Consider the following 287,253-nt stretch of genomic DNA (forward strand, 5'->3'; position numbering starts at 1 on the left):
AATACAGAATTTTCTGTCAGGGTTGTGTTTAGGGGTAGGGACAGGGATAGGTGATGGAATATATATAATATTTTTTATCAATGTCCCCATAAAACATGAAAACCCAACATTTTTAGAAATGATACTGAGGCAAGCAGTGGGGCCGAGAGCCTTGAGAACGTGGCAGGTCTCACAGAGAAGCACCATAAAAGGAGGAGTGGCTACAGTGAAGGACGAGAGAGGACCAGAGGCCTAGAATTGTTAGTTGCAGTTGTCCGTGAAGGGCTGCCGCTTTACTTTCATTTGGTTGTTTGTTTATTTTATGATTATAGTTATGTTGAACGTTCCCCGGTTCCCGCCTCCTTCTTCCCTGAACATTGAACCTTGTTACAGATACGCTCACATAAAATGAAGACTCCAGATCAGGGATGGGCAACTTCGGTCCTGGAGGGCCACTGTCCTACAGAGTTTAGCTCCAACCCTGAAAAAATCACCTGCCTGTAACTTTCTAGTAATCCTGAGGACCTTGATTAGCTTGTTCAGGTGTGTTTGATTAGGGTTGGAGCTAAACTCTGTAGGACATTGGCCCTCCAGGACCGAAGTTGCCCATCCCTGCTCCAGATCAGTTACCATAAGCGGTTTTATTCTACATATGGGTTCCTTCATGGTGGCTACCATGTTATCAATGAATAAATGTATCATGGATGACAAATACACCTGTGAATAGATTATTTCTACTGTGTCATCCAGTGTTTGCATTTGTAGTTCTGCACCAACAGTATATAACTGCCAGTATACATTTATATATCATATACAGTATACATTATATGAGGCAGTGAAATATAAACAAAAATGAGTGCACCTTTAAAGTCGGCATGAATTGAAAATTGCGATCACTATTGTGACGCATATCCCATTGAAACAGCTTCTCGAACAAGGAAAAAATGTAGCACAAGACTTGATTTTGTCCATCATTGTTTGGATTGTTGTGGGGCAAGTTATTGTATTGTTGTGGTTTGCTATTGCTTCTAATGTGGAAGACAGGTTGTCCCACCCTAGCGTCAGTAAACACGTCATCAGAGAAGAGATTTTACTGCAAGAGGGAGGGGAAGATATTTTGATTAAAGTTTACGAGGACACATGGACTTACCGTTCGGGACCGCGGTACCTGGAGCAATAATTTATCTGCCGATCTCAGATTCTTTACTGGCTGGTGCGGAATAATAAGATCTGACAGAGAGGAGGGCGCGAGACCATTACATTTTTGAAAAACTTTTAATAGGGCCTTGAAGTCAATCTAAAATCTGATAGGTAGCCATTGAAGGGATGTTAGAATCAGGGTGATTCTGTCCCTCTTTCTCATACCGGTCAATAGTCTATCAGTGGCATTTTGAACCAGCTGCAATCGATTCACCAATGACTGAGACTGAGAGAGTCCTAAATACACCACATTACAATAGTCCAGTCTGGATGAAATAAAAGCATGGATGATCGTCTCCAAATCTCTAAATGGGAGCATAGGATTCATTTAGCTATTAATTTTAAATAGTAGAAACTAGTTTTCACCACAGCACTAACTTGTTTTGCAAAATTCAACTCTGAGTCAAAAAATACACCCAGATTGTTTGAGCATGGGTGAACATTTCTGGAGAGTGGCCCCAAGTAGCTAGAGATAAGTGGTGAAGAGCTAAGAGGGCCAAAAACAACAACATCAGTTTTGCACTCATTTAAGTGGAGTACATTCTTAGCCATCCAGCATTTTACATAATCGAGACACTTAACAAGGTTGGAACAGGACTTATCAAGTGGATGTAATGGGACATACAATTGAGTGCCGTCAGCATAACAGTGTTATGTGATCTCATATTTCCTGAAAATAGAGCCCAAAGGTAACATATACAGGGAAAATAAAATAGGACTCAATATGGATCCTTGTGGGAGTCCATATCATAGAGGAACTAAAGGTGATGAATGATTATCAATATTAACTGAAACAGACCTTTTGGAAAGATATGAATAGAACTAGCGTAAGACCATGCCGCTAAGCCCAACCTCATGCTGTAGACGATCTAAAAGAATACTGTGATGGATTGTATCAAAGGCGGCGGTTAGATCGAGCAGAATTAAAATAGCGGGGTTACCCGAATCCAGAGTGAGCAAAAGGTTATTTGTCGCTTTAAGGAGGCCGGTTTCGGTGCTATGGCGAGTCCTAAACCCCCGATTGAAATTTATCATGAAGATTATGATCATAGAATGCAGAGAGTTGAAGAAAGACAATCTTCTCCAACACTTTAGACAGAAAAGGTATTGTGGAGATGGGTCGAAAATTCAGAAATCAGACGGATCAAGACTTGGCTTCTTCAGAAATGGCCTAATCACTGTGTGCTTAAAGCAGGAAGGAATAACGGCAGTGCTCAATGAACTATTCATAATAGTCAAAACAGATGGGCCTTACACCTTTCTAAAAAGACGTGTCGGCATAATATCCTCTGGTGAGGTATTGGTTTCAATTTTGAAATGAACTATATCAATTTATTAAAATCAATTGGATTCAAATTTGTTAGCTGGACATTATTAGGGGCAGGACTGGAAGAATTAGAAGCATGATATGCACTAAGAATACAAGAATATAGAACCTCAGTCTTATTCCTGAAAAAATCTAGAAAATGTATACACAACTTGAGGGTAGCATCTGGATGTGAAGAAGGCCTAAGGTTAACTACTTTATCAAAAGTATTAAACAGTACTTTTGGATTATGTTAGCTGCTTTGACAGCGCATTGCTAGGTAGACAGGCGGTTCTTGACAATCTTCAAGGAGACATGTAGCCTGTCTTTATCAAATTTCATATTTGCAAATCAAGATCAGCATATCAATATCAAATGTATTTCTAGAACACTGTTCCAGTAGTGGGATTGAATGTGAGATTGAATAAGTGCACTCAATAACGTCCACAATGGTTTTGGACACCCAAATGGCTGTTCCTTCAAATAGTGCACTATTTAAAGTCTCTATGAAAAGTTTTTTGGCTTTTAGTATGAATATGTTAGCCTTACTGTTATCTATAAGCTAGTGTTCTGTGCTCCAAAACAATGACAAAATTCGCATTTAAAAGACCAAACCCATCGGTGAAAATGAAAATCAAGTTGAAATCGGGTTGACATCAGAGTCCAACGTCTCCAACGTTGGACAGATGTTGTATTGTGGTTGAAAATGAAAATCTGGTTGATGTCAGAAACCAACATTAGTCAACTTTCTACTAAAGGACCTTGACAGAAATGTAGTGGAGTAAAAAGTATGATATTTGTCTTTCAAATGTGGTGAAGTTAAAGTAAAAAGTTTCCAGAAAAAAATTATACTCAAGCAAAGTACTGATACTCAAAAAGTGTACTGAAGTACAGTAGGCTACTCAAGTAAATGTACTTTGTTACTGTCCACCTCTGCATCAGAGTTTCTGATCATGCCCTTTCACTGGATATGAAGGAATGAACACTTTGCTGCCATCTCTAGGCGTTTGGTGGGATAAAAAAAGGTTTAAAGCAAAAGAATGCACTTTTTCAGTTTTAGTGAGGAACATAGTTGCATGTGAATGATCCCAGCCAGGGCCCAGAATGATCAACTTGATTTTTGCCATTTTAAAATTTCAAACTTATTTAAAAAAAAAACTATTTTCTTCATGACAAACTGGTTATCTTGTATAAAAAAAATGTAAAAAAAAAAAAAAAAAAGGAAAAAAAGAAGGAAAAGCATGTTTTGCTGCAGCTACGTTATTTGGGCAGTATTTCGTCACAATTAGTTTGTCATTGGTCTAGGATGATGTCATCTTCACAGAAACCCCGCCCCCCACATAGCGCGCTGTCTCATGCACACGCACAGTATACAGAAGCGCACATTGCATTGCGCTGGCGTACCCATTGTTATTGTGTTAATTGTCCATACTGATGAAGTCAAACGTGTTGAACAGTATGAGGATAAACTGCCTGAATGTCACATACTGATGGACATCACTGGATTTGTAAAGTGTAACCCGTACATTAAGGCAGACCATAGATAACCGCAGCTATGTAAATGCCTCGCGGCACTGGAGCGGTATTGTCGCGCGGAGAAACACAAGGATCTAATTTATCACAAATAATGACGATACAGCGGATGTACAGATTTTAACGTAAGTCATTTCTCCTCCTCGTTTTATTTTTGAGGCCTTCAAATGCAATGATGTATCTCTGTGTTTCCTGATAGCTTTAAAATAGCTACTTAATATTTTATTTTCAACAAAATGTCGCCTAGTGAGTAAGTGCGAGCTTTATTGCAGCTATTGTTTATAATAAAAATCCATTATAATAATACAAATAGTTAATGTTTTGGAGCTTAAATAAACGCACCAAAAAATCTACGCAAAACGCTCGAATTGTAATGCAAATAACCTACATTTGAAATATAATTAGCATAATTTTTCTAAGCGCTTATATTGAAATTGTAGTGAAACTGAGCTTAAATGGCGAAGAGATTTGGGCTACAGTAAAAGCGCATCCGAATTTGCCATCAGCATGGCCTAACAAGTGACAGTCAATACTCAATACAGTTGCAAATATGTAGCGGACGCTCTTGTTTTCTCTTTCATTGACTAGTTTAGGCCTAGATAACATTGTGTTGGTATTCATTCTTCTTTTTGTGAAACATCTATGTAAGCGTTTGTTCAGACGTCGCATTAAGCGCAATGCTTGGTCAGTTGTAGAAACAGTAGAAACAAAGGCTCCTGATTACCAACACAGTGATCTCGCTTTCCAGTGAGAGTAACTGGAAATCCAGGAGCAGTGAACGCAATGACGTTTGACGATGCGCGAAATCATTCCACTGGATTTCACCTTCTTATCCTGTTAACCTTTTCCCACAATTTTTATAATGGCTTAAAACAATGCACTCATTTCATTAGGCAAAGAGTTGAGCAAGCCCATGCATCTGTCGCAGTCTGTTGACTCAGTAGTGAATGTAAAACATGCATGGATATGTTAACCCCTGCAAATGTAGATGCTAAATACATTAAAAAAGTGAATAGGCCTATATGGTATGAGTAGCCTAATGATTGAAATGCTTGTGTTGGCTATGTGGCCTTTAATTTGTTTGAAAAGGCTGGTTATGGCGTCACGAAATTACGACTTAGCTCATGAATCATAATTAGCCTAGGTTATGCACAAATAATTTTAAATGTCACAGTTTTGACAATAATCGTATATTTGGCAAAACTTCAAAATTCTCATTAGGCTACACATTGAATTGGAGAGTGATAATTCTATTTGACCAATTCAAATGGCAAATTTAATTTATTAACATACGTAACTCCTTCACTGACACTTTCTTGTCACACTATTTTGTAGGTCACTGGATATATGACCAGCAGATGAATATTGAATATAACTTGTTGATCGAGTGGTAACATTTCTTAGAATATTAGGGGCTCTGTGATTTAATTTGCCTTATTATAGCTTTTAATGAAAAAAGAACAAATTCCATTACCTGTTTGTCATCATAAAACTGAAACTTCCTCTTACTCTATATCAGGATTACATCCCTGTCACATACGATTTTATAAAGTGGTGGGGACAAAATCAGCAATGGCCATGAAGCTTTATTTTTTTCTTTCTTGCTGTATGTCAGATGTACATGTTTTGTTTTCATGGTTCAGTTATCATTTTGCCCCAACATTACTGTATTTATACAACCACACACTGGTGATATCAGTGAAACCTGATCATTGTTTGTAGCTGTGTTGGTGCTCAGTCGGTACCTGAGCTCATCGATGCTGATGCTGTACATCTCTGACAGAAGCACATGCTGATGCCCAAGCGAGTGCTGCTGCACGTGATTCATTGCAACAAAAAAAAAACGTACACATGTGGTTTGTGTGTGAAATACTGCTGATAAGGTGTTTAGTAGTGAGTTAAAGTGATTGGAGTGATGTTGACTTGCAATATGACAAATCTGGGTCAATGTAACCACCCACCCCCCTTCACCACCACAGGCTACAAAAGGCAAGACTGAAAAAAGCAAAGAGGATGAGGATACCATCACCAGGCTCTGTGCGTGAATGTATGCATGTGGAAATAAGAGCATGGTGTGCTGACTCTGTCCTCGGGTCACTCTCTGTGTGTGTGTGTGTGTGTGTGTGTGTGTGTGTGTGGCTGTTGTGTTGGGGTATATGTCTGAAGTGCTGTTGTGCATGCCTCCCTCTACACGAGGTCAATCCAGCCATGTCACATCCTGTAACTGTCCTCTCTGTGCTGCTTTATATTCTCTTTTACACATACTCACACACACTTTTTTCGTTCTCTCCTCTGTTTTCATCCTTTGGTACTTGATTCTTTAAGGAATAAAAATTAAAATTGTGTTATTATTTACTCATTCTCTTGTTGTTCCAAACCCATATTACCTAATTTTTTTCCATGGAACACAAACGCGAAGCCGATTTTCCATGTTCTTTTCCATGCAATAACTAGACTGCAGAAAGACTGAAGCTTTTTTTGCGTCATAAAGAATGTAGACCATTATAAAAATTGTTAAAGGGTTAGTTCTCCCAAAAATAAAAATTCTGTCATCATTTACTCACCGTCATGTCATTCCAATCAAGACATTCGTTCATCTTCGAAACACAAATGAAGACATTTTTGATTAAATCTGAGAGCTTTCTGACGCTTGACGCTTGAAAAAGTTCTTAAAGACATCGTAAAACTAATCTATATGAATTGAGAGTTATAGTCCGAATTCTATGAAGAGACTCGATTGGTTTATATGATAAACAAAAGGAATTTACGCATTTATTCACATATAAACATTGATCAGCAAACATAAATAGAATCTCAACCGAAGAACATACTTGATGCGCGAGAACAAACCTCATCGGTTCTTGTGGAAGCTCTAACTTGCTGCGTAACATAAGAGAATGAACTTCATTGCTTCTCACATGCTCAATGCTTGAGCTTCCGTTTACCTTAACTGATGTGTGCGTTGATGAAGGTTTATGTGAATATGTGATAAATCATATGGATTAGTTTTATGATCTCTTTATGAACTTTTTGAAGCATAAAGTGGTAGTTGCATAGCTGTCAATGGAGGGACAGAAATCTCTCAGATTTAATTAAAAATATCTTAATTTGTGTTCCGAAGATGAATAAAAGTCTTATGGGTTTGGATCGACATAAGGGTAAATTACAGAATTTTCACTTTTGGGTGAACTAACTCTTTTATATAACTTGTACACTATATTCCAAGTCAAACTAAAAATTAAGTTATTATTCAGTCTTCATTTAGTGCAATTTCTTGAGCAAAACACATTTTCTTATTTTGTGCACCACTGAAGAAAGAAAGGTTTATGGGTTTGGAGGGTGAGTAAATGATGACTAAATGTTCATTAATAGCTGATCTATTCTTTAACCTTCTCATTGTCTTTCCACTGACATTCCATAACGTCTAATACTAATGTTTCATACTGTCATTATTTAGAATAATTAGCCGGTCTACTTTGCTCTGTGGAGGGGTGATTAGTGCAGCCATCAGATTATATCTCTATTATTAGACAAATTCTAACATTATTCCATTATCATTCCATTACAAATTATAACATTATTCCATTTACATTGCATTACGTTTTACTATAACGGATGTCTTCAAGATAAACTCTTTAAATGCCTTATTAATCTCTAGCAAAACAATGACCTCTCTTTAACAGTCAAGTAGACAAAGTCGATATGTTGCAAGACAATGATGATAACCAAGAATATCAAATTATGTCAATATTTCCCAGATGTGACATCATTACAAAGCTACCCAATTTATACAATTCTTTACATGGTTTGCTTCGTGCTTGTAATGATTATTTAATGCCTTTGATAGATGTGAACCCCTGGCATTTATGTTAACAAAGGTAATGGGTCAGAAAGATTTTTCTGTTACATTAGGATTTGTCTTACTGACAAGTCTGTGATGTACCCTGCGTGCTTGATGTAATTCTGTGTGCTGTGACTAATATTAACTGTATGCACAGTACTCACATAATGTATGTCGTCTATGTGCACATTTCTAATTTATTATTCATTTCTAATTACACAAGTACCCAAGTAAATGAGCACCGATTAATTTGCCTTTTTTCTCTCTGCTTCCTAACCACGCAGCTTTGCTCAGCCCCAGATGCCTCCGCTCCCTCTTGACGAGCGTATAGTGGTTATTCAGCGCCCCAAAAGTTTGGCATTGCGCGTGGCCTCCCCACCAGCCACATCACAGTCTTCCTCCCACCGCCCAGCCAATCACAACGAGCCCCCTTCCCGCTTACCACAACCCCAACTCCAACCACCCCGTTCCTATCCAAGTTCCAACTACTTGTCTCTGGAATGCAATCGCAGGCAATCGTCCCATGTTCAGAGAGATAAAGGAGAACGAGGGGCTCCCTTTGAGGGCAGCGGTCACAATGCTAGCCATTGTCACAGCAATGGGATTGTAACTTTAGGTCCCAGACCTCACAAGCACACTCATACCATTGACATTAAAGTGTCTTTAGACCAAGGTGGAAGAGGAGGATCTTACATAGACAAAGGCCGCAGCAGTAGTCTTACCCGAAGTGGAAACATCAAGGGGAACAGGACTAAACGGGTGTCCCTGCACTTGGATTCAGGGCAAGGTGAAAGGAAATGCAAAGGAAAGTCTTCCGAGTCAGTGGAGAAGCACCAGAACCATCATCAGAGTCAAAACAGGACTCAGCACAGTATCCATCATCCAAACCAACTTACAGTCTCTCCGGGAGGGATCTTGGAATTTGTACCTGCCCAAAGACAGCAGTCAAAATCCAAGCCAACCAGAGAGAGAGATTTGTCATCAAAGTCTTGTCTTGCAACTGCCAGCTACTCATTGCACAGTGAGAGGGACGTATCATCTTTAGGAAACAAAGAAAACTCCAAACTGGGACCCGGCCACCAACTGCCCCAAGCCCACAGCCTATCCCGTCACCACAGTTCAACCCCATTACCCCATGCTGCCATCCTAAGCCCTCACTACCCTGCTGTTCCACCCTCACTCCCTTCCCGAGCCCCTTCCTCCTACCAGCACATTAGTCAGCCCCGTCCCTCACGCACTAGAGAACTTCGTCCCCAAAGTCTTCACGCTTTGCCTCTCTCTCCTACTTCCTCCCGAGGAGGCTTCCCCAGTCCTGACCACACATGTACTATTGACTTTTCCCACCCTTGTGGCTGTTGGAGGTTGGTGCGTTGTAGAAGAGGTAGAGGTAACTCTGCTGGCTACCACGGTCGTAGTACAAGCTCGTCCTCTTCGTTTTCCCACGCCCAAGGAACAAGTGCTGCCAACGGAGGTGGCGAAACCATGGGATTGAAGACTTTAGGAGGGTGTCTGTCTACTGCTTCCACCACCAACACCTCCTCTTCAAACAGCACTGTCTCTGATTGTCGAACAGGGCTGCTCAGACCTTTAGGTTGCGCATCCTGTTCTGGAGAAGCTGGAGGTTTTGAGAGCCCTGCTGCTTTCCGTAAGAAGCTGGTTGGTGGTTGCTTACCCTGTACTCCCCTGTCCTCATCTGCACCTCTTCGAGCACTCCAGAGTTGTGTCAGTGGGTGCAATCCCAAAGCAAGCCAAACTGGCAGCTCCACATGCAGCTACTGCAGTAGTGACCCTATTGTAGTGACCTTTAACCCACACAGAGGGAATCCTCCTAACATGGGCCGTAATATTGGAGCACATACCATGGGAGGATACCAGCCTGATGATGATGATTACAGTGTACGCACAATCTGGCCCGAGGAGTTAGCAAAGAAGATGACTCGCTCTAAAACCCAACCTATCCACCATAATGCAGGGATTAGCATGGGCTCAGGAAGGACTTGCATGGGCCAAAACCAAAATAGTGGCAATGGCGGAAATCCTGTAATCCTTGACTGCCGGAACCTTATGGAGTTCACTCGCTCCCAGTTGACGGATCAGGCAGGACGACGTAGGCTCCAGCAAGGCAAGATGGCGGTTTTGGACTTTATTGGATCAGGGAATAGTGGGGACCAGGGCAGAGATTCCCTCAAGAGGCTATGGAACAAAGGAGCAGATGCTTGCATGGGGGATGGCAACGGGTTTGATGACGAAGTGCTTCCACAATCCCCATCCCTACGATCTCCTTCTCCAAATTCCCCTCCATCCTTCTCTCCCCCACCCTCTGCTCCTAGCACACTTATTAAGCCCAAACCCAAACAGAGAGAGAGGGAAGGTGGACACACCTTACCCTCTGCACAGTCGCTCCACTTGGTCCTCAACTCACTCAACAGAGAACAAGATGAGGAAAATGGACGAGGTAAAGATGCTAATCTGCAAGTACACAGCAGGTTGAGTGACATCTTTATAATGTGTTGTTAATGATTGACCACTCAGAGAGATGAGCACAATCTCTTCACATTGATAATCCCACTTGAATGTACTGACCTTGATTTCATTTTCTCATCTTCCATTAGGCTGTACGACTTTGTGCACTGATAGTATTCAAATTAAAATGATAGTTCAGTTAATCTGTGGGGTGCATAATCCTCGTTAATTTAGCTTCAAAAGATCGCCAGAGTGACATAACCCATGATGCTTTTGTAATGTAACACAAGTTCAATCGAAATGTTTTTCTGATTAAACCCTTTCTAACTTTAAAACTTTTTCATAGATTTTAGAAGGTTTTATCCTCTCTTTTATGTCTTATTGAAAGTTAAAAATTAAGTTTCGTGAAAGAACTAAAGGATAATAGCCATTCTATGGGGGGATGGGGGGGGGGGGGGGGGAGGGAGAGTGATGAGACTTCAAACAGGAAAGATAAGGAGGATGGATTTCTTCTTACATAAGGGCTTGATGACATTATACTCTGTGCCATATTTAAATGACTGAAAATAATCTAAAAACATTAAAATCCTTTTCCAGCATACCAGCACACCTCTCTAAGATGATCACGTAGAGTAAATTATTTAACAATAGAAGAAAACAAATGTAAGCAATAGTATTGTTTTGTTTGTTTTGTTTTTGCCAGTGCACCTTTCCCTCCCTCTTTCCTCCTCCCTCCCAGCGTCACTGTCTGAGGAGAGTGTGATGACCCCAGATGTGGAGAATGCTGTGATCAGCCCCATCCTCCCTTTCCTTTTTCTGGGTAACGAGAGAGATGCAGAGGATTTGAATCTACTGCTTCGTCTCAACATTGGTTTCGTGGTCAATGTCACAACCCATCTTCCCCTCTACCACCTGGACACAGGCTTGGTGCGTTACAAAAGGCTCCCTGCTACTGACAACAGCAAGCAGAACCTGCGACAGTACTTTGAAGAGGTTTTTGAGTTTATCGGTAAGAGAACTTGTCAACTCTTTTATAGTTTAAACATTTACAGACCCCATGAAATGGCTTGTCAAATGTAGTTTTCTGTCATGTGAAGACTTTCTTATTGAAGCAGGAGGTGTGACCGGGATTGTCCCTTTCTTTTTTAAATAGCCTTATACCCTTTAGCGAAGAACTGCAGATGGTATTACGGGGGCAGGACATTCTGTCATTCTGGCAGGAGAGCATTTGATTGGACCAATCTGTGTAGTGCAGGATGAGTCCTCAATATTTTTGGTTTGTGTTGTTTTTGATGTGTGCCATACCTTTTTTTTTTTTCAGAGGAAGCGCACCAGTGTGGGCGGGGCGTTCTCGTGCACTGCCAAGCAGGCGTGTCCCGCTCAGCAACTATTGTCATTGCTTACCTGATGAAGCACACCCTCATGACCATGACTGATGCCTATAAGTATGTGCGGGGTCGGCGACCAATAGTCTCCCCCAACCTCAACTTCATGGGCCAGCTGCTAGAGTTTGAAAGAGACCTCAACTCTGGGGTAACACCTCGCATCCTCACCCCCAAACTGAGTGGCCTGGAAACACAAGTTTAAAAGGGTGGACCAAGAAAGAAAAAAGAAAACAAGAGGGGAGAAGAAGATAAATAGAAGATGGAATTAATGAAGAGAAATGACTGGATTGAAAATTAGGGTATGATTAAAGCTGTTTAACAAAAGCAAATAGTTGAGATGATATAAATAACCAGAAGATGCAAGCAGTTTAAAAGAAATAGAGAAAAAGAGTCTTTCGTCTGTTTTAATTGAAGTACCTCCGCTCTTTTAAATATAAATAGCACTTATATTATTTGGCAAATTGATATTTGACCTACCCACCCTGATACTCTGTTAATGATGTGCCGATTTTTAATTCAAAATAACTCAATTCACTTAAATTATTATTGTATTACTATTATCAAGTTTGGTTTAATACAAAAGTTATATAAGATTATTTGGGGGAAAACAAATGCAATCAAAGTACTCTATGGCTGTCAAGCACAGAGACTGTGAGATGTGTTGAGACTCTCAGAACTGTGACGTACATCACATTCGAGACCCAAGAGCTGTAGCAAACTTCAAACTCCTTTCCCACTGTGCACAGAACTTTTCTAGACAGATTATTTTTGATTTGGGAGCTCATCTGAAAGTGCTTTTTTGGGTTACTTTTGCGTTAGCTGCATGCCAACTATTTATAAATTTCTCCACTGACATGAAGATTCATTTTGCCTTTGATATTTTTTTCAATACTGCTATTTTTGTTACTTGATTTTATTTCTTGAATCCTTCATCTTAGTGTCTTTGTGTGGGAGGTGTGCAATAGAGACTGATGTTGATGTGGAAGTGGAACTGATTTCATTAATTTTTCGCTCTGACATTGTTTCACTAATGGACATTTTTCATGGGACATGAACCAGCCACTATAATGGCAGATAAAATCCAAAAATCATATTTTTTCTATTTCTTGCTTATGATATTGGACAGAGGGCAATTTGTATAAAGCACTGTGTAATGAAAACAAAAAAAATATGTTAAAAGCAAAAGTGCACAATAGACCATACAATAGTTTTTTTAATTCTCTTTTTTATTTAACTGACTAGTTATTTAACTTTGTGCAGGCAGTGCAACGGCTTAAATTGACACATTTAATTTGATTTTTGTGCTTTCTATGTCTTATTGCTGTCTTTTTTGTGCTGCAAATGGTGTTTTGAAATTATGAGGAGAAAGATCATGTTGAATCGAACACAAAACCTATTTTACATTTTTAATAAGGGATATCTACACTGTTGATTACTGTGCAAAATTACTGTGACTGGATTGGGCCAAGTCATCATAATGAATCTCTCTCTTCAGTATGGTTTGAATTTGCATTTCAGAATTGCACATCAAGGTGACAAGTAGATATTTTTTAGTTTATGCAAAATCTGCAAAGTACCACGACGATAGTGTGCAGATGTAGCTAAAACTGTGCTTTCTGTCATTTGATATTCAGTTCAAGGCATAAGTAAAATGAACACCCTTATCCTTTAATGTCGGCACTATTTTTAAACACCCTGCCTAATTTGAACATGATCAGATTTTAGTGCTCTCAGGACTGTAGGCAAACAATCTGGTTTTGCATTACATACCACAAAGGAAACCAGAGCCCCTTCCTCCATTTGAATTCTTCCTTCATTTTCCTACCTTCGTTTTTCTTTCTCTATGTTCTCTTAGAGACTATGCATTGTTATTGGAATACATTCTGTGGAAAATACTTTGGTTCACTCAGTTCACTGTGAAACACATTCTTCTTCCTGCATGCTGTCAAGTTTTCAGCCTTGGTCCCTGAAGCCTATTCTCATCAGTCTTGACAAGCGAGGAGTTTGTCTGCCATTTCTGAGCTCTTATCTGCCTCACTGAGCCATTGGGCCTTCACACACCACTGCTGTGTCTCCATTAATTTACTCTGCCCAGCAGTGCATGACAAAGTATACTATTTTGCATTTCAGTTCATATGCTCCAGTTCAAAACCCCCTATAGTACCTACAGTAAAGACATGTATAGGTGTCTTCTTACAGGTACAAGACCACAGAAATGCCCCCAAAATCTGTCTGATCCACCTAAAGCCGGGTGCACACTGTACGATTTATAATAGTCCTTTCTGACTGTTGCTTGTTAGACTGTACGAATATGGTGTCACACAGTAGGATCTCAGCTGTCATTAATGTCAAACTGTACGGCAGTCAAGACGTGTTAAAACGGACGCACGCAAAAAGACTCGGCCAGAGTTTTACATCATCAATCCGTGACACGTTCAGTGACATGAGCCGCATTTACATGTGGGATAGAAATGGTGACTAGCAAACAATCTCTTGTGTTAGTATTGATCATGGCTTTTTTTTATTTGCCACACTGCATGACTGCACCTCAAAACTTCTGACACTGCCTGATTTTTGTAAGATTTGATCGCAATGGCTGTCAGCGAACATTTGAAACTAGCGATCAGAGGAATATTTTAGGATTCAGGAAATTTGACTCCTAAAATCATACAGTCTGAACCCGGCTTAAGATGGCTGTTATGAACGACCAGTTCATTGCCATTGCTTTGTTATTTTAGAGTCAGCTGCTGCTTGTATTTGTCACACCGTGACTAGCTGACTGTTTTATTCTGTCTCTTTCTGCTGACAGTGCTTTTGTCTGACACTGTAGCTTGATTATGCCCAGAGGAAACGATTAGGTAAGCAACACCTAATAAACAGGTGTCAGTGAGTTGACAGAGTGCTGATAAATCAGACAAATTCTAATCTAAAAGGCAGGATTAGGCAAAAATTTTAATTTAAGAATCGGTATGCCTTTAGTTCCTGAGTTTGAATTTGGTTTGAATTGACCACATGACACTGCATATTGAAATGACATGGAGGAATTCAACACAGAAATTGAACACACAGTTTACAATACATGCCCTGGCGAAATTAACTAGTGACTATTTTCATTGCTAAACAGATCCTTTGGTATCTGGCATCAGGTACCTTCTTCTTCCATTATTTCTTGTAACATTTAATTGACCATTTAAAAAAACTGCCAGATCCCCCCACCCCATCCCCCATCCCCGCATGAGTAAATGTATAAAGTGTATTATAGGCGAAAAAGTAATGCCAGGGATGCCTTTTGGTACAATAACCGTCTTCCGAGTCAATGTAGCACCTATCAATGGAAAGAAAATTAAGCACTTGGAAGTCTTGTAAATGTTTTGTTTTGGATTTGTTTTGCTCTGTGTTATATCTGTTTGCGCAAAAGTGTATGTGTGTGTGGACACAAGAAGTGAATCTGTGTGTGTTTGCTGTGTGCTAGACATGTTGAGACACGAGAGTAATGTGAGTTCAACCTTCCTACCATTTCTATCAAGAATCCCAACCTCAGGCCTGTTAAATGTCCATTGGCACAACTCAAGCTTGAGTTAGCTTGCATTTGTCAATGCCATGAGCCACTGCTGTATGCCTTCTTTAACCTAAATTTGCTCTTCCAGACATTGGGGGAAATTTTACCTCTTTGTACATTCAATCATACCTTTCACTGTAGAAACAAATACTGGAATCACCTGGCAACACTGAATGGATAGTGCTGGACATCATAGATTGGGTGAATTGCTGTTGGCTGTCCACATCTTGAGAATCTCAGTGTACGAAAGCTGAATTTGTTTATAAAATGTGTGCAAAGCGTTGAAACTGGATACTATATATGACCAGTGTTTCCTGTGTTGAATAATCTTATATACAATATATGGTTTGCACATAGAAATGAACTAAATGTAAAGTTTTGTGTAAAATTAGTTTGGACATGTTGTAAATTTGTGAATTGATTCTTTCTGTGACTTTATTCATGTATGTAATGCTTGTTCTTTTTTTAAAATTATTATTATTATTACTATTGTTATTATTATCTAATTTTTGTGCCAAATTTTGAAATGAAGGTTGGCTTTGAAGGTTGGCATCTTTAATATTGACAAAAAGAAGTGCCCTCTAGGATAAAACATGTTTGAACTGCTCAGTTATCAGTGTCTTACCTTGTTCCCCGGCGATATGATGTTGTCATACTCTGTTACTGTACACTTTACCTGCAGATTTTCTTACCTAAACTAAACTGCTAAATTGCTCATTGAAGATGTTATATTTTCACATGTTCATTTTTGTTTGATCATGGCAATTTTATCAGTGACTCTTTGGATAGAGGTTTATAGAGATCCCTCAAGGGTTGAACTTCGATGTACTTTGAATGCATGTTGCTCCAAACTGACCTTCCAGTCTTCTCTCCCCTTCCTACTGACTCAGCCGTTCTCCCCTGTGAGAATTCAGTGCCCGTGCTGCTTCAGAGAGAAGACGGACATGGCAGCCTGTGTTGGATTGACCATATACTTGTGTGTACTTCAGTTTATCACTGACAAATGATGGGGCTTCATCCTTTTTCCTGTTTAAAACTTTACTGTGAGAGACTGTGATACTGTTGTGAAGCAAAAACGATTAAAAGTGTTAGAATGATCCTTGCCGGTAATGACTATGAGAATAACATACCTCTAAAAAAAGAAAAAAAAAAAGATCGGCTTGTTATAGAATTATTCATCGATATGATGTTCTTGCAAAGCTAAAATGATTTGTCGAAATAAATTTTTTACAACAAATTGGCTATACTGCAGTGTTTCTTTTTTTATATTGCTTGTGACACGAAACAAATGTGGTATCTTGTTGCATTAGTCAAACACTCCCATAAGCCCACCCTAACCAGGACCAGTTCATTCAGAACCAGGGATGTTGGTTTGGAAATTATTGGTTGTTAGTCAATGAGCTGTCAGATTACCATTGACAAATCAGCAGTGTAGCCCACCAGTTACATAATTGTTAGCTGCTGTGTTGTGCGACTGCGCTGTGATTTGGCACCCCAAGGGCTTGGATCAATAGTCAGCATGGTCTAATACAGGACACCTATCATATCAAAGTGAAACCTAGGTGCTGCTCTCTCCGGGAGAGACCTCTCTGGACTCGGTTTGCATTGACTTTTCGGCGGCGTCCTTGTCGCAGTCTAATCTACTCCTCCTATAGGGATCCCTCCTGTGACCGCCTACTTGCAGGCCACTTCAGCGTTAACGTCAAGATGATAGAACAAATCTGAAATGGTAGTGTGCCTGAGAGGGATGAGGAAAGAAACTGGGGCAAAGGCTTTTAGAGTGTGTGTGGAATCGTGTGCACATGTGAGAGGCCAGCATAAGAATGCTCAAGGCAACGCTGCTGATCCGTGTCCCCAAAATCTCCATGTAATATTGGTGAAACTTGATGACTCAATTGTGTAGCCTGGTCTTGAGGGCATGAATGTAGAGTAGGCCTAATAAAATAAGTGCAAGTTCTCTATAATAATTAGACGATGATAACTGTACAACAGCTAGCTCCAGTTGAATTTGATTGGCTGAGGGTTGTTCCAAGAGTGCTTATATAGTCCAGACACATACTTAACACAAGTAAGCAAGCATTTGTGAGTGCTTGACCAGTGCACATTGTTGCGCTTGGTTATGAATTGTGTGCCCGACACATTTTGAAATGCAACGATGTCGCTAGAATCTAAAGCAAGGTAAACCTGCCAAGTGCTTGCTGGCCATACAATCCAAAAGACAGACTGCTAGTCTGTTCATCAGTGGTGGAGACTTTTCAGTGAATCTTTCTGCAGGTTAGCCTACATAGTTAATTCAGTAGGTTAAGTCATCGATTCAACGTTGATTATTTCAGAAACTAAAGTGATTTTGACTGAATTCGGAATAGCTTGTTACTACTCTCAATATTTCTCCCATATCCTTGGCACAGAGTATGCTATTTTGAATTCAGCCAGTCTTTGAGTGAGTCAGTGAATCGTTCACTTAAGGGAATTGTTCAGTTCTATAAAATCAAAATCCCAATTCCAATCGTGGTGTTGTTTTGCTGCAGGTAATTATGTGATTCAACAGCTATCTCTCATGTGATATTTCTAAATTCTATGTCATATATATATATGTCTATTTTAATGTCAGCATTGTGACAATGCTGTAACAACTTTCACCACACAACATATTTATAGCAACCTTTTGGCCATGTTGATAAAACGTTGATAGAAGGTTGGGTACGTTGTGCCAACGTTCTGTGTTTGCTGGGTATATTCTTTGCTTTGCTTGGAAAAATGACTTAATCATTCTTACGTAACAACTTTGAATACCTCCGATAAGGAAGAATTCAGTCTTTGTGATTCAAGGCACGTTTCACTAAATCTCTCTGGAGTCAACAAACATGTTGCCCAGCAACACTTTTTTTTTTTAGGTGTAGCCTATAGGAAGCATCACTGATCAAACAAGAACACATTGTAAGCTCAACATTTCTGCTGAAACTGACATGTAATATCTCAGTCCAGACGTTTTACAAATTTCAAAAGGCCTGTGGGTATAAAGCAGGGATTATGCAAAAAGGCTTTACATGTAACATTGGTGGGTGTGGCTTATCTGCCACCTCAAATCACCTGTGACATGCAAATGTTCTCATTTAGTATCTGCACCTGTGAAGACATTGAGAGGCAATCCTGCTCTATGGTTTAATTTCAACACCCCACCAACAGAACCAGGATATAATGTTTGCACAAGAAAAGGCCAATTTAATATTTACACATTCCTGACGCCATACACAACCAGCATGGAAAGACACCGGGGACCTCTGAGGACTTGTCAAGAAAGAATGGGAACTGCATGGGGAGAAAATTCTAGATAACTGACAGACATTTACTACAACCATCAGAGCAACTGAACCTCTAATCTGAAGGTATTGTGAATGACTTCTCTACAGTATTACAGAGGATTTTTGTAAGATAAATCTTTCAGTTAACTCACAGTTGAATATGTAACTTCAGCTAAAAAGGTGAATGTATTCTTAAAACAATGTTTTTCTTATTTGTTTAATTAATGTGTTATGTATTATTACTAATGCATTGAGTAAATCTATCATGCATTTTCTGAGTACAGCTGTACCAAGTATGTCTGAAATATTATGAAATCCCAAACGTTGTGGGAAATAGTTTTCCCTGTAGATTTTCCTGGTAAAAGAAAAGAAAAAGAAAACTGGATATTTTTTTGCTATCCCAGATTAGTGTGCTTCAGTTGCCCAAGGGAAGATAAATTAAATAGTGCTGTAAGCAAGGCTTTTCCATATGCAGAGTAAATGTTGTGGTCTTAAAGTACATGATATAAATATTGTGGGCGGTATAGGATGCTATGGATGTTGCCTGGTCAGGCGCACATAACGAGTCTCACGAGGAAAAAACCATGGAGATGGATTTCTTCAGAGACTTCCTCCTAGTGGCAGAAGCCCTAGTATTTTGCTCTAATAAAAACAGCTTGGCCTGTCTGAGCTTTCTCATCTGTAATTCACTGAAATTTGATGGGGTGTATTAAATATCCATTTACACTACTTCTCAATGTTTTCCATTCTCTTCCAGTCCATGGCACGCTCCAGGTGTAATGGAAAGATCCTATGTCTGTGTCTCTTGCCTTGTGTGATGGTAAGTCACCTGTTGATCTACATCATTGTGTCCATATTTGTGGCCGTCTCCTACTCCCCTCCTCTACCGCAGCTGCCCCTCCATTTCATTGCCACCGGAGCCTCTGCAAACTCGGGAGCTCTTGCATCCCATCCAGTTCAGCCCTTCTGGAGTCTCAGACTAGAGGACGGGGCACTGTGGAACCGCCTCCAGCACATTTGGGACAGAGAACACAACCCCATATTGAGAGGTAACTGCACAAGGTACAAATGTCCAAGCCTTGATGCAATACAACCCCAAGAGATGGGGAAAAATGGTGCTTGTGAACAAGACAAGACTTGGGCGTCTCACCTGCCCGATTTTAACACCCTTCCTGAACAAATGAAGGATTTTGTCCTGACCATGCACTGTAGGCGTTATGCTATCCTTGTGGACCAACCCAACCTGTTTTTCGGGCAGGACTCTGAAACGCTGTTCCTTCTGATGGCGATTAAGTCGCAAGTTGGAAACTTTGAGAACAGACAGGCCATCCGAGAGACATGGGGAAGGAGTGGCCGGATCCAAGGGGACGGTGGAGGAAGAGGCTGGTTCATACGCACTGTCTTCTTGCTTGCGAGGCAGGACACAGATACAGGGCCTCATCCGGACCTGAGTGCCCTATTGAAGTTGGAGAGCAGCACCCATAAGGACATCCTGCAGTGGGATTTCAAAGACACTTTCTTCAACCTCACCCTGAAGGATGTCCTCTTCTGGGACTGGTTTTCACAACACTGTCCTCATGTCCACTTCATTTTCAAGGGAGATGATGATGTGTTCGTTAGGACTAAGGCTCTGCTGGACTACTTAGACCATGTTGGAGTACAAAAAACACTTCAAAATAAAACGAAAGGATGGGATGATTTCATTGTTGGGGATGTTATTGCCAATGCCTGGCCCAATCGGCAGCCTTATACTAAATATTACATACCCGAAAGCTTCTATAAGGGAACGTATCCCACGTATGCAGGAGGTGGAGGGGTGGTTTACTCTGGTGCTTTGGCCATGCGTCTGCAGGAGGTCTCACGTTGGGTCAGCTTGTTTCCCATTGACGATGTTTACTTAGGAATGTGCCTTCACAGGCTCGGCGTATCCCCCACTCATCATTCGGGTTTCCTCACCTTCGACCTTCCAGAGGATCTGCGGGGAAAGCCGTGTGCATATCATAATGTTCTCCTAGTGCATAAACGCACCCCAAAAGAAATGATAACTCTGTGGAAGGAGCTGCTGGTTCCTCCTCAGGAGTGCTAGTGTAAAGCAGGGCAGCTTGTTCATAAATTCAAATGAAGGTAAATGATGCAGCTGGGACCCAGACTTCAGAGTTATTTTTGTTTTCACCACAAGGTATTTTCAATTGGGTGTGTTAATTTGCATAAAAAGGCCCTTGTTTTTCTCTGATGTTGGGCTGTATGTGCAGTGGTCATTATGAGAAGATCAAATTATGGCAAGACAGCAGACAAGCTAAAAATGGCATTGGAAGTTACAATGGCTGACTTCACAAGAGAGGGTTCTTGGATGGCTCTTGTTTTATGGGAATAAGAATGAATATAGTGGACAATTAAGGAGTCTCTTGTTATTTTTCTATTTTTAAGATTAGAGGTTTGTGGCCCAATTAGGATCTCATAATGGAGCAAATCAAAAACTGCCATGAACATAATTCCGCTTTGTATTTAATTAAAAAGCTATGCATGCTTTATGTTGAAAACAAAACGAAAGCTTTACTGTTTTATTTGAAATGTTTCAGAGATTTGTTTAGAACGTTTATAGACAATATTTTTACACTCGGAATCTATATTTTTGCTCTGTTTGAGTTTTACATAATATATGTCATTTTCCTTTGTTTTGCAAGAATTGCCAATGTGGAAATGGAGTATCTGGACTCCATTTTGGAGAGGCAAAATGATCTGGATGCCTGAACACCCTACAGACATTGTCATATGGTTTTGGCCTTGTGGGCCCAATTATAGCCTGGTGTTGTTGGAGGCATACTGAATTACAACAACAAAACATAATAATGGGAAATAATCAATGACAATAATGAATAATGAACAATGTATTATTTATTCGATTGGTCATAGAATTTAGGCATACTTTAATAATACTTTAAATGTTTGTGCATTGATCCTATTCATGTAATTGAATTGTTAAGAGCATTTTTTGATCTCAGAATTTCATTATGTTTGTTTCACTTATTATTATAATCTCTGTGTTTTCATTTGCCTTGAATGGCTCACTGTCAATGTTTATTATTAATAGTGGAAATGGTCCTCTTCATTTTTGTTTGATCAGAAAGTCACCTTCATCCTCCAAATGTTTGTTAGCAATCATGCCAAAAGAAGCTTGTATATTCTTACTCAAGTAAAGACAGACATTGAAGTAAAAGATGTTATCCTCTATTAGTTAAACTGTTGTTTTTTTTCACCAAAGAACTCTCTCTCTCTCTCTCTCTCTCTCTCTCTCTCTCTCTCTCTCTCTATACAGTATATATATATATATATATATGTGTGTGTGTGTGTGTGCGTGTGCGTGTGTGTGTGTGTGCTTTTGTGCATAAATGTGTGTATTTATATGTATAACACATGTATTATAGAAACAAACTTTTATTTTAGAATTTAATTGATTAATTAATTGATTTGACAGATAGACAGACACACATATATAATTTATTATTTATTATTTATTAGAATTCACACATGTATACACACATATATTACATAAACTTGACAGCATTGATAGACAGACAGACAGACAGACAGACAGATAGATAGATAGATAGATAGATAGATAGATAGATAGATAGATAGATAGATAGATAGATAGATAGATAGATAGAGATAAATTGATAAATAGACATAGATAGATAGATAGATAGATAGATAGATAGATAGATAGATAGATAGATAGATAGATAGATAGATAGATAGATAGATAGATAGATAGATAGATAGATAGATAGATAGAATGTATTATAATTCTTTGCATATAAATTATATAGGCCTATTTCTACTTTCTTTCAAGAATAATTTGTATTTTTGTGTGGAGTTTCTTTTCACCTCAATAGGGGTGTGAGGTAGGCTACTATTTAAAAATGCTTTGGTAGAATATTTATTGTGAAAAGTACTGAACTAAAAATCTTTATATCTACCATTAATAAATTGAAAGCATTGTATAGTATAGTAGGCCTAGTATTTTACAAATAGCCTAGCCTATTTGACTTTATTGAACGGTTTAAAAGCCAATTATTAATTTTGCATTTTGCGAATTATTAGATTTAGCCTACATGCTACAAAAAAGTGATTACTATACTTTCTCATTATATTATTCTCATACCATTTAAATGAGTTGTTGCCATAGACTGTGTAAAAGGTTTTTTGTTTTACTGAAGAAACTCTAAAAGTGTGGAATACTACAAGACTGCGTTGTACAGACCAACAACTTCCACACTAGTAGGTGGCGCTGCAACACCCTCTTAGTCCATTTAACCCGGAAGTTGTCAGAGCAGCACAGCGTTCATCAAACGATTGCGTTATTGCGGTAGTGATAGTCGTGTTTGTTTCGTGTTTACATTTTTCAACAAACATAAATGCGAAATAATGCGTTAAAACCCCGATAATAGAATCTGGACCTGATATTACGATGTCTTTGTACTGTTGATATTAGGTAAATAGTTACCTCTTTGCCGTATTATAATCGACTAAAGTTCATTAGAGAGACGCATAAAGCACATTTAGTCTGTAAACAGAACCGAAATGGGTTCATCAAAGAAACACAAAGAAAAGGAGAAAGACCGGGATCCCGAGGATCGGCACCGTGAGCACAAGAAACACCGTCACAAGGATCGAGACAAGGACAAGGAGAAGGACCGAGAGCGAGAGAAGAGAAAGAGATCCCGATCCAGAGAGAGGAGCAGCCGGGGAGCAGAGAGAGACAGAAGCGGTAAAGCAGAGAAGAGCAGTGCAGAGCCTCGAGTCAAGAAAGAGAAGCTTGATCCCGCTTTCGAGGACAACAGCGGTCAGTCATCCTGTCCACCCCGTAGTTTCTGACAAACTACCATAATTACTACAGTAAAACTGTGTTGACTTGGTGTTCTGCTACACTGTCATCAAAATGTAGACGGCATGTTTGAGCCTTACAGTTATATAGGCCCGGCTTCACAGACAGGGCAGGGTAAGGCCTTTTGTTCAATTAGGACATTTAAGTACATTTATAAACGTGCCTTAGAAAAAAACATTACTTATGTGCTGCTTGAGACTAAACAATGGCAGTGACATATTTGAAGATATGCAAGTTGCTTTCAGTTAAAACAGCTCAACCATGCATTTCAGTCTGGGAAACCAGCCTTCATCTTAATCTCATTTCTTAATAAAATTCACCATGGTTGCCCATACATTTCTTTGTCCTACTACATTTATGGCATGCAATAATCTTTAAGGCCTTGACATTGTACTGTATTCATGTACGTCAACATTTTGTGTTGCAGAGCCAGGTCCCAAATCTGCTGGTGGTGATGCTTCGCTCAGCATTGAAGAGACCAAGTATGTAGCATACTGTCATTTGTAATTATGAGAGGGGAATGTATAATTAATTAAAATACATTATAGCCTATATATAAATATGTCATTATATTTAATGATATATAATATTACTAAATGCTATTACTCTTTGTTTTGCAGTAAACTGAGGGCCAAACTAGGTTTAAAACCCCTTGATCTCAATGAAAACAAGAAAGGTAAGAATTTGATGGTCATGTTATGTTACATCAAACTGTTGTTTTATACACTACTGTTTACATTTTGGGGACAGGAAAATTTTATAAAAAAAATAAATTATTTAGCAATGATTCATTAAAAGGGTCATGAACTTCATTTTTTTTTTACAATGTTTCCTGAGGTGTATTTATAATCTTTATTTTTATTACATAAATTATTTTCCTAATTTAGAAAGAAAAGGCCATTTTCTACCCTCATTTTAAAGGTTTTTGAAGGGTCGTGTCTGATGTGAGACTTCAGTGTAAATGCCCACTGCTATGATTAGCTAACATCTTTGCATATGAAATAAGTATTACATGTGGAAATCTCTCGGAATTTTTTTACTATGTTTTTACTATTACAGCTGTTGAGATTAACTAATTAAGCGTTGATTATAGCATTATATTTAGATCTACTCTCGTCGCATGAAAGATTGCAGCCATGAGCATGTAGCCGTTGATCTCGTCAATGCAACTTGATTTCTATACTCTCACGAATGCTTTCATCAGAACTAACAGTTCAAACATGATGCAAATAAGAGATTCATTGTGCAGTGCAGACAGCGCCATTGATTGTAACGAGAGTTTTGTCGAAACTCCTTTGGCGAATGTTTCCTGAGTTGCAAATAAGCATATCGGAATGATTTCTGAAGGATCATGTGACACTAAAGACTGGAGTAAAGATGCTGCTTTGTAATCACAGGAATCAATTACATTTTTAAATATATTAAAATAGAAAAAAGTTATTTTAAGTTGTAATAATATTTCATAATATTACTGGGTTTTTTTTTTATCAAATAAATGGAGCATTGGACACAAAGAGAATTTCAAAAACATAACACATCTTTTTGACACAAACTGTAGAACGTTAGTGTTCGTATTTGCTTTATTGTATGCATTGCTTTGAATGTAATCTTATTTGAAGCATTTCTTCTAAATCTATGATTGTTTGCTGGTTCCTCAGAGACTGGAACCAAGGAGGAGCCCCTCGTGGCTGAGACCATTAATCCTGTCCATATCAAACAGCAGGCCGAGATTAGAGAGAAACTGGCTGCTCTCAAAGAGAAGCGTCTGCTCAATAAGAAACTGGGGTAGGATATTGTTGCCACCTGCAATGGATAATAAAACTTTCAATATGTTATTCAAACTAAATCAAATGCTAAATTGTACTAACATCCGTCTGTTTGTTGTGTTGTTTTCAGGAAGGTGAAGGCGCTTGGGGATGAGGAACCATGGCTGGACGACACAGCAGCCTGGGTAGAGAGGAGTCGCAAACTGGCCAAGGAGAAGGAGTTGGCGGAGAAGAGGGTGAGAATAGACCGTTGTGGAGATGACCAGATGGCTAGCTTTGTCTCACTTTTTCTTTATCTGTGTTTTTATTTTGTCTTCTGTGTAATCCCTCTCTTAACAGGCCAAACTCCTTGAGGAGATGGATGAAGAGTTTGGTGTTAGCAATCTGGTCGAGCAGGAGTTTGCACAGGAAAAGAGGGTGTGTGAGCTTATTGATACTTTCTTGCTGTTCTCCAGTCAGACTTTTATCCAGCTGTTCTCAACCTTTTCTCAACTCCCAAGTGTCCCAAGACAATATTTTAAAGGCAACCTCAAATATTTGTTACTTCTGCTGTAATGAAAAATCTACTCATTTTCAGACTTGCTGGTTATTAAAGGGATATTTCACCACTGGAAAGATGAATGTGTATTTAAATTGGGTCAATTATGTAATAGAAATGTGAAATTATTTTAGAAGTTGGTGGTTTCTAGACTGAGAAAAGCTAGAAAATTTATTTTTGGCTCATGTGAATGAAAGACAACAACTCCCAGAATGCACTTGCTTCGCTGCCCTACGAGGCCACTCCCAAGCCACGCCTACCGGTTACAGAGGGCATCGGAAGAAATGATACAACTAGGCTACTAGTTGACTCGAAACTGAAAAGACACCGTTTTATTGTGAGATCCATTCCCACCCCTAATGGCGAGTTGAAAACATGCGGAACGAGCTCCTACTACTGGCTGTAGTCTCTAGCATCTGGCCAAAAAAGCCTCCGATGACACAAAATGACGATTTTTGCGTCATCTGAGGTTTTTTTCCAGACACACAATCCGTCTCAGGGGGACATGAGGGAGGGAAGCACAGCCATTCGAAAATACTACCGGGTTTCTACTGATATAAAGCTTAATGCTAATCGGTGAAGTATCCCTTTAATGTCATATAATAATATATAAATATTATATCAAATAAATGTAATTCTAGATCATTCCAGAAGCTTCAATGAGTTGCTGATTTTATTTTAATTTTTTACTCACAGATAGTAGTTTCTACCCAATAAAATATTTCAGAGATTGGCATAACTAGAAAATGATCATTTTCTATCATTTCTATCAAATTATCATTAAAAAATTTTCATTACTTAAGATTTTATTAGTGTACGTGACTTTTCCATGTTTAGAAATCCTCAAATACAAGTTTTCCAAGATAGTGGCAATCCTGGTCTCTTAAATAAAGGTGATGTTTGTTGAGGGGGTGAATTAAAATAAGAAATATCTTGATGTTTAACTGTTTTAGTTTATTTTAATATTTATTTAGTCTTATTTTAAATAATTTTAAGTCATCGGGGACCTTAATCAACAGAGGAACTAGCTTTGATCATGTAACTGTTGTTGAAGAAAAGGTTTCTTTTATTTATTTATATATGTGTGTGTATATATATATATATATATATATATATATATATTTAGTATTGCATATCCATTTATGTATTAATTCAGTTTAGCTGTTTTCCTAACCAGGACTCATACGGCTCACGCCATCTCAAAGGGCTCAAGGTTCAACACAAGATGGACTCTTTCAGAGAGGGAGAAACGGTTGTCTTAACTCTACAAGACAAAGGTAAGCTAACATGATGATGATGATGATGGTGAGGGTGGGTAAATGTTCTGTTGCTGTAGATGAATAAGCATCTGCTAAATCACTGACAGCATCTACACGCACACTCACGGTTTCTCTGTGTGGGTGACTTTCACAGGTGTTCTAGAAGAGAAGGAGGACGTGCTGGTGAATGTGGGTCTGGTGGACAAAGAGAAAGCAGAGAAAAATGTGGAGCTGAAGAAAAAGAAGCCAGATTATAAACCTTATGAAGAAGAGGAGAGTGTGGATGACATGCTCGTTGTAAGATCGCCTTTTAACTTTGAAAATTCAAATTCGCTAGATGCATTAAAATATACTTAGGATGCTTTTTCACTAGCACTTTTTGTGCGCACCCGGGTTCGATTGACGTCAGAGTTCGGTTGTTTGGATGATGTGAACGCTGTTTTCCAAACTCAATTGTGCACCCGTGATCTGTGATCAGAGGTCGCATAAAAAGGGTGGTCTGGTATGCTTCATGTGAACTCCATTACGCTACCCTGCTGAAACAAATGCAATCGTACTAAAACAATTTTTTGCAGTACATTCGCGACAGATAGACGCAAGTGCCATTATGTGCTGATGCTTTGGAAACAAAAACAAAGGTTCAAAAAAATTAAATCGAGCAATCGAACTCTGTTCCGGACCAGGCAATCAAACCAAGTGTGAAAGCACCCTTAAAGAATCTCACCTGGTAACACATTAGCACTTGACATCACACTGCCTGAACAGTTTGCCTGAAATTTAGCATCACAACATTATAATGTAAAAGTTGAGGCAATGAGCAAAAAAAAATCTCCACTATTAAAATACCACTGATATTGGCTGATAGCACTGTGCGCTTCTGTCTTTCTTAAACGTAACATTATGTCTTCTTTTAATTCTTTCCAGTTCAAGCCAAAGTCTGTGCTGTCCAAGTACGACGAGGAGATCGAGGGGGAGAAGAAGAAGAGTTTCAGGCTGAGTTCTGGAGGTTTTGTCGGGGGTGAGAGAGAGCGAGAGCTGCAGGCCATCAGAGAAAACCTGCACAATCAGGCCCAGTCTCTGGACATGCCCTCTCTCAGCCTCGCCACTGAATACTACACGCCACAGGAAATGGTGAGAAAGACGTTTGTTTAAGTGCACTCACTTTTAAGTTTGATGTCATCCTTGACTGATTGTTGTGCCGTGTGTCACATCAGGTTGGCTTTAAGAAGACCAAACGCAAAGTCAAGAAAATCAGAAAGAAGGAGAGGGCTGGTGACCTCTTGATTGACGACACTCGAAGCACAGATTTTGGCTCCAGGTAAAGCCTTCACTTGCTTGCTGTTGAATACTACAGCGACACCACTGTTATTTCAACCCAAAACCGGTTCTGGCACTTAGGTCTCGAGGTCGAGGTAGAAGGCAAGATGAGGAGGAGGAGGAGGGGGTGGCGGAGCCTGGATATGTTGCTTTGGAAACCAGCAGCAAGCCCAGGGATGTCCTCCAACAGTCGGATGACATTAGAATGGCCGACATGGACATTAGTGATGAAGGTAACAGAACTTTTTAATGATTTTTCGTTTTCCGAAGACTTCTTTTTCTGTCTGTAGGGCTTCCCTTTGAAATTCAAATGAATTGCATCAGTATTCTCTGCACTCACTCTTTCTCCTCATCTTTCCCAGAGGACTTTGTCTCTCCAGAGCCAACTGCATTTGAAGAGGATGAAGCCGAGCAGGAGCTCCAGAAACAACTTGAGAAACAGAGGAAACTCAGGCAAAAACAGATGCTCAAAGACTCAGGAGAGAGGGTCAGCACTATTCAGTTCTGAAGCAATTCTTCTGCAATGCAGATAAAAATTATTATTCAAATTATTCAAATGAGTCAGTTTTTACAACCCCAAGGCCATGTTTTTTTTTATGGCAGTGGTTGAGTTATAAAACATGCACTTTTGCAGGACACCTCCCATCTAACAGATATCGTTGAATCAGTCAAGTCAAGTCATCCTCATTTATATAGCGCTTTTAACAATGTAGATTGTTTCAAAGCAGCTTTACAGAGATAAACGTATAATTTATGGTAACAGAGATTGTTTTGGCTTCATAGCGTTTCTTTAATAAAGTTATTTTCCAGCTAAAGTTAGTTTTGATTGATTCGCTTCCGTTGCAACGATCATTTGTTATTAAATTAGGGGCCGCTAAGATGACACCATTCTCTACACAGACTTTAAACGCGAACCTGTGAGAAACGCTGATGGCGTTCACATGTGCTTTAGGAATTGGTTCTATAGTTATGTGCGTTTGAATATACGTGCGCAGGTTTGTAATTCCCTACAAACCAAGCCTTAACAAAGTACTGGTGTTTCCTTATAAATTTTGATACAGAATTTTATTTTAATTTGCCACTTCGGGGTAGGTACCCGAAACGAATTTCCCGAAAACGCTTTATCTGTAGAGTGGTAAAGGGATCCTCCATAGGGAGAGACTAGTTGGCACTTGATCTGGCAGGCTGCGGGAAAACCTCGGGATAAACAAAGACACTAAAATTAGCGTAAATGCCATTCTTCTTATGATGCAACGAGTACATCAGGATTTATGGGAAGTGTTCCCAGTTCCCGGCTGATCTAATCTATGCAGCCTAACATTGAATTATAGAAGTCTATAATGTATTATGTGAATGCTAGGTCAAAGAGATGTCTTTAATCGGGCTTTGAACTGACAGTGTGTGTCTGCTTTTCGGACAATGTTAGGAAGACTGTTCCAAAGTTTTGGTGCTAAATAGGAGAAGGATCTACCGCCAGCAGTCGATTTTAATATTCGAGGTATTCTCAACTGGCCGGAATTTTGAGATCGCAATAGACGTGAAGGACTATAATGCGTTAAGAGCTCGCTCAAGTACTGCGGAGCTAAACCATTTAGTGCTTTGTAAGTAATCAGCAATATTTAAAATTTTATGTGATGTTTAATAGGCAGCCAATACAGATGCAAATCAGTGGCAGATTCTCACAGCTGACCTGCACGACACACACTTGGGGCCAGATTTACTAAACAGCAAATTAGCGTGAGAGTGCAAACCCATAAAAGCACCAATGGGAGTGGAAAATTCTGCGTGTGATCTACTGATGGCACTCAAATTCAAGAACACCGACGCAGCCAGATCATTTCCACAATGACCAACGCAATCTACCAAGAGCAGCACAAATTAGCGTCTGGTTTAAGACATATGCGTTAAATAATGGCGCAAATACCAGTAAATTGACTAGCGTGGACCTTAGTAAATCGCCTTGCATGATTCATTTAAATACTCTCCTCCCATAAATTTTGCATCTGAAAGGGAAACTCCTACAAATGCATATGCAATAAGATTTTATCTTTGTCTTTAGTAAGTCCTGACAGTAGTTTTTTAACGCCAAAAGAGGGTTTGCGCTGATGCAAGCTGTTAGTAAATCTGGCGCTTTATTCGCTACCATTTTAGCCGCATCAGTTTTACAGGGTTTCACCCATTCTAAAATCTTTGACTGTTGATCCCTCTTTTTAAAAGTAAACTGACTTTAAAAAGGGAATTGCTTTTTTCATGCAATTCCCTGTTGAACTCCCCCCCCCCCCCCCCCCCCCTTACTTTATATAATATTGAATCAAGTTAGTGAAATTGCAAATGTTAAATGTAACTAAATACTACTCTTTTTTTTTTTTTAAATATGTATTTTTAATAATTAACAATAAAACATTTATTCAACCGTTTTTTTTGTACGTGATGTTTTCAGGTGGCTGAGCACATGAAGCAAATGGAGATGGCAGAAGATGACGACAATGACCCAGACAAAAGGAACAACATTGTCTTCAATGCCACCTCCGAATTTTGTCGTACTCTTGGAGACATCCCAACCTACGGGCTGTCAGGCAACCGAGAGGACCAAGAGGATATTATGGTACAAACCATCCCAACACTTCCCTCTTGTGATATGTTTCATCACCTGCAGGTCTTGATGATTTTGATTTGTTTGGGTCACACAGGACTTTGAAAAGGATGTTGAGAAAGAAGGAGGTGGACAGTCAGACTCTGATATGGATGACAACGTGGGCTGGAGCACTGTCAACCTGGACGAGGAGAAAGTCCAGGCAGATGTGAGTCTTCCGCTCACCTCATCGACTGGAATTCTTTTGGAATGTGGAACCTTTTCTTTAACATGATCTTTTCTGTTTTCTATTGTAGTTCTCAACGGCATCCACAACTATTCTGGATGAAGAGCCCATTGTAAACTCTGGTCTCTCTGCTGCTCTGCTTCTGTGCAAAAACAAAGGTGAGAGATGAACCAAATCTGATTTTGAACTAGTTAGAATGGGTTATAATGTCTTATTTATTAAAAATGTATATTTATTTAACCCTTCCAGGGCTGTTGGACACACAGATGCTGAAGGTGGCTCGTGTCAAAAACCCAAAACCAGTTCTGGCGAACGATAATTACTGCATCGAAGACAAGATGTGAGTAGATGTAGAAATACTTTCCCCAGTGGTTCTTATTTGAAAAAAGAAAAGAAAAAAAAGCCAAGCCTATTTCCTTTTCATTCTACTGCAGGAATATTGATGACAAGTACAGCAGGAGGGAGGAATACAGAGGCTTCACTCAGGATTTTAAGGAAAAGGATCACTACAAGCCTGATGTCAAGATTGAATATGTTGATGAATCTGGTCGCAAGCTGACCCCTAAAGAGGTTTGTGCACGTGTGGGTCTTCACCTATCACGTTATTAGATATCACTGCTACGAGTGCTCAGCTTCATGTGTCGTCCTCCAGGCTTTCAGACAGCTGTCCCATCGCTTCCACGGGAAGGGTTCTGGCAAGATGAAGACGGAACGGAGAATGAAAAAGCTTGAGGAAGAGGCGGTATGTTTTCTTCACATCGCCAAGCATATTAGAACATGCAGCACCATTAAACTCAGCATTAAATGGAAGTTGCAATTAGTCTTTTCTACCCTATTGTGATGAACAAAAATAATGGAGGGCAGGACTTGTCCATCGGGAATTGATTAGATTGTTGTCGTTTGCTATTGCTGCAATCTCATGTGAAAAAATAAATAAATAAGATTTAGATTTGTCAATTTTGATTTTTGGCTTTAATTGATATGTCTTTTTTGGTGTGTATATACCACCGTCTGTCTTGTCGAACTATTAAAGGTTTTTTCCCTCATTGTTTCTTTAGCTGCTGAAGAAGATGAGCAGCAGTGACACTCCTCTGGGAACCGTCGCTCTTCTGCAGGAAAAGCAGAAGTCCCAGAAAACTCCTTACATTGTGCTTAGTGGCAGTGGGAAGAGCATGAATGCGTACGTATTCATTCACCATTTCTATTCCATTCTATCTATATTCTGGTTGTTAATTGGTTTTATCTCCCTCTTTTCACAGGAACACCATAACAAAGTAAATCTAGATTCTGGAACCTTAGAACAGGCCTTTCACAGAAGATTTCTCAAAGAAAATGTACTCGTTTTAGCCGTCTCTTAAATGAATAAAGTCGCAACTAGTGATGTATATACAGACATTGTCCTGTGTGTGAATTTAAATCCCTTGATTAATTTCGTGATTCAGACAATTTCCTGTAGAACACTTTATTATTTTTTCTTCATTAAAAACTGTTGCGATCTAATATTATTGATGTATTATTACAAGCATTTTTGTTTGTTTTGTAGAGTTTGTAAAAAAAATAAGTACAATGTACTTATTGTGTCCATGTTCTATTTCAAAACACTTGTGCTTCTATTAATGTGTGAAACGGGTAAGGTTAAGGACCGGTTTGGTGGTGTGGTTTGGTTTAAGGGTGGGTTAAGGTGCAAAGGAAGGCTCAACAGTCGAATTATAGATGTAATTACAGAAATTAAATATATATGTAATTATATGCAGGTATTTTATACATGAAATTACAATGAAAAAACATGCATTTACACAATAAGTGCATTGCATCAAATAATTTAAATATAAGTACATAGTAGTTAAGGACACCTAATATAAAGTGGACAAAAATATGTATTATCAGTGTACTATAAAATAAGTGTAGTGCCAGTAGTTCTTAGCTATTGATGTTCTTTGTGTATTTTAATAACTGATACCACAGTGGAGTTAGATGCTGCATTGCCATCTATTGATGTGGATCAGCATGACCTTCTATGAGTTTACATAAATTACACTAATACTATTGAGTTTTAGACCGAGGTCTACACACTCATTAATTCCCTTACCCGTCTGACAAAAAAGAAGCACCTTGGGCATTAAATACAAATATTTCCACCTAGTCTAAGCTGTTCATTCAACTACTATGCATCTTTAATTGGTATATTAATAATATATTATGAATATTGTCATATTTTTCTGACTGATAAGATGGGAACAAGATGTAAAGGGAACAGAGTGCAAACACACTGGCGATCAGATTTAGTAAAATTATGTACATAAAGCATGAAAAATTATGATTCAAGACATACTTTTGTGAAAGCGCAAACAATACGTTTTTATTTATTCAAAAAGGTTTCTAGAATATGCTGAAATACAACACGGCAATGGTAGAAGACGCAAGACCATAATTACATATACAGAAGTGTCCAAAAGTGATATGTTTTTAACGACACTACAAGTTTGAATAAACCATCAAAATATAAGGAAAATATTTTATTGTTTTTAAATATGATGTAAGAACAAAACATTTAACGTGGTTGAGGTATTTATCTGACAAAATTATTTGGCAAAAAAAGCCAAACTACAGCTACAGGTTTTATTTTACTATACAAAAAAGTGCACAGAAAAACAAAAAGCTTACATTGACTATACAACATAATCAGTCGTTAATATTTAATATTAATAATACTTTTTTGCATTTGTTCTAAATGATGTCCATACAATTTGGCATGTTTCATTGCGATATCACAAATAAAACAATTGTCTTCAAGCACAACTATACAATATACTTACAAAATCTGTTACAATTATTAAATAACATTAAAATGTAAATGTTCCTAGGCCCGACATAACTTTTGGTCACTGCTGTACTACCTATGCTGTAACTTTAGAAAAGAGTAGTTTATAGCACAAAATCCAAGCTTTGCTCCAAAACTTTACTCCCATAACTCAGGTTTTAGTAATGTACACTAAGGCAATGCTTGTTGGTGTTGATTACTGGCAAATGTTGTCATCATAAGACTTGTATTTTGTTTTGTATCAGCACCAAGGTACTCTTGAGGCCACTTGGTCCAGAACAGCTATAATTTCTGTCCCTTGGAGCAAATATGATGTGGGGTCAAGTGGAGCATTGACCTCACACTCCCACCCGCTCAAAATAGGTAGAGGCAAAGGTGCTGGGTCCGTTTTTACATCAGAATGGTGTTTTCTGTTCTGTGGATGACGCATTGGATTCTCCAGAAGCGATCTGAACTTTGATCCGAGTGGATTCAGGCCTCTGCGACATGGCCTCTGTATTGATCCATCTAGTGGAAATGCGGAAAATGCTAAATGTCTAATATAAATTGAGAAACTATTGTTTTATTGAAGTCTGGAAGCCATCTTACCAATGTTCCAGTATGTTCTGTTGGGTTGTTGTGAAACTTTCAGTGCATCTTCCCTCCAATTATATGTCTTGTTTTCAGTCGAGAATAGTTGATAATTATGCTGTTTATAATTATAAACCTGGAGGAAAAACTGCATTTGAATGTATTTTCAAGGTTGTTTAAACTCAAAATATTCAATTCAAAAATTCAAATGCAATATGGAATATTAAATATTACCTTATACTTTTATGCAACAGTTGAATGAACAATTGAATTTGCACTAATTGAGTAATTTGTATTTTAGATCAATATTTTCACTAGTCAATTTTTGAAAAGAGTTCCAAATTAAGTCTAAGCATAATCAACGGTTGAGCATCTCAAAGCAACATACAGTGGCGCTTCTGTGCTGAATGAATCCACCAATCAAATTGAAGGACAGGAACTAACTGTAATATAAAGGGAATTTGCATGCACATGAGCACAGTGACAGTACCTTTGAAATTCTGTTCACAAGATCTAAGCTTTCATTCAACTGCTTGGCTGTTATCAGGTTAGTATCAGCGATCCTATGAAAAAGGAAATATATTTTTTATTAATAGATTGCAAAATGAATAAAGAGCATTATTGTACACCAGAAAATGACCTTTCTTATTAGACATACTTGTTTGTTAGAAAATAACGACTGACACTTTGTTGGGTATGTGTCAGACTCTTCGTAGGTAGAAAGACTGTTCCCTCTGAATTCTGCAACCGAGGGTCCAGTTTTTGATGTGAACTGTTGAATGATGGTCCACACACATTTAGTTTGTCGCGGTCCACCGTCCCGTCTAAAATGGGAGTTAGCGGGAAGTCCTCTCCGTGCATGGGAATGTATGGAGCCAGACTTTCCAAGTCTAACTTGCACAGATCCTACAGTAATGCACAACAAATAGGAAGGTTTTCACAATATGTACATTAAAAATGTGTGGTCAGTATTTTTTTTTAAAGAAAACATTTTTTTTTGTTTAGCATGGATGCATTTAATTTATCAAAAGCAGAGGTGGACAGTAACAAAGTACATTTACTTGAGTACTGTACTTAAGTACACTTTTTGAGTATCTGTACTTGAGTATAATTTCTGGAAACTTTCTACTTTATCCTCACTACATTTGAAAGACAAATATCATACTTTTTACTCCACTACATTTCTGTCAAGGTCATTGAGTAGAAAGTTGTAACGTTAGTCATGGGATGATTTTGGTTGCAGGGGTTACATTTTGGTTGGAAATGAAAGTCGAGTTGACGTCAGAATCCAACATTAAGGGTACTCACGCAATTGAAATTGCAGCACTCTTCTGTATTATGTGTGACCTCTCTGCAGCCATGAACTTCCTGTATGTCACCCTCTGAGCAAAAAGACAATTCATCATCATTATAACTATTTTCAATTACATCATATCCTGAGATATTTTAATATCTGTTTATTTTACCTCTTTGCTTTAGGAGTATTGTAGGAATACTGTGCTCAGTTGATGTGGTTCTAAGGCCAAAAGGCGCAGGATGGGATTCTGGGTAAAGTGAATCCTTTGGCTTCAGAACTTGTTCTGTCTGCTCCAGTAAAAATGCTAAATCGGGCTGCTCCACTCCACTACAATATTATGAAGCGAACAAATAAATTTTTTCAAAAATAAAACAACATAACTTCAGCCTTTTACACATTTAGGGCACATTTACACGACAACAATGTACTAAAAACTGAAAAGTTTTCCTTTGTGTTTTTCACGTACAGAGGACACCATTGTCAACACGGTTCCACAAAAACGAGGCCAGGCCAGTAGTCAGTGATGTCACTTTGTAAGGAAACACACTAGGTGCCTAGACTGAACACGTAATGACGACACTGTTTTCACAACTTTGCGTTTTTGTCAATACAATAGAGACAATAACTGTAGAGTTTTCAAAAACTTGCACTTTGAATCCCATTTTCAAAAGTTTTCATTTTCAGAACTGCAAAACACCATTGTCTTGTAAATGCACAGCCAAAACGTATAAAAAGTCTTCCGTTTTAAGATGAAAACTGTGTCGTGTAAACGGCCCCTTGGGATAAAAGTGTCTTCTAAGGAGCCATTTACACAACAGTTTTCAACTAAAAACAGAGATTTTATGCATTTTGATACACGACAATGGTGCAAGCGCAAGTTTTTGAAACCGATACCTTTATTGTCTCAGAGTAAACTACAAAAACACGAATTTGTGAAAACGGTAACGTCATGCGCATGCGTATTACATGCGCCAACTACAGGCCTGGCATGCATAACACAGTGTTTTTAATCATTTTCACAGATCCGTGAGAACGGGGATAGTTTTGACAACGTTGGCATCAGTTCGCAAAAAAACATTATACATTGTTGTTGTTGTATAAACGTACCCTCAGTAACTTACAATACATTTAAGGTACAGTTTCAGTATGTGTATTTCTTGGGAATTTAACCAATCAATGTCCTTGGCATTGCTCCTGGCAATTTTCTAACCTAAGAATGTAATTGATGCAGACGACACACTCTGGCACACCAGTACAACTGTTGCACACCACTGACGCGTCCGTCTCTGCCCAAACATAGCCACCGTGCCTGTGCAGCAGTCGATATTTCCCAGTCGACACCTGACCCGTGGAGAGCACTGTTCCGGACAGATATTTTGAACATTATTAAAGACAGAAAGAAAAAAAGAAAAATGTTGTCATCATTTACTCATTCTCATGTAATTTAAAAGATGCATGAAGTTCTTTCTCTAATAGAAAAGAGTTTAAAATAAAATAAAATAAAATGGCCATCCATGTATCCTTATGGCCTGTGGTGTTGGGTTTCAAGTGGTTCGGAAAAAATAAAATAAAATAAAATAATAATAAAATATCTTTGAAATAACAACTCTTACAGCAAATGTGTGCCTTGCGGATTTGCTGGCAGTCAGATGGATGATAGTACTGGTACACGGATTGACCCAACAACTCTGTGTCTTGAAAGCCGGTCAACTTCACAACCCTGAGCCAAAAAAGAGCATCAAATATAAAGACGACTCAAAGAGGATCAAAGCAGTTCGCTTTTTGCACTTGAAAGCTGAATGCGGAAGGTTGTACCTTGAGTGGCAGTAGGTGAACTTCATGTCTGGGCTGTGTACGCTCATAAACGTACTTGTATTCAGCGCTGCATCCACTTCAGTGATCTCCTGCATGGGCAGAACCCTGCACTGAAGAACTAGGCAACTGGATCCAAGTGTAGCCAACGTCTTTTTCTTTCCAGTACAGTGAATAATCTTCAGACAAAAGCAAAGATTCATTACATTTAATTCATTACATTTATATAGCACTGACTTTACATATCCTCAACCACCACCAATGTGCAGCATCCACCTGGATGATGCGACGGTCACGGCAGCCATATTGCGCCAGAACGCCCACCACACACCAGCTTACTGGTGGAGAGGAGACAGAGTAATGAAGCCAATCAGTCTATATAGGGATGATTAGGAGGCCATGATGATGGATAGAGGTCAATGGGCAAACTTGGCCTCGGTTTAACGTCTCATCCAAAGCATGGTGCTTTTTTTGACAGTATAATGTCCCCATCACTATTCTGGGGCATTAGAATTGAGCACCCCTGCTGGCCACACTAGCACCTTTTCCAGCAGGAACCAAGGTTCTAGCTGCTGGCAATATGTGAAAACAATGTGGTCTTTTTACTTTTGCAAACAATTTAAAGAAGCCTTTCTTACTTTCCAAGGAGTCAGCTTCTGATTCATCACACTTTTTATTCTGAGGAGCACTTCACATTCCTGCTGTCCTTGGTTTCCTGAAATATTAGCAGCAAATCAAATCACCGGCACTAGGATGAACCAGCCTTGACCAGCATGGAAATTTATGGTCAAAACTGGTCTTTCCATCAAAAAGTGCTCACCCATCAGTCTCGTGAGGATGTCTTTGACCTCCATGTGATCACACGGATGCAAGAACTCAAACAAACTCCTCCCGATGCAATCCATCTGAAAGACAAACGTTTGGGATTTAATAAAGATCCCAGTAAAGTCATTCCAAGTTCATGCAATTCATTTAGTTTTAGTGTCATCACCTGGTTAATTCCAGTGTGTGTAGTTACGCCCTTAGTGGTGAAGATGACCATGCCATTCAAAGACAACAAAACCACAAACCCTCCGAGGGCAGAATCTAGCAACTCCCTCTCATGAGATTTAGCCGATACTCCTACAATCACAATGTTCTTTAGAAAACTTGCTTTCTTTCAACCCGTGTTCTACTTTCAAGCCCTTTTCTTTCTACCTGGTGAAGGAGGAGAGGACTGTGTACAGTTGTCTGGTGTGTTCAGAAGGCCCCTCAGGTGAAGGTAAGCGATTGTGAGACGTATGACTGAAGCTTTGTCTCGCTGACCGTCCATATTCGGGTCCAGAGGCAGAAGAGCAGTCAACTCCTCGAACAGCTGACTCTCCTTCTTCCTTCTGCTCCGCGCCGCCAAGCGAGAACACGTTTTTCTCAATTCTGTGCAGACCCTGTATATAAAGTTATGGTGAATTTGAACAACCACAAAAGATATGATGAAGCATTTTACATAAACATGCAAACATTTTAAATGATATTGTTTTAGTTGAATGAGCACGCTGCTGTTGACCCGATTCTCAACTAGCGTCATTCAGAGGAGGGAACATACACTAGAATCATCATCATTTTCACTGAAGACAGAGGGCAAGTTACTGATGGAAAAAGAGACGTCATGACTGCGTCACTTTGTCTTATCACTGCCAAGCGTAGTTGCCTGCAGCTTCTGATACAATGCCATGCCTTCTGATAATGCCTCCCCATGTGCATATGCTTTTACATGCATTTGTTTTTTGTTTTTTTTGCCTGAAAATTTAAATAAATAAAGGTAATAATAATTGGTAAAATAATTGCTGATATTTGCTGGTGTAATATGAAACTCAGTATGAATTATACGTTTATTATTTATTTATACAATTATTTCCTTCTCTGCATTTTTTCTCTGCTATAGCTTGTTTCCTGCAATCTAGCTTTCTAATAAGACTGACATTGAATACCACGAATATTGTTGGCTTGCTTTTGCTCCTAAATTTTTTATTTTTTTAAACATTTTGGATAAAAATGTCTTCTTTTAATTTATTTTCATTTTCACTTTATTTATTTTAATAAGAAGAATGAAAACATTCTTAAAACTGAAGAAAAAGGGCACTTTTAAGTATATTGACTATCAAGTGGCATACAAATAATTGTCCAAATTCCTCTGTTAAACTTTTCAAACTTCTCAAAACTTTTGCATAGTGCTTGGCTGATTTGTTGTTTGGGTATTATCTGAATATTTCATTCATTTGAAAAATATACTATGCATGATAACTGATGGGAATTGACAATCATTTGAACGCTACCAGAAAGTCTATGACTACATTTAGTTTATTTCAAATGTTTGTTTCCTTCATATTTAAAGCATTTTCATTTTTTGGAGGTAAATTAGTTTTAGAAATATTTTTATTATGTACGTCTTGTCCAAGTTCCTCAGGTTAGTTCTAATGAATGCATTGGCACTATTAAAAAAAAAAAACACATACAAATATTTGTAAATGCAGCTTCAGTGGAATACAGCAGACTCTAAATCCACAGAGTTTATATTCAATATTTGTTGTGTACAAAATCTTTTGTATTTGCATGTGACTATCATGGATCAAGATTAGTTTTTGTACTCACCTTCTTTTCTTCGGCTCAATGAACATTTGCTTTCTTCTAGCTTTTCCATGGTACTCTTCTCTCAGTGGATCCCTAACCGTTTCCAAATGCTTTGAGGTCATTTTAATAACTTAAGATGACTCGAGTGATCATGTGCTCATGTCAGGCATGTTACCAGGTGGCATGTGGTCATACTCACTGTTTGTAATCTCTGGACATACTTGTGTTTATACCCATTTTCTCTGTAGAAGACCCTCCCTTCATGTTCCATGTGACAGTTGGCCATTAATCACCAGTATGTTTGCATCTGTCAAAACAAGATGGTTTTTTACTTTTCTGAGAACTCAGATCTTGTAGATTTGGTTTTGGAATAACGGCCACTCATGATTCTAGGAAAACTACTACCAGTTTAAAAAAGATTGCATACATTAATCCATATAAGCAATATATAAGAAAAATCCTTTTCTTATTTCCTGTGTGCTGGCAGTTAGCTAAGATAAAGACATAATTGACACTATCATATAAATACAGACAGTGTCAAGAGGTTGTGGCACTCACGGTTACATATTCCAGTCATTCAAACAAAGCACAAACACACATTTAGTGGTCTTAGTAGTAACATTAAAATAAGAAGAAAACACTTTAAATAATCTATTAACATTCTTTAAAACGTATGGAATTAATAAATACGACACATTGTACAACTAATAAAATCTCCAATCATGCAAAAGGGCCGCTGAGTAATTTTAACACCCAAATCAAATCCGAAAACTAACACAGTTGTTCAAATGCTTGAAACATTACCTTCAAGTTAAACACTCTCCACATGGATCGCTGAAAACCATGTTTGAGTTTGGGCTTGTAATAGTAGTCCATTGTCTGTTGCCCAAACATATCTGTAAGGATAAATTTCATAGTTGGTATCACTGCAGATGAGCTCTTCATTTTCATGTTGGTCCTTTGATACTTTTCCATGCACATTACTTTATCTCTGAAATGCAGATGTATGCATCTAACTTGAAGCATATTTTGGTCAAAGCAAATATATTTGTCTGTAAATAAATTCCAAGTAAAACTATAAAGGAATAAATTGTGCAAAATAGTGCCTGATTTGCTCTGTTCTCCTTCCCCTCTGGTTAGGAGAATGAACACACAGGCAACAAGCGACGTGCCGCCCCAGTAACCTGTTGGATCTATGTGATTTATTGACATTTGCTTTCTGTGATTGGCTTGCTCTAAACCACAGCTTTGTTCACTGAGATAATGCATTCTGCTCAGACTACTTATTAAATAAGCACATATGCATGCTAGCTAGTGTGCTAACGGTACTAGCTGATCAGTTAAGTTCTGCTAACCAACTATTTTGTTTTGCTAACTAACTAGGTCTTTTTAATCTGCTTATAATGTTAAAGGACATCTACATTATCACAATAAACAGACATTTTATTACATTTTATTAAAATTTGAGCATTTGACATTTCACCTCTTTTAGCAACCGACAAAAGAGAAAAGCTGAGTGTTTTGTTTTGAAGTGGCTAGTATTGTTGCTGATGACGGTTCATCAGCAGGTGCTTGACCCGTTCAAAACAAGAGGTTACTATCTTCTCATCTGGCGCCACTGGGATCCTGTTGATGCCTAGATTCCACAATGAGCTCCATACCCACCCTTAGAAGTGTGCAAATCTCCCATGGCCGGAATAAACACTGGGCTGATTTTAATGTTTGGGAATTATGCTTCATTTTTATGATAACATTCTATCAGAATAGTAAGGGGAACAGAAACTGATGGAATTTCATGAAATATTTCAAACTTGAGAAAAAAAAATACTCATAGATTAAGTTCATTAGTAATTTTACAGGTTTTAAGTATGAATTGATTGATTGATGTATTTTAATAGTTTTATCTATTTTATTGAACTCTATTTGGGCTGGACTATTTCATCCACCGGCATTATTTTATACCTAAAAGTATAATTATTCTCATCTGGCTGTGACAGTCAAGAAAGCAAACCACAGCACAATAAACAAATAAATGATCCTGGGTGGTCAAGATGCTGTTTAGACAATGCAGATGGACAATATCCTGTTGACAGAAAGTTTATTTTAGAGTGCTGGGAAATGAATTCCTCTTAAGCACTTAAGTGATAAACACGTCAGATTAAAAATAAATAAATGGCTAAGACTGAATCCACTGATACGATAAATATATGAAATAAATAAATACATTCGTATAATAATATATTAATACAATACAATAAACATAAAAAAGAATCCCCTCCTACAGTTGCCTTCATTTTCAATCACTCGAAACCTCTTTTTCACCTGCTGTTCCTATTGGATCTCACGCCAGTCAGTTATCTTCCCCGTCGTCTGATTGGCTGAGGGGCGGATCATTCCATTGAATGAGTAGCGGAAGTAGATTCAGACGGACTCTCGCTGGTGCTCATTTTGACAGGAGTGAACACACAATTCAGGTAGAACTTGTGTTACATGCTGTTGTTAATATATGGGATATTGTTTAAAGAGAAAGTGTATGTTCGCTATTGTAGATGATAGGATATTTGTTTAGGACAATTATTTCATATTTGTTTGCATGGCACAGATTTGCGGGATTTCATTGTCTGATTTCCTGCAATATCAAGTGTGCTAACGGTATTAGCTGATCAGTTAAGTCCCAGAAGTGAAAGAGAAACTCACCGTGTCCATGCTGATTCACCTTTCAACCGTGAAGCCAATCTTTTGACTGTATGTGTACAGATTTAACGTTTCCCAAAAGTATCGACTGTCAACTCTCACGCAATTGACACTGTCCTCACGCTCTCACCGACAGACGAGACAGACCAGGTTACTTTTGATATGAAACAAAGTCTCATCTTTCAAATTATGTCAATTTTATTACGAAATTCAAATAATAAATCCGTTTTGGCGCTTTTAAATGTGACGTGACAGATCTCCTCAGTTCAAGCGGGCGGCACGTGAACTGAACACATTTTCATCTTTACTTATATAAGTAAATATAAAAATAAAATAAAAATTTTACATGTTTTGTATTTTAATAGTAAATAAATACGAATGAACATTAGAAGGTACAGTACAACTTACCTAAATGTATCATGTCTCATGCAATCGATCAATCAATGTTTCAACCGCGGAAATGGGTCAATAAAACAGCTGGAGAACAATATCATGTCACACGTAACGTTACATTTACCTCAGGAAAGCCATTTAATGATCATGGCACGTTAGTTAGCTAGAAAAATTAACTATAGAGTGGATCATTTTGCTAAATATATGCACTATATTGCATATTTTATATTCTTACATTAAAAAAATATAACATTATTATAAAAAACGCATTATATTAATTTGAGTTGCTAATTTTAACCTGTAATAAAAATACCAGCTGACTGGGCTCCCTGTATGTTTACAGATATTACAAAGATATTTTTTTCCTTGAGAAAAATGTACATTTATGTAGGCCTAGCTACTGTACCTGATATTTAGCCAAATGAATCAAGATCGGAATCAAATCGCAAGCTTATGAATTGAAATCGTGAAATTTGTGTCAGGCACTAATACAAACAGTAGGCTACAAGTCATTGCACCATGTAAACATTGTAACATGTTGTCACTAAACTTAATGAAATTCTGTTTAGTTACCAAATGTTTGGACAATCTCAATACACTTATTGTGATGTAAGGTTTCACACACATCCCGTAAAGATCCCATCAAGACACGTGACATAACATGTAATGCAGACATTTTTTGTCCTTCCTTTGTTCCTTGACGAACACACACTTTTTATTTGTTCCGTTGAAGCACACAAACTTTCTACTAAGTTAATATGCAACGTGAACGTTGATCTTCATTTAAAACACCCGGTCAAAGAGTCACACGATAACTACGTCAGTACTACGACATACTCCTTTGGTCATTGGTCCTGCCTTTTGTTCACACAGGGCGTGGTCCGGGACTGATCCCGGCAATGTTACTAGGTCCCCATCCCGGGATCGATACCAGGATCAATCCCGGGACGCGTTTGCATTCACACCAAAGGCACTCTAGCCATTCTATGGCAATTTTCTGGGATCAGGAAATTGTGTGAAAGGGTCTCAAACTTAACTCAAAAGTTGGCAGCCCAATGGCTTATATTAACTGTGTGTGTGAGAGAGAGACAGAGCATGATGAATCCCCAATAAATTATAACCAGGTAATTTTGTTCTTTTGCATAGTAGGATATTTAATTAGTGACTCCTTCATGCTTTTGTGAATTTTCAGTGGAGAGCGAACAAGCTGCCTAAAGTTTGAAATGGTGGACTCTCAGTATTACCTCCCAAATGACATTGGGATCTCTGCTCTGGATTGCCGGGAGGCTTTCAGGCTGCTGTCTCCCAAAGAGCAATTGTATGCACACTACCTCTCTCGAGCGTCCTGGTACGGTGGCCTGGCCGTGCTGATCCAGACGTCTCCTGAGTCTGCCAACATCTACGCACTGCTGCAAAAATTGTTCCGCGCACAGGCGCCACAGCAGCTGAAGGCAACGGCGACTGCAGCTGGACTGAGCACAGAGGAATATCAGGTGAAATGACCTGTTACGAACACTAAAGTTAACATCTTCTCTGTGTTCATTGTCGTAACAAAGTTCTATCTCATTCTAGGCCTTCCTCGTATATGCTGCTGGGATTTATGCAAACATGGGGAATTACAAGTCCTTTGGGGACACCAAATTCATCCCCAACCTACCAAAGGTGAAACACCCTACTTAATATGTCCCATGTGTAATCGGTCATACTTGTATGCAACATCCCAACAGTTTTAGCATTTGATAACTATGCCTTTTTTATATGCAGGAGAAGTTCAAGGCTCTTGTGTGGGAGAGCCTGGTGTTTGAGGAGAGCCCCAGCACCATAGAGGCGCTGTGGGGCTCCTGCTCTGAGCCCCTCTACTCCCTAGAAGACAAGGTGAAACAGCTCGGCCTGGGTGACAAGGTAAAAGAGGAAAAAAGTAAGACACTTTTTACAGCTTAGTCTCAGGTTGATGTTTTACATTCATTACTATTCTCTCCTAGGGGATCACAACTTACTTCTCAGGGAACTGCTGCTTAGAAGATGCAGAGTTTGCCCAGAAATTTCTGGACTCCAAGGTATCAACTTTGTTTTGAAATGTGGAAGATATTTTCTGTGAATATGTGAGACTTCCTATTCATTAGCTGCTATAGGTAGATAACTAGAAGAATGACGAAATGGTAAAGCTGTTGGTAAAACAATTTGAGGTACAAACTAGTGTTTATAATTACCATAATATATTAAATTATGACAACAACCACCACTTTCCAACATCAAGCTGCATAACAGACAGCTTTTGTACAGTTAAAAATACTGGAAGAAAGTGACACTGGAAGCCTCGCACATTCCTAACAGCTGTATTGTTCCTCTGAGTAATATGAATTAATATAGTGTATGACACGTATATAATATTAAATGTTTCATAAAATATGAACAGAAATTATGTTCCATATTTGTAAAGATTTATAAATATTTGCAAATATTTTTCTTAAATTCCTGCTTTTGTTATCATTGAAAACATTTTATATTTTTTTTAAGTCCTTAATTTTGATCCTAGGGAACACGCATTCTGGCAAAAATGTAAAACGTTGAATACATTTATAATTTAAGCATCTGCCAAATGCATATATATATATATATATATATATATATATATATATATATATATATATATATATATATATATATATATATACACACACATACACATACATACATACATACATACATACACGCATACACATACATACACACACACACACACACACACACACACACACACACAGACACACACACACACACAATAAGGTTCATTTCATTAACATTGTTGAATGCATTTGAGTGTCATGAGCTAACAATGAACAATACTTCAAAAGCATTTATTAATTCAGGTAAATTTCTACAAATATTAATGTGTTTACCATTTCAGGTTGTATAAATTAACATCTGTTAATGTGCTATGAAAAACACGAATTAACAATGGTCAGGAGTTCATAAATGAACTAATCTAATTTTAGTTATAATTAGCTAATTTAACCAATTGAACCAGATGTAACTTGATCTTGTTATATCCTCACTGACAGCATCAATGAATTAGATTACCTAAATATTCGCTCACGTTTAGAGTACTCTGTCTGTCCTTGTAGAAACTGAGTGCCTACAACACCCGTCTGTTCAAGAGTGAAATAGATGGGAAGCGGTGCTATGAGGTGCGTTTGGCATCTGCTGAGAAGGCGGGTGAGTATACAGACCAATTTAAATCCTGTTTATATGTTTATATGTTTAGTGTTACTTTTCACTTCATTTTTTTTTCCTTTTCTCCACTTTTTTTCCCTCCCATCTGCAGACTGCTGTGATGCTGAGAAGGGTGGTGAAACTTTTTGTGGTAGATATGAATTTGAGGATGCTGTGTTCAGTGTTAAGAGGGGCGATTATTCCTTTCTTATGGAGAAAGTGTGTCAGAATTTGGAAAAAGCCAAGGTATGACAACATTCAACTTGAAAAAAACACTGAATCAATGATACTTTTGGATGTGAAATGAACAGGATGACCATTTGAAGCATGAGTAAAGCTGCTGCTGTTTTTTTTTTTTGTTTTGTTTTTTGTCTCAGGCTCATGCAGCCAATGAGAACCAGAAGAAGATGCTGGAGGAGTATATCCGCAGTTTCACCTATGGTTCAGTGGAAGCCCATAAAGAAGGGTCCCGTTATTGGATCAAAGACAAAGGACCTATTGTAGAGAGGTGTCTGACTCATTTTTAACAGACCTCTGGCCTTTTACACAAAGCTAATTGAACAAACTCTAAGTATAAGAGTAGGTTTAAAGTTGACAAACCAAACAAATCCAACCCAGTTTAGATTCAACAGTTTCACAACACTCGTTATAAACGTTGTTTGTCAACTCAGATTTGATCCCGAGTTTGTTTAACTCTGGATCGCATGCACCTAAAAGCAACAGCCAATCACACGAAACACGGAGAGCGCCAGTTTGATTCACTTCTCACAAGAGTGTCAGCGCAGTTTAGTTCTCTGCTGAAGATGTATACAGAGATTGTTATAAGACATATTAATCATTTAAACACATTTACAAGGCAAGAAGAGTCACTGCTGCTGCTGAGAAAGTTTGAAAAGGCTGCTGAAAGAAAACATTGTCGTTTTACAAGCTTTTTAAAATCTAATGCGTTTTTGAGTATTCAGACAGACTACTCTAATAAGTATAAATAATTAGAAAACAAAAGCTGAATGATTTTTTTCTTTATGCAGATAGTACAGTTAGAGAGAGAAGGGGGGACAGGATTGGGAAAGGGCCATGTGCTATGATCTGAGGTCATCAGCTCAGATGAAAGCCTTGTGATTTTTAATTCTTTTACTGTGTAGTGCTTTAATTTGGAGCAAGAGATATAGGAGGAGTGAATTTACTGCATTAGATTAATGCCACTTTGCTCACAGCTGATTGGTTCAGTTTTGGTTTGCGATCTCATACTCTGAATAAAACATGCTTTAAAGCATGTTAGCCTTGTAGCATTAGTTAACATGGTGATGAACACAGCTAAAAACTAATACATAATTTTGAACCCCCCAAAATCAGAGTTTGTGCAAAGTAAACTCAAACTTACCTGGATCGCCACAGAAAACAACTCTGTGAAATAGGCCACAGGCTATTGATATAGGCTTAATTTCATTGTTGAGCTAGACTTATTGTTCTTTCCCATTTGGAATTTCTATTACAAACCTTTTTATTTTATTTATGTTTTATCAGTTACATTGGCTTTATTGAGAGCTACAGAGATCCATTTGGCTCAAGAGGTGAATTTGAAGGTAAGATCAAATATTTTTTTGGTCATTTCTTGTCCAGATCTATTCATCTATTAAAAAATACACATAAAAATGTAATTCATACATACGGTGGCTTGAATACTCCTCATCTATGATGAACATGTTTTTAATTCCTGAATAAAAACTAATTTTGTTCTTATAATTAAAAGTCTCATTAAAAGAATGAAATTCATAAGTAGTTAGGAATAATCTTTTATTTGTATTATTATTTAATAATATAGTAATAATAATATTTATGATGATGATTATTATAATCTCAAAACTTTTTGTCCACCAAATCAAAGTCATATGGTGCAACCAACATGCAAAAAAACAACAACAAAAAAAGACAGGAAATCATTTCACATAAATTGCTCAAACAACCAGTAACTGTTGTAGATTCCCAATTATGACTTCTGTTTCTCTCTCTCTCCTTCGCACTTACCATCTTACCCAACAGGTTTTGTTGCCGTGGTGAACAAGGCCATGAGCGCTCGCTTTGCTCAATTGGTGAGCTCGGCCGAGGTCTTGCTTCCAGAGCTGCCTTGGCCTCCAGCCTTTGAGAAGGATAGCTTCCTCAAGCCAGACTTCACGTCTCTGGACGTACTCACCTTCGCCGGCAGCGGCATCCCTGCAGGAATCAACATTCCAAACTGTGAGTCCTCTGAACTGACATGGATTTTTCCATATGCAGTCAAATTTGATTGATAAATGTTCTATGAGAAGTTTTAACCATTTATCTGTCTGTAGATGACGACATCAGACAGACAGAAGGTTTCAAGAACGTGTCCCTTGGGAATGTGCTGGCTGTTGCGTATGCCACGCAGAAAGACAAGCTCACCTTTCTTGAGGAGAATGACAAGGTAAGGCTGACGACGGCTGTCTGTAAGGTTGTAATGCAGGGGTGCCCAATCCTGTTCCTGGAGATCTACCTTCCTGCAAAGTTCAGCTCCAACCCTGATCAAACACAACTGAAGCAGCTAATTAAGATCCTCAGGAGTACTTCATAATTACATACAGATGTTTGATCAGGGTTAGATCTGAACTCTGCGGGTAGGTAGATCTCCAGGATAAGGATTGGGCACCCATACCCCCAGTTTCACAGACACAGGCTTAAACCTAGACCCAGACTAAAATGCTTGTTTGAGCTGTTTTAACGGAAAGCTATTTGCACTGACATATCTTAAAATATGTCACTGCCCTTTCTGTGAAACCAGGCCATAGTTTAATGAATCAAACATGTTGCAGTAGAGGTTCAGAGTGGTCATTTTTCTTCCTCTGTAGGACCTGTACATCAAATGGAAAGGGCCTTCTTTTGAGGTGCAGGTTGGACTCCATGAGCTGCTGGGTCATGGCAGTGGGAAGCTCTTTGTTCAGGTAGAGAAACACAAGCAGATCAACATGTTGCTGTATATATGTCTTTGACTTGTGGGATATATATATATAAAAAAATATATTTATATTAGGGCTGTCAAACGATTAATCGCATCCAAAATAAAAGTTTGTGTTTACATAATTTATGTCTGTGTACGGAGTATAATTATTTTCTATATATAAATACACATGCATATATATATATTTAAGAAAATGTGTTATTTATATATAAAATATTTATATATAATATAAATTATATATAATATAAATATATATACACAGTATATACATGCAAATATTTCTTAAATATATACATGCATGTGTGTGTATTTATATATAGAAAATAATTATACACCGTACACACACATTTGACAGGCCTAGTTTATATTCATATATATATATATATATATATAATGTAATTGGCTAACTACATCATTTAACATGAACTAACAATGAAAAATAGTTCTAAAGCATTTGTTAATCTTAGTTAATGTTAATCTACAAATTTTAACTAAGACTAAAATCAAAGTTTTGTCTGTTAACATAAGTTAATAAACTACAACTAACATGAACTAACAAAGAACAGTTGTATTTTTTATTAACTAATGTTAACAAAGATGAAGAAGTACTGTAACTAATGTATTCCTCATTTGTTAGGTAATATTAATGCAATAAATAACCTTAATTAATGGAACCTTATTGTAAAGTTTTACCAATAAATGTGGTTCTTTTGAACTTTCTATTTATCAAAGAATCCTGAAAAAAAATGTATCACTGTTTCCACAAAAATATTAAGCAGAACAACTGTTTTCAACATTGCTAATAATAAGAAATGTTTCTTGTGCAGCAAATCAGTAAATTATAAGGATCACTTTATTTCAGCTTTGCCATCACAGGAATAAAGTACATTTTAAAATATATTCAAATAGAAAACTGTTATTTTAAATTGTAATAATATTTCACAATATTAATAAATAGACTTCTTTCACATCATTTAAAAATTGTATTGATCCCAAACTTTTAAACGCTGGTGTGTATATATATTTGAGTGGCATTTATAGTTCTCCATACAGTACATGCTTTTCCCCCCTTCTTTTTTCTTCTTCATTAAACTACTTGCAGTAATTCTTCTGTTTAGCTATGAAGTTAGTCTTTTTAGCAGAGCGTCTGCTTGGAGCTTAAACTCTCAATAGAACATAGTTGTTTTGAACCCAGAATATTTCGTGAATACAAATGTTTCACAGTTTCTTCATCTTATGTGTTTGTATTGAAACAGGATGATAAGGGAAAATTCAACTTTGATGAAACTGCTGTACGTAATCCAGAAACAGGGGAACTGGTGAGTTGGTTACCTTGTCATCCTGTTCATTACTGGATTCAACTCTGCTTTACCCTCTTTATGAACCTTGCACTGCCAATCAAAGTCATAAAATTGACGTTTTGGCTTTCAGATCTCGAGCTGGTACAAGGGCAGTGAGACATGGGACAGCAAGTTCTCCACCATCGCCTCGTCCTATGAGGAGTGTCGGGCTGAGTGTGTAGGTCTCTACCTGTGTCTCAACAAACAGGTGCTCAGGTGAGTCACTGAACCTTCAGTCACTTCTGTATGGATTCACTCAGATATAAATGCTGAGCAATTTGTGTGTGTGGCAGTATTTTCGGCCATGAAGGGGAGGATGCCGAGGAGGTGGTGTACGTGAACTGGCTGACCATGGTGCGTGCTGGCCTTTTAGGCCTGGAGTTCTACACGCAAGAGAGCAAGAGCTGGAGACAGGTGAGAATTAGATGTGTGCCTGTCCAGAAATCATTACTCTTTTGCTTGATTATCCTCTCGTCTTAACATTGTCCTGGCTGTCATAGGCACACATGCAGGCCCGGTTTGTGATTTTGCGGGTTCTGCTGGAGGCTGGAGAGGGGCTGGTTGGTCTGAAGGAGTGCACGGGGACAGATGGACGACCAGACGCTGTCATAACACTCGACCGCAGCAAGATCAACACAGTGGGCAAGAGCGCCATCCAGAGGTTCCTCTGTAAACTGCAGGTACAGCCAGTTTACTTTGCATTTTAGTGAGTTATTTAGAAATAAAAGGCTTTATATATATATATATATATATATATATATATATATATATGACTATAGCTGAAATAAAATGTAAAGTTTTATTAATATTTTATTTCAGTTAATGTGAAGTATTTTTAATTAGTTTTTTTTATTATTATAATTTTTTTACTCTGAACTGAAGGGACGTTTACACTACACTTTTCATTCCTTCCATTGACTTCCATTCATACGCATATGAATGCTGGAGACTGGAAAAAGCTCATGTGAAAAAGTTTGGCATTTCGGGTGCTTTCCAAAGTTCAAATTACATGAAGACGTGACCAATAGAAGATGAATAAGTCACGGCCAGAGTTAAAAGAACACACATATTTTTTGCATTAAAGTGGAGTAGATTGTATATTTTTACTTTCTGGATTTATTATTATTTGTTATATGTTGAATTTACGTTTTTATCAAAACAGATGCCGCAGAATGTGACGTCATATAACGACCGTTGCCGTGTCCGTAGAACTTTCGCGTGCTCAAAGTCTAGTGTGACTGCAGCTTGATGGAACAGAAATGAGCTTCCGTAATAATTTGCTTTTTTTTGTAAAGGTGCACAAGGCGACAGCCGATGTGGAGGGAGGAAGGGCTCTGTATGAAGGCTACTCTGCTGTAACTGCTGACGGCACCCACGATTTCCTGCGCCTCAGAGAGACGGTTCTGCTCCGTAAGGAAGCTCGTAAGATGTTTGTCCAGGCTAACACCTTCTTCAAAGGTTTGTGTTTAGCCTCCTTCCTTCAGCCATATATTAAAAATTACCATTCTTGTATGATCAGTGACAGAAACACAGATACACATATACACAAATGGAATAATGTGCTGCTGTTTGTGTTGTAGATGATGCTGTGAAGCTGGTTGAGTATGAAGGCAGCGCTGAAGGGCTCATCCAGTCCTTCGTTGAACGCTTCCCAGACGATGCTGAGGAGGTAGAGGCCCAGCTGCTGGAAATGACCCGCACGGATTCCACCTGCTGGTGCTGAGAGGACACAGTGCTGTGGAAGTCCTCTCAGACGAGTATTGGACCACACTGAGTCACAGCAACTTTCGGAAATGAACAAAAGGCTGCAGAGTGCACAAGGAAGGGACTGGTAATGATTATAAAACCATTCACATGTAGGAGGAAGGAAGAACCGCACTTAAACACAGGAACATAACCCCAAGTGCTTTACCTTCCCACTATTTTTCTTTCTTTTTTTTCTATTCACTTCTAAACAAAGGCAATTCTGATAAGTTTTAATTAGAAATTTCTGTTCCTGCTTCGAATCCGACCGCAGCCCACGCTTCCCACATAGGCATGTGAAAGCACTGACAAGAGTGAACTTGCTGTGTGAGGGCGGTACTTATGTAATCACAATACGTAACACACTTTCGCAACTTACTTTAAAATAGAAACATATTCTGCGCTAACTACAGATCAAATCTAGGGTAGAGTTAATCTGCTGATTCACTGATATCTAGGAGAAATGGTTGCATACATTCTTAAGAATACAAGTTGTTCATTTTTTTTACAGGCTGTTTAGTTCCTCAAAGTGTTCAGTGTGGACTGTGAAAATCAACAGTCCCTACCAAATAAAACCAATTATTTCCGAAGATATTGTATTGTTGTTTACTTTCAAAATACCAAAACATTTGTACAATGCATTTCATATAAATATTATCATGATACAAGGTGAACAATAAGATAATATCCAGTAACTCATTACTGACCATCTCATAAATGAGAAATTTACATAACTGGTTAATTACCCACACAGTTTTTACAATAGAAAAGACTAAAAGGGGGGAAAAATTGAAAACAAAGCTGGGATAATGAATCAAGTCATTAATAACCAACCTATAAGAAAATTTTAAATAATATAACAAGAGGAAATGACTCATAATTTAGTCCAATGACATCTCACACAACACCAGCTGAACATTATACATACCAGTAATGAATAGGCACAAAAATAGGCTGATTTTGCTCTTAAAAATGTAAGTTTCAAAAGAGGGATTTTGCTGCAAAACCATAGAAGATCAATTTTGGCATCCCACAGAACCTTTCAGTCAACTGTTCTTCAAATAATTATTTTTTTTTCTTAAGAACCCAAGATTTGTTCTTAGATTCTTAAGAATCTAAAGAACCTTTTTTACTATAAAGAACATTTTGTGCAATGAAAAGGTTCAGTGGACGTTGAAGGTTCTTCATGGAACCATAGATGGCAATAAAGAACCTTTATTAGAGTGTAATTTTGCAGTCAACATTAAATTAATTCAGTGAAAATACTGCTCAAATCATTTTTGAGCTCCCTTACAAGCATATTATTATTATTATTATTATTATTATTATTATTATTATTATTATTATTATTATTATATCAGCTTTTATGTGACAAACCAGGCATGCTATATAAAATACAGAATTTGCTATGACAATAAAAAAAAGCCCTATATTATGAAGCCTCCTCTGTGAGATCGACTGCGCCCCCTCTGTTCAGCTTCTGGGAACTTTCAGCCTGATTGGTCACCTGGTAAATAAGGGGAACCCCACTCGCGCACATGCTCTGCAGGTCTTGAACCTGGGCGTTGGACGGGAGAGGTGTTAACTCCCCGTCTTTCCTCCAGTACAGGCTGTAATCCTCCGGCCGGTCCACCCCAAACTTCAAAGCACAGAGCTGAGCCATAGCCTCACCGTCGAGCGCAGTCTTCCACATTAGAGTTTTCACTATGCTACGGTCATCATCTTGAAACAGCACCTTTATAAATCTCTGTGGCATAGAAACAACACATAGAGCTCTTGTTTTTTGTTGCTACTTTTGATATAAACTTTAATGCACGATTCAGCAAGTGATGATGTACTTTGGTTTGTTCAACCAGTATATCTGACCTGGGGCAACTGGTTGTCTTTCTGATTTGTGGTTTCGTTGCTCCGACGCCGACTCCATTCTTTCAGAGACTCTCTGGCCTGGTTTGTGAGGCCGTTGGGTGGCACATCCTCTGGCTGACTCTGAATCAGACTCAGACTGGCATAGAGACTTGTCAGATAGTAACCCCCTTCAAGACAATAATAATAATAATAATGATTAATAATAATAAAAATAAATAATAATAATTAGCTAAAGATTCCAAAGTATTTATCCATACCTTCTCCTGTAAGCCAAGAGCTTTCCAAAAGCTCCATCATATACTCCACCTCCAGAGAGATCTCTGGCATATTGCACAGGACCATCACATAGGATAGAGCGGGCAGGAAGTCATCTGCTCCAAATTCCTGACCTGTTTTTTAGAAATACAGATAGCAAGGACTCATTACATTGATCAATAGTGACAGTAAAGACATTTATAATCTTGCAAAAGATTTCTATTCCAAATAAATGCCATTCTTTTGAAGAATCCTGATTTAGCATGGGTTCCACAAAAAACTGTTTTCAACATTGATAATAATAAGAAATGTTTCTTGAGTAGCAAATCAGCATATTAAAATGATTTCTGAAGGATCATGTGACACTGAAGACTGGAGTAAGGATGCTGAAAATTCAGCTTTGCAAGGAATAAATTACATATTAAAATATAATAAAATAGAAAACTCTTTTAAATGTTAACAATATTTCACAAATATTACTGTTTTTACTGTATTTTTGATCAAATAAATGCAGCCCTGGTGAGCATTAGAGACTTTTTTCAAAAACATTTTAAGTCCCCCTGTGGTGAAAATCCAGCTTTTAATGTTGTTTATATGTCTATGTGGTGTTTTTAATATGCTTTAAGACAAACCATGGGCAAATTCATAAGTCAACACCAGTGAACCAAAGACAGACTCAAAAGCGCAGTTTAAAATCCCTGGTGTTGCTGACGTCACAAACTACCCATCACGTCAATGTGTGATCGTCAATGAGTGGATCTCTGAGCTGGTGTGAGTGGTGGCGGGGCTAATTTGCATATTCATAGAACCACGTATACTAAATGAGGCAACGGTGTAGTTACATTCAAGCTATTTTAAAGGAAAAAAGGTTTAAATATGCAATTTTGGTGATCAAAGATGAGTTAAGGGATAAAATTATTGACTACAGGGGGACTTTAAAAAATATCTTACTGACCCCAATCTTTTGAACGGTAGTGTATGTGCACAAATAAATCTACATGTATATAATAAACCAATGCTATTGAAGAACTTCATTACCTGATTTGTTTTTCATGGCTTTGTAAATGAGTTTGCAGATCTGCAGGAGTAGCAGCACTTTGTCAATGGGTGAGTAAGCCCGCTGCATTAGAGTCAACTTGTGCTTAATTTTCTCAATGCCCTGGGCGTCAGGAACGCACACCTGAACCCCAAAGAGCTTCTGGGGTGAGGCTCCTTTGGCTCTTTGCAAGCTGTCCGTCATTCTCTGGAAGGAACCATCTTGTTTGTGCAGGGTCCGAAGAGCCGCATCAATCTGAGGCTTCAGAGGCTTCAGCACACAGCGGAACATGGCTTTCTCCAGCGCTTGGTCTGCACACAGGAAAATACAGTGGTATTTCACCATTTAACTTGTTTGAATGATAATGACAACAGTATTACATTAAATCATACTGACTTAAATACCTTTCTCGTTCTCAGTCAGAAGAGTTTCGATTGGAGGTTCAAGCTCTCCACACTCCAGAAGGAACGCTTTGGCCTGACTGATGAAGAGACGCAAATCCTGCAGCAGCTGTACAGGAGAGTTCAAGCTCTGGGGCTTCAGTGCCTCTCTCTGCTGCCTCAAGAAGTCCTGAACCAGAGCGCCAAACGCCATGCGGCGATCACGAGACAGGTCCTCCACCATCCGCGACACTCGCTTCTCTGGGGCGAAAAAGGATATGAAGGCGGCGCTCATCTTGCGTAGGGCGGACATGGACTTCCTGGGAGGCGACATAACCGGGTTGCTAGTTCCTCGCACGAGGGGAGGACGCTCGGGACTCTCCTCAGTCTCGTCGAGGCTGCTAAGCGAACTGCTGCTGTCCAGCTCACTAAGGGACGGAGCGTGTCGCTGCTCCAGAACAAGCCCTTCCTCCTCATCCTCATCATCTTCATGTCCTTTCTGCTCCAGGATTTTCATCTGGGCCTAAAAGCGCAAAAAGACAGTCAAGAAAACACATAAACTAAACTAAAATGTCCCGTAAAATCAGTGCTGAAATGTCTCAGTACCTTCTGAAGAGCCTTGGGCATCTGATAGTCGTCTTCTTCAGCAGTGGGTGAAAGAGTTGGGGTGACCATGGTCTTCTTCTGAGACACTACACAAGGTTGCATATAGTCTGTGGCTTCCTGCTCAGTCTTCTTGATAGCTTCCTCGCCAGCCTGAACTGCAACAGGTGGGGTCGTCTGTTTTAAAGCTTTTAATCTTGCTTTGCATTTGGCTTTAGCCAGTAACGGTGGTGGAGGTGGTGGGGTGACAGGTGGTGACAGGGGGCTGGAAGTTTCAGTGGAGACTCGAACCTTTATGCTGGTTTTGAAATGATGGCGTCTGCGCATGGCGTTGCGACCAGGGTAGTCTTGTAGGAAGAGGGGGTTGACGAAACATAAACCTTTGCCTCCCCCGTAATTCAGCTCACAGGGACTCCGTGTTTGGATTGGGCAAAGCTCCTGGAATGTGGTGGGGTTTAGGTTGATGGGTGTTGAGCAGTCTTCTGGGCTTGGAGTTGGGGGCAAGAGTTTGTCAGCGGCAGGAGGTTCATTACGAGGACCCCGGACATTTAGGTGGGAATTCCAGAACTCTGTGGAATACAAAAGGGCATTGAGATCATGATGAACATGTTTTATGATGCATATTAGCTGACATTTATGAACTCTAAAATCGTTTAAGTGAACAATAAATTATCGTATCAGTCATTGGATATAGTGATTGATAATTAATTAAATTTCATTTGCACTATTTTTAGATTAAACTTAAATATCTAAAGTAATATTTACTTTACTTTTTAAATATTTATTTACATGTAAAAAAAACACTTTTTTCCATACTATGAAGCCATACATATATATGTATATTAGTTATGAAGCCGATAACTAATATATATATTAACCAACACAACTGTTTTCAGCATTATATTAAGAAATGTTTCTTGAGCAGCAAATAATAATATTAGAATGATTTCTGAAGGATCATGTGACACTGAAGACTGAAGACTATAGTGAATATATAATATACTATAGTGACTGGTGAATATATATATATATATATATATATATATATATATATATATATATAGTGAAATATTATCAAAATAACTGTTTATAATATAATTTAAAATTGAATTTATTCCTGTGATGGTGAAACTGAATTTTTACAATCATTTCTCCAGTCTTCAGTGACACATGATCCTTCAGAAATCATTCTAATATGATTATTTGCTGCTCAAGAAACATTTCTTATTATAATGCTGAAAACAGTTGTTGTTGGTTTTTTTTTTTTGTTTTTTTTTGATGAATTGAAAGTTCAAAATAACACTATTTAATTGAAATTTACATCTTTTGTAACATGATATATTTCTTTACTATCACCTATCACCAATTGAATACATCTTCACTGAATAAAAGTATTAATTTCTTTTTAAAAAAACGGACCCAAAACTTTTGCCACTTATTTTGTACAATACAAAAATAAAATCTACAAGAATCTATGCTCTACCTTTAATTCTGGGATTGGTGCAGCATGAGCATCATAAAATGCCCGACAGAAAGCGCCTTTCAAACCTTCAATTCATTTCAACAGATAATCAAAGTTGCACCTACCCACACCCATATGAGAGATTGACTCCAACTGTTTGTGTGAGGAAGCCTTGGCTATTGCTTCAGGCAGCTCCAGAGTGAAAGGAAGCACATCCCTAAAATACAGATCCACAATAATGGAATAAAAATATCATATTTATGGAGTGCCTTGCTGTTGTTGTAGATAGAACATAGTAAATTCTTATCCATACCGACTGACACAGTAGAAGGCAATGAGTCTGCACAGATCTGGGAAACTGATAGCTGAGCTTTCCAAAGAGAAGGCTGTTAATGAAAAGGAAATGGTTTAGTCACCAAAAGTCGATAACTAATGTTGACATAAAATGAATAATAGTATGGCTATTCTAGATAAAATCTATTCAAGATGACAAGAGTAATTTATTAACAAACTCACCTGAGTCCTCTTCTCGAATGACAACCTGTTTAATGAAGGACGGCGTGCTGTCATCTGCCAGCCGGACGCACAGCATTTTTTTCTGTGATGTACTGGACTTGCGCACCAGGAACGTCTGCAAGGTAACAAAAGTTTTCAAGAATGTTGTTTAAGTTTTATTGTAGGCTAACTGTCTCTTTTCAAAGCAGGTGGTGTTTGGAATGTGCTTGCTCACCCCGGGGGGCTCACGCCGCAGGATGTGTAGAGCTGTAGCCGAGTTACCGGAGAGCTGGAGCCACACAGGGTGTGTCAGCAAAAGCCGGTCCAGTACACTAATGCTCCTCTGGGATCCTCTCTGTGGACAAGCCCGTCGGTCCCCCACGGGCCGAGAGTCAGGATAGTCGTACACAGGGTCACCCTGCATCTTCTGAACGACAGTGAGATCTCAACTCCTTTGACAATGAATCTCTGTTTCTCCTCTTTGTGAATGTTCACATTGGCAATTGACAAAAAAAGGAAGTTCTGACCAGTTTTGGAGGATGTCTGTCAGTCAGTGACTTAGACCTGTCTTACAGTAAATTAATCATGTACACATCTCAGTTTTTTCTCATGTGTGTTTCTCAAACATTTTGTCACTGTTTTTCCTAGAATGGCTATTTTCACACAATCATGTGCCTACTTATTCCTTCTGACCTTTGCTTTTTAATGGCTACGGGAAACTCCCTCGCTGGCTCTGTTTTTCTCCCGGCCATGTGAGAACGGTGTGTCACAGTCTGACTAATACCACATCTCTACCGTTTTTTTGTTCTGCATTCACACAGACCATTCAAAAAACACTTGCATTGTTCTTAAAGACGAAACAACAGAAGCATCATTTATACCAAATGTGATGCAAGGTGAAGAGGAACTGAGAATTACATTTTCGAGAAGTATTAGTGTAATAAAGGCATTTTATCATGATGCGAATCAGTTCTATTTAAAAAATATAAATAAAATGAATACAGGAGTGGATGCATTATTTGAAAACTTTCTTTTTTCACTGATACATCTTATATAATGAATGAACACACTATAATGCTGACTCTTAAAGTAACTTGTTCACTAGTTGAGTGAGGTTGGGTAGCAGGTTGACTCTGTGTGGGCCAGCATGGAATACTTTTTGGCAAGAGCCAATGGCTGCTATGGCAACAGAGGCTTACATATTCCACTGGGCATTCATACCCACGGACACACACGCCTCCACTGTTCAAATTTAGGAAAGGCCAGATACCTTTTCCAAAACTTCATACAAACTAGGCTCAACTGAGAAGAACTGATAAATGTAGTCTAAATACTTTTGAATGTAAGTGGCTTTTTGATAAAAGTCTGGCAAAATTCATAAATGTAAAGTTTTATTTTTTTGTGCAAAAGGAAAATAAGTATTATTATATTTTTGACGTTACTTGGAAGATAAAGAACACATGGGTTAAAACTAAATTAAAAGAGTGATATATTAAAACTTTCCTCTCAAGCGACTATTTGGTTCCTTTTAGAAAAAAATGTCCCTAGAATGTTGTAGATTCATTAGTAGGACAAAAGGCCAACTGAGATATGCCTCTAATAATACTTTAATAATATTTTAACAAGTCTGCTTATGGAGCAATAAAGTATGAAACGTGAAAAAAAAAAAAAGTGTAGCCTTTTCTACTAATACTTTAAGTGGTCTAACCACTACTTGCACCTTGAATACGTCTGAGTGTACTTAATTAGTAGTTGACTTAATTAGTATGTTTTTTTTTTGTTTTTTTTTAAGTAGTAAAAGAAAGAACATTTTTTTAAATTCATGATTCAAAAAGTTGATATTTGCAAAACATTTATTTTGTAAATATCAAGTTTTTAAGTCATGAGTCAAACAACATTTTCTTTGGGTTACTCTATTTGACCTAAACAAAATGTTTAAAACGTGTTTTTTTTTTTTTTTTTTAAGTAATAAAAAAAAAAATCTAAATAAGGGATGTTTAATAAATAAATTAATATTGTCCTTCTCGCATGACAACGACGTGGATTCCTGGTTAGGCCACACTACTATTGATTTGGCAAATACTGATTTGGAAAAACAATTTTTTCGAAAAAAAAAAAAAAGAAAAAGAAAAATGCTGTAACAAATAATAAGAGAGTATGCCAAACACCTTAGGCCAACATCTCTCCTTGAACATTCTTCTATGTCCTTATCCATCCCAATGGTGAATTCAGTTTTAATGGATAAACAAGGGCGGGAAAACTGTAGTCCTGGGCATGAACAGAGCAAGTCCAGACTGGTGAGATGGAAGCCTTTAAGTATGCACTGGGAAAGAGCTGCTATTATCTCTGTTCTGTAATGCAGGCTGGGGTTTTTTAATTGTTGCCTGAACAAGATATTTTCAGGAGCTGTATGTAACTGGATACAGCACTAAAGGGAATGACAGTGGATATGTCTTTTTATTTAAAAATATATAAAATGTCCTGTATACAGTAAGTAGGCCTACTTAGATACAGCACAATTTTTATATAAAGACTGGAAACAGTATAGCCAGAGTAATGGGATTTATAAATAGTGATTTACTAATGATTCAACAACAACTTAATAATAATAATAATAACAACAACTATAAACAGATGAATGTGTTTAATAGAATGTAACTGCTACAAATGTACGTTATAAAAGAAACATACTGAAACTATAATTTGACAGCCCAGTCCGACTTTCGCAAATTTGTAGGATAGGCTATATATATATATTATTATTATTATACGTGTAAAATAGGAGAATGCAATAGATAAATCTTGACAATGCGAATCTTTGTCAATATGATCAGTGAATCGTACAATCTTCATTATTTAAAAATAATAATCAACATCTTACACTTTTGTGACTAAGCGCGAACTTCCTCAATCAGTTCTCTAATGTTTTACTGTACTGTAAATATAACCTGGCACTAAAACACTATAGTCATAACACATGACCATATTTAAAAGAGATAGAGAAGAAGAGCCACTTACCTCTTCATCAGTCGCTGCTATTCAAAAAGAACAAACTACACTACTTCGTGACTTTTCCCAAAGTGTCAGATCCATTAAATGCTCTGAATTACTTTTGGAAATGTGGAAAGTCCGGGAATATATAATTAGGGGGGTTTTGCTTGTTATTCCACCATGCACACGTTTAAAAAGATACCAACTGGAGTCTGTGTGAAACTGTGATTCACACTGTCTGTTTTTCGTCTTCTCGCACACATGTGTTTAGTTTCCAGGCGAGCGCGTTCTCGTACATGACAAATCGTGTTTCATACCTGGGCATGCGCATCCTGTGACGCGCTATAACATACGAACACAAAGAGAGAGAAATATAATTATATAATTTATTGCCCCACGTCCACATTCCCACTTTGAAATGAATAATAATAATAATAATAGACCTATGTCGTCCACATTCCCTCTTTGAAATTGATAATAATAATAATAATAATAATAGCCCTAGTAGATGTCAGCTTCCACATTTCCTCTTTGAAATTATTACAGCGTCGTCATAATGACTTTTCAGCTGAAACCTGGACTAGTTCATCTTTTTAATATTGCTAGTCAGATTATAACAAATAAAACATTACAATAATCACTTGCACACCGAAATATATAGGGTATAACAGTTTGATGAACAGATATACAAAAACAAAAAGAAAACACACACACACACACATGTTGGGTTTCCATGTTTTATGGGGACTTTATATATTTATGCATCTGGCTACCATTCTGTTTATCTTTGTGCATCCCACGCACGTATTTCAAATACTTAAAAAAACAACGTTATTCCCTATGAAATTGTGAACGTTCCCTATTTAAGTATAGCCTACTTTATAATGACAAATTCCGGATCCTTCCACCTATTATTTGCACTCGCACGGACCGGACGACTGTCACACCGTCAAACAGTCGGGAAACGGATATGAAGTCTGTCCACCGCGTTCGGTAAGAGAGAGGGTCGACAAAACATTTTTGTCCTGTTGATAACTTAGCGCTTCGACTCTATTCATTAGCTTTTGGTCGTATTTGTTCCCGCTTCCTCTGAATTGTTTTAACAGTGAGTATGATGAGCGTTCATTTTTGTATTTCCTTGTTTATGGTTGCTAACAAGCTAGCGCGTGGCTAGCAAACTACGCGCGTGCTAATTATGCGAATTTTAAATTCCTTTAAGGCTTATATGAACACAAATGGTGCGTCTTATGGGGCTGGCAGGTGCGAATGTTTCGAGGAAGCTGTTTAAAGTCAGCTGGCTAACACTATGCGTGTAAATCACCGCCAGTTGTCATTAGCTAAACTCGGTGAGCTCAGCGCTTTCTAGAAGCTACTGCGCAGCTCAGATTAGCAGCGCGTCCCCGCATCTGGCGGGCTACAATGTTTTGTTTTTTTTAATAACTGTAATGGTCTGAGATGTTTGCATTTTGCCTTTTTCTCTTGTGTCTATCACCCCATACAAATGGCGATATATGGGGCTTTTCACACAAAAGGCGTTTTTGCGGTTAAAAATGCGAAACGCAGGTTAGTGGAATTAATAAACCACGCAAGGCCTAGAGACGCGGTTTTTAATGTTAAAACTTTTTGAACGTAGCAAATTATTTAAAATAAATATTTTAAGCACAACGGCCAAACATATTTACCACATTTACTAAAAACAATGGAAAAGTAGGCCAGTGGAGTGGAAAACGTGCGTAATTTGATTTGCGGTGTCTCAGTGTCTTTATTCAGCTGATCCGATTTAACTTACGTTTGATAAGCCCTCCTCAAATTTCAGACCCGTTTAGTTTTAGTATGAATTGGTTCTTGCCGCCAAAAAGTAAGAAATAAGGCTTGTTCCCTATTTCTAGGTATTCTGGGGTGCAATGGACGACAGCAACGCAGTGAAGCTCTTTGTTGGGAATCTGGATTTGGAAACCACACAAGATGACCTAATAGCACTTTTTGCCCCTTATGGAGAAGTGGTGCACTTAACTGTACTGAGGCAGTTTGCCTTTGTCCATCTGCAGGGAGAAGGGGCTGCTGACCGTGCCATCCGTGATCTGAATGGTCGAGAGTATCGTGGCCGGAGCCTTGTAGTTGAGGAATCCAAAGGGAGGCCCCTCAATTCCACCAAAGTATTTGTGGGGAACCTGTGTGCTTCTTGTTCAGTTGAAGACCTGTATGAGCTCTTCTCGGCTTACGGCAAAGTTCTTGATTGTGACAAAGTAAAGAGTAAGTGTGTTTATAATACACCTGCTTTGTGTCAGTGCATAAATATTGGCGTTATATGACATTACATCTTGTTCTCTTGCAGCAAAGCTCTCCTCTTTAACAGGCTACGCCTTTGTGCACATGGAGCGCAAAGAGGATGCAGATCAAGCCATTGAGGGTCTTCACGGGACCTCATTTATGGGACGTCCGCTCGCAGTGGAGCTCTCGAAGGTACAGCAGACCACAAACAAGGTCCCTTGTGCCAGCTGTGGTGCGCATGGTCACTTTGCTGGAGAATGCCCAATCAACAGGCCTCCCATGGAGCATCACCAGAGTCAGGCTGCTGTCTTAGCTGCAGCAGCTGCCGCCGCTGCTGGGCTTCCTCTTCAGGTGCAGCAGAGTGTCCACAACTCTTTCTACAACACTGCGAGCACTGACCCGACGTTTGCAGCTCTGAAAGACTTGACCACTTCCAGGGTTGATGGCAAACCTGTCAGTGCCGCGGTCTACGGGGCCCTGGCAAGTCAAGTCTACAGTGCTGTCGCAGACCAGGTGCTCAGCTCGAGGACAAGCCAGGCTAGGGATGGCTACCCCACTGAAGGAGAAGCTCCTCCGGGCGCTACCGCAATTAACCCTGCCTACGGAGCAAATTCCTCTCTGTACGGTGCCAGTCCAGCTTATGGGACCATGGGAGGCACAGAGCCTGACCCCCAAGCCATGTTTGAAGCCGCTCGGGCCCGATTCTTTGAGCAGGGACAACAAGTTTTGGCCGAACAGCAGGCTGTGACCAAATCCGACCGAGACCGAAGTCCAATACGGCGCGCGGCCCCATTACTGCCTGACCCGGTTCCACAGCCGTTCTCCCAGACACGACCCAAACGACGGGCCCTGCTCCCAACACCACCTGGTGGTCCAGAATTACCTGCAGTTAAAAATGGAGACCCAATTGCAAGGTAAAGGCATCCTAAACGTTTTTCTACGTAATGATGCATATAATATTTTTTATATATATATATATATATATATATGTATGAACAATATGAATTACATATACAATATTTATTTTTTCTCCATACCAGGTGCTATGCAGAGTACTACCAACAGTACCAGCAGTTCCAACAGTACCAACAATACCAGCAGTACCAACATTACCAGCAGTACCAGTACAGCTATCCGCCGCCTCCGCCACCACCTCCTCCGATGGCCATGGTGCCTCCAGGCCCAATGGATCCGCAACAGATGGCCGCCCCTGGCACCACAGCTTCACCAAGAGTGTATGAGCCAACTTCAGCACACAAGGAGCCCCTCCTACGCCATCCTGATTACTCTCACCAACACACATCTGAGTCCCCATATCGATAGCCCCATTACATGAATGTGTGCACACGTGTATGGCTGTGAAAATGTGTGCGTGCGTCAGTTTTGGTCCTACATGACAAAATAAACTGGAGGAAAGGGATAAATTGAATTATTTTAGTTTCGCAGTTATCTTTCCCACGCATAATGTCAAATATGTCATTATGTACAGAATGTAAAAGTTTACGAGGCCATTTTGATTCTGAGCCCCTATCGTTTTTCCCCCTTATTTTTTCAAAGTGCTCAGAATTACATTAGCTGTCAGTTTTATAGATAAAATACCCTTTGAACGTTGTCAGGTCAAACATTCTCTGAAGTCAAATGACTGTGCCTTGTAAAAATAAAAGTTTTTTTTTTTTTGTACAGACTTTTGTAAAACCAAGTACGCCAGCTAAGGTACAGTTTTATTAGATTCATTGTTCAGCAAAGGAGGAGCAAATCTCTGTCAAATATCTTAATCCAAATTGTTGTCAGTATATTGTATTTGGCTTAGACTGATGTTAAATTTCACAGCGACTAGGAAGACAGCATAGTTTAGTTTGAATATAAAGAGGACCTGTGTGACTGAAGTCTGTGTGTGTGTGTGTGTGTGTGAGAGAGAACACAATGTTAACAGTTTGGCTGATCCCTTAGCTTACATGAGCACCACAATCACATGCACATCATACTTATTTTGTATAGTCCTATTTGAGTAAGGGTGGTGCATATGGATATATTTAGGTAAATCTGTACCAAACAAATCCACAAATCTGTACTTAAACGCTCTAACCACTGCCTCACTAGTGCAGATGGTTACGCCTGCCCAGTTCGAATACAATAAAACTGATGTTAAAATCGCCTGTCGCGAAAGAGAGGTAAGAACAGATTAACTGCAAAAGGGACACCTTTAATTCGTCGCTCGATAGGCATATTCAATGTTCTAAATGTTTTCCATTTGGATACCTATATTGACTCCGAATGAGTTCGAGATGTCGTTGTTGCTAAATAGCAAACAGAACTGGTTCTATAGCCTGCCAGTAGCAATTATGCATGTTTTGCAGGATTTAAAGAGCAAACGACTGCCATCTCTGGCCTTGCATCGTTCTCTTACATGGACAGAATACTTGGGAGTATTGACTTACTAGTACGGGTGGTAACCCCTCAAATGTCTTTAAAAGAGAATGATTTTTTTTTTACGTTCTTGTCTCCTTTGAAAGTAGCCCCATGCAATTACTATTGTTTCTCTGACCATTTATTTTGTTCACATTATTATAGTCTCTTTATTATTCGAGTCATGTGAAGTTATTTCAGGGGCTTTGGGGTGGAAACGGTTATTTAGGGTGGAGGGGAGGGGGGATAAACTTTTTCAGGCCTGACATATAGTTAGTTAAGGCAATTGGTTATAAGAGTGAAAAAACAGTGAAGTGCTTCATACAATTGTATTTTTGTTCTTAAGGAAAAAAAATGTGCTGTCCCAGTTTGAGCATTTTAGGCAATTCAATTAAACATACATGTTATAACATTATAAACTGAAAGTGTGTGAATAATTCATCCAGGTTAAAGTCCATGTAACTAGTGCCAGAAGTTTCAAACTTTTGTAAATGTATGAAGGGAATCTACCCAAAAATTCATACTATCTGCAATAGATGTTTTGCTAAAATTTCAAAGTGATACAGATGTAATGACAGTTGAGTAGCTTCCCTTCAGACACAATAAAAGTGAATAATGATTGAAATTGGAAGGCATGATAAAAAGAATGGTTTGTTTAATCATGTTATGTATGTCCTCTTTTCCTAGAATGCCCCTCAGGCAGTCTTCAGTCTTTCATTCCAAAGAAATATGGTGGGGTACACACACAAATCTCACTTAGCACACGTAACCCATTATCTCACCACTCTACATTAAAATTCATCTCTTTGATTACACTTCACAGGCAAACAACCACTGTAGTGTTAAAGTTCTCAATTTGATGTATGATAGAATGGAGATGGAAAGGTGGTGGCGGTGTAGCTTTTTGCAGCACACCAGGACTCCACACAAATTATTCTACACAGTAAATTGTCTGTTTTGTATTATTATAAATAGTGTATGTCTTGTTATTATTACTGCTGTTCCAGCCACATTTTCCCTTTTCGCTAACTACAGCTAAAATGGCTCCCGGGCCTCAGGACGCCAAGTTGAGCATGACGGGGGAAGAGAATTAGCGCCCCACAATGCCTCGGACGTGCTCCCCACTAAGGTAAAGCCATTTGCCCCCAACCACGCCTGCACCTCGATTATACACTTCCCCATGATTCTAACACGCCTACTAGAGAGGCTCAGAACACCCACATCAGTTTATACTGACAGTACAGTCAACACAATGGGGATGGCACATATTTTCTGCTATGTGGTTGGATCAGTGCCTATTGTGGGGGAATTGTGTTGTTGTTGTTTCTGTTTTTTCTTTTAGCCTGGAGCAGTAGAATCAGCTTCTTTAGCTTCCCCAAAATGCTCTTGGTTTGGTATTTTGTCTGAAACTTAATTGGTAGAAAATCTAGTTCTTTTCTGGGTTATTTGTTGGATTTTTCATATCTTTTGAGTTACCTTTTTTTTGCCCCAAATTCTCATGATAAAAGGTTTTAGTGCCTTTGAGGTTTGTTTTTTGGCAGTATGCTTTCAAGTCAAGCTGGAAATAAATTTCCAAGTGTTTTCTCAAGCAGTTAGAGGGAAGAATGGCTGACATTTGCCTTGGCTTGTTCTCTGGCATTTAGTCTTTTTGAAGCACTTCCAGTTGGCGAGATGAGGCGCTCCAACTGTGTTTGAATACTTAAGAAGGGTGCAGAGCTGTCCAAAAGTAGGGCAATGATCTCGTAGGTGAGTAACCAATGCGTCCAGCTCACATCCACCTCAACTTTGTCTACTTACCACCATTTCAGCCTCACAAGATCATAAATTCCACTCCAACACACTGATTTTAGTTTTAACTCTAAGAGAAGGGTTATTGATTCAGATATCTTCTGCAAATTGCTCATAAAAGAAAACCATACATTTTTCTGTTTTTTCAGTTCTCTCAGGGTAAAGATTGTGCATGATTGTGAATGTTGTCCACGTACAGATTTGAATAAGCAAAATGAACTCTTTCAGCTTTAAGGTTTAGTTCACCCAAAAATGAAATTTCTGTCATTACTCGTCCTCATTGTGTTCCAAACCCGTAAGACCTTCATTCATCTTCAGAACACAAATTAAGATATTTTTGATGAAATCCGAGAGGTTTCTGAACCAGCCATAGGCAGCAACGTCATTACAACTTTTGTGGGCCTTGAAAGTTTAAACGACATATTTAAAATAGTCCATGTGACTACAGTGGTTCAACCTTAATTGTGCGATGAGAATACTTTTTGCAAAAAACTTTATTCAACAATTTCTTCTCTTCAACGTTGTTCCGTGCAGCACTTCTGGGTTCTACGTCAAAATGCCAGCTCATTATTTGCCAGCTCTAGCGTCAGCATCACACGCATGCGTCGTGATCACGTGAACAGCGTCGGCCAATAAAGAGCCAGCGTTCTGACGTAGAACTCGGAAGCTCTGCACTGTTAACTACGTGATTAGCGTAGGAGACTGACACGGAAGAGAAGAAACTGTTGAATAAAGTAGTTATTTTTATTTGGTTTTTTTTGTGCACAAAAAGTTCTCATCGCTGCATAACATTAAGGTTGAACCACTGTAGTCACACGGACCATTTTAACGATGTCTTTACTACCTTTCTGGGCCTTGAAAGTTTCAATGTTGCTGTCTATGGCTGGTTCAGAAACCTCTCAGATTTCATCAAAAATTTCTTAATTTGTGTTCCGAAGATGAACAAAGCTCTTACGGGTTTGGAACTACTTGAGGGTGAGTATTTAATGATAGAAATTTTTGGGTGAACTAACCCTTTAACATGGGGACCATCTGCTGCAAATTTGTCAAATTTATTTTGTGGGTATTTGAAAGCCCTTGTTTAAGGTAAGCCTATTCAGTCAGTCACTTGATACAAAACTCTTTCCTATCTGAAATCAACAGTTTTTCGAAATCACAGTTTGTGCATTTCTTTTAATTATCAAAAAGGCTTTAACCTCAAATCTTTCGTTCAAATTTTAGAACACTTTACAGTTGATGTATATATTGATATGATACATTGATTTTGTGTCTTTTCACAACCTTCCAATGACTTAAAGCTTCACCTCTGATTGATTTAAAGGTGCTTTGAAAAGCTGGGCAGTGGAGCATTATTTGTGGATAAACTATGATTGTAGATAATCCAGAACTGAAATATTCAGTGATTCAGGGAAGTTCAAGTATCATTGATCCTTTTTTCTAGGTCTGAATGGGCAACTTTCATTGTGGTCTATGTAATTGTCTTAATGTCTGAATCTGAATCCAAACGTTTTTTATTTGCAAACTGGCTTTAGTGCCATGATCTTTGTATTTTCTTCTTGTAAAGTTCAATAAATGATGCTTAAAGCGATTCATGGTCTTGTTTTATTCATTCATTTATATATTTTTTTGTTTTATTCATTCATTTATAATTTTGTTTATTTTCATGTTCAATTGATTTATGTATTGAGATTGTGTCCAAAATCTAAATGCATAACAATCTAAACGGAACAATCACTTTTGCTTGTGCGTGAGACCTTACAAGCGATAAACCAAACTTGCTTGAATCTCTGTATCTCTTATGAATTTAGTTAAGGAACGTGCTTTTGTTTACTTAACTCAATAATCGATGTTAACTCCTTTCATTCTGCACCGTTCTTAAATCCCGCCCATCACCTTTTAGGAAATTAAGTTGTGACCAAATACTGGGCGCCGTTATACTTGTAGAGTTTGGGCAGCAGCTGTCAGCTCATCGGCCGGTGGGAGCAGGGTCTGTCTTCTCTCCAAACCCTCACGGGACTCCGATTGTACGGCACAGGGCGTGTATGTTGAATTAAGAGGTAAATTATTAGGTTGTGTAGGTTGAGGGGATACCAAGCACCCCAGGAAAGACGGCAACATGACAGCGATTGAAACGCAAGTGCAATATAGTTCTTACATGATGACTACGACTGAGGAATACATGAACCAAGAAAACGACTGGGATCGAGACCTGTTACTGGACCCGGCCTGGGAGAAGCAACAGAGGAAGGTCAAATCTCACTTTTTAATTTTCTTTATAAAGGTTTACGTAAAGTGAGTTAGTGTACAGCCAGAAGAAAATAAGATATTAGATTATATACAAGTTTTAATCGTGTTTTAGCCTACCTTATGGACTGAAAAGCAATATTGTAAGGTCAAAAGACTCTTAATGAAATTACTTTGCATTGCACTCGGCTGTATCAGCACTGCACTGTGTCGTCGAATCTGCACGTTGTATACCGCTTTGTAACACGGACCAATCAGCTGTAGCCTCATTGACTTAAGCAACTCGAATGATTGGATAATGTTGTCTAACTTTAATTTCAACCATTTATTAAAAATAATTAACTAAAAAAATTATGATAATCATAATGCTATCATTACTGCAACTAAGTAAACATTGGTTAAAAATTAATTTAATTGAGGAAACGAGAAATGTTCATTTATGTACTGTCACTAGTTACTCAAATATCAAAAAATCAAATTACATATATTTGTATGTGAAATCGTTTTACTTCACAGGAATTGAGAATCTTTTATTTGCCTGTTAATAGCTTTATTGAGCAGAAATTAAGTAGACTACTTGCATTATAGAGCACCGTGCTGCACCTACATTGCATTAGACAACTACACCAAAGTGACAGTAACAGCTGAACAGATGAGGCAACAGTTAGAGAGGAGAGTCAGTGTTCAAAATGGAGGAAGTGGTTAAGCAGCACTGAGAGCTGCAAATAGACTCTACAACTAAAAATACTGGCCCCATTCTGTCCCCTTAACCCATTAATCCAAGGGTTCCAGTTTGTTTATCATCGTCTGTTGATTGTAATTAAATGACTTGCAGTTCATGTTGAGAGGTGTTTATTAATAAGCAAGGATTTAACATGACTACACTGCAGATTTATTTACATTTCGTTGGAAGCGCACACCTTTCTATCCTGCTGAGTGCACTCACTACTAAACTGAAATTCACATTATAGTTTAGTGAGTTTCAGATTGGTAGGTCAACTTGGTCTAAAAAACAAAGTCTAACTCTAAGAAACTGGCACTTTCCATGAATAGGTTACAAAATATATCCTGATGGTGCTTTACCTTAAAAAAAAATCATCATCATCATCCTCAGGAGGTCAAACTAAGTTGTTTAATTTGGTTTTCATTCAGAGTTTTGCAACCCTATTGTGTAATGCAGTTTAGGCCAGCCACTTAAAACAAGCTACTATTATCAATTATGTTTGCATTATATGAAATTATGAAACATAATAGTTCTCCCAGCACAAACGACACACATTATAGCGCCTTTAATGCTTAAAAAATAATTTGGGTAAAAACCCAAAGTGACCCATTTCAAAAGATATGCTAACTTTGTGTGTGTGCTTGCTGTGTCAATTACTTATAGAATTAAATTTCCCAATGAAAATGTGTAATTTTGTATGTTCACTGTATAGCGTGATAATGTTTTGGTTTTTGCAGTAGCATTCATTGTTTTTGTCATACTGTTGATGTATTTTTATGTGTACTCCTGTTAGCCTAGCCTAGCGAACACGTTGTGGAAGCTGAAGGGGATCTAAATAAAGCTTGAACACAAATTTTTTTATTTTATTTTTTGCACTTGAATGTGAGCAATTATGTCAATGCAGAACTGTCACACTGCACAATTCTCTTCACAAAACTTGACTCGATGCTGATATCACAGGCTTCCTTTTACTTTGGTTTGTTATTCCTGTAAGTCTTCCTGCTTCAGTGAATTACTTTTTAAACCTAAGCATCCTTGTGTCTTTCTTGGTCCCTTTGCCACCTGTTGGGACTAGTTTAGTTTATTAGAGAACTCATCTGTGCAGTTTTGCATAACTTTAATGTGTCAGATCCTGCATGGACCATTGGGCTTTGATAAAGAGAGAGATTCTGAATTTTTTTTTTTATAAATTTTTATGTTGTGTCCCGGAACCTTTCTAGTCTCCTTGCCTGTAAAGTCATCAGTTTGAGCCATGGTGCATGTAGTCCAGGCCTCATCAATTACCTGCATCAGTTACATGGAAAATGTCACTGAGTTCTCCAACATGAGGGTTTCATGGACACTTCTATGGTCTCAAAGTATTGCACTCAAAGCACTCTTTACTTTTTTAGCACTAATGCACATGTATGCATATTTCATCAAATTAAATGTGTATTTCATCCATCTTTTTATGAGATCTGCAAATCAAAGTCAGAGGAATTGTTCAATTTTTCCCCCCATTCCATTAAGGAACCCTAGTGCCACAGAACCTGAGGGTTTCAGATAGGTGTGCACATTCTTCAGGCATACGGTAGGGGTGTGGGTAGAGGTGGGAAATGGTGGGGGGGTGGGGTGGGGTGAAGAAAGTCATGAGTACGATCGAATGGCAGTTGCTATTCCAGAAGAGGTGTCCTTGTAGGGGAGCTTCTATAAACTACCTAATGAAAGCATGGGGGTGGGAAAGGGGTAGTTAACTGGAGACCAGGTCAGACAGGTAAATTTATTTCAGGCTGGATTTGACTTTCATGGCCGTTTAAATGCGAACAATAAAAGAGGGTGGAACATATAATAGGACAATAATAATAATTGGTTGCAGGTCACAAGTTTCTGTTGGTCAATCCTCTTCCCACTCGAGCTATTGATTTCCACTTTAGGTGTCTTCCATAGGTTTTATACCACCTTAAAGTTAACGAAAGGTGCTACGGTGTATTTAAATAGCTTATATTGCTTTTGCTGTGCAAACAAAAGTCAAATGCAATGCCATAGCTAGGTTATAGCTTTAAATGCCAGGCCTTCAAAATGTAAATATCATGTTACCCAGAATCCTAAGTTCAGCCCTTTCACCTGAATGTGCCTCATCCCTACAATTTCTCACAACCCCATTTATTCCCTCTATAGATTCTGTCAGTAATTATGATGTGACATCCTGGTCAAAACATAAGGAAACATATCGTTTTTTTTTTGTTAGTGTCAATTGCAGTGGCGTTATACCTTTAAATCTGGGTAGTGTTCCCATTATCTAACTAAAACTATAAAAATGTAATAAAAAAATGTAATGTAATAAACTTACTTTATTTCAGCTAGTTGACCAGGCAAAATTTCTCATCTTTTTTTGTTGAAGTACTAAAATAACTATAAAGTACTTGAAGTACTAAAATAATTTAAAATTAGCTAAAACTACTAATAAAACCCCCCACAAAATTACTAAAATAAAATTAAAGTGAATACAGAAAATATAAAAAGAAAATCTAATTCAAAATATGAGCAAAAATCATCTGTAGATCGTAAATGATCTGTTATTGGCTGTTGTCATCCCCCAATAAAAACAAGACTATAAGGCTTAAGTCAAGGTCTTTATTGGGTAAAATATTTGGGTTACACTTTATGGTTACACTTTTTTAAGGTGTCATTGTTACAGTGTAATTATATATTTAAGTACTGAGTAATATTAAGTAACTACATGTACCTACTCTAGGGTTAGGGTAGGATTAGGATTTGGTTGAGGTTTAGTTGCATGTAATTATGCACAATTTACTGTTATTACTATGGTAAGTATATGTAACATATTGTTACACATGTAGTTACTATTATTATTATTAATACATAATTACTGTAAATTATGCATAATTGCATGCAACTAACCTTCAACCACACCCTAATCCTGAAATAAGTGCATGCAGTTAATTATTATTACTCAGTCCTTAAATGTATATCATTACACTGTAACATGGACACCTTAAAATAAAGTGTAACTAATATTTGCAATAATCCACCATTTTTTTAAGGGTATATACTTACCTGTGAATGGATCAATATAACCAAATATCCAAATGTGTTTTGTTTATTTAAAAAAATAAATGTTAAAATAAAAAATGGATAAAAAAAAATCCAAATATGCTGTGGTCCTTTTAATTTATACAAAATATACAATAACACGTAGAATATATTCTAAATATCTGTGTGTGCATGAGTCGATGGGTGAATTGTCTTCATTTTAAACAATGCCCTGTCATGATAGCATTGAGGCTACAGTCAGCTGACTCATAAATGCAAAGCTTTTGCACAGATGCATGCATGGTTGAAATGATGATGTAACTGGAGTGCCATTGGATCGCAAGGCTAAAATGACGGCTCAGTGATCGAGGCTGTATTTGCTGTGGTCATCATAGTACAGTATCAGAAATTAGAACAAGAACCTCAGAACAAGAAGATTCAGGAAATAAAATCAGTTTCAGTCTGTGTGTGCTTTATATTTTTGATGTCCATTAAGCATTACCCTTTCAATAATATTCAGATCTGAAGCTATTTAAAAGCTATTAATCAAAGCTGACTGCTTTGTATATGAAAAATGTCTGTCAAAAGGATTGCATGCAGATTTTTAAAATGTTTGATTGATTTAAAGAGTTGATAAATCATCACTGCTAAAGATATAAGCCTGTGATAACGCAATGAAACCATTACTGACATGCCAAGTTATTTCTGTACGACCAACCTGTTGCTTGACTAAATATTTATTCTCTTGTTCGCAATGTAGTGAGTTCAAGGACGTCCAAGAAAAATGTTTAATGTTCCTGGTGCTCATACTTGGGTGGCCACTAAAATAATTGCGAAATCAGTGTTATATCATCCAGTCTTTTCAACTCCAATTTAACACAACACTCAGCAAAGTGTATTGCTTTTGATAATAATTGAATGTTTTATATGTTTTATATCAAATAAATGGGCCCAGCACTGTGGAACATCAAACATTTTCTTTCGCTGTAGTGTTTTGAGCGTCTGTTCCAGGAATGCTGTGCTTTCAGCTGTCTGCTGGTGTCTCATGGCTCCCCGATATAGCTTCCTTCACTCCCCCTTTCCTCTTCCTCCTCTTCACCTCCCCCTCCCACGGGACACAGGCTAATTTTGGTGATCTTTGTCAGAGGAGGGGTGATTTGAAGGGTGGCCACCTGCTGCAAAAGAGTCTCCACTTCCAGCCTTACATCAAATTACGTTGGTCCTTGGCATTCTTCAGTCACCTTATTCGCTCTCTTTCCCCTTCTCTCTTACGCTGGGGCTCCCAGTGAGGCATATACAGTCAACACTGTTTATAGATCCAACTCTATGTGTAGGTCAGGGTCAAAAATTAACCTTTGCTCAAGGAAAAAATGCCACCAAAACAAAAAATGCCACCTCAGATATTTTAAATGTGGGGACAAATGGCTTCATAGTACCATTTTATTTTGTTTTGATATTCCATTGTAAGCCTAGGCCTGCTCTTATGCGTTTACAGCCATTTTCTTTATTGTTTGATGTTACAAATTATTTCAAGAAAAGGGATGTCATGCTGTATTTCTATATGACCTATATTGTATTTTTTTCCCCTCAGACCTTCACTGCCTGGTGCAACTCTCACCTGCGTAAGGCAGGGACACAGATCGAGAACATTGAGGAAGACTTCAGGAATGGACTCAAACTCATGCTGCTGCTGGAGGTTATCTCAGGTAAGCGTCTCACTTGATCTGTTGATTATACATGCTCTGTGTCCCATATCAGTGTTCTGTTGGCCATTGGCCAATATCAGGTTTGCACCTGTGAAACAATCTGGACGTTTACTGTAGTACCTCTGGGTAAACGGACTTTGATCCCCTTCTGGATCATTGATTGGGACGGTGGGAGATTACAGAAAACAGTGTTGCACATGTCATTTGCAAAGTTAAGTGTCATAAACACATTAAACAAAAAAATTGAAATAAAAATATTAAGTAAATGAATTAAATACTATTATAAATTAGGGCTGTCAAACGATTAATCGCGATTAATCGCATCCAAAATAAAAGTTTGTTTTTACATAATACATGTGTGTGTACGGTGTATAATTATTTTCTATATATAAATACACACACATGCATGTATATATTTAAGAAATATTTGCATGTATATACTGTGTATATTTATATTATAATTTATATTATATATAAATATTTTATATATAAATAACACATTTTCTTAAATATATATATGCATGTGTGTGTATTTATATATAGAAAATAATTATACTCCGTACACAGACATAAATTATGTAAACACAAACTTTTATTTTGGATGCGATTAATCGTGATTAATCGTTTGACAGCCCTATTATAAATATAAAAATATCAATAAATATAGTACAAGCTTGAATTCTAAAGACCCTAAAACAAAAAATGTTGCAGTTATGTGTGGATTTCCTCCCATTTTTATATTATTTTCCTATTGGATTTGTTTTCGGACCTTTGTAAATGCATATAACTTTTTCATGTTCCGAAATGTAGCTAATGTAAAGATGTTATTAATTTACACTTCCCCTATTAATAACCTCACATGAAGCAAAGGACTATACATGTACTTATGAATTGATTTGTGTGTGTGTGGTCTCAGGTGAGAGACTCCCTAAACCAGACAAAGGCAAAATGCGTTTTCACAAGATCGCCAATGTAAACAAGGCCCTGGACTATATCAGCAGCAAGGGAGTCAAGCTGGTTTCCATCGGTGCTGAAGGTAAGGATAAAAACTTCATCTCCTTCAGATTCTCAAATATCGTCACCGTAAGCCCCTCTATTCTTGTCCATTTCCATAACTTTACTCTTCTATCAAGTGAAACTGTTTTTTTCTGTCTGTTCTGACTTGCAGAGATTGTGGATGGCAATGTGAAAATGACCCTTGGGATGATCTGGACCATCATCCTGCGCTTTGCAATCCAGGACATTTCAGTGGAGGGTGAGAGACTCCAAACATTTGACACATTAGCACCTCTGCGCTCTTGTTTATTTAAAGGCTCACTCATTTTGTTTGTCACACTGGTTGCTTTGAACTTTTATTGACACCAAGTGGCATAGATGAGGCATCGCACAAAAGTACGTTTTTATAGTTACCAGTGCCATTGTAGAAGTGATTAGTATTTGGCTTAGTATTAGTAAATTTACACCTGCTCACAACCACACATAAATGCATGGAATACAGGAAGGAAAACATCTGCATAGTCCATGTTATTATAGATTACTATTATTGGGAAAATCAGTAGGCCTTTTTTTCACACTTAACACTTTAAGTAATTGTGGCGAGCAGGGCGGGTCCGAGAGCCGTGGGAACGGAGTGAGGTCTGTGGCGCAAGTGTTAATGAGCGTCACCTGCGCGCCACACCGGTCTCGAGTCCCACTGATGTTACTTATCCTTTTATTCTTCCGGAGCTCCTCCATGGGGCTCGAGAATGCAGGTGACCCTCATTAACACGTGCGCAACCGGCCTCACTCCCCAGGGCTCACTACCCTGCCCTACTCGCCACAGTAATTGTTGTAGGCATGTTGGCCAATCAGTTTCTTTTATATTTCTGGAATATACTGGAGACAAATCTGAGAGAGGAGTTCAGAAGAGACTAGTTGTAATTTTCATGGAAGGGGATTATGCTGAAACACACGTTTAACTGTCAAATCTGAGGTTTACGAAGCATTTGTGAATCCAGAGGCGATTCCATTTTAGGAGCAAATTGCTTGAATTTCCTCATATGAACGAAATGTCAAATGAGCGTATCTTTAAAATGAAATGTTGAAGGGTAAGGTCAACTGACCTGATGATCTACTGACCTGATCCTCACAGAGACCTCTGCTAAGGAGGGCTTGCTGCTGTGGTGTCAGAGGAAGACTGCCCCCTACAGGAATGTCAACGTGCAGAACTTCCACATCAGGTGATTTCTGCTTTACTCCTGTTGGAGAGACCAGCATGTTGGCTTATTTTCACTATCTCATACTCCGTTTAACCGATTACAGCTCTTGTTAGTGTGTACATTATCTCTGTTAAAACTCATCTTCGCATTACCCATCATGCTTCTAAACTTTCACCGAGCACCTCTGCACAACACTTATCATTTTTTTTATCATTCCCATGACTCTTTTCTTGTTCTTTCTCCATGTTTTCCTCCTTTTGCTTGTGGTCTGTGTCTCAGTTGGAAGGATGGCCTGGCTCTCTGTGCCCTCATCCACAGACACAGACCTGACCTCATCGATTACGCCAAACTGCGCAAGGTGCCATCACCCCCTTTCAGTCACTCTCATCATGCATCTCTGCCTTCTTTTTTGTTCACTAGAGATATGTCCATTCATCTGCTGTTTCAAACTCACCTTTTCACTCACACTATATCTGTCATCTTTGACCTGTTTGTAACTAACATTGTCTCTTGGGCTGTGAATGCACTGTTAATTGCTTCTAAAAAAAAAGGGGGCTGAATTTAAAAAAGAAATTAACACTATTTTTCTTATTTAGAGAAAAAGGTCTCATTTGGTTTGTCTTTTTTATTCCATGAAATCTTTAAAGTATTTCGGTTTAGCATTGTACATGAATATGGTAATCATGGTATAACTATAAATTATGGTAGATATCAAAGTGCCATGGTATTACCATCTGACATACTTTTTTGTAAAGAAATAAATTTATCCAAAAATGGATTACATTTTTGCCTGTTTAATGAATTCACTAATGGTCTGTAGTGTATAAAATGGCATGTGTCACATCTAAAAATGGTGTTTATGATGTAAATGAGTATGAAAATTTTGCCATGATGGTTAATGATTAACTGTCTTTTCTTGCAAAGTTCAGTTGAGGAGTGTGGAAAAAGTTTCTTATGTTTATCTATTAATTCTTCATTGAGTTTCTTCCTGGCTTTGTCTGCCATTGCAGGATGACCCCATTGGCAACCTCAACACTGCTTTTGAGGTAGCAGAGAAATACCTTGACATCCCTAAAATGCTTGATGCAGATGGTACAACCTCTTGGAGAATCATGCGATTTCATTTTTCAAAATGTAAAAATAAAATGGTTTCCCGAATAGTTTGTTTGTCTCCATTTCAGACATTGTGAACACTCCGAAACCTGATGAGAAGGCCATCATGACCTATGTGTCATGTTTCTACCATGCTTTCGCTGGTGCAGAGCAGGTATGGGAATTCTTCTGGAGATGAACATCTGTATAGGAAGGAGAGTCGCTCCTTTTAGAATGTAATTGCCCACCTTATTTTCCCTTTGTAATCAGTCACACTGTCCTCCAGGCTGAGACAGCAGCTAACAGGATTTGCAAAGTATTGGCTGTGAATCAGGAAAACGAGAAGCTGATGGAAGAATACGAGAAACTGGCTAGCGAGGTGAGAACACTCAAATTCTCTATTAGATGTACAATATTTTGTTAATTTCTATAAACATGTGCCTGCTAGTCTTGGTTCTCCCCAAGGTTCTTCTTCAACCCACTTAAACATACACTTACATTTTCTCCTCAGCTTCTGTTGTGGATCCAAAGGACCACCCCCTGGTTGGAGAACCGTGTGGCCGAGCAGACAATGCATGCCATGCAACAGAAACTGGAGGATTTCAGAGATTATCGTCGTGTGCATAAGCCACCCAAAGTTCAGGAGAAGTGTCAGCTGGAGATAAACTTCAACACCCTGCAGACCAAGCTGAGGCTCAGCAACAGGCCTGCTTTCATGCCCTCTGAGGGCAAAATGGTTTCAGTATGTGTTGCTCCATTTTTCTTAACACATGTATATGGGGGTAAATGACCTTGGCTTTCAAGTACCCTATAGAGTTGAAAGTATATTCTACCTGCTGTCCCCTTCTGCAGGACATTGCCAATGCCTGGAAGGGTCTGGAGCAGGTAGAGAAAGGTTACGAGGAGTGGCTGCTCACAGAAATCCGTCGTCTGGAGAGACTGGACCACCTGGCTGAAAAGTTTAAGCAGAAGTCTACCTTGCATGAATCATGGACCACAGGTATTAAGCACAACTTTTAGTCAGCCATTTGAACTCTACTTTGACAACTGACATATTCCTCCTCGTTTTTTCTCATTCTTCTCGTTTTGTAATGCTCAACACAGGAAAGGTGGAGCTGCTGTCTCAGAAGGACTACGAGTCAGCATCTCTGATGGAGATCCGTGCTCTGATGAGGAAACACGAGGCCTTTGAGAGCGACCTGGCTGCTCACCAGGACAGAGTGGAACAGATCGCTGCCATTGCACAGGAGCTCAAGTAAGATAGATCCACCTCAGGCCCCTTGAAATAAGGATAGTACATTCTTACGGATTTTACTGTAGGTAATGAAAATGATAATAAAATCCGCTGTTCTTTAGTGAACTGGACTTTTATGATGCTGCCACCATCAATGCCCGATGCCAGGGCATCTGTGACCAGTGGGACAACCTGGGCACCCTGACCCAGAAAAGGAGAGAATCACTGGAGGTATATGTATATGATAAAACTCTTCCCCAATTGTCTATTTCTTGAATTGAGAATGGGGTAAAAACCAATGTAGATTCTACTTCCAGAAACATTAAGACTCTTTTGCATGTTTAGGCAATAAAGAGTTAGCCTGGAAATCCAGACCTAAATCTGAAAGATTAATGGTCTGGCATCGACTAATGAAAATCGGCCAGCTCGAGGGGCGGCACCAAGCATGCATTTGAAAATCTCACTGCACGCAATTGGATAACACTACGACCAATCACAACAAGCCCCATATGCTTAGCTACCAGCGGAGCTAACTTGTAGATTAGACTCTTGTCTCTTGCCTTATCCGGTCGGCAAAACAGCAAAAACATCCTTCTTGCAAAGGAACAATTCGAGCTCCGTCTTCTGTTCCTCTTTTAGATAAAAAGCCAAGTCTAACTCATTCATTGTAGCGGCCAAAGCCGTTTCAAACAACTGGTGTTCATCAATAGCCATTTTGCAATGTTTACTAATGACTTTGACATCACAGCGCTGTCGTCATCTGTTTAGCTCGCCTCTGGCCCGCCTATATCAGATAACCCGATGTGATTGGTGCAGCTCGGATACAAGGGCATATTTAATGAGCATCATTACTCTACGCCAGAGTAAACTCGCTGAGCAAATTCAACTTGTGCTCTCGCGAGAACTCTGGATTTCCAGGGTAATAAAGAGTATGAATAAAATGTGATATTTACAGTGCATAAAGTGTGTGGGCTTGCTGTAATCTTTCTCTTTGCTTTGCCATAGCGTGTGGAAAAGCTTTGGGAAACAATTGACCAGTTGTATCTGGAGTTTTCCAAAAGGGCTGCGCCCTTCAACAACTGGATGGATGGAGCTATGGAAGATCTGCAGGACATGTTCATTGTGCACAGCATTGAGGAGATTCAGGTGAAAGACAAACGCTAAATGCTTGAAGGGAATGCTTATCTTCCTAAATAACATTGTGTAACTGAGCTTCAGTATCTTCTCAATATGTTTTGGGCCTTGGACATTTTTGTAGTTCCCTTAAATCTCACTTAACTTCTCTAATAATCCCCTTTTTCTACCTTCTTTTAATTGACTACTTACTCACAATGTCTTAACATCATTTGGTTCTCTCCTGCTTTTATCAACCTCAGAGTTTGATCACAGCCCATGACCAATTCAAGGCGACCCTACCAGAAGCTGATAAGGAGCGCTTGGCCATCATGGGCATTCATAATGAGATCCTGAAGATAGCTCAGACGTACGGGATCAAGATAGTGGGTGAGAATCCCTACACTGTCCTCTCTCAACAGGATATTAGCAACAAATGGGAAGCTGTGAGTACTTTACAATCTATATTTTACAATTTCAGAATAATCAGCAATAAAAATGGTTTAATATTTGGAGTCTTTTAAGCTCCTTTCAGCTTTCCCACTGAGAAATATTGCTTCCTTCCCGACAACAGGTGAAGCAATTAGTCCCAATGCGTGACCAGGTGTTGCAAGAGGAAGTGGCCAGGCAACAGTCCAATGAGAGGCTGAGGCGCCAGTTTGCTGGTCAGGCCAATATCATTGGACCCTGGATTCAGACAAAGATGGAGGTGTTTCACCATACACCTTACTCGCATTTAAAGTTACATATTACATACTGTGAAAACTAAAACTGAAATATCTGAAAAAATCTTCCTCATGGTCAACAGGAGATCAGCCATGTGTCAATTGATATTTCCGGTTCCCTTGAGGAACAGATGAGCAATCTGAAAACATATGAACAGAACATCATTAATTACAAATCCAATATTGACAAACTGGAGGGAGACCACCAGCTCAGCCAGGAGGGACTGATCTTTGACAATAAGCACACCAACTACACTATGGAGGTACTGACGACCAGCTATTTTCTATTCATTCTGAAATGTATTTCCTCTTTGAAGTTTCAAGTGTCATTAGCTAAGGTGTCTTACATAGACGTCCATTTCCATCAAGTTCTTTTAATCTCACCTTACCTACAAGGCATGTTTCCTATTATGTACATTTCAGCATGTCCGCGTGGGATGGGAGCAGCTCCTCACCACCATTGCCCGCACAATCAATGAGGTTGAGAACCAGATCCTGACCCGTGACGCCAAGGGCATCAGCCAGGAGCAGCTGAATGAGTTCAGAGCCTCATTCAACCACTTTGACCGGGTTTGCAATACATGGAGTCTTTGGTTTCTACTTAGAATACAAAGTTGTGCAACATTGTCCAAATTGTAGAATAATCACAAATTTTTTTACTTGCAGAAGAGGAATGGCATGATGGATCCTGATGACTTCCGTGCCTGCCTGATTTCTATGGGTTATGATCTGGTGAGGGCATTTAGTCCTGGTCAAAATATGACTGGCAGTTTTTTTTTCTTTTTTCGTTGCTTTAAAATCATCCAGAAATACCAGGACACAAAATCAACTTTCTCTCTAAGGACTTCTTTCTCACATACCCCCCCCTCCCCCCTTTTTTTTTTAGGGTGAAGTTGAATTTGCACGCATTATGACTCTGGTGGACCCCAACAACACAGGAGTTGTCACCTTCCAGGCCTTTATTGACTTCATGACCAGGGAGACAGCAGAGACTGACACTGCTGAACAAGTTGTGGCCTCCTTCAAGATACTAGCTTCTGACAAGGTAATTCCAAACTAAGAACCATCAAAATAACCTGTGTGTGCTTTATGAGAATCTGCTAAATATGGCTCCTGTTGTCTAAGCATCCATTTTTTACTACATTCTGCAGGCATACATTACAGTGGAGGAGCTGAGAAGGGAGCTGCCCCCAGAACAAGCCGAATACTGTATCAGCCGCATGACCAAGTACATGGGCGGTGATGCTCCCCCAGGCTCCCTTGATTATATCTCCTTCTCCAGTGCCCTGTATGGAGAGAGTGACTTGTAGAGCCCTTTGTCACATCCACCACCTATAGTATACCCTTCCCCTAAATTATGAAACCCTTAAACATCTAACTCCAAGAACAATGTCAGATGTAATGGATGGCCTTGCTGCATTGATTTGGTCCTGTGCGTCACCAGTTGATATAACATGATGAGGGACACCATCAATTGCTGTTTGACCCTTGTTAGTGGTCTGTCCCTTTTGCGGTGAAAAGTTTTCACAAGCCAGTAGGGATTGAAGAGTACAAAAACCTGTCAGAACATCATTCTTCACATTGACAGTTAATAAGAGACATCTGCTCTCCCTTCATACAAATGGCCTACATTTTGGAGGAAGAAAAATAAATGATCCTAAAGAATATCAAATTTTGTGTATTTTGTTGTTTAATATATATATATATATATATATACTGTATATATATTAGTGCTATCAAATCGATTAATCTAACATAAAAGTTATTTATATGTGTATGTATATTTATATACACGTGTGTGTATATATATATATATATATAATATAAATATAATGTTAGTTTTCCATTATGCATAGACTATAATAGTAATGTTGCTCAGTAATGTCTGCAATTCATGCTAAGCCCACAAAATTCCACATAAGGCACCAGCAAATCTAATCTTTTTTGTATTTCTATGCAGGGCTTAAGCTGTTAATGACAGGTCAGAATGACTAATCACATGAAGCGTTTATATTTTTACATTTTATTTAAAAAAACACACAAATAAAAAAAGCATACAAAATATAAAAGGTAAATAGTGCACCAAGATACAACTTATTTACAAAATATTTCCCTTAAAAAACATCCTATGGAAATGTAAAAATGAAAGGAAGGAACATAAAATACACCATAAGATAAAGATAAAAGTTTACAACATCTACGGTATCTAAATTTGTTTCTCCTTCTTTCCTTCAAGAGATCTTCAAAATCATGACTATAAAGTGCTATAAAGTCCAGAATAGAGCAAGGAAAAATAAATATACAAAGGCCTCAAGACAGTTCTCACTCGAAAAATGTTGGTGAGTAATGAGATTTTCCCTAAAGAATTTTTTTAAGGCCAAAGGAGAGAGCGGCACCCAGAGAGAGTCCCAAAGCCAGGAAGAAGGTCATCAGAGCCCCTGCTGTCTCTGCATCTTTAGGCCTCACCAGCCTAGATAAAAAAAACAAAACAAAAAAAAACAGAAGAGTTTGTGGGTGTTCCGAGAAATATTATGTGGGGCAATGGGTTTGTCAGTATGTTATGTTGGTCAATGGGTTGAAAATACCAGGAATAGTGACACACAGAATAAATGTACTATTTACTTAACCCAGTTGATTTTGAAAATATTTTCGTGTTATCTTTAAGAGTACTTACTGTGCAGCATAGCTCATGGAGAGGCAGGCAAAATATCCACTTGTGATGGCAAACAAAGACATGAAGATAATATAAGCCAAGTCATGATTGAAAAAGACCGGAAGATAGGAGCGAGGCTGAACGTTGCAGAGCATGAGGGCAGGAATGAAAACTACCCGTAATACCACGAAAAGAGGGAATAATTTACTCTTCATCGAAGGCTGGAAATTTGGGAAAAGAAAAATGAGATGTTAGATAAAGAATCATTTCCATTGGTAATCATTATCATAGCACTGTATTGTGTTGATACAGGATCCGATGAGACTCACCCACTGAAGACGAGAAGTGAGACTTCTGCCTATCCAGTCCATCACATTGAAGACAATGAATGAACACAAAGGGATAAAGATGTTCTCTATAAGATGAAAAAGGATATAAATCAAAGTGCTTTGAAAAGCATATTATAATTATAATCTTTTGTAGACTCACCTTCAAATAAGCCAGAAGATTTTGTATTTACTGTAATTGCTGGGAAAACAGACAGTGTGACGGCAAACACGCATGTCACACAAAATGCCATCACCCATATCTAAAAAAATTAAGTTAAATAAAATAAATCCAGATATTTATTATTACTTGCCTTAAAATAAATGTACTACATTTTTCCTGAGGTTTGAAACAAGGATGCTGGTTATAATAACAAAATACTTTCAGTATACCTTTTTGAAGACCTGTGGCACAGTTGACTTCTCCTCAGGTTCTTGTTTGAGCTCATTCAGTTTTTTACATGCTTCAGTTTCACCAATGTTATCGAATCCATTGTCAGCATCATCTAACTTCATTTTATCCATCTCTGTAGCAACGAAAATAACACAAAAACACAGTGATTGTCTTTGCTGTAGTTTGTCCAAACACTGGAAAAATGTGCAATTTGACATACCAGATCTATCTGCTGGTGGCTCTTTCTGTGTCTCTGCAGTTTTAGGGGACACATTTTCCAAATAAAGTTGGGCAAATCTCTGAAATATAACAAGGAATTTCATTTATACAAAATAACATAAATAATCAGAATATAGTTAATGCACTATTTTAGAGCAATTTTTAAATGAGCAGTAAATGCTTTTATCTGTGTTGTGACACTCAACAGTTAAATGACAAGTAAAAAGAAATCATGATGGCCTAAGGCACCTACCAGATGCGGAAGTATGAGATAGCAGCACAAAGTAAGCAGAGTGGCGGCACAGGGGGTAATGAAATATCCAAGGGCAGAACTCTCAGAGTCGGTTTTAACTAAAGGAGGCATAAAAACCTAACTGTCAGCATAAATGTTTTTCTCTCAGAGTTTTAATAAAAAGCCCCTGCCTCGTATTATATAGGTTCAAGTAGGCATGGTGTGGAAGAGGGCTGCACATTAGAGGCCTGCATGGGACTTAAACCCTGCTCCCACAACGTGTGTTTCCCTCCCGTCCGCAAACATTCTGTTACAGCTTAAAGAAATTGTGAAAAAATTACAAACATTAGGGCTATGCTAAATGTTCAGAATAACAGAGAAATTTGGGTTTAGAATTAGGGTGTCTGGGTTTATTTTTCAATAGCAACCAGCTGGATGTACATTATCCTCTTATTTAGAAGAATATGATTTTTATCATTCAATTTGTAAGGAGTTTGCAGGTACTTACAGATATTCGATAACAGCATGGCAAGACCCGAGAAGATTCCTGCCACCGCCTGTCCACTCATAAACAGGGAGCTGAATCTCGGGGGTAGTTTGCTGACCAGACCAAACAGACTACCTTGCAGAACGGCCCCAAACACTGAGAGAGAAGAAAGTGCAAGAACGACGAGGGGAGTTAGATTTGTCAACTGATTCAGTCGCTGAAAGGTGCTGAAGTAGAAGTGGAGTGGATCAATTCTAATACTCTATTCAATATGAAGTGAAAAGGTAAATGTGAACATACTGTAGATGCAAGACATAAGAAACATACTGTTAATAAACCAGATTGTTGCCATGGTAATGGAAAAGAAGTGGTCCAGGTCCATCTTAACTTTCACTAAAATGGCCGTGAGAATGAAGAGGAGTAATATGAAGACCAAGCTACCCGCAATCCGCATCTTCTCTGCAATGCTACATAAAGCAAACGAGAACAAAATAACTCATGATTATAATACGACCTATACACCTCTGTACCAATACAACACTACGACATGCAAAAGTAAACAAAATGAACTTTGCTTGACTGAACCAAGAACTCACTGCTGGTATAGAAAGGAGTTGAGAAGTGTGAATAGCAGCAAGGGAAGCTGGGCTAGCAGCACACTCATGTTATCAAACATATACGGGTCTGACTGTGAAGAATCTGTCCCATTTCTCAAACGGTCAGTGAAATACTGCAAACAGAAGAGAATGGAGGATGAGCACATGACATTTAAAGATAACCTTAAGTATTAATCAGTAAAAGTATGTCTGTCTGTCTTACATTCATTGCAGTTATGAAGAAGTTCCATGGAAGCAGAGTTCCCATTCCCAACAAGAAAAAGATAACAGCCACAAGGCCACTGTCAAGGTTAGAGAGAGAATTATGATAACATTATGTCATAAACTAAACAAAATGAATGAAAGTTAACATCTTATTATTTTTCCTGAATAATTCAGCATGGCCATGATGCCAACTGATTTTCTGTTCTCTAAATCAGTTGACATCAGCATCAGAACTCCACTCACTGCTTATCTGATGTCCCCTTACAAATCCTCATTTTGAAATGTTCTGAGAGAAAAAAAAGAAAAAGAAAAAGTTAGGCTACATTTTTGTTGTTAGATCATGATCAAGTTAGTGACATCAATACACAACCATATAGCACTGATTTTATATTACTGTACTGACAGGAGTTAAGGGTGAAGTAGATACCAGAGGCTGTTTCCTCAGGTATTTCTGCTGTAATTTTGCAAGCACTGCTTGTTTATTAACAGAAACTGTTATTGTTTTTAAAATACATTTAATTAACCATGAGTTGTATTGTGATTCTAGAAGATTCTAGATTCTAATTCAATAAAAAATATTGAGAGGGAAACATGATTTCAGTTTACATCTTGATTGTGTTTTAGCTTCATAATTCATTTAATTTTTATATAATTAAATGATTTAAAGTCATCCTGTGGCTGAGGCCCACCAGTAGGAACTTGTTTAAATTATTACTAAACTCATTCCCGTCACCACCAAAAACACAAGAAACGCGGGAAACATCTTTTCCGGGTGATGTCATCATCATCAGTTAACTCTGTCAACTTGAAAAACCCGCGTCAAGTTCAGCTTCAACGACGAACTACTTAAACTATCGTAACGTTGATCAGTATTAATGTCTAGTTCTTGTTTAATTTATTGACTTATTGAGTTTTATAAATAAAATAATCATTTATATCAAATAAAATATACACTAAAAGCATTAATTCAATTTTGTAAAATATACTAAAAACCTAGTATCCTAAACGTGAATCACCCATCACTCAAAATCTGAAAGCATATAACTAATGCCCAAACAATACCTGCTCCCTTCTACATCTGTCAACCAACTTTCCAATGGATTTCGGAAAAAAAGAAAAAGTGAAATAGACTACATTCGAGCAATTACTGCTAGTATTAAATAAATATCGATGAATATATTATTCTAAAATTCGATGCGTTCATTTAAAGTATTTAAAAAAAAGAATATTCAGTATATTAAAATAAATACTCACAGAGTCGTAGACACACGTCGTCTCTTCAAAACAAGAAGCGCACGGCTGCTGGCTCGCGGGTATATTTGAACCAATGAATGAGCAAATGATTGACATTTGTGAGCACCCATCAGCGAGGAGTTCCTCCTATTTAAGAGCTGGTTGGCTATAGCCTGTGATGCGTCATGTCCGGCTCCTCCCCTTTCTGTTGTTGACACCATGGTTGACACCATAGATATTATATAGAGACTATTGATATATGATATACATCTATATGATGTCTATGGTTGACACTAGCTGCAGGTAGTGATGGCAAAATGAGGCTTCCTGAACCACTTGAGACTCAGCCAAAGGTTCATTACTCGAAGCTTCCTTCAGCATTGCTCACTAGTGACATCAGAGCCCTGGTGACATCTAGCTACTGTGCAAAGAAATAGCAGACAAATTAATTCATTCTGAACCAGTGCCCCCCCCCCCCCCCACCCCCCATTTTATAAAAAAAGTATATTTTATAAAAATATTTTTATAAATAAAAATATTTATTTATTTATTTTGTACTCATTGTTAATGTCTGTAACCTTTCATTTGCAATAATAAAAAGACCTGAGCAGACATTTGTCCATTACCTGTGTATAATATAAAATATGTCTCTTTCTCTGTCTGAATTTACTTGTGCAGAGTCACACACACAGTTAATTAATTATTCATAAATTGTTTGGATAGTGACAGTATGAACAACAACGGATTAATATATTAATAGTCAACACTCATATAAGCACAATCCACTATGTTTTTTTTTTTATATACTGCAAATAGCCATTGATCAAGGCTAAGTAAATTTGAAAAGAGCTTCAAATATGGATTTTCGAAAAGACATTATTATTCAATATTCATACATGGTAGTGTTATTATTACATTGAATTTATTGCAACACTTAAATATGTGAATTATATTCTCATAAAACTGAACACATTTTTAGCGTTATCAGGCTTTTATCAACAGAGTTGCACACTCGGGGTGTACGGCTACTATACATTCGCCTGCCACAAGATGGCACTGTTTTCAAAACTCCTGATGCTTCGAATCTTTTCCCAAAACAATGAGAGAAAAGCTTCGAAGCTTTAAGAGGCTTCATTTCTTTGTCCATCCCTACCAGACGTCGGAATAGTGTGGATAGTGTCATGACCCCAACAATTGTTTTCCCTTACATATCCACTTATCCAGCCTTTTGATATAAAAATACAAACGCATTTTCACACCAGTTAGGACTTAGGCCTACCAGTTTTACATTGTCAGTGTTAGAATGCAAACACGGAATTAAAAGAGCTTAGATATGGGTATGCAATCAGTCAAATTCTATTTACCCTCCACCCCACCCCCTCAAAATTACACTTTTTTAAAGAAGTCTAGAACCAGAAACAGAGCAATCAACAAGATCAGACAAAGAACTGAAAATTAGGACAATAATATACAAACTCAAACCAATCAAAGAAACGTGGTGTCAAAACTTAATCAAACCACAAACAACGACACTGTAAAAAAATTACATGATCAATACGTTATGACAACATAGGTTTTTACATTGCTTTAACTAAATTTTCAACTTTTTTTTACAAGTATACAAGATTCCACTCATTATTTTATGCCAGTTTAATGTAATTTAAGTTTAAATGACTTTAACTCCAAGTTGAGTGTACTTAAAAATTTAAAGCAGCAATTTTTTTTACAGTGTATGGTACAAATGCAAACAAGGAAACAGAAAAGTAAAAAAAAAAAAAGTAAAACCATATCAAAATTCTACAGAAACACAGACTTATCATGATATTCCTTTCTTTCTCCTTTGTTAGTCTTTCTTTTTCTCTTGAAATCAAGAGTTAAAACACGTTCCATGAAAATAGGCCACGTTTATTATTACCAGCAAAGTCAATAACAAATGTAGGCTATTTAGTTCCAAAGATGAATCTATTGCCCATAGCTATAGCTTTTACAAAATGAGTTAATTGTTAGTTTAAAATGAAAATAAGTGTTTTGCATAAGTTTGTCATAGGCCTGACAACAGTACTAAAGTATTTTTTCCCTCCATCTACCAAACAATGTCCCGTCATACCTTTAGTTCTTTGATAATATACTGTGAATTTATCTAATTAATATTCATGCATTAAGCTGGTGTTAATGTATGAGGCAAGCAGTTTAAAAAAGTAGTGTTCTCAAATGACCCCTTGAGTTTGAGCTGCTCTCTGGACCCAAGAAATACAAATGATTGTGGTGTTTAACTCTAAAAATATTCAGTGTTCCCCAAACAAATGTGCTGTTTTCTACATCTGTATATTTGATGAAAAATTTCAAATAATCTATGATAGTTGGAGATGAACATCATTTTTTGTGTGTGTGTGTGTGATTTTTGTGATTTTTGAATATATAATGATGTACTGATGACGGTTATTATTTTGTTTTGTGTGCCGGGAAATTGATTTGCTTTATTTGACTTAAGGTTAAACATTGACCACTGAATGTAAATAAAATCCTCTTGCTGACCCCACTATAAAAAAACGTCCCCTGGTCCATTTGCTTCAGTTTTTTTTAAATCTAAGCTGAAGAACTGGAAAAAACAGCATGGAGCGTGAGCAGTGGTTGAATTGGTTAATTCTTGCAATGATATGTCCTCTTATTGCAGGTAAGTCTTTTTGCTTAATCAGGATAAATAAATTCTGAAATTTAGAGACAAAACGTCTTTTAGCATGAAAGGAATATATTACAAATGAAGGTACTTATAAAGACTTTGTGATAGACAACTCACAAATAATTCTCATCTAAATCTGTATTTTGGCTTATATATAGATATGCATTTTCTCTGGAAATGAAACCGCAACAAAAGTTTTTTTTCTTGTGACCTCCTCCAATGATCTGATTGTTTCTAGGTGCTCCATCCTCCATGTCCAAAAGACACGTATCATGTCCAGAGGAGAATCTAAAAATTGTTGGAGGGAGCTATAATATTTCAGGGAGTTTTCTAAGATACACGTGTCCGGATGGATATTACCCATCTGTTCAGTCACGTCTGTGTCAAAATGGACTTTGGACGCCAAAGCCTAGTGCCAGAAAACCCACAGAGTGCAAAAGTAAGAAACAAGACATTATCATGTGGGTGAACATGATTTCACCAAGTAAAACATGTGCCTTGATCAACAGCTTTGTTGATCCTTGAACAACATTCCAATCAACCAATCAAATTGGAGGGATACGTTTAGAGTTTATTATGTCAAGGGTATTTTTTAGGGTTAGGGTTAAAAGTAAGATTACAGTTTTGGACAGGAATGTTGTTCCAGGATCACCAAAACATGTCAATCCTGGAACATGTTGTACATGGTGAAATCACGTTCACCCATATGGTCACCGTGATTTTGAGTCATTATATCATGAATAAATGCTGGACTATTTTGAAGCGGAGTTATTATATATATATATATATATATATATATATATATATATTTATTTATTTATTTATTTTAATCTGAAGCTATTTCAAAAGATCTCTTCTACAGTATGTGTTTATTCATACTTTTATTCTAGAGATCACATGTCCCAATCCTCGTGTTTTGGAGAATGGAGAGGTGTCCCCATTTAAAGACAGGTACTATGTAAATGACACAACCACCTACTCATGTCATTCCGATTATAAGTTCCGTGGTTCGGCGGTCCGTGTTTGCAAGCCTAATGGGAAGTGGAATGGAACCACACCAATCTGTGGACGTGACTGTGAGTAATTGCCATTATTTTCAGCAGTTTCCATTAACTAATCAGATATAAAAATGCTAATTTAGTTCCTGGTCTAATATCTCTCCATATATCAGAGTCCTTGAGTTTAGCTTAAAAAAATGTTGTACTGATGTGTGATGTGTATTCTGTTGCATTTTTATCTGATGTCATGTGAGTTCAACACAGTTTCAGCAGAAATTTCATCACAATCATTTCAAATTTCAGCAGAAATTCCTCTCCATGAATCAGCCTAGATCAAATGGAGATCCACAGATCTTCACTTCAATTTGTCTTTTTGTTACTTCCTCACAGCTGATCACTGTCCTGATCCTGGCGTTCCCCCTGGTAGCAGTCGAACAGGCCACGTGTTTAACATTGACGACAAAGTCACGTACCGCTGTGACAGTAAATTGACATTGATTGGTTCCAAAGAGCGAGTCTGTCTGGATGGTGGCCAGTGGTCAGGGACAGAGCCGCAATGCTACGGTGAGTCTTCTGATTGGTACATTGAAGCTCCAAAATAATGTGCCTTGTATGTTCTCAAAAATAAGAGATTTTGCTTTTGAGATGTGGCTTTTCAGGATAATGCACCTATAATGTTGTTGTGTAAATATTGTGCAGCACATTTCACATACGACACCCCAGAGGAAGCGTCAGAAGCATTCAGCAGTTCTCTAAAGTCAAATCTAGCAGTTTCTCAACAGCATGAAGGAGAAGGTACATTTGTGTGGTTTAAAGCCTTAATCATATTTATACACAAACGCACACGTTTTTTCATCGTCATTAATAATTGGCGTGCTCAGAAAAATAAAATAATGTGAATCCATAATGTGAATGCCTTGTTCCTTCTGTCTTTAGATCAGCAGGGGAAGAAAATAACTTTGGATAAGGGTGGAAAACTTGATATCTACATTGCTTTGGATGCATCTGACAGCATCGACAAGGAAGATTTTGACAAGGCAAAAAATACCATTAAACTGCTTATAGAGAAGGTATGTCCCCAGAGGTTGATGTAATAAAGTTGTAAGACCACTTATTTTTTAGGCTACTGATGTCGATAATGACGTTTTCTTAAATCGTTCTAAAATCAGTCATTTAATTGTTGTTATTTTTGATGTTAAAGGTTCTGTAAAAATTCATCTGTAAAAATACCAATATTTGAAAAGGAAGCATTACGACTGTGATGCTGTCAGTAGTGAACTTTTAACCTCACATTCTTATCGTAAGCCTCCAATATGAGCCTTAAAGGGTTAGTTCACCCAAAAATGAAAATTCTGGTCCAAACCTGTAAGACTTTGGTTCATCTTCGGAACACAAATCAGTATGAGAGGAGCCCACACACACACCTATGTTCCTTGACTGTTCAAATATGGGGTCTCTGTGGAACAAAAGTGGGCGTTTCTAAATTTGTGGGTGTTTTCAAACTGGTGGGTGTATATCATGCAATAAAAATTATGCCCTTCACCCGACCCGACCCCACCCCTAAACCCAACCCACACTTTGACGTGGGCAAATCAGGTAACGCGGTCGAAAACGCCCCTCTGTTGATGGCCTTGCCCACTGATCTGGTAACTCCTATTACTGTCCTGGAGAGACATATACTTGTAGTTTTCTGCATTTGGCTCCGAAATGGATAATAAGGCCTGTCGAGCACCAAGCTCGCGTCTCAGGCAATGCTGCTCTCTTCCCGTGTAGGAACAGGCCTTCCTCCAGCATCAGGCCGCCACAGCAGGCCCTCAGCAAGCCAGGGCCACACCGCAGATTCAGTCCCAGCCAATTCGCACTTTCAACCCCGTCTGCTCAACCTCGTCAGATCATAGCTCAAATCCTTCAAGTTTTCATTCGCCACACCAAAATAGTTTGTTTTTAGCGTTCCCCCATAGACGGCACAAATTAAACGATAATTAGCTTGAGAAGCCATCATATTATTATACTATTTATACTTATTATTATTTTATTCCTTTATTTATTCATTTTTGACTGCTTCTTCTAGAGCTTTAACGCTACAAGCATCAAACTCGGCTGTTCTGACTACTGTATTTTTTTCTGAAGGACATAATGCTGTCCACAAGGGGGTTTCAGGATAAGACATCTTTCAAGTTCACTCTTTAAACTTTGACAAATAATTGCATACTCTGATAATAAACAGTTATGTTTAGTGTTCCTACTTACTAAGTTTGGAAAGTGGAATTTAATTTGAGTTATTTTCAGGTCTGGATAATTATGGGAGAAGAGAACTTAAAATTAAGAATTTCTAAAAATAAAATGAAGAATTTCTAAAAATAAATGTATCATACAAACAGTGTGTTTAGAACATGTATAGAGCATGTATATTTAACCTCGATGAAGTGCTATTGGAAGACATGTTGTCATAGCTTCTTGGTACATAACGGCTACCGTAGTTGCAACACGCATTTGGAAAAGCGAGGTGCTAGAGAGCACTATTTGTTTGAATGCAAAATACAATTTCACCGCTAGATGGGCGAAATTCCTACACAGTGTACCTTTAACCCAGGATAAATCAAGGATCGAGTCACATCAATTGAATTTCTGGCCATTAGATACAGTTAATTTCCAGGCCTCACTGCCCAAGGAAAATAGATAATTGGATAATTCTGGTCACGTCCTCCACTCAGCATTACCGCAGCTCCTCCAGTCATTGCGCTGTTCTTCGGGATGCCTGTTGGCTTCACCCCCAGCCTCCCAATCTTTACTTTTCCCTCCTGTCACCACCAACTCTCTCCTTTCCGTTGCCTCCAGCCCCTGTTGCAGACGCTAACGTGAGGCTGCCTCCACTTGCGACACAGGTTCACTCGTCTCATTTTCATCCACCATTTCCCACTTGTGCCTCTTTCCATGTCCCTCCCCAAGCCCCAGAGGCCGACCCAAGCATGAGGCTGCCTCCGCTGGCAATCGCAGCCTCGGCTCCTCTCCTCTACATCTCTCTTTCAGTCTACATCCCAATATTCACTTTTCACCACAACACCACTCCTTGTCACCAATTCAGCCGTACCAATCCCTTTTAGCCTACTTACATTTTAGAAGCTCACAGGCTAAATTCCCATCTGACTCCAATTGCTCCGTCACACGTTTCTGGTTCCAAAAACACCTCAAATCCATTTGATTCAATCTGGTATCCCAGCCGAACACTTTTCCAGTCGTTCGTTTGGCATAGGTGCAGCAACCACAGCTGCTCAAAAAGGCTTCTACCAGCAGCTTCAGATTCAAACACTCAGTCGCTGGACGTCAGAGGCTTTTAAGAGCTATATTCAATCCAATCGCTTCCACATCAAAGAAGCTCAATGAACCCTTATCAGCTAAATTCTTCAGCTCCTGCTTATTCTCACACACTCAAACCTATAGGATCACCATATACGCCTCAATTAACACCACCAATCCACTAAAATAGTGAAAATATTTCTACTTCACTGCCGGAGCAGTGTCTTCTCACCCGCTCCAACAGGAGCTCTATTTCTCCAGCCAACTTGCTTTCACTGCCGCAGCAATGTTATCTCCTCCGCTCCTGCAGGAGCTCAGTTTCTAAATGTTCTCCACTGCCACATCAGTGATGTCCTCTTCGCTCCCTTCGGAGCTTAGTTTGGCTAGTTTTCTCCACTGCCTCAGCTGTGATGTTTTTGTCCAATGATGCGAGAACCCCCCTGGTCCACCGACTAACCCCTCCGAACGACACACTATCAGCCCTGTGCTCCGCAATTTTTGGGTGTTGACATTAATGTTCCTAGCTGCTGTCCCGCGTTGGTTTGCAAATTTTTGGGGGAGTACTCTGAGTTTGGGCCAAAATACACCAGCACACTTTATATGACACTTCATCGCTTTATATGATGAACAGACTGAATTTAGGCTTTTATTCTCATATAAACATTCATCAATTCACACATCAGTTGTGGTAAACGGAAACTCAAGCATGTTCACTTAACACACGAGAACCAATGAGGTTCCTTCTCATGTGTCAATAAAGTACGGTTGAGCTTCTGTTTATGTTCACTGATCAATGTTTATATGTAAATAAAAGCCTAAATTCAATCTGTTTATCATATAAAGAGATCTTGTCTCTTCAGAAATTTTGGACTAAATCGCTCAATTCATATGGATTAGTTTTACGATCTCTTTTGAAGCGTCAAAGTGGTAATTGCGTTGCCTGTCTATGGAGGGACAGAAAACTCTCAGATTTCATCAAAAAGATCTTAATTTGTTTTCCGAAGATGAACGAAAGTCTTACGGGTTTGGAATGACATGAGGAGGAGTAAATAAAGACAGAATTTTTATTTTTGGGTGAACAATCACTTTAAGCCTTAAGTATACTTCGGTTTTTAAGCATACGCAAGGGTCCACATACCGTGCACGTGATGCAAATTTTGTCACCAAAATTTTGCGTAGGTTGCACATGCACATTGTATTTGTTTTGCACTAATCAGTTGTTCCACAACATGGCAACACTGGTTGCCTATCCTTAAGTAAGTAGGCCTATACTTTGGCCTTTGATGCATTTCAAGAGGGGAGTAGTCCCCTACAATCCACAGTATAGTTGCATTCTGCTCTGGAACGATCACGGTTCACAATCCAAGCAATTACTGGAGGATGAAATCAAGTCGAACACTGAATTCGATCTTAATGAAAATCCTGTTTCACATAATGGAAGCAAAATGCATATGTCATTTTATGTGGACTTGAACTCTTTATGTGTTCATGTAATCGTTAAAGCGCCCCATTATGCTATTTTAAAGTTTTCTAATGTTGTTTTGGAGTCTCCTACAAAGGTCAAAAAACGGTTTAATTTCCTCATAATATACACTTGCACATCAACACATTTTCAATGGATCTCAAACGACTCGTCAAATGAATCAATCTCTCTAAATCCCGCCTTTCCACAAGCTACTCTGCTCTGATTGGCCAGACAGCTCAGTCTGTTGTGATTGGTTTATCGCATACAGCGTGAATGACTGGAACGTTGGTAAAACAAATCTTGATCCATGCTTAATCTTTCCTCAAAGTAGCGAGAATGACAGACAATCTGCATTAATAGACACAGTTATAGGTAATAGTGGCCCACAAACTGATTAGCAGAAGTATTTAAGTAAGACAGTGATAATGTGAGTTAGCCAGTTAGCAGGAGACCTACACAATATAAAACTCAAAACTAAGTATTTTGAACACTGAGATTTGAGAAGCAGTCGTCAGTAAAATAAAGGGAACACAGCAAAAGTTTAGGATTATACTGCAGTGATATCATGGTAAAGATTAATTTTAACCACTGATTCTTCACATGCTCGTCCTTGGGCAGTGAAAAAAAATGATGCTGTCCAGTATCCACAGGAATCAGCTGTTGGTTTGAGGTTCAAGTTTTCCCTGGTGTCTGCGCACGCAATAAGTGGGCGGGCAATCTGCACATTTTTCGACTTGACGTCACAACGAAACGGCTTATGACTGGTTTGAAAAACGATTAATTTCATTGACTCAGAGTCGACTCTTACTTTTGAAAGACTATAACTTTATATACAGTGCACTTTCAGATTTAAAACTTTGCAGGATGTTTTTCATTCACTTAGAGCTATGTTACACACTACATGAAATGTCATTTTTCAAAATTGTTCAAAAATCCATAATAGGGGCCCTTCTTGTTGATATTTTGTAGTTCATGCTATCATTAATGCTAACATAACCACATTTCAATCCAGCATTTTGATTGGATAACCGACAGATGGTGCTTCCAACTCTGAATACTTATTGCTCTTTCCCAAAAGATTAGTTTTTACCAGGTCTCCCCAAACTATGAGATCCTGATATTTGCTACGGACGTTACCCGGATAATCTCTATGAGGGGCTTTAAAAGTACTAAAGTTGAAAATAGGCTAATGAGGGCTGAGGAAGATCTGGACAATTTTAATTATGAAGGTAAGTACGCCTCTTATTGTATACATTGAAACAGTCATATTTAGAGATGATAATTACAGAAAAATGTGCCATGCCAAAATAGTACATTTAGGGGTACAGCAACTTGTTACAGTTCATTTATGTAAGTGAGGAAAGCAAGGTGTCTGCATAAATTTTGGAAGACGTGTGTGTGTGTGTGTGTTCATATATATATATATATATATATATATATATATATATATATATATATATATATATATACAATATGTAGAGTAACAATTAAACAAATCATATATTCTTTTTAAACAAAATCCCAATTCATGTTCTAATTTAGATTAATTTGAATTTTTAAATATTTCAATTTTTAGATTTAATGTAGTCACTTGCTTTTAGAATTATTTAGTTAATGAAAACCCTTTTAGAAAAAAGTTTCTCATTAACTTGCTGATATTTGTAATATTTGTTGTTGGTGTTTTTGTGACAGATAAAGGTGATCGCACAGGTACTAATCTCGCCAAACTCTATTCAGAGATTTATGAGAGCTTGAGAATGGAGGAGCTCAACGATACAGCGACCTTCCTTGAGACCCAACACGTCATCATTGTGTTCACTGATGGTATTTGCATCTATTCCATTCATAATTTGCGTAGCCTACATAATGTTTTTTTTGGTCCCCATGAGGGAAAAAAACTACCTATAAATCACACTAAATTGTGTTTTTTGAAAATGTAAAAATGCATAAAGTTTCCTGTTAGGGTTGTTTATATATTAGGGGTAGGGTTAGGGTTAAGGGATGGAATATACAGTTTGTACAGTATAAAAATCATTATGTCTATAGAAAGTCCCCATAAAACTTGAAGACCCAACAGGCATTTTGCCATAAATTAGAGATCAACTTTGAAGCAAATATTCACTGTAATTTATCTCAATTGATCTCCTACTTCATAGGTCAAGCAAACATGGGGGGGAATCCTATACCTAAAGTGAACAAGATCAAACATCTCATCACCAAAAATGATCCAAAACGAGAGAAGAAACTTGGTAAGCAATGAATTTTATTATTATTATTTTTATTATTATGAAATCAAATATTTAGGATTTGTAGTATTTTTCAAAATATGTCTTTCATTTACAAGCATTATCATCAGGGACAGCAAAAACTGCACATATTGATTTAGAAGACTTTATTATTGACTTCTTATTGATACGAATGTGTCCTCTCTTTCCAGATCTTTATGTATTTGGAGTTGGAGATGATGTGAATAAAGACGACGTGAATGGCTTGGTGTCACAGAGGGACCAAGAACAACATTTCTTTATTCTTCCAGACTTGGACAAGGTGCAGGAGACGTTTGACAACATGATTGGTACTGTAGCTATAATTTATGTTTAATATAGATATACATTGTTAGATATTATATTTAGAGATTTATAGATATAAATTTCCTTCCTGCTTCTGTTCAATTCAAACATGGTGCCTTTAGATGAGCAGGTTTGACACCATTGACGGAAATTGTCATTAATTCTCGTGTATTTGTATGTGAGAGAATGCATTAGTTTGAATATGTGGAATGGACAATGGGATATTCTTCTTCAAAATTTCTACTTAGTCATACAGGTTTGGAACTACATGGAGTTTAATGAATGTTGACAGAATAGAGAACTAATGCTTTAAGCATTGACTTAAGGAACCTCTAGTTCTTATCATGTAATGAATGATTGTTCCTATGTACCTGCTTCCTTACACAGATGAGGGCACCAGTGTTGAATTGTGTGGGATTCATCAAAACTATGACAAGACGAAACGGAGTGCATTTCCCTGGTTGGCACAGATTAATGTTGCTGTAAGCATAACCTTTTATCATATGTATGTCTATATATAATTATAGATAGATTCATGTGTATAATACTTCACTCATTTAAAAAAAAAAAAAAAAACACAAGAAGAGGCAAAATAGACATGCAAGTTATGGCAATAGAGATGAAGCATGACAACATCTATCTTCTCTACTCTTCATGTAGCGTCCTCCACAACAAAATTCAAACTGCATGGGGTCATTAGTTACCTCAAGTTACATCTTGACAGCAGCTCATTGCTTTAAAAACGGAGACACAGCTGATAAGATATCAGTTTATCTGGAAAAAGGCCTGAAAGAAGGTAATGTTATATGTCCTTAACTGATACAGCCATACTGTCAGATGATTAATGAAGAAAAATGAGTTACAGCATAAATCTTATTAATGACGTTTACTTGTGCTTTTGCATTTGTAGAAGTGGAAAAATTCATATGTCATCCTGAATATAACATCACAGCAAAACAGCATTTGAAAATAAAGGAATATTATGAATTTGATGTAGCTCTTATACAGCTGAAAAAAAGTGTTCAGATGAGTGCTAATCTACGGTGAGGAGTATGTAACTTGATGTAACTTTATTAAGAATAATAAAAAAAGGCTGAATTAATTAAAGAACATCATGTGTATCTCTGTACAGACCTATGTGCATCCCCTGCACCAAAGAAACCAATGGAGCTCTGAGACTTTCAGACAGTGAAGGGACGTGCAAAAGACATGGTAAGGTACCAGATAAGACATCTGTCAGACATGCTGCATATTAGAATCCTATCAAAAAGTGTGAAAGATTAATTAAATGTAGATCTATTAAACATGTGCCACTGCTTATACAATGAAACATACCAAACATAAAATGTCATACATTTTGCATTTGTTACAGAGGAATTACTAATGAGCAACGAACTTGTGGAAGCTTCTTTTACGTCCAAAATGAAGGCCGAAAATAATCCTGTACCACGAAAAATAAGAAACATCAAGATCAAGCGTGGGAAATATGTAATGATTTTATTTTTTTTATTTCTAATCTTATGAGTATAAGAAAGCAACAAAACTTTAACTTTGATTTTATGGGGCCTAAATGTCACAAAGTTCATATACAGCACAATCATTACATCAACATATAACATATAAACATTTGATCCACGACAATCTAAGAACACTTCTTGGTGTACTTATTCTTTAGCGGGATGCTTGTGTTGAAGATGCAAAAAAATCACAAGGAATCAACGTGACAAACGCAAGAGATGTAGTTACAGACAATTTTCTGTGCAGTGGTGGTACTGAACCACAAACAGATGATGTTTCCTGCAAAGGTATGTTTGATTTTTGCCATTGTGACAGCAGCTTATATTTAGCTGTAATCTACCACTTAGGTCATAACATTGGTTGAAAACATTCTAATCAGAGATCTGAAATGAATTGATATAATTCTTATACAGTTCCTTGTGTCTGCATGTCATTTTGTAATAGGTGAATCCGGTGGGGCCACTTACATAAATAAAAAAGGTCGAATGATTCAGGTGAGATTTCCATTTCCTGTTGAAAACAGTATTGGTGATGTGGCTGTGAAGTCTCGTATAAAATGGCTCTTCAGGGAGGGGACGCCATTAAATAGGGACGTACCAAACGAAAGTGAACACCTTCATGAAGGGCCCTTCCACAAGTCCGTCAGTGAAGGGTCCATGCCATGCTCACTTCAAAGGCAGTAATTTTACCATTTATGGTCATATGACTCAGGGTGGTGAGTCCTCGTGATTGGATGGTATGGTATTTGTTTTGTTGTGACATATTGCACACATTTTCATCATGCATTATTTCATATGAAGTTTAAATAAGTTATGTATAGGTAAGAAATACGTTTAAATGGTAGAACTGTTATGTTATTTGATTAGCTGCAGGGTCCAAAGAAAAGACAGCAAGTTTTGAAGAGCAGAGAGGGAAACTCTCACACATACACACATATATAAAGCCATAGGGATGTTCACTTCCAATTGGAATTTGTGTGTTAAAGGGTGAATTTAAAGATTAATTTGAGAGAAGCTGAGAAATATGAACCTTTTTTAATATCTGTAAAATTTTGATAGGTTGGTGTATTAAGCTGGGGAGTGAAGGACATCTGCACAAGAGGAAAACCGGACCCCGTTTCCCAAGCAGACACCAGAGATTACCATACAAATCTTTTCAGTGCTGATATACAATCATTCCTTAAAGAACACCTTGGAAATGACGTAATAGGCAACCCTCTAACGTTCTTCTGAATGTTTTAGCAGACTGAAACTGTGTGAGTGCAATTTGAGAAAACACTTTGATTCATTTTCATTGATATATTAAAACAATTTTAAGTCAAATAGCTGGTCTTTGTTAAAAAATGAATCCAGTTTATTATCAACAGTCTTTGATGTGTTATGTTATTCTTTTAATTTTATGTCTATGTTATGTCTATGTTTGTGAAAGGCTATCTGGATGTCCAACCAATGGCAAGCAGTCAGTCTTTTTTTTTTTTGCAATTTTGTTTGGTGATGCCAGTGGTGCAGAAAATACAAAATTACAAAATAATGACCACTGACACAGGAGTATATTTTGAAACACAGTGCTTTCGGGCATTTTGGTGAAATAAACCTACAAATTGCTTAGTCTCTGTGCACATGCACACGCACACAACCTTTAATTACATCATTTTTAAAAAACAAACTTTTTTAAAGGCTTTTTAAGAGAACATGCCTTGATATAATATTGTTTGTTCTACACTCTGATGATTTGCACATATATTTCAAAATGACAACTAATTTTTTTTTGCTTTATACTGACTTCATCAGTGCTACATTCTGACTTGCAGTATTACAATTCACAATTTGTTTCCATCTGTTTTGAGAATGATTACAAACTGCAATAAAAGCCTTACAGTACATCACTGCAGTTCTCAGTCAGTTCATTTATGGCTGAAGTATATGAAGGTAGATTACGTCCTACATGAAAAATGACAACTATGGGTCAGACACAGACCCCTGGACAAAGGAAAACATGTGACTAATGAAAACAAACTGTGACTCATACATTGTCTGATGAAACTTTTATTAAAATTGTTCTTTCTTTGCCCGCAGTTCCCGTAAAGTAAGTTTCTATTTCTAAGCAAGGCTATTATTACAGTAACATATTATGGGAAGTATAATTATGGAAGATGAGGAGCAAACTTTGCGAGAAACCACGACTCGGCATCCCATTCTCCACATTAAGTTTAATATATTAAATTGTTATAACAGCATAAACATGCTTATTTTGTAAATTAATAGGACATATTTTTGGAAGTATAAAGTATGAATTTGACAGTCTCGTCTCACAGACACTAGATTAGCAGTGCCAATTAGACTGGGATTTGATCATGTGAAACTTGTGTAACTTATTGAAAATTATAAATCATGCAAAATAAAATTGGACAAAAAGTATATGCAGGAAAAATTAAAAAAAGCATAAACCATGCTTGATAAGTTTGTATGATAAGACTAAAAATAAAACAAGATTGTTCCCTGTTCCCATTTCTTTTTCTTTTTTTGTACTAAACCAAAATGTCACAAATGTCACAAATTTAGACTCTATTCACAGAAACAGTCAAATTATTGGTGAGTGCTAAACATTTTCAGAGAATTGTTTATGATTGCAACAAAGGTTTTTTTCAAGGTTTCATCATAGTTATTTGGGTGGTGCAAAATCAGTTTCGCAATGCAACAATTACAAAAATAAATAGGCATATAAAAAACAGTATACCAAAGAGACAACATTAACAGCACATTGCATGTTAATATTTTGCTTTGTTTAAAGGTTATTTGTTTTAAATAAGTCAAATCCTTTCTCATATAAAATGTTGACTTTTTATGTGATACAATAAGGCCTATCGTAACAGTGGAGATCCTGGTTTTGCTCAAATAAACTAATGTGGAAGGAAACACACAATATCCTTTACTACAGTGACATGTTTACACATAGTGTGGATTTAAATGTTCTATATTGTAAATATTACCATGAAGACAAGAATAACAATATCTAGGCTACCTCAGAAATATTGCATTATATTACAGAACATTATCTCTATTGAAGATGATGATGAGGTTTCTGTTTTAGGAGGTGTTACATGACACCATTTTCAACCAAAACAAACAAAAAATAAGCGGTTTGGCCGTTTATTTACTCAACAACGGCGTTTTGGGGGCCGCCTGAAAACGCAAACTTTTGAAAACGTGTTTTAAAGTGTAAAGTTTTAAAAATGATACCATTATCGTCTCCATGCAAACTACAAAAATGCGAAGTTGTGAAAATGGTGACGTTAAGCGTATTTGTAGTTGTTGTTTTTTATATACAAAGTGACATCGCCGACTACTGGCCTGGCATTAATAATACAGTGTTTTTAGTCGCATAGTTCCGGGTGAACAAGTCTCGTTTTGACAGTCATCTGTATGTGCTATCAGCTACATCAGTTTGCATCTCCTTTTACCTTTGTTAGCTCTTGTTTCCTCCCTAATTAGTAAAAATAGCCCTCATTTTCAGTTGGTTTTTGTCCTCCTTTCTCATCTGTATTTCCTGCTCTCTCTTGGTCGCCAGTGTTTTGTTTTTTGGTTCCTGCTTCTACTCTTCCTTCCTGCAACCAGCCTTGACAGATGTAATGTTAATAAGTCCAATTTTATCTCAAATCCAAAGCCCTTTTCTTTTTTTATCCTTTCATTGTTCTTCATTTCCCCATTCCATTTCTTTACTTTATTTAAAGGAGAAGTTCACTTTTAAAATGAAAATTCTGTCATCATATACTCACCCTCATGTTGTTTCAAAGCTGTATGAATTTCTTTCTTCTGCTGAACAGAAAGGAAGATATTTAGAAGAATATCAGTAACCAGACAGTTTTTGGGTCCCATTGACTTCCATAGTATATTTTTTTCCTACTATGGAAGTCAATGGGACCCAAAAACTGTCTGGTTACTGATATTCTTCTAAATATCTTCCTTTCTGTTCAGCAGAAGAAAGAAATTCATACAGCTTTGAAACAACATGAGGGTGAGTATATGATGACAGAATTTTCATTTTAAAAGTGAACTTCTCCTTTAACTCCAACCAATGTCACCCTAACTGTGCCCTTTTTGGGCATAGACGTGAAAATGTACTATCCAGACATAAATAGTTGTAATTCATGAATGCTTTTGAATACAGACCTTAGGTTGGTATCTTTTAAAAGACAATCAGCAGAATGAAAGTGTAATAAAAAAGTTATAGAAGTTTAAGTTTACTGTAAAACAAATGTACTGTATTAAACATTTTTTATTTTATACAAAACATATATTTTACTAAATAAAATTTACTGTAAAATTGCTATAAAACGAAAGCCATATGTCTAATCAATTTTGGTTCAAAATTTGAAGCTGATATCACAAAAATAGGCCAATTTCACACTTATAGGTTTATGGCTGTGCCTAAAAAGAACCATATAATCTAATCTAATAAGAAATAATAGTTAATAAGTAAACCAATGTCTGCCAACTAATTTGCATTGCCATTTAAGTGAAATTATTGAACTTAAATATACAAGCTTGATAAAAATGATCATTCTAGAAGAAAATTTCAGATGGCACTTAGAGGCTTTTGCATCTGAACTCTTCAAATAGAAACATTAAATGGAGAAGTATGGAAATTTGGGTTAGAGAACATTGCAACACTTATGTTGAGTAGAACTAAATTTTCAGCCAACACCCGACCGACTAGCCCCACTTTGCTTCTGTAGTTTTTAAAAGGAAAAATAAATAATTTTTCAGGATCATTTCCCCATTTTTAAGAGAACTTTATACAGTTTTCTTTACTTTATCATTTTTTTTTTTAAGTTTTACCATGATCAAGTGTTTGACAGATTAGTTTGTGTCCACAGTCACTCCCTCTTCGCTCTATAAATATGTGGCCTTCTTCGGTTTTTGTTTCACTTGCTTTATGAACCTGACGAGAGCATCATGGAGCGTGAACCATGGCTGAATCTGTTCATGCTTGCAATCCTGTGTCCTCTCATAACCGGTAGGTCATCTTGCCTTGGCTTTAACCATTAGAACCTCAGGGTTTTTTTCTCAATTTAAAAGTTTTGTTTAGATGTTTAACTGAAATGCTGATTTGAGGGAACGTATCAAGAGATGCATTAAACAGCTAATTGATTCCTAATTTCACATTTAATAGTCTGTAGTCTATAGTCCAAAGCAATAGTCCGAAAATGAGTCTATAAATAATTGATTGCAACGTTTTTTTTCTGAACTCTCAAAAGCATCATCTTTTATGATGTGAGCTTAAAAAGCACAACTTTTATTTGATAAAGCATTGTAAAATAATATTACTTGAAAAGAAGGTTTGAGACCCAGAATTCGAAAATATACAGCCCTACTGAAGGGTCACACTAATGTTTAGTGTTCTTTACAGTGTTTTCTTGCAACACCCTTTTTATCCATCTGATATTCTCCAAAGGTGCTGCATCCTCTAATTTGTGCTCTGATGAGAAGCTCAGTATTAAAGGAGGCAGTTTCTCTCTCTCACGTGATGGGAGCCTTGTAAGATACAGCTGTTCAGAAGGCTATTACCCAACCGTTACAATCCGTCGCTGTGACAAGGGAAGATGGAACCCGATGCCAGGAAGAAAACCCCCAGAGTGCAAGAGTAAGCAACACATTATGAGACATTCATAACTGAAAACACAACCACATTTTCCATTTCAAGGCTACTCACAAAACCATTCCTTTTGTCTCAGAAATCACATGTCCTAATCCTCGTGGTTTTGAAAATGGAGAGGTGTATCCATATTCGCCGAGGTATTTCGTGAACGACACAAGCAGCTTCTCATGTCATTCAGGCTACAAATTCCGTGGCTCAGAGACTCGTGTTTGCCAGTTGAATGGGAAGTGGAGTGGAAGCACAGCAGTCTGTGGAAGAAACTGTGAGTGAGAAGTCTCTCTGTGCTGCGTAGTGCAATAAAAAAGCAGTAAATCCAACAATTTCCTGGTTCATGAATGCCCTACAAATTCGATAAACAATTGTCCTATCTGTTCCTCTTTTCAAACAGCTGATCACTGTCCTGATCCCGGCGTTCCCGCCGGCTCTACAAAAAATGGCAACAGTTATAACATTGACGACAAAGTCACATACCAATGTGACAGAACATTGACTCTGGTTGGTTCCAAAGAGCGAGTCTGTCAGGACGATGGCCAGTGGTCAGGAACAGAGCCAGAATGTTATGGTAAACCTTCCTCCTTCCTGTTCAAAGTACATTGCACTAATTTCACTGAAAGTTCAGCTTTGCTAATGTTGTTGTTGTGTGAATACAGCTGATTTCACATACGACACCCCAGAGGAAGCCTCAGAGGGTTTCAGCAGTTCTCTAAAGTCAAATCTAGAGCTTTCTAAACAACATGAAGAAACAGGTAGTCTTGTGCAACTCACGCTGCCTTCTTCCTTTTCAAGACAATATATACTTTTTTTGGTCACCACAACTTTTTTGAACAAAACCTGTTCCCTGTGTCAGATCAGTACGGGAAGAAAATACAAGTGCAAAAAGGTGGGAAACTCGATATCTACATTGCCCTGGATGTATCTGACAGCATAGATGAAGATGATTTTGAAAAGGCAAAAGAGGTCATCAAAACACTCATAGAAAAGGTATATGAAATAAATAGTGTGTTGATAACCATCATTTCAACTGACTGATTTCATTCTTCGATATTTCTGCCTAATTATGTCCCATTAGTGCACACGTTAATGTAATGTGTTATATTTTTTATGTAACTACGCATGATTTGATCCTATGTTAATTACCAACAGATCAGTTATTACGAGGTCTCCCCAAACTATGAGATCCTGATTTTTGCCACTGACGTTAACCGGATAGTCTCGATGAGGGACTTCAAAAGTGGACAAGGAAATAACCTGGAACAAATCCTTAAAAGACTGGAGAATTATAAATATGAAAGTAAGTGTTTTGTTTCAGTATAGCAAAAGTTAAAATGCATTTGTTCAGCGTCGTACAGTCCGAGAGTCTTTAAGGACGTATGTTTTAATATCCTGACAGGTAAAGGTGATCGAACAGGAACTAATATTGCCAAGGCCTATAAGGACATTTTAGAGAGTATGAAAATAGAACAGCAGACCAATAAAGAAGACTTCATGCAGACCCAGCATATCGTCATCATGTTCACTGATGGTATTGATGAGAATATTTATACTTGGTGGTTACCACTGAAACTGTTAAAGTGTCTTTTGTCCTTAATGTAAAAAACAATGAAATTCTCACAAATCAGAAAAAAGGTCAACTAACTAAAGCTCTATATTTACTATACTTTACAATTTATTTTGTCTTTAGGTCAGGCCAACATGGGTGGTAGCGCAAAAATACCGGTGGACCAGATCAAAAATCTTGTGATACAAAGTAATCCTTCACGAGAGGACAAACTTGGTGAGGAAGAACATGAATGATCTTTGAGATTAAACTATAGGACAAATCTTCAAATACATCTCAGTTATGTTTAATAACTCAGTTCTATTGTTTAATTATTGATATATTGTTTTGTTTGTCGTACAGATCTGTATGTGTTTGGGATGGGAGATGACGTGGATGCCGCGGACATTAATGATTTGAAGACTGATCGTGGAAATGAGAAGTTTTTCTTCAAACTTAAGAGCTTGGAAGAACTGAAGGAGACATTTGACAACATGATTGGTACTTCATTATGCGTCTTTTCCATTTAGGAACACGGTTAGAAATATAGGCTAAATTTAAGACAGTTATTGTCCTCCATATTAATTTCAAAGCACAGTCAATATAATTATGTAATATATAAGTTTCTCCTGTTCTCCTTGCCTCTCCCTTAACAGATGAGGGCACCAGTGTAGCATTATGTGGACTTTACAAAGATTACGATGATGGTTTTCAGTCCCATAACCGCCGTCAATACCCCTGGTTGGCAAAGATCAGTGTGACTGTGGGTATCCCTATAGGGATATATATATATCGTAGTCTTATTTCTTATTTAAATAAATACCTTAGCATCACCACACTAGTTTTGAGTTTTTGTTGAATTATAACGTTCATTCTCTGATGATTTTGCAGCGCAACAATGGAAAAACCTCGAACTGCATGGGGTCACTGGTCACCTCGACCTTTATCTTGACAGCAGCTCACTGCTTCAGTTTTGGTGACACACCGGATAGGATAACTGTTGATATTGGTTCAGATATCCGAGGTAATGTTATGTCTTCGATCATATCATTTAGAACATGTATAATTGTGTAAATCTCATCAGTGGTGTTTCCTTTACTCTTATAGGAATAAAAGTGAAGCAGTACATACCTCATCCTCTCTATAACCTCAGAGCAAAACAGAACATGGGAATACCCGAATATTATGAATTTGACGTAGCTCTTATTCAATTGGAGAAACCAGTAATTATGAGTCTCGATCTTCGGTGAGGAATGCAGCTCATGCGTCATTTTACGCTACTAAAAAGTGTTAAAATAGTGTAATGAATGAATGACATATTTTGTATGTCTGTACAGGCCAATCTGCATCCCCTGCACCAAGGAAACCAGTGGAGCTCTGAGACTTTCAGACAGTGAAGGAACATGCAAAAAACAGCGTGAGTTTCAACAGATATGTCAGAAATGCGGCATGCATATTAGTTTTGTGGATACTGGGTTAGAAAACAACCATTTCTGAATTATTTGGCAACCCAGCGCTGGGTCAAAAAAATGACCCAGTAAAATGACCCAACAGGCTGTACTGCATTTGGGTTAAAAAATAACCCAGCATGTGTGTGTACAAATATAGTAAATATAATATTATCATTGCACTGCCACAGTTTATAGTTTAAACACATTGTGGCAGTAGAAAATATATCTTGTAACATTGCTAAAATATATTTTCTTAACATTTGAACTGCTTTTACAGAGGAAGTGATAATGAGTTCAGACACTGTGAATGCTGCTTTCATGACTGACAGGAAGAAAAGCATTGAGAAGAAGTTCATCCAAATCAAGCAGGGAAAATGGGTAATGATGCGTTTATGCTGAAAACTGGGTTATCCTTTGATTGTTCTCCTTATATTTGTATTCATTTGTGGTTTCATTGCGTTTATACAGGGCTTGATTGTTTTTTGGTGGATCTCAAAAGGGAATTGACTTAATGGCAATAGTTTAATTAAATGCATGCTTACCTCTTTTTCTTCAGCGGGATGCTTGTGTTGAAGATGCCAAAAAAGCGAAGGGAATTACTGCGGAAAATGCTGAAGATATCGTTACAGATAATTTTCTGTGCAGCGGTGGTATTGAACCTACTAGAGATGATATTGCCTGCAAAGGTACGTTTGATTTTTGCAAGAGTGCATAATATTTGGCTCTAATCTACCATTTTTGGGGTTGCTAGAATCATCAAAATGTCATATAACAACTGCTTATCCTTAAATTGAATTTGCTAAAAGATCCAAGCTCTTAATGCTGCATGTCATCAACAGGTGACTCTGGAGGGGCCACTTTTGTGGTTCCTGGTAGTCGAATGATCCAGGTGAGATTTTGAATAATTTTTCATGTTTGTTGATTCCTATTTAGCCTACAGAATACTGAACTATTTCAAATCACCTGCATACTTTTCTGAAGACTTAATAGCTAGTCATGTCTACTTTAAGAGATGTTTGTTTTAATATCTGAATAATCTTGGACAGGTTGGTATCATAAGCTGGGGAGTGAAGGATCTGTGCGCGCGCAACCCGAGCGCTTGGTCTGATGCAGAATCCAGAGATTACCATACAAGTCTGTTCAGTGCAGAAGTACGCTCATTCCTTAAACGCTACCTAGGAGATGGCACACTGGGAACCCCTCTTACGTTCTTGTGAACATTGTTTTCAACAGTAGTTCAGAAAAATTGTGTATGCCTCTCAGTTAAATAAACATGTCTATTGTCCTTTCCTACTTTGTGACACAATAAAAGCATTGTGAAGGCTAATAATAAAAAGCAATAACATATTAATTTAACTATGTTGTTTTTGTCATTTTGAGTTTTAAGTCCAGTGCAAGTAGGCTAACAAGTGTGATTAATCAACATTGAATTGAATGAATCAGGGGCCGTTTACTGCTGTACAAAGCTCCTAGAACACTTATAATTTTCCACAGCTCATGTATGGAGTTTTTTGTCGACTGAAATTTCTTGGAAAGATATTTCTGCAGTGTTTCGTAAGCAGAACAATCCAAAAACACATTAAATAACAGTACAACCCACTGAAAAGACGTAGAGATCACAGCCTCGCTTTCGATTATTCCCTTTACAAATCAAAGATGCGCTGCTGTGAATAAGGTCGAGGCGCGTAGTTTTTCTTTACAACGTGACATCGACAACTTTGGCCTAGCATGAATAACACAGTGTTTTTAATTGTTTTTGCGGATCCGAGTGGGATCGTTTTAACAATGTTGTCGTCTGTAGCCTACGCAAAAAAAAAAAAAAAAAACGGAAGGAAAAAGGAAAGGAAGGAAAGACTTTTCCGTTTTTAGCTTGAAACTTTATTTGACATGACTTCATTGTTTTGGATGCAATATAATAATTTATAGATAAGATATACATAATATTAAAAAACAAATCACAAAAAAAGTTTATAAACATTTAGATGTTTTTAAATATGTATATATGTTTATAATGTAAACGTGCTAATAATATAATATAATATAATATAATATAATATAATATAATATAATATAATATAATATAATATAATATATAATATAATATAATGTTGTGGTTTTTTTTTTTATTCGGAACTAATTATTACAACGAACCTTTCCTGGAGGAAGCATTTTAATGTACCGACTTTAAGCTCTTCCGCTGGAGTGGTTGCTATAGGAACGAGGAAAGCCGATCTGAGGATTACAGCAGACAATCGAAGCAGTGTGATTTTCACTGCCTAGGTTAATAAAAAGCATTTGAAAATAGCAAAACCGTCATGTCCTCTGTTTCCCAGGAGCTGAAAGACACGTGAGTAGTTATGCGTATTTATGAAGCTTTCTCCAGAAAATAGCGCTTTAAAATGCGATTGGCATTAGCATGTTGATATAGCAAATTCGAATATCTTAGGATTTTCTTTAAAATATAATAAATGATGGTCAATCATTTTATAAAAGGAGTAGAGCGTAGCTTCTCTGATTTGCTCAAATATGGCGGCACAATAATACAACAGAGCTGGAGTGTTTTCAAATCCTGTGGATATAAATAAATTCAGATGTAACATTACCGATGGTTTTATAATAAGACGCTAGCCTGTTGGAAGTAGTAAGTTTCCCCTGTGCTCTTGTAGTTCAGTGGCCAGCTCCAAATGGCTTGATGCCCACTATGACCCAGTCGCCAATCTATACACCTTTTCCTCTTGCATTGGTAAGTCCCTTGAGTCACATGAACTCTCACAATAACTTGCATATCTGCAGATTAGCCTGCAACTACCAATCTCACCAGCTCATTCTTCCTGTTATTTCTCACAGCTCTTTCAGATTTGCATGGAGATGGTGAGAATAAGGTGAGTGTGTGTTGATGGCATTATGTCCCTTGTGAGAAAGATGTGCGCTTATAGTAAACCAAAAAATTCAAATTTCCCATAATTTACTGACCCTCAAGCCATCCTAGGTGTATATGACTTTCTTCTTTCAGACAAACACAATCGGAGTTATTTAAAAAAAAAATATCCTGGCTCTTCCAAGCTTTAATGGTACCTTTGATTTGGAAGCGCATGGATCCATCATAAAAGTAATCCATACGGCTTCAGGGTTTTAATAAAGCTCTCCTGAAGCGAAGCGATGGGTTTTTGTAAGAAAAATATCCATATTTATAACTTTATAAACTATAATCACTGGCTTCCAGTAACAGCCGTATGTGAGTCGAGTTCCGGCAGAAGGCAATAGACATAATTATAAAATGACTTATAAATATGTACTTAATATGTGAAATATGGGGAAAAAAAGCGCATTGTATTTAATATAAATTTAAACTGTAATACTATTTTAATTTAATTCTAAATAAGTATATTATTTAAAAAAAAATTACATCCATAGAAGTAATCCAAGAGGTTACCCTTTTATGCAATGGCAATAATCCATCATTGAGATGTAGACTGGCAATAAAGAGTGATTTGAGCTGTCTGTGTTCCAGCTGGTGGTGGGTGATCTTGGCACGGGAGTGTGTCACATGAAGCTAAAGGTGTACCGTGGCACTGGTCTGTTGAGTGAGAGCACCCTGCTGGACTTGCCCACTGGACTGGTCTCCTTCCTCATGGACCTGCATGAGCCACGAACACCGGCCATCGCCGTGGCCTCTGGTCCCTTCATATACGTCTACAAGAACCTGAGGCCCTACTTCAAGTTCACGCTGCCTAGTCTAGAGGTGAACCCTCTGGAGCAGGACGTCTGGAGTCAGGCCAGGGAGGTGAGCTATTCATATCACACATTCAGCTCTATGCATTGAGTGAATGAATGAGGCATTTATACAGTGCTTTACTACTGAACACCCAAAGCGCTTTACAATCATATGATGGGGTCTCTCCTCAACCACCACCAGTGTGCACCACAGAAGCCACAGTACAACAGCACTAGTGCGCTCAATACACACCAGCTATATGTGGAGAGGAGAGAGAGTGATAAAGCCAATTTAGTGGATGGGGATTATTAGGAGGCCTTGATTGATAAGGGCCATTGGAGGGAATTTGGCCAGGACACTACATCATGTCGTGTGTGAGGCTGCCATATGTTTACTGTAATGATTACTGGATGTGTTTTGACTCTTAGGACATGATTGATCCAATGACCCTTAAAGAGATGTTAGAAGGATTAAGGTGAGTTACTGTGTATATTTAGTGTTTAGACTGCACTGCAGTTGTAATGGCTTTTAGAGTACAGCCTGATACAATACATGTGTATTTCACAGTTAGAGTACTGTAGATAATTGTATTGTTTTCTCTTGAACAGGGACAAAGCTGAAATTCCACTCTCTGTCAGATCGCTACGGTAAAAACTGTTCCAATATTATAACTGGTCATATTATAAACTTATTAAGATTATTAATGTAGTATATTAATTATATTATAGTATAAACAATATATACTATAATTAATTTTAATATGCTATAATAATAACCTTAATAAGGTTATAATATAAAAAATTGTTTTGTAAAAATTAATAAAAAAAAAAAAGCAAGTTTCAAAACTTGGAATTGGTTGCCTCAAAATAAATCTTTATACAAAAACAATTATTTATTTAATATAAAATATAAACCTTTGGCAAAGTGATATGGTACAACCAACATGCAGAAAAAGCATAAACATTTTTTTAATCTATTAATTAATTACCTTTCTCGTGTGATTTATTCAGGTTCCTCATGCTTGAGCCACAGGAAATGGAGAGTTTTGTTCATCTTTACAAAGAGCAGCCTATACGTAGACAGGTGCCAATATCGGAATACATATACACAGCCACTCACACATAGATGGCCAAAAACAATTGCACTAACATGGCTTTTGTCTCTTTGTTTGTCTCAGACGGTCATCACCTGTATAGGGACGTTGAAGAAGAACATGGCAGATGAGGATGCAGTTAGCTGCCTAGTGATTGGCACAGAGAACGGTGATGTTTACATATTAGATCCAGAAGCCTTTACCATTCTCTATAAGGTCAGCACATTCATATCTGCTTCATATGTTTGTAGTTTCTGGTTTTTAATATCAGTGACTAGTTTAAAATGACTTTACATGTAGTTCTAAATAAACCGATTTCCTAAAAAGAATGAACTCTTTACTATGAGTTTCTCTGTGTGTTTTCAGATGTCACTGCCTAGTACAGCCACCCTAATGGACGTGACGGGTCAGTTTGATGTGGAATTCCGTATCACTGTGGCCTGTCGCAACGGCAACATCTATATACTACGCAGGTAACTGAGTGAATTGAAACTTATTTAAACATTTTTGCAGTCCAAGATGGAAGAACTGAGGATTTTCAAAACTTGCAATCAATTAATAAATAAATCTCAAAGCACTCAAAACTGGACATGATGAGGATGTCTGCTGGTTAAATACATGTAAATACATTGTAAATGTGTTTTCATTAAAGTTTCATATGTTCATATGTATTTTTAAAAAGCCCCCCCCCCCCCCCCCCCCCCATCTACTTGGTCAGTTAGATACGTGCTCTAAAGCAGTGATTAGAGAAAAAAAGATGTATAAGGGCTTTGAGGCTTTTTGAAGCAGTGTCTCCCAAGATCATTATTCACAGGTCAGAGTTCTCCAAACCTGAACTTTGGAACTCATTGAAATGCGAAACTTCTTCGCATGAGCTTGTGTTTCCAGTTTCCAGCATTCGCATACGTATGAATGGAAGTCAGTGAAACGAAAAGTGTAGTGTGACCATCCATTTAGTGTAACTTGTATGAAAGGTTGTTTCCACCATGGAAAAACAAAAAAGGTCATTTCGACTTTTCATGCAATTCTGACTTTAAACTTTGCTATTCTGACTTTTTCCCTGCAGTTGTGAGCTTACATCTCGCGATTCTGAATTTATTTCTCAGAATTCCGAGTTTATATCTCGCAATTCTGAGTGACTTATTTTCTCAATATTCTGAGTTTAAAAGTCAGCTCAGAACTGTGAGTTCATATCTCATAATTCATTCTTTTTTTCTCAGAATTGTGAGATACAAACTCGGAATTGCGAGAAAATAGATCACACTTGTCACTTACCTTTACGTTTTTTATTCCATGTCGGAAGCAAACTCGCTTAAACCTGTGATAATGTTAAAAAAGGCCAATAAATAGTTGAGCAACACTCACTGCCATTTGTTTTTGTTTTTTTTGCCTTAAAGGGATTCCCCAAAGCCCAAGTACTGCATTGAGCTGTCCTCTCACCCAGTAGGACTGGTGAGGATGGGAAAGAATGTAGTTGTAGGATGTACCGATGAGACGCTGCATGGTTACACTCAAAAGGTATGATACATGTATCCATGTCTGTCACAATAACAAAAATGCCTCTAAAACTGATAATGATAACTTTCTAATGAATTCTCCTGTAGGGGAAAAAGCTGTGGACGGCTTATTTGCCAGCCCCTGTTACCACCATGGCACTGATGGACCTCCCCACACGAGGATTCCAGGCTGTACTGGTGGGTCTGGCCAACTGTGAAGTACACATGTACAGAGACAAAAATCTGATCAGCACCATCAAAACACCAGTAAGTACTGTCATGAATTCAAAACTCAATGGCATCATATTGAAGAGTGAAGTTGAAGGGTCCCTGTTCTTGTTATAATTATCAGAGACTTTAATTTCTGTCTTACAGGACGTAGTGACAAGCATTTGTTTCGGGCGCTATGGACGGGAAGACGGCACTCTGATAATGACCACCAAAGGTAGTAACTTATGTTACATGGTAGATAAAGCAGTTTAAGTCAACTGTAAGATTGGATACAAAGCATTTCAAATGTTTTTAACTGTCTGTGATCCAGGAGGAGGTTTGATTGTGAAGATCCTCAAGAGGACGGCTGTGTTTGATGACAGAGACTCGGCCCCTGGACCCCCAATAGCCCAGAGCATCCGCCTGAACGTGCCCAAGAAGACCAAGCTCTATGTGGACCAGACTTTGAGAGAGCGTGAAAATGCAGTTGGTTAGTGATGAACTGAAATTAATTTTTTTACAGAACCACCTAAATAGAAATGAACTCTTTCCCCACCATTGATGGACATTTCTGGCAATCCATGTTTTCACTGTTATACGGTAGGGGCACTATTACACATTCTGAATCCAATCCGGGCGTAATCTTTTTACATTTTCTCAACTTTTTGTTCAGAAAGTTTCTTTTTTTTTTACCCACAGTCAAGTGTTGATAAAAAAATATTGCATGTAGCTAGCATAAAATGTTTTTTTTTTTTTTTTCTTAAAGCAGAGGCTCTGTTCTTTTGATATATTGCATGTTCAGCTATTCATACAAAAAAAAAAAAATTCTTGTGGCCTTGAATATTTTGTGAAACTGATCAAAAATGCTGACCATGCTAAAGTTTTCCCTTAGCTGAAAACCAAAACCGGAAGTCTAGTTTTGATAATTAAGTTTCACTGAGTAACTGAACTTTGTTTGCTGTTCAGGGTATTGTGTTCTCAAGTGATAAATTAAACCAATTTGAACAAATTGAACATATTGCATATTGCGTCTTACAACTTAGGAATAATTAAGATGTTTAAATGTTTTTGAAAGAATGCTCACCAAGTCTGCATTTGTTAGATCAAAAATAAAGTAAAAACACTAATATTATGAAATATTATTACAATTTAAAATCACTTTTTTATTGTAATATATTTTAATATGTAATATTCCTGTGATGGCTAAACTGAATTTTCAGCATCATTACTCCAGTCTTCAGTGTCACATTATCCTCCAGAAATCATTCTAATATGCTGATTTGCTGCTCAAGAAACATTTCTTATTATTATCAATGTTATATCATTATCAATATTTATATATTGTAGCATAATTTTTGGCCATGGTGAAAAGTGTCTGCCCAAAACATCCGATCTTTTCTATTTGATCTATTTCTATTATCTTTTGTATTTGATCCATGTTGTGCGAACAAAGTAGATGCTGACACAGTCAAAACACGCCACTGAAGAAGTGGTTATTAAACGTCTATGTTTAGGTCAGTGGTTCTCCGAAACCATTTCGTCTGAAACCAAAAGTTCCTTTTTTTGCGTGTTTCAGCCGATTGTTTCCGTTTGCTGAAATTTCGGTGCATCGCTACGCTACAATTGGACCATCTGTGAAGCAGCATTCACACAGTACTAGAACAACTGAGATAATTTAGTCATTTTAATAACCAAAGGTGATGGTGTAGTTTTCTGTTCTTCCTTATTAGCCTCTTGTTGCTTTTTCTATGCAGCCATGCACCGAGCTTTTCAGATGGACCTAAGCAGGCTGCGTCTAGCTGCAGCACGCGCTTATGTCAAAGCCCTGGAGTCCAGCCTCGCGCCCATGTCTGCGAGCCTGACCGAGCCACTCAAGATGAACGCAGTGGTGAGTTGTGCAATACTGAGTGCATGAACAAGATGAAACCGGATGACCGATAGCGATCTCCACTTCTGCTTTCTGTTCCTGCAAGGTTCAAGGGCTGGGCCCATCCTTCAAGCTCACTCTGAACATCCAGAACACTGCAGCGTCTCGTCCGGTCATGAACCTGGCCATCAGTTTTCTGTATGATGAAAGTTTGTACAGCATGAGGACAGCCTTCTTCAAGGTGACCTCAGCTGAGCAGTTTCATGATCACTATTCTTACCTGACTTTTTATGTGTAGTTATTAATGTTGAGGAAATGTTTTACTGAAAACAGTTGAATTGTTGTGTGTCTGTAGATTCCCCTACTGGTTCCAGGACTGAATTACCCCATTGACACTTTTGTGGAGTGCTTGAGTGACAAAGGCATCTCTGACATCATCAAAGTAAGACTCGCACCCAGTTAGAACATCTGCAGTTAGAACATTTATATTCTGAATGGCTAGAAAAATATGCAAATTGCACAATATACCAATATTAGCCCCAAAGTTTTATACAAAACTGAATTAACCATTTTATTTACAGAATAATAACTAGGCGATGCTCACATGCATATGATGAAGAGACAGTAAAGACTTTCATAATGTTAAAAAATATTTATAGTCAAATGTTCCCACAAAAATAACATTGATAATAATACGAAATGATTCTTTAGCACCAAATCAGCATATTAGAATGATTTCTGAAGGAATGTTTTTTTCACTGAAGACTGAACAGGAACAAATTACATTTAATTACTATTTAAAGGGTTTTACACAAGACTAGTAATATGAGCTAACAAAGTAAATAGGGTCAATTTTGATTTCATGTAGACTTTAATATATTTAAATAGAAATGGTTATTTTATATTGAAAAAAAAAAAAAAAAAATATATATATATATATATATATATATATATATTATTACAATATAAAATACCCATTTCTATTCATATATATATATATATATATATATATATATATATATATATATATATATATATATATATATATATATATATATATATATATATATATATATATATATATACATACTGTATATATAAATATATTTTTTTATTATTTATTATTTTTGATCAAATAAATGCAACCTTGGTTTTAATAGAGACTACTTTCAAAAACATTCAAAAAATCTTATCTATCCCAAACTTCTGATTGGCAGTGTGTGTATAAAATATAGGTAAAACAGTGTTTATCTAAAATGCTGTGGCATAAGAAATCTATTCATGTCTACATTTGCTTGAAACTGAATATTCTATTATCATTCTATCACTGTTGCCACCTCAAAAAGCATGATGCCCCTGTACAGTCTCATGATGTACAACATAAATGTTGATTACTGTATGCATGAAATCAAGCCGATGTTTGTTGTTACGTTTCTGATTTCAGGTGTTTGTGTTGAGAGAAGGAAAGAGTGCTCCTCTCCTCACCGCCCACATCAACATGCCTGTGAGTGAAGGACTTGCACTGAACTGAGTCGTGTCGTCTAGCCGAGCTTCACAGGCGTCTTCAACTCTCGCTGTGCTCCTAGCAGCAGCAGTTAGCAGCGAGGCTTCTCCATGGAGCGGCCTGACACGTCACAGGAGTAAAGAGAAGCTTGTGCTGGCCGTAGAGCCGGTGCTTCCTGTAGTTTAGATCAGGATTGAGGGAGGCGTGTCCTCACAGGCAATACCTTTTAATGGATAGTGACTGGAGCCTCTGATTGACAGCTGTGATGCCAAGTACTCCATAGTTTGGATGTAAGAGTTGTTCTGATGTTTATTTGTGGTAGTCATGTATATTTGTATGTAAATTCATATTTATTATTCCTGATGTAATGATCACACACAAACTCAATTATGAGGCTTTATTTACTTTTGTTGTAATATAATTCATAACATAATCAGTGTGATGGTTTATGAGGGTAATCTTGCAAAACCGTTCAAGGCAGAGCAGTAAGTAAAAGATTAGGTGCGTCCCAATTCACATACTTATGCACCATTCTATGACGTTTTGTAGTATAAATAGTGTGAAAAGCACTTTAAATACCCGGATGATGCACTTAATTAATGGAAAAATGAAGTGTGGAATGTTTGACACTTCATGCACTCAACTGTCGTATCAGAGGGGCATCAGAATTCTACGTTGAATGACAAAATAACCAAATGAAATTCATACACTACATGGTTGAGTACATAGAGTATAAGTGCACAGTGTTTCATCTGGGACACAACTATTGCATACTACTTTTAAAGCATACACATGAAGAGGCACAAGGGTGAAAGGTCACAGGAGAATCTCATGTAAAGGGCAGCCAGAGCTGTTGACGACTGACCCTTCGCTAAGTCCCGTTACTGACTGCATGTTCTTGTACTTGTTGCTCACTATATTATCAGACAAGCTTTTGCTCATCTATTCTGTATGTCTATGGAATTCCAATGTGTTTTAAAGATTTTAACCGGGTTTACAGGTAATATAAATAGTGACACGGTACCAAAAGAGGATACAGACAATATTTTTCCCCCTTTTCAAATCTTTTAAGAGAAAAAAAAAAAAAAAAAAAAGGTATGAGTGAGCATCAGTAACCAAATGGAGTGGGGCTTAGCGAAAGGTCAATTCATTCTCTCCCTCTATACAGTGCAACAGTGCCATCCACTTTTTCAGAAGTATGTTTTCCTTTCGTTTTCGTTAAAGCGTTATAAGCCATGAATCAAGACAACCAGAAGGTGAATCATAACATTACAAACTTTGATTTGAAGCAAAAAAGTATTTGAAAATCGGACAAAAAAAAAACCCAAAAAACGTACAAGACTGTGCATTTACCAGCTTTAGTGATGGGAAGACCTACAATCCCATGAAAAATTGCGAACAGCATAATCAATTAAAAACGATGGAGAAATGTGAAACTGCTCATTTAAAAATGCTGATTATATATATATAAGCAATGTTTTAAGTGTATTGCAAAATATGACCATATACAAATATTTAAGCATTTTGAGAGCGCAGGGAGACCGACTCGGTTACATAATTGGCAGTGCTTCATGGGATTGGGCAGAACTAATTTGATCTTTTGGCGTTTCGACTCTGGTAGAATTTTCTATACTGCATCATGGGTAATGTAGTTTTTCACCACAAATTCTGCTGTTAAACAAGATTATTTTAAAACTAAGTATAATGCAAGCTAACGGCCTGTTCACACCAAGGATGATAATTATAAAGATAACGATAAAGATATAGTTATAAAAATCTTTCTCAAGATTAAAGAACAGCAGAGTTCACACCACAGCATTGGAATCACTTTCACAACGATTTTATCCAGCTGATGATCTATAAAAATGTTGACAGCCAATCAGAATCCATCCTGCTGTAACGAGCTTGAGCATTTAAAGTGACAGACAAGCACGTGCTTCTAATAAACAAAGATATCATCCGCTGGTGTGGAAGCTAATATAGTTATCTTTATATCTATATCGTTCTTGGTGTGAACAGGCCTTAAGGCTGTTTAAAGGTTTATAAGTTATCATTAAAAATCAATTTCCCTATGGAGAAAACGAATGGAGTTTTTACTTCTTGAAACCCAACTGTTGCACTCTATTTCACAGTTATAGACTAAACTTTTTGCTCAGACTAGCCATTGGCATAAGTATAAACGTTCTCTTTGGCTCAGATACTTCTAAGTTTTGCCCCATATATTTCTTGCATGCTTGTAAACTTTATTGTACACTACCATTCAAAAGTTTGGAGTTGGAAAGTTGTTTTTGAAAGAAGTCTCTTCTGCTCACCAAGGCTTCAATTATTTGATTAAAAAATACAATAAAAACAGTAATATTGTAAAATCAATCAATCAATATTGTAAAATCAATCAATCAATTCCTGTGATGGCAAAGCTGAATTTTCAGCATCATTACTCCAGTGTTCAGTGTCACATGATCCTTCAGAAATCATTTAAATATGCTAATTTGCTGCTCAAAAACATTTATTATTATAATGTTGAAAACATTTGTGCTGCCTAATATTTTTGTGGAAACTTTTTTTTTTCAGGATTCTTTGATGAGTCATAGTTCAAAAGAACAGCATTTATCTGAAATAGAAACTCTTAACATTATGGAACATACATTTCTTAACTGTCACTTTTGATCCATTTAATTCATCCTTGTTGGCCTCAAACCTTTGAACAGTAGTGTAAACAAAAAAAACAGGTTCACTGCTCTTTCTGAGTATATTCTATTAGCTGTTGCATCTCAATGTTTGCTTTCCTTTCCTAAATCGTGCATTTTGCCATATACTGCTGATAGTATGAGTGCTATACTGCTGGTCAGGCACCCGCTTCATAAACACAACTGAGGTTACATGAGGCATGTAGTAAAGAAGATTTGGGATTGAGGAAGCAGAGAGGACAAGGAACATCCATCTAAGCAAACATAGTGAGGGTGATCCACTATAAGAAGACAGGGAAAAAACAAGAGGGAGAGAAAGTTGCAAACATATAGTGTTTAGCCACAGAGAGACATTTGCTTTTTGAAGTTCTCATTACTAATGACCAGTTTAGACCAACCTGAGAGAAGCTGAAGGATACCAAACCATCTTCATCAGTGTCCATTGTTTTAAAAGTTTCTGTTGGAATAAATGTGAACTCTCAACACATCTAGTCCTACTGAATTTTGATGGGTTACAGTAATTGCACTGTGAAAATTATCATAAAAAATGGAGTTTTCTACTTGGCACACTTACTGAACATAGTCTCCAGGCGGATCAGACAGGCCACAAAGTTGTCGAAGTCCACGTCGAGGTCTGCCTTTGCATAGCGCAGGATTATCAGCTGGAACAGGTTGTTGGTTAACTTGAAGCCTTATTGAAGCATAAAATCCAAAAAGTCGTCATAAACATAATTTACCACAGTAATTATAGATGTGCTGTATGTGGCAGATACCTGCTGATTCTAATGCCAGACGCATTTCATAAGAGCTCATTGTGCCAGACTTGTCCAAGTCAAACTTCCTAAACACGGCCTAATGATTTATTGAAGAAAAAAAAAAAATACTGTCAAGATCTACTCTACCATTCAAAAGTAATATATATATATATTTTTGAAAACAGTCTCATGTTCAACAATTCTGCATTTATTTGATCAAAAATACAGTAAAAACATTAATATTGTGAAATATTAAAATATCTGTTTTCTATTTTAATGTAGTTTTAAAATGCAATTTATTTCTGTGATATCAAAGCTGATTTTTCAGCATCATTACTCCAGTCTTCAATGCCACATGATCCTTCAGAAATCATACTAATCATATACCAATTTGCTGCTCAAGATTTTTTCTATTCTTATTATCAATATTGAAAACCGTTCAAAAGAACAGCATTAATTTGAAATAGTAAAAACTTTTGTTAGAAAATATTTCTGTCCTTTTTGATCACCAAAATGGCATATTTAAAAGTTTTTCCTGTGAACATTCTTTTTATTCATGCTTTAAAATGGCTTGGATGTAACTCTACACCCATTTGCTTCATTTATTATACGTGGATCCATGAATATGCAAATGAGCCCTGCCTCTACTCACACAGGCTCGTCAAGTCGATGTATCAGAATTGTAATGCGTTTTACGTATCGCTCTCTGCAACGTCGTACACATAACGGTAATTAATATGATTAGCCTCTATAAACACCTAATAATGTGTTACTAATGTTACACAAACCATATTCCCGTTCACCATCTCAGAGTCAGACAGCTGCCTTCTAAAAATCAGCTTCCTTAGAAACGCTTTGAATGCTTAGGCCTATAGTTCATCATAACATCGTAATATACATAATTTCGATTTTTCATACTATATAGGCCTATAGTTCCTTATAACATCGTAATATACATCGTTTTGATTTTTCTTATCAACAGAGACTGAGACCACTGCTTTGCAGGAGCTAATGATATGCTAAAGCCCGCCCGCATGTTGACTGGGTTGGTTACACCATAAAGTAAGCATGAAATGTAGCCACTGACAAGATATCGTTTGATTTTCTCCCAGAGCACATGGAAGTCTGTCAGTCCAAGCTTTCCAACACCAGTTGTCTTTATAGCAGGTCAAGGTTTGTTCCAAGACTTTAATGCATACTATTCACATGCCTTCAAAGTGGTCCGCAAATGCTAATATTCATTAATGTGGAGTCTTAAAAGGATACATCCATAAGATTTATCATGGCTCGACAGACCTCTTTGCCAAATCCGTCAGTTTTTATATCTTTATCTGTAAGAAGAACCAGAAATAAGGTCATTTTATATATCAGTTGCCTCCTTTCAGGGAATATACAAGGTTAAATATGACCTTAGCTTTATTCACAGCATATGTGACATGTTGTCAATTAGCAAAACTGAAATATGCGTTACGTGTCCATTAGCACACTCACGTTTGCCAACCACCCGGTTCAGAATCATCTCGAGTTTGGACACATTGATCTCCATTTCCTGTAGAACAAAGTGAGTAGTCAATGAAGCTATTGGGCATAACAGCAACCCATTAACACCACTTCCTGCTGTCTTACCGGCCCTGCCAGCTTTGCGAAAAGTGCCTTAAAGCCTGCGTCAATGTCACTCTCCTGGAGTGCAGGCTGCCATAGAAACAACACATTCATTAGCAGCGAAACTTCCCAGTATTCATCTTATGTGCAGTATTGTTAAAAACATTTGACAGGGAAACTCACCTCCTCCGGTACATCTGCTGAAATTTCATCATCTAGCTCCCTATAGTGAAAGAACTACATTTTATTTTCTCTCAGAACCATCCACAAGAAAGATGGGTTATGGCTCGCCACTTTGTGCCAAATTTCATGACAGAAAAACACATTTCTCAATGCAAGATTGCAAAGTATTTAGGTCTTTAACCATCCAAACATGCAATAATATTGTGAAAAGATTCAGGGAAACTTCTGTTAAATGCAAGGCAGGAAATTTCTGTTAAATGTGTGTGACCTTCAAGCCCTCAGATGGAATTGCATGAGAGACCATCATGTTACTGTGTTACATGTTACTGAGCACTTTGAAAATCTGTTGTCACTTAAGTTAATAGTAAGTCTGCATCAAGAAATGCCTCTCGAATCTCTATTACGCAAGGTCAAGGCTATACATCAATTCAATGCAGAGATGCACAAAGTTCTCTGGGCCCGAGTTCATCTCAGATGGTCCAAAAACAGTGGAAATTTGTGCTGTGATCAGATTAGTCCACACATTTCAGCTTGTTTTTGGGGAAACGGAGTTCTCAGTCCCAAAGAAGTAAGGGACAGTTCATACTTTCATCAGCATCTGTCATGGTATGGGGTGCATCAGTGCAAACAGCACGGGTGACTTGCATGTGTGTGAAGGCACCATTGATGTTTATTTAATTGTATTAAATTGTATTCCATTTAAAAAATGTATCACTGCTCCATTAAAAATATTACATTAAACAAATTCACCATTCTGAATCTGAATATACTGTATATTATTTCTTGGTCACTCACTGGGAGTCAGCAGCCTTTTCTGAAAAGACCCTCAGCACAAAGTCTCCTTCTTTCTGGGGCTCAAAGGTGGAGGGGACGATGATATATTCCCCTGCTGGCAGGCAGAAGCGCGAGCTCACCTCTCGAAGGTTGATGTACAGCTCGGAACGAGCACTGGACGTGTGGGTGAGGAAAAAATCACGCTTCAGATGCACACCCACCCTGCCCAGATACTGACAAGTGGAGGAGATTCATATCACTACACACATATCATCAGCTGTCGGACCATGTGCAGGATCTCTCAGCGTTACGCTATCCAAACTAAGAATCAATCTGCAGTTTAGGCACTGATAACAAAAGGTTTACCTATGTTAAACAATGCTGATCTCGTACCTCTTTTGGGACCTGTAAGATTCAGAAATAAAGTTTAATAATAAGTATGCATCTTTCAGTTTTTCTTTATAATTGGAATCACTATTTTAGCAACCTATAATAATTGTTACGTCCAGTAATGTAATATAGAGAACAGAGGGGCTAGTTGTCACACATTTTATGCCAGTGAATATTTCTCAGGGTGGGTTTATTTTTTAAAAGTTGACTTTCTCTATAAAACATACCTTAAAGCCTAATAGTTAGTGAGGTAAAGCCCATGTGACAACTTGCCCCAGTCTCCTCTATAACATGGAAATATATTTAACGAAACAAGAGTTTCTTCCTGATACATAAAACGCATCTTAAAGCTGATTGATTCTTTAGCAATTACTCAAATCTATTTAGTTACTTATGCCCATATCAAATGAGTTTTCTACCTCATAAATGGCAAATCCAATCGTCTCCATGTCTTTGCCCTCCCGACGTAACTTTCTGCGATTCTTCTGCATCAGGGCCACTAGAAAAGTGCATTCATCTTGATTTTGAATATCTGGTTCCTTCAAGACTATTTTAAACTGGGGATTGATCCAAAATGTTGCTGTGTAGAGAGAAATAGACTTTAATGTGAGAGCACTGTCACTCATGTCAGCTCACAAGCAATCCTTTCATAGAGAACATGCCTGGATAATTCCTGCAGCCGCCAGCAGTGCTTCCTCTTCTCCATTCACCAGGATACAGGGACGTGTTCCACTTCTTCACCTCGCTGCTCTGTAGCGCATCCGCTGTCAAGTTACAGATCTCTAGTCTGCTGAACTCTCGCATGAAGTCACTGAACGACATCCTGTGTGTGGGGGAGTGAACAATACTTATATTTAAAGCGTAAATTGATAGTTTAGAAGATATTGGAGAAAAAATGTCATCCAAACAATGAAAGTCAGTGGGGTCCAATGTTGTTTTGGTCCCCATTGACTTTCATTATATGGTCAAAAACATTCTTATATTCAATCTTTTGGACACAAGGGAAGTAGAATTTTCTTTTTTGGGTGAATTGGGTGAATCCCATATTTCATATTTGTGTGTCATATTAGGGGTAATATACCACATGTGTAACTATTTAAAAAGTAATATGCAAGAGAGGAACAGATTCCATTGATTAAAAAAATACTGCAAGAAACATGAACCAGAATTCTCCATCCTCTTGGCAGTTGTGCAGACGGGACCTTACAGATGGGTCGATTTCACGCCATTCCTTTGACCTGAATTGACAGATGGTGACAGTATTCAGCAAAGCTTTCTGACATTATTCATTAATATTTTAGGAATAATTTTCATCTTTCGTCTTACTCATCACTCCATGGCCCCATCCACTCCACTTCTCCCCAAGGGTTTCTGATGCGCAACAGCTTTGTGAGGTTTCTTCTGTACTCCACCTGGCCAAGGCCAACAGATTTACATCTGCCAATGATGAGTTGTCTGTGATTGGTTGAGTTTCTTGTCAATCAAAATCCAACACTCACCTCCTCCACTCCAGTAATGGAGTAGGCGTGACCTTTCACAAGCTTTTTAAAGGTGATAGCCTCCATGTCAAAGAAACTTGTAATCTGAAAGTGAAAATAAAATAAAGTTGAGTACTTTTGAATAATAACAATCTAAATATGAGAATCTAAAGTTAGGTTAGCATGGCCTCTGCTGGTAGATGCTGAAATTACATTGAAGTCTCAAAGAGCATGCACAGAGTCCAAATTAAAACAATTCCCCATCGTCCAAATTAAACAATTCCCCATCGTAAGTACACATTGATGGCCTAAGACACGAAACGAGCGGTTTGTGTGAGAAAACGAACAGTATTTATATCGTTTTTACCTCTTACAACACAACCACGTCCAAGTGATCTGAGGGCGCGAGCGCATCCTGCTGTGTGTCGTGTGCGCAGACTGGTGCATAGATATATATACACTAGATTTCGCATTAAAGACATTCGTTCCAATGAACTGCCGTAGCCAAGGCGACCTCTAGTGTATATATATCTATGCACCAGTCTGCGCACACGACACACAGCAGGAAGCGCCCGCGCCCTCAGATCACTTGGACGTGGTTGTGTACAAGAGGTAAAAACGATATAAATACTGTTAGTTTTTTCACACAAACCGCTCGTTTCGTGTCTTAGGCCATCAGTGTGTACTTACGATGGGGAATTGTTTAATTTGGACGATGGGGAATTGTTTAATTTGGACGATGGGGAATTGTTTTAATTTGGACTCTGTGCATGCTCTTTGAGACTGTGACCATAGACCTGCATGATATGACTGTCAGACAAGAACGGTTTGACCTAAAAATATCAAAATTGAAACTACTGCGGAAAAAAAGACACCTACATCTTGGATGCCCTTCAGGTAAGCTAAAACATACCAAAATTTTATTTCAAAGTGAACTATCCCTTTAATCTAAAGCATTTCTCTCCATTGACAGTCATTCATAAGTATTATGTTATCCTGTGATTATATCATATTATACTATACGACTGAATTATATTTATTTGAAGGGCTCTAAAAAGCTCGAAATGGACTAATATTTTATGTCTTTTATGTATTTGAATTCAGGTTGTTGAATTGAGAACAAAGTTTCCCAATCACCCTGAATTCACCTAGATGTTCAAGACACAGACTTCTCCAGATATTACAGACTGATTGGTTATTGGTTATGTTGTTCCTGAGCACTAACGTCTATCGAGCAGCCCATCAGGGAGCCTCTCTCCACAGCTCTTCTGATGATGCTGAAGAGGTTCGGTGGAGCTTTTTTCAGCTCATACATCTCCGTCACTCCACCGGTGAAGTCCTCAAACCCCTCAGACGTGCTGCCTCCGGAAAGAGCCTCGTAGCAGCCGTTCAACCTGTCACATTCATAACAACAAACGCGTTACACAACCAAACAAGATCCTGGTCTGAAGTCTACCTGTGAAAGCGTGTGACTGAGGCCTTCTTACTTTGCATAAGCCTTCTCCACCAGGGCGCTCCAGAACTCTGCTCCCTCGGCTGAGTGGACGAAAAGTAGCTTCCCATCTCTGACAGGCAGCCGGTCGTCAATCACCACGTCCACCCAGTCCCCGAACTGCCAAAACTAGAAAACCCAGTAGGAAACACATTGGGTTTAATGCTGCGCTCATATCATGTCACAATTATTATAATTGAAAGAATGACAAAAAGGAATCAAAGAGTCTACTCTGAAGCTTTGACATCCTCTTACTCTAGATTTGTTTCTGTGGAAATGTTCACAATGCCTAAATGCATCATTGATGACAATTAGTGATTTTCCAACTTTTCAACTTGTAATTACGAGTTTGACGAAGACGTGAATGTTTTTTTACTAGTGAGGAACACATAATTATGATAATACTGACATGGCATGAATGCAGCATTAACCAGTGCAAACAATGGGGGATGGGTGTATTATATTTTTGGCATTCACAAGTTATCAAAGTAAAAAAAATATATGACGGTTTTAGGCAGCACAACTGTTTTCAACATTGATAATAATAAATGTTTCTTGAGCACCAAATCAGCAAATTAGAATGATTTCCGAAGGATCATGTGACACTGAGGACTGGAGTAATGATGCTGAAAATTCAGCTTTGCCATCACAAAATAAATTACATATTAAAATAATTATAAAATTGTAATAATATTTCACAGTATTAGTGTTTTACTGTATTTTTTATCAAATAAATGCAGCCTTGGTGAGCAGAAGAGACTGGTAGTGTATATTATTAAACATTTGTTTAAAAAAAAAGAAGATAAATAACATTTTTGTTCATTTTTCTCTCTATGTAAATATCAGTTCAGTAGGTGCTGCTGGCTGTACTCCAAGTCTGTCTGCAGCACTAACGCTCTGAACATTACACGCATTCACTGAGTGACTGAGCCTAAATGGCTCCTGGCTGGACAACAGAAGGGGAATTTGGCAGAGAGGAGTGAGAGATGTGGCCATTTCATTTTCTGGGTGAGGCTTGTATATATAGTCACTGCAGCAGATAGGGTGGGCTGAGGTTTAGAGACTGTGGCTTAAAGTAGATCTGCTGAGCTATGGAGAATCAAATGGAAGGGGAACAGATCAGTTTACACGCTGCATTGGAAGGAAGGAAATGTTTGGGATTTTTCACAAAAACCAGGGCTCGGGAAATGTGTCAGAAGATTAACTAACGGGTTCTGAATGTATTTACTTAAATAATTGTAAAATATTCATTTTCTTGTGTGACTAAGTGTATAGATTACCTCTAAATGATGTCTCTCTTTTATAGGTAATTGTAATCGTAATTAAAAGAGCAATTTGGCTGGTCATACGATCATATATATTGTAATTATATATATATATATATACTGAATATTACTGGAAAAAAAACCTTAAAATCTGAATGTACACTGCTCAGTACCTGAAAGTGAAAGATTCCAGCATATTGTTGATGGAAGCTCTGGCCATGAGGCACCACCCGATGCAGCAAGGGTTCATTCAGGGTGAGGCACGCAATGGCTGCCAGCAGCCAACAATCTCCTACAATCAATATATTGAAAAGAAATTAAAAAGTGTAGTGAAACAGATGGGAAACATGCTTCATTGCTGCTTCAGCAACGTTCACTGGCAAAAACATGCACTTTCTTGTGAGTTAATTAGCAGGAAAGCATCCATGCCATGTTTTTGAGTTCTTCATTGATTTTATTCTGTTTTAGTAGATGCTTGTTTTACCTAGAGCTCCTTGGCAGATGTCTGTGCGAGTGGCCCCGTCTACGATAAAGTGTGGATCAGTGCAGAAATCCTGGGGTACATAGAGAAGACCTATGGGTCAGACAGGGCATACAAATGACTGGAACGTCTCTGCTTATTGATAGATAAATAGTTGGTTGGTTTATCAAACAGTGTTATTTTTTTTACTTTTTACTATTCTAATATTCTCACCGTCGGCCTCATCCAGCGAACACCTTTGGTTTTGGCAGTGCTGGGGCCCAGCTCTTTGAATCCTAAAGAAGACTGCTGGGCTGGAAATGTTTCATCCTCAAATAGACATCCACTCTGAAGGCAGCGGTCACGCAAGTATTCAAAATCTTGGCCCAAAAACTTCAGGGCCATATGGTTCTGACCAAATCCCTCATTTCGATCCCATTCACTCCTCAAACGAGCAGCGATTCCCGTGGCACAAATTTGCTCCATCCAGGAAAGAACTGTCAGAGACACTCAAAAAAACATATGGATCACTGCTACATCACATCAAATTCACTATTCCTTATTTTACAACAAAGTCTAAATCCAAAGTTCATCACTTTGATCAATCATAGCAGCCACATTATTATTATTTATTTATTATCATATCTACCCCCAAAATGTAATTATTTAGAAGCAGATGTAATGTAAAAACTGAACTGGAAATAAAAATCAGGGGAAGAAATCCTTCCACTGATTATGTTTATATGGTTGGTGGTTAAATATAACACATAAACAGCTTGATATTAACAACCACTTATGAAGAGAGTGAAAACATTTGACAACGACAAGAGACATATTAGGCTTCTACCAAGTATAAAATTATTGTACCTTACCTTAAAACGGCACTCTCCAAATCCTGTTATGACTGTCCTTGCAATGAGGTTCTGTTTAATTTAACTTAGCCTATACCATGTTAGGCTTGTCCCAGCATGTAAAGGCTGCTGTAAAGACTGCAGTGCGGAGCGCGCGCACGCGCGTGGTTCCGAATGTTACTATTTACTTTGAGACAAGCAGTTATATTCCTCTAGAGGGCGCAAGGGTGCTGGAGACATTTGCAGGTCATTATTACATTCATATTTTAGTCAGGGACCGATACATGACACACACAGGAAAATCGTCTGAAATAACAGATTTAAATATATACAGTGAGGAAAATAAGTATTTGAACACCCTGCTATTTTGCAAGTTCTCCCACTTAGAAATCATGGAGGGGTCTGAAATTGTCATCGTAGGTGCATGTCCACTGTGAGAGACATAATCTTAAAAAAAAATCCAGAAATCCCAATGTATGATTTTTTAACTATTTATTTGTATGATACAGCTGCAAATAAGTATTTGAACACCTGAGAAAATCAATGTTAATATTTGGTACAGTAGCCTTTGTTTGCAATTACAGAGGTCAAACGTTTCCTGTAGTTTTTCACCAGGTTTGCACACACTGCAGGAGGGATTTTGGCCCACTCCTCCACACAGATCTTCTCTAGATCAGTCAGGTTTCTGGGCTGTCGCTGAGAAACACAGAGTTTGAGCTCCCTCCAAAGATTCTCTATTGGGTTTAGGTTTAGAGACTGGCTAGGCCACGCCAGAACCTTGATATGCTTCTTACAGAGCCACTCACTGGTTATCCTGGCTGTGTGCTTCGTGTCATTGTCATGTTGGAAGACCCAGCCTCGACCCATCTTCAATGCTCTAACTGAGGGAAGGAGGTTGTTCCCCAAAATCTCGCAATACATGGCCCCGGTCATCCTCTCCTTAATACAGTGCAGTCGCCCTCTCCCATGTGCAGAAAAACACCCCCAAAGCATGATGCTACCACCCCCATGCTTCACAGTAGGGATGGTGTTCTTGGGATGGTACTCATCATTCTTCTTCCTCCAAACACGTTTAGTGGAATTATGACCAAAAAGTTATATTTTGGTCTCATCTGACCACATGACTTTCTCCCATGACTCCTCTGGATCATCCAAATGGTCATTGGCAAACTTAAGACGGGCCTTGACATGTGCTGGTTTAAGCAGGGGAACCTTCCGTGCCATGCATGATTTCAAACCATGACGTCTTAGTGTATTACCAACAGTAACCTTGGAAACGGTGGTCCCAGCTCTTTTCAGGTCATTGACCAGCTCCTCCCGTGTAGTTCTGGGCTGATTTCTCACCTTTCTTAGGATCATTGAGACCCCACGAGGTGAGATCTTGCATGGAGCCCCAGTCCGAGGGAGATTGACAGTCATGTTTAGCTTCTTCCATTTTCTAATGATTGCTCCAACAGTGGACCTTTTTTCACCAAGCTGCTTGGCAATTTCCCCGTGGCCCTTTCCAGCCTTGTGGAGGTGTACAATTTAGTCTCTAGTGTCTTTGGACAGCTCTTTGGTCTTGGCCATGTTAGTAGTTGGATTCTTACTGATTGTATGGGGTGGACAGGTGTCTTTATGCAGCTAACGACCTCAAACAGGTGCATCTAATTTAGGATAATAAATGGAGTGGAGGTGGACATTTTAAAGGCAGACTAACAGGTCTTTGAGGGTCAGAATTCTAGCTGATAGACAGGTGTTCAAATACTTATTTGCAGCTGTATCATACAAATAAATAGTTAAAAAATCATATATTGTGATTTTTGGATTTTTTTTTTTAGATTATGTCTTTCACAGTGGACATGCACCTACGATGACAATTTCAGACCCCTCCATGATTTCCAAGTGGGAGAACTTGCAAAATAGCAGGGTGTTCAAATACTTATTTTCCTCACTGTATATATATATATTTTTAAATAACCTTATTGAAAAGGTAAACGACTGACAAGCGCAGACAAAAGTAACAGATTACATGTGGCAACAACGTTACTGCGCTATATCTGCAGGAAGCCATTCATTTGGACAATAGAATAATTAAAATTATTATTTAAACCCACTGTACATGAGCAGATTTCAGCTTCAGCATTGCAGATTAAGTGACTGCGGTAGCCAGTAGCTAAAGCTAAAATGTGGAGTTACTACCATCTACAATCGAATACAGGTAAATACTGTTTTTAAAAAACAAAACAAAAAAAAGGTTCTAGGGAACAAGAGTGCAGTTTTATAAATTCTATATCTATTGTGCTTCATAATTTAAACCCAGGGTCTAAAGCAACTCTGAGAATGAATGTCAGGTTGACTGCCAAAGCTTTGGTCAGCAGGTGTTCTGGAGCCTCCGGATCTGATCTCAGATCTGTTGTTGACCGGGTGAGAAGGTCCAGGCTGTTCATCATCTCTGGATGTTTCTCCAAGTGATCCTGGAGAAGAAATGCCTGAGATGAGTGAATCACTTGAAGAATCAGAATCAGAGTGGTGGTCTGATCTCTTCCTTTTCCGTTCTCTGCTCTTTGAACTGCCATAAGTGTTTCTTTTTCTTTTAGCTCCCAGTCTCATCTCAACCTGACTGCTAGAGCTTTGGTCAGAAGGTGTTCTGGATGCTCCAGATCTGATCTCACTGTTGTTGACCTGGTGAGATGGTCCAGGTTGTTTATCATCGGAGCTGGACGCATTAATTTGTGATCCTCCAGATCTGATCTCAGAGATATTGTTGACCTGGTGAGATGGTCCAGGCTGTTCGTCATTAGTGCTGGACTCATTCATTGGTGTCTCCACACGTTCTGCCGGTTGGCTATTAATATACACGGGATAAAATGCAATTTTCAAGAACTCACCCGATGTGTGCAAAGCGACAGACCAGTAATCTGCATTCCAGGCCAGTATGGAGAGCAATGGATTGTTTTCAGGACCATGTGTCAAGGAATACTGAGCAAGTTCATTTATGGATCTTCGAACCAACCCAAAAAAACTTGGCCTGATAACAGTTAAATGACGGGGTATGCGTATTTCTGGAAGAGTCCTCTGGACATCACCTTCTACAATTCCACTTACTTATATATATATATTTATATTGTGTTGTTTAAATAAATACCACTGATTTCACGTAACATACATGAGAATAGTGTCACTGGATCCAGGACAGTCTTTAGAAAGCCATCAGAACCATCTGCATAAAATAAGATTCACAGCCCAGCTTTAACATCAGACCACACTCATTGCATTCTCTATCACCAAGTTAAATTGCAATATCCTCAAGACAATAAGAACAGGAAAGTAAATAAACAGCTTTTTATAATGTACTTTTTATAATGAAACTCCTCAGTCTCCTTCTCAATCATTGTCAGTTACGCTGGAATAAGGGAAACACTGTAAATTGTCAGACACCGCCTCTGTTTAGAATAGAATACACTGCCTGTTATTTCATAAAAAGCATATTAAATTGCATGTAACGTTCAAACTATACTTTGTTGTCACACAACCTCAACACTTTGCTTGTTTAATTCTGTCCAGTTGTCATCTGAGGCATAATTAGGGGTCGAACACCGAGGTGTGAGGAGCCTCTTGGAATTGCTCGGTTTATTATTATATATTGCATCTTTATCCAGTTTTTAAAAAAATTATACCACTCTATTTGCAATTTATTTCTAATTGAAAATGGAAGGTTGAGCACATTACATTGTCGGATATGAGAAACTGTATCTCATGCAATATGAGAAACTTTCCATTTTCCACAAACTTAACATGGTTTTCCAGAAAAGCAAATGATTTGTGTGTGTGTGTGTGTGTGTGTGTGTGTGTGTGTGTGTGTGTGTGTGTGTGTGCGCTTTTGGCAACTGTGACATCTAAGTTATGGTAAGCGAGACATTCATTTCTGAATAACAGTACTTTATATGGGCCTATAATAACTAAAAGTAACATTGCTAAAGTTATTTATTTATTTTAGTTGTTAAGTTACATCTGTTAAGTGTTTATCTGTTCAAGTATACTGCTGTCCCCCTCAGATTCATTCATTTAAATACACTTGTTTTTGTTTCAGCTATATGGACAGCTAAATGACAACAAAATGGTTCTCAATGCATCCAAATACAGAAACGCTCTGCAAATACTCACAACGCACATACGATTAGGATGTTAAAATAAACAAAAAACTCACCTTTCAGGTCATTGACAACACCACTAACGAGTAGACATTGAACAATAAGCATGTCACAGCCAGGTTCGTCACTTAAAGCGTAACTCTCGCCAAAATTCAACCTAGGGTCTTTTTGTGAATCTACCCGAGGCAAACTTTCGTTTAAAAGCATAATTAAGATGGAAACGCCACTTTTAAGATTGACTGTATTTTCGTTTTCGGTCAAATTGCCTTTTGAATGGGAGTGCTAGGGGCACTACTATGATATAGCATCAAAATCGTTTTATTTTTAAAACACTAAGAAGGCTCGACACAACATGAAACTTAGCTCGAAGTATCATCAGGAGCTCTACACATGAACTCGAGCATTGACAACATTGTTTGTGTACACAGAGTTTACTAAAATTAAAGGTTTTGAACAACTCACTGTAGCTTTTGTTGTTTCCGGCCGCCGGCATTTTGTCAGTCAAAAATAGTCTATCTATAGTCGGGAATATGAAATGGTAATACTACTTTTACCATTTGTGCAGTACAGTTTTCTGTATGCATAGAATACCTATTACATTTGCCAAAATCTGCAGCATGTAACTACACACTGCACAGGGGAGCATGTCTATGTTCCCACAGCCCTATGTTCCCACAAATGGCCTACCCCTGACCCCACCCCTAAACCTACCCGTAACTGGGGTTTAGACAATGTTCCCACAAATGGCCTACCCGTGACCCCACCGCTAAACCTACCCGTAACTGGGGTTTAGACAAATCATAAAAAAAAAATAATAATTCTTAGAAATGTGGGAAAATAGGGCCGTGGGAACATAAGGCTGTGGGAACATTGGGCTGACCCCCTGCAGGGAATACTGTATCTCACAATGCAATTTTACAAATAAACCAAATCATCTACAACTTTTCAATCTCCTTCACTCATTATTTGATCAGACTGCATAAAAGTAAGACATTTTTGTACTAAATTGGATTGAAATGTAACATAATAATGAAACAATAAAAAATTATTGGATATAATGATAATAATGATACGAATGGATAATTGTTAATGGGGACAAAAACATTTTTAATGTTTATTTTTCCATAATGTGCTGTTTTAAATGCTATCAAAAATTGCAAGATGTGTATAGTATACAGTAAAAAGTTGTCAATTCAAACCAATTCATCCCAGCACATCTGTCTGTCTCCTCACAACTCACCTGTCATCTTCTGTAAACGAATCACCTGCTGCTACAGGCAGGAATCTCTGACAAACATCTAACAAGATGTCATTTCACAGTGTATCTACTTATCATAAGCTTTCAGTTTCATAGTCTGGGCTCCATAAAATCCCTTCTAGTTTGGAATATTTAATTACATTTTTACATAATGCCCAAAAGAGGGCAGCAAAGAGCTGTAATAATTTGACTGTCATTTGATTTGTGGTTTAAAATCTTGCACAACCTTTAGATAAAGAATCAGAATGATCTTGTCCTTTGATGGAAAGCTCTTGGATTTCCTGTAGTCTCCAGAGCTAGATATTTTGTGCCAACAACAGCATCCTACATGTGTTTGTTTGTCTGGGAATTACGAGAGATCATATCAGAGACTAAAACATGCATGTACTTTACTCAATACTATTTTGTTCTTGATTTTGCTTGTCATTACAAAATTCCTATCAATGTATTGGAAGTGGGAATGTGTATAGTAAAAGCACAGGCCTTAAAATCCAAGACAGTCTGAAATAGAGCAGACATTATAACCTTTAGGGAATACGTCTATTCAGCTTCAGCTTTATCCGTAAAGATTGAAATGAAGAAAGTGTAAGGAACTCTGAGCTCTTTTTGATTAATATTTGGCAGTCTGCATGTTTCGGGACTCGATGTCATGAAACTTCACTTCTTTCATGGCTCCAATCTGTCAGGGAGAGATAAACTACAAATGGTGCCAGTGTGGGTGGCTGCAGTGTTTTAGGAGCTGCCACTACCATAATAGATTCAAGTGGGTTGCGTTTTAAAAATAGATAGATAGAAAAGACAGTAAGAGAGGGAGATTAGAGCTTATGATTATGACTTAATTCAAGTCACATTTATTTGTATAGCATTTTTCACAATACATATCGTTTCAAAGCAGCTGTACAGAAAATGCATGTCTACATTACAATTTAGAGTTATCTGTTACCAGAGGAGACTGTGTTCAAGTAATGCATTTCAGAAATGTAGGCCTACATATACAAATCACGCAGTTAGCTAACAATATATTAATTTTAGGCAGAAACAGTAAGCTCATTGAAGTAATTATTACAAGTTGTGAACATGTGATTACAAGATATAGAAAATTTAGCATTGGGGCATGTTGATTCAGAGTTTGAGTCCTCTCGAGTCGTCTCTTCACAGGTGTTGGGGCATCTAAAGTCTTTAAGAAGGCCGGATCCAAACTGGAGCTGACGTTCTCTCTATGGGCATCCTGATAAAACAGAAAAGCAAATGGAATGGAATTAGCTTGTTCATAACATTTCAAGCAAAGATAATCATGTGCATTTGATCTGATATAACTGGAGTACAAGGTTATGAGATGCACTATGTGAATGCTTGGCTAAAGAGATGTGTCTTTAATCTAGATTTAAACAGGGAGAGTCTGAGCCATGAACATTATCAGGAAGGCTTAGGAGCCAAATGCGAAAACGCTCTCCCTCCTTTAGTGGATTTAGATATCCTAGGTACTACCAGAAGTCCAGAGTTTTGTGACCTTAAAGAGCGTGATGGATTGTAGGGCGATAGAAGATCGGTTAAATAGCCTACACAGGACAGGAGCTAAACCGTTTAGGGCCTTATAGGTCAGTAGCAATACTTTTTAGTTGATGCGGTCCTTAATAATCGATAGGCCCACGGAACTTAATATTGTCTGTCATTTCTTAAACATTTAAGATGGTTAGTTGATTTCCGCAAGTGGCCAAAATCAGTCAACAGACTAACCAGGTCATCTAAGACCAGACTGGTTTACAGGGTAGCCTATTTGTGGTAAGATGAAAATAAGCATTTTTCAGACACTAGCCTAATGCACATGGAAAGGTAGACATTGACTAATATTGTGCAAATATGACAAACAGCAGGTGCTAGTGATAATTCTTTTTAAAAAGTTAGAAAACAAGTTTGTGTTTCTTATTTCGAATAGCTGACTTTAATAGTGGACCTAATGCTCTGTAGTAGGCTCGCCTACACTACAAGAACAAGAGACCCGTTCGGTTTTGTTCCGTCGCGTCACTAGCTTGAAGTACGTGCGTCTTTAACGAGGCGAGAGGCGTTGCTTTACTAGCCTATATGTTTTTAAAGAAGAGATTTCCGCTTCCTGCTGCTGTTTTAAACGCTCTATTGATCACAACAAGCCGGAGAAGCACTGAACGCAGCAGCAGCAACTGAGTGAAGTGTCCTATATGAATCCATCGCTAAGCGGAGGCGGGAACGTTAAGAGGCTCGTGCCATGAACGTGTCATCATCATCATTCAAAAAGATTGCAGGCACGAGCGAGTGTCTAAACTGAGCGAGTCCAGTGGCAGCACACACAGATCCCGAGACTTCCTTCAGCATGTCGGAGCGCGGAGGTCTTCAGCAGCAGCAGCAGCAGCAGCAGCGAGCGGGAGTTCCGTCTCCACACCTGCAGCATCTCAGGACGGTCACGATTTCTTCGGGTCGCCCGGTTCAGATGAACCTGTTCGCGACATGGGAGATTGACAGCTCCTCTCCCAGCTGTGTGCCCAGGTATGCCGCTTCTCACTTACTAGTAGACACATGCGCTTTTTTGTTGTACAGCAGCAACCGAGAGAGCTACTTTGTATCAGAGTAAATGGTTAATCCCGATCACGCTGCTGGAGATCACATGAAACAGTGGTTTCTTACTTTAGACAAGGGGGCTTTCAACCTTCACACACCCAGTGCAGAGACTGTTTCAACATAGCCAATGTAGCCTATATTTGTTACTTGTACTTGGCCTATTTTTAAATTACTATTGAGAAATTCGTTAAATTCACTTGTAACTGTCATTAGATAATAGTATTTAGTTTAATAGCACTATAGGCTATATTTAGTCAAGGCTACTCATTCATTAGATACTAGCCTTTTCTCCGAGTCACTATGTAATGCCTTGTTTTTATAATTTACCAGAAAGAAAGTTGTATTACTTAACGTATATATTAGTAGATAACACTTATTTATATTATGGTAACACTCATTTGTAAGTCACTCCGGATAAAAGCATCTGCTAAGTGAATAAATGTAAAATGTAATGTTGAATATGAATGCCACACGAGCTGCAAAATCATTTCAAATTGATTGAAATGTCATGATTGAAAACCCCTGGCTTTTGACAGTAGCTGATACTGACTGCTGATCTTTTTGCATTATGTTCAAACTTTTTCCTGTTACTTACTTCCTGTTAGGCTACTTTTTCCCTGTTACATAAAAAGTGTACTGAACGTAAGCAGTCCGTTAAAATCAACACGTCCTTGGAGCCGTCCTTAAATTTGTAGAGTGAATGTCATTTGAGGTGGTTGCCGTAGTGAAAACTAGTGCAAAAAGAGTTGTTTAACAAAAATAAAAACTAAAAAACATTGCATCTCCTTTGTATAATGCTTGCAGTAAAATGGATGCATTTGCTGTTTACTATTCACCAATATTCAACCTCATTACTTCCATAAAGGGATTGTGATATGGAAATAAAGAGGAGGGGCTTTGGGATTATTTATGCAGGGAGTCTTGAAAATTGTCCATGAAGATGCAAAAAGGCAGACTGTAAAAGTGGCCAGCAGAGAAGAAAAGCAGAATTGGAGTGACAGACATAGAATAAAGAGTATTACTCAAATCTGAAGACATTTTTGAACTAGTCTCTTTCTATGACACTGCCTCCATAATGCTTTCAAAGGCTTTTGAGACTCTTTAGGCATTTAGTTTCTTACTTTGTACTTTCCATTCAAATACATCAGTACTGCTGAATGTAAAATCTAAATGGATGATATAGCATATTGTGCCATTAGAATCTTGCAGATGATCACTGAAAGGTGAGATGTGTTTCCAATTCTCCCATCCTCTCCCAATTTCATTACCTCTGTGCTCTAGAGTTACACTCTAATGCACAGGGACAGACTTGTAAGTGAATTAGACCCGTTCAATATTGTTCACTTTGAAGAGCGGATTGGGCTCAAGCTGCTATTATGTATTAATGTCTTTTCTTGATGTTGCTTTTAGGTAATGCAAGGGCATTGGATCTCATCTGTAGCTTAGAAATAAAAACAGATTGTAAGTGAAGATATATAATATTATACACAAATTTAGTTACTAGATTCAAATATACACAGCTCTGGAAAAAAAATTAAGAGACCATTGGAAAATTTGCAGTTTCTCTGGACTTACTATTTATGTGTTTGTGTTTGAGTAAAGTTAACATTTTAGTTTTATTCTATAAACTACTGACAACATTTCTTCCAAAATTTAAAGTAAAACCATTGTCATTTTAGAGCATTTATTTGCAGAAAATGACAACTGGTCAAAATAACAAAAAAAGATGCTATATTTTCAGACCTTGAATAATGCAAAGAAAACAAGTTTATATACACACGGTACAAATGTTTTAACTTAGGAAGAGTGTCAGAAATCAATATTTAGTGGAATAACCCTGATTTCCAATCACAGCTTTTATGTGTCTTGGCATGCTCTCTAGCAGTCTTTCATATTGTTATTGGGTGACTCCTGGTGCAAAAATTCAAGCAGCTTGGCTTTGTTTGATGGCTTGTGACATTGTGTCCTACCTCTTGATCACATTCCAGAGGTTTTCACTGGGGTTCAGGTCTAGAGTTTGGCAGGTTCTTGATCTAATGGTCCTCCATCCACAGCTTTATTGGCCTAGCTGTGTGGGATGGAGCATTGTCCTGCGGGAAAATCAATCCTTCGAGTTGGGGAACATTGTCAGAGCAGAAGGAAGAAAGTTTTCTTCCAGGATAACCTTGTACATGGCTTGAGTCACGCGTCCTTCACAAAGACGGATCTGCCCGGTTCCAGACAAATTTCACAGTGGGTGCCAGACACGGTAGGTTGTAGGCCTCTCTAGGTCTCTCTCTAACCATTAGAGGACCAGTAAAGGAAGGTTATCCTGGAAGAAAAACTTGCTTCCTTTGGCTCTGATGATGTTCCCCAACTCGAAGAATGGGTTTTCCCACAGCCAGGACAATGCTCCATGTCACACAACTAGGCAAATAAAGGTGTATATATACTTTTATCTTAGTCTTCATTTTGGTTTAGATACACATCTATGTAATTCCTTACAATGTTATGACAATGTTCTTCTCCTGTCATTCTGTAAAAATACAACCTGTCGAAGAAACTGAATGAGCCAAGAGCCTGAGTGCTGTGTCACTCTAAGATTTATTATCTGAGTTTAATATCGCCAATGCAGTGTTTTTGACTTCAGGCCAAAAACATCTCAGCACACCTTGTGGAGATGTATCAGAGGACAACCCAGTTTTTGGGACATTGCATTCCTTGTCTGTTACAAAATAGAGTTAACTTCAGATGTCCTGTGTCACGTGGAGTGGAGAAATTAACTTGGAAATGATTTTCATTCCAGCATCCATTATTAGCTGTCCTTAGGTCGCTAGCAGGATATTGAATCTCCAGTCATGTTTGTTTTCTGTACATGTATTTTATAGATTGATTGTTTATTTTTTGGCATGAAACTATTTGCCATCATTTACTCGCCCTCATATTAATCCAAATGTGTATATTGGTAGTTTTCTGTGAAGAACTAAAGTAAAATGTTAAGGAATCACTTCTTAATTGACCGTTCATAATTACATCAAGCTCAAAAAGGGACAAAAAAGGCTCAAAAGTGTATATTTTTGAGTTAGACAAACAAAGGCACTATAGAAAAAGATCTGTGTGTAAACAAATAAATTCTCCTTTTGTGTTCCACAGAGAAAAAAAAAAGTAAAATGTTAGTAAGTAGTCTACAAAACAACTCCATGAGGGCGAGTAAATACCATTCCCTTTAATTATATGAGGAGGCACATTTCGATTTGTAATTGTGACTGAGAGTGACATATATTAAAAACCATCATGGCACTTCTCACTCACTGCACAAAAGGTCACATTGTTGTGTAGAATTTTAGGTGAAATGCCAGCCAAAATTGCATCTGGGATTTAAGGCCAAAATGTCAACTCTGTATGGTAAACTTGATAAACCAGCTTGGGGACAGATTACTCATTCAGCTGCCATAGCAACTTGTCCTCGCAACAACGTGTGCATCTCTCTTGTTTTCTCTTGTAGACTTCTCAGTCTAACTCTTAAAAAATTAGTGATTTTGAAGGAGCTGGACAGGGATCTCACATCGGTGGTCATTGCAGTTAAACTTCAGGTAAAAAAGGTTGTTTTTTTTCTGGTTGGCAAAAAAACTTAATCTATGTTTAGGTAACTAATGATTGTAAATATCTCTTTAGGGCTCAAAACGCATTTTGCGGTCAAATGAAATCATGCTATCCTCTGCTGGCCTTACAGAGACTGATCTTCAGCTGACCTTCTCTCTTCAGGTTAGCTGTGTTTGAGTGCATTTTGGATGAGATTAGTACTACATTGACATTTGCAAATTTAATATTATGGTATTATGGTTTTGTTTTGATTAAACTTATTGGAAGTGCTTTAGTGACTCTTCCCTTCTGTTTAAATGAATTGGATTCAATTAGATTAATGTTCATTCTTCAGTGCTTTTTCCCTTCCATATTGGCTTCAGTACCCGCACTTTTTGAAGAGAGATGCCAACAAGCTTCAGATTATGCTCCAGAGACGCAAGAGGTACAAGAACCGCACTATACTGGGCTATAAGACCCTCGCACTAGGACTGATAAATATGGCTGAGGTGAGGAACCGCAAAACCCTACACATACAGTTTGGCCACATTTTTGTGTGATTCTAGACTGCTTGTTTGAAAGAAGTCTCATATTTAAGCACAGATTTGAAAAAATGCTTCTCAAAAAATGCCATATAAGACATGGAAGCTGCTGTAGGAGGGCGGAGAGAAACTTCTTACAAATGCACCAAAATCCACACAGGTCATTTTGTATCTGTAATTTAATGCCCAAATAAATGCCAAGACATTTGCATTTGTACTATGATTCAGAACATAACTTACTGTTGAAAGCACATCCACGTCATTTGACTATTATTATTATTATTATTCATTTCATACCAAGAAGAAGAAAATATTTAAAAAAAATCTCGAAATTAAACCAGAATAAAATGTTAAAACGCATATCTGTTTTCAGCACGAAAGCAAGTCAAACAAGATATTGAATATATTTTGCTGCAAACATATCTACATTTGAGCACCATAGCTAATCTAACATTTTGCAGTGTAATCATTTAGCAGATTTGTTTTGTAGTTTGTTCGCTTGTCTTTAAAGCTAGTTCATGGCTTTTGTTCCCCTGTCTGTAGGTGATGCAGCACCCTACAGAAGGTGCTCAAGTGTTGTGCTTGCACACAACGGTGAAGGACACACCGGTGCCCGTTGCTGAGATCAGGGTCTATTCTCTGTCCAGTCAGCCCATCGACCCAGAGGGACCAAAGTCCAAGCTATCCGGTGAGTTGCACATGTTGATCACGTATTTCAAACTGAACAAGCTAATGAGAAATTACAAAAAGAGGTCAAGGCTGCGCTTTTACTTTTGAGAACACTTTCTGTAAGTTCTTTAGCCAGGCCTGCTCTGGTTTAATCACTCGCACGCTTCCCGTTTTCTGCCTTTCAGATCGTTCACCAGACATTGATAATTACTCTGAGGAGGAGGAGGAAAGCTATTCGTCAGAGCAGGACGGCAGTGATGATCCCCTACAGGGGCAGGTGAGGCTTGTGAGATTGAACTGATTGATTTTGATGTTCAGCCATCTTGCCTATTTCCGGTTTAGTGAATTACGTCTGTGCTCAGAGACTGAAGTGAATCTGTTGAAGTCAGATCACTTAAGAAACGCACTGCATGGTCTTTGTATAGAAAAAAATATTATCAGATAAGAAGTGTAAGAGCTTATTAATTGGTGTGAAGACCCTCTAGCAAAAGAGAGGAAATATTATATGAGGCGGCACATTTCGATTTGTAATTGTGACTGAGAGTGACATATATTAAATGGAAGCAAAATGGAAGATTAGTATATATTCAAAAATTCTGTCATCATTTACTCATCCTTATGTTGTCTGAAACCTGTATGACTATGAAACTGAAAAAAGAAGTTTTGAAAAATGTTCATGCAGCTTTTTTCCATATAACCCATACCAGTTGTTGATTACCAAGAAAATCCATTCATTCTCCAAACCGCTTATCCTTTAAGAAAAAAATGTATGTGTAGTGTGTGTGTGTATATATACTGTATATATTTATATATATATATGGGCTGTTAATTTAATTATTATTTATGGAAAATAACGTGAAGGTCATCTTACATTTCACAGAGTTGATTGATGACGAACATGCAGGGCAACAACTTGCTGCGTGATGTAGCCCATAGAATGCAGTTAGAATGCCCCTAAAATTCAAGATATTAGGGCAAAAATGCCCCTGTATGAGTTTGTCTCATATTTAAATTAAATCATACGATATCGTTAAGCAGTATAACGCGAGTGATGTTTTTGTCCCGAATAGCACGAGTGTAAATGTGATATTGATTTCATACAACAGTTCAATAAATAAGAAGTTAATATTGTGTTATATTTTTAACAATATTGTCTATTTTTGATAAGATTTGCCAACTATTATATTACCTATAAAGCCAGCACAGAACTGTTGTGCATCTCTGAACAACACAGCGTTTCTGAATGAATCTACTTTTTGAGCTATTGAATGAATGAATGATTCAATGACTTATTCATTTAGACATTTACTGCCACCTACTGGCAGTTTACGTTTCTTATTTAGAGTATCATTTCATTGAAAAAAATCATTTAATATTTTGGCAATAGTTTGTAATTAATTCTATATTGAATCAAATAAAATATTTCTTTCTAAAGCTACTTTTTGTAATGTCTATTTGATGCTTTTCTCATTTAACACAATAATGACTTTAAAGTATTATTAAGATGTATTAATTGCCACATAATGTAATTAAGGAAATACATTTTTTTTTTATCACTTGACAGTCCCCCCCAAAAAAAGTTACTATGAACTGTTATTGTATTCAAATAAGGTTTTTGAGGTGGTTTTAAAGCTTGATTTGTCCCTTTTGGGCAGTACCTCTACGACGACGAGGATGAACTGAGGAAAAAGAAACCTCGTCGTAAACTCCCCTCCACAGCCTCCATCACCAGAGCTAACGTAAGTGACGTAAGTGATCTGTCCAGAATTATAAAACAGACCTCAGAGAACCAGACCAGCTTTCTCTATCTCCATGTTGACTCAGGCTTTGTCAGGCTGAGCAACTGCTCATTTCTCCCTGGGGCAACTGATGTTCTTTAGATGTAGCAGTGATTGCAATAGGAGCTTCTGCAATTCTTGCAATCACATGGAAACTCTTGGGATGGGGCTTCTGAGCACATTAACGTGATATCTGCTTCCTCCTCTCAGATGCTTTCAGAAGTCTGTTTTGTGTTCCTGCGTGCTTCGTCTTCTAGCTGACAAGCCTTCGCCAGCGCTCTGTGCTTGTTGTGACAGCTTTTTTCCCCTTCTCTGCTTGCTGCTATTTTTGTTCCCTGCTGTTGCTCAACCAGATTTGTGGTTAATTTGTGTCTGTTTGCTATTGTTGCTTATGACTCCCCCGCTTTCTGTCTAACAAGGTGTTTGTGTTTTAAATCCAGCAACCCAACATCAAACAGAAGCTTATGGCATTGGTGAAATGGTTCAAAGTGTCTGATGAGGTAATTGCATCCTGTCTCTAAATTCACACGCTCTTTTGGTGAAGGTCTTTTCGCTTCTGTTTCCGCCCAGGTTTTCCTTAAGAAACTTATTTGGTCATTTAGAACAGTACAAATCTTCATTAATGAGCAGTTAGGGGTGCATCTATATAAAAATTCTTTCAGGTACAGATAAGCTGGTCATTATTTTCATGTAATGTTTTATAATCAATAAATAATAATACATTTATCTAAAAAATACGTTTTTTAAGTGTTATTTGTGTTTTTAAAGAGTACCATTTAAGTGTATCATATAATGATAAAGGTATTCTAAATGTGGTAATTGAGCAGACCCAATAAATATCCTATATCAGCCAATAATTTTTTTTTTTTATATCAGCCGATAACCGATATGGTACCTATTTATCGCTCATCTCTATCAGTAATCGATGGGTAATATTATGAATGTAGGTGGGGTTCGGTTTGGATCATGTGTCCCAAGAGCAGATCCGGGATGTGGAAGAGGACCTGGATGAGCTCTATGACAGTCTTGAAATGTACAACCCCAGTGACAGCGGCCCAGACATGGAGGAGACGGACAGTATTATCAGCACCCCCAAACCCAAACTCCGGTACATCATTCACTAGCTAATATTTACTATTATGGCACCCACTTTCAGATATCGATTTAATAATTTTGCTTTGCATTAAATGGATTTATACAATAGAGATAGCCAATAAATGTAGGGTTATTTTTGCAAAAGATTCTGGTATATATTGTATATGAGAAGAAGCGTGTACACGCAGCATATTCCACTCTCAAATGTAGAAATAAACTGACCAAAAAAACAGCTTTTTCAGCCACATACTGAGTGGGCAAACTGCCTACATCTCAGCTTTCTTATTCTGACCCTGGGTTTTTGTGTGTGTGTGTGTGTGTATTTTAGGCCATTTTTTGAAGGCATGTCACAGTCCAGCTCTCAGACGGAGTTTGGCAGCTTGAATAGTAGGTGCAGCCGCAGCAAAGACAAGCTGAGTCCTGTGAGTGTCCTTCAGAGAGAGAGAGACCTTATTTTAGCACTGCGATTGAACTTTACTTTGATTTGCCTTATTATGGTGCTTGCCCACTACAGCGGTAAAACTCCGCTTAGTGCCGCTTATAATGCCTCTGCTCTGGGGGATGTCTGTAGCGAGTGTGTTTAATCTGGGTTTTTTTTTCAACAGGGCAATATAATCATCAGAGATTCACGCGATTACATTTGGAAATTGACTAGCTTTGATTCCAAATGCCCCAAGTAAAGATATCCTGTCAATTTTGTAAAACCCAGCCAGTATAATTGCAATGAAAGCTTTCAAACTGCAATATTTAACATACATGTAACAACTGCAAAGTGTACAATGTGTAAAAAAAAAGATTTATGCACTAAATCCAGCATAAACTTTGCATAAAGTGGAGAACTGCCTAACCTTTTGACAGTCACGCCCACTCTCAATGCTTTCTCCGGTCCGCTTTCAATCCCACAATGCACCGCGTGAGCGTGAAGCTCAACTTCCATAGGAATGAATTGAAAACAGTCTGCTCAACAGTGGGCACGCACCATTACTGCTTTTCTTGTGTTTGTATGTGTGTGTGTGTGTGTGTGTGTGTGTAATATATATTAATGTAATGTAATATATATATATATATATATATATATATGTGTGTATATATATATATATATATATATATATATATATATATATATATATATATATATATATATATATATATATATATGTGTGTGTGTGTGTGTGTATATATATATATATATATATATATATATATGAGGTAAACCAAAACTATTTGAACTTTTAAGCCAGCTATTTTGGCAATTACTTTTAATCAACTGACTATGGTCACATTAACTATATGAAAGTGTCCGAATACCTTTTATCTTAATTTTTTTTAACATGTTTTCCTTTTGTGAAATATTTAGCTGTTCTTTTTTCAATATACATGTCACTTGCTCAAATTTGTTGTCTAGTGTAATGACTTTCATACAGTTTTAACTACAGTTTGAACTGTCTGTATACATTTTGGGGCCACTGTACGTCTCATTTCTTTTCAATTCTCTCTCTTTCCCTCGCCCATTCTTTCTCCTGAAGAGGAGCGAGCAGACTATATGTGGTAAAATCCAGCGTTCCCTCAGTGCGCAGCTGGATGAGGCTTTCTCAGAAATGGACACGCTGGTGAGCCTGATTGCACCTCTTTATATGCCCCCTTCTCACTTTCTACCCCTCGCATTCGGTTTGTAGTGAATCCACTTTTGTCCTCTGTGAGCCTGTGAAGTAGTATTTATTGAGAAGGTTATGCTATAGGAACTCAATGAAGTGGAGGTGATAGCGGACGGGACCCCTAGCATCACTTTATCAGTGGCGGAGAGGCCCCGGACCCCACAGAGGAGCAATAGCACTAACATGCCATCTCCTAGGTTGGTATTTCACATTAAACCTGTATTTAAAGTGATGGTCCACCCAAAAATGAAAAAGTTGATAACCAAAACGAATCGGTTCCCATTGACTTTCCATTGTATTTTTTTGTCTATACAATGGAAAAGGAACCAAAACTGTTCAGTTCCCAGCATTCTTCAAAATAGCTTATTTTGTGTTTCACAGAAGAAAGAAATTCAAACAGGTTTGGAACAAGACAAAGGTATGTAAAGGAAAACATTTTTTTATTTTTGTGTGGACTATCCCTTTAAGGGCTGTTCGCTATGAAGCATCAAATGATAGAAATGTGTCAGCCGATTTTTCCATACTAATTTGTGATAAGTTATGTAATCTTTTGGTTTTATTCCATCAAGTTCCAACCAAAAAAAAAAGAAAATAATCATTTGAGATGGAGTAGCTTATATAAACTAAAATAATGATTGCCCTTAATATATAAACAAGTACTTGCCTTTCTTGCTAAATTAACTGCATTGTTAAATGTACTGTTACGGCATGATATAAAATGACTCATACCATGAAATTGTGGGTAAAACTGCCCACTCCTAATGTATTCTATGCACAAACTATGTACATAGTCCCTTGTTCATTTAGACTTTTGTGCACATATTGAGAAAAAATGGAGTGGATGGATAGTAAATAAATAAAAGCAGCTGTGACATTATCTCCAGGCTGGATGGCAATCATACACCTAAACAGCGGCGAGGGACCCCTATGAAAGAGAGACAGCTGTCCAAACCGCTCAGTGAACGCACCAACAGCTCAGACAGTGAGAGATCACCCGAGCTCAGCCTCACCCCTCAGGTAACAACACACACACACACACAGCTAGCACTTACAGCACTTAGCCAAGAACAGCTGCCTCACTTTTCTTAAGTTGCTCTGACTGAAGTTCAGCAGAATCAATAACCCCCCAAGGGCTATTTGCTCAGGAAATTGTGTGTTTGTGTGGATGTGAGAGGGCAAAGCAGAGAATATGGTGATGCATTTAGGCTGTGCATGAGGATTAGTGAGAGGGGGAAGTGGGTGTGTTGCTAGAGGAGAGAGAGAGAGAGATTGTGTGGGCGATAATTCTCCTTATGTAACTCTGTACACATGATTCAACACCTAGTTCATATGGCGGTTCACTTTTGTGCAGAGGTGTCAAAACATACTCAAAGGCCATTGTGATGAAGTGCCATTTTTAATTCTGCCTGCATGATACATTCCACTTAATCGTGTATTTTTGCTGCTGACCATCTCTGCTGCTTTTTATCAAATGTTTGTGAGAAACCATGCGGTTCGTGAGACCAAAATAGCTGTTTCTGAGTCACCCACAATACGAGAGCTCTTAAAGGTGAAGTGTTTATTTTTTTTCTATGTAATTTTTCGAAGTACTTTCTCTTATCCCAGTTTAATGTCCAGAGATGATTGTAAGCATGCTATTCCTAAATTGATTTCCTGAAATGTGTAGGTTCAACATGTCAATTGAGGGGAGGGGGAGGGGAAGAGTGGGGTGGGCTTTATGGATTGGGTGCATTTGGGATTGCTTTTGAATGCGTGCTCACTTTTCACTTGTGCGAATTTTTGCCAGTCTTTAGTGTCACATGATCCTTCAGAAATCATTGTAATATGCTGATTTACTGCTCAAGATACATTTCTTCTTATTATTATTATTATCTGCAATGTTAAAAACAGTTGTGCTGCATAATATTTTTGTGGAATCCACAATTCCATTCGATTCTTTGATGAATAGAATGTTAAAAAGAACAGGATTTATCTGAAATAGGAATCTTTCGTAACGATGTGAATGTATTTACTGTCATTTGATCAATTTAATGCGTCCTTGCTGAATTAAAGTATTAATTTCTTAAAAAAAGTACTTTTGAACAGTGGTGTTCATTTACATTGAATAAAACTACTAAAATAAGTAAAACATTAAATAACTGAGGCAAAAACTATGATAATTAGCAGTAAAATATGCCTTGCAATAATGAACCAAATGAGTCAACGAATCGTTTATTTGCGTTCATGAACTGTTCAAAAGAACAAATTCAATCAAATAAAATCAGACTTTCCAATGCTTATTTCCTCGCTTGGATGTAGACCTGACATTACAAATACCTGACATTACATTTCATTCTTTAAAAGCTGCATTAACAAAGCAGCTTATCTGCTGTCACTCTTCTGTGAAGGTAGTTAAGTTAGTATGATGTTAGATACTCTCGAACACCAGAAATGAAACACTGCACCTTAAAATGCTAGTCTGAGAACATGTTTTCAGTCACACTTTTCTTTGCAGATGCCGAGGAAGATAGTATATGACCAGCTCAACCAGATTCTGCTGTCTGACAGCACCCTTCCTGACAGCCTTATCTTGGTGAACGGTAGCGATTGGCAAGGACACGTAAATACCATTCCACTTCACTTCCTGTGTGCCTGTGTCTGACCACCCTGCACACAGCATAGCCATTCTCTTGTGTTCAATTGATAACTGCTTTAATCTGAAGTTGAACCTCTGTAAATAGGTTTCATCAGTGTATCAGTGCATATTGATGTTTTTATCCATTTTGAAGTAGAGAAATGTGACTCTGTGTGTCTGCAGTATGTGGCTGAGCTGCTGCAGGGCCAGAAGCTGCCGGTGGTCTGCACCTGCTCAGGATCAGAAATCCAGGCCGTCCTTTCCGCCCTGCTCACACGCATACAGAAATTGTGAGTGTAACTGTGGTGGAGTCAGTGAGAATGAACACAAATGTGAAACGACATGGTTTGGAGTGTTGCCTGGCTGTCGGATCTCATGATGTTAATATTCATGGTTGTCAATATGAATCACATAGATGATCAAAGATTTTAGCATGTGCTTCTACCAGTTCCTGTGTCTTCAGTGTGGTGCATATTGTTCCTTCTTTATTCTCACAGCTGCAACTGTAACTCCATCATGCCCAAACCGGTGAAGGTTGTGGCGGTTGGAGGTCAGAGCTATTTAGGAGCCGTCTTGAGATTCTTTGTCTCTCAGCTCGCCAACAAGATGTCTGACTGGCTCAGCCACATGAAGTTCCTTGTGGTGCCTTTAGGTGCATATAGATAACCTCTAAACAATTATATTTCACATAAAAACTGCAAAAGCTTTCCAAAAAACAACAACTGGGAGTTCAGGCTGTATCATGTGTCTCCACAGGCTCTCACCCCGTGGCCAAACACCTGGGTTCTCTGGACAATCGCTACAGTTCTTCCTTCCTGGACAGCTCATGGAGAGAGTTTTTCAGCCGCCCAGAGCCTCCCCAGACTGGTAAGTAATGCATTTGTTTAACCCCAGTACGGTTCTTTATTTTTCATGTTTAATCTTGGAGTGCAATGCCCCATTTCTCTTTTCTGTGCCCATTGAGATGTATTATATTGACGATTGTTCATAGGATTTGTTCTTGCATCTCTTCAGCTTCTTCCTCTGCTGACTTCGTGGATGTGACTGGACGAATTCTACAATACATTAACGGATCTGCAGTTACTCATCAGCTCCCCATTGCTGAGGCCATGCTGACCTGCAAACAAAAGATGTGAGTGAGATGATTTCTATCACCTCATCATTTCAAATATTTAGGGGTTCAAGCATGAAATGCTGAAACCCTATTGTAATTGTAAGGATTTGTAAAACTGATCGTGCAGGCCAAACCGTAAGGCCTAGAGACTTGAAACCTTGCCAGATGGTAGGCCTCAATTTGGGGATAGCCTATCAGAGTATGACCCCGATTGGCCCATAGGTGGCGCTATAACTGTTAAAATGCTTTAAAACCATACATTTCCTATGGTAAATTGCCTGTAGTGACTGTAGATGGTCTTTTCCATCTAGTATGTCAGTGGTTACAAGCTTGCTAAATAAAACGTAATAACTTTTGATGCTATTGTGCTTAAAGGCCTTAAAGGCCTTAACTGCTTGAATCCCGATAAATGCTGCTTGCAGCTTTAATTTGTATTATATTTTGTTGTTTTTTTACTATTCTAGGCAAGATGAAGATTCCTACCAAAATTTTGTTCCTTTTGTGGGTGTGAGTACATTTTTAGTTAATGTTACACGAGCATTTACAATTTTTTTGAAAGTCGCCTCACCAAGGTCTCAGAATTCTTTGATTTATAGAAAGTTCAAAATTTACTTTTGTAACATTATAAATGTATTTACTGTCACTTTTGATACATTTAATGCAAATTAAAAGTATGAATTTCTTTAAAAAGACTTTTTAACACTAGTGTTTTACTTTTCAATGATGGATGGATTTATATTTCCTTTTTTCTTGCAACAGTTGGTTAAGGTAGAGCGATTGGTAGAGCGCAGCCCAGGATCTTCAGGTTTGTCTTTTTTTTTTTCATCTGTCCACAAATATTCACCAGTAATATTGTATTACCATTAGGGTTGGGAACAAAGAACCAGACAGTGCAACCAGTGTAGTTTGATTCCTCAACAAGTGACTCCTATGAGCTGGTTTGTTTTTAGCAAATCAAAAACATACATTGGAACCAGTGTGGTCTGACTCCCAAATGAAGGATTCTGAGTTGGTTCTTTTTACTAAACATGCAACTACTTAACTACTAAAGTTAAAGATGCACATTTTGAGTTTTATCAATAGTATTGATAGAACAAATGCATTTAATCACATTTTTGTTGTTTAATGTATAGTTATTCCTTTATTAGATTGGCCAGTTATTAATAGCAGCAAGCTTTTATATTTCTTTTCGAAATTATCTTTTCAATGAAATTGCATTTTCCCATTATTGTAGTTTTTTCTCCAAATGTTTAGGTGGAGATTGTGAGGAAGGTTTGGCTTTGAGCTTGGCAGTTCCCTCGACGTCTCCACCTGCTCATGTATCTCCCACTGGGATGATGAAAGATTCTGCAACGCCTCCTCCATCACCCTCACTAAGCGGCGGACTGGCTGCTCTAGGGTTTGTGTACAATATTGTACAGAAATCTGCACCGCTTTGCTGTTTCTCACATTGCTATGGCTTACATCTGTTAAAAATGCTAGCCTGGGAAATCTGGTCAAACTGATTCTGTAATCTAGGAGCCCCAACATGTCTCATGGCGTGGATGCGATTGGGCTGCAGGTGGATTACTGGGTGTCTGCCGGGGTTGAGAAGCGCAAAGACGGAGAGCAGAGAGACAGTAAGAAGACTTTGAGGTGTGCGTTCAGATCCTTGCAGGTTAGCCGACTGCCCGGTTTCGGCAACGCAGAGCTCCAGCCTGGCTCTAACACCATGTCCATGACTGTGGTGACCAAGGAGAAGAACAAGAAAGGTGAGATTGTTCACTGAATTTACAGAAAATGCACATTTGTCCTTTTGCTAAAGAACTCTATACAGTGTTTTTCATCCCTGCAAATTCATTTGACATTTCTGCTCTCTCTCGCCCTCGGCTCTCTTTCTTTTTTTTTGCAGTGCTACTATAGTCTCCGTATTTATCCATATCCACACATAACTATATTTACTAATTTTGCCTGTCTTCAGTCCCAACCATCTTCCTAGGGAAGAAGCCAAAAGAGAGAGACACAGAGTCAAAGAGTCAGATCATTGAAGGCATCACCAGACTCATCTGCTCTGCCAAGAATCAACAAACCAGTCTAAGAGGTATTTGTCAACAGAACGCAAATGAATTGAGCAGTTTTTATCGCCTGTTTACTTTTGTAATAACCCAGCAAACATTGGTCCGATGGCAACGTCATGGCCCTGGCCGAAAATAGTCGCTGTAGGACGGCATAAATCGGTAAAAATATATAACACAGAACAGATAATGTCAAAGATGTCCATTCAACTTTTATTTTGGAACTATTTTTCAACCATGACGGGACGTGTCAGAGGGACGGTGTCTAAGACCGCATTTACTTTATATGGTTCAAGTCACCAATTTTTTTCCTCCCATGTGGCACAGATTAGATATGAAACATGAACTTGTAAGCAAGAAAAAAAGCACATGGATTCCGATATTCTCAGATCGCTTTCAGGCCTCATTCATAAATCTGATGTGAATCGGATACATGTAGATGAATCTGCCATGTAAGTGGACGATCACATGACTCTTTTCAGTGCCCAGGCTGCAACAAGGGCTCCCCTTTTTTTCCTCTGCCGTATGAGACCAATGTTTTGCTGACCTTTAAAGATGGTCAGAATGCAAAAGCTCGTAGTATCATTTTGTCTGCGTCTATTGCAAACCGCACCATTTTTACTTCCTTCTCGGCCTAAGCTTTTCCGAGTCAGTACATCTACCTTTTTTCAGTTTTAAAAGATATAAGCTGGTTGTCAAAGAAATCAGAATTGGGCTAAAAACCTGCAGTGTAAATGCAGCCTTAAAGATTTAGATACGTTAGATACCAGTTACATGAATAATAGATTACTAGTATCTAAGGATTTAATAATAATCCAAATGTATGGGGTTAGTGGTAAGTTTAAGAAGCTGTCATTGGAAAAACCCATTGTTATATGACCACTAATCTGAACATTAATGTCTATGATGTTTATGGCCTGAAAGTCCTGAGACCAAACTGAATATTCAGCATATTATCATATTTTATATGATTGAGAAGTTCAATTAAAAAATGTACCTTTATGAATTTTAGAATGTCTTCGTATTTGTTTTGTCTACACGATCAATGTCACACATTTGCTTATTTTAACAGTGACCTATAATAATGCAGAATCTTAAATATTTCATATTCATTTTGTTTGAAATGTCAAAATTCAGGTTTAAATTCGCTTTTAAATGTCTCAGACATTTGGACCCTCTGTATGTTAATGCACTTTACTCACGAGATGGACGTGTTTCAGTGTCTGTAGATGGGATGGAGTGGAATGATGTGAAGTTCTTCCAGCTGGCGTCTCAGTGGCCCACTCATGTGAAGTACATTCCTGTGGGGCTGTTTGGGTACAACAAACCATCTTCCTAGTGACCTCTGGCTTGGGAAATAACATGGTAAAGTTTGCTGACCCTGCTTGTTTTAGCCTTCAGATGGAACAGAGGGCTAATTGTCCACGAGTGGTCATGCTTCCTGTACACGAGAGATACTTGAGCCATAGTGGGAGCTCTTGAAATTCTCATCGCTGATCAGTGGGTTGATTTGATCTTGTTTTGACCTTTAGAGGGCCAGAGCAGACAGAAAAAGACTTGAGGATGGATCATCAGTGGGTTGAGATATTATTTATTTATGAACCTTTTCTAACAGTGTTTTGTCTGCTGTGCGATTCACGACGCAATAATATCCCAATATTGTATTGAGTTTATATTTAAATGGTACTTGATGGTAGTGCTTTAAAGTCCTCAGATTTATTATTTGTACCTTTTATTGTACAACTTTAATGTGATTAGTGCTAATTCACCTGACTGAATCTGACATCCAAAGCTTCTCAACCTTTAAGATACTTTGTTAAAGGATATTTTTGTCTAGGTATGACATATTCTACTGTATAAAATATATATTTGCTGCTTATGTAATTTTATCTATATGTATGTAGTAATCAAAGCATGTATGTATATGTGCTTACATCAGGTTTTGTCTAAGCTGCTATTGTCACCTAATCCATTCCACTGTGGTTTCTGAGTTTAATCTCTTTGTTGCTATTAATTTATTAATCTGCTACATTACTAAAGGTAATCACTGGCATTTGTTATGTCATCCACAACAAATACGATTATTTGTGATAAGTGATAATAAGGGTAAACATAATATGGTCTATTTTGTACATTCTAAGTGACCTGCTGAGACCACGTTTGAAAATTGTGAACCATTATTGCCTTTCTAAATCTGTTGTTCACCTACAGTTGTTAGTTTGCATGATGCAGTATATTGATCAGTATGATTGCTGTACACGTGGTTATTTTGATAACACTCTACATGTGAAAAGTCAGTATTGTATATTTTGGTCTATAAAGCTTGGTATTTTGACATTTGCTATTAACTTCAGAAGTAATAAATCTATTGTAACTGCAATCTCTCTGTTTCAGTTTGCTTTCATTTAGAATGTTTGAATGCTGAAAATGTTGTGTTTGTAAGAAGGGGGCTCAAATAAAGTGCATCATTTAAAAAAGTGTAATATACAGGTAGATTAATTACAAATTGTAGTCAGTTACTGATTCCAAATTACATTGGAATTGTAGTTAGTAAAATTGTCATTTTAGGTTATGTATTCTGATTACTTTTGACCTTTTTTTTCACATTGATTTTTATAGGATAATCTTGTACCACAGTGAAAATTAAAAATACAAAGAGAAACAAGATATATTCTGTTCTTTGGTATCAACAACATGAAGTACATTACGACAGGGTTTCCCAGACTGGAGTTCATGATAACCGGCAAGGGGTTTGTGAGAATCTTTATTTTTTCCTATTATTTATTATTATTATTATTGACTTAATTTTACTTATTAACTTATTAACTTGAAATATAATGGCTTACTTCAATTAAATGTATTAGGGCAAAGAGATTCAGCTGACATATGCATTGCATGTAAACATGAAATGACATGAATTTGTCAATTTTGATGTGTCTGAAAGACAAAAACAGTCCAAAGACAGAAATACAAGGTTAATTCTGAGATGATTTCTGTAAATCCAGTGGTCAAATGCTCACTGATAGTCACATGACTAATAGTGGCTGGTCTGTGTGTGCAATTCCACAAACCTGGAAGACTTGAAAGGAACATTTTAAATTTAACAAAGTAGTATCAATGAATTATGAATAATTTACTGCCATTGTGAGAATAACATGCAATCAATAGAAAATAACTATAGTTTGATTACAAGTATTTTCAAATGTAATATAATATTATTACAAGTAATTAATTTTTAAATTCTGATTACGGAATCTTATGTGTAATCAGTTACTACACTCACTAATGTATATCTGGGTAGTAACTGATTACATGTAATCTGGATTACGTAATATTATATGTATATTATGTATGCATATTATAAATCCGTATATTTCCGCTATAAAAGTGAGAGTAGAGATTTATTAGAAAAAAATATATATTTCAAATAACATTCTGAAAAACTCACACAAATAATAAACAGTACAACTATTTTCAACATTAAATCATCATATTAGAATGATATCTGAAGGATTATGTAACACTGGAGTAATGATGCTGAAAGTTTAGCATTGACAACACAGGACTATTATATATATATATATTTTAGTTTAAATTCTATTAATATTTCAGAATATTACTGTATTTTTTTACCAAATAAATGCAACATTATTTCAAAAACAAAAAATCTTACCTCCCCCAAACTTATGAAATATAGTGTGTTAATAGCTGCCTTTATATTTTAGGAAGGGGGTCATCCAAAGGGATCATCATATTTGTAGGTCTGTGCCATAAAAAAACCCTGATTTAGCAGATGCTTTCTTATTCAACACTAGGGACATGTAAACTATTCACTGTGTGTGGTTACAGGGGATACAGAGCGATAGAGGGAGGGCAGGAGATAAAGGGAGAGAGAACGAGAACTGCCCCCCTTTGATGCCCAATAACCCAGTTATGCCTGTCCAGTGAGAGCCAGGGACTGAGGTTTGAAGGGGAAAACACACTGACCCGTATGGAGGAAAGCACACACGGATCTTCTCAGAGATGGGCTGTACAGGATGGAGACTCCTCTGGCTGGCCTGCTTGGTGTCCACTTTTCTGCAATATGGTACGTGTTGATTTTATTGTTAACATTAGGCTGTTAAATATGGTCGGAAAAACCTTGTGACTTGGGGAGAAGAACATTCACACAACTGAAGAGAACTGTTCGATTACTTGAAGACAGCTGATTTTAACCAGGGTTTTACATACTGTAACATACCGTAACAAGTCAATATCTCAATGTTTTTCTTATTACAAATCCTTTTGAAATCAGTCCATTAGATATGAAATGTTTGAGTGAGGTATAATAAAAAACAATGGTCATTTGAGCATTTTTATAATTGGTGTTTTATGTTACAATAATTGTAGTATATGTAATTTTGGTCAGTTTTTTAGAAGAATTGAACCCCATTGTTCTCTCAGTTGGTGTATTTGTCCTTGCCAATGCTGTCAGCTGTAATTAAGGCTTTATAGTCACTTTGCTTTCCCACACACACACACACACACACACACACACACACACACACACACACACACACACACACACACACAAAGGCCTGGGGGTGGCAGAGCGGAGGGGGTGGGACTCATCATTACAGTAATGAGACAACCATTGAGATGGAAGGAGAGAGGTTGAGAGCTACACAACCAAACTGTAGAATAAACGGGCCTGCTAGTGTTTTATCATTGCCAGTTGTTTACAATACGAAAACGGCTTCAAATCAAGCACAAACGTGCATTAAAAATGATCCAGCTTGACTGTTTCCCTCCACCCCCTCCAGGTGCAGTCCGGGTGACGGTGAGGGAATCTGGTCTGGAGGTTGTGCGGGGAGATTCTGTCACACTGCCCTGTTCGTTCTTCACCATGATGCCCTTGTTCAGACTCAGCATCATCTGGACTCTGACCCCAGTCTCGGACCCTGACTCCCCCACACAGGTGTCACCTATATCAGCTAATAGACCTAAGGCCCATTCACAGCAAGATAGATAATAACTATAACCAAGTTCTAAAAACCACTCTAAGAGACTAGTGGAGTCCACACCACAACTAGTGATAATGACATGGAATCACGTTTTCATAGCGTTTTTTTTTTTTTTTTTTTTCACCTAATGAACAGTTAAAACATTGACAGGCATTCAAAATACATCCAACTTTAAAGCATGGAAAATAACATACCATAGAATAAAAATAGTGTTATTATCCTTTGGTCTGGATGCTTATAGTTATTGTTATAGGTTGTGTCTGAAATAGCATTCTCTCCAAGTAAGTACTTCTTTTGAATATGTAATTACTTTGCAACCATTAAAAAAAGTATGTTCTGTATAGTATGAATGTGTGTAGTATTAATGTAATCTGGATGTACTACATTTGCTATGTTGTCATTATCATGTGACCTACCAGTCAGTTGCGTACATTGCCATTCACAAATCCTCTCCAGTGGCCTCATGGGATAGTAAAGTGTCCATTGGACGCGCGTGCCCTTCAGAATCTTGCCGAAAGTAGTCATCCGGGTACTTTTCACCCTACTGTTTTATGGATACTGTGAAGTTGGAATTCTGTTTTTCAACTACTATATAGCAGGGAAGAATGCAATTTCAGATACAGCCATTGCTTTTGTTGTTGGTGTGAATGGCTTTTAATCAGGACAGATGCATTACTGAAACAGATTAAAATGAGGCTGGGAGGGTTAAGGTATAAGCCAAGTCCCTAGTTCACTTTTCAGGGCCATTTTATGTGCTGTTGTAAAATCCTTCCAGTCTACTGGAATGTTCACCCCCTAAAAAGTCCACAAAGTATGCAAATTGGGATGTACCTTATGTTCCCTTATCCGGGAATTCTGAAGTGCTAGATGGGTAGTAAACATAGATGAAATTTATAATTAAATTTGGTCTAAAATGCTGCAGGGATGTGTAAAAAACCGAAGTTTTTCGTTAAACAGCATAAAAAAATAACGTCAGATATCGGTCCTGCCCGCTGGTGATAAATAGTCAGTTTTACAGCCCGTAGTCATGTTGTTGAAAATTGAGTAACCAGTGTCCCGATGTGTAGTAGGCCAGGGATTCCCAAACTTTTTTGTCAGCCAAACCCCTTTGACCTAAAGGATTTCCTCAAGTGCCTCTGAGATTTTGTACAAGTCAATATTTCAATAAAACACATGCATGTTCAGTTCTCTGATTATACATTTTATTTTAAAGTGATTTATTTCAATTGTATGATTTAATAAATAGTTTTACATCAATTCACGGACCCCTTGAAGTTCCCTCACAAACCCTTTGGGAAACCCTCTTGTGCTCAACATATTAACAAGCTAGGGAGCTGATTCAAACACACCCCTTTTTTTTTACAGTCTTTACAAGGGCAACTTAGCGCAGTATGGTGCTAGATCATGAATCATTTTTGAAAACTCACACCTTTCATTACAGTTTTATGAAATTTTTGTCCACTGAAAGTGTTTGGAAAAATGTTTAGTCAACTCAACCATTGCCAGATCTATAAGGACTGATATCTCTCTCGTTGTGCAGGTGATCGTGTATGATCAAGGGCAGGTGATTGAAAGCCCTTCCTTCATGGGCAGGGTGGGCTTTGCTGGCATGCCCTGGAGCGCAGACATTATCTTGAATTCCACGTGGGTGTCTGACGCTGGAGTCTATCGCTGTGTGGTCAGCAACCCACCTGAGACAGGAGACCCTGGAATAGGAGAGCTCAGCCTCACTGTTCTGGGTATCATACATCACACAGCATCTATCTTTTATAAACACCCAATTTATACACTGAAAAATTAACTTAAATATACAATTTGTTTCTATTAAGTAATATTATTATGCATTTCCTCTCATACCGTTAAAAGTATTATTGGTTTATTTATTTAATTGTAATCTAATTGTATTTATATTAATCAACATTTGTATATATTTAATCTAAATTAATGTATATTAATATTACCAACGAACATTTTTTTTACTGATTTATTTTAATCTAATTTATTTAGTTGCTAATTTTAATCTTATCATTTACTTATTTTATTACATAGTTTTAAAAAAAGAAATAACGGGATAAAGGAACGCTTCTAGGCTACAAATGGCGTCCCCTTCCCGAAGTGCCCTTCAGGGTGCAACAACGGCGTTTGGAATTTGACCTAGATTCACTGTTTTGCATTGCCGCCTTGAACTTGACAACGCGACGTGTCTGGTGTGAGGCATTTGGAGCTTCATCAGTAGGCTACACAGAGAGCGCACGAATACTCGTATATACGGACAATATCGTACTTTTATACAGTGAAGATTATGCAGTGTTATTTTACGTTTGATTATTGAATTTCTGTACCTTACTTTTAGACCTGAAACACTTCAAGCGCTTAATTCTTAGCACGGTTCTTTTGTCTTCAATAATGTTTTAAATTGATATCAGTTGGGCTCGTAGTTTTGCTGTGGTATATAAGTTGGAATCGAGAATTGTGAAATTTCACGGGTATCTAATTTTGGTAGCTTATTTAGAATACAATGTTAGGTGTAAATGAAAAACTAAAAATTATTACATTAATTAGGCCTACTCACCCTCATGTCGTTCCAAACCCGTCAGACAAATGAAGATCCTTTTGATGAAATTTCGAGAGCTTTATGTCCCTTCATTGACAGTCTACGCAACTAGCATTTTGACGCTTCAAAAAGTTCATAAAGAGATCATAAAACTAATTCAAATGAATTGAGCAGTTCAGTCCAAAATTTTCAAGATCTCTTATGATGAGATTTAATTTAGGCTTTTATTTACATAAACATTCATCAACTGTGTGCAGCGCAAGAATTAACGGCAGTAGAGAAACTTCCAGAGGAGTGTGAGGCCTTCGACTTCACTGCCAATGACAGGAAGTGCAGGAAGAGACACTGCAAGGTACCTGAGAAGTACCAGCTGGGAGAGAGAGAGAGGAGGAACGAGAGGTGAAGATCAATAAAGGAGGCAGTGATAAAGATGCGGCTGAAATAGACAGTAACACTCAGCCTTGAAAAGATGAAGAAGAGAGGACGTATACACCAGAAAAAAGAGAGATGCACAGTTTGGAAAAATGAGCTTAGGGAAGCTGGAGAAAAGGAAAAAAGGAGAGAAAATGTAAGGAACGGAAGATCATCACAGTGCCAACGCCACATCTTGTGGAGTTCAAACCTCTGCATGCTACAGTCAGATCTTCCTTCTAAAGCCTGTTTTATACTTCTGCGTCGAACTGCCGCCGTAGCTACGTCGTAGGCTGTGTGTAGCGCGCGTACCCTACGGCGTACCCTGACGTGCACCTCTCCGAAAATGTAACAACGCGTCAATTCTACGCGGACACAAGCGCGGTGATTGGTCTGCCAGAACCCCTCCCTCGGGGTTTCACATGCTCCCTAGGTGCGCGTCAACGCGGACAACGACAGAAGTATAAATTAAAACCAACACGTTGCCTACGGCGTATAGGCTCCGGCGTAGGTCCGACGCAGAAGTATAATGAGGCCTTTAAAGCCAATAGAGGGAGAACTACCAATGCTCTCCGGACACCTCGCTCTACCAGACGCTCGCTTCAAACCCCTGCCGCCAGTGACAAAACCACTCGTGCATCCTCAGAAACCAGCTTTAGCACCTGAAGATGTGTTATCCCTGCCATGTTCTCATGTTCTCCACTTTGTTGGCGAGTCCTCCATGTTCCAACGAAGTTGTTTCCCTCTGACGCTCTTCATCCCAGATGCTTCCATTGGCGGTTCCTCCGCATCCCACTCCAGCACCTGATGAACTGTCTTCCATTTGGCTCTCTTCATCCCAAGTGCATCATCCCAAACGACTCCGCTTTGTCCTCCCAGCTGAAAGCCTCAGCCATTCACTTCTTCCCCATTTGAGCCACCTCCACAACTCATGCTGGTTGATATAGAGGATGAGGAGAATGAGTATGTTGAGTACACAGGGAAGACCATCCAGGTCAGTGACTTAAGTCTGGAACGCCCCCAAACGCAGGAGGCTGAAATGAAACCGTGAAAGATGGTTCCATGGTTGGAGAAGGACAGCGAGGTGCAGGAGGAAGCGTGGGCGAGCGAAGGGGTGGAGGTCCAGGGATTTGAGGAAGGTGACGCCAGTGAAATGGGAGACTCCAAGGCCATTCGGATGATGCCTCTCAGATCGATGAGCTCACAATGAAGCTCTTCTGTGTAACCTCTCCTGACAGTCCCAAGAATGAGACCCAGCACAATGTGAATGTCCAGAAAAAGTGCAAAAGAAAATTGCTACTTGTTCTGTTCACCTGGGGAGAGGAGAAGGCCAAGAAAAAGGAGAAGAAAATAATCAAGGAGAAGGAGCGAAGAGAAAAATAGTTGCTGCTTGAACGCTACATAAAGCGATCCAAACTGAAGAACTTGTGGATCAACAAGCACAACCGCAACTACAACTCCTCCTAATGCAGATCATCGTCCCTCTTCACCTTTAGCCTGTATAAATAAAAAAAGTTTGCAAACTAAAAGTTCAAAGATCCATGACTCTTCCTGACTATTAAAAAATAAAACGCGTGTAATATGAAGTGAATCAATTTGAACTAATTCGAATTTACCTAGAACAGCAGCAGAAAGTGAATCATTCAATGCTGTTCATTACAGAGTGAAGTTCACAGATCAATATATTTTCTCTGATGTGGATCCTTCCAATCCACCACCTCCATGCTCGTCTTGGCCACCCCATGTATAAAAGTGTAGTTCTGCCACTGATTGAAACATGAAATAAACTTACTCCGGAAGTTAGTCCATAAGCTGTGTGGATCTGCAGGCTGGTCTGTGTTTTGTAACCTGGGGCCTCACTTAAAAAACGTGCGTATGCACAGATCTGAACTTAGAGTGTGAGTAGCGTATGCTCACAATTTCAAAATCATTTGCGATTTATAGATTTCACATCTGGAAGAAAGGTGTAGGGCTATGCAGGTTTTTTGTGCTCATGATAGTTCTCAGAATCACACGTTCGTAACATTTGAGAAATGATCGCAAGATTAAATGTAGGGCAGTTAGTTTCTACATAACATTTAATTTACACAAGTTGAACTCTTTCCAGTTTATAGACTACTTGTAATTCAGGTTTCATAACTCTCTCTGTGTGTGTGTGTGTGTAGCACCCCCATCACTCCCTGTGTGTCTATGGGAAGGAGACACAGATGCTGGGGGCAATGTGAGACTGTCCTGTGGGGTGGTGGAGGGCTTTCCCACTCCACAGGTGATCTGGGAGAAGCTAGAACCAGATAAGACAACACTGCCAGTGAACATGGATGGTAAAACATTTTTACACAGGTTTTTGAAAAACATCCGACATGCAGAAACCGTTTCACACCCTTATGTGTCACAGACGACATGACGGGTTCTGTGCACATTGCCAATGTGTCTGTGCAAACCTCGGGCCTTTACCGCTGCTCAGTGACCAACCCACTAGGAACTCAGCACTGCTACATTAACCTGTCTGTGTACACACGTAAGTCTTTCTGTACTTTTATGATTGTGATTGTACATATAAGAGTGACCAGAACAGTCTTCAACCCTAACCCTAACGTACTTTGTGTTCTATGGAAGAAAACAGGTTTGGAACGACATGAGGGTGAGTTGATGACAGATTTTCTTTTTTTCGTGACCCTACAGCTCCAGATAATTCCCCAGGCATCCTGCAGGGGGTGATGTTGAGTCTCTCTATGGCCCTGCTCTTGCTGGCTCTGATGGTGCTGGTGCTGTGGCTCCACCGTTCGGCACAGGAGAGCAAATGGAGGATCAGCCATGAGGACGACGAGTGCTATAATGAGATCAAATACACACCCGCTCTCATTAAACGCTCCTTTGTCTGAGACGAGGTCAGGAACTCACAGCTGGATCATCTCTGCGCTAATCTCAATGTAAAGTTTCTGTCAGACAACAGCAAAGGAAAGATCATACTTCACCGGACAAAGTACTTAAGTGCTTAGTTGCATTAAAGACTACGGTAAACGAATTGTTTTGTTTTCATGTGGGAATCAACAGCATGCCACAGATGTTATGAAATAGATCTTAATTTGCATTTAACCCAGCATATTACTTGAAGGGCTGGTTTTAAGATGCACAGTCTCAAGACAATCAAGTCACTATAAATTAATGTAAGTTTTGAGTTTGGTCCTCTGGTAGAGGTGTATATTCTCTGTAGAGGGACATTCTTTTCAAACAATAAAAATGTAGATACATGCACTTTGTTCTGAGCTAATCCTCTTCAATGATTCCTTGAGATATTACAATTTAATATATAACTATTTATATTTCAACACATTTTAAAATGTACTCTATTCTTGTGGTGGCAAAGCTGATTTTTTTTTTTAGCAGCCATTACTCCAGTCTTCAGCGTCATACGATCATTCAGAATTTTTGTTTTAATTTGTAATATCTCATAATTTCAATGTATTAAATTGTATTTTGATCATATAAATATACCTTGGTTAGCATAATAACGGACCTTGAACATTTAAAGTATATATATATATATAATAAATTGTAGCAATTTATTAAATTGCTACAATTAATTTATAAATTAAAATGAACTAAATAGCTAATTGCTGAAATTACTCGCTTGCAATGCTATTGATCCAAATCAGCTTTAACATGACTTGAATTCCTTTATAGTTTGTGAATTGATTTTACCACCCTCTAAATAAATCTTGACAACATTTAATACTGGGGGGGGGGGGGGGGGGGGAAGACATGAACAAAATGACCGTTTTGCAAACAATAACACAAAAAAGCTTTAATTTAAATAGGAGGGGAAAAAGAAAAATCACATTAAAAAAAACCAAAAAAACAAACTGTACATAACTTTGAATATTTGAATAACAGTTTTTAAATAAAACAACCCCCAATATAACTAATTTAAAAAAAAAAAATACAGGATGGTGTACTATTTTACAATAGTTGTGCAAAAGCAGTATTAACTGATTCAATTCCCCAGACTTCATGATTCTATGTCGAGAGAGAGAGTCGGACCCCTCTGCAAGCACAGATACACCGAAGCGTGACTCTCCTAAGACTCAAAGTAGTGTCCTCCATTGAAAAATAACCAGAAATCCAATAATAATAAAATAGATTTATATATATTTTTAAATATATTTATATACAAAACATGCTGTACATATATGGCAGAGATTGGTTAGATCCCTTTTAAATCACTGACACCCAAGACTATCCAGTAACTTGTGCTTTCTCCCAGTAAGAGAAGTACTCCCTGTTGCTTTGGAAAAGTTACCCTAAAGATGCGAGTAATGGTCCTGATGGAAAGAGAGAAAGAGGTCGATCGGCCTCGAACCAAACGCTCAATAGCTATTAAAGGTGAACGAGCCGAGTTGGCTTGGCAGACTTGAAATGACCTAGAGAGTGTGACTAGGCTGCACGGTTCGCAGAGAGACTTCATGCTTAGTGTTCAAACAACGTGTGATATGGTCTGTGATGGGCAGAGACTCTATATACTTTCAGTGTTATAAACCTATTAACAATCGGTGGTTTAAGTGAGAGTATGAAAAAGTGAGCATGATCAAATCGGTGAAAACTGCCTCTACTGGCACTAAACGAAGCTAGAGATTCAAATCGCGTCAAAACTTGATATTGATCGGACCGAATCGTCTGTTTTGAATGTGTCAGCACTGTAAAATGAAGGGCCGCTCAGTAGAGAAACACTTCGATTGTTATTTTGCATGAACGCATTACTCTAAAGAAAAATCTCCAGCAAAAATCCTTCTCTTCCACCTGAAACCCAGTCAAACCGTAAGGCACCATTTTCTCATGGCGGCCCCTACATGCTGACTATCAAACCATATCCTTCAACGCAAAGCTTTTTTCAGAGCACAGCTCAGCCGTGTCAATCATTTTAAGCTAGGAAATTATATATGGTGAAGAAGCATTGAACTGGCTTTCTGAATCTGAAAACCACTTTAAACTGCTCACAGGATATTCCAAGCTCCTTTACATCGACACGCCGCAGCTATTCCAGGCTGATGTCAATGGTGTATTGTTTGACTGCGAGCATTTGATATGTTTGTTATTGTAGAGGCAGTGAGTGCCCTGCTTTCCAAAGCAGGCGGTCTGAGCTTCGTTCGCCCAACAGCAGATATATAATGACATCTACATTTCCAGTTGTATTACACACAGAGAGGGAATTTGCTTGTCACAATCAGGTGGATTCAAGAATATGGGGGGGGGGAGCTTACAGTTCACTCATGTCCAACTAGTATCAGCACAATCAATAAAAAAAACAGCCACTCCATCCATCTTCATTTGAGATCAGCAATCAAATAAATCTTTGTCTTTAGAATTGGTACATCTTTATTGTTTTTATTCCCCCATCAAGTTCTTCCAACTAAAACGCTGGAGTTTAGAAGTCGAAGCAGTAGTTAGTTCTATTAGTAGTAGAGGGGGTGGTGCAGTAGCAGTAGTATTGCAGAGAGGAGGCGCTTGCAGTAGCAGGAAAAAGCCTGACGGGAGGCCATGAAACCCTCGCGTGCTCTGGCCCACTAAATCACCAGAGCCCATTCGTTAGGCAGCAGTTTAGGAATTAAGAAGGTAGTCTGATTTCCTGTGGGATGTGTAAAGAAATAAAAGAAAGAGGATGGGGAAAAAGACAGGCAACCTGATGATTTCTATCCTGTCCCAGTTGTCCTACACTTCACCCCCAAAACTCAGGCCCTTCCATCCTCACCTGAGCTGGCTGTAAACTACGTAGGGAAGTGCGCGTGAGAGCGAGTACATGTGTGTGTATTCAAGTCTTATCCCTGAAGCTCGCTGAAGAATGGTCGTGGTTGTGTCATTTAAGAGTGATCGAATGTCTTTTCTGGAATGTGTTCGCTATGAAATGATAGCTCTGTGAGAGGGCATTCAAAATCGAGTCCTTTGGTCTTGAAAGGACTGTGGCTGATTTGGTGGAAAGCTCTGGGCTTTGATCGGAGGAAGATTAAAAGAAAAATCCTGCACAATACAGCTGACGCAGAGGGTTTGTGGATGTTTAGCAATGGACTGGATGCTTGAGGGTAAAAACAAAAGCTTGAGAAGGTTTAAGGCTGCTACAGGGGAGAGGAGAGTTCCCTTTTTGTTACTGCTGGTGGTACAGGTCACAGATTTGCTTTGATTAAATGACCTGAACCTCCTTTTGTAAGAAGGAAAAAAAAATCCCTTAAGATTGCACAGACTGTCCACTTTTTTGGCTTATGGGCCTGGAGGCCAAAACAGTAGCCAAAGAAGCTTAGGAGAGCTCAGTCCAGAGTTCATTACTTACGCTGCACTCTTCTAGTGTGCTTGCGTATCTGGTGATGTGTTTAAGTATACTTGCGAGAAACATCCTAATATATGCAGAACTGACCGAAGATGCTTTAATTCCTCCCAGCTCTCTCGCTCTCTGGATGGTGAGGATGACCATGGGCTAGTCTGATCCAAGCTGTACCTGTCGTGCAGTGAAGGCTCAGCGGAGGTGCTCAAGTAAAGGCAGTTCTGTAGATTCTTCCCGTGCACTGGGCGGGTCTGATGATGTAAGGGGCGTGGTCTCAGAGGGTACGACTGCGCCCACTGGATCCAGTGTTGGGCTGACATCAATGGGCAGGACAGGAAGGGGAGGCTGCGAAGGCTAGGAATAATAAAAAATGTAATGGGTTAATTTTTATGTATATACACACCAAAAGTTTCAGGTTGGAAAACATTTGAAAGAAGTCCCTTATGCTCACCAAGGCTGCATTTATTTGATAAGAAATTTAGCACAACAGTAATAAGGGATGCAATGATACTTTTTTCATTTTCGAATTAAAAGCGATTGTCTTGGTACAAATGTGCTAAACACTAAAGCTTGACCGTGTGTCTGTAACGCACTTGAACAGTCCTCCTTGGTACTCGTGTGTTACACACGGACATTTGAGCTTCTACTTCTTTTAATGATAGTTGGGAAACCCACGTGAGGGGTGCATTTCGCCACCTACTGCTTCGGCAACAAATAAAGGATCTGGCAGGATAGCCAATACCGATCAGTTAAAAAAAAAAAAAAGCAGCTTAATCTGCCCAGATGCGATCCTTGAAATCGGCTCGGGACACCGCTAGTCTTTTACCTGTGTGCGTATGCTCTGTGATGCTGAACCATCCCCTTCCAATACTGCAGGTCCGTTGAATCCTTTCCTCCCTGGCAGACTCCATTTGTTATACAGGGCCTCATAGTGCAGCCCGCTGCCCTGACCCAGGCTTAGGCCCCTCTGAGACACCCTGTGACTTAGATTGTCCTGCAGGCTACTGGGGCAGAAGCGGTCTGCAGGTGGAAGGGCCACTGAGCCACTGAAAGACAGCTGGGAGCTGGACAGGTGTTGCCCCAAAAGCCCATGGATGGAAGAGGTGCGTTGCAAGGAGCTAACCAGCCCTGCATCCATCCTGCCCTCTGATTGGCTGAGCAGGGCAAGTGGGAGGGGCTGGGGATGTAGCGGCCAGGAAGGTCCAACGGGGTTGTCAGTCCCTTGAGAAAGGAAGGGAAGAGTAAGACTAAGCCTGCACACATCATTGCTTTATTAATTGGAGGTGGACAGTGATACATTAACTGAGAAGCAGACGTCGTACCCATCAATGGCTGTAAAGTAGTGGGATGAGGCTGAGGGATGCTGGATGCTGTGCTCTGTGGAGGATGAGCTGCAGGGTTGTTACTGATAGAGGTAGAGCCACCACCACAGTCTGAATCCTCAATGTTCCCTCCACTGTTACATCCGGCACCACAACCCTTCTGAAGCCTGAAGAGAGCAGAAAGAATATACATAAATAACAATAGACACCTAAAATGTGATTTAACACGGCAGAGTGCATGCTTGTTCTCGATGCCCGACCTGTCCCAGCTGCTGATGAACCAGGTGTAAATGTTGTGGGGACTGATGGGGCCTCCCCAGACCGAGCGCAGCTGGACATGGGCCCCAGCGTAGGATGTGGTGAGCGGGGACACGTAGATGGGGTATCCAATGGGCTGATCACAGGACGAGTTAATCATGTTCCTCAATGCTTGCTTGGCATTCTGGATGCTTCCGCGTTCAGGATTCCGGTTCCGCAGGAAGACCAGCTCCTGCTGCTGTCCGGCCCACAGTCCACGCACACACTCCCGGTTCACCTGAAGGAAGCACCAGTGAAAGAATAGTTACAGCAATGTCATGATAAAATACATGTTTACAGTCAACAGAATATACATGCTAACAAACAGGCTTCTGCTGCAAAGTACCTTGATGACTCTGAAGCTGAGGAAGCGTTTGTTCAGCATGATGATCTTGTACTCGTCGCTGCCGTCATCCATAACGTGGCGGAGAGCAAGCAGAGAAGGCATGTTGGCCAAGATAGCGCTGCGCCAAACAGGGTCACCCTCGTGAGAGATCAGCATCTTCTCTTCATTAGCTGTGATGGCATCATACAGCACCACTGGGTCCTCATACTCATCAGGAGAGGTGAAGTGATCCTGTGGAGGAAAGGACAGAATGAACGAAAGACAAAATTAGAATCCAGCATTCCAGAGAGCCATTTTATATAAATAACTGCATCATCATCAGACTACTTTTACTTTATACAGCATGTGATGTGAACTGTAACTCACCAAAAGTCTATTTTAGTACAGGCTATGAAAATATCACTGTTACCCCAGAAACCTGAATAAAGTGTGATATCAGTGGGGATAGATGTACCTGATGCAATTTGAGGGACATCCGTACACCTGGAGCAACTACCCTGTTCAGCAGGTCCATGTCTGCAAAAACCCACTCGTCTCTGGGAGAGGTGATGCGAAAGTCACCCTTGAACAGGGCGTGAAGGCCATAGAGAAAAGGCTCCAAACTGAATGTATAAGAAAGAGAATCAGTGCAGTTACATCAACAAAATTCCACTCATAAAAATCTCATTGCAAGAAAACCATGTTTACATAAACGGTCAACAAGACTTTATGTTAGTTACAGCAACATGAGCGGTAGTGATATAAAGTTGGCAAAGCAAATGCAAAAGGCTGATAAATGTTTTACTTTAGGCAAATGAGCAGTGACTATGCACCAACTAGCAATATGAGGTACATGTATAACTTTATTTTAAGTTTACTCCGGTTACGCGACTCATACGTGAGGCTGTAGTGTGTAAGCGTCCCAAACCTCACAGATGTGGAGAAGATCAAAAGTATGGCTACATTTCAACAGGCTCAATGCCAACAGCACAGGATGCAATATTTGCAACAAGATAATTGCTGCCAAGACCAGCAACAACAAATCTGATGAAGAATTTGACAGTGCATGGAATAAACTTAAGAGCAGAAAGTTGCTCCGTCTTTGACAGTAAGAAGAACTGAAGCGCGTCACATAAATCGAAACTCAGCGTATAGGTTACTTGCCTCACAGACATGAGAAATAGGCATGTAGGATGCTTGAAATGTCTACTTTTAAACGAACCAATTCGAAACCAAAACAAATACTCTGATTATGTAATCTAAATGAAAGGTGCATTTCTCTCTATAGGGGCACGCACGCACACGCATTCACTATACCGCGGAGATGACGAGTCAGCAATGTCAACTTCATCTTTGCAGCAAACACTGAAAACGCAGAAAATACTAGTTTATTAATAAACAACTAAAATGTCTCCTTGCTATTTTTTCCTGACACATTCACAATCATTAGGCTACTTTTGCCAGTGGTTTGCGGCAAGCTTTATGCATGCGCTTGAGTGCAAGGCATATATTCCGCCCCCCAGTGGCCTATATGAGTCTGGGTCGGTAAACTTTTGTCAACAAATTGAAAAAATAAACTCAAAGTTATTTTTAGGTAATATGTAATGTAATCTTGTTAAAACGGATTTCATAAAATTGGTTTAGAAAAAATAATGTCCAGGAACCGGTATCAATGTATTTGCATCGGAAAAAAATTAAACCATATCCAGCCCTATGTATCGCATAAAATTAGGCACTGCAGAGCTCCCCCGCTACACCCATACGCTACCTAATGCCCAATAACTCTGATGCAACATTTTCAGTGCTTGGGCCCAAATTATGTAGAATGTTGCTTTTAGCAGCAGGAAACATCTTATTTAACAGGTAATATTATGTTAATTGTATTCAGACTTCAAATAGCTAAGGCTAGTTTATAAAAATAAAAATTAAGGCATGCAGCAGAAGAAACACCGTTCTGTAAAAATACTGAATGTGTGTACGGTGCATAAGCCAACAACTTATGTTATTTAAATGATTTAAGCAAAAACGCTGTAATCGGTTTGAACACTTACCTGGCTGACATGCTGTGGGAGGCAGTGCCCAAAGCTCGACGGCCCAGAATACATAACCCAAAACAGAGTGTGACCAAAGGGGAATCCTTCTCACTCTCAACTGGCTGTAACAGAAAAGAAAAGAAAAAACAAAAAGTTACATCTTTCACTCCCATATAACCAGACCACAAGTCAGCAACTGTAAACAGCAAAGCGGTCTTTAAAATACCGTTTCTCTGCGGCTGTTGCAGTATTTGATCCACTCCAGGTACACCAGACAGAAGGAAAAGGGAGTGATGCCGGAAGCACGGTGGTCGTAGTCTTCATCTATGTTCAGGTTGAAGGTGGGGTCACTATCCACATAGGAAGGGCTGAGGCAGGGCCGCAGCGCTTCCTGCACCGCCTCGTTGGCCAACCACTCCTCCAGTTTGGGTGAGCGGCTCACATAGTAGATGATACTCTGTGGTGGAGAGACTTGGATCACTGCTCTGTATCTCAGTGGCTACGTTTACATGGGCACATTTAGTTTCAATCAGAATGAAATCATTCCGAATGATGAATCCAAACAGTTTTTACATGAAAGGTAAATAAAGTGATCGGATTGCTGTGCATTTATACGTCACAAGCTTCTCTTGACATGGGCAAACTGTGCATGAATACACAGAGTTTCCCGCTGTTGGTGCATAATAAACAATCCTGTCATCGCTCCTTTTTTTTGTTTTAACAGCAGACTTAATATTTATCTATTTCGGGTCCTAATTAGGAGACAACGAGGACATGATGCTTTGTGCCATGCTGCTTATATTTATCAAGCCGTAAAAACGTCCCTTCCTGTGCGCTCAAAACAAGGTGTCTGTGGATGAGAGTCAACTAGTGCGATTACAAACGGATTATTAGGGTCCATGTAAACACAGATAATGATGGTTTTATTTGGGTCATTCGTCTGATAGGAACTGACCTTGACGTAATATGTGATGAGAATCTTGCGCAGGTCGAACACTTGAAGCATGGAGGCTGCGTTGTTGTCGCTAATGCTGTAGCCCTCCAGCACATATTTGGTGGCAGCCACTTCCCAGGCCAGCCAGCGTTGACCAAAGGCCGCATTGAAGGAGAGCATGTGGGGGAGATGACCTGGCTCACAGCAGCAACAGCCTTCATCTTCCTCCACCCCTTCAGTGATCGCCTCCACCTCCCTCTGCTGGCAATACGTTCCTGAAAACAGTCATTCAAGAAAAGAGAAAATGAAGAGAGGAAAATACACTGTTCATGGTAAATCAGTTGCGGTTCAGTATCGGAAACCTTATATCGCACCAAAACGATTCGATTCCACAAAAGGTTCTTTATAGCAGAAAAGGGTTCTTTAGATTTTTAGAATGTTCTTCACACCAAGTAAAAAATATGGTTCTTTTAAGATCTGTTGACTAAAAGGTTTGTAAAAAAAAAAAAAAAAAAAAAAAAAAGTTCTTTAGTGGCATCACTCCAAAAACCACCTTTTGGAACCTTAAATTTGAAGAGTGTACATGACAACTAGTGTTGATTCTTCCTGAGTATAAGATGGGCACAAGCACAGATTTTTTTTTTAGCTTCATATTATGATTCTACCTAGTCAGACAATGTAAAACACACATTGTTTTCATTTGTCATGATTATATGAGCAACCAGGCAAATGTTTGTGTGAGTTTTTGTGTGTGGAATGACTCCGTCTGGTAGTGTGTGATCCTTAAGCCCGGGACACACCAAACCGACGCCAAAGAACTAGCGCTGATGAAAGCCGACTGTGTTGTCGCCTCGGGGGGGAAAAGCCGCACTTGAACACACCGAGATAACTACTGCCGACTATCATCTAGAATGCGCGTTCTGCGCCTGCGTGTGAATGAGACAACTGTCTATTTCTGCAGATATATTAATCGTTATTCGTCATTCAAAAAGGGAAACTGACGCTGCAGGCTGCAGATACACAAACCATAAACAAAGCAGTGCGTGCTTGCTGTTTTGAATATCAATCCTGCTAAACACTTTCTTTATTTCACTCCGCTCATGTTAATATTGGAATATTTGCCAAGGAACACTCAGGTAAGATGACGTAACATTAGAACAGCCTTCTATCTGTACTGTTTTGACTTCTTTGCTTGCTGTTTTGCTATTATTCTCGTGCACTGACTCGTTCACTAAGCTGAACAGCCAATCGGAGTTCTCTCTCTCACCGACAGCCCGACGCCGATTCAACATGTCCGAAAAAAAGCCATTGAGGACCAATTTCAGCCAACCGTGCGGAACACACTGAGAAAACTTAGTCGGCTTGGTTTGTCCCGGGCTTTAGTGGTTTAGTGTGCGTGCCCAGTTTTTCTCAGTCAGCAAGTGAACGATGCCTTGTGTGTTTAAATCGAATTCAGATCAGATTTTAAGTCATGTAGTGTATTCCAGCATTTAAGAAAAATTGTGCAGTCCCTTTCCTGGAACACGGCTCACCCCTGAACTCCAAGCCTCTGAGCTGAAAAGTGACAAGGCCGTTGCCGATCTCAATGATGTGTACGAGAGCATTGAGGTAGTCGGAGGCGAGGATGAAGCAGTCTCCTGTGCTGTAGTTTCCCCAGCGGCCCAGCAGAAGGTCCCCACATAGCGAGTGCTGCAAAGAGCGTGTCAGATGCTCGTAGAAGATAGAGTTCAAGTTGTTGTCATCAGCACCTATTCAAGCAAGCGATAAAGGGAGAATTAGAGGACAGATTAAAAGGAAAATATATAGATGAAAGGTCTGTATTAATCAGATACAATATCACATACCAGGGTTGCGGTCCAGCTGTGTGGCCAGACGCGTGTTAGAGTGATCCACCCGTTTGGTGCTGAAGGACAAAATAATATTTAAGGGTTCAAGTCACATCTTCAAACTTTTTTAATCAAAACAAACAACGTAGCTGACATTTGCATGATATTTCTGAAGGCTTACTTATAGTCTCTCTCCCAGAACTTCACAGGTCGAGTGTAGGAAGTAACAAAAACAGCACTGCCTAGCACAGGGTTGAGGGGAGTGGAAAAGAGAGCTGAAAACACAGCTTGCACAAACAGCATGGCAGAATCTGAGAGCAAATCAATGTTAAGGGACATTATCAAAAACCAACTGTATAGCAAGACATTGTAAACATACTGAATGTGAAAAAGAAGTGGGGACAAACAAACAAACTCAGTTATGGACAAAGCAATTGAAAAAGTGTGCAAACTACCTAAAACATGTGAAATGTGGCCCAGAGCAAAACCAATAGTACAGCTGTGCTATATGAAATGGCAGCGGGCACTGGGAACATGTTAACACCAGGGTAAAGTTGTGAGATCAGCATTCAGCTGTCTGTGTGAGAGTAACGCTGGTAAAGGATACGGGGAACAGCAAATGGCTGAGCGAAGGCATGGAAAGCAGAACCCCATGTGATCTGCCAAGGTGCAATGTAGGTCAGCACAAAACGCAGCTTAAACAGCAGATCCCACATCTGCTCACACACAGGAGAGATGACAGCAACATCAGTCTTGAGATTCACACTCCAGCAAGAGTATAAGTACTACAGTACATACAAACGTTTAAAAATGTCACTCAAATAGAATGTTTATAGGGAATATCTAATTGACTTATTATTTTGGAATAACAATTACACCAGAATTAACTAGTGAAAATAAAAAAAGTGTTAAATGATGGTGAAAACCTTAAAAGAAACGGTAGCCAGTTCAATGACTATAAACGCTTTCCTTATTATACATTCACACATCTAAATTTTAATCTTGATGTTTATAAAAAACAACAACAACAAAAAAACATCAGCAGACAAGTAATGCTTCAACAATCTACATACACTACCGTTAAAAGTTTGGAGTTTTTTTTATTTTTATTTTTTTATTAATGTATTTCTTCAGCAATGACATTAAATTGATCAAAAGTGACAGTAAAGAAATGTATATTGTTACAAAAGATTTCTATTTCAAATAAATGCTGTTCTTTTGAACTTTCTATATGTATGTTTTCCACAAAAATATTAAAGGGGTCATGAATTGAGAAATAAAAATTTCCTTGATTTTTTTACATAAGTCATAGAAATATCCTGGATGTTTCAGAACTCAAAACAACTCGTTTTAGATTTTGGCACATTATGACATAATAGTGCGATGAAAGACCACCTCAGCAGAACAAAATCAACGCCTACATCTACATCATTGCCTCTTTAGCCCTGGACACCGATTTGTGCATGTCATATAGTAGTAAATACGAGAGACGCAAACACAGTATTACTCCAGCCACAAAACGATAGAGATGCCTCTGAGGATTACATTTTGCAGTGACAAGTTGTAGAAACACAGTCTTTGCATTGCCTTCCTTGTGATCCTAACATAAAGAAAGTGTGGATAAACTTTATTATTAAGTTCCAGTCAGAACGTGTCAGTAAGACACTGTTCATTTGTTCACTTCATTTTACTGCAGAATAATTTTTAAACAAGACAGTTCAACAGGCTTTCAGAGAGACCGAAAATAAAAGATGATGCAGTGACGACTTTATTGGATTCGACAGCAATGTCGCAAACACTCAAGTGTAAGTAATGTTTTTACCATGTGGCTCTACTGCTTGGTCTGTTATAGATTTTTTTATATGTACTGAGTATTAATACTGCAGCGCCGCAGAAAAACTGAGAATAGTTGGTTAGCAAAGTGATTTGCTGTGCTTTCCTTTTCTTCTGCATTTATGGGGTTAATATGGGGACTTCCTGGATACGGAAGGAAGCACATAGAGAATGCTGTTTTTGTTATTGTTTTGACAGAAGCCATTCGCTGTAATCCTGAATAAAAGCTTTAATGAGTGACATCTGTTTTGTCATCAGTAAGACATTACAACACGCTTTATTTTATTTAAAACAACACTGCAAATGACAATGTACGCATTTTTCACTTAACCGAAAAGGATGAATCACAGCGCCTCTAAGAACGACAAATAATGGTACGTTCATAATTCTGTTTACACTAAACTAATTCTGTTTACACTAAACTTATCCTGTCACAAAGTTATCTTCTCAACTATAACTGTGGTAACTCATACTTAAACTTTATATGCCACAACCTACGTAATACTCAAATGTTTCACATCGTTGGAAAATATTTCAACTATGTAACAAGATTTTTTTTTTTTTTTTTTTTTTTAAATATCAAAATACCCAATCAAAGTAGTGGGCGTTTACTTCCAAGTCTTGAAAGTACTGAGTTTGAAGAGAGGGCAAAAACACGGATAGAAAATAGCTTATAACTTCTAAACTAGATATTTTTTTTAATGCAAAAATATTAACATTATAAAAAAATGCAGTTCATGACCCCTTTAAGCAGCACAACTGTTTTCAACATTGATAAGAAATGTTTCTTGAGCACTAAATCAACATTTTAATTATTTCTGAAGGAGCATGTGACACTGAAGACTAATGATGCTGAAAATTCAGCTTTGCCATCACAAGAATAAATTACATTTTAAAATATATTAAAACAAAATAGTTTTTACATTTTAACATCTCACAATTTACTGCATTTTTGATCAAATAAATGCTGCCTTGGTGAGCATTAGAGACTTTCAAAAACATTAAAAAATCTAACCAACCACAAACTTTTGAATGGTAGTGTATATAGAAAAGGTGGAACTGGTGATGGAAGAACTAGATTGTGATAATTAGACCCCTTGCATAACATTATAAGTGGACTTGAGGGACAGAATGTAAATGTTACAAGTGTTGAAATTGGCCCCTTTAAATCTCAGAGAGATGTGACTGTATGCTCAGACCTTGCTGAAGAGGATGGACATGCAGTAGTAGTCGAGGAGGAAGGTCTGTGAAAAGCGCGGGTAGTCGAATTGGAAGAAGAGGGCGGTGAAGCACAGCGTGACATACTGCTGAGACGGGACACAGAAGGATGAACGAAGAAGCTTCATCCCAGCCACCGAGATGAACAGAGCACGGCCACTAAAGAAACAGATAAAGTATACCATATCACTGTGCAAGTCTGAAAATCTAAAGTCTGAGACCACATTGAAAACCTGGGATACAAAAACTTCCAAAACAACAGAGTAATATCAGCTAGTGTTAAGCTTCACTCTACACTAGGACTCTTAGAGAACTCTTAAGGATTCTGGATGATCTTGTTCTTACTAGGCTCCAGGTTTGTCAGGGTTTTGGCTGACAGTGTGAGCTTCAGTGGTGAGGGAGTTGAGCACTACAGCCGGGTAGATGAAATACTTCTCCACACACTGCAGCCAAGCATACAGCTTCTCAAACCACATGAGCTGAGCAGCATCTGAGACAGAGAGGGATCAGTCCATCACACTTGTTCAGATTTTCAGGCATTAATGCGTGCGTGTTGGTTTGACTACTCACCTCGGACCTCAAACTGGCTGTATTCTCGAGATCGCAGTACAGGGTGGGCTAAGCAGAACCAGGGCAGCTGTTTGCGGAGCTGAGGCAGGAGGTAGTGTGTGAAAAACCCCACTACCCCTGCCAAGATGTACAGGACGAAACTGAGGGCAGGCTAAAAAGTAGTGCAAAAAACGCAAATTAAAAGCGCAATGATTTAGAAAAATTGTTTATGGAAATTAATTTCTTGATTCACTACACTAAACGAGACTTCCCACCTTTACAAAACTAGAAATGATGTTCAGTCCTTGGATTAGAACTAGGTTCTTTAGCAGGATCTCACAATGAAACCATTAACATACTCAAAATCTCATTCTGGAAAGCCTACTGACCTGCAGAGCAATAAAGACAGTGCTGGCACTAATGGCGAAAGTGATAATGGCCATAAGAGGGCACATGACCAGGTCTGAGTGAAGAGTCTCTTTCTGCAGAGTCAGAGAGGGGAGCCATTTAAAAACCATTAGAACACTTATTTAGCAAAAGATAAATGCAGATGGAGAGAGCTTTTACCACAGAGTCACGCAATTTCTCTGGAAGAGGGTCTTTAATCTCTAATGGTGGCTCTTCTGGTGTTCGGCTCTCCAGCTCTGGGAAGAACTTGGAGCGGACCAGAGACCTGCCCAGTGAACAGTGTAGAAAAACATGTTAGATGCCAATCACAAAGCTGTTGAGGAAGTGAGATCATTGGGAAGTCAACAGCATGTGTGGTGAGGCTGACCAGAGGATGGTTGGGTCACTGCTCTGCCTGCTCAGATGATAGGACAATGCCAGAAGGAGACCACAGAACACAGAGAAGAGCACCGGGACATGTGCCTCTCCCCACGGAGCCTACACAGACACAATAAATAAAATGAGTAAAGGAAGCACTGATTAACACAGTTGGTTGTAAAAGAGACAAACAGCATCCCACTTACATTGATGGCACCAAGGCAAAATCCATAAACCAGAGCTGCCACCAACATACTGCGCAATAGACTGTAGACTGAAGACAGGGGGCTCGTGGTGGCTGAAACACAAATGACACAATCTCATTTACGGTGCAATAATATACGTTATATATACATATATACACATATGTTTTATTAGTAAGCCTGCTCCCTGTGAATCAAACCTGTATAAAACCAGTTGAACCAGTTGAATAGGGTTCCATTTGTTAATATTACTAACAATTAACTAACTATGAAAAATACTTCTAAAGCATTTCTTTCTTTCTCAGATAATGTTAATTTGAACATTTATTAATACATTAAAATTACCTCTTAATCTGTATAGGTTAATATTTAATGGACCTGAGGTAACAACTGACATTTGTATTTATTACTAATGTTAACAAAGATGAATCATTACTGTAACAAATATATTGCTCATTGATAATGTAAATGAATGCATTAAATAACGTTAAATTATTGGACCTTATTGAAAAGTGTTACCGCTATAGCATTAGTAATGTATAATATAGGCCTCACCAGTTCCACCGAAAATGTGCATGTCCACCTGCTCCAACAAACACATGAGGAATGTGTTGACCTGAGGTAGAAGCCCAAACAGGAAGATGACGGGAAAAGAGAGGGTGAACACTGCAGAAGAAAACATATGAATAATTACATTATTATATTATGCACAACTCAAACAGAGGTTTAACAGAACTGGCTTTGAATGATAGTGAACAGACCTATGAGCATGTCTCTAGCACAGAGCAGAAATTGGGCAGAGAAGAAGGTGACCCCATAGAGGGTGAAAGGCAGCATACTGTCCAAATTGCCGACCAAGTCAAACACCCAGATCAGCATACAACATAGGCAGAAATACACCGGTCGGCTGTACACGATGATCCAGTTATGGCCCTGCAATGAAGACCACATCAAATGAGATAGGCTGGTCTTTGACTGTGAAAGTCAAAGAAAAGAGAAGAAAAACAGCCATTTACTCACATGCATTGGAGATGCTGCATCAGGCTGTACACTCTGAAATGGACAAGAAAAAACTAATTAATACTGGACACATTACTATCTTTTGACGATCAAGAGATGCCAAAAAAAAAAAAGGACCATTTTAAAAATGCTAACTCTCACACTGACCTTTAGCAAGGAGTACTGACAGCTGGCAATGACTAGGCAGAACTGGAAAACCCAGATGTCTCTAAAGAAGCCCTGGAGAAGAAGCAGGAAGCCAAGGAATGCCACCAGGCTGGCCAACACCACCGCAAACACATTCTCGCCAACTCGTCGATTCCTGTCCAGTAAGGCCAGCAATGCTAGCCTGTCGTAACGAACTCTTAACCATTTCCCCGGCAGCACCCAGAATCGGTAATACTGTTTAGGCTTGGCCTTTTCCTCAATCATCAGCGTGTTCTCCTGGGATTCGTGAGGGGACTCGTGATCTAGGTCGAACTATAAACAGAAAAAAACATCGACACAATCAGCAGGATTGTGAAATGGAACATGCGTTTTGATGATGTTGTAGCGTTAAGCCTCACCTCTGGCATATCCATTGGCAGCCTGCGAACCTGCATACCCTGGAGGACCACCGGTCTGGGCTGCAGCATGGACAGCACCGGCGCCACCTCCTGGACATCAGTGGAGGTAAAGCTGGAGGACTGTGACTGTCGCTCTCGTTCCCTGAGCCAATGAAAACGTGTCAAACACTAGGAGACTTCTGAATATTATCCCAATGGTACAAGTTTTAAGACTTACTGGACTGGGTCCTCATATCCTCCACCAGCAGGCCCAAAAGTATATGACCTCTTTACTCCTGAAATTAGATCATTTCAATTGAAGAAACAAACTAAACCAGAATTAAATTAGTGTTACAAGTCAGTGAAGCACAAATTATTCTTTACCACTCTCATCAAAAAAGTAGTGCACAGCTCCCTCTGAGGTGTCGTCAAAGGTCGATGCCTCGTGAACACCGCTGCGGGGCAGCAACAGCAGAGATGAGGCGGCGAAGTGCAGGGCGGAGGGGAGCGTTCGTGTGCGGGAGTGAGAGGAGGTGCGGACTCTCTGGAGGTCCTGTAAGCTAGGAGGAGAGCCCATGGCAGAAGGGGGTGGGGTGGGGTTACTACCAGCATTATGTCGCCTGCGAATGGCCTGTGTCCTCTTCACACTGCTCACAGAGTCACGTTTACTTCCCTCGTCTGGGGCTACATGGGCAAAAAGCAACAGGCAAAGAAAATAAATTAAATATTAGCTACAGCAGAAATCAATTAAAATAACTTAAAAAAAAATATTATTAAAAAGGAAAAGTGCAAATTTTTACATTTGAAATTAAAACAAATATTTATTTTTTTTCCAGCCTAATGAGGGTGAATAATGTGTGTCTTATACACCATGATCAAAAAAAAAAAAAAAAAAAAAAAAAAAAAATCACTTCAGCAGAAATTATTATGAGTTAATCAATTAAAAGTACATACGAATAATTACTGAATAAGGAAAATGTAAATATAATATATTAAAAGAAAAAAACTGCGGAGAATGAATCTGTTCGCTCCTCACCTCCTCCTACTGCCCCTTCTTCCAGCAGCTCTCCTGCCCTCCAGCCCGTCTGGTTCCCAGCCCAGGAGCCCCCAAGTGAGTCTATCCTATGATGTATCCTGGAGAAAGCCTCTGAGTGCATCGTCCGAGCCTCCAGGTCTGATTTAGAGATGGTGAGTGGACGTGGGGCAGGATTGGAAGAAGGGGGTAAAGGTAGCATAGTAGATGCAAGGGTCCCTGTGTTGTTGGAACCCCCACCGGCCCCATCCATGCTGAGCACTCTGGCATGAGTCTTGGCACTGGCTGTGCTGGCTGAGCGCTGAGCACTGCGAGAATGGGAGGGACCTACTGCATCAGGCTCCTCCCCCTCTCCAGGGCTAGGTAACTGACTGGGGCCAGGCTGGGAAGCATTCGCCAGATCTGGGGAGTAGCAGGAGGTAGAGGAGCTCGAATCATCATCTTCATCATCGTCTTCGTCGTCAGAGCTGAAGCGACGTTGGGATCCAAGGCTAGAGCCTGCACTCATATCGCTGCCATCGTCTTCGTCGCTGGAGTCCTCGAACAAGCTCTCGCTGTAGGCTTTGGCACCCAGCCGACTGCGTACAGGGATGTAGTCTCTGTGTTGGCCACGGTTTTGGTGCCGTCGATAGGAGCCACAGTCGAAACTGCTACTGCCAGGAGCACCTCGTTTGCGTGGAGCTTTCCTGCGACCGGGGCGGTGACCCACACTGCCCCCGGCACGTAGCAGCTTCAGATCTTTAGGTCGCACCACCTGCTGCTGAGCTTGCAGAGATGGTGGCTCTGCTAGGAGGTAGGACGGGGCAGAGACCGGCAGAGCAGGCTCCGAGCAGACCAAGCCCAGTGCCAACCCTGACGGTACAGAGCTGGCCTGGCGTGGAGGAGGAAGGGGGGGTATAGGGATGCCATTGTCAAGATCACAGGTCTCAGAACGCCCGCTGCTAGACGGCGACGAGTCCTGCAAGGAGGGCTGTGCAATGTCTGAAAACAAAGGGGGAAGGTCCTCCCCCTCCACCAGAGTTCTGTCCAGGCCCTGCCCAGAGGAGAGCTCTTTGGAGGGTGAGCGAAGCAGCACGCTGTCTGACAGGTCATCTGTGTCGCTGCCGTCCTGCAGCACGTCTCCAGGCTGCTGATAGGGGCCTTTACCCTGAGGCAAAGCTGTGGAAGCAGCGTTAGACACGGGTTTATGCGTCTGGCCCAGCGAGGGACTCTCAAGCTGTGTTGAGTCTGTTTTCTCACTGCGGTAGCTACTGACCGTACTGAGAGTTTCTCTGTCTGTGGCTGCTCCACCTCCACTAAAGCAGCTGTCAGTGGAGCCAGCAGCCAGGGCCACTCCAGTGCGGCTGCCTGGTTGCTCAGCACTGGGGGCAAAAGTGACAGGGTCGAGGCCCAAACCCAACAAGTTCTCGCTTAGTTCCTCGCTCAAGCTACTCTTGATAAGAGGGCTGAGAGGAGCATCTCCCAGGCTCTCAGAATCAGCTGAAGGCCCAAGGGGGGAGTAGCCTCCTAGACCCTCCCCATCAGGGCTCTGCTGAGATAGCTGCTCCACACCCCCATTCTCCACCTGGTCCTTCTCATCTCCATCTTCTTGGCTGGAGGGGGACGGTGGGATGGAAGGACAGTTTGCTGGGTGCAGGCCACTAAACCCTCCAGACATTACATCACTCACACCAATTAGGCCTCTGTAATCCACAGCCAGACAGGATGGTGCCACACCTGCAACGACAAAAAGCGTCCAGTTACTACTGAGCAGATTAGCGATGTGTAGAGGTACACATAACTTGATACTAGTAACAATCTAAAACAAATCCAATGGTTTTAAGCTATCAATTTATTCAGTTAACTTAATTTATAAGATTTCAATATCTTGTAATATTTTGCAATAAACATGCAACAAATTATTTAATACATATAATCAGTGACTGTAAACTTTTTGGCTTCAAATTAAAGTTTATAATGTTACGGTTCATCTCATAGCTGGTTGGTTTAGATTAAAGCTTTTTCCTTAATAAAGTTGTGATGAAACGGAAGTAGTGACAGATCTTTTCTTCTGTATTGTGACGTACATTTATAAAAATAAAATAAAAACTCTAGTATGGCGTTCTATCCATCAGTTGTTGATTGATATTGCCATGTGGGCAAATAAATGGCACCTAAGTTTTGATATTTTTGATTAAACGGGTCCAAAAAATATTTTTTTTAACATACATAATTAAACATTCACAGCAAGATCTTAAACAGGCATTTACAAAAAATAGATAAGTGAATTTGACTTTTTTGAACCAAGGATGCTGAAAATATGGGTTGCCACTGTAGCTCTCTGGATTGGAAGTCTAGGGCAGTGTTTCCCAACCACTGTGCAGCGGTACACTAGTGTGCCGGTGACGAACAAAATATCTGTCATTCGCTGGTCAAAAACCTTGTAACTACATGTGAGCCTGATTTTCATGCAATGTTAATATTATAATGAAACATGCAAGTGTCTAACCATTTATAAAAACTGTTTAATTTAAAAAAAAATACAAGGTCTCTGCCAGACAGAGATATGTAAATTTGTTGTTTTATCATCACCAACAACATCATATAGCTACCTATATGACCATATTGTATTCCTGCCTGACTTAAGCTCAACTACTTTTAATATAATATCTAGATCTAATTTGCCATTTGAAGCAATGCATGTTTGTGAAATATTGTTATATATTTACATAGAGGTGTGCCGTGGGATTTTTTACTTATCAAAACTCTGCCGCAGCAAAAAAAAAAAAAAAAAAAAAAAAAAAAAAAAAGTTGGGAAACACTGGTCTAGGGAACTGTCCAAAGCAACACTAATGTAGTGAAGCAGTAAAGGGACAGTTCTTACTAGTGTTGTCCTGAGAGTTGTGTCGAAGGATGTCTCTATGTGCAGAGGTTACGATCACATTATTAGTGGCCTGCTCCTGCATGAGCTCCTTAATATCTGAAATTTTAAAAATGATAAAAATCAGAGAAGAACTGAAACAAGCATACCAGTTCATGTTACCTATTTGGTGTTGTATGTTTTTTGTTTTTTTTTAAAAAGCAACAACAACAACATACCCTTTGGGACTCCAGGGTCTTCAAGATGTGGTAAAAACTCCTGAGCAAAAGAAAAGAAAACAAGTCAGAGGAAATTCCAACGAGATAAGGAGAATAATGCTCAAGGACATGTGACATTTGGCATTAACAATATCCTCACCGACACCTGATTCAATCCAAACAGCGAATGCTGGGAACTGCAGCGTACAGGAGGGGTGGAGTTCACCTTTCGGAACACCGTCATTTCCACACCGACACCACTGTCCCTGTAAGCACAGGCATGCCAACATGAGCCAAAATTGACTGTGACTGCTCGACACCATCAACAGATGTCAACCAACAACAAATCCCCGAAGAACATCTGACTCAGTAGCATGATGCTTATAATGCTCTACAAACTGATTCTGTCTACTAGCTGAATTGAGCAATAGATAAGTGAAAACGAAAAAGAATGTTGTAATGTAGATACACTGTACCTGTGTTGGCTTCCGTCGTGAGCGCCAGAGCCTTCCTCTCCTTCTTCCACTCTATGGGGGTCAGTGGCGAATGAGGCCTGCCTCTTCTCCACAATCTCACCCAAGTCAAACATGGCATGTAGTCGGAAATTCACTGCTTTTATGGCCGTGAAGAAGGCCGCTATCACAGCGCAGTACACACCAGCCACCACTAAACTGGCAGGAAGGGCCTGAAAGAAAGAATGTGGGAGAATCACATCAATGTGGTTGCAACATTACAACCTCAAATTCATTTCAGACACTGCATCTCATGTAGGCCACAATGGACTTGTGCAATTTCATAATGCGCTTGTGTGCAAAATAGGCTACAACATAGACTACCAGTAAAAAGTTTTAGATCGGAAAGATTTTTAATATTTTCTGCTCACCAAGGCTGCATTTATTTGATTCAAAATAAAACAAAAACAGTCATATTGTTAAATATTATTACAATTTAAAACAGCTGTTTTCTATGTGAATATATAGTAAAGTGTAATATATTCCTGTGATCAAAGCTGAATTTTCAGCATCATTACTCCAGTCTTCAGTGTCACATGATCCTTCAGAAATCATTCTAATATGCTGATTTGATGCTCAAGAAACATTTCTGATTATTATTAATGTTGAAAACAGTTTTTTTTTACATTTTTAATTCAGGATTCTTTATCTGAAATGGAAAGATTTTGTAACATTAAACACTACCCTTCAAAAGTTTGGGGTCAGAAAGAATTATTTTATTTTATTTTTGGGGGGAAAGAAATAAAAGAAATCAATACTTTTATTCATCAAGGATGAGTTAAATTGATCAAAAGTTACAGTAAAGAGTAAAGACATAGATTCTATTTTAAATAGATGCTGTTCTTCTGAAATTCTATTCATCAAAGAATTCTGAAAAAACTGTTTTCAACATTGAAAATAATAATGAATGTTTTTTTTAGCATAAAATCTGCATATTAGAATGATTTCTGAAGGATCATGTGACACTGAAGACTGGAGTAATGATGCTGAAAATTCAGCTTTCATCTGAGGAATAAATTACATTTTAAAATATATTAAAATAGAAAACAGTCATTTTAAATTGTCATAATCTCTCACAATATTACTGTTTTTTTGTTTTTGTTTTATCAAATAAGTGCAGCCTTGGTGAGCAGAAGAGACTTTTTAAAAACATAAAAAATCTTACCGATCTAAAACTTTTGACCAGTAGTGTAAGTAATAGTAAATGTATTAATTTATGCTATATCAGCATATAAGTATTTTCATGGCAAGAACAGTGTAAATAAATAGGTTAGATAAATTAATAAACATTAAAAATGACATGACAGACAAATGCCGTATATATATATATATATATATATATATAAAATATATGGGGCCTAATTAGATGCAATTGGCATAAAACTGAGTAAAATCATTGGTGACATTAAAAGCTGTAAACTTCAATAAAATATGTTTAATGGTCAACTTAGGATTGTTACAAGAGCAGCAAGACGGAAGTTCACCTGATAGTGAAAAGTATCACTTGCGATGTCATAACATGTCATGTTTATCCACATTATTATCAAACCGGTTGCCACACTGAGAAAATGGACGCAAAGGAATGTTTTCCTGAAGACTGATGTAATGATTCTTCCTTGTATATCTGATCGTTAACATTGATTGTGCTTGTAAGGTACTAACGTTCTGTAAAACTTCAAAACAGGCTGTTTGTTGCCTTGAAGGAACTTTATTGAACTTTAAAATACTGCGTTGACTTGGGGTCTGTAGGAACAATTTTTTTTTTTTTTTTAAACAAGAAGTTTCTTATGCTCATCAGGGAAGAATTCGTTTGATTAAAAATACAATATTAATACAATTTAAAATAACTCCTTTTAATGTATTATAAAATGTTTTTTTTTTTTCAGTGATGAAAAAGCTGAATTTTCAGCATGCAGAAATCATGCAGAAACTGGAGACACCTCCAGTGACACATATGATCCTTCAGAAATCATTCTAATATGCTGATTTGGTGATCAAGAAACTTCTCATTATTATCAGTGTGCTTGTGCTGCTTAACATTGTTGTGCAAACCAGGATTTTCTCATGAATAGAAAGTTTAAAAACAAAACACAACCACAACTAAAAGTGAACATTTATATAATTATTATTTTTTTACTCTGACACAAGGTTTGATGTTATCTTGGTTCTGCTTCATTGAAACCACTTAGAAAAGACATTCCATAGAAAATATCCCTGAAGCAGAAATATCTGCAGCTGTCATTCATCTCGACAGTTTCAGAAAGATCTCTCTATAGTAAAGCTTGAGATCACCATGTAAGGAAAGTTTCTCAAGAGGAGTGACACCTAAATATTTCAAGCTCTTGGATTCCATCAGTATTATTACGTTTACATACATTTTTCCAAGAACGTGCGCCTGGAGAATTACTGCATGAACTCACCATGTACAGAAGAAAGGGGAAGGCCAAGAGGAATATCCAGAGGTAGAGATGAAAGCAGTTCGAGAAGGTACTCTGATGAGGGTCAACGTACCATCCTCCGGTCAGAGAAGCCCACACTCCCTGCCGCAATATCTGAAGAGCTTGAGAGCCCATCTTATCGCTTCGGGACGAGACAAGCCAGAGTTCTTGAAGTTCCCTTGTCAAAGTTTCTAGTGCGGTACTTCCATTGGGAACCTCAGGATGGACTTTCTCGGACTGGTAATGAAAAGGCTGCCCAAAAAGTTAGCAGAGAGCGAGACGATCCAAAACGACTTCAGGCCTGTGTTTTTTCAGCATCAACTGTTCTTTTGTACGCTCCTCCAGCAGACCCCTGTTTGTAGTGCAGATCATCAAGAGTTTTTGGCACAACTGTGACCCAAGGGCTACATGAAAACATTCATCCTGAGGAATCATCAAAACTGCTTGGTTTGGTTTCTTTACGACTTGCCAGCACTTTAAGCAAACACAATCCCAAAAATAATCAAGCTGTTCTGATGACATACTTAAGATCAACAGGCTATTTTGAATATGGTCATTTTAACCTATCTGTGGCGTGATAAGGCATGAGACATTTGTCTGATTTAGATAAAGTAGCCTAATGTGGGATTTCTAGAAAATACAGTTAAGAAATCAAGTTTTATTTAGGGATATTGTATATTTAACTAACTTTAGAGATGTCAACAGATATGTATAAGATCACTGAACAACTGCAACTATTTCAGGCAATGTAGAGAAAGACAGGCAGTTAGTTAGTTGACGTCTTCATTGGCCTTCTAGGCTTCTGTAACTATTGCAAATATGGTAGACAGCTTCAGAGTCCTGAGAATTCAATTTCTACTTTTTCTGAACAAATTTGTAAACCTGTCCCGTTGCCAAACAAAAGATATGCGTATATGACACCGTTTAGAGTTTTATGTCTTAACTGACTGCTGATTTATTTGAACCTATAGTCATCTCGTCCAAGCCTGAACAGTCATAGTAGTATCCTGTCAACTTTTCCTTTATGGCAGTAGCTAATCTCTACATCTGGAGAAGGAAAAACACTGAGCATCCTCGGCAAACAATAGTCGTTTGAGTAAACGAACGCCGACAAATGTCTCAGTGGATTTGGCTTTTAACCAGCACAACTTCAGCTAATGTTAGCATAGGTATGTTAGCTTGCCTAGAGCATCTTTGAAATTATATTGAGTCTAAATAAAGACAGTAAAGAGATTCATTAATTAATTAATGTCCATGAAACGTTCCAATATCACTTCAATGAAAACGTTACCAGAGTGCGAATATTTTTAGAACTGTAAACAAACCGAGCGTTTACACAGCAATGGCGCTAACGCTGACAGCTGAACGACTGGATTTTAGACTGAATCAACCTGCTGAGCATCAAATCAATCAGAAGGGGCGCAAATATATTATTTGTAATCTATTTGCTCAGTTTTTCGACTTAATTTGACGTATATCTGTCCTCTCACCGCTCAATATCACCTGACACTCACTAGTAGCCACACAGCTAACATGCTACAAGCAGTAGTGAGACACCTCTGACTTTGGCTTAAGTGTTTTGTAGCAAAATTTTGAGCACTCTTCAACTCAACGTCAACATTCCATGGTTTTTCTCGGCAGGGTCTGCGTTAATTCCTCCAGAAACGAGAGAAGGAAAACCACAGGACGGCGAAACTGAACGCGAGTTAGCATCGGCTAACGGCAGCACTGAGTGCTTCCTCCTTATGACGAAAATAAAAATACAAAAACACACACAGACCGCAAAATATCTCTACGTGGTCACCACTTCAACCATTTCCACGGTAAGTCCAGGGCCGCTGTGTAAAAACTCCAGCGAGAAAAGCCCGGAATGTGAGCTCGCTAAGTTCCAGTGTCGAATCGCTTCATTCACACAGGTAGCAAACACCCACCTACAGGAAGAGAATTGATTCTGCAACGCGATTGGCTACTGCGGTTAACCCCCACCTGCATGAACGGAACTGATCCTTCAATGCGATTGGCTGCAGCAAGTGCTTGTCATTCAGTGGACGAATGATCGTCAAATCAATGATGATTTGATTCATCGATATGTGACAGACATAACCTTTATCTGTCAGGTTGCAATTATTTCATTCAGGCCTCCATTCATTCATTTCAAATTACATCAAAGTTAATATTTTCCTACAGTAATTTATTTAAATGATTTTTCCAGATTTCTCTTTTCTGGGACACTTTTTTTCTAAGTGACCCAGTTAATCTTAGATAAAGTGAGACAGGTTTTTCAGGCAAAGTGAGGCACTTTTGAAAACTTTTCCGATTGATTATAAATATTTAATCATAATATTATCTCCATAGTATTGATGAATCATAAATCATGTCATACAGTTTGGATATTCCATGATTAAATCATGTTGTACTTGTAGTAGTCTACAATCTCTTTGATTCAAGGGCCCCCCACTGTAACAAAATATTGAAGACCCTCTATATAATATAATATTAACAATATCCATGTATTATTCACAGGGACTGGTATGACCACAGTTTATTTTGTGATTCCAGAAGCTTCAAGAACTATGTTCTTCAATAAAAAACACTGGTCAATACTCTAAGTTAGTTTTACATGTATTTTTGTGGGACCGTGCTGGTGATTTATTGCCATTAGCTGGTCCAAGCTGATCTAGATGATGGATTAGATAGACTAACATCTGGTGGGGTTAAGACTGACTTGGTAGACCTTAGTCAGGCTGATAAAGGCTGGCAGATCACATAGTACCAGTAACAAACCAGGTTCCAAAATCCACTGTGACCCACCAAGTTGATATAAAATGGTGTTCCAGCAGGGACAAAGACTTAAAAGGGTGGTATAATGCCCTTTTCACAAGATGTAAAATAAGTCTTTGATGACCCCAGAGGATGTATGTAAAGTTTTTAGCTCAAAATACCCCACATATATTTTTATATAGCATGTTAAAATTGTCCCTTTTTGAGGGTGAGCAAAAATGCACCGTTTTTGTGTCTGTCAAAAAATTCAAAGGGATATTTCACCACTGGAAAGATGAATGTGTATTTAAATTGGGTCATTTATGTATTAGAAATGTGAAATTATTTTAGAAGTTGGTGCTTTCTAGACTGAGAAAAGCCAGAAAATGTACTTTTGGCTCATGTGGATGAAAGACAACAACTCCCAGAATGCACTTGCTTCGCTGCCCTACGAGGCCACTCCCAAGCCACGCCTACCGGTTACAGGGCAGTATCGGAAGAAATGATACAACTAGGCTACTAGTTGACTCGAAACTGAAAAGACACCGTTTTATTGTGAGATCCATTCCCACCCCTAATGGCGAGTTGAAAACATGCGGAACGAGCTCCTACTACTGGCTGTAGTCTCTAGCATCTGGCCAAAAAAGCAAAATGACGATTTTTGTGTCATCTGAGGTTTTTTTCCAGACACACAATACAGAAATCTCTCGTCTCAGGGGGACCTGAGGGAGGGAAGCACGACCATTCGAAAATACTACCGGGTTTCTACTGATACAAAGCTGAATGCTAATCGGTGAAGTATCCCTTTAAATGCAAATGAGCTGCTGCACCCAGCACAGGGGGCGGAGTTTTTCAAAAACTTTCAAACCTATTTTTTACAGTTTATGGTTCAAACCAGATCTTTTATTTAAATATTTGTTTGTATTACTTTTTAAATTGCAACAAATATTTGCAATGAACTTCGATGATCTGTTCCACTTGACCAAAAAAGAAAAAAAAAGAAAACAATTCCAGTGAAAAGCATTGCCTAACTGCGTTCAAAAGTCTATCATTATCACAAAATATTAGCATAATAATAAAAGGCTGAGAGTATAAAGCTTTTATCTATCACAAATCTAACAAAAAGCATCAAACTTTTGTATATTTCACCCTACATTTAACTTTGGACTGTCAAAATAGATGAATGCCATTTCTGCTCATCTGACATTTTGATGACTTTTCATCATACAAAGGCTCAGAAAGCTAATGCTAATGAGCTGTTCAAGTGTCGTGGCTTCTGCCGCCTGACGAACAATCACTCTCAAAATTGCGGGTTCCGATGCCAAAATATAGAGTTTATTATCAGAGGTACAAACAAACTTTGGCTATTTTCACATTGATTATGCTTGATTCTTTTATATTCTGATTAACAAAAATATTCCAAACGAGGAGATACCTTTGTACATCCCTATTTTATTTTTTAAATATGTCAGAGTAAATGCTGTTTTATTGATTGATTAAAAAAGTTACTTGGATAAAATTCAAGCCTCTTTCTTTAAAAGGTAAAAAATGACAGCAAATGTAAAAGTGAAGTGACGTCCTCTGCAGTTAACCGATATAGTGCAGACACATTAGGAGCAGTGAGTAGTGAACACACACACACAATGCAAACCGTGGACACACACACCCCGAGCAGCCATTCACTGCGGCGCCTGGGAGCGATTGGGGGTTAAATGCCTTGCTTAAGGACACCTCAGTCATTTCCTGCAATTAGGACTACCAAACCATTAGGCCAGAACTGCCCCAACAACATGTAATGGTGCAACCCAGATAGATTGATGAATGAGTGGATGTAGACACCAGATGGCAGTCTCACGCTTCTACAGGTTTTTGCTTCAGTCTCAATCCAGTGGCATCACAACTGCCCATTACTGCTCACTGTCTGTTAAATCTTCGCCCCTCTGTCTTTCCAGACAACTATTTTTTGAGTGAAAGAGCATAAAACGACAGCCTTCTTAGAAAATACAGCAAAGGAATGTTTCAAATCTTGCTTACCTATCAATTTCACTTCAGTGACATTTGGGAAGAGGTTTTAATGCATTTCCAGGTGCACTGCCAGAAATGAAAATTGTAGTTTCATCTGCTTTGAAGGAAAAGGGGCAGCAAGTCGGCTACTAAATTATTCATCAAATCACAAATCCAGGGCTCAGAGTTCAGAAAGATGTGGAGTAGAATTGACATCAGAAGGTGCTGACAGGTTGTCCTTGTCTTTTGGTCTTCGGCTTTCTTAATGTGGGTTTTTGAAGATGTTTAAAACTAACTGCGGCAATAAGTGATAAACCTTGCCTTGCTTTCAGTTTCAAAGCTTGTGTCTTCTATTTGAAAATCACTCATTCTTTCCCACTATGTATTGATTCATACAAGCCTTAAGGCTGTCTTGATGTTAGTTGGGTCTTATCTGTGGAGACCATAAACCTGAATGTTACAATGAATCTAACAAGCTCTTGCTTATCCATCCATCCGTATTCCTTTTGACTTTATCCTTGTGATTTGCATGTATTTTATAGAAGGTTTATTTTTACATCCGCCAGAATATAATTGAAAACACAGCAACTGACTGAATGAAAACACTCATTTAACTAAATGCTGTACTTAAGTGTATTCTGTGCATATTGACCAGACACAATTTACTCCACTAGATTTACAATAGACCCAGAATAATGATCAAAACAGAAGTGTGTCATTCATTGCCAGCTTTCATCCTTTGAAAGGCTCGCTCAAGATATAGCTTTATCAGTCTGAATCTTTTCCAAAATCAACTTATTCCAGGAAACCGCTCTCCATAAACACACTTTTAGCTCCAGTCTTTAAATAGCTCAAACTGTACTGCAGCGTGTATAGTTAGCTGAACAAGTACCTGCAGAACATAATATAGAGTGGGTGCAGAGAGAGGGTAAAGAGAATGTGGGGGCCGCTCTCCTTTCAGATACAAGACCATTAAAGAAGAGTGTTGTTTAGAGGCCTGTCTACCTCGATCTGAGCAGTGTGACAGCAGAGGAATCTGAAGACATCTTTGTATTAGCAGTATGTGGAGTTTTCTGGGGTAGGAACTCATCAATATAAGACCAGATGATGAAATTGCCATGTAAGACAAGGGCTTGACTTCACAGCGTGAGAGTTCATACAATGGATAAACCTTGATTTTTAGGCAGGAAAGACACTGGGAAATAATGGTTCTCCAAATACCAGTAGTCTAAGATGACACCGTTTATATTCAGTTATAAATCTAAAACTTTAGAGAACAACAAATTAAGTGAAGATTTCATAATTTATGTTGTTCCAAACCCGAATGACATTTTCTACTGTGCAACATAAAATGTAATATTTTGTTCCTTGTGCATGCCTTTTACACAATTCATACATATGAAAAAGTCATACATTTAGAAGAATACTAACAGAATTTTGATTGTTTTTGGATGGTGAGAGCTTTTTTTGTGTGAAGTCTCTTATGATCAACAAGACTGCATTTATTTGATCAAAATGCAGTAAAAACAGTAATATTGTGAAATGTTCTTTCAAATTTGAAATAACTGTTTTCTGTTTTATTACATTTAAGAATGTAATTTATTCCTGTGATGGCAAAGCTGAATTTTCAGCATCATTACTCCAGTCTTCAGTGTCACATGATCCCTCAGAAATTGCTGCTTAATATGTATAACTCTTTAAGACAAACATTTTAATAAATAAGAGACCACACTAAACAAATCAGTACGAAGTATAGAACCAAGTGTATTTTTCCCTCTGTCAATGTACACATATTTAGATTTCATCTCACAGTAACACTTTACAATTACATTAAGAACGGGAATATACTTTGACCAGCATAGGTAAATGACAATTATATCTTAAAAGAACAAACAAAACAAAAACACAAACAAAATAAATTGCCCTGTCGATGGCGTAACAAAAAAAGTAGTATGTGGTAATGGAGGTATGGCTAGTTGTAATGCTTCATATTTTACCAAATTCAATAAAATCCCAAAACATTTTTCCCCCCAGAATTTTACATTTGAAAATCACTTCATAGTTGAAGTAATATCTTTTCTTATTAACGTTATTTTTTTTTTTCATTTGCAGAGAAAGGACTAAACAAAAACCTCTTTGTAATAACAAGGAATGTCAATTCAGTAAAACCATATTTTCAAATGTGAGAAATATCTAGACAGTATACTGTGTTTTTTTTTTTTTTCTTCCTTTTTTCCTCCTTTCCAGGAGGTGTCCTTAGATACAAAAGTCTGGACACTGGGTTGTGCTGCTTTATCCATAAAAGTCTTGTCAGTTCGCTCTTTTACGCTCTCCTTCAAGGTTTGGGAGGAGGTGAGCTGGCATTCTGATGAGAACAAGTTCCTTTTTTCCCTCCTAGAAGAGATGCCACACAGTTCTCAAAATATGATTTCGCCTCTGTTCTCCTTATCCTGTTTGTTTCAGTGTCTGTAGTCTCATTCGGATGGGTATTGGGCTGTAGTTTCACACCATAGAGAATATAGGAGGCAAGAGAAAGAATTCTCGTAGTCTTGCGTATATCTTTCTCATGCCGGAGGACGAACGAGGACAAACACTCACACACACACACAGGCGCACATACGCATACGTATTGTGTGCACGATACACACAAACCTGTCTCCTGAAGTGTTTTCAGCAATGTCCTGTATTTACATAGATACATCTTTTGTCCAAGCTGATGTTCAGTTCAGGACAGTCTCGCTTTCTGAGGTCTCTTTTGTCTGCGTCGTGTTCGCCCACGGTGTTATGAATCCCTCCGGGTGAGATGAGAGTTATCAACTTCATGTATTTCATATCAAAATACTCTCATGGAAAGCTGAATGTGAATACATCATGCATGGAACACAATTAGTAGCCTAACAGATCACAATGTTTCGACACCATGGAGAGAGAGAGAGAGATATGCCTTTTGTGGGCTTTTTAAAGTTCTAACAACCTTCTGAGCTTTTCTACACCCGCTGGTGGAGGTGTTGCTGTCAAAGCAGGCTTCGCCGTCTGATCTGCGATTCTAAGTGAGAACGTGTTTATGAAACCATGGCGGGTGAACAACAAAAAAAGAATTAGATTAATGTGTTTCATGACAGGGACAGATAAATCCTAATTTCTACACCTGACAAAAGATATCCGAGTGGAAATGAATTCAAACTCTTCTGGTATTTCGGCTCTATCAGAGAACAAAACAGAAGACGCTGCCTTTTCAACTGAACACGTTTTTTTTTCTTTTCACCCTCCAAAAAAGGTGTCAGATTTAACATCTCCACAAGAACTGATGGGAGCATCTGCTTGTCTCATGCAAATAACTAACACAATCGGCTTCTGTTCTTCATAAATTATTACAACGAGGGCCAGCGAGCGTCTTGTAGAAGATCTCAATTTCATAGCTCTATGAAGGTATTATTAAATAAAGGTTCAGGAATAGCACCAAAAGCTCGTGTGTGGAGACATCAGTTAAACCGGCGGCTTTTCTCTCCCTGTCCATGGTGTTTTGTTACGCTCCTGTGGAGGCCCAGACCACGCAAAACATACATTTTTAATCGCAAAGAGGCCATTACATCATCTGGAATGTAATGGAAGAATTTCTTTAGACATGATAGAGATAAAATTACATACAACAATGGCTTCGCAAAGACAGCAACGAAAGGAGGATCTATCCATTAGGGCCTTTCTCCTCATTCCCTACGTCCATATCTTTCGGTGGCAGAAAAAACTTTTTGGAGAAGTAAACAGAAGATTGTGTGGCTTAAATGCTTGAGGATGCAGAGGAGGTGATTTAAAGTTTTAAAATCCTCAGCACACTTCCTGTCTTGAACCTCCTCCTCAGTCTCTCTTGCGCGCTCGTTCGCTCAGACGTAATACTCCTTGTCTTTGTTCTTCTTGCCCTTGGTGGTCGTTTTGGCGATGGCGGCAGTCGTGCTCGGCGTCTTCTCCTTCACTACGGCACCGTTGCTTTCGGAGCCCGAGTTGCGGCTCTGGTCCACCTGATAAGAGCCTTCGTCTCGGTTGCGGTACTTGTACATGGCGTAAAGGAGGATGAGGATGCAGAGGGCGGCGGCCGCGACGATGCCGACCACCATGCCTGTGGTGCTGCTGGACTCCCTGATCACTTCCACGGCGCCCGGGCGGGCCTTCTCCATCAGGTCGGTGGGGTGAGCTGTGGGCACATGGGGGAAATCAGGCGGGTAGGTTAGACCTGGAGTGTGACGGGAGGACGGGGCGGGTGGCAGGAGCACCTGGTCGCGGGTGTTCATTTTGCCAGCGGGGATGTGGAGCTGGTTGGGGTGGGTGGTGGGGGCGGGGGCTGGAGGACGGTGGTCACCTGGGCCCTGGCCTCCGCCCTTGCCCACGGCGGGGGGCGGCGGCAGGACTGTCCTGTCCGTGACCATGGGGGAGTTTTTGTAAAAGTCCTCGTCATCGGACTCCGTCATTTCTCCGGAGCCGAAGGCCGACACCTCCATGGGGTCGCCGCAGTCCTCCTGGTCCGGAGGGCACGGCGGACGGGGGTCGGACAGAACGAGGGACTCTTTGGTGGTTTGGAGAGGGGCCAGGGAAGTGGGAGGGGCGGGGATGGCGGGGTAACGGGTGGCCATGGGAAGGGGGTCTTGGGTGTCCACGGTAATTATGGGCAACACAAGTTCACCTCCTAGGATGAGAGAGGAAAAAGGGTGAGAGGAAGAAGAATTAGCGAGGACCCGACAATAGCTACATCTAATAGTACACACACGCTAAATCTATTTGTTATGTGCAATTTATTCTAGGACAAAGATTCTACACACTATTCACATGAAAAAAAGCTAACATATTTTTTAAACCTATTCATATGGCTAACACAAATATGTCTAGATTACTCAAATAACATCTAAAAAAGAACCAACTCATATCTTGAATAGCTCTTGGCTCTTCTTTGGTTAAACAATATAGCAAACCATGGAGTTTGGGTCACTTACATCAACAAATAGGCCGCATGATTTTTGCATGGAAAAAAAGCAAATTACAAAAAACAAAGGTGTGTAAGATGGTCCCTTTAAAAACACAACTTTTCTCCCCTTTTATACTCTTTGACACACTCATCTGTGCTCTAGTCCTTCATCTAACTTGTATAAATACAGATTTGTCCCTTTGCAATGATAAAATCTGTGATAAATCATTTAAATGCTGTGTCTCAAAACTTAGTAAGCGGTAATGCCTATATAGGGAATCATCTTATTACAAACAAAATGGAAGATCATAAGTTGATTTGACTAATATGAGATGCTCTTTAAAGGCAGAACTTCATAAAAATGGCACTCAAACTGACGTGCACGAGACTCGTCTGATTCTGATTTAGCATGTGGTTGAGCTAACCAAAACACTGCATTTTCATTTTATACACTACTGTTCAAAAGTTTGGGGTTAGTATTTTTTAAAGACATTTTTTCAGCAAGTATGCATTAAATTGATGAAAAGTGACAGTAAAGACTAAAATATTAAAGAAAAAGATTTATATTTCATATAAATGCTGTTCATTTGAACTTTCTATTCATCAAAGAAAACGATTCCATATATATATTTTGACAAAAATATTCAGCAGCACAGTTTTCCACATTAATAATAATGTTTCTTAAGCACCAAATCAGCATATTAGAATGATTTCTAAAGGATCGTGTGACACTGAAGTAATGAATAATTTAAGTTATTTAAATGGTAATAAAATTCAAATTTTTTACTCTATTTATGATCAAATAAATGCAGCCTTATGAGCATAAGAGACTTCTTTCAAAAACAAAAAAATCTTACCGACCCGAAACTTTTTTTAATAACAATTATTAAAGAAATAAAATAATAATTATTAAAACTTTCATTTTAAAACTTTTCTCTCAGCTCCATCCTCTACCTTGAATGAAGCTTGTCACATCACATTATGGGACAACCTTATCCATGAAGGAAACAAGCTATAATGCTTTAAATTACATGTACAATGAGTTATTTTTGAAGGTTTTTCAGGTTTTCAACTGACAATTTGAGAGAATTTTTTTTGTGTGTGTGTCAGGAGCACTCAAATGATGCCCAAACAAGCTAGGCAGGCAGCTGACTAGATTTTGAGACCTAGCCAAAAAATAGGACTGTTGTACCAATTATTTAATAAGAAATGTCTAGGTTAAAACATTTAATTTTCCACATTTTGTTCAACTAAAATAATCTGAAATGAAACCAGAGGCTTGGACAAATGTCAAACAGCAACAGCTGATTCTCCAGATGGGCCATCATAAAGAACTCAACCACTCAATGACACTGAATGATTGCAACACTGCACAATCACAGGAGCAATAGCTGAGCACAGAGTATTAATTCCATGTACTACATGTGCAACACAGTTTGATGTCACACATAATTTACTGATACAGTATATAATGACCAAAGTGGAACTCAACGATGGAGTGGAATGACCACTTAGCGTTATGAATAGCCCAGATAGTAGGAGAAGGCCACCCTTCAAGAAATATAACCCTTAGCCTAAACGTAGCAAGCAACCTAAATGACCAGCTGAGCTCCCAAGTATACTTTTATTTTTTTTCATAGTGTCTGTAAGGTTAATATGGGGGAATAGTGCTAGCAGATAAGCATTATGGGAAACAGAATTCAGTAATTCTGAAACAAATGATAATGTAAAAATTATTGGTCACACATTGTTTTAAGGTGACGTAGTTACATTGCACTTACTCAAATAAGTACTGAGTAATATTAATTAACTACATGTACTTGCTATGGAGTTACGGTTAAGGTTAGTTACTTGTAATTATGCATAATTTACTGCTATTACTATAGTAAGTACATGTACTGTAGTAACATGTAACTACGTCACCTTAAAATAAAGTGTTACCAAATGACATTTCAGATCCAACTGATGAATGTTATTTCCTGAATATTTGCAAAACATCATATGTCATTTTATGGAATAGTTTCATTTTACATATGAACTCAACAGGAATTTTATGAGGTCTTAAAAAAAAACAACCTAGTTGAAGCTCAAGCCGGAATTAGACTATGGAACTGCACTACATCCAATTGGAATATTGGATAATGTCATTAAAAACCTCTCCTTAATGAAAAAAAGTCTTCTATTTAAGACAGTAGTTTGACCATCTGAAGCTTGTGTAGGTCTGTGTGGTTTCAGTGCTGTTGTACGTATGTGTACTCACCAGTGCCAGGCTCACACTCCTCCAGATCCTCGTCATCACTGGGACACTCGGCTGACGCCACCAGCAGGTCATCTGAGTTCTGAAAGAGAAGACAGGATACAGGTTCTTTTTCCAAGTCTGGAGGCAGATTCCATTTAATCTGATTTCTCCACAACCTTGTGACAGTAGTTGTGACAGTAAGCTTTCGTCATATATGGACATTTATGTCTCAGGGGTTGATGTTTATTAAAGCTAACAACTTTCAGCTTTTTTTTTTTCCCCCAACTTTTCAAATATAGTTTTGCCCTAGACCCAGACTTTCATAAACTATGAAAATTCACTATAAACATATGAATTATTAAAAATGTAAAACTATGACTATTTAAACAAAAACTGGAATAAACAAAGAATTTCAATATTTATAGTGAAGATTCATAGGCAACGATTTATGATTCTGCCAGTGGGTGCTCACCCTCCAAAACCACTACCCCCCACCCCCACCCCCCCAAAAAATTATAGCTAAGCAAGGTGCTAACAATGACATAAAGATATGCTACAGATGCCCCTTACATTTTTTTTTAAACACAATCATTACTTAATACTTATATTAGTTTATCAAGAATGCAGTCTTTATCTGCATGCAATGGTGCGTTTGATGAATTCATTAAACAAAAGCATACCAGACATAAACACATTTTTATTCACATATTCTTCCTGTGAGTGTTGTCTTAATTACTTAAAGTTAATTGCCAAGTTAATTACTTAAAATGCAATTCATCAGGTGCAAAAAACAAAAACAAAACAGAAAGCAAAAGCTTTTCTATCAGGTTATGTCGTAACAAACGAACGTTCCTGAATTTCAATCTCTTTTTGATCGGTTAACATCAGAGAATATTTTAATTCAGAAATGTTTAAAATGTCATTTCCATCACATCAAATGACATTTTAAAACACTGTAGTAAAAATACTCATGACTTCCAGAAAATCTTCTGTGATGCATGTCCACGGTTTTGATTGTACTAAAAGCGTCTACTGTTGAAGAAACACCCATTGGTTGAGGAGGAATTTATATGATGATGTGATACTAGACCAAATGGCTTTGCTGCCCCTTGGTTTGACCTGAGTTTGAATTAACATTCCCGACTCATACCTCACATTCATAAAACATGTAATTGGATCTGGGCCATGACTGATTTGGACCCATCAGTTTGTCCTTTCCCATCGAGAGGTCAGAACAATTTCGCTGTTCACTCGTATGGGCATATTTATCTGTTTGCGAGGCATCGACAGAATGAGACTTCCCCTGCGATCGCTAGATGAGGTATATGGAGGTATTCATTGATGGTGACACCAGGTTTTGCATTTGTGCTCTCTATTTTAATACACACACACACAAAAGACAGAGCTAAAGCTTTTACATATGCATATAATGAAAACCTTCATGGTAAACCATTAAATAGGTAATGCATGGTTTCCATGATGTGATTACTGAGATAATACGTTTTAACCTCTTCATTCGAGACCCGATAAGATTCTGACTTAATGTATGCAAATATGCTTCACATATGCATTTAAACACTGATAATTTTGACCAAGATTGACGTAACTGAATTGGCCTGCAGACAGTCTTAATTGGTCTGGCTGAAATAGTGTCGTATTGATCTAGTCCCCATTTTGTTAGTGTTTTTCTTGTCCTCTGACTGCTCACTATTGTCAGCTACAAACATTCTGAATTGGCCAGAGTTAAATTACTTTCGAAAGTAAGCTTTTTGAGCAAAACATTCTGTTTCAAAGGCTCTCCATCATATCAGCAATGTTATTATGCTTTATTTACACCAAATAAACAAAACCATTTCATGTCCTCGACATCCATCAAATACTGATGTAGCTGAATTCTGCTGAAACGAAAAGAAATAAAGATGTAAATGTACAGACAGCACCATCAGGGTTATTTTAAACAAAAAGCCTACCTTTGAACGATTAAAGCATTTACTGAGACAAAAGAAAAGCTAAGATGAATTTGCTTGGTTTTTGAGTCTGATTTACAAATAGTAAAGACTCTGACATTTCCAACCTCTAATTAAAAGACGCATTGCTGCATTAGTTTTGCCTGACTGCGTTTATTAAAGGATAATTAGCGCGCTTCTTATCTGCACTTTTGCACAATGCCTGTGTGTTTAGTAAGACAAGTTTATTATGAACACTGGAATTGCAGGTTGTTTCTTGATACGTGCATACATTCCTTACAAATACGCCATGACTAATTTTTTGATATGACAAAAAGAAAGTCGAGGGCACTTTCAATATCCAAATCCTGAAAAGGGAAACAGTGTTGTGTCAGCTTGATCAAGGGCTTACTTAACATACACTATTGGCACAATTTCCAAAACGCTGCAAGTGTTCTGACTTGAGCTGTGATTTACATGGAGTCATAAAGGTTCACTTCAAATGAAGCACAAATTTGAGGTCGTGGAAAAGCAATCTTAGATCAAAAGATTTGAGTTGTTGGATGCATGGACGCTTTGATACAAAGCAGCACAAGCCGCTGAAAATGAGGCTGAAATAATTACATATGTCTGACCCTGCAGCTCTGACTGATTTTCAGACCACTTGATTTGAGTTTGCCCTTCAAATATTTAGACATTCAAGGTCTGATTTGAGCTGCCTCGCTGCCTTATAGAGCATCCTAAATGTAACCTTTCTTACATAAGCAGAAAATCGACATGCTACACACTTCGGTCAGGGGGTAATAGTGGAACTATGTAAAAGGCGCCCTCAGGGAGGAGGGGCCCACAAAGATATATTGATAATCCATAATATCATCATGACAAAATTGCATAGTTATAATAACATGATGCTATCATTAGGAATAACATTTCGCAAGACTCAATTTTCCATCCATAAAAATGAGAAATGTTCTTTATTTGCCTTGCAGCGCGTGTCCTCCCATGTTAGCGATCCCCTCATCAAAAGGGAAAGTGGTTTGGTCTTGTTCCCTTTCGAGTTGGTCTCTCAACATTGCGTAATAGCTTAAACTTTGGGAAAACTCCTTTATTCCAAATTCCTGAAGACTGATATAATCACGCTATTGCACTTGCAATAGCCAATGGTGTCCGAGCGTCAACGTGACGTCAACGCATATTACGTTTAATTTACCTCACCACAAACAACTCTATGATATATATTATTTTTTTTTTTTTTTTTAATTTAAACAACTCAAACACATATAGAATGCTGCATTAAACAATTTCGTAAGGGAAAAAATTTAATATTAAATCAACCCCATAGTGGATTCTAAGTGATCAAGGGCTTAAAACGTTCCAATTCAGCCTATTGCAAAGGTTCCGCCAGTAGTGGGCACTCATGCAACGTAAGCAATGACGTACATCCGAGTGAACGGGATGGAGGGAAGTTAGCAAGTGAAGGGCATGACAATTTTGGAGTGGAATGCAGCCCTGAGTGTCAATAGGGATTATGTGCTACTTAACTTCCGTATTCTGTAAAACAGATCGCATCGCTTCCGGATCAGGTCTTTTGTATGTGCTTTGTGAAAAAAATTGCTGTTTTACTCAAGATAACTTAAAGGGGCAAGCAAAGATAAGCATAACCAATGTCCCTCGCATATGCAGATTGATATCTAAAAGTTTTTTCTTCTTCACACAAACATTTATATATTTAAATAGAATAAATGCCAATAACGAAGTGAACTAGGTAGGTTAGCCGATTACCGTAAAAGTCCATAGATATCGGCATCAGTTCATACTACTGTTAACACTTTCTCTGACAAGCGGATGCGATGAGACCAGTGTTCCGGTTTGATCATGTGATGTTCGACATATACCCTATTGCATCTGAATCTTTCTCCTTCACGCAGCTATATGCTGTTTTTAAGAAGCCACCTTTTGTTCACCATTGAGGTACGCTCTTTAGCGGACAGTGCCTGGATTGCCGCCCCCTGCAGTGTTCTGGTGAGTATGACATCTCTTATAGGATGGAAACGGATTAGCTGTCAGGATCGACTCACAATTGATTTAAATGGTAACAATAGCATATTGCTAAACTAACAACAAAACATTCTGCACAGGATCGAATTACAATTGATCTTAATTCTGATATTAGCAAATTGCTAAGCTAATGATGAAACAATGCATGGATCGACTCACAATTGATAGCAATAGAGTAACATTAGCATGTTTCTAAACTAAAAAAAAACAAAACCCTGCACGGTGTCGACTTTACAATTAATTTCAAAAGTATAACATTAGTATAGAGGGAATGATGTCACTTTCCCGCCGGAACACAACCCCCTCAGCCGGAATGAGTGGCAGAGGAGCTGCTGGGTGACTGGATTTAATAGAGGAAACTGTCAAAACGCGATTAAAACAAACGATTATCAGTTTAAACTAAAGGTTGGACTCGATATAGTGTTCCTTACAACTTACCAAAGATCCAATGATCCATGGATATTGAAATGCAGCCAGGAATCGTGTTTCCTGACATTTATATGAGCCTGATTTCGACGCCGGAGAAATGCATAAAACAAATTTGTCTTTGAACGCTTTATATACAAAATAGGTAGTGTCTAAATCCGGGTGATCACTCATATCAATGTTATATATATCATCATATCATCCAGCTCTAAAACTTGTATAGTTTTTTGTAAGTGTTTATTTAAAAACATCCGATTGTGCTTAATAAGACGACAACGCACGTGGTCATGTAAACGCGGAAACATGTTTTCTTTTATCGGAGTAAGGTCATAAACGGCTTAAGCATAAACCGGTCGACACAGGTAGTTTTTTGCCTCCTACTCCGATTTTGCAGGGTTTGTAAAAGCATTAACCTGGTTTCTGTTGGCTTATTGAAGTGCGCATGTGTGAAATGTGACAGGAACTTAGTGCAGATTTAAACACATCCAGACAGAGCGAGCATTTTGCAGGAAAGGACTCTTTCATGACCCAGAAAATTATAAATTTATATTTAAATTTTTATCGATTTTTCTTTTATGCCAAAAATCATTAGGATATTAAGTAAAGATCATGTAAAGATCATTGTACATTTCCTACTGTAAATATATATATAAAAAATATTTTTGTGAGTGGATGCAGCAAAAGCACGAACATAAATGGACAACTTTAAAGGCGATTTTCTCAATGTTTCGATTTTTTTGCACCCTCAGATTCCAGATTTTCAAAAAGTTGCATCTCGGTTTTGTGGTCCAGGGTCACATATACGAGCTGTAAGTTTCCTGCTGACAAGTTGCAAGCTTTATTTAACATCACAACCGACATAAATGAAATACTCTAGTCAGATACGCAAATAATTGTTTTGTCGTCACACAGGAGCATGGCCTGGGGGCTGTTCCATAAAAGACGCTTAGAAAAGCGGGGATTAAACTCCAAAACCGGACTTGAATGAGCCTAACAAATAAGTTGGGGCTAAAGTGGTTCCATAAAAGGTAATTGAAGCTCACGCAATCTCACTAATTTGATCCAGGTTTATCTAGTCTAGATAATTGCGTGTGCACGCGTTTCTTAAGCAGCCCTAGAGGTCGATCGTGGATCAAATCGATCCACCATCAAACAGCGTATATTTTGTGCTGTTTTATGCGTTTGTAACATGTTTTTTTCCCCCTCAGTGCAAAACTTACATTTTACAGTTATATTCTCCATCTGTAAATGTTCGAAAGTCATGCAAATGTATCCATTTTGCTGCTAATTTTCATATTGAACGAGCGCTGCTGCGCGCATGCGCGCCAAATAGGAGTTGCACTGAACTTCTAGCGAACAGAAGTACTTCAGTGAAGTAGCCTATAATTCAGGGAAGATTTTTTTTAAGAAACTAAATATATAGAGTTATACTACAGGGCCGTTGAATGCTTGAATCTGATTGGTTGCCGAACGTTCTAAGGTGTGCATTATTTTCAGGGAAACGCATGGCTAAAGTAGTTCCAGGCAGGTCTTGACCGCATTACAGTTCCATATCACTTCGCGTAGTTAACGGTAATAACGGAAAATAGGATACAATTCATAACAATAAAAAGCATTTAGCCCCATGCGCTTGATCTGCAATTTTCAATGTCTAGCTTCACAATCAATAGAAACATGCAGTTTAATTTGAATAAATAAAGTATATAGTCCTGTCTATATTATAATCAATAGAAAACTAAACTGAATATAGGCTAAATAAATGGATAGTCCTGCAGTACGGATTTTTATTGCAGATAATAATAAATAAATAATTATTTATAGGCCCACTTGTTAAAAGGGCTTTGTGTTTCATTTATTTGGCTATAGTCTACTGTCATCTGTCAATGAAAAAAAAAAAAAAAAAAAAGAATGAACGAATTAATTAAAACGAATTAAATTAATTAATAAATAGGCTAATAATACTGACGCACATGCTTTTCTGTCTCATTATTGCAACATCTCTCTCTCTAATAACTGCATTAATAACTGCATAAAGCCGGGGACACACTTTAAGGCCGGTTATGAATGCAATTTGATACTTATGACTGATAATGCCCAAACGCGCGTTCAGTCTGTGTTCAAAGTCGGTGTTTAAAATCTGCTGCTGCGATGAAAACAGTCTTTGACAGAGAATGTGTCAGCTAGTCGTGTGTCCCCAGCATTAGTCTGCTATCAGTGGCTCAAACCTCCGTTACTAACTCTAAAATGACGTTTTGGAATTAGCAACGGAGGCATTGGACTAGATGCGTAAGAAATTAGTCCTACATACAAGAGCGTTTTAATGACAAAAACTTTACAAACGTCTTGAAATACATAATCTGAACAATGTTTCGAGGTGTGGTAACTGTAGTATAAGCGGAATAATTGACTTCAGGCCGTTGAATTATTAGAAAAATAATGCACACCCGAGGTGAACGGCCACTCCGCTTCGCGTCGTGACCGCATTACCACCTCGGGTGTGCATTATTTTTCTAATAATTCAACGGCCTGTCGTCAATTATTCCTTACATACAAAATATAGTTTTGGGTATAGGACCTATGCTACTTAATAAAGATGATGTATACTTATTTAGAATGCTGAGAATTACAGCTTTTAATGCAATATTTTTTTGGAGAAAGCAAGAATCCCCAGTTTTAAATGAGTAGATTTAGTTTCTAAAGTACATTATGGAGAGGATAACATTAAATTAAGAGCAAATGTATACATTTTGAAAAGATATGTGCAACTCTAAAATTAAAGAATATTCCATAAAATAAAGGAATATATATTAGCCTACATACATTTTTATATAACCCTCCCTCCCTTTTATTTCTAGTTATTTGTTATTTTATTTATTTACTTATTTAATATTGAATATTTGATATTCAAATAATATTACTTGAATAACTATTAGGAATTATGTGTCATTATAAGAGTTTGATATAAATATGTTAATGTTAAATTTTTATTACTATTTATTTATTGTTTTTTGTCTTTTCCCCCTTAAATCATATGTAAAAGTGTCTAACTATGTACTTTTTGGTTATTGTTCTAATCATGTGTGTTTTTAGGCTATGTGTTGGTGGGTATTATCACAAAAGAAAAAAAGTAGAAGGAAAAATAAGGAATATTTATTGGGGGAAAATATGATGTCTTTAAAGGAACGGTCAATTTGTATAATTGTGTTTGAATTGAAAGACATAATAAAGTACATTATATATATATATATATATATATATACTAAAATATTTGTTATTTGGACATTAGATGTGCCTTATTTAGAATTTTAAACCTGTGTGTATATTTTTATGATAGCAATAACTGTAAAGTGACTATTGTAATGGGTAAATCAAATGTAGGCTAATACTGTCAATTACTAAGCTCAGATTCATCTTACCAGTTAAAATGTATACTCTGCTTTTGTAATTATTTATTTTTAATTTTGTGATTTTAACTTCTGCTTTACAAAGCTTTTTTCAGATTGTGTTCTAATGTTCTTCTAATCATAAACATGTACTACAGCTGCCAAACAAAACCAGAGAGAAATGTATTCATAAATCTTTAAAACAATCTAATTAAATCTTGGGCACAAAACATTCAGCCAGTAAAAAAAGAAAACCTGTAGTATATATATATATATTGTATTTAGGCCTATCTATCTATCTATCTATCTATCTATCTATCTATCTATCTATAGAGAGCCTAAGTCCCGCCCCTCCGCTTCCGGCTCATGGGACCTTATTTCGGAAAAAATATGTATGGAAGTCAATGGCGAGAGATAACTTATCTTTTTATTCCGTCTGAACTGTGCCCTGAACTACACATATGATGTTTGCCAATTTAAAAGGTAATTATGAAAGTAAAGAAAGTCGCAGTTTGTCATAAAACAGAAGAGTAACGTTTAGTTTTATGTGAAAATTGCTCAATGAACTACATCTCTTGTCTCGCACTATGTGCGTCACAAGATCCGTTGCTCGTATGTGTGTATTCTGGCTCAAAACACTCAGGCATGACGGCATAACGTTACCATTATTATGTAAGACTATAGAAACAATGACTGACGTTAGCTTCAGTAAAGTTAGCTTCATTCATTGAGAGAAAAGGAATGACGTCGCGTGTGCGCCTTCTGGGTTTGTAGTCTTTGTAATTACGTGTTTTCACAGTCTTATACCTCAGCAGTTTTATATCAAGCTGCGACTTTCTTGACTTTAAAATGTATCTTTTAAATTGACAAACATCATATGTGTAAATCAGGGCACAATTCAAACGAGATCAAAATACTTGTTGTCTCTCGCCATTGACTACCATACAATGTTTTTCCGAAATAAGGTCCCATGGTGGTCGACCGGAAGGGGAGGGACTTAGGCTCTCTATATAGGTCTATATTGTCTAATTTATCATTGTAGCCTTATTTAAGTTGATTTTCTGTATACTGTGTATTTATTTTTGGACTAATAGTGGTTAATAAAGTCCAATAATGGTATGAGAGAGTGTCAGTGGTAATATCATTGTGTTCTTGTTGGTCAGTGTTAGAGGATCTGTGTAACAACTGAGGCTTAGCCTGACAGTTAGCCTGCCCTGGACCAGGCTAGTTTCCCAGCATAAGTTGCCAGGGTAACTGAGTTTGAACTATTTTAAGTTTGCTTTATGAAACAGAATCCACCGACAATAAGTCTGACTAACCGAAATAAGCCTGGCTTATACTCTAATCTTGTTTTATGGAACAGCCCCCTGATTTATTAATAAATTCATGTAAACGCGCTGCTGTTTACTTGCGTTGTCATGGTTACTGGTTTGCATGTAAACAGCGAAAACTGGTTATTTCAATAAGCTGATATTTGTGAGTTATCAGCTTACTGTGGTGCATGTAAACGTTCTCAATGGTAACTGCAAATCCACCTTTCGCTGCCTGGAGTCAAGTTGTTTCTATGAATTAAAGCGATCCATTTTCTTCTCTGTTCTGTAGCTTTCAGCAGTCTGTAAAAATATACTTCAGATTTCTTGTCAAATGTAGTTGTACAGTCAATCGCAAAGTTCTTTCCCGTTTAAGATGTGTTTTTCGCAGCATTCGCGCTGAAAACCAATGCTGATTGATTTCAATAGTGTGTGACATTAGCATGTGTTCTGTGCAGGATCAAATCAATTGATTTCAATAGGGACATTAGCATATTGCTAAGCTAATGATGAAGTAAGTACTCTGCATATTATCGACTTACAATTGATGTTGGTCTTATAAACGTAAAAAACAAAGAAAACTCAAATATTGGGTAAAGTAATCTATTTGAACTACACACATCTAGAGAAATTTTCTTTTAAATGTCTTTTTTTACACAGTGAATGTATATATAGTTCATAAAGGAATAAATTTGTAGTCTAGACACGTGCTATTCCACATAAATGTCTTACTCATCTTGAGGAGATGAGGAGAGGAGTGGTGCACTGGGACTTCCTCAGCACTAAGCTGTCTCACTCAAATCCCCATTTCCATGCTATTGCTTTGTATGACAATTTACACCCAGAACAGCACGGATTAAGAGTGATTCACAGCTTGCACGTGAGAGAATCTGTGTTCGTCCTCAGTTGCGCTAATGTTTGCTTCTGGTGGCTATGGATCTTGGCAGTTTCGCTATGATTGACACTGATTGTTATTGAGCTTGGCCTTTATTCTTATCAACGTGCATCTCCTGATCAATGGAGTTGAACACCACATGAATAAAGGCTGACAGTGGGGGAGGCAAGCGCTGCTAACTCGCTACCAATATGTGATGAATGGGGGGCAGAGACAACACAGACATGTCAGATAGGACTCTCAATATTCTCAAAATTAATAGTCTTGTGCTCCAGCATTTTACAGATGCTGCTTGGGGATAAATATATAGAATTTTTTAGGCTGTCGATAGGCATGAAGAATTGCTGGGCTAGGAACAACAATGGCCAGTCTATGCTTTAATGACAAGAGAGAAACCAGCATGTTAAGCAAATAAAACCTTACATTTATATAAATTGTGAGCTTGTTCAGAAATATCAGGGCACTGTTAAAGATGGCCCAAAGTTATCTAGCTGGATAAGACGGGGTTCTATTGAAATTGTGAGAATGATTTGTGATAGTCTTGGATACGCTATATTGTTTTCTAGTAAAAAAAAAAAAGAGAGCAAAAAATGGTTTATGAATTTGAATAAATTCAGTTTTCAATATATATATATATATATATATATATATATATATATATATATATATATATATATACACATATATATAAATAATTTCAAACTATTGCAAATGTAAAATATACATTTGTGTAGCATTTTTTAACCTTGTAAAAATAAAATAAAAAAAATAAAAAAAAATATATTTTCCAGACACATATACAGTGAATTATACGGTAAAATAAATGACCCATACCCCGCCCCCCCGTTCAAATTTAACCGTTCAAATGTTTGCTTTCATAAGAATGCTCTAAATATGTTTCTTGAGGCTTAGAAAATAATCACTTCAGAAAATTGCAGGACCGTTCAAAGGAAATGTGACTAGTAAAATACTATGTGTGGGAGGAATGAAAGGGAAAGTCTATGTGGGGGAGATATATCCTGACACATGCGAATCTGAGCTTTATGATTCTTCTCCTTCAGGGCCTTCCAGATGCTGAGTGACAGCTCTTTTTCAAGCAATAAATGACAGATTTTTTACCCCAGTGTGGTTTGTCCTGTCAGCTCTTTTATTGCCGATCACCAACCGGACATCTTGTAAAACAAAACTCTTTATAAACGCAACATCATCCCTCACATTCAAGAGAAACAGGCCAACAAGAGGGCCGTCTCTCTGTATGATGGCAATCTCCACCGTCCCATCCTCACCTGTGTAATACTGTCCTTCAGGCTGGGAGAGCGCTGTCTACGGGTGGTGGTGGTGGCCATGGTGGTGGTGGTCTCCATTATGGTGGTGGACATGTCTGCCGCAGCCGGAGGGGTGGCTGAGGTGGTCTCTGTGGACAAGACGGAGGGTGCATCCCCAACCAAACGCAAGTTTCCTGCCACCTGCACATTCGGATCCCCCTCGGCCGCCAGTTTCAGCACTTGCAGCCCGTTATAGTACAGGCCTGAGATATGGCCCTGGAACGGCCGCCCCTTATCCTGACCTCCCACTTTTATGGCTGCCTGGCTGTTGAAGATAGTCAACTGCCGACCTGGGATGCATCAGAGAGGAGATGAAGAGAGAGCAAGACAGAGAGAAAGAGAGAGAGCAGTACGACAGTAAAGAGAGACAGAGAAGCAAAAAACGACCATCAGTACAGGCTGTTTTTGGCGTCACAGGTAGGATGTGTCTAAATCAGCTGATAACACTTTTAACATTTGAACCTGGTGATGAAAATCTCCAATTCTAATGGCTGTCGTTTCTGACCTGGATAGTGCAGGAGACAAAATGTTGTATTAAACATGATGTCAAAGATCACTCCCAGAGCCTGAGGTGGCTCCTCTACGAGAGGAGGAACGGAAGAGCCCTTATCATTATAGAATAATGGCTGTATATTATCATTTGAGTCTCATTAAACTAGCAAGGCTTGAGCTGTGGATAATGAACTGAATAAGGAGGACCAAATTGGAAAACAATATTTATGAGTATGTAAAGAGTTTTGGATATGTTTTATTCAGAGACAGATGCCTTGTTGATGATAATCTGCATGAATACGTGTCATCTGCCAGCTCAAATGTTAATGTGTCACTGAGGCAAGAGGAGTATCTCCTCCAACCCCACAAATAAACATACATAGGGGCGCAGACACACATAAACACACACACACTATGCCTCTGCATTAAGGATTTCGTCCCCAGAATCTCCATTGTCACTGAGTCATTTTGCATAGAAAATACCACTGGTTGAATTGATCATTTAGTTGATGCTCAGGAAAATAAAAGGAATCTGAATCAATATTATATAAAACTTCAGTGTTGTAACAGGTAGTCACAGCGTTAAAGGTTTGATTCAAGTGGTTTTGAATTATAATGGTGAATGTTAAGCAATCGGGCCAAACTTTAGATATAATTAAATGCCAACAAAACCTTCAGAATTACTACTTAAAGAGGAAAAGGATGGTTAACTCAAAGTGCCGTTTCCTTTGGCCCCTAAGTGCTGGACTGCCGCCATCCATTTAATCCTGATGAACAGGTACTCTGACACAGCTGATTATGAAGTGGGCAGTTGTTATTCCCTCTGTGAGAGCCACTTAATGTTTAATGAAGGGTTGCCATTTAACACAAGTAGGGTCTCAGTTTTAACAGTTGAAAATAACCAAGTTTGACATGAGAGCTGAGATAAAAAAGACCATAACCTCTGAAAGGCATGTCGTAATAGAGTGGGAAGAAGCCAGATGGCCACTTTCCACTTGCACGTGTACTTTTATTGTACAGTGTAACAATTATTCTGATTAATGTGTGACATTAAGGACAGTTGCATACGGTGACATAATATAAAGTACCAATGAGAAAAATATGATATAAATGCTCTCTTTATCATCTCTGTGATAGTATTGCATGGGACTTACAGTGGCAGTTCACCCAAAAATGAAGATTCTGTCATCATTTGCTTACCTTTATGTTGTTCCAAACCTGTACAAGTTTCTTTTTCAAGTAAAGAAGACATATTTTTATATTAGAACTGTTTTTTTCTATTCAATGAAAGTCAACGAGGACCAAATTGACATTTGACTCCATTGACTTTCATTTAACTAAAAAAGCAATGAAAAGCTATTTTAAGCTATTTATTAGTGTTCAAAAGAACACTTTTAGGATAGTTTTTTAAAATATAATTTTTTATTCAGTTCTCGTTCACTGGTATATAGCGATCAGGACAGCATCTAAAATTTCTCCTTTTGTGTCTTGCGTATGTTTAGAACGACATGAGAGATTTGAGCAAATAACGAACAGAATATTCATATTTAGGTGTGCATTAATCCTTCCACTGCTATTTAAAATGTGCAATGAGATTAAATTTTCTCGCATGTATGGAGAAAAGGCAAAAAAGGTTTTCCAGTGATTAACTCAAGGTTGGACAGATCTTTTCTTCGCAGCTAAATGTACGAGAGCCAGTGACAGAGGTTAGAACATTTAATGGAGGAGAATGAGGAGACCAAAGAGCCTTTGAGATACAGAGCATGAGGCAGACACAAATTTCACACACAAAACCCAGTCACCACAGTCATACAGGACACAGACCTGATGTATGAGGGCTTTGTGTCATTATCATTACTTATAGATTAGAACTGATAAATAATTGCACATGTTAAAGGGACATTGTAAATCACATATGAATGTGCAAAGGCTGACAGCAATTTTCCTCTCATTTGGCAACGAAAATGTCTTTCATTAATATTTAGACTGTTTAACCCTCTGAGTTAGTTTCGATTTAGGGGGGTTTAAGACGGAATTAGCTTTAGTTTAGTGCCCTATTTATATCGAGCGGTGGAAATCAAATCATACTAAGAGGAAATACTCATTGCATATATATATATATATACAATCATATATTGACAAAATATGTTAGTTGGATGCACAAGGGAGAGCTTAACATCTGAAAATGACTTTTAGACAAATGTAGAGCTGAACTTTGGATCACGTTATACTCTGCATGTTATTGAGTTCAATCAACAAAGGTATGCAGACCTAGAAAGGTCAGTTTTCCATTAAAAAAACAGTGCAAGTGTATTTGTTTTACACTTAACATTTAGATGTGATGTTAGCTCAGCACATGAATAGAAAAGAAGTTTGCATATAGATGAAAAAGGCGCAACCAACCAAAAAGTCTGATAACTTACACATCCAGTAGAGCATTACTGCCCAATATCCTTTGATAATGTGCTGACGCAGGTGTCTGAGATCGTTTCTGCACTTTAATAACTGAGAAGGTTTCTTGGGGAAAACCAAATACCATGCAGGATTCATCTGTTTACAGATGTCTCACGGGTCCAAAGATAACTACACGGTTGAGTTTTAGACTATTAAGCAAAAGGTCCGAATAACATAATCTGTTTTGTTTTCATTAGACTCAAAGGGTTAAAGGGGATTTTGAAACTTTAGTCTGATTTTAAGTGTTAGAATGACAAAAAAGCAATAGTCCCTTTAACTGCTTGGGGTTGGAAAAGATAATTATATTTTTCTTTGGTAAGAGTTAGTGTTTTTTTTGTTTTTTGTTTTTTTTTAAATCATCTTACTTCAAAATTAGCGAAGTCAGAGGGGATCACAGAAGGAAAACATAAGACAGCAAGAAAAATAAACTATTTACAGACAGTTGTTGCAGTTATGGTGCGTTGTTAGAGGTTAGTCAGGGATTATGTTTAAGATTAAACCTTTATCTCTGAAGTGGTGCAGTTCTAACTTAAGAATATGATATGAAAAGCACAAGCCACATGGAAATGACCAATTGGATTTAGCTTGTATGTGGGCAGCCACAATTCACAGTTTGTTTTGGCCCACTGTATGCCAATGCAAAAGGTTTGATTTTTTTGGAAGTTTATAATTCAAAATGGCTCGCAGCTTTGCGGTTTTAAGGGAACTGCACCTCTTACAGAGCCTTAATAAGTCATTAAGTCATTGTTTAATTAATCCATTTTTATTACCTTTGTCGAGTAGCCACTCGTCAACTACCCGACCAAGTCTGTATGGAATTCTTTGCCTGGCTATTGCAAGCCGTTCATTATCAATGTTCCCTTCAAAGAATTTAGAGAGACAGATAAGAGGTTAATATCTGGAAGTTCAAGCGTCACATGGTTAAAAACATGGCAACAAGACTATCAAGTTTAGCAAGTTAGGAAGTCTAAACGAGCTTTATGCTGGTAGTTATGTTGTTTTAAGGTGGATTGCACTTAGTTATTAGACAGTTTAGAAGCTTGAGACTAATTAGAGCATGTTTAATTCTGTTTAGAAAGCTTTGAGGACATATTTAGTGATCGTTTATCTTCTAGTTTTGGTCTGTTAATTGTGATGTCATCTTAGCGAATAATACTTGAGGAAAATTTCATACAATCAATAGGACAACAAAGATATCAGTGATAATGTCACATATTATAATGTGAAGCTATACAATGGTAGTGTTAAAACTGCTCCGGAAGACATTTTCTGGTCTCTACAAGAAATCAAAATGCGAACAAAGCAATCAGTTCTGCATCTAGTATCAACATCTTGAGGTACCTGCATAAATTAGCAAACGTGTAATTATAAAAAGACACAAAAGCTGTGATCGACTCGGTGTCATGGCTGCCAGATAAGAGACCGTTCCCTTTTTCTGACAGATCCCTTCATCAGAGCTAAAATGAGCTTGCGGGTCCTGTTACTCACTCAAAAGAACAATCTCTTAATTTCACCGTTTTCTCTTCTCTGCTCTCCACCATTGTCCTGTCAAAATCCACGTTATCCTAATGCCTCTTATTACAATGGCTCGGTCAATATTTTTGACACGCAATGGCGTTTATGTCTTCTAAAATATCACTATATAACTTTGCAGCGGCCGTGACATTCCCAGAACCTTTCCTTCATCAAATTCAGTACATGGGGCAATAACATATAAGAGTGTTCATGATAAAGAAAAATGTAAAATCTTTTAAAAATCTACTTCAAAGCATGTGCCAACTTCTAAGAAAAGAACTCTTTGAATTCATGTTGTTTTCATACAGTTTGATTTAAAAACATTTGTACCATTTTCAATAAGACTTAATGACCAATTTCAATAAACTCAGCATTTAATGACCATGTGACATGGTGTAATAGTAAATACATAGTAAAAGTAAAAATTAATGAATGAATAATAGAGATTCTAAGAAATAATAATAAATCAAAATATCAGATTAGATATTAGATATCAGATTACTCCCCCCCCCCCTTAGAAATGTAAAAATGTAGTTTAATTAAAAAATTTAAAACTATTTTTTTGTAGAAAAATATGCTCATCCTAAAAGAGGTGTATTTAATAGACAACAAAAAAAGATGAGAGTAGCGCCATTGACCCACATACTACGAAAGTGCAGAAATTCAGACACAGCCATTAATAAGTCATTATGCAGTTAAAACTATTCTTTCTTGAAGGAAGATGTTGGTATGCCATGCGTTAACAGATTTTTTTTGACATACCACATACTGTGTCATGTTCCTTCTGTGACAGCCGTGTGAGATACAAGCCTTTCCGTTCGTCCTACCCACCCTGCAACCTGAATGAGGGCCAAACCGCCCACTCCCATAAGCCTGTTAAAAGAGCTCATGTGTGGTAAATTCTGTGCTGAACCTTCAAAGAAAACTTGAAATAGGTCTCGTCCGTGAGCAAGCGACAAAAAAGGAAAAAACAAACCAATCAAGTCTGATGGATTGCTATTCACTGATTTTCACTATTCTTATTTATAAGGCAATGTAATGGTGTGCTGAGCAAAACACAGAGGCGAGCGGTCAGTTGTGCCTGTGTCCGCAGGGAGCAACAAATCTGCCACCGGGGAACATATCCGGTTATCTAATCCTCCGTTTTAATTAACTGAATTAATCGAGCCCGCTAATCTAAGAGATACACAGCCAGCTTCGTTTACACACGTGAGCTTTGCGAGTGTTGGATGACACGCAAGACCAATATCATCGTTTTTAAATCCCTGGGATGACAGGTGCCACATAAAAGCCGTGCCATTCCATTTAAATGCGCATAACTCAGTTTTAAAGGAAGCATGACATGACTGTGACGACTTTGAAGCTGGGCTTTATCCCTTCGCTTTGGAAAGGCCGCCCCATCTGACTCTCACCTCCTGAGGGGGCTTAGGGGGAGACTTGGCGGATGGGAAGCCTATGTCGCAGCAGTAGAAAACCAATTTTCCCTTTCAGAAATCAGACGGAATCTCAAGCCCGAGCTGCAGGGACGCAGCGCCATTCAACCTCTGGCAATTTCGAAACAAGACCCCACACGCGGGGGTGGAAGGAGCGTAGCAGGTGAGCAGAGGCGCCGCTTTATTTGGCTAGAGCTATATTTTTGCAAGGACTTCTTGACGCTGCACTAACCCGGCGTGAAGCAGCACATCTGAGAAACCGATTGAAAAAAAAAACGAGGACGGGAAAGACAGGATTGCTATTAGAGACGGAGAAAATGTCTTCCTGTGGAACAGCATCTATGAGAGGAAGGCAGCTCCCTGAGCACACAGTGGGGAGAGAGAGAGTTTGCTCAAGTTTAATTGGAAAGCACACAAGGCCAGGGGACTGCAGAGCGAGATGTTTGTATAGGACGGGGACGGTTCATGGGAACGACTACTGCAGGGTTGAGATCATCAATCAAGGCTTGTTACAAAAGTTTAAGGCTGTGCAATAACAGTTTACGGCGCCGACTATACCACAACTTGGGATATTCGAGGGTACAAAGAGCAACCTGCGAGAGGCGTTTTGGCTAACGCTAAAAAATGAAAGCGCGCTTTGTGGTTCAAAGTTCAGGGATGGTGGATCTTCACAGGCACAGAGACACCTTCTTCAGCCAGCCTAGAGCAAAGCTGGCTAAAGTTGAGAACTGTAAAGGATCCAAATCCATCTCGGGCTGAATGTATTAGGCAAGGCAGCTTGGGGGGAAATGTGTCAATTTGCATTTGTTATTAGATTGTGCATGCGGTGGTTATCTAGGCGCTGCATGTGGTGACTCATAAATTCTCTGGGAAGAGTTTGAGGGTAAAAATGGCGCACTTCAAACCTAAATAATTTGCATTTGAAATTATAAATCAATTTGTACCCCTCAATAAGGCATGCCTCCAACATGGATGCAAATCCAGGCCAATGGCTTCAAACAACGTCCCACTGATTTGCGAGTGGAAATATACATGCAGTGTCTCTCTCTGACCCCATGTGTCCAGTCCCAGGGGAAGCTGCTCCCAGTATTTCTACCAACCACACGTGTAATGGGATCCCTCCCCCCCCCAGATGGCTTTCCTCGTCCTCCACGGGGACTTACCTGATGGGAAGCGCTCAATGACGGGCTGGTTATCCACTTGGAGGGTGGCGTTGCCACCGCTACGTGTAAAGCGAACCACGTGGTACTTGCCGTCGTTCACGGTAACAGCAGGCTCATCTATGGTGATGTCATCTGTGCCCACATTGAAGATCACGCTGACCTTCCCTTGTTCCTGTGTAAGAATGGACAATTTATTCATAGGTAGAGATTGAGGCTGAGTCATGATGGTTGACTAGTCGATAAGTGAGGTTGACTAGTTTACTTAGATTGCAGGAACATTTGGTCTTGTGTACTTTTTGTCCAAATACACTTTTTCACTATCACCAATTTATTTAATCATTTTATTAATAATGTCCAACAGCATGAATGGATACATCACAGGTGTATTCTTTTTTCATTGACATTGTAGTGAAAACAATAAAATAAAATAAAATAAAATAAAATCCTTTGCCTTCCAAAATGTAATAACTAGCATTTAAAGCTGCAGTCCGTAGTTTTTCCTCTTTGTCGCCATCTCTGTTCGAAATCTGCAATTGCAGTTATTCACGGAATTATTTTTTACGTGGGTTGTGCCTCGGCACGACACAGCGCGGATGAATCCAATGTTTTGAGGATAATGTGAGTCTGTCAGTCACTGTGCAGATGTGGATACTGTCATTCGGAATCACAGATTATACTTTTTGGAAGTATGACCAACATAAGAATGTTCTGAACAAGTAACTAAGGGAAAAAAAGCATTGCAGTAAATCGCGCCGATTAAATCTAACGATCGCTTATCATATCACGTCAAACCGTGCAAATTATACTTTATTCTCAAATTGTTAATGTTAACAACATCAGCATTGCGTGACTACATTTAATGCCCTTACGATATTTATCCTTTGCATGGGCCCGGTTGGAGTCTCTTTTTTTCTTTAGCCACTCCGAAGTCCTTTGCATTTTACAACGGGTGAATCTCCAGTTGTCACTGGTGATTGTCGTTTGAACCTTTCTGGATCCGCCATCAAATTGATAAGTTTAATTATATCAAGTGCTGTGAGAAAAGGCTATAAATTTCCACCTCCAACATCCTCACACGCAATATAGCCTATTAGCCGAGACACCTTCTTTATGTGTACAGATGTAATGTAATGACGCAAAGACATGCTAAAATTTCCTGTGGAAATCCACCAGTACCACTGGAATTAAAAACATTATTACAAGCTTACCATTTTGAATCGAGCTACGGCAAGCAGATAGTTTTGAACACTGGCTGGTTATGTACTTGCTCAAAAATTTATTTTGGATAATTTTAATCTAAAAAAGTTATGGAATGCAGCTTTAATGTACCATAAATGCACATTAATGTACCTTTTTTTTTGACATGACTAAAATTACAGCTTGTTTGCAAATGAAAATAAAAAATAAAATCAGCCCCTGTGATGAGTCCCATAAGTCGAAGAAACCACCATATACATGTATTTTTTAATATATATATATATATATATATTAGAGATGCATTAATTAGTGTGCTGACAGCTAGACAGTTTGCAAAGTTGTTCAGGCAACCACCAACAAGTCGATTTTGAAAATATATAGTTTTGCACGTGGATATAACAGTTAGATATAACATGCACCATCACAAGACCTAGTATTGGATATGACAATAAAATGAAATGAATGATGGCGAGAGCGATGGGGAATATCTTGCGAGCAAAGAGAAACATCTGGTCATGGTACAGTGGCTCACCCTTGGGAGAGGAGCTCAGCAATGTCCTTTGTAATGCAGGAGGGGAAATGGTGTGTGGCTCCATGTTTTGCATTCATCACCGCTCTTTCTCACAAAGGCGCACACACACACACACACACACACACACACTGACTCGCCAGCTACTGACATCCTGACATGTATAACTACTGACAGTTTCCTGCTGTTTTTATTTTAACAGTGATTCATTCCCTCCCAAGAACACTTCCACCTGCCACTAGCCAACTCTGGGTGGCGCACTTTAACGTTCAACGCCTCAGAAATGCTACCTCATTCTTATAGTCACATTGTTAGGGTGTAACTTTACTATTCCACAGCTTTAGCATGGGCCACTATCAGTCTCTGGAAACAGCCAAAGCATCAATAAAAAAGTGCTTTGTGTTCTCTGACAAAGCCACAGATTGATAAAACTTCCACACACCTTTAGAGTTTGGATATATTCCTTCCTTCCTCTGACCTCAACTGACAGGTTCTCATTGAGATGCTGATGTCTGACAAATATCAAACAGAGCATGAGGTGAATGCAGAGTGTGTTCTGGAGTCTAAAGGGCGGAGATAAAAAACTAGCGAGTGTGTGCTAATGCTGGTCTGATATTGACATCTCCTTACCATACCAATGAGGGCTAATCTACTGAATGAATACACAAGAGGATTTTAGCCAAATGGCAAACTATACTTTCATACAAAAGTCAAGCTAAAACAATAACAACAACAAAACAAAGAAGAGAATGTGAAAAGTTATGTTTTCATAGAAGGACATATTCTCAATATGTTTCAATAATATTTGGCAAATTTCAAATAATCTAATGAAATTTCATGCTGGCCCAGCCTGGTTTTTGCTGGATGCTGATTGATTCTTACTGGTTAAGTAAGTTAAAATGCACACCAGTATCCAATACTGCTGTAGGTACTTCGACAGCTACAATGAGTAACTGAAATTGCCCCAAAAGAACTAATTCAATTTGAATGTCAGTTCAAACGCACTCTGCCGTAACAGACTCACTGTACCATCACAATCCATTTTGTTTAAGTAAATCCAGGTAGAAGAATGACAGGAATGAAAAAGTTTTTTTAACAGAGAGTTTAATGCTTCAGTTGTTCGGATGGAACCATGTTATGAAACACTTCATCAGTCTCCTCACTCACCATTTTGCTCTATTTTTCATTTGATTTGAGATAGGCCTACTCTTTTCTAGTCATACGATACTGGGAGTAAAATGTCTCACTCGGTATGAAAATCAACGAGATGTGTATAAAAATGCTTGACTTGATCACAAAAATAAGGGCATGACTAACTATGACAGAGGAAGCCAATTGACAGGCAATTATGAATTTTACATTTGGATAAACTGGACCTCTTTGCAGAAATATAAGAACGATGACTGAGACACAGTCCAAAAACATTAAAGGCCAGATTTACAAACAGCTTGCGCCAACACAAGCCATTTTTTTAGCGTTCAAAAAACAACTGTTAGGATTTACTAAAGACATGCAGTGAAAAATTAGCACTGAAAGGTGTGGACGGTTATTTTTCCAGCTGACCCTTTTGCATATGCATTTGTAGAAGTTTCCCTTTAACCCTTGTGTTATGTTGCGGGTCAATTTGACCCGTTTAGATTTTCTAGTTGTTGGAAATACTGGTTAACCTATGTTTTTTTTCTTGATATTTTGTGACTTTTTCTCATTTATCATCATGAACATGCATGCAAAGTTTCAACATGCTGGTGTTTTTTGACATATACAAACAAAATTACTGTTCCTTTCGTGATGTTCGCGGGTCAATTTGACCTGCATATTTTAACGCTCTAAGGCAACTGTACGGATCCAAAATAATAACATTTCTTGGTTATATTTTGTTATTTTATTTTTTTACTACCTTATGAAGCTAAAACACTTATTTCAATACAGAAAAATATTTTGTCAGGCACAGATGGTAAAAATTACCTATCATTTATTTTTTCAAGCTACCTGAAATAATATTAAACCTTTTTTTTTTTCCTTGATATTTTGTGACTTTTCCACATTTATCATCATGAACATGTATGCAAAGTTTCAACATGCTGGTGTTTTTTTTTTTTACATATACAAACAAAATTACTATTACGTTTGTGATGTTCGCAGGTCAATTTGACCATCATAGGCAGCTATTCAAAAGCAACTGTACAGACACAAAATAAAAACATTTATTTTATGTATGTCAGGGCATCAACTCCAGTTCTAAAGTGTAAGTGTATCTAAAAGTGCTCTAACCCAAACCAAACACACTTGAAAAAGCTAAATCACAAATTACAAATGAAAATTTTTGACAGACACAGATAGTAAAATAAGCTCTCATTTATATATTCAAGATATCTGAAATATATTGAGACTTCGACATAGACAGCAGGAAAAATTAGCTCAGATTAATTGATTAATTGTTCAGTTATGATGTTCTAAGCAAAAAAAAAAAAAAAAAAAAAATATATATATATATATGCAAATATATATAAATATAACGCATATTCAAATTTTAAATAGTTTTAAAAAATGGTTAAAAAACATTTTCATTAAATCATATCTTAAGATATATATTTTTTGGAATATTTGACAAATGTTGATATTAAAAGTTTACAGTTTGAACCTGAATCTTTGTTGTTTTTCATAGTGTGATTTTTGAGGAATTGTATTGAATCCAATGCGGGTCAATTTGACCCGGACCATAAGGGGAGTGCACAGAATTCCAACATAACACGAGGGTTAAAATGCAAAACTTATGGGAGGAGAGTATTTAAACGAATCATGCAAGGTGATTCACGGTTTGCACTAGTCAATTTACTGGTATTTGCGCCATTATTTAACGCCCAAAGAAAAGCATGTCTTAAACCAGATGCTAATTTGCGTAGATTGCGTTGGTCATTATGGAAATTATCCGGCTGCGTCTGTGTTCTTTCATTTGCGCGCTTTTTTTAGCGCTCTCCCGCTAATTTGCCCTGTTTAGTAAATCTGTCCTTAAGTCTTGAAGTTTTGAAGTGTCCTCTAAAGAACTAGCTCAAAATCCTCTGTCCTCAGCAGGAATTAAATACAGAAGGAGTGAGTGTTATTTGTTAAACTCAGCTGTACAATGCAGCTTGAGGACTCACTTGAAAGATGAAGCACAAATATATTGAAGGACAGAGTGAAGAGATGAATAACAGATCCTTTATTCTAAACTACACCACCTGTGGTCCCAAGTAAGGGGCCGATTGGTGCCCTAAGTGCAAAATGACCTCCTAATCTCATGACCATAACAGACGGCCAGAAACAGGCTAATGCAAGCTATCATTCATAGAGAGAAAGAGAAATGAGTGATTTATGATCCAGGGCCTCTGTGTTTGATGCAATACTGATGATGCATATGAGTGAAGGGCATTGTGGGTGACTAATCTCTCTAGAGGCCACTGCTACTGAGGCAGGACAGAATAACCTGTCAACAGGCTGTCACTGCTGACTAAAGTGCAAAACACCTGGCTTTAATGCCCAGATGTCAAACATCTGGAAAAACAAAATAAAACAAAACTGACAGAGGGATTTTTTTTATAAAGGGCAGGAGGTAATGTGAATAAAATGCCCAGATAAACAAGGGCAGAGAAGGATACATGCTCTAGGGTCAATTTACTGAACAGTTGTGCCTCAAAAACCTGCATCTTAATCACAAGTGTAATCTACTTTACCCAGACACAACCTGCACTGATTTAGCAGTAGTTTGCTGCATTCTACACAATCTAACACAATTAAAATAAGGGGGTGATTTTATTGCAGGAGTTTTACACTATTTTTCTATTATAAGTAGAGAGTGACACTGTAACAGCTTTTCATAAAAATATATTTCTGCCTCTATATTTTAGAAAGGACAAAGGTATCATCATATATAAGGGTCCATGGCATCAAAAGGTTTGAAACCCCCCTGAATTAATGTATATTGCAGTAAACATAGCAGCATTACAGTTTAGGTAAGTCATAAACAGAGCACATGTAACTTTTGATGAATATAATCTCCCACACACTGCAACAGTCAAACTGTCGAGCTACACACTGATTTGCCCTTGCGCTGTAATAAAGCTCCTCTCTCTCTCTCTCTCATATGGCCTCTCAAGCACATCAGCCCACTGCTCCTATCTGACCCAGGTCTGACCACACACGCATTGAGCTGCCACATCTGCTGCAGCTTCTATTTGAGCTTGGAGAGTGCGGAGTGTCTAGGAAGGAGGTGGAGCATTATGATAGAAGCTGATGAGGGCAGAAGTTGAAGGAGAGGACAAAATCATCCCCCTCCACTCTTTCACTGGCCCCATGCCCTGTGGGCAACCCCATTGCTGCTTTAAAATGGATGATGTCCTCCACACAAGGTGAGTGAGCGAATGGACGCCAGTGGCGATTCTAAGAATGTTATTAAAGAGGGGAAACTCAGAAGGGCTCAAATGTGTAAGAAAGGGTCAAAAATATTCAAAATTTTAAATAGTGCCTGTCCCTTGTTGCCTGTCAATGACGTAATATCCGCGTTATCCCTGGTTTCTGCTTGTACTGCCATAGTAACCATGGCGACTGATGTGGACAACTGCATCAATAATATTTCTAAATAAATACATTTATTTTTGACTATTTTGCAGTAAATGCTCTTTAAAATATTCAGGAATATATATAACGATAGCTAAATTACTAGAAACTTTAGTAATCCCATTAGTCCCATTTAGGTCCCGTTAGTAATGTTAGTTGCATTAACTAACATTAACTAATAATGAGCAATACATTTGTCACAGTATTTATTGATCTTTGTTAACATTAGTTAATAAAAACACGACTGTTCATTGTTAGTTCATGTTAGCTTAGGTCCATTAAATTATATTAACAGCTTAGATTCATATTCAGACAACATTGGATTTTAATAATGTATTAGTGAATGTTGAAATGAACATAACTTCAACATAACACAAGATTTAAAAAATGCTGTAAAAGTATTTTTGGTAACACCGTAACACTTTACAATAAGGTTTCATTTGTAAACATTAGTTAATGCATTAACTAACATGAACTAATAATGAGCAATACATTTGTTACTGTATTTGTTAATCTTTGTTAATGTTAGTTAATAAAAATACAGCTGTTCATTGTTTGTTCATGTTAGTTCACAGTGCATTAACTAATGTTAACAAGATTTTAATAAAGTATTAGTAAATGTTGAAATTAACATTAACAAAGATTAATAAATGCTTTATAAGTGCAGTTCATTATTAGTTCATGCTAACTAATGCAGTTAACTAATGAACCTTATTGTAAAGTGTTACTGTATTTTTCATTGTTAGTTCATGTCAACTAGTGTAGTTTACTTCTGTTAACAAATGAAACCTCATTGTATTGGTCACATTACTTGCCACTTGGGATAAGGGTTAAGTCGGATAGAGCAGTTTTGTTCTCCTCCTGAGTGTTTGGCTTTCAACGACCTATTGAGCGTCCTGCCATTGAGTGTCAGCTGAAAGCTCCTGGTTTTGAAAAGCTTTGCTAGATCTCACCAGAAGTCATGTTTCTCCCACTATCCCATGTTGGCCCAAACCTCACCAAGACAGGCTACACTCTCCTTCTCATTACTTAATCATAATCATTTTTTTTACACCCTTATAAAGAATTTTGTAGGATGAGTGCTGTTCAACATGAGGAAGCTCAACACCTTTTGTACCATTACAGCCCAGCAGGACATGATTTATCATGGCTGTAGAGCTGCCAGAAGAGACGGGACGGCCCAGACGCAGACATCTGCTCGCTGCTTAGTTACTGTATCACAGATACTGCAGATAGTCTGGAGAGATGGGAAACAGAGACAGTGCAGAGCTTTGCAGTATTGCTTAGATGTTTTTGTTTGTGTGTGTATGAGAAACGAATGGGAGAAATAATACTGCTCAATATGGCAACTGTAGAAAGGGAAGCCTGTCTTTCAATTAAAGAGCCAATTGCATTTTTTTAATAGAGGCATTGGGCCCTATTTTAACGATCTGAAACGCAAGTATCAAGCGCAAAACGCAAGTAACTTTGTGGGCGGGTCTTGGGCGCTGTTGCTATTATACCGGCGTGATAAATGACTCTTGTGCCCGACGCAAATCTAAAATGGGTTGGTCTGAAGTAGCTTCATTATTCATAGGTGTGGTTTGGGCGTAACGTGAAATAGACCAATCAAAGCGACATCTCACATTCCCTTTAAGAGCAGGCGCGCTTGTTCCATGGCGGATTGGTATTGTAACGGCGGATTTGCCAGACGCGTGCCAGGAGCGGTTCACAGCCGAGGAAACCGACGTTCTCGTCAGGGCCGTAAAAGACAGAGAAGTGAAATTAACTTCGGTTAAACAGGCGTATGATAATTTGGGTAAATGTGTAAGCTAGATGTATGCTTTTATAATAAATTGTCTGTCTATCTATCTATCTATTGTAATAATGTATGATTTGCAAAAATGAAAACTGCTGCTTCTGTGTAGATTAGAGAATCAAAGTGTATGCGCATTGTGCACACGCTACATTGATTATGGCCAAGCATGCGCCCTTAAAATAGCATATGAATAACATGCGCAACGCGCCACTGACTTTAAACTAGTTTTTTTCGGTCAGTGGCGGAATTGTTTTCTAAACCTGCAAAATAGCATGAGGGAACGTTTGCGCCGGAACACGCCTCCTCTTTAAGCTGAACTGCCCCGGGGAGCACAAGTTCATTCCCTAGTTTACCGACGTGCTTCTGTGGAGGGAAAAGTCCGCTGTGCGCGGGTGCAAAATAGGAATGATACATGCGTCGGTGTACAAAGTCAATTGCGCTGGGTGCAAGATAGGGCCCATTATCTGTTAATTTTTTAAACTCGAAAGCATTTGCATTCGCTTGACCAGCCTAAAATACTTATTGTACCATGATTTGAGCTGAACAAATTAAACCTATTATAATCAATGCTGCCAAAATGTATTGCTGATTAGAAACATACGATTGAAAGGAAACATATTGACACAGTTTTGGAGATTTCAGAGTTTTCCCCATTAAGGGACCATGAGCTACAAGTCTAGTCTAAAATAACTGAACGAACTGATCCGCCTTAAAGGGACGTGTAATGAAGTTCTGATGGTGTTATGTTTGAACATCTTGCCAATAGGTCAGATATGAAATCTGAATCCATACTGGTCCTGTTGTCCCTCAACATTCCGATTTCTTTTCACTACCCTATGTGTGGGGATAAAAACAGCCATCAGTTCTTGGATTAAAAACATGATGAATACACACAATTTCTACTGATTGAAATCAAGCGATCAAAATGTGATATCAACCATCATGCCTCATGAAAATACACACTTAGCCTGTAGGCTTCAAAGCACTTCATAATGGAGATGCCGTTGTTTTCAAAATCACTGTTTAAACGTACAGTATGGAATTTTTCGCCGCTAGGGGTCGCTAACCTCTTTACAATAACAAAGGCGTAGTTTGATGACGCAACATTTGCTAAGAATTATGGATCTTGTCGGCAAGCCGACCGATCTAATAATGTTTATGGATGACTGAATACATTGATGTTTTTATCATGACTGTGATATGAAGCAGTTCGGGATTGCTAAGAGACAACTATCAGCTCCACACGCGACGCGAGTCCCGCGGATATAAAAGGAATATGGACATTTCATTCTACCGAACTACACGCTAGTGCAGAAGTACAACTCACAGGTCAGTTTATTAGACAAATTAAACTTGTGAGGTAACGCAGCGCTGTTTCACTTGGTCTAACATTACACTATCACTAAACTGCATTTGAATGTGTTGAAATGAATGTGTTAGTTCGTCTGTATAAGACTAGCAGTAAGCTAGATCAACAATAGAATAACATACAGATCATATTCTAACATTTTATCATTGTTGAACTATATAACATTGATTAGTTTTATGTAAATATGCTCATCTGTTTAATAAAGTAGGCTACATGTAGGAGCGGTCGAAGTCTCGGACGTGGAGCTCTCGGCATCTCGAAAACACCGCGCTGATATTGATTCTCGTTTTAGTTCTCCTTTTTTATTCAAAGTCTGCTTGCCATGGTCCATAATGTTTGAACGAAACAACAACAGCGTGCAGATAGACATTACGAACTACACAGTGGTCCACGTCTGTCGCCTTGGTTACTATCAGAGGGCTCTGGTTCATAGCTCTGGTTGCTATGGCAGTACGAGCGGAAACCAGGGACAACGCGGATATGACGGCATTGACCGTGACAAAACGGAAATAAAGAAACGGGACGTGTCTTCGAATTAAATTACAAATTTCTCCTGGTTTGAAAGTTGTTGGAAACAGTCGGGATAATGTAAGTACACAACTAAAAAAAATATATAACATAGATATAGTGATTTTTGCTATTTTTAAAGCAAAAAAGTTACATATTGTGCCTTTAAGGATCGCCTCCTGCTCGAGACTGCAAGAGGTTAGCATCCTTGGCACAAAATGATGGCTGCTTCAAAACCACCCAGAGGAAAAATAACCAGCTGGGAAAGATTCATTACCTGTCAGCATTTACCTTCCCAGAGAGCCTATGACCACTATTCAACACTGCATCTTGAGACAATAGCTAAAAACTCATCCTAAAAAGACAACTGGAAGCCCGCAGCGATTTAACTCCAATCGAGGCAGACAACCTTGTTTCGTGGCGACGTGTTTATGTTCTCTCCCTCTAAAATGGAATAGCCCTCTTTTCATTTGCATGAGTGCTTTGAAAACGCATGCCCTACTTTCTGGAGGAGCAAAGGCGAGGTAAAGCGGAGGAGACAATGACTATTAAGGAGGCTAATTTTGAATAAGAGAGCCTGTAAACCCTTGAGGCAAATTTAACCACAGGCTTTTGTTCTGGCAGTTCAGAGTCTATCTGATAAGAGACAGGCTGCTCTGCATATTACCGATAACACTAATTAAAGGTAAACATGTCTTCCCGATCGGTGTGTGGAGGGTGGGCAAGGAGCGTCAAGCGAGGGCCAGCGATTGTGACCTTTGGCAGCGCTGCTCTAACGCATGGGCTCACCTGTCTGTTTACCCACACACACTGCGGGCTAATGGGAGTCACTGAACATGACCTTCACAGTCAATCGGAGTGGGCTTAAAGAGACAAGTGCCATTGTTCTCTCAGGGGATTTGATTTTTAAGCACTGGGTAATTTGACAAAATGAAATAAGCTCAAAATCCCTCTACATATCAAATCATTTGTATTTGGTGTCTAATAGTTCAAATTCTGCCATGCATTTCCTTAAAGCTGCAGTGTGCCATTTTTTTTTTGTCAAAATACTTTCTGCTACCCCAGCTTAAAGCCAGCATGAAATGGAAATTCACCTCGATTCATCTATTATAAAGGGTACGCACGTGATGTCACCGTCGGCCAGAGTGACTGCGGTTACGCCCACTGATGGTACAAAGACTGAGTGGCAGCATTGGTTTTAAGCATGAATCCCGCGAAAAACACAAAACACATCTAAAACGGGAAACAGTTTGAGATTGACTATACAAATAGATTCGACAAGAAATCTGAGGTGCATTTTTACAGACTGCCGAAAGCTACAGAACAGAGAAGCAAATGGATCTCTGCAACTCACAGAAATAACTAGACTCCAGGCAGCGAAACGTGGATGTGCAGTTATCATTTTGTGTCAATATGTTGAATTTTGATGTAAAATCATGCCCTATATATTGTATTGACAACTCATCAATTAAATATTTACTATCTTATCTTATGTTTTTAAATAAACACTGACAAAAAAACGATATGACGATATATATGACACTGATATAAGTGATCACCTATACTGTATTGTGGAAGCTCAAACGTGCTGCGTAACACGAGAATGAACCTCATTGGTTCTCACACATCAAGCGTACATGCTTGAGCTTCCGTTTATCATAACTGATATGTGGGTTGATGAATGTTTATGTGAATAAAAGCCTAAATTCAATCATCATACAATTCATCATATAAAGCGATTGAGTCTCTCAACCAAATTTTGACTAAAAAGCTCTATTCATATGGATTAGTTTTATGATCTCTTCATTAACTTTTTGAAGTGACAAAGTGGTAGTTGCGTAGATGTCATGGAGGGACAGAAATCTCTCAGATTTCATCAAAAATATCTTCATTTGTGTTCCGAAGATGAACAAAAGTCTTGCGGGTTTGGAACGACACGAGTTAAACAAAATCTCATATTTAAATCTTTCACCCATGAGTTTTGTAAATGCATGGTCTAAATCTTATTGTGAACAATTCATCCATGTGTGTGTTTCGCTTTTAACTTTTGTTTACCTTGTAATGTTTAATCAAACTGTCATAACTCAACCTTCCGTTGAAAATGACAGATTCTCTGGTGAAGTATGCCGGACTTCTCCAAGCATTTAGTCTACTTAAATCCTGACCCTCCACAATCGACAGCAAACTTGCATTCATTTTTGAGCACCCATATCTCAAAATCTAATCAATATATCTAATATTTTACATATAGAGTTTAAATAACCATTTTCTGCAGTCCCTTAAAATGACACAAGCTATACCTTTAATTCCATGATTAATTATGATTGACAAACTTGCATGTGAAATGAGTGGTGAATACTGAATAGGCTTTGATATGTAAACACAGGCTGTAATACGTGAATTATGCCAATGACCTGTTCCTATGCCAATTCCTATGCCAATTCCTGAACAACCTGTTTTTTAAACCATACCATAGTTTTATTTAGTTTATGAAAACTGAGTCGTTAAACTACAGCTGCATCCAAAATTGCATACTTCTTATTACGCACTTGAAAGAGCCAACACAAACAAAAATATATCAAACTGCCCATTTTGGTGAGCATTCATTTAAACAGTCTGTTATGTCTTAAGTGAAAGTAGATAGTTTGGCGAAAATTGTATTTGTTATGTATTAATGTGACAGTAAGTGACACTAAGTGAAACTGCTGCTGTCTGAGTCCTTAATGTTAATTCAAACAACAAAAGACAAAGAGAAAATCACTCCTTGCTCTTGAGTAACTTTAGTAGCTTTAAAAAGGTTTTATACAAGGAAGACTATGCACTGTTATTTTACATTGGATTACTTTATTCAATTTCAGTATGTAGCATTTCTTAGTATTTGTTTCTTATTTACTGACTCTTAGATTTTAGTCGACTAAATCTATTGTAAAATCTTATGATATTTAGTTGACTAAAACTAGATTAAAACTAAAACATTTCAGATGACTAAAACTAAATGGCATTTTAGTCAGAAGGCTATGACTCTAAATCAAAATTTGCTATCAAAATGAACACAGATTCATAGGCTACTATATCAAACATGAATGGGCAACTCCTGCAGGGCCACTGTCCAGCAGAGTTTAACTCCACTCTAATCAAACACACCTGAACAAGCTGATCAATGTCTTCAGGATTACTAGAAAACTACAGGCAGGTGAGTTTTTATCAGGGTTGGAGCTAAACTCTGCAGGACCGAACCAGGACCGAAGTTGCCCATCCCTGATAAAGAACATACTTTTTTGGCATTCGCAAAGTAATTACTCATTCAAAATAAGTACCTACTACTCAGAGTATGCAATTCCGGATGCAGCCAAGAGCTGCACTGTGGCCATATGTCTTGAAACCTTTAGCTTCATGTTAATGGCAGCTTTGGGAAATGGGTGCTACAAGAGTTTTCATTAAGATGGCGCTCTAGAGGTAGATGACTGGGACTCATATTGGCCACATTGGCTGGTAATGAAACACATCCTTTTAAGTCTGGATGCTGAAAAAGCTTTTCACTAGAGTGCATTTTTATTCTTGGCATGTCCCACATAAAATTCCCGTCTTTTTTTTTTTCTGCAGTTGAACGCCCTGCCACAATACAGCCTACTCTTCTGGTACTTTCCTCTTAATGAGCTGCTCTGTTTTTGTGTGCGACGCGGATCTGATGCAGGAGCCCACTTGAATGCAAAGTTATTAGCTACCCTCTCATCTGGAATAATGGAATTTATTTTTTTCCATTACTAAACTGCCCTTGTCATTTGCCGTTTTGGGTTAGTGTTCTTGAAGTTTCATGACGACACTGTCTCATGAGATTTTCAAATGAAAATGCAGTGTGGCTACAGGCCGCTTTGTCACGTAAAGTGTCATGACCTGTGACTTTGTGGCTGCACTGAGTCAGACCTCCTAATGTGAGGAATGAAATGGCCTTAATCCACTAGACTACGTCTAGACATATTGCTGCATGGCCCGGCTCTCCCCACAGGCGACCAATGTGACTGACTGTTGGTAATAGGACAGATCAACATTTTTTGCAAAGAGAAAACAATCTCATGAATGGTAAGGCTTGACAGGAGGGCTCTAGTTGTCTCGGTGTAAATGAGCTAGGCGTCCAAGAGACTCATCTTGAAGAGTGAGTAAAAAAAATTATTTGTACAAAACAAATGAGGCCCCGGTAAGTTATTGAAATTCTGGGGAGAGGATGGAGAAAACAAAAGGATAGACGGATGCTATCCTCAGTGCAGCAGAGGAAGAAGAGAGGAGAGAGTCTAATTAAAGTCTGGGCACAGGATGAAGGACTGACTTGTGACTAATCTAGCCTGAAGGCACATCTCTATTGCGGCATGCACATGGGCAAGACGCTGCAAGCAAAAACAGTCTTGTGGCCTGTTTATATTGCAGCGCATGTTAATATTGCATTGATGAGAGGCAGTAATTGCAGGTTAAGGTGGGCGGCTAGGGAACAGGGGGGGCTTTGAGGAGTGGGGGGTGGTGGCTACAACTGCATAGCTATATATTCACATTCTCACAAATTAATACCGGTTGGATTCAGGGCCGGAGTAAGATATTGTGGTAACAGTGGACACAGCGGTCTGAGGGTCTTTCTACCCAACCATGCACCCATCTCATCCCGTTTGCAGTCTTGTCCTGACATCTTTGACCATGAAAACCTATACACGGCCCTACAATGTGCTCTTGGATCTGTGCCCAAATTCCCATATGGTAATTCTGGCCCTGACAACACTTTATAATAAGGTTCTATATGTTAACATATGCAGAATGCATTCATGAATAATGCATTAGGGTAGTATTTATTTATTTATTTATTTTTTTTCAGCATTTCTTAATCTTCTTAATGTTCTTTTAAAAATAATACAGGTATACACCTGTCCATTCAGCAGAAATTATAGAAAGAATATATGTAGAACTTAACCAATAAATAAATTGATTTGAAGTTGAACTAATAAAACCGTATAGTAAAGTGTTACCAAAATAACAGATTTTCAAGAAAGACCATATGATTGGTTAACATGGTTAACACATGGTTAACATGGTTAACATTGGTTATGATTAACATGATTCTTTTTAGTTGTCATATATTTTCCGCAAAAAAAAAAGCAAATCACAATGCACCAGATTTAAAGGGATAGTTCAACCAAAAAAGGAAATTCTGTCATCAATTACCCTCATGTTGTTCCAAACCCATAAGGCCTTTGTTCATCTTCAATACACAAATTAAGATATTTTAATGAAATTCATAGAGCACATCAAATATGGTGAACCATATAAATGTCAATGTGACGCTCGAGAACAAACTTAATTGGTTCTTGCGTCACACAAACATGGTTGAGCTTCCGTTTGTCAAATTTGATGAGCTCTATGTATGTATTGATCAATGTCTACATATAAATTAAATCATATGTGATTGTGTCTCTTTAGAAGAGTATTTAACTAAATTCATACATACTATATGTATTACTTTTATGATCTCTTTATGAATCATCAAAGTTTTGGGTTAATGGACAGGGACAGAATACATTATTTTTTTTTTATACCTTTAACTAACTAGTGCTGCCTGTCTGTACCAATCTATTCCACAATGCTCAAGCGTTTTAGGTGGTTGCTAGGGCATTGCAGTTGCTTATCATTTTTTTGTGAATGATTTTAGTGCATGTTATGTGGTTGCTAGGGTATTCAGGGTGATTGCTAGGTGGTTACTAAGTAGCTCAAGCCAAAAGAGCCCATTCCCATATCTCTATGATATTCTCTGCACTGGACAGGGTTCAGATTCTCCTTTAATTCAAGTCACTCCTTATATGGTTGCAAGTCTCATGTCTGTAGTAAAAATGTTTTAATAATAATGGCAATATATAATATTACTAATGGAATCTCTACTGTATCCAATACACGTGGTTTCATATGGTCTAAAGGAATCAACATTAATAAGCTTCAGCAGGGAAAAAGACCAAATAATCTTATCCACAGGAAGGATGAGGAATGTCACCTTGTACCCCCCCCCCCCTCTCAGTGTCCTTTATGCACACAAGCGCAACTCTGCAGTACTGCCCCAGGCAAGATTCCCATTCCCCAAAGGCGTGCCGTCTCGCATTCAGAGCGCAGTTAGAGGCTACGGCGGGTCGGGTTCTGACAGTGGCCCTGCATATCGGACGACAATAAATCATCCGCCTGCACTGGGCCCGTGGACTGGTAGCCGAGGAGGCACATCCTCTTTATTTAGACTTTTTCTGCTGAATCTTAACAAGGATAGCAGAGCGAATGTGATTCGGAGTGCTGGAAGGAGGGTGAGATGATTGGTCGGGGGTGGGAGGAGATGCAGCAGAGGATTGTGGGATACATAGGTGGGACGAGACATCTACAGTGAGGCAGCAGGGTCACCTGTGTCGCTTTCATTGAGTAATCACTGTGCAATAGCTTCGGTTAAGAGAGTCTGATATGGAGTAGCAACTGCGAAGTAGAGAGTAGGTCCACAGGACTCTCCAAACCACTTTGTCAATGTGAGAGTGACAGCTAGAAGGACCGTTCACACCCACACACACTCAGACGCATACACAAACACTCTCACAACCAGAGCACTGCACGTAATATACAGAAAAAAGAGGCTAAAATTATATAGAGTATCACCAAAAATTATTTGGACACAATGGCTACACTTAAAATGTATGAGTATCACTTCATTAGATAACAAAATATCCAGATTCAGGATCTGCATTACTAGGTTCAAGTGTTCCACTTCCAGTGTTGTAATTGGTAACTAAAAATATTAACTAAAACTTACGTACTGGTAATAGTTGCACTTGTGTGAATTTATGTACCGGTACAGTGTATATATATATATATATATATATATATATATATGTGTATATATATATATATATATATATATATATATATATATATATATTAGGGCTGTCAATCGATTAAAAATTTTAATCGTGATTAATCGCATGTTTGTCATGAGTTAACTCGCGATTAATCGCATTTAATCACACATTTTTTATTTGTTATAAATATACCTTAAATTAATACTTTTCAAGTTTGTAATACTCTAATCAACGTGGGCATGGATAAATATAGATGCTTTATGCAAATGTATGTTTATTATTGAAACCATAGTCAATATAGCATGAAGACGAGACATGTTTCAAAGGTCATAGATGTTTTTCAAAGAACTTGTTCATATCTATTAGACACATGTAGAGAAAAGAAAATAGGCCTACCAGGTTACCATTACTTCTCTTTTTTTGCACTAAGCAATTTACTAACACAAAAAGTTTAGATTTTTGCATGACAGGGCAGCTCTTCTGAAAATGCTAAATGTACATTTAGCATTTATTATTACATTGTAGTTTGTCTCTCTCTGTGCCCATTTTGATTAAGCTAAATTCTCAATAAAACTGTTTTCATTGGTAGGCTATATTTTACTGTTTCTGTTTTCAAACAACGGAATGAATTTGAAATGGTGACTGAAACGCGACCCAATAAACATAACCAGCTCTCCCTTCCAAGACGTTAATCTGCACAAAAATTCTGATAATCGAGCCGTCGTCTGGTGAAATCAAATACACATAAGATAAAGACAATATCCGTGCTCTGATTTCGGCTATATTTGTAAAATTAGAGAAGCAACATAATATCTGTATTTAACTGAATTAAAGCGCTGCTCCTCCGCGCGAGACGCAGAGAGAGAGCGAGAGAGAGAGAGAGGCGCGCGCGCGTGCTGGGAGAGCAGTACCGGCGGTACCGGTAGATTCTCAGAAACTAAATCAGGTTTGGGCGCTTTGTTGAAGGGAAAAAAAATGCTAAAGGGGTCTGCAATGTCGCTAAGTTGCCAACACTGTGTATCTCCATTTCTCCAACTAGGGGTTGGGCCATGGGTCAAACAGAAAATACGCGCTGCGTTAATCGCCCGTTAAAAAAATTAGTGCCGTTAATATGATTTTGCGTTAACGCGTTAATAACGCGCTAACTTTGACAGCCCTAATATATATATATATATATATATATATGTATATATACACACACACACACACACACACACACACACACACACACACACACACACACACACACACACACACACACACACACACACACACACACACACACACACACACACACACACATTTAAGTATCATTACATGATCATTCAGGTGTTTCATGGGCATGGGAGAGGGCATTCCCTGCAGAGCTCTTTTGGTGAGATTTGCTCCCCGCAACTATCTGATGTAGTTTTTCACCACAAATTCTAAAATAAGTTGAAATAATGCGAACTTCAACAAAAACATATTGTACCTTTGATTAACAACCTCTTAGCTCACAGCAAACCTTTCACTTGAGAAAATGTGATGAGACACAGGTGGATGTTCTCATGAATTATTTGTTTGGATTGTACATTTACAGTGGCACTTAGATGTAGATCCTGATTGCATAACAATATTGTGTTATGACATTTTCAGAGATGCGTACTCTAAAATAAGCATGGCATGCCCCAAGCATGTTGCAAAATGAAAAACAGTGCGAACACATTTTCATTGAAAGATTGAAATAAGCATTCATGCATAACTGATGTGGGGTGTTTTGGTGTGTCAAAATAAAAAGGTCTCATTTAAAAAATGGCACAGGGGACATTTTTCTAAACCTAGAAAACAAAAACATATAAATCACTGTAAAATTACTTTACAGTATGTTTTTATGAAAAATGTTTATGGTAAATGTCAAGATAAAATTTCTATAATTAGACCTAGGCATAGATACCAAAACCAGTACTTGAGTGCTCAAAAATTGCAATGATTGCTAATGAAAATACTATAATTCTGTGAATTTTATATATTTTTTTAGCTCAAATTTATTAAAGGGCACCTATTATGCCTCTTTTCACAAGATGTAAAATAAGTCTCTGATGTCCCCAGAGTGTGTATGTGAAGTTTTAGCTCCAAATACCCAACAGATCATTTTTTACAGCATGTTTAAATTGTCATTTTTTGGGGCTCAGAAAAACGCGCCGTTTTAGTGTGTATCCCTTTAAATGCAAATGAGCTGCTGCTGCCGGCCCAAAGGGCGGAGCCTCAAGAGCTCGCGCTCAGAGCCAGGACAATCTCATCTGATAATATCAAAACACAAACTCTCAGTAGCGGTGTTCATTTTGACCCGGAGTATATTATATTTTTAAGTCGAAAGACAGCATTCTGTACTATATTTTCTGTTAATAATTAAAATTTATTTCGAAATTCTTTTATTTTAAATGCATTTAAAATCTATATTAGTTAATTTAATTGTCACTTTTATAAAAATAATCACATTAAATGAACACGTTATATTGTCGGCTCTAGAAATAAGACCTTTGCACCAGAGCACAAAAGAAATATATTTTATTTTGCACATATTTTACCGCAGTACGTTCCGGAGACAGCAAGAAAAGAGCTTGATATATGTCCTAGGCATGTTGAACGAGGCATTTCAAAGGAAAGGCTAATCCATCAATCGCATGCAAAACACTTCTCGTTTCAGTCTTCGTGTCATGGTTAAGTGCACTGAGGCACACATCCAAACCCTTTCTTCTCTACACTCCTTACATATTTTCTTCGGGTACCAAATGCATCTGCATTCATTCGGAGAAGCTGAAAATATCTCATGTAAAATGTATAAAGCATGAAGTCTTTCAGGAAGTTGCTAATAAACAGGAAGGCAGCACAGGCCTCGTGTTCTTCCTCCTCACTAGATTTAGCACTGGAATCACGCATCCCTGCTGCACAATTTATCAAAGCAAATTTATGAATCAATTGTCATCTCTCCTACTGACAAGCAACTGAGCTCTCCCTCAAACGGCTTGGCAAATGGGACGCAAAGCTATAAGAACAACGCGCTGGAACTGCTTTCCAGAGTTAATATCTTCTTCATGGTAGATTATGACCAAATGCAGCCTTCATTGGGAGAATTGGACTCAATAGAGGTCAGAAAGATGTGTGTCATTCAGCATACAACAAACAGCTCTGCAAATGCCTCACAGAATCCATTTAAAAAACTTTATATATGCCGTATATGTTCACTAACCGTCCTTGGGGAGAATCCAAAGTCCTTTACACATCAATAAGGATTGTTTTGGCACAGAAATCCCACTTTAACCCACCAAAGCTCACTTTGTTAGTACATCCAACATGTCATAGGCCACATGCACACTGGGTCATTCTCAAAATAAGGTGAAAAATATGTTCTTTAAGAAAAGAACCACCATATAAGCAGTCTATAACCTAATAGTTTATTAAATATTATTAAACGGTTTTACTCGGTATTGTATTGTTTTGCATTTGGATTTTTTAATTGTTTAAATTTGTCAAGTGCCCTATGACATTTGAAGGTAATTTTTTGTTTATTTTTTAAAACAAATTTGTTTTCCAGGGTTTAGCATTAGTGCACAGTCAACCAAGTGTGTGTGCTTGACAAAGGAAATAATAAAAAACAGAAAAAAGTTGGCACACCAAGGCTCTAAAAATGCAAAGATGTAATAGACTCTCACACAGTTGACGTTTTGAGCATGCAAGCTCTAGATCAGAAAAAAGCTAAACAAAATAATTACTAAATTCTTCATTAAATATAAATAATTTGGAAAGTACATGTCGTGCTAGGTTAAAAACCTGCATTTTAAAAGTGTGACAAAATACTCCCACAGTCAAAGTTCAGAGCAAGACAAGGTGTGGCAGGACTGCATTCTGTACACATGAATGTACACTCCCAAAACTTTGCAGTGTGTGTGTCCATAGTTCAGTGGGCAAGACGATGAAGACAATTTGCTGAATAACTCAACTCTTTTCACAACAATTGCACCTTTAATTACCTTTAAAAGGCACACACTGCCTTTTGACAGATTTTGCTTCCTTTTTTTAATCACGGCACATCTGTCTAGGGGATACACACCACTAAAAAGAATGATTTCCCTGAGGTGTGCTGCCGCCCCTGGCATCTGTTCCATAGCCAAAGTGCACCTCGACCAGTCAAATGTGAGATGGATGGTGCAGTGACGGAGCTCTAGAGCTGCTGCACTGAGCCCAGCCAAAATGGGCCCATGAAAAATACTGTCCCATAGGGCAGTGTTTCCCAGCAACTTTTTGACTGGTATAACACCACAGCCCCCGCAGTATGACTATAAATATTTTTTTCTGAACATCATCATTTAGCATTATCGTTAATATTATTACAATTCTTCACTTTTAAACTAAACACATTCAATACTGTGGGAGAAATCTCAGCAAGCATCTTCCCTTCAAACTGATCCATTATATATATCATTTTGAAAAATGTATCTATATATTTAAATATAAGTAATATATACATTTTTATAAATATATCTTGAGAAGTATATGTCAGAAGAACTTGTTGAGATAAGGCTGTTCTTGGGTCAACATGAGCACTGACTGCAGAGATCGCAAAGAAAGTAATCTATAGGGCCCTATTTTAACAATCTGAAACGCAAGTATCAAACGCGAAACGCAAGTAACTTTGTGGTTGGATCTCTGGTGCTGTTGCTATTATACCGGCAGGATAAATGACTCTTGCGCCCGACGCAAATCTAAAATTGGTCGGTCTGAAGTAGCTACATTACTCATAGGTGTGGTTTGGGCGTAACATGAAATAAACCAATCAGAGCGACATCTCACATTCCCTTTAAGAGCAGGCGCGCTTGTTCCATGGCGGATTGCTATTTTAACGTCGGATTTGCCAGGCGCGCGCCAGGAGCGGTTCACAGCCGAGGAGACCAGCGTTCTCGTCGGGGCCGTAAAACACAGAGAAGTGATATTCTATGAGGATGGGAGAAACCCAGCCAAATTAGCTTCAGTTAAACAGGCGTATAATAATTTGGGTAAATGTGTAAGCTAGATTTATGCCTATTTTTTCACATCTTCATGGACACCACAATGATTTCCCTTGTGTGGAATATTTTTCCTTGAAATTATGTATGGTTTGCATAAATGGCAACTGCTGCGTCTGTTTAGATGAGAGAAACAAAGTGTATGCGCGTTGTGCACACACTACATTATGGCCAAGCATGCGCCCTTAAAATAGCATCTGAACACGCCACTGATTTTAGACTAGGTTTTTCCAGGTCTGTGGCGGAATTGTTTTCTGGAACTTTTGCACCAGGGAACGTTTGCGCCGGAACACGCCTCTTCTTTACACTGAACCGCCCCCGGGAGCGCAAGTTCATTCCCTAATTTACCAATGTGTGGCTGTCGAGGGAAAAGTCCGCTGTGCGTCGGGTGCAAAATAGGAATGATACATGTGTCGGTGTACATAAGTCAATTGCGCTGGGTGCAAGATAAGGGCCCACAGTCTTAGTATTTAGATGGCTAAATACTAACATAGTGTTAGTATTTTCACCCCCCAAAAATGGTTTTACACCAGTTATTTATTTCATTTGCTGTAGTGTGTCAGTAGGAAATATCAGTTTACATTTCCAAACACTTCTTTAATTGTAATAATCCAATGAGATGTTTGTATGCCCAAGGAGTCTGACAACAGCCGGTATCTGATCTCACCATCATCGAGTCTGTCTGGGATTACATGAAAAAACTGAGACAGACTTCAGAAGAACTGCAGCAACGTCTCCAAGACTCTTGAAGAAACCGTCCTGCAAAGCTAACTGAAAAACTATGTGCAAGTGTACCTCGGACAAAAGCTGTTCAAAACGCAAAGGCCGGTCACAGTAAATACTGATTTGATTTAGTTAATAGAAGTTAATTGATAAATTAAAAATGCAGGTAGGTTTCTTCAAGCGTCTTGAAGACATTGCCACAGCTCTTCTGGATTTATTCTCAGTTTTTTCTGTTTCTTCATGTAATCCCAGACATGAAGGCTGTTGTCAGACTCCTTGTGCATACTAAAATCTCACTGGATTATTACAATTAATGGCAAAGTGAATGTTTGTTAATGTAAACTAATATTTCCTACTGACACACTTCAGCAAATGATATAAATAACTGGCTTAATAATTGTTTTTTTTTGGGTGAAAATACTAACATGTCGAAGACTTTTGCACAGTACTGTATATATATATACATACATCTGCCTGGAGTCTTTGTAAACACAATATGTATATTGCTTTTTTCTTTTTATTAGGTATATTTGGTACAGTGTAAATGCTTTTATTTCAATGTCTTCATGTCAGTTATATGGTTGATTTCCTAGTAGCCCTTCTTGGGAATCACTGACACGTCACAATCCCCTGTATAGCTAGGTTGGCGCAGTAGACAGAAACTGAGGATAGACTTATTTTAAATTTATAAAATGTTTCTCTGATTTTAATTTGAGGTGAAGGTTGGAGAGATCATATTAAAAAAATATCAACTGAATTACTCATTTCCCCTCGAGAAAGGAATACAGAATTTGCCAGCAAAATGGGTCTGTGTGAATATTCTTACAAGAACAGTTAAACTTCTTTTGTGCTCTACTCCTGATTCCCTTCCATAGAGATCGCCTTTGCCACAGGGTGCTTTCTAAAGTTGCTTAATGAAGGAGGCTTACAGTGGGCTGTGATTGACAAAGGCCAATTTAATCTGCCTATTAGTCAAACACACGGTGGGAGCAGCTAATTGTAGTGGGAGGCGCTCCAGCTCCTTCATTTTACAGTGCCAGAGATCTTTTGTAGCATTAAATGATGCAAATCGAATTGTCTGAAACATCTCTAAGCTTTTGTCCTGTTATACAACAGCTAGTTCCGGTCTGAGTGTTGTTTCAAGAGTGCTGATATAACAGTTCAACAGCACTGAGACTTTTTCTGTCACTCCACTTGTTAGTGTTCATTTTAGAAAGATTGTCAATCTGTGCATTACTGGTTAGGATTTTTTAGTCACTCTTGCTGTAGGTTGTTTTAATGAAACAAGTATTAAAAACTGTATTTATGAGTAAGTGACTGAATCATTTAACTGATTCATTCAAACACACTGATTCATAGTCGGATGCAGCAACTTTCTTAAAGAGTGAGTCATTAAATAATTTGTTCAGGTGAGTCGTTCAAACACACATTTATTACAACGTATTACATTTATTAACGTAACAATGTTACTCTCTTTATGAGCGAGACATTGAATCATTCATACAACTGTTTTGTTCAAACAGTGATTTTCTCAGGATCGCTGTTGTGTTTTTTTATTAGAGATGAGCAATGGTTAATTCTGCTGTGTGTTTGGGGTGTGAGTGTGTGGAGTTTATTTGTTGAACAAAACGTCAAAGAATCGTCAAGTTATTTTTATCACAGGCATTATAAAACCCCACAGGAGAATCTCGAGGCAAGCAGTGGCGAATTAGTCTTCTGGGTTTTGATGTCATCCCTGCACCAGGCTGAATCACAGGAAGTTCAGCAGAATCTTACCGTTTCTGTATTATAATCATGTACCAGTGAACAAACAGAAGCACATTGGTAAGTACAACTGCAAATGGCCACTCAAGCATCTGCCATCCAGTCTGCGTTCTCTTTTTGATGTCTGGGCCAGCTGGCAGAGGGCACCAGGGTCACAAGTTCACATACCCAGCCATGCTGATGTCACGACCAATGGGTCACAGTCTGGGTGGCGCCTACAATCCATTTCAAGCCCTCTCTCCAAGGTGTTTGGTTAACATGGCCACCAAGACCATAACGCCCTATTAATCCATCACTTTGTGCCACTAACAGGTGGGCAGGTGAACCCTGGGGCCACCTCAATGCATGATGCCAGCAAAATGGAGAAGGCCAGAACATTGGTTCAGATCGATACGCACCCACCCAGAATACAAAATGAGTCTGCTATTCATTACAAGCCGTAACAACCCCTAGCTCTGTCTCATTCATCAGCCTGAGCTGTTTCTGCTCAGCTATCATCTAACCTCAGACTCTGTGGGTGAATAAACGATGCTACAAACCCAAGCAACATCATCAGAGAGAGAGAGATAGAGAGAAAGAGGGATGAATCGTAAGAGAGAAGGAAAGGGAACACCCTGAAGTCAGCCGCCTAAGGGCCGCCGGGCTCTGCTACGCCCACCGTAGTCAGTCATTCCATACATCTGTCATGCTCATGACCAATTGGATTATCTGTCCTTGGTTGTAATTTACAAGCTCAAGTAAATCCTGCTACATGAAGGACAAATTTTGAGGCGTAAGCTGAGTTGTCTTGAGAGCAGCGTGAAACCTTGCATGCTATTTGCCACGCCTCTCCTTCATAACTCGCCGTTTATGTCTACCATAAAGTTTACAGACTCGTTTTTATATACAACCAAATATTATTTACGACACAAGCCAAATCATGGAGCGCTGTAATCAAGGTTGATGCCATCGCTTGGACCAGTTTAGTGAGGACAGAGGCTTTTTGATATAGCGTTTCCTGACCTGTTTGTATAACATACCCACATCGGTAAGGCTCAAATATGCTGATAGCTTTTATCACCATAGACAACAAACAATTAATATAAATGATAAGGGGGTCAGAGGAAAATGTAAGCAAAAAAAATCACATTTACATTATTACTGTACATAAAGACAGGTTGAAAACCATGCAATCAATTAATCATAACATTTTTGGTTAATTTTGTAATTAATTATATTGTTAACAAACAGTGATTAAGACGGATTTTGTAAAAAAAAATTGTGGTTACTAATTATTTTTGAAAGACATTTTTAAAGAGTATAAATTCATCTTTGCATATGAAAATACATACAGTGCTGGTCAGAATTATTTGCCCTCTTGGTATATACAGTGAGGAAAATAAGTATTTGAACACCCTGCTATTTTGCAAGTTCTCCCACTTGGAAATCATGGAGGGGTCTGAAATTGTCATCGTAGGTGCATGTCCACTGTGAGAGACATAATCTAAAAAAAAAAAATCCAGAAATCACAATGTATGATTTTTTAACTATTTATTTGTATGATACAGCTGCAAATAAGTATTTGAACACCTGTCTATCAGCTAGAATTCTGACCCTCAAAGACCTGTTAGTCTGCCTTTAAAATGTCCACCTCCACTCCATTTATTATCCTAAATTAGATGCACCTGTTTGAGGTCGTTAGCTGCATAAAGACACCTGTCCACCCCATACAATCAGTAAGAATCCAACTACTAACATGGCCAAGACCAAAGAGCTGTCCAAAGACACTAGAGACAAAATTGTACACCTCCACAAGGCTGGAAAGGGCTACGGGGAAATTGCCAAGCAGCTTGGTGAAAAAAGGTCCACTGTTGGAGCAATCATTAGAAAATGGAAGAAGCTAAACATGACTGTCAATCTCCCTCGGACTGGGGCTCCATGCAAGATGTCACCTCGTGGGGTCTCAATGATCCTAAGAAAGGTGAGAAATCAGCCCAGAACTACACGGGAGGAGCTGGTCAATGACCTGAAAAGAGCTGGGACCACCGTTTCCAAGGTTACTGTTGGTAATACACTAAGACGTCATGGTTTGAAATCATGCATGGCACGGAAGGTTCCCCTGCTTAAACCAGCACATGTCAAGGCCCGTCTTAAGTTTGCCAATGACCATTTGGATGATCCAGACGAGTCATGGGAGAAAGTCATGTGGTCAGATGAGACCAAAATAGAAATTTTTGGTCATAATTCCACTAAACGTGTTTGGAGGAAGAAGAATGATGAGTACCATCCCAAGAACACCATCCCTACTGTGAAGCATGGGGGTGGTAGCATCATGCTTTGGGGGTGTTTTTCTGCACATGGGACAGGGCGACTGCACTGTATTAAGGAGAGGATGACCGGGGCCATGTATTGTGAGATTTTGGGGAACAACCTCCTTCCCTCAGTTAGAGCATTGAAGATGGGTCGAGGCTGGGTCTTCCAACATGACAATGACCCGAAGCACACAGCCAGGATAACCAAGGAGTGGCTCTGTAAGAAGCATATCAAGGTTCTGGCGTGGCCTAGCCAGTCTCCAGACCTAAACCCAATAGAGAATCTTTGGAGGGAGCTCAAACTCCGTGTTTCTCAGCGACAGCCCAGAAACCTGACTGATCTAGAGAAGATCTGTGTGGAGGAGTGGGCCAAAATCCCTCCTGCAGTGTGTGCAAACCTGGTGAAAAACTACAGGAAACGTTTGACCTCTGTAATTGCAAACAAAGGCTACTGTACCAAATATTAACATTGATTTTCTCAGGTGTTCAAATACTTATTTGCAGCTGTATCATACAAATAAATAGTTAAAAAATCATACATTGTGATTTCTGGATTTTTTTTTTTTTTAGATTATGTCTCTCACAGTGGACATGCACCTACGATGACAATTTCAGACCCCTCCATGATTTCCAAGTGGGAGAACTTGCAAAATAGCAGGGTGTTCAAATACTTATTTTCCTCACTGTATGATCAAAGATGGCTGTAATAAATAAATCTGCATTGTTAATCATTTTGATATTTTATCAAAAAAATTAGCAAAAATCTAACCTTTCATTGAAGTAAAAGAATTGAAAGTGGGGAAAAAAAATCACATTATGAAATAAATGTTTTTCTCCAAAACACGTTGGGAACAATTATTTGCCCCCTTTTATTAAAACTTTTTGCAACCTCCTTTTTCCAAGATAACAGCTCTGAGTCTTCTCCTATAATGCCTGATGAGTTTGGAGAACACCTGACAAGAGATCAGAGACCATTCCTCCATACAGAATCTCTCCAGATCCTTCAGATTCCCAGATCCATGTTGGCGCTGCTTCTCTTCAGTTCAGCCCACTCATTTTCTATAGGGTTCAGGTCAGAGGACTGGGATGGCCATTGCAGATGCTTGGTTTTGTGCTCAGTGACACATTTTTGTTTTGATTTTGATGTTTGTTTTTGGATCACTGTCCTGTTGGAAGATCCAAACATGGTCCGTTATAAGATTTCTAGCAGAGTTTGTCAGGTTTTGATTTTTTATCTGTTGGTATTTGATCGAATCCATGATGCCATGTATCAGAACAAGATGTCCAAGACCTCTGGCAGAAAATTAGGCCCACACACACAAAAAAAAAAATTCTCCACAGATCCATCCTTCAGCCCACAGAATGGGAGACTCTTGTGCTTTGTGTCTGTGACGAGAGGAGGAAGTTTCTGAAAACAAGCCCCAGTCTGTGTCTGGCAGAGCAGCTGCTCTCAGACTGTTTATGGCTGTGCTGCCATGGCGGCTCACAGTGTGAAAGTCGACAGTTCACGCTGAATTAATTATTCATTCGGAGGAACCTTATTAAAATGCATCTTTTTTTACTCCCTTGAAATATAATTGCAAGTAATAAGCCAAGAGGTCAACGAGGCATTTACAAGCTTGATCTACCGTCATACTATCTCAGCCCTATGTTGTTTTAATAGGCTAAATTAATATGAAAGGGCATGTTGTTTTCTTTAGAAACTGTTTAGCGATTAATGATTCCATCATTTTTTTGGGGTAATTTTCTCCTATCTGCCTGGGTGGGGGAGGGGGTGTGCTTGGATCTTATCAAGGAGAATTGAATGTAAGGACATAGTTTCTATTCATCATTTGATCCCTGAATATAGCTTCATATGTCTGGAGCCCCTGAAGCGTTCTCTGAAATGATTCAACTTAAGATTTTTATCCAAGTCAATTTGCATCAGTTTCTCTGTCAGCAGTTCCCAAACTGAGTGAATGGAAATGGCAAAGAATACGTCAGTAGCATTGCTCATACAAAAGTCTCCAGACAAAATACATACCACCAGAGTTTTATCACAGCAGAATTAATGAAGTTGCATTCACACATATCGGAATCAGAGCCGGTGCCAGTACCCATGAACTGGGCGGTGCATTCATATGTCTTGAGGGGGCCATTCGTTTTTCCATTTGTTATTCAAAATATTCCTAAACTTGTTAACTATATCATGAGCTATCTGATACATTCCGATTGTCAAATATGTGTAACTGAATGTGTTTTTTTTTAAACACCTTTATAAAGATCATGTTAGCTGATGTTAGTTTGCACTGCAATTCAGAGATTAGGATAATTTATCCCCAAATACATAAAAGTAAGTGGTCGGTGAACTGGGAGAAGAATACAGTAAACTTTATAGTTACCTACCCAGTGTGTAACTGATATGAATAAAACACGTTGTCAAATTATAATTGAAAGGATTATTATTGCTGCTTCCATAGACATCAGTGTGTATTTAATAAACTATGAATGTTTTGTTTTGGGCTAGTACTTAATTTAAATGTCTATTCAAAAGTCTGAAACCTAAAATAAATGGTTGAAATCACTGAATAGTTGTGATATATGACAAGTGCTGAGCTCATCTGTCTCTGGCTCAGGGCCAGCCAAAGCGTGAAAGCACATTTGAATTTAGCAGTTGATCACGTGACGCGCTGAACGTTCAAATCAATCCGGTGTGATGGAACATGTTAAAGTTGGGTTAAAGTTGATCGCGTTTTGGAATCGGCGGTGGAGGGACAAATTGAAACTGAGGGGGCACATATCAGATCTGAGGGGGCAATACTCCCTTTTGCCCCCTTCTAGTGCCGGGCCTAGTCGTAATTAGCGTAAATATTCCGTTTGTAAAAAGCATTCACATCCTTGTAGAACTACTGTAATTACAGTACAACATTGCTTGTACCACCTGAGTGCCTCAATGTCATGTGTAAACACTCTAAATGGCAGTAGCTTCAGTAAAATGTAGTTAAGCAGTTATTTTGTAATTCCTATTATTGACTATTGTTAATGACTTAATAATGTAAGAACAATCTAAATAAAGAATAAAAAAATACATACAATACAGTTTAATGTAGCTAATGCTTTTGTCCCACTAAATGAGCAATAACTTTATTAATAAGGCATATGAATAATGACTTGTTTCATGTTATATTGTGGTTTTGTCTATTGATTGTTCAGATTACTAAAAAAAATATTTTGGGGCTTTATAGTGTTGCCATAAAAATGCATAATTCTGATTCAGAGGATGCGAGCAGCTCCTAGTAGAACGGCTAGGGTTGTCATCTAGAAATTTTCCTTATTACGACATGGCATAAATGCATGGCATTGAATTTGCGTATATCAGTGGTGAGTTTTAGCTCTGTATCATGTTTATAGATCTACAGACATGTGGCTCCCAAAAGAAGCTGTCCTTTTCCCACTTGAGCAATAGTTTTATAATATAAGAATTATAATAAAATATTGTACATATTTTTTTATCACACTATTTTTTTATCATCAATCACACCAAACTATTTCCTGCTTAAAAGAATAATAGTTATTATTGTAAAATATTGTACATTATATATTGTTTTCACACTATGTTTTTTACACCACACTAAACGTCAAATTGACAGTCCTACAGTTCTCTTAAAAAAAGAAGACTTCAAAAACCTTCCAGACTGTAATGCAGCCAAACCGAGCTGAAAAAATGGAATACACTGGAATAAAAAGACACTTGAGCCACCTGTGTGTTAATATAAAGCCCACAGGGGACTGTAGGACAAGAAATATCCAAATTAAGAAGCCTATTAGAGCTTCAAACTGAGCTATGATACTCACAATGTGCAACTGCAGGTAGTCTCCGAGGCCCTGGCTGCTCTCCACCTGCACCAGGATGGCATCACTCTGCTGGGTGCTGAAGCCCACGGCCAAACGGTCCGCCCGGGTGCTTGGCCGATCATTGGGTGCCCAGGTGTATGTGATGAGCGCTCCTCCTCTCCCAAAAATATACGTGGTCCCAGCTGCCAAATGAAGAAAGACATTAAACATGAGCTAAACGTTCAAAGATGTGGCATGAGACAAAGGAAAATAAGAATGAAAGTGAGTGAAGATGTAGAGCAGCACAGCAGGAGGGATGTGAATGTGAACGTGTGAGGCAAGACGAATGCTAAAGAACCATCTCACATCACACATTTGCCCTGTGCACTGCCTCATATGAGATAAAAGCGTCTCTGTCTTTAATAAGTTGCTATCTGTTCAGATGCGCGTTAAATGCTCATTTGCATTGTTTCCTTAGTGACAAACGACATATTCAGGGCTGCCATTTCAGACTCAAACATCCTGCGTCAATTTGGAGCTGAAATGCCTACTGGCCTTGAAAAAAAGGGCCCATTTCAGTGTGAACTTCAACTTCTTGCCCTCTTGTTGCTCTTGTTCTTCACTGCATACTTGGGCGCTAATATTTCACCGCAATTGGACATGGCATCGAATCACAGCAGCTGTATAGAATTGAGGGTCTGAAATGGAGCCAGTGCCGTGCTGCGTCAGCTCGGTATGAAACCACCGCAGGGCGGGACGGGTGCCCGACATACTTTAAACTGCCAAGCTATCCGCACTGAAACAGCCCTAGAGAATGAACCTGGGCAACAGCGTGGACCGATTTGCCAGGGTTAAAACGAGAGGTTGTAATGTGAGCTGCCTCGCTGCTGAAGCAACAATGACACAACAATGGACTGCGTGAATGAAGTCCTGCTATACTTAATGAACAATGCAGGGAAATACATCAAGGTTCACAGAAACAAGAGACTAAAAAAAAAACAGCAATTAAAAAGTATGTTAGACCCTTTCTTTAACTTCAATTTTCGGAGGTATTTTTACTACTCCGAACCTATAGCCTACATCTCATTTAAATGAAAATAAAATACATATAGCTTCAGAAACATGGGTGTCCTAGAAGATTAACCACAGGTAAACTTCACTGACTATGTACCTGTTCCACTAGGTCTTTCCATTAACACTTTCCATTTTGTTTGTTTTGCCCCTTCCCATTCATCCCATTGGACAGGGCTTCAGACTGACACATGTTGGACAACTACATACATCAGATAAAATGGACAGTTTTGCTAGTTGGTATTGGGTTCGTTCTGACACGTAGGGATCGGATGCTGCATTGCTATGGCCTGCCACACTTTTTTTTCTTCTTGTGTATCCACTTTTGAGGTGTGTTGCTTGCTTTTTGGATTTCATCCTGGACTATGTCTTTAAATGTATTTTGTGTTTGATGTTATTTTTAATGTTTGCACTAGATCCACTGTTATTTTTTTTATGTAAAGTATAGTATAAAATGAATATACTTCATAATCCATTTTAAATTGCACTTTTTAAACAAATTAAACACATTAAAAAGTATATTTTTATTTTAAGGTGTCCTTGTTACAATGTTATTATACATTTAAGTACTGAGTAATATTAATTAACAACATGTACTTACTATAGGGTTAGGATAAGGGTTTGGTTGAGGGTTGCGTGTAATTATGCAAAATTTACTGTTATTACTACAGTAAGTACATGTAACATATTACCATTTAATAAATACAATAAATGTTCATTGTTTATTCATGTTACTTCAGTGTATGGCACCTAATGTTAACAGACAGAATTTTTGATTTTAATAATGTGCCAGTTTGTATCAATAATGTATAATGTAAAATGATTCATTGTTTGATTGTTTTAACTACAGTAGTTTATTAATATCAACCAATAAATCATGAAGGTAAAGTGTCATCAAGATGTTAGATTTTAATTATATTTTATACAAATATTGCTAGGAATTTTTTAAAGCAAGAAATTTGAAAAAATAAAATAAAACAAACTTACAGGCCTGGTTTCACAGACAGGGCTTAGACTAAGCAGGATTAGGGCTTAGTTCAGTTAGGACATTTAAGTAGCTTTTATCATCATTCCTTAGAAAAGACATTACTTATGTGCTTCTTGAGACAAAACACTGACATATTTTAACAAGTTGCTTTCAGCTAAAACAGCTCAAACATGAATTTCAGTCTGGGACTAAGCTTAAGACTTGTCTGTGAAACTGGGGCACGATGTTTTGCTTGAAAAGTGCTTGTGCTCTCCTTATAAGCTTATGCTCCGTATTTTATCTAATAGAATGAAATTCAGACATTTTTAAGAGGGGCTCAAGTGACATTTTTTCAAGGCATTTTTAAGGGTCATTCTATGCTGGGTTTTAAATCACATTATTAAAAAGCTCTGCTACAGCATAAAGTGACGTTAAGTGCTCTCCATTTGTTTCCGCTCAGCATCTGCTACAAGGGCAGGTATTTGGCCATCATTGGTATACTGATATTTGGGTTTTTCTTAAACGCCCTCCCAACTGATTAATGCTTTGCTAAATGACTGATCTTCCTCTTTTTCCTCAAATCTCACCTAAACACCAGGATGCCAAAGTGAAGCCACCTGTCATTCCTGGCGCTTGTGTTCGTCTAAATGAGAAAACAGAGGAGGTGGGGGGAATGTAATGAAGTGTTCTGGCGAGTGGTCCCCTAGGTGGGATGTGGGTTACAGAGTACTGAACACCTGCTCATGAAAGCTGCTAGCTAACTTGTTGAGTTTGGGTTGTCACGCATCACAACAACTGTTTGAACTGCTGAAATATGAGGAACGGTTATAAGGAAATGCTAAAACACATGGGATCAATCAGGCTTATTTGTTTGATTGGAGCTAAAGTGTCTGTTGTCAGCAGGGTCCAAAATTAACACCCCCCCCAAGAGCTAAATGCGAGTAAAATTCAGTATTGACTATTAAGCCGATTAAAGCCGTTTGCCAGTAACTTAATTCAGAACGGCAACATTTTAAATCAAATTATAATAATTACAGTCTGACCTCACTGATTTAAGCGGCATATAATTTAACTGAAGACCCACAAACTTCTACTTCAATGGAAAACTTAGTTTATGCCTGACACGTGGAATATTTCTCACATTAATCCACCCAGATGAAAGTATCAGGAACAAAACCACAATGTGTCCTGTCATTTGTGACAGGCGCAGTTTCACTGAGAGACGGATACTGTCTCTTCTTATATTATTCTGTGAAAAAAAACAGCTCAATAATTCCAGTGTCAAGGTGATTTAAATATATCTTTTTTTTTATAAAAATGATGCGAAATACAGTTTCATGGCTGTTAAGGAATATTTATGGCTGGGAATTTTCTCAATATACTCACCATTGGCAGTTGGGTTGTCAGTCTTCTTCTAGACAACCCATGTGACTGCGGAGGTACAAGGATGTTTTTTTTTTTTTACCGGACGCTTAGCCTTACGTTTCACAGCAGAGGTGAAACTAAACCACTGCTATCATGATGCAATCAGAAAGTCTATGAAGTCTCCAAATCAGAATTGATTTCCTCACTCTGAAGGAATAAGAATTTATCGGCCTGGTTATTTTCTAAATGTTGCAGCCTGATTCCACTCTATATCATCGAATCAATATCACTTTATATAGGCCTCTGATAATGTTGTCTGCCTATATATACGCCTTACAGGGGTTATGACCTATACTCATTTATCTGCCCTTGAAAATTATGACATTTAATCTTTTTGTACCATTTTCTATATGTGAAAGAAATTATCCCTTATTTTTTTGCAAATGAATATTTGCTCATGAAAAGAGAATGCAGATATGATACATTTGAGCCATTACTGTGCACTCAAAATATCTGTATTATTTTGCGATGGCTCTTTGTCATGCTTTACTGTAGTGGAACAAGCGAGGGCTGGTGCATTAAGTTCCTGATAGGTTAAGCATTTGTAAACAGTGTTTAATTCTATAAATACACTCTGAATGAACTGTCCACACACACCGTCTCTGGGGGAAAAATTCAATTTTCCTGCTTCAGTTACTTCCTGCAATTCAACTAAAAAGACTTGCCCTGTGTATTGAGCAAGATAAAACCAGTTCCTGAGCCGTGTGCCATTTAAAACCACCAAATCACAAAACAACTTTTATAATCCTTACTGTATGAAACAGGAATTTTGGCCAGGATATTGAAGGGCTTGTGCCTTCTTTTAGGCTGTAGTTTTCACAGGCATGTATCATGGCCACTAATTTGGAATAAATTGATGATTTAATGACAGTCACTTTTCAACACCTACTGGTAATACGATGTAATATTTATATTCTCAGATTAATAAATATTACAGTTTTCTTTCGGCAATATCACAACTCTAAACCCTGTGGTATAAAAGGCAAACAAAAATAAATTAATGAAACACTTTTGGCTACACCACCTCCCAGACGAACAGTTGAGCAAAAATGATTTATTTTTGCTCTCTTCATGCAGGTTCGAAAAAGGTTTTACATGTTTCTTCTTTTCAACAAGGCAAACAAGAATCTCCAATAAAGCATTGGGATTGGATTTCACTGAAGGCTCCTGTGAGATGCTGCGATTAGATAAGCTGTGTGTATGGAGGATACAGGGAAGTGAGTTAAGGAGCAGTGTAGTTATTTGCTGTATGTTCCCAGATGCCCACAGAAGGAGAGATATTGGAATCATGTCCACTGGATCATGTGTGGACATGATATTCCTTACAGTTCTGGTAATCTAAGTCAGCCGTCTATAGACAAATGAAGAGGCCAGGAGATGACACAGTTATTTGTGCAAGATTTCACATTATTTTAATGAATTATTCCAAATTATCGAGTGATTCTGCAGTAATGAGCATTACTGCAGCAAGGGTATAGCGCAGAATATTAATGAAAGAAATAGCTCATTTTTTTATTGTCTTTGTGCTAGTAGAGTAGTAGAGACTAGCCTACTACATTCTTTAAATGAATGCTCTCAGAAAAAAAGGTACGAAAGCTGTCATTGATACCTTCAAAAGGTACCAACTGATCTTAGTCAGATTAGATGCCATATTGAATTTAAAACGGATGAAATCAAAAGATGAAAACAATGGCACCCAATGTATAAAGGTCCATCATTTTTACAACTCAACTTTTAGAACTGTTTTATGGAGTTTTTGGTTGAATTCAAAAGCAATTTTTGCTAATTCAGAATGATTTACTTCAAATCATAATGAAGTTGTAGCAGACTCAAATGATTTTATGATTTTTTGGTAGCACTTGATTTTACAGTCCTGTTCCCCATGTACATACTATGTACTAATTATAGTAGTTACAATAACTGTGAGGGCGGCTCGACAATAAGGACTGCCCGATCGCCCGGGGCCAGTGTGAACGACGCTCGGGACAGTTGAGGGAACTGTCACTTGCCCGATTGGGCCAGTGCTTTAGGGGTGTGCGATATATCGTCTATGATATTTTGATTGTTGATTTAACGATCTGACATTATCGAGTATGTCCCACACATTACAAAAACACACCCATTGCACACATACACGACTACGTGATGTAGTCTGGTAGATTAGACTAGCAGGATAGAATTAGTCAATTAATATGCATTTAGAATGCCCCCAGATTCAAGATAAGCGGCAAAAATGCCCCTGTATGTCTTATATATGTACATCATTTAATATAGTTAATCTATATTACACGAAGAGCGCCGTTTTTCTCCAAATATCAGCATGATTACAAATGTGACATTGATTTTATACAACGTACAGTTTATTAAACAAGTTAATATTAAGTGACTTACATTTTAGACATCAAATCTCCTGTTTCACATCATGGATGTACTGCCGACAAATCTGCAGCAACTGCGTGATGCTGTTATGTAAATATGGACCAAAATCTCTGAGGATTGTTTCCAGAATCAATGCCACGAAGAATTAAAGCAGTTCTGAGGGCAAAATGGAGTCCAACCTGATACTAGCAAGGTGTACCTAATAAAGTGGCCAGTGAGTGTATATTCCACTAGAAAAAAAAATACATATTTAAAATAAAAGGTTTCATTTTATTTATTTCCATACTTTTTCATGGCCTGGAAATCACAATTTTTTATTATTTTAATTCCCTGATGTTACCAGGTTTTCCATGGTCATGTCTAGGAACAGACTGGAGAAATATCAGCACTCCTGGAAGGCCTCTCAGCCAATCAGATTCGAGGACCAGAGCTAACAACAGCTAATTTACTGTATGTCAGTATTTTATCTCAGAAATGAATGTTTTTCAAATAGCATATTACTTTTTAAAGGGATAGTTAACCCCATTATTTACTCACCCTCATGTTGTTCCAAACCTGTATGAGTTTCTTTCTTCTGATGAACACAAAATAATTTTGAAGAAATTCAAAGAAAAAAAGAAACACAAAAGGACATTTTTAAAGAATGTTGGCAACCAGAGAGTTGACGGTAGCCATTGACTATAGTATTTGGAAGTCAGTGGCTGTATCATCAACTGTTCGGTTACCAACATTCTTCAAAATATCTTTTGTGTTCAGCAGAAGAAAGAATCTCATACAGGTTTGGAACAACTTGAGGGTGAGTAAGTGATTTTAATTTTAATTTTGATCAAAATGTTTATTTTTGGGTGAACTATCCCTTTAAGGCAGTATAAATGCTTCTAAAATAGAATGGAAAGTAATTAAGCGGAAAATAAAGAAAATAATAAAAGATAAAAAGATCTTTCCTCACTGGATGTGGACTGTATGCCAAAAACAAACCAGCTGCCACTTTTGGGATAACTAGAACATTTTTGTCGGATCCATCCCAAGCATTTCTTTCAATGGATTCGGTTAAACTGATTTGCACTTTTTTTTCTTTCACTGGGTGTTTAGCTGCATTAGATAGTTTTGAATAATTACTTGATGAATTTAAAAATACATTTGTGACTGATCTATGATGTATATTTAATTGTAACTTCTTTTTTTAAATCATGCATAGCCCAGACTCCATAGGATTAATTTCCTATTTCCTAACACAAATGTAAAATCAAGTCAGTTCAAATATACAGCATGTAGTATGACTCACATACCCGTCTTTAGTGTTTGGAGAGTGATTAACCTTTCGGATAAGTTTGCCTGTCAGTCTGGGTACTGGGCTCATCAAGGTAAATGTGAACACCCATCATTTGTGGTTCATTAAATCTACGTGTTCAGCCAAACCTAGATGCTTCTGACAAATCAAATACCTTGCAGCACTCCCACGGAAACCAAGTTAAAGTTTCTCTAGTTTGAATGGTGCAGGGAAATAAAACCGTACAAAAGTCGGTTTTAGCATATCAGATTTAACCTCCCGTTGGCGTGAATTACAACACACGTATCTGCACGATTACAATACTAAGAAATGCCATAAAAAACTGGGCAGACACGTTACATCTAGCAGTCACAATGCAAAATCTGCAAAGAAGAAACTGACGCAGTCTACTTAGCATTCGTTGCAGACACTCACATGTTTGCAACACAATATTTGCTTCTCTCCCACAAAACCATTCCACGGGTGCCAGGGTGTATTAACCTCCTACATTACGCAGGATAAACCACACCGGATTTACACTTATTTTCTCACAGTGTGGATGTAGACTTTGAGACTTGATAAGCAAGCTCTGCAGGCTAAGAACATCCTGCACATTTCAAAAAGGAACAGCAAATATAACATGCTGGAGAGAAATTAAAATAAGTCTAGGGATGCGGGAACAACCAAATACAATCTAAATACTAAATAAGTCCTTTTAGCATTATTGTGGGGTCTGTTAATAGCGACAATGCTATTTACAGTATAAAAAAAGCAATCTGAAAAAGCTGCAAGATTTAATTGAAACCACAGGACCTGGAATAAATTTTTTATGGGTTGTTTTCCAAAGCTGCAAATGAAATTCATTTTATGGTGTGGACCAATAATAACATTCTGGGCTCTCAGCCATAACCATAAATAAACTACACGACATTTGAAAGAATAACTATGAAAATATCAGTTTTTTTTTTCTTCTGTGGGCATTTTCTGATGTCTAATCACAAAGGAAGCAAACAAATTAGCAAAACTTACTTTCACCTGAACATTAGTGTTTTATTTGGAAAACTTCTCTAGATTACCATATTACCTTTGTTAATCAAATCTAAATGACTTTTTAAGTTGACAGTGTGGATGGAAATCAAATGAAGACACGTACCCTGCAGTCAGGCTAACAGCCTAGCACTGAAATATTAGCAATTTCATGTAATTGCAGAAACCTGGTAGTGAATTACTCTCAATGCGAGACGCTTCGGTGGGGGACTGGACTTCCCTCTGAGAGGTTTTTATGAAGTTGCAGGCGTCCAGTTTTCCTCAATTTGGTTCAATTTGAAACTGTTGGAAATATTTTGAATGTAATTGTACAAATTGTACAAATGTGACATCTGTTTAACATTAGTTAAAAGTGCAGTATGCAATTTTTCGACGTTAATACATAGAAGCATTTATATAGGAGTAGGTTGATTCCCTCAAAAAGTGTAAACATTGTGTCTCTGTGGTGCTATCAAAATACTGCTGTTTGCTTGAATATCCCGACCAGCAACACAGGCTCAACCAATAGCGTGAGTTGGGGCGTGGCTATCTATTTCTAATTATACCTATATATTTAGACTGGGAAACATCGGGAAGAAAAAAAAGCTTCAAGAAACCTTAAGGAATGTGTTTATTCTTTATGGGGTGACATTCATTTTGTAGTGTTCACTCATTATTTTTGTATTGTAGGCAATGTGACAGCTTTACCTTAGATAATAAGGTTTTTATAAACTTTTCTGGCTCATTGATGCTTTGCAAAAGCAACACATCAAGCACTGCAGCTGTCAACTCTGTTTAACCCAAGTTCAGATGAGGATAAATGCCTCAAATTCAGTTACAAAAATAAAAATGTTTTTCTATGGAATCAAGGAAACACTTGCTAAAAAGTGAAAAGAGGGGTCAGATTAAGCTTTATAACTTGCATATCTACGAGGAATGGGTAAATGCTACAAGAAACAGTTGAGGCTTTTGATGCTCTTGCTGCTTTGCTGCAGAACTGAAAGCCATATAACTTATTAAACTTCTAGGATCCACGGTGTCCTATTTTTGTTGGCAGCTTCGATAAACAAATCAGTGCATTCCCACCAGGGCTCTGTACGTGCTCCAGAATCCCCCACCATCAATTCACAACACAGTCACAAACATCTCAGAACTCCATGCAATGAAAGCAGAGATGGAATGCACATTTATAAAAATACCAGGAAGGGGAGCTGAATATGTAATGGTAAGATTACAAACACCTTATTTAAGAGAGAGAGAGAGAGAGAGGGAGAGAGAAGAGAGAACAAATATATCACATACTGTATGGTTAGAAAAAAGGTGAAAATGAGTTCTAACACTCATTTTCGCCCGGTTTCACAGACAAGGCTTAAACCTAATCCCAGATTAATATACATATTTGAGCTGTCTTGCATTATACTTATATTAAATCCTAAAATATGTCAGTGCCATTGATTTGTCACAAGATGCACTGTAGTAATGTTTTTTTTTTCTAAGGCACGTTTAAAAAATTCTACTTAAATGTCCTAATTTAACTAAACCCTGGTTTAATCTAAGCCTTGCATAACAGATCTAAGTCACTCATAAGATGTCATGATGCAAGAGAAGTTTCACTGATTAGTTTCACCGATTCACATACAAACTAGTTAAGTGCACTAATCCATTAGACAATTGGTGGTGGATGACTAGTCAACTAGTGCAATCGATGCTGTCTTTGTGATCTTCATGAATCTTTTGTTAGCGGCATTCTACATATTGACATTATCTTCACAAACCTAATAGAGTCTGAAAAGAAGAGGTGTGGAGGAAGAGCTTATGTCGTATGATGAAGAGCATAACATTAATGTTCAAAGCCCTTAAAAATCTCATTTAGCCATCAGTTGGTAATGCTTTCCAGCTTAAATGGGTTGTGAATCCAAAGTGATTTCTGTAATGAAACACACTAACAATATACACCATGACACAGCTGATGCACTTTACAAGATTAATGAATACTGCCGTTTTCAGGAAACCAAGAAACAGATAACATCAGAAATCTCCGTAATGTGGCTCTAAGCATGTAGGGCACAATGGCACACGTGAAATGTCCATATTGTAACAAAGTACATTCTGCACATATTCTTCTGAAGCACATTCTGTGTCTGACTATTAACTTACCTTTATTTCTATACAAACAAGTATTAGTTGGAGTTTTAACAAATTTATAAATCAGGCTCACTATCCTCATTAACACAAAACAAAGTACTGCTGCTATTATTTGGAAATATCTGAAAAGAGCATAAAAGAACTGACGATGTTTTGTGGAGGTAAAAGCTTATTTGGATGAATGAAAGTTTTTTTTTCAGAGAGATGCTACATTAGAGATGAGTTTCAGGCAGAGAAACCCAATTCAGAAAACATTTAAAGAGCTCTAGAGATGTCAGCCCAATAATGCTCCGGCCTCTCCAAAAGCCTCACTGGCAGACAACCCTGAAATGTCCTCTAATCAGCCCTGACACCCATTTAAAGGCCAGAGGAAGACAGAGTTGGTGAATAGAGGAAAGATATAAGATTGCAGAGCTTAGTAAATCATAATGTAATGTAAAACATTTGGACGGAATCATTTCAGAACATGTCAAACATATTAAATGTAGAATTGATATCACATTTAATCCTGCTGTTATTTGATTAAACAGGCCTTTGTTGTGTAAAAGAATAAAGCAGAGCTCACATACACTGCTGTTAAACCCTGTTACAGCTCTGGGAGCTTGTATTATTTTCGATTGAGCATTTGGTTTCGTGCTCTATATAATTATTTATGGTATCAGAGCAGAGACTCTGCCTCCAGCTAAAGTGAAGATATTAACACTTACATATTTCATACACTTAGAGAGCATGTATAATGTCGACTTCTACAAATGTGAATATCAAATTAATGTAAAAAAATATTTTTTTTTCTTTACTCTTTACTTCTTGTTTGATAATTATATTAATTATATATTGTACTCATTCTAATTGTATGACTCATATCTGCCTTAAGCTTATTAACAGTTTAATAAGCTCGTCTTTTTTTTTTTTTTTTTTTAATTAAAATTTTATGATCACTTGTTTAATCTTATTATTGTACATTTAATTTTGATATACACAGTCTGTTAGAATTAAATGAATACTTTTTTTCTAATGTTTTTGATTTGTTTGTAAAGCCCCTGAGATCTTATAAACTGGTCTTTTTATATAAATATTATAGCATATAGTACTTTTATATAGTATGGTTACTGTTATAATAATCAGAGTGCATGACCAAAGCAATATTAATATACCGTAAAAAAAAAAAGAAAAAAAAAAAGTTGCTGCCTTAAATTTTTTAAGTACAATCATCTTGGCTGTTTAAGTCATTTCAACTTAAATTACATTAAACTGACCTTAAAAAATGAGTTGTACATAATATATATATATATATATATATATATATAAAAACATGTTGTCAACTTGTACAAGTAATGATGCATGAATGTATATCATACAAAAACTAATGACATCCACATTCATGAATATGTAATATATATATAAATATAATATATATTTATAATTGACTCACCTTTAATTTGAAAGAGTAGCAGAAATCACACCAGGGGACCACATGAAAGACAAAAAAAGATAGAAGAAAAAAAAGTTAGAATACTGAACAAAATCTCTTCAACTTTAAAAATATGCTGGATGTTTAGAATGTGCTGTAAAAACAATTCAACTGTTTGAATGTTTATTATGTTTTATGAAAAAAAAATATTTTTTTACATATGAAAAATATAAATATACATTGGCTGTTAGAAAACAAACTGACTCAATTAACTAAATCTTTTCCCTTAAGTTTCAGATGCTCAACACTATTTTCCACTGCACCACAGGCAACTGACTTGTTTTCCACTATTAATGGTGGTCGAATTAAACATGATGAAGGTAGTAAACATCCCCACAAATGTTTACCCTTTTTCAAATCGGACACCTTTTACAAAGGTTACTAAATGAATGCATGAGCCTCTATTAATGAGAAAACAGCACAAACACCTTAAAGCACCGTAACAGTCCCGCGACATGCATTTACTGTAGCAATTTATTGCAGCTATTGTCCGGGACATGAATGAGAATTAATGGGATGATTTAATTCATGTGCATAATTATTAAAACATGTCATTCTAAAAGGCAAGATTTCTAGATTTTTTGGAATGATTTTGCGTTATCTCCCCGCTTTAGAAGCTACTGGGAAAAAGGAAAAGCGTCTATATGGAAAAGTGCAAATTTGAGGCCTTTTTCCGAACCTGAAAATACAAGTCTGTCTCAATTTGCATTTTAACAAAGGCTTTCTGGGCTGTTGAAGGTGTTACTTGTTTCAGCTGATGTTGCGTTTTTGTGCCGCGCTGTGATTCTTAAATGGGTCATCCGAAACAGAAGAGGGGAAAAGGAGGAGGTCCTGTTCTCCCCCGCCCACTCTCTCTCTCTCTCTCTCTTCATATACAGAGCTAATTAGGCATCCCAGCTCAACTTCTCCTCAGAGACTTCTGTGCACTGCCTTGCTTGTCTCTATCCAGCTCAGTCATGAATAATTACTCTTTTGCTGGGATCTCCAGCCCAGCTTGACGGCAGGGGCGGAGACGCAGCCAATGAGCTTACTGAGATTCCAAAATAAAATCCCCTCCCTCTCTCTGCAGTGTAGCTGTGAGTTTTCATTATGTCATTTCAACAATATCTATCTAACAGGCTTTTGTTCACAATTCTGCATCACACAAACAAAACTAAAAACATATGACTCGCTTTGAAGGCCATTCTTAGAGAGCCAAACTGTGACATTGTCCCCCCTGTCAAAACAAGCCTGGGACGCCGAACGGGTTGTTCATAATCGTTTGCAGGTCGGCCCCCGCTGTTGTTCAGCAAACAGAGTTGTCAGCATAATGTTCTCTCATTCTCATGGGACACATTTCTGTTCAGTGCTGTTCACCACCAACATATTATACCTGATTGCACCTCCAAAAGCCATCTTACACTTTTTTTTTTTTTACTTTAAAATGGACACACTGGGATGAAAACCAAAATTGAAAATGCTTTTTAAATCAGCTTTTGTTTTTTAAAAAACACAATAATAATAATAATAATAATAACAACTTTTGAACCATATATTTTTTATTGTGGATAAATGGTGATTGCACACCATTTTTTTTAACGATATAACAGTTTCTGTTCATATTTTCAGCCCGTTTTCTCTTTTGGGGCAAAAACTGAAAATGGCCTTTCCGTCCAGAATATTTTTTCTGTCCCTAATATTATTGCAAAACATTACCTCTTTCTGTACACAGATGTGTCTTAATAGCCACACAGTGTGTGCGTGTCACAGTATGTTTCCTTCTCGGCTGCCCTAATGCTTTCTGACTCAACCAGTTGGCTCCAGATCCTTTGACCTCACCCCAGGCCCTTCCGCTGGCTTTCAAATTAGTTTCAAAATTAGTATGCTATTTTTTCCACCTGTGCTATTTTCTCCTCCTGTTATGTTTTTGTCAGGACTTATTGTGTCCTCTGGGAACAATTACTTCAGCTGAAAAAGGCTCGTCCCCTGGGGCTGTTTTTTCGAGCCTCTGTTGGTCAGAGGACACGCTAAACTGCTGGAATGTCCATCGACGTGCGACAAATTTTCAGCCAGGGGTTTATCATGGCTTAAAAGAAAGGAACGGCGCTACAGAGTTATGCAGCCGCGCTTAGCGTGAGCCATCGGTTCTTGCCGGTTGTCTCTTTGAGGCTGCAATTTGATGGAGAAAGAGGGCTAGAAAAATGGCCTTGCTGCAAGAGAGAAATACTACAGTAAGTGCTTGTCACAAAGAGCTCTTCTTTGCCGCCAGTCCACCCCTCGATGGGAGAACCAATTTAAAGCCATTTTTTCACCATGCACAGATGAAACAATCTTGCCTTTTTACCCATGACTGGAGTGTGCATCAAAATGGCTAAAGATGAAAATGGCAGGTTTCACATGGGCACTCTGGCCTACTTCCTATCAGCGGCCCGTGTGGAATACGCTTCTACGACATGGATAGCCTCATTCCCGCTCCATTCCTCCAGGTTGCCACACGTCCAAGAGCACAAGCATGACAAAAAGCATTAGCACACCATGAAGAACGCATTACTCCAAAGAGCTTAGGCTTTGTTCACACTGCCATAGTAATGACTTAAGACATATGAGAGTAGTTAGTCATTGTGGAACAGACTCTGCTCATGTCCATCAACATCTAGCCGCTGCGCTAAACCCATAAGCCCAACCAAAAAATGCTGAATATTCACATGATCCTTTAAGAATTATTTGAACGCATTCATAAAAAAACACTTCAAACTCCATATGGATATGGGTCAGGTTATACACCCCTCCAAAAATAGTCATGTACCCTGGTTTCGAAGTCACAGTTGGGGATGTTTTCCGTACAGCAGAAAACAAAACAAAACATGTTTCTTTTTATTTTTTAGTAAACGGTGGTTTACTGAACAAACTATGTCTGTCTTTAAAGGGATACTCCACTGTTTTTTTCATATTATACTATGTTATTCCCTTAACTAAGACGAGTTGATACATACCTCTCTCGTCTCAGTGCGTGCACTAAATCGCTCTGTCTTGCGGCGAAACTTTGTTAGCACTTAGCTTAGCCCAGTTCATTCAATATGGGCCAAGCAGAGAAGCTACCAAACACCTCCACGTTTTCTGCGCCGAAGTCGAAGTGCTTCCAAGCACTTGCTATGGTATTCCGCCATACAATATAGTTATCCATTTTACACGCTTAGAAAAGCACAACGTTTTGTTTTGTGTCACCGTCCTAGGTCGAGTTACACTACGCGAGTAACTGTATTTAAATAGGGAAAACGTGGAGGTGTTTGGTAGCTTCTCTGCTTGGCCCATATTGAAAGAACTGGGCTAAGCTAAGTGCTAACAAAGTTTCGCCGCAAGACAGAGCGATTTAGTGCACGCACTGAGACGAGAGAAGTATGTATCAACTCGTCTTAGTTAAGGGAATAACATAGTTTAATATGAAAAAACGGTGGAGTATCCCTTTAAGTAAAAAAAAGGTCTGTAAACATTGCTGCAACACAAACTGCATGTTATGATGCTGTTGTAATTGTGGGAAGAGATCTGAAGTGCTTAAACTTTTGGATGCAAAATATGTTAGCAAAATATTTTTGAATGAGGTTAGAATTATTGTGCTCCCATTTTAATCCACTCAGTCTATTTGACGCGCATGCGCATTCGTTCATTGAAGTCTGCGAAGTTAAGCGTAGACTCGCTTGCTGTCAGGATAATCCTTTGTGTGAAAAGGAAATGAATTTGCGAATTTGTGACAATTAGAGCTAAATATATAACCGCAAGATGTAAGTTAAGTAGAAAACTATATAGAATTATATAGATATAAACAATATTGTCCCATCCTAGGATGCATGTTCAAGTAAGCCAGATATGCGCAGATTCTGCGCAATACGCTGTATTTAATATATCATGATGACTCACGAGTTGAGTATTTGCGCTAAATCTGTGCAGATTTGGTTTACACGAACTTCCCCAACAAAGTGAGTAAACATATAAGTAACTCTCCAAATTGGCTAATGATTTGAGTTTTACCCGCATTTGGCGGGTTGGCAGGTGTTAATTTCAAACCCTGATTGTAATTGCAACAGTGTAATATTTCAGCCAACTCGATTTGTTTGTTTGCTAAATGTCCTAGTGAATAACTACAGATTAGTACATTTTCTATTAGCTATATTTTCAATTGGCTTTTATTTGTCTTCAACTTTATCCGACAGTTTTAAATGCCAATTTGCTTCTAAAGGAGAGGAAATCTTTCAAAACTTAAACCTCAATAGCGGTAACAAAACACAACATTCAAGTAAAAGATGAGCTAATTTGTGGATATTCAGTTGGTTTTACATGTTTGAATGTGAATCGCTTTTAATCTTCGTTTCCATGAACTGTAACTAAAAAAAACCCACTGATCTCTGTCACCGTTTCATGCGTCTCTTCTTTTTCCCTTCATGCATTTAAAAGAAACTGCACTGCATCTCCTTCTTTCTGCCTTTCTTATTTCTTTCCTGTATCACAATGTTCCAGGATTTGCTCGGTTTTTGTATTAACAGGCTGTCCTGTCTTGAAATTAATTCGTGACATAAATGTCACTGAATGCCACCAGCATAAAAATCAGCCCAGTGTTTTTGAATCCCGGCACAGCATGGCACACATATGCTACGGTACAGGGGCAAATTTGATGTGATGCACGTCTCCTCCTCTTAAAGGACATGCAATACCACATCATGTATGACAGGAGGTCGAGCGCACAAAAACAAAATGTACTCAAAGACGAAATACATACAGTTGCAAGAAAAATACGTTAACCATTCACCTTTAATTACCTACATTTTAAAGTCTTTATTGGACACCGAGTTAATATTAAATGTGCAGGGTGGAAAAGGTATGTGAACCCTGGAATTTAATTTCAGTTTGACCCCATCAATAACCTCCAGCAGATGTGTCCTGTAATTGTGGAACACACCCGCACAACGGTCAGGAGGGATTTTGCACCTTTCGGTTCTGCAATATTCTTGTGATGTCTGGAATCGCGAATCGCTCTCTTGAGGTCAAGCCAAAGCGTCTCACTCGGGTTGAGGTCAGGACTCTGACGCGGCCGTTCCAGAAGGCGTATTTTCTTTCGTTGAAGCCGATTTACTCCTGTGCTTTGGGTCACTGTCCTGTTGCATCACCCAGCCTCAGTTGAGCTTCAAATGTCAGACAGACAAGCTGACATTCTCCTGCAATTTCTTTATAGCCTCTTCAACATACTTTACAGCTAGCTTGAGGTTGTGATGTGGGTAACTCTTAGAAGAAAAGGTTGCATATAGAACCTTAAAGGGTCCTGTCAGGTGCTTCATATAGACCATTTTAGGGGTTCCCATCATTTTATGGATTTAGTTTTAATTAATTACAATTTTTATAAAAACATTTCTCCTTACACTCAAAAAAATCTTGGGTTATTTTTTCTACCCAAATCCTGGGTTGAGCCTTTTGGGTAAATTCTTTGGGTTTCTTTCAGTGCTCAGGTAGTTTTTGTGTTACTCAGATCCTGGGTCAGATATAACAACCCAGGGGTTGAGTTATTTATCGCAGACTTTTTGCGACCTCTTCAGGAGAGAACAGTGCAGCTCCGTTAAATTGGTACATGTCTTCGGTAAAATACAGGTTTGTGTAATTTTTTTGTATCTATAAATTCGTTATTGTTCTGCATATCGTTTCAATGTTTGCAAAGAAAAATATAGGGGTGCAATGTGAGTCACCTAAACGAGTGTCGCATCGGTCTTTTCGCGTGATGGAAACGCCTGATGCCTTGCATAAAATTTTATGATTTTATAAAAAAAAGAAAAAAGATACAGAATATAAATGCTTAGAAAGTTTAAATATTGAGGGGAGGATGGATGGGGTCATGTATCATGAGATCTTGGCCAACAACCTCCTTCCCTCAGTAAGAGCATTGAAGATGGGTCATGGATGGGTCTTCCAGTATGACAGCGACTCGAAACACAAAGCCAGGGCAACTAAGGAGTGGCTCCATAAGAAGCATACTGTATCAAGGTCCTGGAGTGGCCTAGCCAGTCTCCAGACCTGAACCCAATAGAAAATCTTTGGAGGGAGCTGAAAGTCCGTATTGCCCAGCGACAGCCCCGAAACCTGAAGGATCTGGAGAAGGTCTGTATGGAGGAGTGGGCCAAAATACCTGCTGTAGTGTGTGCAAACCTGGTCAAGAACTACAGGAAACGTATGATCTCTGTAATTGCAAACAAAGGTTTCTGGACCAAAAATTAAGTTCTGCTTTTCTGATGTATCAAATACTTATGTCATGCAATAAAATGCAAATTAATTACTTAAAAATCATACAATGTGATTTTCTGGATTTTTGTTTTAGATTCCGTCACTCACTGTTGAAGAGTACCTATGATAAAAATTACAGACTTCTACATGCTTTGTAAGTGGGAAAACCTGCAAAATCGGCAGTGTATCAAATACTTGTTCTCCCCACTGTATATAGTACTACAGTAAAAATGAATCAACCCAGTATGATTGGTTAAGTCAACCCATTATGCTGGGTTAAATAACAACCCAATTTGCTGGGTAAAATTAACCCCAACATGTGCTCTATCCTATATTTACCCATCCAAATTGGGTTGTTTTTAACCCAGTGTTTTTTAGAGTGTGTATAGAACCTTCTGGTATAAAGTGTTCTTTAAAAGTGTGTCAAGAACTTTTTTTCTTTTGTTCCCCACATATTGTTTTCCTTTAGTGTCATCTGTCCATTTTGCCAGTGGCGTTGAGGAACATCCAGGTGTTCTTTTGCAAAACAGTTACAGCATCTTGCACAAACAGATGTTTTACTTTAATTTATTTGATTTAGTCAGTGTACACATAATGTGTTGATTTGCACTATGCCTGCTTGAGTAAAGACGTCAAATGACGGGTGTAAAACATGACCAATCACAAATGCCTATGTTATATCAATTAGCAAACATGCAAGGGATTTGTAAAGATCAAAAAACACACAAGCTTGTTTTTTTTTAGAAGACTTTAAGTGGGATATGGGTTGGTTCAGGGGACATGAGTCACGACTCAATCCCACGGATGAGAACACGGTTGAAGAGACGGGATCAAAGTGCTTTAAGAGGATCCTAAAGGAAAATACAATCTTCACAGGTCTGCTCTCATAATATCTTCCAGATTGCATGCGGACGCGGATAGTCGGATAACTCTTGATAGATCTCACACCGGTCAAATGAGATGCTGCGAGTTTATGACATTTTGAGGGATGATTCACAAAACAGATGTGACACTTATAAATAAAACCAATGTCTTGATCTTGAACGACACACAATCTGGTTCTACTCAAAAGGTGCTAAATAGCCTACAGAAAGCTAATTTGTTATGTTTGTTTACATTTTCTATTGATCACATCAGCAGTTCTTCATCAAATTACGGAGAAAATCGTTATAACGGAGCATATATCCTGACAAGCACTTGCGATCGAGCACATTTTTGACATTTTAACGGTGTCTGGATTCCAGTGGTGGGCGTATTTACATCCATACTTGATTTGTGTAATTCCTTTAGTGACTTGAACGCTAAAACAATGCAGATGGCGTATGCAAATGGCATGGTTTAATATGAGTTATACACACACGACATGTTCCTGGATCAAGAACAAGCAACAAATGCCCTCTGATCTCAGGGTAAGGGTTAGGACTGTGACTGCCTGATAGTGATGTTTTTCCAGGAACACGTCCTACTTACACTGCATTGTGTGGGCTTGCGCACATGGAGAATCCACAAATATATTCCCGGCGTTTTGCATAACCGCAGGCCATTGTTTCCACCATTAATGTTTAGCATCTCTTTGAAGAGCAAAGTGAACGCACTGTTTCCTGTGAGGGTTTGATAAGTTCCTGCTTCTCGCCACTGCAGGTAGGGATGTGCTGGGCCGTGAATCACAATAGGATTGAGCTCGCCGCAGTCAGTGACGACAGAGGATCTCGATTAACAAGTGTCCTCTCTGTCAGCAGTCTTCAGTTCTGCTGGGATGAAGGGAAGTGGATCTGCGCGCTGACTAGCACCTCAAGGGCTCTGGGACTTCAGCTGTCTGCGTGAGGTTAGATATGATGAGGACACAGTCCTCGCGTTAAAAAGCTCATGACTACACATCTATTTTAAGAGCCCGAGGGGAGTGTGAATGCTCAAATTCAACATATTTACGGAGTCGTGTGAAAAATGTGCGGAAAAGCATGTCCAGAATGGATGAAGGCAGTATGAAGTTTGGAGAGGAGACCAAGGAAACAGGACACAAGTGCGTACAGTGAACTTTAGTAGCACGGTGTCCCAAGAAAAAATGACGAGTACTGTATTGTACATGAAGTAATGAAAGTACATGCATTGACACTTGTTTGGCTGCCAAACAAATACACTGTATGCTGGTCAATTTTTTGATGAGTGGGATGTTGAGTTCTTTTGGAAAATGCTGTTTTAAAAAAAAAAATGCTATATTCAACATTCATTTAAAATTAACCATTTATTAATTGTTATATTTAACTATTAATTTTATATTATATTTTTAAATATAAAATTTTTGTTTTGTTGTAAAAATGTAACTTCTTTAATATTTGCATATATATATATATATATATATATATATATATATATATATATATATATATATATATATGAATCAGTAGTGTTCAACAGATATTGGAATTCTTCAATAGACCTACAATCGGGAAACAATAATTGTTTAAAGGGGGGGGGTGAAATGCTATTTCATGCATACTGAGTTTTTTACACTGGTAAAGAGTTGGATTCCCATGCTAAACATGGACAAAGTTTCAAAAACTAAGTTGTACGTTTGAAGGAGTATTTTTGTTCCAAAAATACTCCTTCCGGTTTGTCACAAGTTTCGGAAAGTTTTTTTCGAGTATGGCTCTGTCTTACGTAAGATAGGGCGGAATTTCCTTATATGGGTCCTAAGGGCACTTCTCCGGTAAGATCGCGGTCGCGCGCGCACTCGTAGACCAGAGCAAGAGAGTGAAAGCAGTTCGCCATCAAAGCGCCCTGCCCGGCTTTTGGGAAGTCAATGTCACCAAAGAAGTGTGTTTTTGGTTGCCAGGGCAAGACAACCCTGCACAGATTCCCAAAGAACCCAGCGTTAAGGAACCCGTGGATGGAGTTTGTTTTCCTGAGCATAAACGGAGTTGTGTAAAGACTGTTGTTCCCTGCATTTCGACGATGATTGTTTTATAAACAAAGCCCAGATCGATGGATTTGCAGATCGTCTAATGCTTAAGGATCGAGTAGTCACAATGATAAAGGTTCGCGGTCGTGCGTTGGAACCGGACGGTGAGTAAAACTGTTTGTTGAACAAATGTCTCTGTGTGTTGTCACTAGCTTGGCGCGTTAGCACAGCTAAGCTTCGCCCACACGGCCCGCCCCCAGCCGCTTGTTTTTTTTCCGGAAAGACTCGGTACAGCTTGTCTTTCAATTAAAAATATAATAAAACAAAATACTTTTTGGAGATATGAAGGATGCAATATTACTCTATAGGTACTCAAGATTAACAGGAGATTGAGTGAAAATGAGCATTTCACCCCCCCTTTAATTCCTTACATTTACCATCCCTACCTTTTTCACAATATAATCAAACCTCCAGATCACAAAATAATGACAAACGTGTCAGGAATGATTTAAGATTTTAGCAATTGAAATGACAGGCTGGTTAAGACGCCTGGGTTTGCTAGGGGTAATGACTTTTCTGATTTACATTGCGGCAGAATTCCTTCTTTTTGTCACTAGTGTACATGCAAATAAGATGGAGTTGCTATTTCTAATTAGCCTCTCTCATTTAAAGTGAATTTAATCAGGCAGTGGTGCATAGGCTGCCTTTGCATTCCCATCGCTCCGCTCTCTCCTACTTGGGCTCTGGTGTAAGATCAGCTATCCTAATCTAATCCATATTTATAAAATTGCGGACCGGTCTCAGATTATAATTAAAGGCTAACACCCCCAATACCATAGTGTCAGTAGTCTCAGCGCATGGAGTCAGGATAAGATATCCACAGCTGCAGTGCAGGAGCACACAACAGCTGGCTCTGCAATTACCCAACAGTAATTGCCTCTGGGTAATCTGCACAGTAGAGCTTCTTTGTGCTTGACTGTGATTGGTGCAGACATGCAGCAGGTTAACATCTCATGATGCTTTAAAATTTGATGGAATTTCACAACATGCAAGCAAATCACGACTCGTATTTGAAAAGCGGAACTGGACGCTTGTAAAGGTAAACCTATTCCAGGAACCAAAACACTGTGTACACATCAAATGGAACAAGAGCGTGAATTTATGCTGCAAAGAGAGGGGACTTTACCTTCACAATTCAGAAGTCCACCGCACGTCACTGCAATTGAAGATATCTATCGAACACTTGAGAAACGTAACTTATGATTTGTCGAATGCCATCTCTCAGACACTTCCAGACTATCCTCTGCACTCAAATGATGTTTGACAAAGTAAGCTGCCTGCTGTGAAGAACATCACATTGTGTGAATATGAATGAGCATGTGAGCGTTCGTGTGCGCCTGCCGCTCGTCGCCTAATGACAGCTCTCTTCTTAGTCCAAACTGTTGCTGCCTGTCATCACTCACTATTACGTTCTGAATCAAAGACTTGTCCTTTTGAATTCTATATTTGATCCATCTTATCAGACTGCCTCTCACAAAAGACTCAGTCGTTTTAAAGAGATAAAACCTTAAATCTTTATCAGAGAGACAGGAGTAGAAAATAAAATACCCCGAACGTGTTAGCTATCAGCTTCCGGCGAACATCTAGAAACCTTATTTTCAGGGGCAGTTTACATTCAGCTCATCAATGAAGGATGTTAATTGGATTATAAATCACAGAAGGATAATGAAAGAGATGAATTACGCCGCAGCAGATTTGACGATACAGCGATATGTATTCTCAGAGCAGAGGGGCTTGAATTATTGTTTGAGCAATAAGCCCCCAATTCCAGATAAGGGTGGATTACACAAAAAAATATGGCATCTAAAACCGAAAGAGAGTAAAATGAGTGAGAGCGGCCCTGTTCTAGGGTCAGTGGATATTCACAGCTTAACCCAGTATGTGTCCTTTGATGATATATTGGAATACAATACACTTTAAAAGGGTCACAACATTTTGCTATTTTATTTGAAGCCCACTTTTCACACCAAAACTCAATTGATGAACACACAACCATTTTCCACCCTCTCTCTGACCATCTGAATTAAAGTTCAGTTTTGGTGTTGCTTCTCCTTTAAGACTAATGTAAATGCCCACTGTTCTGACTGGAGTTTTTGCATACAAATTGCATATCAATGCACCCGCCTTAATGCATTTTTGGAAAGTCTGCATGGTGAATAATGGCAACAGGTTTGAGTCAGAGTCTGACCCTGAACCATTCCCGCCAACACAAAGAACACAAATTTCATGACATAAATCTCTCAATATTATTGGATTTAAACCTAAAAAGGAGCTGTGTCAGCAGTTCACTAAACTCATGTTTTAAGTTCGCCTACAAATTCTTTGAGCACATCTCCATATTCTGCTTTGTTTTCCGGGTTATGAATATTACAGAAATACTCTGCTCTTGTTACTTCTGGATGGAGGAAAACTTTGACCACAAGGTCAACAAACATGGTTGTCTGCAGGACCGAGAGTGAGCCGCCTTTGTTGAATAAGCTACAAACTAAAAGTGCATAATTTGTGTTGACAGTTAGGTTTTTAGGTCTTTTTTGTTTCATTGTTTTCTATATCCATCATACAAATACAAACTACACAGTAAAAAAAATGTTTGACGTTGTAAATAAAACAAAGTATTCTCTTGTAAAATGTACCTCAATAAACTATTTCAGTCTTTCTACTTCAAAATTTCACATATAACTCAATGTCTACAGAAATTCTTTGTGATATTTGCTAGCAATTTTAAGTGAATACTGTTCCTCGCTCCTCCAAAAATAAACTCCAGCATATTCAGTTGTCAGACACAACTGGATCTTCAAAAGGGACCGGATTCTGTGGTCAGATGAAAAAAAAAAAAAGGGCTTTTTGGCAGCAAACCCACCAGATGTATTTGGTGCAAACAGGGATGAAGAGTACCCCATGCCTACGGTTAAATACACGGCTGGATCTTATATGTTATGGGCTTATTTATTTGCTGGAGGTCCTGGACATCTTGTTCAGATACATGGTATTATGGATTCTAGCAAATATCAACAGATAAAAAATCAAAACCTGACGGCCTCTGCTAGAAATCTTATAATGGGCCGTGGTTGGATCTTCCATCAGGACAACGGTCCAAAACAAACATCAAAATCAACACAAAAATGGGTAACTGAGCACAAAATGAAGCTTCTGCCATGACCGTCCCAGTTTCCTGACCTGATGAGTGGAGTGAACTGAAGAGGAGAAGCACCAACATGAACTTGTGAATCTGAAGGATCTGGAGAGATTCTGTATGGAGGAATGGACTCTGATCTCTTGTCAGGTGTTCTCCAAACTCATCAGGCATTATAGAAGAAGAACCAGAGCTGTTATCTTGGCAAAAGGAGGTTGAAAAAAGTATTTAATAACAGGTTGCCAACAATTATGGCCAGCGTGTTTTGGAGAAAAACATTTATTTTATAATGTGATTTACCCCCACTTTCAATTCTTTTACTTCAATGAAAGGTTAGATTTTTGTGAATTTTTTGAAGGAAAGATCAAAAGGATAAACAATGCAGATTTATTTTTTACAGCCATTTTTTTATCATATTTATCAGGGGTGCCATCAATTCTGGCCACCACTATATATATATATATATATAGATAGATAGATAGATAGATAGATAGATTTGTAGTGGTAGTCAGAGCTCTTTGCAATGGTCAAAGTCTTTTTCATGAGAAAATAATTGTGCATCCAGGGGCCCTGCGATGCTCTAGAGGTGAGAGAGTCCATGAAAGATAACTTTGAAAAACATGAGTCGATAATTCACTCTCTCCTTTCCCTTTTCTCTGACTCTCTTTGACATTCACATAACAAACACAACCTACCTGACAAATGACCAGGAGAAAAAGGAGGGTGACCCCTTCTTTTCCAAGCCCACCCTAAAACTTCAAAAGCATATCGACCGGCAATTCCTAAGTTCCCAATTTCCATCAAAACAGATATAAATATTTCACCTCCGCCTGATCCAAACGCACTCTCTATAACCTGCAGACAAACTCTCCCAGGTTTCCTCTACATACCACAATCACAGGCCTTTGAAGTGTCATTCATGGCGTGGAAATGCAAACATTTGCTGCTGTGTTTGATGATCAGTGTGCTTGCTGACATATTGCATTCAACCCATAATGGGAGGCATTCGCTTATAAAGAAACAGCTTCTATTCAAGCATTTTTCCCATACGTATACACTCACGTGCAAAACACATAAATTCTGCATTTACACAGCACTCTGTCCTATAGCAATGGTAATAGAAGAGCAATAAATCATGCCGTCCATGTAAGACATCTGTCAGTGTGCCTCTATCTGTCTATATGCCTCTACATATTGCGTATTCAGTAAATCAGTCAAAGTTGTGACCAAAAACAAGATGTCTATTCTCAAATAAGATTCATGTATTGAACAAATGCAAATGAGGTAGCAGAAGAGAAGGGAGGGAACGTTCATTACGGGATGCTTTCTAGAGAAGGCAGTGTTGCTGTTGAGCTCTGCTTTAGAACACAGATCAATACTGAACCGAACACTGCATGCTACCTGGACATGATCAATGCGCTGTAGAGCTTTCCAGTAACAAGATACTTTTTTTCTAAAGAGTAGCACAACCAAATATCTTTTTAATGTCATCGTGTTGTCGCATGCAGCTTTATAGCCAAGCAAACTAGTGAATAATCTAATTTATAGAATTGTAAAGTCCAATTCGTTCTAGTGATGTAAGATACAAACAAAATGTTAAATTTAGTCATATTTATATACTATTATAGAATTTATTAATATTTTGAATAGTACTTCAACTTATTTCATTTAGTTCCCAGTGCAACAATACAAGTTATTATTTTTATTATTATTATTATTATTATTTTCAAATCTTTTACGTTTTTTTTTTTTAAATCTAATATTTATATTTAATTTCAGCTTTATTCCAATTATCGAAAATGATAGTTTTGGTTGAACTCTGTTATTTAATTTTGTTATTTAAGTTTGATGTTGTCACCCTAATTGAGACGGTTCATTCACTTAAAAAAAACATCATACAGCTGTGATTAAATTCTAAAATCATAAAAAGCACAGCATGTGATGTTTGAACCTCTTCATCAGACCTAAGATGATGTGTATATTATGGTTATATTACCATAAACACTAACGTCACATGACACACAAATCTTGCAAAAACTCCAATATGAAGTAACTGCAAATAAATGGGGCTTGTATGAAATATGCATATTCCCTTTAGACATCTCATATTTAAATACATACATTAAAAAATAAATCCATATAAAATACATCAAGAGAAAATAGTCACAAGATGAGTGAAAATAAAAAGTTCGTCTATGCAGGAAGTAAATAATAAATTATATCATTGAATAACTGTATATTTAAAAATAGTTACACTGAATATTAAAAGATACTGCATCAACTATTTTGTTATTAGCTTGTAGCTTTTTCAAAAGAGTTGAAATACTTTAAATTATGAGTAGCTCGTAGCTTCTGATTCAAAGTAGCTTCTCCTGCATCAATGATCAATGTGCACTGCCAGCCAGCCCAGCCACAAATATTTTAACAGACACTAAAATATAAAATACAACCTTGTGAAAGTTGCTGGAAAAAGACTTGCGCACCATATCAACATACTGCTGGCAAAAGAATAGATCAACCCCCCATATTATTAGGAATGTAAGGCTATTTTTCTCCTTCCCTGAATTTGCCCTACCATAAATAAACTGCCAAGGTAAGGTGAAGTGGTGATATGTAGCCCTGATGGCCCTCAAAACCAAGCTATTGACAAACTACGGGAGAGGATGAGAAAATTGCGGATGAGGGAGGGAAAGCAGGAGCGAGAGCAAAGCTCCTACGCGAGCCAATACCTCCGCCTCTCCCCACTCGTTCCCTTGATAAATAACAGACCTGGATGAGAATACAAAAAGAGCTTTCCCCAGCAAACTCAATCTCACTTCTGCAGTCTCCAGTGGGATGTACAGGTATTACAGAGCCCTCTGTGCTGCTTAATAGGGGGAGAGGCCTGGCTGGATGTGTGTCTGACAGCTTTTTGGAACGTTTGACTGAGTCTGACTCAGGATTTGAGCAGCGTAATGTCTGCATAACACAGATTGCGTACAAGCAGGTGAAGTGCGGAGGGAACATGTAGAACAGCCTATCATCCAGCTGTCCCGACTGGAATTAACGCTGCGTTTTTATTCCGCTCACAACCGACCAAACATCAAGGCTTTAGAGAAGACGAAGGTCAACAGGACAGTCTTCCCTCTGCTAGCTTTCATCTGCAGGCAGCTGATGCAAACTTATAGATTTCACTTTTCTGTTCACATCTCTGGTAGTTCTGCAGATATTATATAAACTGTACCAGCTCTGGCATACAGTAATGAATGAGCTGCTGTTTTAGTCTTTCTTACAGTGAACAAAACAAAAACAAACAAACATTAAAAGAATGCTGAATGCGGCTTAGCTTAAAGGGGGAATTCACAGCTGGCAGGATGGGCTTTTAATAAAACCTTTCTGTCTATGCAGTAAAAACGCAAATTCTTTGAAAAACAAATCTGTACTACACGACTATAGAAAACAGAAAAAAAGAGCTGTGGCGTTCCCTTTTACCAAAAACATTAACACCCATGATGGCGATCCTGAAAAAAATGCTGAGTTTTGATCGCTAACAAAAGCCCTGAAGCTGTCATATTTTGGTATAAATATTATCAAAAATATAAATATTGTTCCTTGTAAAAATAAATCAAAAATAAATAAATATATATTTATAATATAATATATAAATATATATATTTATTTAATTTTTTAATATATATTTTTACAAGGAACAATATTATAATTTAACAGATATTTATATGTTTGATAATAAGATTTAATAGATCGGTAAGATTTTTTATGTTTTTAAAAAAAGTCTCTTTTGCTCACCAAGGCTGCATTTATTTGATAAAAAATACACACACACAAAAAAAACTGTAATATTGTGAAATATTATTACAATATAAAACAGCTGTTTTCTATGTGAATATATAGTAAAGTGTAATTTATTCCTGAGATCAAATATCATAAGTATATAGTATATGGTTAAATGGTTAAAGACCGGTTCAATGCAAGCATTGACATTAGTCAAACAATCACTAACCAACGGAAAGCGCAACGCGAGTGAGCACAGAGCCACTTAAGTCATTGATTATTACCTAACTTAAGAGGCAGCCATGCGCTGAAGTGTGAGATAACTGTAGTGAAGGAATTAGAGCAGCGCTTCTGCCATACACATGCACATTTGCACGGTGGGAATGAAGGAATAAAAACACATACCTAAAGAAATTCAATCAATTTAGCTCTCAGCCCTCTACCTCTTTTAAATTCAATTAACTCTGATAAATGCTCTGGGCCTTTAATTAAAACAGAAAATGGCAAAGCATTTATTTAAAAAAGACTGCGTACTACCAAGTTAATCCTAATCATAACCTCAAGTCATTTGCGCAGCGAAACTTTTAATTTTTCAGGAGAGGCCAGCTTGGATCATCTATACACAAGGTCTAATATAACATCACAGTTTAAATTCAGTTGATAAATAATTACTACCTGGATAAAGGGCAGGGGCTTACATCCGCTGGCTCCCCTTTAATCACTCACTGAAAATTATTTTCAAAAAACACTTGGGAAAGAATCAGATTGTTAATTACTGAAAATCTCAGCCAAAGCTAATTGACTAAAAGGTCAGCGGAGAAATGAAGGCATCTATCATGTGTCGAATGAGCCTGTAAATCCCCGCACAAATGTGTGTTTTCTACTTGTTTTATTTAAGAGAGCAACTCTGATCTTAAAGGATCAATGAGGATGAATGCTTCGTAAAGGAACAGTGTGTAATGAGAGCGTCCATTTTGGGAAATAAGCTGGAATGGGATAATGTGCTATTACTGTGTTCGGTTCTTAATCACCCTAAGGGGACTCATGTTGACTTCTGCTCACTGTACCTTATTTTGCTTCATCCACGGTTTCTTGTCAAACCAATTCATTTATCTCCTGTGAAATGGTGTTAAAATCAATTTCATGATGGATTTTTCACATTTCCAGGTACTGCAGTACATCAGCGCAGGCTAAAATGTCTAATAAAGTTACCTATATTCATCAGTGTTATTATTGTTAACTAAAACTATTAAACACACTTTACTTAAAGCCTTTAAGTATAATGGATTATAAATGTATGTTATAATGCATTATACACTCACCTAAAGGATTATTAGGAACACCATACTAATACTGTGTTTGACCCCCTTTCGCCTTCAGAACTGCCTTAATTCTACATGGCATTGATTCAACAAGGTGCTGAAAGCATTCTTTAGAAATGTTGGCCCATATTGATAGGATAGCATCTTGCAGTTGATGGAGATTTGTGGGATGCACATCCAGGGCACGAAGCTCCCGTTCCACCACATCCCAAAGATGCTCTATTGGGTTGAGATCTGGTGGGGCCATTGGGAGACTGTGGGGGCCATTTTAGTACAGTGAACTCATTGTCATGTTCAAGAAACCCATCTGAAATGATTCGAGCTTTGTGACATGGTGCATTATCCTGCTGGAAGTAGCCATCAGAGGATGGGTACATGGTGGTCATAAAGGGATGGACATGGTCAGAAACAATGCTCAGGTAGGTCGTGGCATTTAAACGATGCCCAATTGGCACTAAGGGGCCTAAAGTGTGCCAAGAAAACATCCCCCACACCATTACACCACCACCACCAGCCTGCACAGTGGTAACAAGGCATGATGGATCCATGTTCTCATTCTGTTTACGCCAAATTCTGACTCTACCATCTGAATGTCTCAACAGAAATCGAGACTCATCAGACCAGGCAACATTTTTCCAGTCTTCAACTGTCCAATTTTGGTGAGCTCATGCAAATTGTAGCCTCTTTTTCCTATTTGTAGTGGAGATGAGTGGTACCCGGTGGGGTCTTCTGCTGTTGTAGCCCATCCGCCTCAAGGTTGTGCGTGTTGTGGCTTCACAAATGCTTTCCTGCATACCTCGGTTGTAACGAGTGGTTATTTCAGTCAAAGTTGCTCTTCTATCAGCTTGAATCAGTCGGCCCATTCTCCTCTGACCTCTAGCATCAACAAGGCATTTTCGCCCACAGGACTGCCGCATACTGGATGTTTTTCCCTTTTCACACCATTCTTTGTAAACCCTAGAAATGGTTGTGCATGAAAATCCCAGTAACTGAGCAGATTGTGAAATACTCAGACCGGCCCGTCTGGCACCAACAACCATGCCACGCTCAAAATTGCTTAAATCACCTTTCTTTCCCATTCTGACATTCAGTTTGGAGTTCAGGAGATTGTCTTGACCAGGACCACACCCCTAAATGCATTGAAGCAACTGCCATGTGATTGGTTGATTAGATAATTGCATTAATGAGAAATTGAACAGGTGTTCCTAATAATCCTTTAGGTGAGTGTATATTTTCATAAATAAGTGTAACCCAAGTTAAAATGCATGATCATATTAACAGATTCCTTGTTACATCTGAAATTGGTTGTTTGTCATGTTTTAATACTTTCTAAAGGTGTGCTCAGTGAATAGATAAGTACCATAATGTATCATAACTGTGATTACAATAATTCATGAGACCCTGCAGTGCATTATAAGGCGCATAAAATGCATTTATAATGCATAATTTATAAGGCTTTAAGTAAAGCGTTAATAAATCATTTCCGCGACTGAGATAACACTGATATAAAACAAAACAAAAATTGGATGGAAAAACTTAATCTTAATATTTCAAAAATGGTTCCTTGGCAACTAACTAAAATAAGTTTAAGTTTAAACGTATTGGCCAGTTATATTTCAATATATAAAAAGCTTAACTAAGCTCATCGAGACAACATACCTTACACTGATACAAAAAACCTGAACGGTTGAAAAGGCCAAGCCGTGAACTGATCGGTCCTGAATCAAAAGCGCAGTCATTGGCCATGGGGACATATGCAGCCTGTCTCCATGAGTGTCCCAGAGGGTGTTTAATGGACAGCGTCCCCTCATTAGAGCACATCTCCCACTGTTTAGCAGAGCAGGTGCTGGAGAAGTACTGTTTATGTCTTGGCACAGGCCTGATGAGGTGCTCTTTCCACAGGAGCGAGATCTGCAGATATGACAGCTAAACTTCCCTGTTCTCCGGAAAGCTGCTAATTAAAACAAGCTCTTCACTTGTCAGACTGGAATGGGATTTTCCCAGCTGTTGCAGGAGGGAGGAATGGAGAGGAGGCAGAAGAATAGGAGGGAGGGGGGCATTGATTTGTATGTTCAGGGGGCTGAACAGCTCTCCTTGCTGATCTCTAGGAAGTCCTCTCTAGCGTAGCAAAGCTTTTTGGTGTATTGTGCTTGCTGTGCTGTCAGCATTTTATTGCAAGCTAATGAGGACTCGCTGATCCCTTCCTGATGTGTCATCCAAAGATATACATTATAGATAATAGTCTAAGTGCCATTCAAAGAGTGAAAATCTCTCACTTGCTTTCATTACAGCAGCAATGATTCAAAGAGCATCTTGTGAAAGAACATCTGATCATCTGTACAAAAGAGTCACATGATAAATGATATGAATACTCATTTGGTAGTGACCTTATAGTGCATAATCTTAATTCATTTTTGTCTAAATTCTTAGCTTTAACAATTTGTTTCCAGGATTAACAATAATGTTCATGTGTATACATACATACAGTGTATAAAAAAGTTTGGGGTCAGCAAGATTTCTGGTAACACTTCAGTTTAGGGTCCAATTTTAATTTATGCCTTATTCTGCATGATCATGTTCCACATCCCTTTCAACCAAACAGTTGATGGACCCCATTGACTTCCATAGTATTTTTTTTCCTACTATGGAAGTCAATGGGGTCCATCAACTGCCTGGTTACCAACATTCTTTAAAATATCTTCTTTTGTGTTCAGCAGAAGAAAGAAATTCATACAGGTTTGGAACAACATGAGGGTGAGTAAATGATGACAGAATTTTCATTTTTAAGTGAAGTATTCCTTTAACAACTGTAAAAAGCGATCAGTTGACTTAACTTAAAAAAAGTGAGGAAACCCGTTGCCTTAAAATTATTAAGTAGTTAACTTCATGCGTAATTTAAAAAAAAATTAAGTTATGGGTGAACTTTTTTACAGTGTAACTTACCAACTATTAATAAGCAGTAATTAGGGGTTTATAGAGGCAAAAATCATAGTTAATAGTGAGAATTGTACCCTAAACTAAAGTATGACCAGATTTTGGATGTTTTTGACATCTTATCTTATGTTAACCAAAGCTGCATTTATTTGAACAAAATACAAAATTATACATATAACATTTTTGTAAAATAACAAATAAAATATAATTCTGAAATATTAGTACAATTTAAATAACCTTTCTATTTTAATATATTTTTAAAATGTAATTTATTCAGCTACTCCAGTCATTACTCGTCTTCAGTGTCGCATGATCCTTCAGAAATCATTATAATATGCTGATTTGGGGCTCAAGAAAGATTTCTTATTATTTTTGAAAACAGTTGCGCTGCAATACATTACAAGAGACCACAATACAACCTTTATTTAAAACAGAAATCTTTTATAGTATTAGAAATGTCTTTACTGTCATTTTTGTTCATTTGAATTATTATAAAAGTATCAATTTCATAAAAAACTGACCCCAAATTTACATATTAAATATACTGTACATATACATCTATACTCATATATAAATGAACTTTAAAGCAACATTATATGTTGATAAAGTTAATCAAACTCTAAACATAGGGTACATGAGCAATACCCAATTAGATATTAAGCATTAAATATGCAATATTGACTTATACATCTAATAATAAATAATACGAAACTAAATAGAATAATATTGGCAAATAACTAATATGGTTAATATTGTATAAAACATATTTATATGATTACTTATACTGTACTCCTTTGATGTTTACGGAATGTAGATATTTAGGGACACAACACACTATAAGAAATCCCATAACACTAAAAACATTTTAATTTGTGTGTGAGAATGGCACAAATCTATACAAACTATACAAAAATATAGAGTGGTCATGGGAAAAATGCCACTCTAATAATCCTTCTTTAAAAGCAGAACGAAACACACGCATTAAAACCGAGTGACTGTGGCTCCTGAATGTAATTACTGCCATCGATTTGCAATTGACAGTGAATTTCAGCTATTAATTAAGCCAAAGTCTATGCACAAGCAGCAATGGTCAGATAAACAATACCCTGCAGGCAGGGACAGAGAACCTGGTCGCTCATCGATTGGGTGGAAATGAAGCGATACATCTGTATGTCCTCAGATGCGAGGTGCTTATGAGTTGCAGCTCAGCAGAACTGCTTCATGATGCAAAACCTCTCTATTGTAAAGAAACATCTTTAGGAAGCAGAATCTAATTCTTGGCCTACTACAATAAGCTCCCTGACTGCTATAATGGGTGCTAATGTAATCCCCGTAATGTAATGGGAGGCAGGCATACTTCAGAGCAGAGTCTCGTAAGAACAAGCGCACTTGGGCTACAGTATGTTCACACTGCAAGCCTTATTGCTCAGATCCGATTTTTTTTTGTTTGGCTGTTCACATTATCTTTTAAATGTGGTCAATATCAGATTTCGAGTGTGAACTGGTTACATTCCTGAACTGACCTGCATGTGCCAAAGGACCATAAAAAAGATGGCACGCATACGTCTCACGGAAGTAAACACGGAGGTTACTGAAGTCAGCATAGAGGGTATGCATGTGACGTCACTGTCGGCCGGAGTGACTGCAACAAAACACATCTAAAACAGGAAAACGCTTTGAGATTGACTGTACAAATAGATTTGACAAGAAATCTGAGGTATATTTTTACAGACTGCTGAAAGCTACAGAAAAGAGAAGCAAATGGATCGCTGCAATTCTCAGAAATCATTTTGTGTCAATATGTTGAATTTTTTGGAGTAAAATCATTCCCTATATACTGTATTGACAACTCATCATGAGGATAAGGAGAAAGAGAGCAACACATTTCTCAGTTTTCCTCAAGCTTTGCTTGTATAGAGCTGTCACTGTAATACTTGACAGCTCACTCTCCATCCACTGACTAACTTCGCTGCCATCTTCCATATTCAAAGAACCACCGGTATGTAAAATCTGAATTTTGATATAACAGTTTGATACAACACATAGTGGCCCAAATCAGAATTGAAAAGATCAGATTCCATGTGGTTTATGCAGTTCACAGCGTTATATATATAAAAGCAGATCTAAGTCGCATATTAGAAGAATTTTTTGGGGGATTTGGCCCACTTTTTCCTGCAGTGTGAACATAGCCTTGGAGGCCCACACCGTCCGAAGCAAAAGCACACACTTCCTCCTCTACTCTCTCTTCTAGATGAGGTGTAGGAGGACATCATGAGAGAGCACTAATGAGAGAGATGCTGAGAGCTGGAGGTTTGAGCTCACTCTATGTTCAGCAACCACTGGCTGAAAGCTTGAGAGCCCCCAATGCGTGAGCAGCAATTAACACCACTCCTATTGGGCTCTTCACAGTGCAATGGGAAGCAGCAGGGGTTTTCCATGGAGCCGGAAAGGAGCTGACAGCAAGCCAGGAAGAGATTGAAGTTTTCCGGGAATACTGCTCCTGTGTTTCCTTTTACACCTCTTTGATGTCTGCCAGGGATCAATGAAGGATGAGAAAGGTAAGGTATTGGGCGCATTACCTGTGTTTGGGCTTAGTATGCATAAGTATAATAAGTACTCCAATGAAGAACTCCATTATCTTACAGTGAGTGAACTGTCACAAAGCACCACATTTAGAATTATACAACAGAATCCTGCATGTGTGCAACGTAGACCAGTCTACCTACATTTACCTTATGTAACTCAGGCAGTTAACGTGACTACTGCTTCTAGCGTCGAAACCTCAGGAAACAAATAGGATATACATATATTGTGCTTTTCCGGATCAAATGTCACATCATTGAACAACGGTGGACTGTATCTAGAGCAGGAAGGGTGTTTTAGACTAAATGTCATAATATGCTTTGGTTTCAGTAAAGTAACAATGCAAAAATTTGCATAATATCAGGTTTTTTTCTTACATATTATAAATGCATATACTATATAGCAGTGTTTATATTTTAGGAAGTAGGTCCTTCACAAGGAGTCCACCACCACCACCACATTTGGGGTTCCTTGGCATCAAAAAGTTTAAAAACCACTAGATATATATAATGTGATGCTATAATAGCTTTAGAAAAGCCTCTAACAAAGCTTGAGTTGAGCCGAAGGATGTGTATTCCAACAAGATGCATCTTCCATGAAGGAAACATTTCTTTTTTACTGCAAAACATTCTGTGCTTCAACGTAAAAGTGATTTCTGCTGTCCTTACATGCACACGTCGCTCTCTGTGGGGAGGATCTAGTCATTCTTTAAGTAGTACCCTGGAGTGAAAACCGTTCGACGTCTTCCCGAGGCACGTGTCTTCCGAGGCCTCATCACCCTCTAAGGCTTTTCTCACTTCTTTTAAATTCCTCCTGAAATTCTGACATCATTTAAGTGCCACTTCTTCACAAAACACCTGCCACAGCTCCTTTCACAGTGAGATTGCCTTCGTTCCTTGGCATTATCGTCTTTTTGTAGTCAGGTGTGTGTTTGTGCGTATGTTCGGCCGCTTAAAATGACTGCCATTATCAGTCTTATGGATGCACTCTGCTAAAGTGAGGCGACCAATAAAGCGTAGTCACGGGTTAATGAATATCCTGGCTTTGCTGAAGATGGGGAACCGAGAAAGCCTGAGCACACTTAACCTACGGCCTGCTCAGTGGCATCCGTCCCACTCCTAATGTGCATCTTTGCCCATGGAACTGGCACATTTTGTTCTCGCTGCCATTACAGACTTGGAGCGAGACCTGGCTGAGACCCAGTTGTAAAAAATACCATATGCACTTCAGAGCTTCACTGAATCGACTGCAAAGAATTTAGCTATACGACACTGAGCAATGCTGACACAGTACACACACTGTCCCGCTGTGAAGGACATGTGAAGGGTGGAGACTTGGAGTTCTGCTCGAGCGTTTAGATGAACTCTCACAGTAGGCTTGTGCAGAGCATCTTCCAGCACCAAATGTTCAGTCACGTGGACATTCGGCCCCTTCCCTCCCCCCCGAGGACAATATGCTCACGAAGAAGAAAAGGTTGACAGAGAATATAAGGAAGAGGGAGAAAAAAAGAATGAGAGATCGACAGGGTTATACAGGGAGAAAGAAAGTGAGTGAGGGAGAACGAGCGACAGGAACAGACTTTGACCTTCTCTCTTTCGAAGGTGCACTGCTGGGACATGATTCAGTCGGTCCCACATTTGCTCACGCTGAGCCTAAGGCCCAATCGATTACGATCGAAGTAGGTCATCTTCTCCTCCTGTAGAGCCTGGACTCGAATGTTCCCCTTTCTCCTTCTTTCTCCTATTTTCTCTCTCCCTCCTCCCTACAAACCTTTTTTTGGCAGGCACCACGTGTCATTGAGCAACGGTGGACTGTATATAGAACAGGAAGTGTGTTTTGGACACTGCTGCTCCAGATCAAATTTTATTATTTCCTTTGGTTTCAGTACAGTAACAATATGAAAAGCAAATTTTTGCAAATATCATGCTTTTTCTTACACAGTATAAATGGGTCTTTATAGGCTACGCGTACTATATATAGCTGGGTTTATATTTTAGGAAGTGGGTCTTTCATAAGATCACCACCATGTTTGGGGGTCCTTGGCATCAAAAGGTTTAAAAAAAAAAAAAAAAACTGGATTATATAATGTGGCGCTACAATGGCTTTAGAAAAGCCTCCAACAAAGCTTGAGTTGAGCCGAAGGATGTGTATTCCAACATGATGCATTCACCATGAAGAAAATCATTTTGATTGGAAGGCTGTTTTCGACAGTGCTGGTCCAGACAGGAAGTGAAAAGGAGAGGGTTTGGCCAGCACATCCCCTTCCCACAAGATGGTCTCCATCACAAAAGCACGTTATGCAACCTAAGCGTGCATTAACTGTATAGATAAAGGAACCACAATTTTTGACTAACCGCTGTGTGGCTTGTTTTGATATACAGGCATTTAGGTTGAAGTTGATTAAATAGGCAATCAAGACATGAATTACTGAGCTCTTTAGATCAATTGCTGTAATCCTGTTCTTCATTATGGATACAAACATGTAAACAAAAACAAAGCTCTATCATTTCTGAAAGGAGCGGTGATGACACGAGCACCCAAAGGAATGAGGAGATGTAATACCCCCGTTACTAATAAACACGTCGTCTCTGTGGTTGAGTGATATCTTCTATGTTAGGTGCTTTGCTACAGGACCAAAATTCATCATCTTAAAAAAAAGAAAAGAAAAAAACACCACCACCAACAAAATGTCTTTTTTAAATTCTAATTAAAAAACATAATACGTATACACTACTGTTCAATTTTTTTTATGTTTTTGAAAAGAAGTCTCTTATGCTCACCAGTGCTGCATGTAATAGTGTTATAATTTAAAAGTAATAATGTTACAATTTAAATGAACCGTTTTCTCCATTTTAATACATTTTAAAATGTAATTTA

The 287,253-nt window shown here is 38.3% G+C and overlaps 16 protein-coding genes and 1 long non-coding RNA gene across 42 annotated transcripts in view; 10 read left to right on the forward strand and 7 right to left on the reverse strand.

Moving 5' to 3' along the window:
* The first annotated feature begins 3,227 nt into the window (after positions 1–3,227).
* On the forward strand, positions 3,228–16,491 carry LOC307145020 (uncharacterized protein). Of its 3 annotated transcripts, XM_079847835.1 has the most exons (5): positions 3,844–4,143; positions 5,998–6,055; positions 8,144–10,314; positions 11,026–11,331; positions 11,644–16,491. In XM_079847835.1, exons 3-5 carry the CDS (start codon positions 8,160–8,162, stop codon positions 11,907–11,909), a joined length of 2,727 nt encoding a protein of 908 aa, XP_079703961.1. In that variant the 5' UTR covers positions 3,844–4,143; positions 5,998–6,055; positions 8,144–8,159; the 3' UTR covers positions 11,910–16,491. The 3 variants fall into 3 exon arrangements, with proteins under 3 accessions (XP_079703962.1, XP_079703961.1, XP_079703960.1); XM_079847836.1 differs by lacking the exons at positions 3,844–4,143; positions 5,998–6,055 and adding an exon at positions 3,228–3,273; XM_079847834.1 differs by lacking the exon at positions 5,998–6,055.
* Positions 16,492–18,476: 1,985 nt separating this feature from the next.
* On the forward strand, positions 18,477–20,660 carry LOC307144667 (N-acetyllactosaminide beta-1,3-N-acetylglucosaminyltransferase 2). The gene is made up of 2 exons (XM_079847221.1): positions 18,477–18,652; positions 19,326–20,660. The coding sequence occupies exon 2, from the start codon at positions 19,329–19,331 to the stop codon at positions 20,652–20,654; it is 1,326 nt and encodes a 441-aa protein (XP_079703347.1). The 5' UTR covers positions 18,477–18,652; positions 19,326–19,328; the 3' UTR covers positions 20,655–20,660.
* Positions 20,661–22,883: 2,223 nt separating this feature from the next.
* Positions 22,884–33,649, forward strand: sart1 (spliceosome associated factor 1, recruiter of U4/U6.U5 tri-snRNP). The gene is made up of 20 exons (XM_079848080.1): positions 22,884–23,414; positions 23,884–23,938; positions 24,077–24,132; positions 25,115–25,241; positions 25,353–25,458; positions 25,562–25,639; positions 26,938–27,037; positions 27,174–27,316; positions 27,944–28,150; positions 28,234–28,337; positions 28,418–28,569; positions 28,699–28,823; positions 30,777–30,941; positions 31,027–31,137; positions 31,226–31,313; positions 31,405–31,495; positions 31,590–31,725; positions 31,808–31,897; positions 32,214–32,335; positions 32,415–33,649. Exons 1-20 carry the CDS (start codon positions 23,153–23,155, stop codon positions 32,431–32,433), a joined length of 2,337 nt encoding a protein of 778 aa, XP_079704206.1. The 5' UTR covers positions 22,884–23,152; the 3' UTR covers positions 32,434–33,649.
* On the reverse strand, positions 33,492–41,414 carry hif1al2 (hypoxia inducible factor 1 subunit alpha, like 2). The gene is made up of 15 exons (XM_079848082.1): positions 41,067–41,414; positions 40,284–40,569; positions 38,853–39,079; positions 38,647–38,777; positions 38,476–38,560; positions 38,294–38,370; positions 37,659–37,834; positions 37,457–37,563; positions 37,054–37,201; positions 36,013–36,170; positions 35,855–35,928; positions 35,205–35,452; positions 35,037–35,109; positions 34,565–34,682; positions 33,492–34,483 (listed from the first exon to the last, which is right to left on the reverse strand). Exons 2-15 carry the CDS (start codon positions 40,382–40,384, stop codon positions 34,218–34,220), a joined length of 1,989 nt encoding a protein of 662 aa, XP_079704208.1. The 5' UTR covers positions 40,385–40,569; positions 41,067–41,414; the 3' UTR covers positions 33,492–34,217.
* Positions 41,415–42,661: 1,247 nt separating this feature from the next.
* dpp3 (dipeptidyl-peptidase 3) lies at positions 42,662–53,209 on the forward strand. The gene is made up of 18 exons (XM_079848081.1): positions 42,662–42,736; positions 44,542–44,842; positions 44,922–45,011; positions 45,114–45,251; positions 45,332–45,406; positions 46,475–46,565; positions 46,675–46,808; positions 46,940–47,070; positions 48,087–48,145; positions 48,603–48,797; positions 48,893–49,005; positions 49,427–49,519; positions 50,793–50,855; positions 50,968–51,092; positions 51,170–51,290; positions 51,377–51,556; positions 52,172–52,334; positions 52,457–53,209. The coding sequence occupies exons 2-18, from the start codon at positions 44,573–44,575 to the stop codon at positions 52,597–52,599; spliced, it is 2,184 nt and encodes a 727-aa protein (XP_079704207.1). The 5' UTR covers positions 42,662–42,736; positions 44,542–44,572; the 3' UTR covers positions 52,600–53,209.
* Positions 53,189–61,999, reverse strand: rin1a (Ras and Rab interactor 1a). 2 transcript variants are annotated; one of them, XM_079848078.1, is made up of 11 exons: positions 61,735–61,999; positions 58,952–59,143; positions 58,738–58,852; positions 58,535–58,607; positions 58,347–58,438; positions 56,763–57,328; positions 56,181–56,679; positions 55,779–56,087; positions 54,743–54,874; positions 54,486–54,652; positions 53,189–54,366 (listed from the first exon to the last, which is right to left on the reverse strand). In XM_079848078.1, the coding sequence occupies exons 2-11, from the start codon at positions 59,138–59,140 to the stop codon at positions 54,052–54,054; spliced, it is 2,457 nt and encodes an 818-aa protein (XP_079704204.1). In that variant the 5' UTR covers positions 59,141–59,143; positions 61,735–61,999; the 3' UTR covers positions 53,189–54,051. The 2 variants fall into 2 exon arrangements, with proteins under 2 accessions (XP_079704204.1, XP_079704205.1); XM_079848079.1 differs by having other exon boundaries at positions 58,952–59,140; positions 61,735–61,807.
* A 631-nt stretch (positions 62,000–62,630) lies between these two features.
* Positions 62,631–66,035, forward strand: rbm14a (RNA binding motif protein 14a). 2 transcript variants are annotated; one of them, XM_079898266.1, is made up of 4 exons: positions 62,631–62,700; positions 63,597–63,960; positions 64,043–64,892; positions 65,019–66,035. In XM_079898266.1, exons 2-4 carry the CDS (start codon positions 63,612–63,614, stop codon positions 65,299–65,301), a joined length of 1,482 nt encoding a protein of 493 aa, XP_079754392.1. In that variant the 5' UTR covers positions 62,631–62,700; positions 63,597–63,611; the 3' UTR covers positions 65,302–66,035. The 2 variants fall into 2 exon arrangements, with proteins under 2 accessions (XP_079754392.1, XP_079754391.1); XM_079898265.1 differs by having other exon boundaries at positions 62,659–62,812.
* Positions 66,036–68,137: 2,102 nt separating this feature from the next.
* On the reverse strand, positions 68,138–69,761 carry LOC307174451. Its single transcript, XR_013823995.1, has 2 exons — positions 69,182–69,761; positions 68,138–68,393 (listed from the first exon to the last, which is right to left on the reverse strand). It is a non-coding gene; the product is annotated as an uncharacterized lncRNA (long non-coding RNA).
* Positions 69,762–70,096: 335 nt separating this feature from the next.
* Positions 70,097–83,913, forward strand: actn3a (actinin alpha 3a). Its single transcript, XM_079898268.1, has 21 exons — positions 70,097–70,420; positions 75,765–75,879; positions 76,796–76,915; positions 77,048–77,134; positions 78,011–78,098; positions 78,357–78,435; positions 79,088–79,169; positions 79,259–79,344; positions 79,456–79,548; positions 79,681–79,911; positions 80,022–80,169; positions 80,274–80,424; positions 80,526–80,634; positions 81,409–81,549; positions 81,780–81,962; positions 82,091–82,225; positions 82,325–82,504; positions 82,665–82,811; positions 82,908–82,973; positions 83,128–83,286; positions 83,393–83,913. Exons 1-21 carry the CDS (start codon positions 70,289–70,291, stop codon positions 83,549–83,551), a joined length of 2,691 nt encoding a protein of 896 aa, XP_079754394.1. The 5' UTR covers positions 70,097–70,288; the 3' UTR covers positions 83,552–83,913.
* Positions 83,914–84,245: 332 nt separating this feature from the next.
* Positions 84,246–89,031, reverse strand: slc29a2 (solute carrier family 29 member 2). Of its 2 annotated transcripts, none has more exons than XM_079847523.1 (13): positions 88,628–89,031; positions 87,617–87,659; positions 87,372–87,450; positions 87,149–87,282; positions 86,880–87,019; positions 86,574–86,708; positions 86,087–86,184; positions 85,835–85,913; positions 85,614–85,747; positions 85,384–85,483; positions 85,224–85,309; positions 84,916–85,115; positions 84,246–84,711 (listed from the first exon to the last, which is right to left on the reverse strand). In XM_079847523.1, exons 2-13 carry the CDS (start codon positions 87,646–87,648, stop codon positions 84,600–84,602), a joined length of 1,329 nt encoding a protein of 442 aa, XP_079703649.1. In that variant the 5' UTR covers positions 87,649–87,659; positions 88,628–89,031; the 3' UTR covers positions 84,246–84,599. The 2 variants fall into 2 exon arrangements, with proteins under 2 accessions (XP_079703649.1, XP_079703650.1); XM_079847524.1 differs by lacking the exon at positions 88,628–89,031 and adding an exon at positions 88,436–88,457 and having other exon boundaries at positions 84,260–84,711.
* Positions 89,032–91,176: 2,145 nt separating this feature from the next.
* On the forward strand, positions 91,177–111,588 carry LOC307144785 (uncharacterized protein). The gene is made up of 36 exons (XM_079847346.1): positions 91,177–91,280; positions 91,525–91,725; positions 92,177–92,362; positions 92,675–92,848; positions 92,984–93,079; positions 93,221–93,354; positions 98,125–98,275; positions 98,739–98,870; positions 99,203–99,295; positions 99,484–99,621; positions 100,004–100,098; positions 100,277–100,412; positions 100,527–100,659; positions 100,749–100,828; positions 100,989–101,104; positions 101,292–101,421; positions 101,579–101,628; positions 102,193–102,360; positions 106,057–106,150; positions 106,589–106,777; positions 106,869–107,054; positions 107,181–107,354; positions 107,443–107,538; positions 107,640–107,773; positions 107,936–108,083; positions 108,183–108,314; positions 108,474–108,566; positions 108,693–108,830; positions 108,986–109,092; positions 109,221–109,353; positions 109,437–109,575; positions 109,667–109,746; positions 110,058–110,158; positions 110,337–110,466; positions 110,620–110,669; positions 110,827–111,588. Exons 1-36 carry the CDS (start codon positions 91,220–91,222, stop codon positions 110,995–110,997), a joined length of 4,569 nt encoding a protein of 1,522 aa, XP_079703472.1. The 5' UTR covers positions 91,177–91,219; the 3' UTR covers positions 110,998–111,588.
* A 367-nt stretch (positions 111,589–111,955) lies between these two features.
* On the forward strand, positions 111,956–120,728 carry bbs1 (Bardet-Biedl syndrome 1). The gene is made up of 17 exons (XM_079898709.1): positions 111,956–112,127; positions 112,447–112,523; positions 112,628–112,662; positions 113,292–113,564; positions 113,924–113,970; positions 114,104–114,142; positions 114,506–114,578; positions 114,673–114,804; positions 114,955–115,061; positions 115,986–116,106; positions 116,193–116,351; positions 116,460–116,529; positions 116,626–116,784; positions 118,049–118,182; positions 118,268–118,402; positions 118,517–118,603; positions 119,606–120,728. Exons 1-17 carry the CDS (start codon positions 112,096–112,098, stop codon positions 119,690–119,692), a joined length of 1,767 nt encoding a protein of 588 aa, XP_079754835.1. The 5' UTR covers positions 111,956–112,095; the 3' UTR covers positions 119,693–120,728.
* Positions 120,729–122,467: 1,739 nt separating this feature from the next.
* Positions 122,468–131,751, reverse strand: LOC307174661 (calpain-1 catalytic subunit). Of its 2 annotated transcripts, XM_079898707.1 has the most exons (22): positions 131,624–131,751; positions 130,986–131,248; positions 130,776–130,845; positions 130,465–130,583; positions 129,022–129,155; positions 128,760–128,928; positions 127,556–127,639; positions 127,383–127,468; positions 127,220–127,294; positions 126,719–126,879; positions 126,476–126,636; positions 126,060–126,071; positions 125,688–125,899; positions 124,893–124,932; positions 124,734–124,799; positions 124,599–124,656; positions 124,374–124,438; positions 124,195–124,263; positions 123,126–123,204; positions 122,927–123,043; positions 122,751–122,809; positions 122,468–122,633 (listed from the first exon to the last, which is right to left on the reverse strand). In XM_079898707.1, the coding sequence occupies exons 2-22, from the start codon at positions 131,235–131,237 to the stop codon at positions 122,607–122,609; spliced, it is 2,115 nt and encodes a 704-aa protein (XP_079754833.1). In that variant the 5' UTR covers positions 131,238–131,248; positions 131,624–131,751; the 3' UTR covers positions 122,468–122,606. The 2 variants fall into 2 exon arrangements, with proteins under 2 accessions (XP_079754833.1, XP_079754834.1); XM_079898708.1 differs by lacking the exon at positions 126,060–126,071.
* Positions 131,752–139,102: 7,351 nt separating this feature from the next.
* On the forward strand, positions 139,103–157,049 carry pacs1a (phosphofurin acidic cluster sorting protein 1a). Of its 5 annotated transcripts, none has more exons than XM_079846813.1 (24): positions 139,103–139,513; positions 143,070–143,157; positions 143,240–143,329; positions 143,530–143,655; positions 144,232–144,376; positions 144,543–144,634; positions 146,013–146,096; positions 146,576–146,635; positions 147,083–147,243; positions 147,559–147,652; positions 148,757–148,840; positions 148,970–149,082; positions 149,770–149,902; positions 151,380–151,484; positions 151,683–151,789; positions 151,997–152,151; positions 152,256–152,366; positions 152,514–152,631; positions 153,078–153,120; positions 153,373–153,418; positions 153,868–154,012; positions 154,132–154,364; positions 154,574–154,693; positions 155,888–157,049. In XM_079846813.1, exons 1-24 carry the CDS (start codon positions 139,341–139,343, stop codon positions 156,004–156,006), a joined length of 2,745 nt encoding a protein of 914 aa, XP_079702939.1. In that variant the 5' UTR covers positions 139,103–139,340; the 3' UTR covers positions 156,007–157,049. The 5 variants fall into 5 exon arrangements, with proteins under 5 accessions (XP_079702939.1, XP_079702938.1, XP_079702942.1 ...); XM_079846812.1 differs by having other exon boundaries at positions 139,113–139,513; positions 146,013–146,105; XM_079846816.1 differs by having other exon boundaries at positions 139,121–139,513; positions 143,502–143,655.
* Positions 157,050–158,581: 1,532 nt separating this feature from the next.
* LOC307145161 (immunoglobulin superfamily member 11) lies at positions 158,582–165,904 on the forward strand. Its single transcript, XM_079848019.1, has 6 exons — positions 158,582–158,754; positions 159,470–159,624; positions 161,211–161,409; positions 164,801–164,956; positions 165,031–165,153; positions 165,318–165,904. The coding sequence occupies exons 1-6, from the start codon at positions 158,691–158,693 to the stop codon at positions 165,515–165,517; spliced, it is 897 nt and encodes a 298-aa protein (XP_079704145.1). The 5' UTR covers positions 158,582–158,690; the 3' UTR covers positions 165,518–165,904.
* A 521-nt stretch (positions 165,905–166,425) lies between these two features.
* LOC307144844 (pecanex-like protein 3) lies at positions 166,426–190,756 on the reverse strand. Of its 4 annotated transcripts, none has more exons than XM_079847471.1 (33): positions 188,817–190,756; positions 186,361–186,569; positions 186,051–186,150; positions 185,906–185,945; positions 185,691–185,786; positions 182,831–184,543; positions 182,179–182,478; positions 182,033–182,090; positions 181,816–181,957; positions 181,418–181,729; positions 181,271–181,303; positions 181,012–181,183; positions 180,806–180,916; positions 180,254–180,345; positions 180,058–180,167; positions 179,850–179,955; positions 179,672–179,764; positions 179,304–179,454; positions 179,079–179,223; positions 178,715–178,892; positions 176,290–176,398; positions 175,864–175,993; positions 175,701–175,759; positions 175,389–175,604; positions 173,878–174,131; positions 173,149–173,379; positions 172,941–173,044; positions 171,365–171,512; positions 170,911–171,141; positions 170,528–170,802; positions 170,268–170,434; positions 169,772–170,166; positions 166,426–169,299 (listed from the first exon to the last, which is right to left on the reverse strand). In XM_079847471.1, the coding sequence occupies exons 1-33, from the start codon at positions 188,967–188,969 to the stop codon at positions 169,138–169,140; spliced, it is 6,795 nt and encodes a 2,264-aa protein (XP_079703597.1). In that variant the 5' UTR covers positions 188,970–190,756; the 3' UTR covers positions 166,426–169,137. The 4 variants fall into 4 exon arrangements, with proteins under 4 accessions (XP_079703597.1, XP_079703596.1, XP_079703599.1 ...); XM_079847470.1 differs by having other exon boundaries at positions 186,045–186,150; XM_079847473.1 differs by lacking the exon at positions 185,691–185,786.
* A 4,586-nt stretch (positions 190,757–195,342) lies between these two features.
* Positions 195,343–287,253, reverse strand: part of nrxn2a (neurexin 2a) — a 387,404-nt gene continuing 295,493 nt past the window's right edge. For 9 of the 13 annotated variants that reach the window (XM_079898733.1, XM_079898732.1, XM_079898730.1 and 6 more), the window contains 6 exons: positions 249,702–249,883; positions 219,192–219,363; positions 215,851–215,940; positions 212,096–212,424; positions 200,813–200,891; positions 195,343–198,276 (listed from right to left, as the gene is read on the reverse strand). In XM_079898733.1, coding sequence (XP_079754859.1) covers positions 197,480–198,276; positions 200,813–200,891; positions 212,096–212,424; positions 215,851–215,940; positions 219,192–219,363; positions 249,702–249,883 — 1,649 coding nt within the window. In that variant the 3' untranslated portion in view covers positions 195,343–197,479. The remainder of the gene's footprint in view (positions 198,277–200,812; positions 200,892–212,095; positions 212,425–215,850; positions 215,941–219,191; positions 219,364–249,701; positions 249,884–287,253) is intronic. The other 4 variants (XM_079898723.1, XM_079898734.1, XM_079898725.1 and 1 more) reach the window with 3 other exon arrangements.

The sequence above is a fragment of the Squalius cephalus genome (assembly GCF_949319135.1).
Source record: "Squalius cephalus genome assembly, chromosome: 17".
Taxonomy (NCBI): domain Eukaryota; kingdom Metazoa; phylum Chordata; class Actinopteri; order Cypriniformes; family Leuciscidae; genus Squalius; species Squalius cephalus.

What these genes read in the sequence shown, in the direction of transcription:
- LOC307145020 (XM_079847836.1), top strand. Translation starts at nt 8,160, where the DNA reads ATGCCTCCGCTCCCTCTTGACGAGCGTATAGTGGTTATTCAGCGCCCC. An exon ending in AGATGAGGAAAATGGACGAG is followed by an intron (nt 10,315 to 11,025) that starts GTAAAGATGCTA and finishes TGTTTTTGCCAG; the next exon opens with TGCACCTTTCCCTCCCTCTT. An exon ending in AGAGGTTTTTGAGTTTATCG is followed by an intron (nt 11,332 to 11,643) that starts GTAAGAGAACTT and finishes TTTTTTTTTCAG; the next exon opens with AGGAAGCGCACCAGTGTGGG.
- LOC307144667 (XM_079847221.1), top strand. Translation starts at nt 19,329, where the DNA reads ATGGCACGCTCCAGGTGTAATGGAAAGATCCTATGTCTGTGTCTCTTG.
- sart1 (XM_079848080.1), top strand. Translation starts at nt 23,153, where the DNA reads ATGGGTTCATCAAAGAAACACAAAGAAAAGGAGAAAGACCGGGATCCC. An exon ending in CGCTTTCGAGGACAACAGCG is followed by an intron (nt 23,415 to 23,883) that starts GTCAGTCATCCT and finishes TTTGTGTTGCAG; the next exon opens with AGCCAGGTCCCAAATCTGCT. An exon ending in GTGTGGATGACATGCTCGTT is followed by an intron (nt 27,317 to 27,943) that starts GTAAGATCGCCT and finishes AATTCTTTCCAG; the next exon opens with TTCAAGCCAAAGTCTGTGCT.
- hif1al2 (XM_079848082.1), bottom strand. Translation starts at nt 40,384, where the DNA reads ATGACCTCAAAGCATTTGGAAACGGTTAGGGATCCACTGAGAGAAGAG. An exon ending in ATTGAGCCGAAGAAAAGAAG is followed by an intron (nt 39,080 to 40,283) that starts GTGAGTACAAAA and finishes CTTTATATACAG; the next exon opens with GGTCTGCACAGAATTGAGAA. An exon ending in CATCCTCACGAGACTGATGG is followed by an intron (nt 38,371 to 38,475) that starts GTGAGCACTTTT and finishes CTAATATTTCAG; the next exon opens with GAAACCAAGGACAGCAGGAA.
- dpp3 (XM_079848081.1), top strand. Translation starts at nt 44,573, where the DNA reads ATGGTGGACTCTCAGTATTACCTCCCAAATGACATTGGGATCTCTGCT. An exon ending in AGCTCGGCCTGGGTGACAAG is followed by an intron (nt 45,252 to 45,331) that starts GTAAAAGAGGAA and finishes ATTCTCTCCTAG; the next exon opens with GGGATCACAACTTACTTCTC. An exon ending in AAAGGACCTATTGTAGAGAG is followed by an intron (nt 47,071 to 48,086) that starts GTGTCTGACTCA and finishes ATGTTTTATCAG; the next exon opens with TTACATTGGCTTTATTGAGA.
- rin1a (XM_079848078.1), bottom strand. Translation starts at nt 59,140, where the DNA reads ATGCAGGGTGACCCTGTGTACGACTATCCTGACTCTCGGCCCGTGGGG. An exon ending in TGCGGCGTGAGCCCCCCGGG is followed by an intron (nt 58,853 to 58,951) that starts GTGAGCAAGCAC and finishes GTTACCTTGCAG; the next exon opens with ACGTTCCTGGTGCGCAAGTC. An exon ending in AAGACAACCAGTTGCCCCAG is followed by an intron (nt 54,367 to 54,485) that starts GTCAGATATACT and finishes TCTATGCCACAG; the next exon opens with AGATTTATAAAGGTGCTGTT.
- rbm14a (XM_079898266.1), top strand. Translation starts at nt 63,612, where the DNA reads ATGGACGACAGCAACGCAGTGAAGCTCTTTGTTGGGAATCTGGATTTG. An exon ending in TGATTGTGACAAAGTAAAGA is followed by an intron (nt 63,961 to 64,042) that starts GTAAGTGTGTTT and finishes GTTCTCTTGCAG; the next exon opens with CAAAGCTCTCCTCTTTAACA. An exon ending in AATGGAGACCCAATTGCAAG is followed by an intron (nt 64,893 to 65,018) that starts GTAAAGGCATCC and finishes TCTCCATACCAG; the next exon opens with GTGCTATGCAGAGTACTACC.
- actn3a (XM_079898268.1), top strand. Translation starts at nt 70,289, where the DNA reads ATGACAGCGATTGAAACGCAAGTGCAATATAGTTCTTACATGATGACT. An exon ending in GGGAGAAGCAACAGAGGAAG is followed by an intron (nt 70,421 to 75,764) that starts GTCAAATCTCAC and finishes TTTTCCCCTCAG; the next exon opens with ACCTTCACTGCCTGGTGCAA. An exon ending in TAAAATGCTTGATGCAGATG is followed by an intron (nt 79,170 to 79,258) that starts GTACAACCTCTT and finishes TCTCCATTTCAG; the next exon opens with ACATTGTGAACACTCCGAAA.
- slc29a2 (XM_079847523.1), bottom strand. Translation starts at nt 87,648, where the DNA reads ATGAGGATTTGTAAGGGGACATCAGATAAGCA. An exon ending in GCCACCAGCAGATAGATCTG is followed by an intron (nt 85,748 to 85,834) that starts GTATGTCAAATT and finishes TCGTTGCTACAG; the next exon opens with AGATGGATAAAATGAAGTTA. An exon ending in TCACTTCTCGTCTTCAGTGG is followed by an intron (nt 85,116 to 85,223) that starts GTGAGTCTCATC and finishes CCAAATTTCCAG; the next exon opens with CCTTCGATGAAGAGTAAATT.
- LOC307144785 (XM_079847346.1), top strand. Translation starts at nt 91,220, where the DNA reads ATGGAGCGTGAGCAGTGGTTGAATTGGTTAATTCTTGCAATGATATGT. An exon ending in AGATGATGTTTCCTGCAAAG is followed by an intron (nt 101,422 to 101,578) that starts GTATGTTTGATT and finishes ATTTTGTAATAG; the next exon opens with GTGAATCCGGTGGGGCCACT. An exon ending in AAATCAAGCAGGGAAAATGG is followed by an intron (nt 110,159 to 110,336) that starts GTAATGATGCGT and finishes CTTTTTCTTCAG; the next exon opens with CGGGATGCTTGTGTTGAAGA.
- bbs1 (XM_079898709.1), top strand. Translation starts at nt 112,096, where the DNA reads ATGTCCTCTGTTTCCCAGGAGCTGAAAGACAC. An exon ending in AACATCTATATACTACGCAG is followed by an intron (nt 115,062 to 115,985) that starts GTAACTGAGTGA and finishes TTTGCCTTAAAG; the next exon opens with GGATTCCCCAAAGCCCAAGT. An exon ending in TGAGGACAGCCTTCTTCAAG is followed by an intron (nt 118,403 to 118,516) that starts GTGACCTCAGCT and finishes GTGTGTCTGTAG; the next exon opens with ATTCCCCTACTGGTTCCAGG.
- LOC307174661 (XM_079898707.1), bottom strand. Translation starts at nt 131,237, where the DNA reads ATGGAGCAAATTTGTGCCACGGGAATCGCTGCTCGTTTGAGGAGTGAA. An exon ending in GAACCGGGTGGTTGGCAAAC is followed by an intron (nt 124,439 to 124,598) that starts GTGAGTGTGCTA and finishes TTCTTCTTACAG; the next exon opens with ATAAAGATATAAAAACTGAC. An exon ending in AGAAAATCAAACGATATCTT is followed by an intron (nt 123,205 to 124,194) that starts GTCAGTGGCTAC and finishes ATAAATCATTAG; the next exon opens with GCCGTGTTTAGGAAGTTTGA.
- pacs1a (XM_079846812.1), top strand. Translation starts at nt 139,341, where the DNA reads ATGTCGGAGCGCGGAGGTCTTCAGCAGCAGCAGCAGCAGCAGCAGCGA. An exon ending in ACCAAAGTCCAAGCTATCCG is followed by an intron (nt 144,377 to 144,542) that starts GTGAGTTGCACA and finishes TCTGCCTTTCAG; the next exon opens with ATCGTTCACCAGACATTGAT. An exon ending in GCAAAGACAAGCTGAGTCCT is followed by an intron (nt 147,653 to 148,756) that starts GTGAGTGTCCTT and finishes TTTCTCCTGAAG; the next exon opens with AGGAGCGAGCAGACTATATG.
- LOC307145161 (XM_079848019.1), top strand. Translation starts at nt 158,691, where the DNA reads ATGGGCTGTACAGGATGGAGACTCCTCTGGCTGGCCTGCTTGGTGTCC. An exon ending in GTCCACTTTTCTGCAATATG is followed by an intron (nt 158,755 to 159,469) that starts GTACGTGTTGAT and finishes CACCCCCTCCAG; the next exon opens with GTGCAGTCCGGGTGACGGTG. An exon ending in ACTGCCAGTGAACATGGATG is followed by an intron (nt 164,957 to 165,030) that starts GTAAAACATTTT and finishes TATGTGTCACAG; the next exon opens with ACGACATGACGGGTTCTGTG.
- LOC307144844 (XM_079847470.1), bottom strand. Translation starts at nt 188,969, where the DNA reads ATGGGCTCTCAAGCTCTTCAGATATTGCGGCAGGGAGTGTGGGCTTCT. An exon ending in TCAGCCATTTGCTGTTCCCC is followed by an intron (nt 175,994 to 176,289) that starts GTATCCTTTACC and finishes ATTTGCTCTCAG; the next exon opens with ATTCTGCCATGCTGTTTGTG. An exon ending in CAGAGGCTTGGAGTTCAGGG is followed by an intron (nt 174,132 to 175,388) that starts GTGAGCCGTGTT and finishes GACTGTTTTCAG; the next exon opens with GAACGTATTGCCAGCAGAGG.